The following is a 240,586-nucleotide window of genomic DNA, read 5'->3' as shown; positions in this document are numbered from 1 at the left end:
GCTTCTCAAAAAAGAAGATTTTTTTCCTCCTCTTTTAAACACTATAACTTTTGTGCCCTGTTGAATCAAGGCTATCATATAAATCACATTTATATATATGTCCCGGCCTACATGTGACACATGAAGCTTCAATTTACCTACCTAGCCAGCTACGTACCGATGTGATGAAATTAGGTCGGTCGCATGCATGTGATGCACATGCAATATTTATCAGTGACAGGTGTGCGTTTTAATTCTTCCTTTTGGTAAAAAGGGACACATATAAATTGTCCCTTTCTCGTTTCCAACATGGTACAAAATTATTATCGTAACAATTGATGGTCGAATCGATCTGACGATGAATTATATACCTTTTTCATGTATTTATCATGTACACAGTACGGTAAAAGTCCAAAAAAAAAAATATTCATATATATATATATCATGTTAATTGTTAAAGAGAAGTCACAAGTCATAAAAGAAAAAAGTTAACACATATATATATGTACGTAAATCATGACCGTGTTGTTAATCTAATTTTTTTGATAACCAAATTAAGGTGTTCTGAGCTAGTTTTCACATACCAAATTAATTTTTTTAGTTGGTCAAAAACAAATAATCTACGTTGCCTTGCTGCCTTGCTGTCTGACTTCAAGATTAATCGAACTGAAGATTCGAACTCAGGTGCCTGAGTTTACAATTACATCTCCGAATTACCAACTCCTCCAACATATGAAAAGTCTTACAGTTGGCCAACTCCTCCAACTACTTTGATGAGCCTTTTTGATTAAAAGTCTTACAGTTGGCCAAGCAAAAAAAGCTAATTAAATGAACTTTTTTTTTCTGATTTGATTAAATGAAGTTAAAAAGTTAACTAGTGAGGTGTATTGTATATGAATTTTAAAAGACTTTTGTGGAGTTTAAAAGTTATATAATATTCAATTATGACTTTAAAAAAGTCCATAAAAATCTATCTATATTCAACTAAAAATTTTAAGGAGTCTATAAAAGTTATGTTGTATTCAATTAAGACTTTTAAAAAGTCTATAAAAGTGTATGTATATTTAAAAAGTCATTGATTTTTACGAAATTCATTTAATGATGGATTTTAATAGACTTTGAAAGACTTTTATGTATATATATTTCTAAATTATTATAAATTCGACTTCTCCTCTACGAATTTTTAAATATTTCTATAGATTCTATAGAATTCTATAAAACTCTATGAAAACCTGTAAATTCTGCAAAAATTTATTACTTAACAAATTTTACAAAAATCTTTATAAATCTATATACATTACACCCTATGACACGGACGACTTTTTAGCCATTGGTACGTAGCTAGGCTGGGTATTGGACTATGAAGTCTATGGACAACTGGAGTTACTGTTACTGGACAGAGATTATATTTATGCTTGCTGAGTGGGAGCTAGGAAGAATTGCAAGTGGAGTGTTTTGTGGGTTGGTGTGTGTGTGTTTTTGTGTGGTTATAATTACCTCATTTGTTAGTTTGAGTATTTTATTTATTTATTTTTCTATTTTCTCTTGACTTTCATGGAAGCAGCTAGTATAATAAAAATTATTCTGCATCTAACAGTGTGTATCACTTATCTATACTACTATAAAGGGTAGTTAGAGAATTTCAAAAAATTCACAAAAATTTAAGTTAAACGTTAAAAATTGTTCATTTTCCGATACTGTGTAAATCTCACACCACTATGAAATATTCTATTATATATTTTGCTAAACGTTACTCTTTCTATAAATCTATAATATATGGTCGATAATATTATTAAGATACCTAATTCTCTATATGTCACTATATATATATAGTGACATATATATATATAGTTAATGTCATTGTTTCTATAAGAGTGAACAGAGGTGTGATTGAAAGCCTCAATTAAACTGAGGTTAATCCTTTGTATTTATTAGAAGCAAAGTACATGTGCAGAAGTAAAACTCTATATATTCAAAATACAAAACAGGGAGTGCTTTAGATAGGATAGAGTTGTTGTGTAGCTGAGATAGAGTTTATCCCATGTGCAGTATATGACTAAGAGGATGGGCTTGGGCGCAGGTGGTTTAGACGGGTTAGGACAGGTCTCTATTACACCCCCGCAAGCTGAGAGTCCGTGGTCGGACTGGAAGCTTGTTTACCAGAAGTGAGAAGCGTGGAGAAGACAGCCCCTTTGTAAAAATATCAGCACGCTGATCGTGGGTAGAAACAAAACCAACTGACAGCTCACGACGAACCACTTTTTCACGAACATAGTGGAAATCCACTTCGATATGCCTGGTTTTAGAGTGGAACACAGGATTGGAGGCCAATGAAATAGTCGAAATATTATCACACCAAACCTTTGGACATGTGAGGTGCAACCGGAGGTCACGGAAGAGAGCACGAAACCAGGATAGAGTAGCAGCAGTAGCAGCGAGCTGACGATACTCGGCTTCTGTGCTAGAGCGAGAAACACCAGATTGTTTCTTGGAGCTCCATGAAACCAAGTTGGAACCAAGATAGACACAATACCCGCCAGTGGACCGCCGATCGTCAGGGTCACCCGCATAATCAGCATCAGAAAATGCCACTAAGTGAAGAGAGCTGGGAGAGTAGAAAAGTCCATGACCATAAGTGCCTTTAAGATAGCGAAGAATCCTCTTAACTGCAGTCCAATGATCAGAAGTGGGAGAGTGCATGAACTGACAGACTTGATTCACCGAGAAAGCAATGTCTGGCCTGGTAAGAGTAAGATACTGAAGGGCCCCAACCACACTACGATACGTAGTAGGATCAACCAATGGATCACCATCGTGGAGACTCAGCCGACGACCAGCAATGGCCGGTGAGGGAAGCGGCTTGGCGTCAAGCATATTGGTGCGACGGAGGAGCTCAAGTACATACTTGGGTTGGGAGAGATGAAGGCCAGAGGATGAGCGAACAGCTTCAATGCCAAGAAAGAAGTGAAGTGAGCCAAGGTCTTTGATCAAGAAAGCACGGCCCAACTCAGCAATGAGTGTTTGCATATGAGCGGAGTCATTACCTGTCAACAGAATATCATCCACATACACTAATAAGTAGATAATCACAGACCCATGAGTATAAACAAAGAGAGAGTAATCGGCAGTAGATGGTTGGAAGCCTAGGTGTTCCAAATGTTGAGAAAGACAGGTGAACCAAGCCCGCGGGGCTTGCTTAAGACCATACAAAGATCTCCGGAGCTTGCAAACATGGTGAGGATGGGTCGAGTCAACAAAGCCACGGGGTTGGGCCATGAACACATCTTCAGTGAGATAGCCATGCAGGAACGCGTTTTGAACATCCAATTGCCGAATAGGCCAATGATGTTGGACAGCAAGGGCAAGGACAAGGCGAATGGTGCTATGATTAACCACTGGGCTGAAGGTTTCGCCATAGTCAAGACCAGATTGCTGGCGGAAGCCATTGGCAACTAGGCGAGCTTTGAAACGCTCGATGGACCCATCTGCCTTTTTTTTAATTTTAAAAACCCACTTGTTGGGCAGAACATTCATAGAGTGGTGACGAGGAACTAGCACCCAGGTACCAGCCCGTTGAAGAGCATGGAGTTCCTCATCCATGGCCTGACGCCACCTTTCATCCTTGTTTGCCTGTGTAAAGGAAGTAGGCTCCACCAAAATATTAGACAGACTAGCAGATAAGCAAAATTTAGAGTTAGGTTTCACAATACCATCCTTACTCCTTGTCACCATAGAGTGAGTGTTAACTGGTTCTGAAGAGACAACAGGCCGCGGCTCACAAGGAGAGGCCCGAGGTGGAACAGGCGAAGGCATTGTAGATGGTGAAGAGGAGCTAGGAGATGGCACATGGGGATCATGCAGTGGGGACACAGGAAGAGATATAGATGAGGTCAATAATGGAGAAGAGAGTTGTAAACAAGAAGGTGAAGTCGTACCTGAGTGGCGAGCCACTGGTGGAGGTGGTACCCAAAGGGGAAGTTGAAGTGCCGGATCCGGTGACGAAGAGCACACCCCCGTAGACGAAGTGGGAACAACCTCTTGAAAAGGGAATGTGAGTTCATCAAAGATGACATGCCGAGAGAGAAAAATTCGTTTAGAAGCTAAATCCAAACATCTATAACCCTTCTGATTAAGTGAGTACCCTAAGAAAACACATTTGATAGAGCGAGGCTGAAGTTTATTTGTATTATAACACCGTAAATATGGGAAGCACGAGCAGCCAAAAACTTTTAAAAAATCATAGTGAGGAGGTTTGTGAAAGAGGCGTTGGTATGGAGAAAGATTAGCAAGCTTAGGCGTGGGGAGTCTATTGATTAAATAGACTGCAGTATGGAAAGCTTCCGCCCAGTAGATAACGGGTATGGAAGCATGAGTTAGTAGAGAGAGCCCAGTTTCGACTATATGTCTATGTTTTCTTTCAGAGATACCATTTTGTTCGGGGTGGTGAGGACAGGTAAACTGATGAGTAATGCCATGGTGTGTAAAAAATTGCTTAAAGTGATGATTAATGTATTCCCCACCCCCATCAGATTGAAAAATTTTAATTTTAGAAGAAAGTAAATTTTCCATTTGAGTTTTAAAATTGACAAAGATGGTGAAGACCTCAGACTTTTGCTTCATGGGATAGATCCAGGTATACCTAGAGAAATGATCTATGAACAGAACATAGTAACGAAATCCAGAGACAGAAAAATTAGGAGAACTCCATACATCAGATGTGACAATTTCTAAGGGAGCATGCGCAATAGTAGTAGAAGAATCAAATGGCAATTTTTTATTTTTGCTAATGCAACAAGAGGAACATACATAATTTTTATTGGTGTTGCCGATAAGAGGCAATTTATGATGAAATAAAACAGTGCTCATAGTAGAGAAGGAGGGATGTCCAAGCCGTGCATGCCATACAGACGCACAAACCCGAACACCAAGACAAGCTGTAGGGTTATAAGATTGTGCAGAACCATTTGATGCAGGAGAGAACGGAAGAGGATAGAGGCCATTCTCACTCGGTCCTTGGAAAAGAGTCCTCCCCGTCGCCAAATCCTGTATACAAAAGAAATGAGGGAAAAATGTGAAATAACAATTATTATCTTTGGTAAATTTATGGACTGAAAGAAGATTGGCCGAGGCTTGAGGGCAATGAAGAAGATTTTGTAATTTAAAAGAGGACAATGGGGAAGAAACGATATTATCCCCAATATGTTTGATAGCCAAACCTGTTCCACCAAGAACACCTCCAAGAGAGTCAGTGCCACGATATTCTCTAGGATTGGTGAGATTACTCAAATCCGGAGTGACATGGGAATTAGCTCCTGTATCTGTGATCCAACTCGAGGATGAAGTAGGATTGTTTGCCGTAGCAGCCATTGCAGTAAGACGAGCGGTAGGAACACGCCCCTCATAAGAAAGATTCATCCTGTGAAAACAATCAAGGGCCACGTGACCAGTGCGCCCACAAATCTGGCATTGAGGACGACCAGAAAATCCTCCAGAAAAAGAGGAAGATGAAGGATTGAAGGGAGCTGGACCAAGAACGCCATTGCTAGTGGTAGAAGTAGGGGCACTACGCTGGCCATGATGCCGGTTATGAGAAGACCCATTCGGTGGAAAGGAAAAACCAGGGCCACGGCTTCCACCCTCACGACCACGTCCAATACTCCGACCACGCGGAGCACCACGGCTGCCCCCAGGTCCGCGATAGGCTGCCATTGCAGTTGCACCAAGGTCTGGTCCAGGAAGTTGAACCTGCTGGAGGCGCCGCTCTGCACTGAGAAGAAGGGCCTGAAGGGCCTCATAGGAGATAGGAGTTTCACGTGCCTGGGCAGAGGCAATGGTGTTCTCATAGAGATTCCCTACATTTTGCATGATAATAGCAATGAGATCAGTATCCGGAACTGGTGACCCGGCGAGTGCAAGATGATCAGCCAAGTTGTTGATTCGATCAAGAAAGTCAGTGATGGTAGAGTCACCACGGTGTGTCTGCATCAGCTCGGTGCGCAGCTGAATGGTGCGATAGTGCGCCTGAGACGCAAATCGTTGCTCCAACGAAAGCCAGGTGGTACGGGCAGAGGTATTGCGAGCAACAGTAGCAAGAATGGATGGAGTAAGAGATCCATTGATAACAGACAACACATATTGGTCATTTTGAAGCCAAGAGTCAAAAGATGGATTCACTGTATCGGTGAGAAGGCCAGCAGAATTTCGAAGGAAGGCTGCGGGTGCAGGATTAGAGCCATCCACGTAGCTCATGAGTCGACGACTGCGAAGGAGGGGAATCATCTGCGCAAGCCAGAGAGGATAATTTGTTCGATCCAGTTTGATGGTGATCATGCTAGCCACTCCAACATTAGTCATGTTGAGAGTAGAAGAGAGGGAGTCATTTGTGTTGTGGGAATGAGAAATAGGAACGGGAGGAGTGATGGGTGCATCAGAGGAAGGCATGGGAACAGCCATGAAGAGAGAAAAAAAAATAAATAAATTTTGTCGTTAGACAGAGGATTGCTCTGATACCATATAAGAGTGAACAGAGGTGTGATTGAAAGCCTCAATTAAACTGAGGTTAATCCTTTGTATTTATTAGAAGCAAAGTACATGTGCAGAAGTAAAACTCTATATATTCAAAATACAAAACAGGGAGTGCTTTAGATAGGATAGAGTTGTTGTGTAGCTGAGATAGAGTTTATCCCATGTGCAGTATATGACTAAGAGGATGGGCTTGGGCGCAGGTGGTTTAGACGGGTTAGGACAGGTCTCTATTAGTTTCCTGGTCAAAAAAAATGTCATTATTTGAATGTGGAGAAATCTGTCATGTATGTCGACACTGATCCCACTAAGTAGTGCCAAATTTCTGCCCAGATAGTGAGATACACGTTGCGTATGGAAAGTATCACCCCATCGCAATCGATCCAGCTGATAATTTGTAAAATATGTAATAATAAAAAAAAAAAACATGTATATATATATACCTCCTAGCTAGAAGGCCAGCCATACCGGCCGACCTGCAGTTATTTTGGTATACATAGCATGTATGTGAATACGTGATTGTGATTCGTGAAAATTAATCTCCTGCCTACTTAATTTTTTTTTTTTTTTTTGAATCTCTTTTTGAGATGATCATTAATTCTTATCACATGCAATGCATGCAATGCATGCAACACGTACTACTGTTTCAATGGAGGCGCGCATGCAGCTAGTACAGACAAATAGACATGCAATATATGTGTGATTGGTTTAATTTCGGCGCAAAAGTGCAGAAAAAGGTTCACAAGCTGAAAAGCATATATATATATATATATATGCCGGCCGTAGACATTAAGTTCTTGCAATTCATGTGTAAATATTGAAGCCAGAAGCCAGACAGATCGAGCTGTGCATGCATGCATGCAAGATATATTTACTGTAGACGTATATTAATACAAAGAAATATTGATATAGCTCGAGCTGTACGTGCATGTACTGTGCATCTATGCATGCATGCAAGATATGCACGTACATTAATACAAGGAAATATTGACATTGCTACACGGATGATCACTTTAATTTTGGGGTATATGCATTTTTTTTGTGTGATTGTAATTTTGGCTCGTTAGATTGTATAATAGAATTCAAATACTTGTCTCGATCATGAGACCACCGAAAAGGCAAAGGCATACAGCAGATCTTTGCATGTTTCACAACGACAATATTTTGCGGCCCAAAAAGGAGCAAACTTTATGTCAATTATATAGCAAATTAAGCATCACCGACCTCGTGGAGAAACTATTTGTTGGGACCTATTTAAAATATTAAACTCTAAACAATATCTTTAAAATTTGTATTGCATGCCGACCACGTACTCCCTAGTGCGACTAAGAATTTTAGTAAGAACCAGGGTGGAGAAGGCAAATTTGGTCCCGCATATGAGCACGCTCTATTTGCAGCATGCCCGTGAGAGTAATATTTGACCAAACATGTGCCACGTGTTTCAATATATATCATTGATAAGTAACACTACACGGTAATGTTGAGGTAATGTTGGAATAATTTCTTGAACGGTAATCTATATATTTTCAAATATTCAACATATTATATTCTTAAATTAACTCAAAAGTCAAAACCTGAAAACCGCGCGTATTCCTACATGATTTTACTTAATTAACCGTTTTGATTTATAGTTTAACATTTTTTAAGTTGTTTGGCGCCATAAATAACTAATATATATAACTGATTATTATGGATGAAACTAAAAGCCTTAAAACTTAAAAGGCCCTGTTGTTTGGCTAAAATTAAGATCAGAAATGAGTGTTCTTTTTCTATTCTATCAATATATGGTGCTTTTTCTTTCGGTGAAGAATATATGGTGCTTTTTCTTTCGGTGATCAGGAATATATATATATATGTTGTAAGTGATGTTTGACGACTAACATGCATGTAAAGGAAACAAATTAATTTAAAGTCATCACAAAGTCAAATCCATTAGCTGGGCAAACGTGATATACAAACATTCGGTGGTATTTCTTCTCCCCTGCCAGTCTGCCACTATCTTTTTAACATTCCAAAAGGTGTTTTCATTCAAAAAATATTTAACATCTTGAAATAGATTCATTATGTATAGAGGCTCCTTCATATGTGGGATCTCACACTTAAGTTTATTTGTGAGATTCCTCATGAGACCCACTTCACATTGTATTTTGATAATTGAAATCATCTATTTTTTTTTTTTTGTTGTCTTCATTAAAGGATCGTATTTATAAAAAATTAGGTTAATTAGAAACAACATTGATATTTGCATGATTAACGAGAAAATGATGTATATATATAATATCAAAATATGAATATAGTCTACAGATCCATGCGGACCATACATTAACCGAATAGGTTCATATTCTCTTTTCTTTTGGACTATATATAGGAAACTTGAATACAAACGCAAAGGTTGGTGACATATAAAACTTGAATAAAATTCTAAAGTCTTTGGAATTTTAAGAAAGTTCACCGGCAATTCCAAAAAGATGACATATAAAACCATTCTGTAATTAAATCTAATATATATATAGAGCAAAGACAAGTAATAGTATAAATTGACTACTAATATGTGTGTGTATTGAAGATTGCTGGGTAAATAATCCTCAATATATATCTATTTTTAATGTGAAAGGGATGAAAATATGTGAGATACTTCGAAAATTATACTTATATTTATGTTCATATAATTTATAGTGAAACAACATACGTTCTTTTATTATGTCTAATTTATTTAATTTTTTTTTAATATAAATTCTAAATATTCAGCCTCGATCCTTATAATGATATCTTCATTAACCATACAATGATATCGAACACAATTCAAAATATAAGTAGCGGGTCTTGTTTTGTGTATTCCTACTAAGCTCTAGGAGCATGTAATTCATCAATGCAATTGTTATTATATGGGTCCTTGAGTATTTGAGGCAATCCCATGGCTCTTGGTTGGGCAATTGTTATTAATGTTGTTGCTCGATCATATCTTAGCTCGTTTTGGGTGACGTGATTTTTTTTAGTTAGAGAAGGGTCATTTTTAGTTAATGGATTGTATTGCTAAGCTAGGATGACCTAGTAACTTATTTGCTTGATTAATTGAATATCAAAGTTTTCTTCTTATAAAAAGAGTAATTAATGACTTTTGTACCTCCTTTTGCTTGAAGTCAAATACACGTAACATAAATTAATTAAACAACGAATGTAAAGATATTATTAAAGATGGAGAAAGTTAATTGTTTACTTAAACACAAGACTTTGTATAGGTGTCTCAATTAGTGCTGAAGTTATTTTGGATAAATTTGGAAATCTAACCCATTTTACTTTTCAGTGAGGACTTTTAACTCTTTTAAAAAAAATTTAGAATTTTTGACCCTCGAATAGTACTCAAACTCTCCTAAAAAATGCTTGAACCCCTCGAGTAGTGCTTAAGGGGTGTTCATGTACTTCTCGAGGGACGTTCAAGTATTTCTTGAAAGGTGTTCGAGTACTTCTCGAGGGGAGCTCGAGCATTACTATAAGGTCAAATTTATAAAAATGTTAAAAGTCTTTAATTGACTTAAATTTGGGTTAGTTTTCTAAATTTCTCATTATTTTAGTAGTTGTATCAAAATTTGTTGAGTGATATCCTGCATTAAGATTGTGAAGTCTTGCAAAACAATATATAATGTCATGAAGTTCTCCATATATCTTATGTCAATTAGGTTTAAGTTGAATGTTCCAATTTCATCATGATATTAGAGAATACAATCCACATATTAGACCCAACAGTCCTATATGTGCCCACATCACTTAATATATATTGTCAATGTATTTACCTCAAGTCACGAGGTTTGTAACAAATGATAAGTATCCTTGAGCATATTTTAACTTGATTTATTAACGTGAGTATTTAACAATATTCTAAAAACAAAACATGCAAATATATATAAAACAGTTGGACTTGTGCCAACACTTTCTTTTTCTTTAGGAAAATTTGAAAAACTAACATAAACTTAAGTCAATTAAAATTTTTTAACCCTTTTTAAAAAATTTTAGAATTTTGACCATCAAGTAGTACTCGAACAATAGTGCTTCAGGGGTGTTCGAGCACTTCTCAAGAAAAGCTTAAGCACTACTCGAGGGTCAAATTTTAATTTTTTTAAAATAGTTAAAAGTCTTTAATAAAAACTAGGGAAACTTCCATTTAGGTCATTGAATTTAACAATTTACTGACTAAAGTCTTATAACTTTTAAAATTCCAATTAAAGTCCAATAATATTGTAACCATTCTATATTATATAATATTGGTTCATTAGTTTCAATTTTTTCACACATACCACGCTCTTGGCGGTTATTTTCGAGTATTCGGTAGTGCATTTTTACTTCTTCTCAAGCCCTTTTATACCCTAGGAAGATATGAGGTGAACTCGTACCCTATACCCTCAAAAAATAAAAAACTAATAACATATTTTTTGACAAGGCAATGGTCAAAGGGCTTTATTTAGAAAAAATAAGGGTTTTATTTAAAAAAAACAAAGTCATAAAGTTTTTTTTTAAATAAAAAATGTTAGAATGACTAAACTCTAATTTCCCTAAAAACTAAAATGCTATAGTTTTTCCAATTCCTTTTTTCTTAATGCAAAATTTTTAAGTGGAAGATTGGGTTTGTTTATGACTAACTTCGTACATATTTTCAGTGAAGCCCAACAACTTATATTATAAACAAACAAAGAGACAAATTTGGGCTAAAATTCTTAACCCAACTCAGCCCACCCTGGTTCCCAAATGACTCGGCCCAAATCGATTCAGTTCCCACCTATCGGACTAAACTAGCCCATCCCAGGTTACAACCATCATAACATAACCCTTAAATCAACGGACAAGATCAATCTATTTCCCTAAGAAGATCCTGACCGTTGTCTGAAGCCCACACAAATCCTACAAAACCCTAAACTTTCACTGTCAACCTTCTTCCTTAGTAGCCCGCCGAGAAACCCTAAGCCTCGTCCTCCTAGACACAGAGACATCAACTCGGTGAGTAGCTCTCAGATCCCAATCTCGCTTCATTTTCATTCACATTTCGATTTCATATGAATTCAATCTGTTCATTTAGAGCCTCAAACGAGTTATTTACTTGTTTTCTTTTGTAAGTTTGAGCTTGTTTATGCTTCAGTGTGTTTTGAATTGATTGGTTATTTGTTTTTTGGTTTGGGTCTCGAGAAACAGGGCAATAGAATACCCTTTTGCAAGCTTCGCTTGCTTAGCTCTGTTTGGTTACTGGGAAAGTGATCACTTGGGATTGAGAAAGTTTCGTTTTGAATTGGGTGTTGATTTTTAATCTGAAAATTAGAAATTGTTAGCTGCTTTCTTTCATAATCTTTTCGTAGTATGTATATCTTGAGGGAATCGTTGATATTTATGTTGAATCTCTTTTTTTGTTAGGGGTAAAAAGTAGGAAGATGTGAATTGGATAGTGTTTTGAAGCATGTTATGCATGTTAATCTACGACAAAATTAAGTTTCAATTGTGAAGAGGTTTGGAATCAGCTATTTTAGTTTCATTTTCTTTGCCTTTTTTATATATTTATGGTGTGTTTTATTGTCACCGTGATTACCTACTGTCCTGTTTTGCAAACTTTACTTGATTTAAGACCCACAGAGCTTTGCTGAGCTTATTTTCTTATCCTTTGCTTTATTCAATTGTAGTAGTAGTATACGCGGAATACATTAGGTTATGTATAGTGGCTTTTGTGTCACAAACAGTTTCCTCCAGACAATTTTTTCGAGTTCTGATGTTTAATTGGGTTAGTGAATGTACTTGTCTTTAAACTGTTCTTTTTTTCTAGAGATGGGTGAAGAAGTCAAGGTAGTGATTCCCGAGTCAGTATTGAAGAAGAGGAAGAGGGAAGAAGAATGGGCTTTGGCAAAGAAGCAGGATTTTGAAGCTGCCAAGAAGAAGAATGCTGAGAATAGGAAGCTCATTTACAACAGGGCTAAGCAGTACGCAAAAGAGTACGAGGAGAAGGTATGTGTTGTCATTCTGGTTCATTTTATGATCCTGTTATGTTTGCTCATTTTGGTCTGATATTTATTGTTACAATTTATTTGTTTCCCTTTTATAGGATAAGGAGTTGATCCAGTTGAAGAGAGAAGCGAAGTTGAAAGGAGGATTTTATGTTGACCCAGAGGCTAAGCTATTGTTCATTATTCGTATCCGTGGGTATGTCCTTGTTTTTAATTGAAATTGGAACAGAATATCAAAGATTAGTGTCCTTGCTCTTATACTTTTAATCTTATGAATTTTCAGTATCAATGCAATTGACCCTAAGACGAAAAAGATCTTGCAGCTGTTGCGTTTGAGACAGGTAGCATGCCAAACCTTGACCTTCGTTTTGTGATCTTGTTTTTTGAATTTTTGTGGTTATGTATTATTTCTCCTTTGTTCAAGTGTGAACTTCTCTTTCCGTATCTTTAACATTGTAGAGGCTTGAGTCACAGTGAGCTTCTACTTTTCGTATTAGCATGTATATGTGTGTTTGCCTTGATGTGTTTTTATTCAAGTTATGAGAGGAAGTGTGTTTATCACTGTGCATCTAAGACTGTATACAAAGCATCTTGCTTAGATAAAGCAAACCGTATTTTATTATTTTTTAATTTCTGTTTTCTTTTTTCGTTATGAAACAGATCTTCAACGGTGTCTTCCTTAAAGTAAACAAGGCTACCATCAATATGCTTCACAGGGTTGAACCATATGTTACTTATGGGTGCGTACTTATTTTTTTTCTTTTCAACTGTAAATGTCTAGAAACGTATGATTAAATGGAGTTGCTTTATTTCAGATACCCCAACTTGAAGAGTGTGAAAGAATTGATATACAAGAGAGGTTACGGGAAGCTAAACAAGCAGAGAATTGCCTTGACCGACAACTCTATTGTTGAACAGGTTTGTGGCTTATTGATAGTGCTCTAAGGTTAGCATAATTGCTGCATCTTGCTAACATTTTGTGATGTTTTTGCAGGCTCTGGGCAAGCATGGCATTATCTGTGTGGAAGATGTTATCCATGAGATTTTGACAGTTGGACCTCATTTTAAGGAGGCAAATAACTTCCTATGGCCCTTTAAGCTGAAGGCACCACTGGGTGGGCTTGAGAAGAAGAGGAACCACTATGTTGAGGGCGGAGATGCTGGAAACCGTGAGAACTTCATCAATGAGCTTATTAGGAGAATGAATTAGGTTTTGGCATCCAAGTTGTTCAAGGTTTTATTTGTTACTAGACGTTTGTCCTCTATGAAGTTGAACACAGTTTTCTGCTTAAGGTTCAAGACTTGTTTTGGTGTTGAAAGTTTTATTCACTTTTTGAGACTTATAATGCTAGAAAGTTTTGTTGCCTTTCATAAATATTGTCTTGGCTACCATGGTGCTGATATTTATTTTGCTGTTTATTAAGATGCACAATTTGTTGAGTTTGCCTAATGCAACTACGGCTACGCCCTTGCACCTGAACTGCCTCCGGTGGCCTATACCTAGGTGTAGAATTCATTGCAGGTCTTCAAATCAAACTATTAGCAATCTAACAAAGTCGAATATGGTTACGCTAAATGCTAGTTTTCTTTCAAAGTGGTTTTTTTACAACTTATGGACTCAAGACTGAACTATGGGGCCTGAATAAAATGAATGATAGCCTTTCGAAGAAATCTTGTATGTGTTTCTACACTGGGTCCTGTCGATTGAAACAAGGATTTTTTAAGTGATATTGGAGATTCACAAGTTAAGGTTATCTCTATATTATTTATGAGTACGAAATTGTATTGCTTCTTCAAAATCTTGGTTGCGCCCCTTATGGAAGTAACCAAACTCTCAATAACTCGGTCAATGAAATTTATATGAAATTTATAGACTCGACGTTCACCCATATTATGATTCAATGGTTACACTACTTCTACTTGTGTTATGGTTGTATATAATAGAAGAATAAGATTATTTAGACAATTTTTTTTTGAGTTGGGGGAGGGAGGATCGAACTTGGATGCATTGTGGGTAATTTTACGGTTCTTTCAACTGGACTGCTCAATTTTAAACTGATTATTTTGTAAACTATCGATCTAATAAAAATGGGATCTATCTGTATGAGTTTCACACAAGTAAGTTTTGGCTAGTGGAAGGGTTCAAATAGCACTGGTCGCGGAGAAAATTATGCATCAATCAATGCATACGACAGTTTGTGGCAAGTGAGGGGTTGAATGTGAGAGAATGGTGAGAATGGTACAACCACTTTGGTTGGGGGCCTCTTGTCCAATGCAAAGCTTGTTAGTTGTGCCTTGTGCCTACCCTTGCCAAATGGATGCTGAAATAGCGGTTCTCCATGCATTTCATGGGAAGTTTCTCTATTTCTTTTGGTCAATGGGAAGTCTCTTTTTGGGTCAATGGGAAGTGTCTCATTCATGAAGAAATGTAAGAAAAAGAAGGGATGTGGGTCTTCTTCAACCATCAGATACATCAATGATCAAGAACCTTATAATGGGAGTGGATGTGGAGGTGGGTTTCAACTCATATTAGCATGCATCCATCAGATACATCCTAATGGCACCTTCTCCGGGGAACTTTGTGAACCTTGTTATAAGACTGAGTTGGTGGCTCTTGAAGGAATTGATGGGAGAAACTCTGATCCTTCTGCAACACAGAATCCTAAATCTCATATCATCAGCAATTATAGTTGAAAAACTTATATCTCCAGGTCTGCAATTGGTGGCTATATATGACCATTAGATATAAATGAGGACCAAACCAGCCAGCTTGTAGACCAGAACAGCAGTAAAACTCTTGTTATCAGCAGCAAGCAGCCAGTCAATTTGAGACATCCTCCCAGTCACATACATGGTGACTGGTTATATTGTAAGCCAGTCTGCCATACCAGTCTTTGTGAAGCTGCAAGAGAGAACCACAAAGTGGCCGGTATCTGTATGAATAGCAGCATAGCAAAAGAGACCTTAACAGATTGCCAGTGCAACCCCAAGCAGCCATTCTCTGCTTAGTAGTGAGACATCAATTAATACTTCATAGCTAAGCAAGTAATGAAAGAATGGACCATTTAGAGCCCTTGAAGGAATGGAACCTCTGAACACTGAGCTTAGATTACAACCAAACCATCTGACCTGGATGGAGATCACAACAATTATATATCCTCCATCCCCATGGCCAAGAAGAGTATTATTGGGTAATAGGCAGAGACCCCAGAAGTCAGATACTCCTTTACACCAAGCAACCTAAGAGAACTTTCTCTGTCATGATTCATGAGTAAGACCAAGAAGTTGAAGAAATATGATACTTCACTTTAATGGCCACTTGTGCACAAATGCTAGGCTTTTGAACTAAAAGTTACAGCTGATCTTGAGGCTAATTAAGTAGCAAGTATGAAGAATCTGTATTTTTATTTCCTACAAATTTCTTGGATATGCCTTAAGGGAAAAGAAAGTGACATCACCTACCAACAAAAAGACGACTAAGCTCTTTTAGCTCCCTCTTTACGCTTGTTGTCATATTGGACAGTTGGTCAAAAGTCGACTCAAAATATTGCTTGCTTGACAATCTCAAAAGTTGACTTGACTTGTTGATTTGGAATTAGGCAAATTTTGTATTCGTGTCTTATTTCTATTGTGACTTGGAAAGTGGGACTTGGTGCATAATCAAAGTACGCGATCAATAGTTTTGAAAAGAAATGTATGTGATACATACGTTTTTGTTGCTTAATTGGTTTCAATGAACTTCTCAAACCCGTGGGAGCAGGAAGGTACCTCCCATGTCCCTGTTTATTCTCAAACTAGCTAATTGCTACTTTTTTGTCAAAAGACGAGAAAAAGCTTGGAGTAAGTACTGTAGTGGATCATGATTCATGTGGGTGGGGTATAGGTTAATTATAGTACAGTTTAGTTTCATGAAAAAGTTTCTTATCTGTAAATCTTTATTCTTATGTCCCATATGCACAATCAACAGTTACACGTTTGTGTTACATATATACTCCATGACACTTTTTGGAAAAGAATTGGGTATTACACTTCGTATCTATTTTTCTTATCACGAGCCACATCAGCGTGATACCCCTAAAGAAGTAGTCACTAGTGAGAGTCGTTATAATCAACTTATATAGCTTAGGTTGAACCAACACATAATGTGGGACTCAATAATACACTTGCACAATTCACACAAACTTTGGGGTTCATAAGAGTAAATGAAACTTTGCAGTGTCAATATCCAACTCTTTATCATTCTCTCTCTCTCTCTCTCTCTCTCTCTCTCTCTCTCTCGCTCTCTCTCTCTCTCTCTCTCTCTCTCTCTCTCTCTCTCTCTCTCTCCAACCCACACAATTTGTCTCCAAACTCTATACCCTCCACTTATAGTTCTCAATCTTATATAACCTCGTTTCTAGTTTAATCCAAATGTATCTCAGTAATAAACTCTCTGAATCATTATTTGGAAATCTTTTAATGAAATATATATGAATGTGAATTCATTGCTTTGAATTGACATTAATGTTTTCTTTTTTGCGTTCGAGCTTTGTTCAAGTAACAAAAGCTGGATAAAGCAATAATATCGGTTGGAGACAACCGGGTATTTATATATCTTTAGCCAAACATTATGGTTTTGCTTAGCCTTGGGTAGTCAAACATTATGGCCTTCTTCGGTCCTAATTACAGAACAAAGCTAGAACGGAAAGTATTTAGAGAAAAAAAGTAATGAGGTTTAGAGAGAAAAAATGACATTGAAAGATGAACTGGGTCAATGAAATTAAGGTACTTTTGGTATTATGTGGAGGGGGTGTCTGCTGAGTAATTTGAAAAACTTTTAAAATAGAAGCTAGGTGCATGCATCAACTGAGTGACGAGGCTAACTGAGCAAAAAAAATAAAAAATAAAATTATAATGTATTCACCCCTTTCGTTTTGTTGGTATATTACAACTTACGAGAGTTTTATAGCATTACAATAGGCAATGATACATCACTATTTATGAAGGCTCCTCCGTCCATAGGATAGAGCCACATAGCTAGGATAAACATATAACTCATATTTATGAACTAACATAAGGGAAAGTAAACAAAAACACACTCATTCCCGAACAAGAGTTCGACTCTCGCTCTTTCTTCTCTCCCAAGTAAAAAGGAATACAATGACAAGATGATCGAGAATGCATTAGTTTATATTTTGTAGAGCAAATTAAGAGGCAGGGATTAGGCGCCTGGAGCAAATGGCACAGTAGAACTTCTTCTTGGTTTTGTGGGAAATGCATATAAAACAAAAGAGTAAGTGGGTGTCATAGTCCCAACCAAAGACAGGGCCTCCACAATAAGGGCAAGCTGCTGCAGCCCCTTCTCTCCCTATAACCTTTTCTCGCAGATTGAACACTGCTAATGCACCATTGCTAGTATTCATTCTCTCCCTTTATGTTTATCTCTCTCTCTAAAATTCACAATATTCCCTCCCTTTTGTTTTTAAATTACTTCTCCTCACCTGTTTATATATAGTGCAGTTGTCGACTGGTGTGAAAATGAAGCAAGTTTCCCATGGCATTCTGTCAAGGAAGTTTCTCTCTTTTTCTCCAGTCTTGATCGATGAGTTGTTTTTTGCTGATTACACCAACCTATGAAGATTATAACGTCATCTATATATTCCGTGTATCTTGCATGGAAAGGATGAAGAAAATGCCCATATGCCCATATATGTTTAATTCTTGTGATGGGAAGGTGGGAACTGGTCCACCTGTATAAGACTAAGACTAAAATATTGACCAAAGAAACATGACTGGGTCACGCGTTATGTACTTATTAAATAAAGCGGCACGGACAAGATTGTAAAATGCCAACCACATCTCCAACAAATAATTAAGGATCAGATTCACTTGCAAGATTGTATTTGATTCTGAATTTCATTCTCATTCCTGTCTGAAAAATAATTTTGATTCTGATTTATGTCTAAAAAGTGTCCTGATTCCTATCTGAACGGTGTCAAGAGTAATTCTCATATTTGTTGTTTTCATAGTGGTACTAAAAGTAATATCAGAGAGTAATATCTAAGAGTAATATTGTTGTATCAAATTAAATTAGGCATAATCTTGATTAATTGATCATTAATTTTTAATTTTTTTTTTCAAAATTTTCAAGATTTTTTTGAATTTTTTTCGGTAGTTTAGTTGATTTAAACAAATAATTAAAGAAATGATGAATTCTGATTGGCCAAAAAACAAAAAGGATGAATTCTGATTGGCCAAACACATGGGCCCGCGTTAACAACAATTATCTAACACCATTTGTCTCTCCTCTCTCTCTTCATGTGGGCCGGCCCGCAATGGATAGAATTCAGAATCAGTGATGTTCATATATGGATATCACTAATTGGTATTAGGCCAAAATAAGAATCACTCTTTCTAACTCATTGTGATTTCTATTTTTGAGTTTAAAATTTTAGAGTTAAAATCTAATATAAAGCCGTCAAAGAAGAAAAATAAAATGACTTAATTAAAAATCTTAAATCACTACCGGTCTTAGTCTAAGAAAGACTTATAAAATAAACTAAACTCTAAATCTCTTTAAATTTAACAAAACTCGATAACAAAGAAATGACGATATATAAATGTGTGAAAATGATAGATAAATGTGTAAAAAAAATAAGATGTGAATACTCAATTTATAAAAAAAGGGATGAAGTAGCTGTTGAAATTTTTTAGTTAATTTTTTTATTTTAACGGATCAACAGATCCCAACTAACCCAAATTCTGCCCAACAAGGCAACAATACATTAGAATTGACCTCTTGTACAGAGTGAGAAAAAAAAAAGCACTTTTCTTTTATATATCTTTTGACTTTTTGGTCAGTTCCAAAACTGGAAAGTTCCTCTGTTTTCATCTGTTTTTTTTTTGTCAATTTTTAATTACTTGTTTCCTCTATGGAAGTTTTGAGAAACAACTCAACAAGATATCGTAAATTCGTAATGGTGGCATTATATTCGATTACTTCTTGCAACACGTTTGATGTGATTTAGTTGATTTCTATATATTATTTCTAGGAGAAATGAATTTAGAAAACTTTTTTTATTCTAAAAGTTACAAAATTTATGAATGTGAAGCAAATTTCTTTGAACATAACAAAAGCAACTTTATGGAGTACCAAGGAATTTAACATTTAGAAAACCAACTTAACTGAGCAACATCAAGAAGTAATGCTCTTTTAACGCAGATTGAAGTGAAAGTGGAAAATTCTCTTAAACAAATGATTGACGTAATCACACGCAAGCAAATTTTGACAGATAAACTGTTACTATAGATAGTGGTATCCTAAAACTTTACTATTGACAGTTCATGTTATATACCTTTGTATATCCCACCTAAAGAAGCAAGAAGCCGCTCATGTCATTAATGAATGGTTCCACAAGTAGATTTTTTTGAAAAGAATGCACAAATATTACCACATGCATAAACAAATCTATAAATCATGTGGATAGGTCTATTGGATTGTGTGCCTCAATGTCGACATGCCTTATGCCGGGAACAAGCTCTTGGATCTCCTTTTCCAACCTATCAACTTCACTTCCTAAGGCTGTTACCACTTCTTCACCTGCAATGACAGAAATAGTTCCTCGTACGTTGCAAGTTCAACTCAATCACCAAAATGATAAAAAAGCAAACAAAAGTAAAAATATGCCGCTATTCGGACCTAACTTTTTTATTAATAGCCCCGACACACTTTTTATACCCACCTCTAATTTAAAAAGTTTAAAAATTTATTAGTACACACAACATTTTTTTCAAAAATACCCTTATTAAAACCCAACAAAGAAACTCAACCTATTCCTACTCTTTATACCCAACGCACCCAACACCAACACCAACACCAACACCAACACCAACACCAACACCACCATCACCAACACCAACACCAACACCACCACCACCACCACACCACCCAACACCTAATGCCAATACCTCACCACCCACCACCCACCATTCATTGCCCTCTACATCAAATAATTTATTTTTGGACTGCAATAGTTTGAATCCTAGTTGTTTAATGTCGTACTTGAACACAAAGGGGAGGGTTTTGAATTTTTTTTTTCGAATTTTGTTCGGCGACGCACAACCGAACGAGTGGAAGGATGTTTGACGGCGCACAACCGAACGTGTGAAAGGATGTTCGGAGGCACACAACCGAATGGGTAGAAGGATGTTCGGTTGGTAACCACCAAACACCTTTTCTTTAATTTCCTAGAGGTGCCAAACGAACAACACTATGTTCGGTGCATTATTGCCGAACAACTTATACAATGTTTGGCTCTAGTGTGTCGAACATGTTGCGTTTTCAGTTTTTGAAAATAAGCATTTAATCTATTAAAACTCAAGGGAATGATGAGAATACTTCATTTAAAGACTCCCAAACCGCATTTTAACCATCCATTCGTCACTTTTAAACTTGTTTGCAGCAATATGAAGAGTGTTATAGTGTGTTTAGGGTTTTGATAGAGATTTGTGTGGATAATTGATGTTGGGTATTGAAAAATGTTGGGTATAGGTTCAAGTTAATTTTATTTTTTTTAAGTAAATGTTTAAGTCCTTAAAGGTCAATTTTCATTAAGATAGAATTGGAAATTATGTTTTTATTAAAGTGTTGGGGCTATTGATAAAAAAGTTGAGTCCGAATAGCGGCACCCAAAGTAAAATCATAAGGCATACCATAATTTGACATGATTTTCAGCAATGCAGTATCATCCTTCTCCTTTGCAGCTTCACGAAACTGTGCGCCATCAATTGTAATATATAAGTTATGTATGCTGATTCCATGCACAGAAAAAGCATGCACAGAGAGAGAGAGAGAGAGAGAGAGAGAGAGAGAGAGAGACCTGTTTTGCCCATTCTTCTCGCCCCGTCCTATAGAGATAATTTTGAACTACCACCACTCCATTGAAATCTGTTGCGCAAATAGCCACCATTATATCACAGATTCACACTGATATCCCAATAATGCCCGATGCAAAAAGGAAAAGAACAGACCTCTAAAGAACAAGATAATTGAGTTTAAATAGTAAATTAAAGTAGTTTGCATGCTAATTGTAGATTAAATTACAAAAAGACAAACTGTCATCGTAATAATATGTAAAATGCTGCCACGTCTGCATGCTAATACTGCCAACAAGTTACTAATGATATTAATGACGATTGACTTCTTATATATCATATCTGCCAAAACTATGAATACTGGATACACTACTGGATTCGTCAAAACATTGATTCAACTGAAAACCTAACCCAAAAAGAATTAAAAAATAAAATAAAAAAAGAGAGTAGGAGATGAAAAGAGTGTAACCTATTTCAGCCTTAAATCTGAAGAATCCAGGACCAATCACCTCACTTTTGCAATCATACAGAGAATCCACAACCTATAACAAAATCAGCAATATTGTACAAGCTAAAAAACATGAAAATGTATCAACTAACCAAGAAATATCATTTAGCATGGTTATACCGGATCATTTTTCAAGAATTGAAGAACCTTCTCCATATCATGGTCATCCATTGCCCTACCAATCAAAGCATGCCGATTCCTTTGGATCAGAAAGATAGCCACCTGCACGATAGACTCAATTCAGTTGTTTGATCATAGGTTTATTATCTGACTGAGTCACAACCTTTTTTATTTTTATTTTTTTTGTAGATTTTGAGTGCTCAGCATTTGGTAATCACACGTGACTTCAAGATTGGCATTTTATTGCAGATATTCACGTCATTCCTTAGGACAGCAATATAGTACTCAATTGCAGTTTCTGCATAACTTTTGATGGTTAGAAGTATTACATACCATTCCAAGTAGGTTGCCAACTATAATTGAACCTATGGGGTCATAAATTGCATTTCCTGTGGTATTCACTGCAACCAATGATGCTGCAGCGATTGCAAGACCAGTTACAGCAGCGCCATCCTGCATATTTGAGATAGTTCATTAAGAAATATAGAAGAGTGCAATTTGAGCAATAAAAATAGAATAACTTGTCAGAAAAAACTACTGTCCAACCAACCACAAATAAGATTATGTCTCATTAAGCAAATCAAATTTTGAGTGAATGAAATTGAGATGAACAAAAATCATATTTTCAATTAATTCTAAGTTTATTTGTAGGCTAGTGAAGCGTTACTTTCAATGAATTGACAGGTTGGGTCTGGGATAACTTCTTGCTTCAACATCAAAGCATGGGATGTAATTGAAATACTTTGGATTAACTGTGATCACATGGGAGGTCTACAAGGTTCAAGTAGATGAGCTCCTTTTTAATGTTTAGCAATTAAGTATACTCTAACATACTCATTGGTGCCATTGAAATTTCCTTTCTTCCCTTTTTTGCAACTCATTATTTCTTTCTTTTCCAACAATTCAGTTCTGACTCATTCAAAGACAACCATAGAAACAAACTAGTTCCAACAACCAAAGGGAAATTAAGGAACAGAAACTCAGTAAATTACCTCAGTCATGACTGCAACAGATGTGGGATCATGACCACGCCATATATAGTCTCTCAATTTCATGCCCTCAGCAGCTGCACCTGTCTTGACAGCTTGTATGGCAACAAGAAGAGAAGCGCCTAAAGAATGGATGCAAAGGTTTAAAGGGGGGACATGAAGAATAAAAGAAGAACATAATCATATGATTGGGATTTCCAAATCCTAAAAACATAATGCATTGACTTGTACCTTCAATAATAAATGAACCACCAATCACTAGAGCAGCATATTGAATATTTGGAGGGGGCTGAGGAAGACACACAAATGCAATAAAACACAATTTTACATACACAACAGATAAGAATAAGAAATTGAAGATAAAAAATTAAAAAGGAAAAAGCATAAAGAAGTTTGGATAACAAAATAGCCAAGTAAAAATTCAATAGTTCAATCACCTGTGAAGTCCACAAGTTTTGAAATCCATGAACAATGGTTGCACCAGAACCAAGACAAAAGATACCAACAGCAGATATCAAAGACCAGACAAATCTTTCCTTGGAGTACCCATAACTGCCAAAATCAAAGATATCATTTCAGCACTCTCATAAACACAAGGATTTTAAGTTTTTCTCTTCACCCTACTCATGACTCATGAACGTGTTACATGCATTTGCTCACACATGATTTTTGGGACAGAAGAGGCATGACTAAGTGGCCACTCTTTTATTACACACTTTTACCTTTGCATTCAACTCAAGCGAGCATTCCAGAATCACAAAGCTTAAAACAAGTCTTAAGTAATGATTAAATTTTACTGTAGGTCATAGATTTCTTCCTGCTCAAAATCTTAATTTTGTTTGGAATTGGAAAAACAAAAAGAAACGAATGAAAACTGAAAAAGGTTTTAGTTACGATGGGAAAAGGTGGTCATGGTATAGAAAGACTCACGGGTGGAGAGCATCTGGTGCACGCCTTGAGCTACTCAAACCATAAGCAAGAAGCGCCTACAATGTCAACATAAATTAGTTTCTCTGCATTCCATGATCAATGAAATGAATTAACCGTAACATGAGAAATCAAAAGAACGTCCATTTAGCATAAAAAGATAAAAATACCTGATTTGCAAAATCTGCAACTGAGTGTATAACTTCAGCAAACATAACATGGCTAGAGGTTGATAACCAGACACCAAATTTGAGAGAAAACACAAGGAAGTTGCACCACAATGCAGTTGTGACTGCCCTTTGACTAGTATACACATTTATGCAAAAAACAATGAAACAAAAGCAAAAGATTAAATGGGAAACACAGAGGGGTTTAGCACCCCATTCCCAGCAATTAAAAAATGAACAACAAAAATACAAAAGTTGAAAAAATCAAACATTTCTGTGCTGTGTACCTGTGCTGGTCATTGAATTCAATCTTAACCTGTTTAGCTCTGGTAAAGAAATCTGCAATCAATGCATACCCAGTAACCCATATACACAAAGCTCTCAAATTGATTAATTGACCACTTTCCTTTTAAAAATTCACAAATTCCCAAATTGAAAAAGGAACATACTGCGATGGAACAAGTGCTGCTGCAGCTGATGATTGTTCTGCTGCTGCTGACGAACACCATTCGTGGAAAGCAAGTCGAGCAAAACGAACCGTTTTGAAGAAGCAGCTGAGGAAAACAGGCCGCGCTGCAACAGAGTGTGAGTAGAGGAGCAAAACGGAGCGTTTTGGGAGATGCTGTGATCGTTGTTGTTTTGTGCGAGTTTGGGGTCTGCATAGTGGAAGAGCAGAAACTGGGAGGAACAGCGAGAGGAGGAGAAGCGGTGAGAATGGCGGAGGCGAGAGAGGAGAGTGCAAGTGGAAGTTCTCATTTCATCGAAGCAATGCTAAGGCTTTGCTTTTTTTTCTCAGCATCTGCATATGCTCTTCTTCTTCTATATATTCATGTGTATTTTCACAAAGCTACTGCATTTAATTGATTTTGGGGTTTAGGGTTTGGTTAGGGCTAATGGGGTTAGAAGAAGACCGTATTACACACAGAGAATGAAGAAGGGCAGCTTCAGATTCTTGCCTTCTCTTGCCATTCTTCTGGTTGAAAGATGCTTTTGTTTGTAGAGAGGCTTCATAGAAACATATCTCTGCCTTCAGTCCCTTCAGTCCCTTGCCATATACACAAGTCAAAGTGGAGAAATGGAGAAAGAAATGGGCTTTCAGGCCCATAAACTGAGCCCACTGTAAACATTGAGAGGTTAAATAGTCCTCCACTAATTTGGGTTGTGTAGGATAATGTTTGGATTGGTTATGCAATGCAATGAATGTTAAAATAACAAAAAAATTGAAACTAGAAATGCATATACATGGATGATGTGTATGCAATGTGGTAGGAGTTAAAATAATAAGAGATAAAGGAGAGGCATGTGAGATGAACTGGATTGATTGTACAATGTGATGAGTGTTTAGAGTAGAAACAGAGAATGTGGAAAGAGAGTGATTCATTGAAAAAAAAACTGAGAGGAACCAGTTGAAGTATTTTGTAATTATCATATTGTACTTAAATCTTTCTTTTTGGTCTGATATTGTACTTGATCTTTCAATCCATTATTAAACTTACTTTACATAATAAGAATATATTTGACATTATTCTAAAGGCTTGTGTAAGCTCAAGTATCATGCCATTTTACAAAGAGATATAAACCTAGCTCAAGTAATTTTGTCCATCAGAAAATTGAGCTTACAAACACGTGTAAAATGTAAATAGGCCTCACTTAAATCTCAGCGTACAATCACAGGTTTAAATAGGAAAAAAAAACATCAAAGTCAAAACATTCCTCCATGAACAAACTGCAATGCATCAGTATGAAAGGTGATGGACTGACAAATAACCTATATATCATATGTTACAAATCCATCGGTGTGAAACAATACAATACAACCTCTACCAGCAGGTGAAATTTGTTGAGTCGCAATTTCCTCATACAAAAGCTGACATCAAATTTCAAGGACTAAATGTATATTACCCTTTGGCCCTTCATCTACTTGGACCCAAGAATTAGACTAAGGATTCAACTGAAATAATAAACAGCAAAGAAATCCTTTTACTCGCGACCTTCCTTCCTGCTACGCAATCTAATCTTTGGTCTATCATCCTCATTTGCTCCATCATGCCTGGGCACAATTTTTATCGGGTGAGCTTCAGTGTTGAAAACCCATTCATCTAGTGAGATGACCGAAGAGGGTGAAAAAAGAAGATAGAGATATTTGAGAGTCTCCGCAAGAAAGAAGCTCTGCATCATATTGTCTTTGACACCAGTGTTAACCTGATAAAAACAACCAACAAGCAGAAGTAAATGAAGAGGCCACATGTAACCAGTAAAAACATAAAATTATTCCACCTGCTCAAAGCTTCAATCTACTAACAGGAATTAGCTTGGTTGTTTGAATATTCATGAGATGGAAGCAATGAAGGAAATGATAAAAAATTGTAGTCCAGAGAGAATAGTTTTTGGTAAAAAAAAAAAAATCTGTTTTGAGCTAAAAGGTAACGGAGAAGAAATGCATAGAAAACTTGAATGGAGGTTCAATTTTAGTTATGGGTTTGAGAAGTGCATACATCTTTCAGTCCAACATATCCCGACTCTGTGCGGGAGTTCTTTTCAAATGCTTGAAATATATTCCAGCCCCACTCTTGGTATGTCTTGTTGCCGGTCAAACGCCATAGATAAAAGAGTGATTCAACTGTCTCTGGTCTCAATATATTCCATGATGTGCCAACACTCATGTCCTGAAAATTTCAAACATCGACACCCGCTAAGAAAAAATAAACATATTTCATCGTCTATAACAAAAATAGGATAACTAACCTGCCCATCATGAAAGAAATAGTTCTCTCCAGCTAATTTTGTTGGTGTTGACTGGAAAAAGTTATAGCATGTCCAAGCAAGCTGCAAAATAGGCTTACAGAATCCAGTCAAAGGCTCCAAAAGTAGCACTCTTTGAAGTGTGAACTAATGGAATGAATGATATCAGCAGACAAAAGGAATATTCTACCAGGTCAGAAACAGAAGTACTATTATATGCCCCACAGATCAGAAAAACAACCGCATTATCAGAAACAGAAACTGCAAGGTGCTTAAAATGTATTATCACTACAATACAAATCTGTATTCAAAAAAGCTTGGTAATGTGTGTAAGCAATAAGTGGCAAAACAAAGTTATGTATAGATCTTAATTCTTGGACATTTTCTGTTGCTTGTTTATCAAATAAGTAGAGGAAAATTTAGACAACCATTGGACCTCAAAAGCTTAAATTGTCAGGGAATGGGCTAACAATATATATCAAGTTTACACATCTGATCCCAGTTGCTTCTAGAAAACTGAAACATTGGAAAAGTTGTGTGCCTATCCCTCTCTCTCTCTCTCTCTCTCTCTCTCTCTCACACACACATAATATCTCAATTAATAGAGCTTGTCAAAATAACATGAGATGAGTTCAAAACAGGCCCTAATCAATCTCGAAAGATGAAAATTAATTCTTTCAAGGAAATAATACCTCTTCTGCGAGTGATAAGAATTTCTTAGACTCATCAGGACCATAACCAGATGATCCTAAAGCCAGCATTCCTGGAGCAAAGCACGCTAATTCATCCATCTGCATTTATTTATACAAAGGAAAAGCCCTTCAAAATAAAACACAGAAAATTATCAATGTGGCATTACTGATACTGTAAACATTAATTTACCTTGTTTGTAAGAGAATTCCCATTCTTCTCACATATATATGCAAAAGATGATGGTGTTGTTCTCCGAATCAAGGTCAACAGACCTTTCATTGATTTCTCCCACATATCTCTGCTTCCAACATTTGACAAAAGAATTTTGACATAAAGACAAATTTCAAGAAGACCGTGAACATATATCAACTTCAAAATAGAGTTGCAGAAAAAATAAAAAGAACTATAGGATTTTTTGGCTTTAGAGAACTATAGGTTTCTCCTAGTTCCCAAGCAAAAGTGAGGCGCCCCTTTCTGCTTTCATATGTTAAGTTCCATGACAAATTTGGTCTTTCAAGCAGATATGCTTATCATAGATTTTAAAAAGAAATTAATAATGGCAAATAGAAATTTAGTTTTGGCAAAGTGAAAATAATTGTATTAAGAAAAAAAATTTGATAAGCTTCTCACGGATCTTACCTATAATGCTTTACAGCTGAAGTTTTATTCCCCTGTATCCAAACTTTGAGTAAATATTCGTAGAAGCTGCAATCGATTGTTTTAGGTCAATTAAACAATTTTTTTAAGCCAATCACACTGGTATAAATTATAAAACCTGAAACTCAGAAAATTACATATCATATCAAAATTTTAAATGCTTACCTATCACCCATGGCGCCAAAGGTTATGGTGGAGTATCCTGATGTCCCCCTTGCAGGGTCAATATAAATGGGAAGCAAACCATCATCGGGGAAAGTTTTGTTAAGCTGCACTATAACGTTCTCAGCCTGGAAAATCAGCAAACAAGCCATTCAATTCAGAGCTTTATCAAATGTAAAGCCACTGATCTATGCCTTTCTTACATAACATGGATAGATATACAAGTCAGGCGCTGAATACAAAAGAAGTTTAACCATTGCTACATGTGCATACATAATTTGAGCAACAATTCATAATATGTCAGACATCATGAGTTAGATCAAATAATGTCTTCCTATCAATGCATCATTTGACAAGGGAAAAAAAACACTAGCACACATGATAGTATATGAACCTTCTGCTGATACTTCAGGTCTCCTGTCCTCTGAGAAAGAGCAATAAACTCCACCTGCTCTGTGCCAGAATCTGCCAAGATACTTTCACCCTAGAAGCATAAGGAACTCAAATATCAGAAATATTATCAAATCAAATTCCACAACACTACTTGTAAGTTTTCAAAATATTTCAGAGAAATCACGAAAGAGATCTATGCATGGCACACTAATGCAGTATCCAAACAAGAGAAGGTTCAAAATTGTACTTTCAGATCAAGACAAGACAAACCTAAGCCACTAAAAGGCCTTAAAGTATCACAAGAGTGATCAGGTTTATGTAATGCTTAGTGCAGTTCATCTTGATGAGGGGGTTTTGACTTGAATGTAATATGTTTTCTGTATGATGATTGTAGGTCTGATTTGATAAACCTTTTGTCCATCTTTCTTGTGATTTTCACTTTTTTTTTTTAAACAGTTTGTGTTTCTTAACCCAAAAAACAGTAACAATGTCTCAAGCTAACCAATGACCTGTAGATCCAGTGGCAATCAAAGGCTTCAGAAGTGACCTCAGTCACAGAGGTCTAGATAAAGACACCATGCATCTATTGCGTTACAAAAACTAAAACAGTTTTTCTTGTAATGCCTCACAGCCATAATTAAGAATTAAAACAGGAGACCCATCTTAATTGTTTGGAGATACCAATGAGTATATACATAGAAACTTCACTACTTACTCCAGTCCATGAAGGATTATGTGGCTTTCCATGTGCCAAGTTGATAATGTTGTAAGGGATCCCAGAAGGTGTATCCCATGCAGGCAGCAACCTGTCTGCAATATCTCTAGCCTTATCAAGGAAAACTTTATCTTCTGAGAGATCATACGCACTGAGAAGTCCACCTACAACTCTGAATTTTCAGAAAAGAATACACATATGTCAGAAAAGCTGCTTTTAGAAACCAAAAAAAGAAAAATAAAGTGAAGGCCCAAAACAGTTTGCTATAAAAGGGAAAAAAAAATCAAAATCAACCATATATTAAACCTTATAATGCAACCTTATGGTTGTCTCAAAAACACTAGCATCGTAATCCTTGTTAAAGTCCAATGAGTTTGCAACCCACCTGCCAAGTTGAGAACATTAATTATAAACAGGAAATCAAACATTTATTACAAACAAAAGTATAACAAACAAATTTAACACACAGAGGTGTCACATGTAAAGTAGCAGAATGAGGTTGTGAATTGCGAGAAAAAAAAACACATGTAAAAGAAAGAAATGAAATAAATAAATAAATAACAAGAGAAAGAGGGAAATTTCTAGTAAAACAACTTTAAGTCTTTGGTGGCTATACAAGAAATATGGAGAACCAAATACCTATCCACTGAATGTGCTAGCAAAGAACATAAAAGATGAAAACTTCAACTCACTCTCTAGCTCTTTGGAACTGCTCATGAAGACCCATTATATACAACGTATCAAGAGAATCTACTAGTGTTGCTCCAAGACCACCAAAGCTATTGACACCATTCTTTGATTGTGGCTGGTACATGGGGAAAAAAATTGATGTTAGAAATTCGTATGAACTAAACAGAATAACATCATCAATAAAATGGAAAGTCAAAAAACGCTTTAACTTGGCATTTTGAGATCAGGTATCCAGTGTGTGGTCATTACAAATAGAACTGTCACTGAAACCAGACAACCTAATGCTCCTTAGATTGCTTAGCAATCATAGGAACAGAAATGATAGTGTATTAATATATTATATTAGACACATAAACACCTATGCTGATAAACCTTGTCTTGCAATTTGTGCTCTTTGCCACTACTCGGCAAACCTTTGGCAAACTATTTTCTACGCCCAAACAGTTCTTAACAACACCTAAATGAGTCTTAAACTTTGGAAGTGAGTGTAATAGTATACTTTTACTGCTGCCTCAGAGTTACATAATGAGTACCATACAACATACAGGACCAGATATCGATTGTATCATAGGGCAAGCTCCCTATAGAGATGATAACAAATGGTTTGGCATAAGCTTTATGGTTAAGAGATTTAGAGACAAATGTTTTAGCCTACCTTCAAAAAAACAATAAAGCATAGCTTAAGCCTTAAAGGGAGGATCTTAAGCCTTAGAGAGAGGATGTACAACTTCAGCCACTTAATAATTTTGGTTATCATAGTATAATTTCCGAAACCTATAATGTGACTACTTTTTCAACTAGTTATACAATGGCTGAAAGTTAGACCAAAAGTTGAAAACTTCGACAAAGTCAGAACTTCAGCAAACGATTCTAACGGCCAACTAAAGATACACCAAAAACAAAACCTTGTGACTGAAATTCAGCACATAGCACAAAAGGCATATGTGGGTGAACAAATCCCATAACACAGTGTACACTGCTTTATGTCTTTAAAGTCAAATTTAAATAGTTTAGATAAAACATTTAAATATGAAAAAGATAATGATAAACGTGAAAGGTGCATTGTACCTGAAGTTCATCTTGGCCCCATGCATACTTCTCATATGAACTCCATGCGTGCACCATAGCTTCTTTCACTTTTTCTCTTCTTTGAATCTCAATTGGATCGTCAGGAACAACCACTTTCTCACCATCTCTGCCCTTGACTATATTCTTTTTAGTTGCATCACCATGCACATTCTGGAACTCTTCCAGCTGAGTGGACAATATAGTATTAGTTGGCACGTATCTACCCCTTAAAAAAGGATATAAAAGTTTATTGCAAGGTATTACAAGATACATTTGTTCATCAACAAGCATAAATATTCGATCAAATCAGATTGCAAACAACCATAGTGAAAACATTTTGTTTAATTTCAGAGAAAAGTTGCAACCAGATAGGGAACTCAAAGCTCTTTAATAAATTTAAACATTTATATAGTGGCATTAGATGCTTTTAAAAAAAAAAAAGGGGGGGGGGAGGAGGGGTAGGGATTTAAAACTATGGGTGCAATAGTACTACTATGGCAACTAAAGACCACACAAGAAGTAGCTCAAGCTTGAACATAAACCAAGGCATAAGCCTTTTAAATGCTTACCAAATTTTTCAAATGGCTCACTTCTTCATGTAACTTAGAAACTTCTTCCTGCAAATCATAAATAAGATCACTAAATGCAGGCAATAAAAATGCACAACTCTTACACCTTGGATATGCAATGAGGTTCCATTTTTAATGCAAAAATTTGGATAAAAACAGTCAAATAAAATATTTTTTCAAAACTTTACTACAGCCCTGTTTGACACGTCATATCGAGAAGCATTTCCAGTGTGTGTTCTCAAGTATACTGTTGTACTTTTGATTTCATACACACATAATTAAGAGCTGGAAGAGAAAATTATTATTGATTGCCACTCACTTTCTCTCCATTCTTCCTTCCCTACTACTCCTCCATACAACTAACTCAAATAATAACTTGCTTCCAGATCTACCTATCTCTAAAAATCATATAAGCGATGTCAAATGAGAGAACCCTGCTGACTCAACAGCATTCATGCTAATTTCAACATTAGTGCATATTCACATGGCTCATCCCTCTACAAATAATTCAGCAATGATCTTTTTTTCTCCGGTAAAAGGTATGCTTATATACTATAAATATGCCACAGTGTTTTATGCTCCCAAATGGCTAGTTGCTAAGGTTGTTTGTATGCAATGCATGGGTAGCCCTTTGTATGCTCTCAAACGGCTAACTTGGATCACTACTGCTAACCAAAAACTCATCTCGGGGAATCTAGTTACTCCAAAATGCGGTTCCAATTCACAGTAAAAGCCAGGATTATACTTTAAATCTGAGCATCTTCCACCATCCATAACATTGTGATTGTTTCCATTAGACTAAACTTTATGCTCCTCCTCTCATAATTACAACAATCGGACTGCCATTTTCCAAATGCCTAATTTCACAGTTCCAAAATGGCAGTCTAATTTCAGAGTTCCAAAAACAGAAATGCATTTTCTAAATGCAGTTACTGAAATTCAATTCCCCTATAATGAGATCAACCATTTTTCATCGACAGAAAAAGATACTGTAAAATGTAAACCGCTAATTCATAGTTAAATTTTCATCCTCATTTTCTCAACGACCAAACAGAGCTTGCAATGCTCAAACCAAAATCAAAATCAAACAAATGAGAGAGAGAAACCTACCTCGTGCTCACTGGCGAGAGTTTGACGATCCCAAACAAACAGAGTGACGCAAACAAAGGCAATGAAAAGCAAAGCCAAACGCTTCGGCCTCTTCAGGTAATACGATGGGTTACAGTACCTGAATCTGCTCGATGTTGATCTGGTCCGAGCCATCGTTACCTCACAGAGACACTAACCTCGCGATTCAGAGCCACAACATATGGAAACGCACAACGAAACGAAACAAACAAACAAAACGTTTTTTGTTCGATCTGAAAACAAAGAAACGGTGACGAAAATGTTGTGCAGAATCGAAACGCGGAAAATGAAATGGGGAAGAGTGTAAGTAGGAGAAACGTTTCGAGCTGCGCTGATTAAGGGGATGAGGTTTGATGTTATTTGTGTTTTGTGTTTTTGGATGCGATCTCCCGTCAAATGAGGTGTGCGTTTCGGTACCGGGGACGAAACGGGAGATCGAGGGAGGAGAGGTTGGTGAGGGAGGACTTGGATACTTTGAAGAGGGAGGTGTCGATCTGTTGTGGCATATAGGACTTGGGATATTGTGCAAGTCAATAACACAAAATGACAAAAATATGGTGGAATGGTGGGAGTAAACACTACGAAAAGAATTTTCTTCGGTCAAGTCAAGTGATCAAAACTAAAAAGTGCCAATCAAAACTAAAATAAATAACCTTGTTGAAAATGTTAAAAGTTAAAATTTGAAATATTCTAAACAATAATTGTATAGTCTAAACTCTAAAGTAATCAACTATGTTGGAAATGAGATTTGAAAATGAAAAAATCAATTTCGAAGAATTTGGCTTACAGGAGAACCAAGAATTGAGAGTTTTTTTTTTTTTTCCCAATTTCCACTTGATTCTTAAGAGTATTTTTAAACAATATTTTTTAAAATTATATACGTATTTTAATTTATGTGAATTAGTAATACCATATCAGCATGATACGTAGTATTACAGTTACACATAATCTTAAGATCTACCGAAACTAAAATATTATACATTACATAATTTTTTTTAATAATACACAAATTAAGGAATATATTGTAACTACATATATCCCTATTTCCAGCCAAGTCCATATTGCATGATCTCATCTCCCATACTCCAAATTCTCTTCACTTTTGTAAGGTCCGTTACATTGCAAAAGCCAATGATGTTTTTAATATAGACTAGAAGGCTTATCAAATGCGATATGAAATGTTTGCTATCTGATGAAGAATATAAATCTAACCAAGGGAGAAATTTTCAATCATCAAACTAATATACTGCTTATATTTTTTCTAAAAAAAACTATTTATATTCTTATTTTAAAATTTACTATTACTGTATCTTGTTTAAATAATAAGAGTATATTTTTTATTTTATGTGTACATTGACAAAGAAAATTCTCTATTACAATAGTGTCCATATAATTCAACTTTTATCTCATTGTTTAACTTAATAACATTTGTAGCATATAGCTATAAAGAAATTTTGTAATACAAACCTTTAATATGACTTGACTGTATGATGATTTTGATTAATCAACGTGCTATACTTTTTAACAATCTGGTTCATATGAGATACTTAATATGAAGAATAAGTGAATAAAATCACATATGGTTGAATTTAATACTATTGCAAAATCAACAATTCATTAAAATAGATCCAACTTTTGAATGTGTTCTACATTACTTATCAATTATCATTTATATTATAAGCTGAATGGTACTTTTTAATAGTAGAAATTAGAATACATGCAAGTATGAAGTATGTTTCAATCACTAAATTCAATTTCACAAATGAAAAATGGCAAGAAGGAAAATATTAATTTATCTTCTATATATATTTTTTATATTTGATACCTTTCTAGTATAATTCACCCTATAAAAACTCCATTTTCTCCTTAGCCTCACATCTCGAAACCACTTTTAAAAAGAAGGGGGCCTCCAGCCCTCACCATCGTAGATCATCATCAAAGGCTCGCCCCTCGATCCAACGGCCACAGATCTTCGTCCCTCCTCCCTCACCTAAATTTCCAACTCTCTCGTCTTCTTTTTTCTGCATTACATAGTTTAGAATCAGAAAACGGAACCGGAATTGCATATTTCAGTCTCGGATACCGCTATTCCAGTTCCGAATTATCCTGTTCCCGAATGGTAATTCCGGTAATCCATGATTTTCAATTTGTTTCCCATTTCATATCGAAATTCCGTTTGCTTGCTGAGAAACGCGAGGAAAATTATCGAAAACAAAGTTCAATTACTAACCTCAACTAAGCAAATCACTCACACACACATACAAGTATATAGCACAAACCGTGAAGATTTTCTTATATTTTATTTGAATTTTCCTGCATTTTCTTGGCAACCAAACGGAGCACTAAGTCATTTGATTCTTGAATTGATAGCTCTAGCATTGATGTGAAGGTGAAAGCAGTAAATATATGCAAGTTTGTACAAAAAAAGAGTGATCTTGGAACAGTGTGGTACAATTGAGGAGTAAACAATGGACGGCAATTGTGGGAGCGATGCTCCAATGCATATGAGCAATGCGGTGCAAATGCAATACATGCAAGAGCAAGAGCATCATCACGGGCTGCGCCCTATGAGCAATGGGAGTGGGATGGCTGAGGATCATGATGATGGAAGTGCTGGTGCTGGTGCTGGACCTGGTGGAGCTGAACTGGTCGAAGGTGATGTCCCGTCTGACCCCGGGAATCGTTCTAGTGCAATAATGGATCATGGCGGTGATAATGCGGACCAGCTCACATTGTCTTTTCAGGGTCAGGTTTTTGTGTTCGACACTGTGTCGCCGGAGAAGGTGATTTGATTGATTCTCATGAAGTTTTATGATTCAAGTTATTTTTTTCTCCATGTTATATGATACATTTGATTTATGTAATTGTGGTTTGCTGCTGGAGTTAGTTTTATTGGTTTATTTTACTAAGGTCATGTGCTTGTGGAGTCTATGTTTAAAGCATTGATTGATGATGATTATGCTCAAAATGAATTACTTCAAGGTATTTGTTTTGTTGTACATTTTCTGATCTCTTTCGATTGTATAAGAGAATGTGCATGTTAATATGAGCTATTACGTAACCAATGTAAATGGTTGATTTTTTCATCAATATTGATGTGTGAGAAGCACATTTGTCAAGTCACTCAAGTTACATTGAAAAATTGTACCCATATATCCAAAAGTGCATGCTGATTTTTTGGCATGGATTTTAAGAGTTATATTGACCTTATATAAATTTGGAATGCAATACAAATATGAACATGTATGGGTGCCAAAATGGTAAAATGGGAGAACTAATGGCGGCAATGACCACATACATAATAAATGGAGTGTTATCAGTGTTCTAGATTAAACTGTGGAGCATGCAGATTTGTAAATAACTGTTCTTTGAATGGACGGTTATGTGAAGCATGGGATCCAAACTTAGATTGAGTTATGTCTATACACAAGTTCAATGAGCTGTTATTATGGCATGTAGAAGTTGTGTAAGATTGCTATGTTTGTCGCTTTCTGGTACATGTTTTAGGATTTGCATCTAGGAAATGGAATCTTTCAAATATTCTTTAGTAATTAGAAATCTATTAATATTATCTATTTATAAAATAAAAAGTTGTGGGCCTTGTTGCTACTTTGTCTTCTTAGTAGCTTACTAAAGAGAAAGCCTTCTGATTTGTTTAAAATACCTTCCTCAGGTTCAAGCTGTGTTGTTATTATTGGGGGGCCGTGAAGTACCTCCAACCGTCCCTGCAGTCCCAATAACCACCCAGCATAATAATCGGGTATTTGTACATGGTCTGAAGTGATTTCTTAAGTCATTTGTATTCTAGTATCTTGCTAACAGAGAATTCTACCAGGGCGTTACGGGTACTCCACAACAGTTGAGTGTCCCTCAAAGACTGGCTTCACTTATTAGATTCCGTGAAAAGCGAAAAGAACGAAATTTTGACAAGAAGATTCGTTATACTGTTCGAAAAGAGGTAGCACTTAGGTATGACATCTGCATTTATTTTAATATTTATTAAATTATGATGGAAACTAGTTCAACTTTTGCAGAGATGCTGTTCTTTATTGAACTATATGACTTGAGTCTACAATCATTAATGGAAAACATTACATGGTTCCAGTTATGTATGGTTTCAAATAGCTAAGCTAAGTAATAGCTATAGCATTCTAGTATGCGGCCTTACTACTAATAGAGATGCTAGGGTTGTTGATTATGTACACTAATTCATGGGCGGAATTTCGGGTTAACATACCTAAAGTTTCATTTAGATTTCCAAGTTTTTAAGCAAATTTCCATAATTTTTGTCTGCTTTTACCAATATTTCCGTAAATCTGAACTACCGAGTTTTCCACCGAGATCGACTTTTTCAACCTTGTGCTAGATATGCTTTTTCCCTTCTGCTGTGCTGTTTCCTTGTTTTCACTTTGATATTTTCCCCCTCATTTCAGATGGCCGGCATTAATGAATGAATTATGATACTTTATTAGCATATGGATATGGCAACTTTGAGTGCTGTTCATGATTACTATTGTTGTCACTGTTGTAGGATGCAACGAAACAAAGGTCAGTTTACGTCTTCTAAGTCCAATAATGATGATTCTGCATCAGCTGTCACAAGTTGGGGCTCAAACGAGAGCTGGGGTCAGGATGGTAATGGATCCCAACATCAAGAGGCTGTGTAAGTTAACATTTTTTATTTTAATATCTTAATGTCTACATTTTGTGGAACATTACCTAAGAACCTAGAATTTTTCTAACAGTTATATTAAGTAGGCCTTTATGGATGTAGAAACAAATTGGAATAGGCAAGCTTGGAAACCTTGATAAACTTCTTTTTTCTTTTGTTTTGTACTAGTTGTTGTTAATTTTTTTGTCTTTCTTTTCGTAAAAGTAAGTAGATATAAAACTATCATGTGGTTAGTGAAGTTGTTTGGTGGTTATTAATGAAGCACCGTATTTAGCAACTTTTTCAATTGAATTGGATTGTGAGAATGATCAATCATTGGAAAGAATATGCACATTGAATGGAGTAAGGGTGGTTAAATATGGCAGGATATAGTTGTGGAATAAAAGTATATTTCAGCTGTCTTGGAGAAATTATAGAGAAACAAACATATTAGTCTAAATAAAGCATTTCAAGCCTGAAATTTTATTCTTCCTATGAAAAAAAGGCTCAAATTTTATTCTACTTCTAAATTTGGAAAGGACATAACTGTTAACAAATTGGGTTTGTGGTGCACCTGCTGAATTGCACTGCTCATTAAATGGTATTTTTTCTCTGCTGGCCAAGGATTTTTTGGGTGTTGGGATCAAAAAGATGGCTTTTACTATTTAGCAGTGTGTAGTTTTAGCTTCTATTTGGGCAGTTCAGTTGGAAAGAAATAAACGAATCTTTGAGAAAATAACAATTGTGAGGTGCACTTCTATATGGTAGAATTATCTTTTTCTGATTCTCTTTGTCACAATTTACTACTCTGCGAGCACTTTCAAGTGGGATCATAGTTTTATTACTTTCCATGACCACACAGAGCAAGTGGAATATTGGATGTTGCGCTGTACATTTATAGCATGGGGATCTTTTTTGCAAAAAATGCATTTAGATCTTTCTCTTTGGACTCATTTTTCTGTAATCTTACCATTGCTATTGTATGGTGGATTATTGCCAGCTGTCGACACTGTGGCATTAATGAGAAGTGTACGCCAATGATGCGACGTGGACCTGAAGGGCCAAGAACCCTTTGCAATGCTTGTGGACTTATGTGGGCAAACAAGGTGAATACCAGTGGCTTGCTTTTCATCATATTTTGTTTTTGGTTTTATATAATGATTGTGCTCACTACTGTTTTTCATTTTCTACAGTTCTACAGTAGTAAATGGAAATCCATATTGAAATACCACTGTGATGATATTTTGTATAGATGAAATTAATGTGGTGGGGTTTGCATCAGAAATATTGTATGGAGAGAATGACTTGGATTAGGAAGGATTTGATGGGTTTGTTAGGGAAACACAATTAAGAGATATTAGATCACAAAACGCTCAGTTCAATTGGTCTAATTTTAGGGATATATTGGTATGCTCTAGATGGCATAGATTTCTTCTCACCAAATTGGGAGGGGTACCTAATTGTTTGACAAGAGGCCTTGGTTTGGGCTATGTCTGATTGCTGTCTAACTAACACAAGTAACCTGCACTATGGAATGCTGCTTCCTACTTAGTCCTTTCAGTATTGCCTGATGTAGTTTCTCAATGAATTAAATAAACAATTTCAGTTGCAAAAAACATGGAATCTATGTATTTATATCTATGTTATTCTGTCAACATAATAGGGAGGCCTTTGTCACGTTGTTTAGAATTTTTTTAATTTGTTACAAGAAAGTGTCCAGTCATGGAACTGAATGTTTTCACCTTTCAGTAATTTAATTGAAACTTATATTTGCTGTATTCTATTGTTCTTGTCTATAAACTCATGAACCATAGGGAACTCTGAGGGACCTCTCCAAGGCAGCACCCCAAGCTGGACAAAACTCTTCCATAATCAAGAATGAGGTGATCAACATGATTTATTAACTTACATATTATTTATATTTTGAGATATATGCCTATATGGTATTCTATTCTACCATTTCTTTACTTTTTTCCTCTCTTCCCCCTTTGCTTGTTTTTCAGAATGGAAATTTGGAGGCCAACCAAATGGATCATGGAATTGTGGGAAACGGCAGTGATTCTTCATGAAAGCCAGCCTTTTTGCTTGGGTCATCATGTAGAGGAACTTTGGTGTTCAAAGTAATCTAGACATGTTTATTTTATCTTTCTTTAGATGAGTCGGGTTTCGGTCAATAAGATTTTCCTGCACTTAAATTTGACTATATATTTTGGCATCGGTTCTATCTTGTTGCTCTTTTAGCATATGCTTAATTTAGGACAGCTAGACCAACCCATCCGTTACTTGAACAAAGTAATTATGTGTCCGTAAAACTGACCTTGAGCTTTTTATCTCATAGTGAAACAGCTGTTGACGTTTACTTCTTGTGTTTCTTCTTCATAGCTCCAATACTCCAATGAATAGAGAATACAATCAGTTCATCTGATCTTTTGAGCTTTACTACTTGTTTTTTATTCCAACAATCAGTTTCACTGTTGTATACATGCCTGTGTGCATTCACTCATGAACACATACACAAGTAGGCAACAGATGAAAATCAAAATCACAGATTGTTTGTATGGGTTGCCGCATGGTCGGAAGCCCCTTATTGCCTATCATATGGCAATGTGTCTTTGTTGGTATACCTGAACCATAATGTGGGTTCTCTGTAGTAGTAAGAGATGCAGTCCTAACTTAATAGAGAAGTGTATGATGATTGTTGGTTAATAGACCAAAGTGTTTTATGCAGATGGAACTGCATGAAGTTGAACACACGAAAGAATTTTCTTGTGCTTTTGCAGTTGGCTCTTCTTACAAAAACAAAAACGAAACGAAAAAATAGTGTTTAGTACCATCTTCTGTTTCTTCTCATGAAGGAATTAATTAGTGTAGCATGATGTACAGATGAAAAGAAAGGCAAAGATACAAAATAGAGTGTAAATATAAAGTTTACATAGAGTTCATATTTTAAGGTAACATGCTATTCTATTGTCAGTTTTATTAAAATGAAGGTTTAACTTCAATCATTCCATAAAATTTTTAAAACAAATGACTTGGGATATTGGACATTACCAGATTTCATATTTATTTAGAATCTAGATCTTTAAATATGTGGTTAGTATGATAGTAGAACCACTTTGATACATGAGAGGAGTGTTCTTGGGAGCTAAACGTAGCCAGACCTGATGTTGCATGAATGGAAATTGGAAATTGGTTACAAATATTATCTTTTCAATACCCAGAAATCCCCCAAGTGGACCCAACTTCGAAACTGGAGTACCATGCCAAACCCTACAATATTTGGAGGGCCAAAAACTCTAGCAAATAGCTAAAGAGGTACCTTTAAGGAATCGAACTCCAAACCACATAGGATCAAACAATGGCCTGACCACTCGATTATCCTTTTGGTAAAATTGGTTACAAATATTAATGTGATCAATGCATGAAATGTCTAATAGATATAGGCAGCGGAAAATTTCTCTTGCTACAAAATAGATTGATCCTTAACTCATTAATTAGATTACTAGTACTCATTTAAGCAAAATATGGCTGCTGGCCTGCTGCTGGAAAATACTATAAAACAGTCATCTAAGTAATGTTGTCCAGACAAGTTGTCATCTCTAGAATGACTCTTAAGACCAAGATTGCCCCTCACCTCAATTATGAAGTATTGAGGTTTCTCCAAAACTGTTGGGTTTACGTCAAGTACATGTTTCATACCACATCATGGGTCTAGCCACCCACACAAGTTTTTGTTGCGAGGAGGGTGGCGACATGAGAGATGCGTTTAAACCTGTCTATAGCAACTACCACTGTTTGTCTCAACAGTAGAACACCACGAACGATGGTAAGATTAATCTTAACTAAATATTAAATGTACAATAGAATTGCATATAAAATTTACGCTTCGCTCTTATGGATTCATTTACATTTCTGTAAGGGACAAAAATCATATCCACACTCCCATTCTTCTTCTGTGTTCTACATTTTTAACAGATTGTCAAAGTTGTGTCTGCCCACAAAGGATGAAAGCTTGAATAAGGCTCTGAGCAGCACGCGTTTTATCTGGGGTTCCAGACACTACAACTAGGGTTTCCAAAGATCCAGGTTTTGAATCATGAACAACCAAATTTGCACCTGAGATCTGTGATGAAACATCCATGAAAAAAGCACACATTAAAATTAAATCCAGCACTACATTTACCAATTTTGGATGCCATAATATCAAACTAATAAACATGACATATAAACCCACCTGCCGGATCTGATTCAGATTACTGTTGTTCTCTCCATAAACGTGACTTATCAGTGTTTGAGGAATCACGATCTCAACGGTTGTGCCAGTTAAGTAGGGTGGTTGACTTCCACTGCTCAAATGTCACAAATGTACAATGATCCATTATCACAACCATGTTGCCGAATAATAACTGAATTCATGAGATAAATAATATGGCCATGGCCAGTATTGTCACAATGCCGTCAGCATGTGGTACCAGCTTAAAACAAAATTCACCTATAATTAATCATAATCACTTGAAGTTCAATAGCATAGAACAAATGATATTTCCATAGGCTAAGATATATTACCTTCGTAGAGGTCCATTTCTTGGAGCCAAGCCCAAACCAGCATCAGCAGTTCCCCTAGGGTTTCCACAGCTTACTCCCTAGAAGAATCCCACCCAAGAAACCAAAAAAAGAAAGGTTTAACCAAAAAATTAAAAGTTGATGGTGATAGGTTAAAATTCCCTCCATGATATATTATAAATATCAAAGTATCAAGGTTTTGAAAGTATAAGGCACCAACCTGGGGAGTCCACGCTCTTGGAGAAGATCTCTCAAATGTCGGACCATGTCCAGGTCGCTCACTACCATAAGAATAGGGAACTCGGTCCATGTGAGATGGACCATTGTGATCCATACCATGTGAAAATGCAGGCTGGTGGTCAGGAGGTTGGGAAGGAATAGCAGAATGATCAATTCCATGATGGAATCCAACGGGTGAAGGATAGGTACCAGGGGAGGCTGGGTTATGCCTTGGTCTAAAGGAGGGGGGAGGCATCTCGTGAAATGGCGACATGTAGGGAGGGGGGCCACTAAAATTTGGATAAGGTGGTTTCATTGGGAATATGGTTTCCCGAATCCTACTTGTTATATGAAAGAGCGCATCCTGTACAGACTGCAAGCTTCCAATAACCTAAGGTAGATTGAAAAATTGACATGACAACATCAGGCATGTGCAGTACAAAAATGTCTGCAGCTAATATAAGCATAACTCACCTGTACAACTTCATCATTGTGGTAACCCCACTTCTGAACTTGTTCCTTTGGAAAAATCCGTATACTAGCCCCAGTAGCTCTCCTCATTTCAGTAATAATGAAACCTCCTTTACCCAATAAACAACCAATCTGCTGTGGATGTACAAGAAGCCTAGCCACTACTGCAGCACCAGGTTCAAATCCAATCTCTGAAATTCGATGATGCACACGAATAACAGCTTCCTGTGCTGGGGAATATTTTTGCTCTGGAGTCTGAAATGAACATCCAACATTAAACTTGAAAATCTTTTTGTTTGTTTTATTTTAATTTTATGGCATCAGGAACTAACATAAGAAGTACAAAGACATATAAAGAATATTAATGCTTCCACTAAGTACTAATAATATGGTAAGGCAGACCAAGTTGACTTCTTGTACCTCTTGTGCAGATATGACAACAACCCGCTCATCGAAATCAGGTGTAGCATCAGCAATCTTGATAGATGCCCCAGTTTCATTTTGCAAAGTTCGTATAATGGAGCCACCCTTCCCTATCAGACTACCAACCTTATCAACTTGGCATAACAACTTGAATACAACCTCCTCTTCCATAACCATCCTGTGACCGCTTCCAACATTTTCAGGCCCAGGATTAGAAGAATAATTCCTCGAGTGATAATCTGCAGTATTAAAGCCAGACACAAAACCCCGATGAGGAATAGGGTCAGCTTGTGCAGGCATCCCAGTTCCATGGGTCAATCCCCCTGAAGTTTTGGAAGCACCAGAGTTGGCTGCATCTACCTTAGGGTTATCCTGAAGACAACCTGAAACAGACAGAAGTGCTTTCTTCACAGCTGAAAAGTCTCCTGTTATCTGCATATCAAACCCACATAAAAATAGCCATAAGAAATAAAACTAGCACAACAGAAGCAAAATATGTTATCTGCACCTCACAATAAGTGCACTATCCTCCCTTTTTGTGTTATAGCAAGCATTGTCCTGTTATTGTCTCTACCATTTATATATTGTGGAATCCTTATCTCTTGGGCAGGTTCTGAGTTACAGTCCTACCATCTTTCACTTGCACCAAAAGGAGAAAAGAGAAGGTAATTAAAATCCTTGCCTGCGTAGTTTCACAAACATTCACAATGTGGTCTATTCATTTGCCTGTATTGCAAATGTTTGCAAATGTTCTAGTAAAGCAATGAAGTGCACTCACTGACATTTATGAAACAGACTTTACCCATCAAAACAAAGCAGCCAGAGCATGTAAAAAGGGAACAAGTTACACAAACAACAAAGAATTACAAAATGGCAGCAAAGCAAGCAAAAAAAGGCATGGCACCACCTGAATCAACTCATCTCCGGCGGCGGCGCACGGCGGAATCTGGTCCCTGGGCAACACTCTGACGTGGGCCCCACTCTCCTGCCTTATTCTCTCCACAATCTTGCCCCCTCTCCCAAGCACACACCCCACCTGACTGCTCGCCGCCAGCAACCTACAACACACCGAACCACCGGCTTCACCATTCTCGTCCACCACCACCCTCTTGAAAACCCTAACCAGGGCTTGCTGAGCTGGCGACCCTTCGGCGCTGCTGCTGCTGCTGTTGGTGTTGTTGGGTGATTGGGCATTTGGGTCAGCGAGGATCAGGAGAACGCATTCGTCGCCGCCGTGGGTCGGGTTATCGAAGCGGACCTTGGCTCCGGGTACGGAGCCCAATTTTCCGGTTTTGGAAGACGGGCAAAGCAGGCGGAAGACGGTGGTCTCTGATGGTGGGGGTTGGGGCTTGAAGGAAGCACCATCCATTGTCGACTGTCGAGCTAGCTACTCGCCTACTCTAGTGTACAGAGAAAGCAAGGACGGTTCAAATGGGTCGGGAAACTGGCCCACCTACAAGCCCAAAAGCTTTAATACTCAAGTGAGGTTGGGCCTGACCCGAAACACCAAACCCTTTGGGTCCTATATGTAGGTTGGTACATATCAATTGTATTAATACGTAGGTTGGTCCATTTCAAATATACATCATACTTGTTTATTAGTTTTTTCATTTTGTAGACGTATTTTTATTTGAATTTATGCAAGTAAATATTTTTTGAGATTTCTACAATTTAAATCCATTAAATTCCTTATTTTGTGGGATTTAAATCTCATTAATTTTAAGATAAGATTATGGGCATTTTTGAAATAGAAAATGAAAATGCAACAGCTGTACAATATTTTTTGAACTTTAATCAATTCTTATAGACTAATAAGATATTAATCTAAGAGGGGTCTATAAAATGGACCATCCTCTAAATCACCTTAAGCTCAAATGGTAAGAAAATGGGAGATAATAGTTAGAATTAAGATAGGTCAATGGTTAGATTGTCTAAAGATGAAATTTGCTAATCTCATTTAGCTCTATAAATTAAAGATAGTGGTTCAACAAAGTTCCATATGCATTTTACCTATAAAAAATTATAAAATCATATGCATTAAGAGGGATGAACATGTGTTAGATTAAGATAGAGAGAAAAAAAATGTCACATGTATTCATATAAGAATCAACCTAATAAATAATTTATATTTAGTTGCTAAATTTTTTTTATAAGAAAACGTTGTTCTGCATATGTTGCTAGACTGTATGGCAAATATTTTCAAACTGTCTAGATTTTGCATATTTATCTATATTTACTTCTATTTTTCCTAAATGTGATTATTAAATGTAGTACAAAATATTTTATTTTATTCCTCCTTGAAAAAACCATGTATTGGGCTTGGGTTGTTTGGGATGTATGAGGTGTGGGAATGTAGGGAGGTGGGATCCAGGGTTTGTTTACAAGTCAATTCTTTTGTTATAGAATCTGGTTAATGAACTCTAAAACATCATTATTGGCATGACAGTTTCATTTCACCATTTTAAAATCTTTCATTCTCAAATCTCAACTTTAATTTATTTTTTACAGAAAAATCTTGTGCCACTTCACGCGTGTCCAAAAGTATATATCACTTGTAAGTTGTAATTTTCGGATTATTGGCCTCTTGGCCTTTTTAAGGCCAATGGTGTACCAAATTAACTATATGACAAAACATTATATGAGATCTAATTTGGAAAGATTAAATCAAGATTCAAAATTTCTCGAGGGATCTCACTTTGTTATCTTTGTATTTTTCAAGTGGTGAAAGATGAAAAACTTTGAAAAATAGAAGGAATCAAAGTAAGAAGGATTGGGAGAGAGAAGGTATAGGAGTGAGATGAGTCATTCTCATTAAGTTGTTTACTAATCATCTAGAATAAGAATTAAAACAAAGTTGATTCTTATTCATGTATTTACTAAGGATCATGAATCGGAATAAAAATTAGTTTAATTAATAAAAATTTTGAGAAGTTTAATTTTCTTAATGCGTATGTTGGGGTTATTAAAAAAGTTTTAGGGTAATTTTGGTACGAAGCTATGACTCCATATGGAATGAGAATCAATACCAAGTCCCCCCCTCCCCCAATTGAATGGGAATGTGAGATCGATTAATGAAAAAAAGAAGAGTGTGATTCTTGATTTTGGTGTGTGTCCCTTACTTTTTAATTCTCTAGTGTAAGTAAACACAAAATTAGAGAGGAATGAAAAGAACTCATATTCATTCCACTCTCATTCCTTGTAAGTAAACATGAACTAATAGTTTTAAGTGCTTACAAGTGATATGTGGCACAAAGAGAACAAAGAAGGTAAAATGAGGAGTTGAGTGGAGAAGGTGGATAACATTCCACGTTAGTCAATTTAAAGTAGTATTAAAATGATAATACAAATAATCCCCCACTTTGATAGAAAGTTGTACACCACAAAAAATTATTATGTGTGGTGCTGGTGAGAGTAATTAATATAATATGATATATCAATATGATGTTATAAATTTATTTAAATTATAACATATGTATAATCATTAAGGAGAAGAGTTTGAGATTTAAATATTAATGATTATACACTTACTATAATTTGAGTAAACACGCAACACCGTCGAAATGTACCACGTAATTTTTTCAATCATATTAAAAGAATTCGGATCCTTTTTGAGTCATTCCAAATCCACGAGGATTATACTTTCGAGCCCAAAGTATGTGCTAGATTTAGAATGATTGCTAGAATTAAAGAATAAAAGATTTTTGTGGCTCCCATATTGCTCGTACCTTCCATCAAATTCACATCCAATCTACACCCAATCTTAAATTTTGGAAAAAAATCAATGATTTAACTATTCATACTGATACAATGGCTGTGGTAGCATTGGATTTGTGTACACAAACTTTTGGATGATCTATGGTTGAGTGAGTTGAAGAAAAAGAGAAGGAAAGCTTGAATTCAAGGACACGTCCCACCTAAATAATTCCAATCCAATCCAATCACACCACTCCCGTGCACAACCACCGCTCCCACTGCGTGGTTTTGTATGAGCCGCCTGCTTATAACTCGCACGTGGCACTCTTGCGCTGGGCCGCTGCCTCGATTTCTTTTCATTTTTTTTGTTGCGTGGCTCAAATTCAAGCTCTGAAGTAACTGTCCGTCCAGATTACGCCACGTCACTGTTAGTGTGGGGCCCACTTCCCTGAGGACCATTTCTTTACGCAATGGCGCAGCCGCTCCCCGCCTCTTGTTTCGTTGTTTTCCTTTTTTTTTTGAAAAAGGGGTTTTCTTTTTCTTCTTCTAGAAATTAATTTTGCATGAGAGAAAGCTGAGGGGCATATTTGGGAATTCAAGAAGTTCCAAAATTCTGCAAGGTTGGGATTACAATGACGATGACGTAGTCAAATTGTGCCACGTGTTGTTTCTCTGAGAGTCGCTCCCAACTCCTGGTAGAGAATTGATTGTCGTTGTGCGGGGACTCACTTTGCTACAGTTGGTAGGAGGCAGATATTTTCCAAGGCAAACCCATATGTATTATTTAATATTTGCTCCTCCAACTGTTTCTTTTTCTCTCATTTTCCCCCATATGAATCCGCTATTTCAACTCCAGCCCATTTTGTTCATCAATTTTCTAGCTTCACCCTTGGCATTAGATAATAACCCATGTTTGTTTAGGTGAATTGGATTTACGGTCTCTTGTTACTAATTTTGAAATTTAATTGACAGTGGACAACTCTACTTGTGCAAATTTAATTAACTTGATTTAAACTATCTAGATGCATCTTATAATTAACAATGTGTTTAATATTTAATGTAGCATGTAGTTTAAGAAAATGTTTAATCTTTCAAATCACATTGCTTCACAACGTCTATATATTGTCCCAATTGTTTAGGGCTCAAGAGATTTCACCCCATGCAACTCAATTAATGCAAAGTTTGTGCATGTGGAGGTTGTGTTGGCTATAAAAAAATGTGGTATCTCTTCCATCTTCATGCTTGAGTTTGCAAAGAATCTAAGTGTCATGTGCCACATTGTAGGTTTGTGAATTTACTTCTCTCTATAAGCTTAATTTCAACTCTCGTAAAATAAAAAAGTAGGTTATGGTTCGTGTTTACTTTTGATGGACGTTAGCTATTAAGTGATAGAGTTTTATTCAACTTTAAATATAGATAATTACAGTTATTAGTAAAATTTAGTTTGATTCACTTCAAAAGTAAAAAATTAATATGAATAATTCATCCTTTTACCAATAAAAACTTAAGGAATAATTCATGTTCATTTTGTGATAGTTACAAGTTGGTTTGATAATATCACAAAATGTCATGAGCAACCATAAAGATGAGAAATTCTCTTATGAACATGAGTAGAAATTCTCTTATGGTCAAAATCAAACACAAAAAACAAAAACTTTAAAGTTGGGATTTAAATGGAATAATAAAAAAGTACAAGGACTAAAGGCTGCAAAAAACAAGAAGTAGGTATTTGTTGTGTGTTATGGTTTCGAGGGAAACGAGGTTTTATCACTTTATGTGGACAGAGAGACGGAGGTGTGTCATTTACTCACTCATTAAGTCATTAGAGATCAAGCAAAGCAATGGCAAATTTACACACACAAAAATAAAAAACATAAGGCTGCTGCCTCTCATAAATACCACCATGCATTTTCTTTTCTCTCTCTCCTCACCCTCTCTCTCATTTCTCCTCCATAATTTTCTCTCTCTCTCTCTCTCTCTCAAAAATAAATCACAAGGCTGCTGGCTGTGCTTTGCTTGCTTATTATCAACCATAAAACCTCTTCACACCACCCACACTTTCTCTCTCTCTCTCTCTCTCTCTCTCTCCCCAGCACCATTTCATTCCCACCGCCTTTCTCACCATTAAATTCCACAATACGCCACCGTTTTAGTTCTCTCTATATATATTCCTGACCTCATCCTTTCATTTTCTCACCACCGGAATATTCCCCAAAATGGAATATAGGGTTTGCGAGCTCTGCTCCCAACAAGCCTCCGTCTACTGCGCCTCCGACTCCGCCTTCCTCTGCTCCCACTGCGACGCCCGGGTCCACCAGGCCAACTTCCTTGTCGCTCGCCACCTCCGCCAACCGCTCTGCTCCAAATGCAATGGCCTCGCAGGTGACCCGTTCGCCGGCGCCGGACTCCTCAATCTCCGATCGCTTTGCTCGTCCTGTTTGCCGGAGGCTGAGTTCTCCGGCGAGGACGCATCCTTGTCTTCTTCGTCGGCTTGCTCGGCATGCGTCTCCAGCACCGAGTCCTTCGCCGGAACGGCGACGACGAAGGTCGGTTTCGAGAATCATCACCAGAAATCGGAGGGCTCCGACGTCACGGAGGTCTCCAGCAAGGTTTTGGAAATTCCGGCGAGATTTTTCGGCAGGTTTAAGAAGAGAGCGCGAGCTCCGACGACGAGCGTGGACGCCAAAGCGGAGGGCACTTTTGTAAATTGGGGCAATAAGCTGGGCCTAAACGTTAATTCGACGACGGCGGTTGTGTCGTCGGCTTCGCAGGCGTTGGGCTTCTGCTTGGGCCGGTTGGCGGGTGTGCCCCTGAGAGTGTCGCTGGCGGGGTCGTTTTGGTTCGGGTTGAGATTTTGTAGGGACAGGTCGGTGTCCACATGTCAGAATCTGAGACGGGTTGAGGAGATCTCGGGAGTGCCGGCTAAGCTGATCCTGGCCGTTGAAGCCAAGCTCGGGCGTGAGTTGAGGATCAGGAGAGCACGGCGTGAGCAGCTAGAGGAGGGCTGGGCGGAGTGTTAGTGTTGAGTCCGCTGAGTCTCGCACGTGCGGAGTGTGCAATGTAGAACTGTGAAAGTGTGAAGTGTGTGCATGGTGATTGTTTGATAGATAGTAGTCAATAGATTAGCTTTTTTTTATTTTTATTTTTTTTCTACCAATCATGGTCCATGGATGGTGCTTTTGTTGTTGTTCTAAGGAACATTGAAAGAGTTTAAAACTACGACACTTGAAAATCGATCATTCTTGGCCATTTATCGTTTGATGGGTTGCTAGTGGTTTAATTAATCTTGAGCTTTTGTGTATTAAATTTAGATTCTAAAGTTAAATACTGATAGATATATTAACATACAATTTGGGATTCGAATATGATAGTTTCGTAATAGGAAGCTAGCCCAATATGCTAAATCTCATGTTGGTGTTTATTTTTTATTTGATGTAATGCCATCATGGTTATGCTGTGTACTTTGATATTGCATGAATAAAATCACAGTTCATCTAAAAAAAACCAAAAAATATATGATAGTTTCGCTAATATTATAATTCTGCATATGGCAAGAGTTCGATTCTCACGTACTATTTTCTTCCGAATAAAAAAGGAGCTAGAAATGCTCTACCATCAAATGCTAATTTGGTCTTCCAAAATTCTACTTTCAATATTTCGATCTTGCTACAAAATTAATATGTGGTGTAATATGTGTGTGGTGGGTGCATTAATTTTGTTGACATTTCTTGAAATACATTGAACACTTGTCAAATTTGTCACTCATCAAAACATTGATGACCAAGTTCATAAGGTTACATAATTTACATCAAAGATCGATCTATATTTCTGCTTGCATAAGTTCACCTTCACATACAATTCAAGTTAAAAGAATCTAACTTTATAACAATTTAGTTCAACCTTCCTGAGACTTTCCCCAACCCTGATTTTGATTTATATCAGAAATTTGAGTTGCTATGATTGTCTTATTCTCTTCAAAGTAAAGGCCACAAATGACTGGTCCAAAATTGACCCAGTTTACATGCCTGACCAAGCAAACTTTCAAGTCCTTGTCTGATACAAAATCATTTTAGCTAGCCAGTGTGGTGGTAAATTTGCCAGGTATCATAATATCATTAATAAAGCAGTACCAAAAGACCCAAGAGACAGGAGGATACTAAATAGACAAGTTGGGATGACATAATGGAGTTAATAAAAGAGATTGATACTTTGAGTATAAAAAAGTAGAAAAAGTCATAATAACTATGGCAGATATAAAAATGATAAATGTGAGGACTAAAATGTGATTATTGAGAGTTGAGGCATTCAAAAGGGGTTGGTGGTGGGGGAAATAACACAATAAGTGGGGTTGTGGTTGCAGTTTGAAGTTGTTGCAAAAGAATCCAATGAATAAAGAGAGTGTGGTGGGAAATTTGTTGCATGATCTGATTCTGAAGCAATACTCATAATTGGTTGGATGTACTAAAAGATTTTAGGTGACTGCAGGTTCTGTGGGCTTAGTTTTAAGCACCAGTTATTTTCTTATTGAGTGGTGATGATTCATGATTTTCATTGCATTGCTATTCTATTTCCACATTTGTACAACCTCATCTACAGTTATCTGTCTAAACTAATTGGGTACATGTAAGTGTAAAGATAATGACCCTGAATCACATCTTTGGTTGGTTGGATATTTATTTCTGCACCCAGGGCCAATATTGACATGTTCAAATAGAGGTGATGAAGTAATAAGAAGATGGAATATTGAGGACAGAAATATCAGTGTATGAAAATATGAAAATTTGGTAAAATTATGATTTCGAGAGATATTAAATGAAAATTTAAAATGAAATGTATGAAAAGAAAATATGGGAAAAATATTGTATGTAATATCAATCCTCAGTAAAAGATTAATATTGGAAATTTTGGAGAATGGTTACACCATATAGAAAGCTATTCCAAAATTAGTGGAGATGGTTTCATCTTTGAGATTAATTACAATTAAAATTCAGCTGGAGGCCCCAAATGTACTTTATTGACAGCACTCATTAACATTTCAATTAGCAGATACATACAGTTTTAGTTTTTGCTCATGTGCATGTGCCAATAGGAATCAGATTCAGGATGTCCATGCTTTAACTAAAGGGGCATTCAGATTTTACTAAACCAGGCCTCAGGGCCTGGAATTTTAGTAGGGTCTGTTGCCATATTCTTTGAGGTCTGGGTGAAATCTCAAACTGTCACTACCTCAACCCTCCATACAGTGGACAACAAGAATATGAAGCTCAGACTCACAATACATTACTTCTTCTCATTTAAAAAAAAAAATGAATAACAGAAATCATATGTAATGTGAATTTTAGTACATACTACTTACCTGATTTTGATTAATCAAAGCTGGTCATCAGCTTGCAACCTTAACAGCTTCTCCAAATTCTGGCTCAATAAGCAATTAAAAATGCGGTAAATCCCGCACCAGAATATGCCATTAAAATGCATTGGGAGATTAGAGCAGATCTAATCTTCCTGTTTAAGTAACCATATATGCTCAAGCCAGGCTAGCAGAAAACCAAGCATTCTTGACAAATGTGGTTTGAACTTTGAGCTGTTATTTTGACAAAAAAAATTCATCATCATGTGGTTCTTGAAAAGTTCCCACTATATGCATGTTCCTGGCAGTGACTGGCTCTAAGTCTCCCTTCAAAAGCAAGCTTAGTCAATAATTCTCTAAGACTAATGCCAAAAGAACCTGGCTTGACATTGTTAATGTTGCTCCCAGTTGGGCACAACTCTTCCTTAGCTGTTGGATTCTCTAGGCTCTTACTTTTCCCTTGTCCAGGGCACCATTCTCCGGGCACCAACCCTTTGGAAGTCCGGCTTAAAACATTCTCGTCGATCTTGTTTAGTACTGGATCGTCATCTTGAAATGGTCTTGCAAAAGCTGCTCCACTTGTTGCCATTTTGTCATAGTGTGACATGCTTAGGACTTGAGGCTCCCCAAGTGTAGTTGAGTCCCAAACAATGTAACTTAGATCATAGTTCACTACAGAGTTTTGGAACTCAGGTGAGTTGCAGATGACTGTGTGGAAGTAAGACTGAAGAGGGTAAATCACATTGCTGAGGTACATCAGTAACTTTCTAGGAAAATTGTCCCATCCTTTGACACAGTACTCCATGAAATCTCTGGTTAGAATCACCCAAGGTGAACCTATTTGACAAAATTATGATCAGACTATGTTAGGACTTGGGACAAAGTTACTCTAATTATTAACTTTTTTCCATTTCTATTTCATTAATGGTTTTCCAAAAACATTCATGATATTGTTTCATACTGCACACTCCCCAAATTGTTCTCTAGCAGTAAGTAGTTATAAATTCTTGATGAGAAACATCCATTGAAATTCAGAAAGAACTACTGACCTCCATATATTTTGAAAGCATCTGGGATGGCTCTGGTCTCTACAGCATACATAAGTGGAGTACTATTTTGAAAATGTAAACTAGGATCTTGAACAATTCGATCAATAATTTTCTGCCTGCACTCAATCAAGTTCCGTTTAAGAATTCAGGAAAAGGTGAATATTGACTGGGAAACTTAAAGGTGCCTAAATGTATTTCAAGATTCATACATGCAGGCTAGTCAACTATCATCTCAAGCAGTTAAGTTCATGGCCAGGATAATTTAAGTCCAGTCCTATAACTAGGCCTGCATCCATGGTACATTGTAATTTGTAATACAGAACCCTTGATGGACTACTTAGGCACCTTAAAGTTCCTTACAGAATAAAAGAAAATAGAAAAATTCTTTGGAGAAAGGAGAAAGAAGACACAAAGTATTGGAAACATCAAAAGGCAATGCTTACTCTTTCCAGCCAGTCTTGTTAGTAAAATGAATAAAATTGAGATTCCTTGGCAATAAAGTGAAAGCATGGAGCAGATCTGAACAAAAATAAAATGCATTCCTAGTTAGCAAGCAGATGATTCCAACCAAGGTGGTTTTCTAAACCAGAGTCATAAAGTTCCCAAGTATATAATACATGCTTCCTATAATTTTTTGTAACGGGAAGAAGTTTTTGGTCCTGAAATCCAAAAGTCCAAATATAAAGGCTCAAATCGATAAAGTCCTGCCGCAACCTTTTGGTGTTGGATACACAATCCTTATTCAAGAGGACAATCTTATTGAATCTGCTATATGATAGAAGCAGAGATGAAATGGTGTCTATCAAATTATAGGATTTTGCATGATATTCTATGGAAAAGGTTTAAGGGTTCAGAAGTAGCATCTGACTCTTTTAAGCCTTGTAAGAAGTGAGCTTGGAGCAAAGCCAGAACAGAACATGAAAGGGTTTAGCATCAGTACCAATAATTAGAGCAGGACAAATTTTATTCAGAAACATGGTGGACTATAAGCTAAATTGAACTAATTTTTGCCATAAAGTAATAGTGGCAATGATTTCAATTTCAACATAGACTTTGACATTTTCTGATAAATTTTCTAAGGACAAATTAACATAATTTTGATGTGATAGCACTTTACCATCCTGGGGCATGAGTGGATAGTCAGAAGCACTTAATGGGATGAACCAGTCCCAATCTGCACTAAGCTTTAGAAACAATGCTGCAGCATGAAGTGTGGCAGCAAGAGCAGAAGACCCCATCGGGTTGATGGCAATGCCTTTTCCAACAACATTAACATTCCCAAAGGCTTTAAACACCCTTTGGGATTGAACAGAAAGAGCTAGCTCCCCCCTTTCGTAATCCGATGAACCGGCATCAAGTTGCAACAGATACTGGTTTCTTGGATGGTATATTGCCTTCAGCAACCTCAGTATTCTTTCACTTTCTCCATTAGTACCACATATCCAATAAGCAAGGACAGGGGGGTAGCCACTCCCTTTTAGTGGGACTCTCTCTGAAAGTTGGTACTTGTTGCCCTCTCTAAGAAACACATTCTGAAAATTAGCCAGCAACACTAAGCTAACTGCAAATGCTAGAATCCATAGACCATAACCTGAGCACCATGCAAAAGTGTTTGATATTCTCATTGATGTGAAGCTTACTAGCTTAGTGTTAATTGGATTGAAAGTTCCTGATACAAACTATTATACCCACCTATACAAAGCCTCAAAACCATTCAAATCCAAGAGCTAACCCTGACAGGACCATTAATTGTATCCATGTATGAAACTGTTTCAGTGCCTCAAGAAACCAAACATTGTTGGCAACAATACCAAAGATGGCAGAAGCTTTAATACCCTTAAAAACAGCAAAAATGTGTCCATGAACATGATACAAGACCTTAAATTTGGTGGAGTTTATGTTTACGTGAATAAGGTACGATATATGTGTGTTGGGCCAAAAATTAAAAAAGGGTAAGACATATCTATGAGAACAGGTGAGCTTGGTGTTCAAGAAAACAAGGAGAGGTGGATATTGTCAAAGTTAGAATACGTCCAACACAAGGAAACGATTGTCCATGATGCTGCCGCCCTTGGAAAGTGACTTGGAGAGAGAGAGAGAGAGAGAGTTGTTGCATTGGTGGGGTTTCATGGTTGGTTGAGAACTTTGAAGAAATGATAAGTTTCATAGTTTGATCACTAGTTTCTTCTTTTCTATTTTATTCCTTATTTTTCGTATGTGACACTGACATAGTGACAGTAGGATGGAGTCATGGAGATGTAATTTTCTAACACATGTATGAAGTAGTTTTATACAAGTTAGATATATAATTCTTTGGCAGTTGGCACTTGTGAAGTTTTGGAAAACCAAATGAGTATATATTCTTATACCAATTTTCAGTTTTTTGGGAAAATATAAGACATAAAAAGTATCTTCAAGCAACAGAGCCAGATTTGGACTGAACTTTTTATGTCTGCTCTGAGCAAGGTTGGTGCATGCCACACTCACTACATTATTTTTCGTCAAATATTGTTAATGTGACAACCTTTCATTTGTTTATTTTTTTAATTATTTTGATTTTATTTAGGGAAAATTTTAGCTAAATGACTACAACTATACCTCATGCCTTTATACAGGACATGAATTTCACTTTGTGTCAATTGAAGACTGAAACTTTTATTTTGTGTCAATTAATGACTTTTTTTTTTTAGATTTTATTTCAATTTTGGTCAAACGTTAGACCTATCAAACTTCTACCAAATTCAGCAAATTTATATTGGGTTTAAACCTATACATCTCATCTTTACAACTATATAAAAATCACTCAAATCGGGCATCTACAATTCTAGATAATCGGCCCCAAAGTAGGGTACCCGAAACTGTCCAATCGGACCTCTAGGAAAATATCTGAAAAATTGGACAGTTTCGGGTACCATAATTTGGGGCCGATTATATGGAGTTGTAGAGGTCTGATTTGAGTGATTTTTATATGGTTGTAAAGAGGAGATGCATATCTTTAAACCAAGTATAATTTTTCTGAATTGGTGGAGGTTTAATGAGTCCAACATAGGGCCAAAGTTGAAATAAAGACTAAACAAATAATGTCCTTAATTGACAAAAAATGAAAATTTAAGTCTTTAGTTAACACAAAGTGAAATTCATGTCCTAAATAGAGACATGATATATGATGTATAGTTAGAATCCTTAAACTAAAATTTTTCCTTTTATTTATTTCTAATAAAATACTGATACTTTTTTTGATTAACAAATTTGGAGCATGTGTTAGCTCACCATGGTTAGATTGTGTTCAACAATATGTATGAAATTATGAATGGAGGGAGGGCCACCTTGGCTTCTTTCTGCATTGCATCATGATGCAAGTGTATGTAAGAAATTCAATGAATGAGTAGCGTTTTGATAAAAAAGAAAAAAACCAAATGAATTGGGTGGGCTTCGTTTACGGTCCAAATCCAAGTATCTTTGGTTTGAGTTTACATCCAACTATTAGCCCACTTAGTCTTATGAAGCCCATTTGTGGTGGGCAGGAGTGAAGGACCCGGTTGCAGTTTCTCAGACTTTGCAATGTGAAACAAGCAAATGGCTTCATGAAAGAATTGTTTGGGCCTCGGAGGACATTTATGTATGGCCCAATTTTAGATATTAAGCTGTAATTACACATGGAACAACCAAGCTGCGAGTTCATAGGTAAAGTAAGGTCTGCACTTGGTGATTTTCTTGATTATTATGGCCAAAAGTTCCTCCTCATTAGTGGACCAAAAGGTCTAATATTTATTAGTTTATATATCTTAAGCTGTAATTAAATTACACATGAAGTAAACAACCAACAACAGCATAAGCAAAAATACAGTAATGTTTGGAAAGAAAGAAAGAAATGAAAAGAAAACAAACAACTGATACAATTCATATATAGTAGCAGTATCAGATTAAGATAGATGTTTATGATATGAATCATATGATTAATCATGGTTTTACACAAGTATAGCAGACACATGCCCCATTCCCACACCTCCTTCTGTCTACCACGTTTGCGCATCTCTTTGCAGGTGCAGCTTCATTTTGGCCTTTACAGACCATTATGACTGATCCATCATCCATTTTAACCTCTTTCTTCTACAAACAAATTAAATGATAATAATTATAAAAGTACTAATAAAAGAGAACCAATTAATTAATGCACATGTGTACATATATATGCATGAAACTATTCTTTCGCTAGGATATGAATCTAGATCATTGATTCTATTAATTTTTATCTGAATATGTGGTCAAAATTCTGAGTCTGACAACATAAATATTTCATAAATTGTCAAACTAACTGACAAGAGAATATTACCCGACACATATACATAAAACATATATATGATAAACTACTTACAATGACAACATAATCAGCATAATGCTCAGTTTGCTGACTTGCATTCACAAGGAGTAAGAAGAGAAACAGTGCTTGAGAAAGGAGGTAATTAGACTGCATATTTTGAAGAGTACTACTTTTTAGTTTTTACCCTTGTTTTCCTAACTTATGCTATAAATAAAAGGACTATCAGAGAGGTATATATAGCACAATTAATTTGTTTTATATCAAATTTAAACTGGCTTAATGATCATGGCCAATCGTTAAGAACCCTTTTCATATACATCAAAGGGTTACATTACAAGAATACCACATACAATAAGCTATAAAAATACCTTCTTTGAAAATCAAAATAACTCCAAATTTACGGTCACTATATGACCAAATGATTTTATAAAAGAATATATTCTCATAAAAAATTAAATGGAAAGTAAGTTTCTTGTTTAATAATTTTTTGCCTTCTCAAATAAATTTTAAAGATAATTAAATTTAGGTCCTTTAGAAAAACAGTTTTTAAATAAAGACCGGGGGTGTTTTAAAATTTATAAGAAAATCATTTTAATTCATAATAATTTATAAGAAAACCATTTTAATTCATAATAATTTATAAGAAAATTCTTTTAATTCATAATAAAGTCATTTTAATTTATAAAAAAATCTTTTAAATCATAATAAAGTCATTCCCCGATTTAAAGGGTATTTCTCCTTCTAGAGTGTAGAATGAACTTTGTAGAGGCATTATGTTAGATTTCCGTCCAAAATATCGGAGTTAAAACCTAACATAAAACTGTTAAAGAAGAAAAATAAAAGAATTTAATTAAAAACTCTAAATCACTATCAGTTAGTCTAAAAAAGACGCATAAAATGAATTGCACTTTAAGTTTTCATAAATTTTATTATTATATCAGAAGGAATTTGAGTCATTTGACTCTTAATTATAGTTCTTATATAATTTTTTTGAAAAATTTTCTTATAAACACGAAAAATGTCAACTATTGAATTGCAAAACGTCTGTTAAAATCTTACAATTCGTCACATTTATACTTTTGTATACCCAATTTTCTCATGTTAATATTTGATCTCTAATTTTTACGATTTTAATTAAAGATATATTTTTTTTTTTGGTGTCATGAGAAGTTTTTAAATTCTCATTCAATTTTTAGTTTTTATTTTTAAATTCAATGAATTCGAGCACATTAAGAAAGCAGATTCCCTCTCCAACTTTTACCTGAATCACTACACCACTACCAAAAACACAAAGCAGAGAATTTGGGGGCGCAAAATCTAATACAATCCACCTCCATCTCTAAACCCCAAAGCAGCCCCCCACGCACTCAGCTTTTGCCTCCAAGTTCATAGTACCCAACAACCCAACATTAAAGTCTTCAAGTTCGCTCTCTTTCTCTCTGCCCTTCGTGTACTCCATGGAAGCCCTTGCAAGCTCTGTGTTCCTCCCGGAGACGTACCCAGTTACCAGTAACCCAACTCCAATCAGAACACCAAACAAGCGAAGTGGGTCTCTCAAAATCAGTCAAAGTTCTCATTTTTTGGGGCTTCGTGCTCAAGCTCTCTCAGGGGAGGCCTCTGGTTCCGGTGAAAGTGAAGAGCTGAGGCCTTTGAATAATGGGTTTGGCTTTCTTTCTGAAGAGACTCTCTCTTTGTCACAGGTATGTGCTTCTGCAACTCTCTGCATGTGTTATTAACTTGCGAAGTTCTCAGCTTCTTTGCGTGTCTTTGTTTTTGTTTTCTTTTTAAGTTCTATTTGGTTGCTAAGTAATTGTGGAAACTGAAAATAAGTGGAGATTTGGATGTTAGTTGCTGAGATTGGTTTGTTCGTTTTTGATGTATAAGTTCACTCAAAATCCGTTGTGCAGTGTTAGCATGTATTTTTTTATATAGTTATTTGCAAGTACTTTGATTTCTGTCCCTTTCTAAGTGTATGTGCTTCTTTTTTGCCTTTTGTTTACTTGGTATATGAAGTACTATGAAATAATCAATATGTGGATACATCAAATGGCTACTAGAGTTTTGATGGCTGTGTTTGTTTTGAAGGGTAATTTAAATCATAGTGAGAAGGATGTGAATGAGGCATTAAAAGTAGACATGTCTCTTACGTCCCCGTCTGCAAGTGGAGCAGGAGGAGGAACAAGAGCTGGGCTCTTTAGAACTCCAATTTCCGGCGGGGTGCAGAGTGCAACTTCTGCTCATGGTTTACCTCGTCCCGCCTTGGCTGTACGCAATCTTATGGAGCAGGTAAAGACATTTTTTTTTTCATTCTTTTGATTTTTGATTTTTTAAGATGCAGTCATTTCTTTTCATCTGAAGAGGATTTATTATAGATAGTGGCTTATTTACTTTGTAAGCTGCTAATACATCTTTCTTCCTAATTTAAGGCCAGATTTGCTCATTTGTGCACCGTAATGTCTCGCATGCACCATCGACGAGAAGGATATCCATTTGGTTCGCTGGTTGATTTTGCACCTGATTCAGCAGGGCGTAAGTTATTTAATCTCTACCTTTAACTAAGAAATTTATAATCCCTCCTTCATCAATGAAAAAAGGATGTGCTTGTAAAGTTAAAGCTTAGGTGGTCAGAGAGAATTATAGATCACTCCTTTGACTATAAGCTTGTTCTGTATAAAATTTAAGCAATATAGTGTGTATCGATAGAAAATTTGACAGGCATGAGTCTGTTTTGTCATTTTGGTCCAAAATTTTTATGTTGGACCATTTTGTTTTCTTTTAGTCTGTATTTTTGACCTCTGACTAATCATTCTATTATTTATTGGTGATATGCAGATCCTATATTTTCTTTTTCACCATTGGCCATCCACACACGAAATTTGTTAGCTGATCCAAGATGCACACTTGTTGTGCAGGTTAGTAATTTGATCTTTTCTCTCTATCAATGCATGTAGGCTACCTGTTCTCCATTTGGATTTTGTTAAGAGTTACCTTTTATAGATCCCTGGATGGAGCAGCTTGTCAAATGCAAGGGTAACTATTTTTGGTGATGTCTACCCACTTCCAGAACATCAACAGGTGATTTTCTAACTCATGCCCTGGAAAGGACATATTGGGGTTGCCTGGCCTCTTGGAAGTTCTTTTTTTTCCTTCTTTAGCCATGGTGATATGTGGAACATGAAGCTTTCCCGGTAGCTTGTTGTCTCTATATTGGGTTCTCATTTTATGTTGGCATTTCAAGATATCTTAGTGAATAGTATTTGGATCTCTTTTTTCCATATGAGAAAATATGAAATGATTGATTTGGTAGATAGTAATTAAGGATTAGTTATATGTTTCTTCAAGCTCATATTTGGGCAAATTCTTTGTTCGTTGGATGGCAGCTGGCCCTAGGGATCTGTTCATGATAACTTAGGGTTGTGTAGTTTTGTATCTAAGCACCATGTTAGGGTTGTAAGAATAATTCTTAACTTGCAGTTTTATCTGCTGCATATTTAGCTAATATATGTGTATGGTAGACAATAGGGAATGTATTGCTAGAGAATAGAGAAGGTTGTTTCTAGCAGTAGATTCATTGTATCTGGTTGTGTTCATAGGAATGGGCTCATAAGCAATACATAGCGAAGCATCAACAGGGACCTTCTCAACAATGGGGAAACTTCTACTACTTCAGGATGCAGAACATAAGGTTGGTTGTTAGTTTTGGCTTGAGACATTGGTGCTGTTTATGCTTATTTTGTGATTAGAAAAGTTCTCTTGTCATTTCAGGTTCTTTTCTTTGCATTGTGTCTGTAACTGCACTTTGACTGCTAAGCTCTTTTGGGCTATTAAGTTGGATTTACGTTATACATTTTAATATTCATTAACTTGCAAAAAACCAATTTGGCACTGGGAAACTTAAACCTTTTATGGACTCCTAAAAGTATACTTCTTGTGTAAGGGCCTCTTTAAAGCTTTTGGTCCACTTCCAACAGGGGCTAGGTCATATATCTTAATAGGTGGTTAAGGTCTTGACTGTGAACCAATAGGTAGAATCTATGGTGTTGACTGCTTTTCTTCTCTTGATTGTTCTTACAGAATTCAACTTTTTGGGCACAATAATAATACATATTGGAGAGGGAATTTATTCATAAAGATGAATTAGGTGATGTAATGTGAAAAATACCATATAGTGGAGTCGCAGCCATTCTATGGGGAAAAAGTGGCTTTTGCATTTGTATAATGTTTACATATAAACAATCATATTTTTATGCCTTTCCTTTTAGCAGTTACTGCAGATTTTTAATTGTCACCATTGTTGTGGAACTATGAATGAACATTTCCTAATCGCTATGTGGTGCACTTTGGATGTTGGATAAACACTTATCTACTATATCTGGGGGTATTATATTATTCCCTTTCCTTTTATTCTACATTCAGTTTAAAGGCTTTACCGAGTGTATAGTTGTTTTTCATTTTTGAAGTCTTGACCATCTAAGTAGAACTCCTTTGGAACTTTGCCAAGAATTTTCTATGTTTTCTGAAACAATCATGAGTAGTAAAATGCACTTCTTGGTGTGCTGAAACTTACATGGTTTATTTCTTACTGACAGTGACATATATTTCATTGGTGGCTTTGGCACTGTTGCTTGGGTTGATGTCAAAGAATATGAAGCCCTTCAGCCTGATAAGATTGCAGTTGATGGAGGGGAGCAGAACCTGAAGGTGAATGCTTTGAAATCTTGCTTAGAGAGAAAAATATAAAGAGATATAGAGAAAAATAATTTTGAACTGTTTGCATTACTTTTAATCGCACATATGCTTGCTCTATGTAGGGTGTTCTTCCTCTTTCCCCGTTCTTTTTTATTTTTATTAATATTAATGTTAATTTCGAAATGGAAGACTTTCAAATTGGCTTGCATGTGCTGCAAGGGAATTTTCTTTCATGCTTCATATTTGCTCTTGATAGATCTCAGTCAACTTTTAGCATGCTGGTCTTTCTGCATTATCTTTATGCCATTTTGTAGTATTTTTGAGCTTGTACGAGGTCTTTAACTCGATATTTGTTTTCAGCTTGTAGATTTTGAATATCACTTTAATATTTAAAGTTTGGGGCCTTTTTCTCCCTTGCCAATTGGGGATTAATCAGTCTTTGTTCTCTATTCATCTAGGAACTTAATGCAATGTTTTCAAAGCCCCTGAAAGACCTCTTGTCCCTTGAATCTGAGGTGGATGATGCTGCTCTCATATCTATAGACAGTAAAGGAACTGATATTCGGGTCCGACAGGGTGCACAGGTAGTTTTTTAAAGAAGTATCAACCTTCTATATCTTTGATATTAGCCTCTTTCTTGTACTTCTTCGTTATCATTCTAAAACAAACATCTTTTGTTTTGACTTATTTGCAGTTCAACATACAGAGGATATCATTTGAAGAAGGCCATTCTGTTGAGACATTAGAGGAAGCCAAGGCTGCTCTTAGTAAACTTATAAACAAAGGCCGAGTATGTAATTTGTAGAAACAAAAATAGGATTGCTTATAATGCATTTGTTTTTCTTCTTAGCAAACGGATCAGTGAGGATGGTGACTAAAACGAGTCGCTGTCCCTTCAAATTTGAGAAAAATAATCATGTTAACACCTATAGGAATTGCAATAGAATTGATGTGCACCATTATTTGGCTTGGAATCCACAGAATGTGTTGCTTGTGCTTGTGCTTTTGCCTTGATCTTGGATGTGTGGTGACCCTGTGCCACTGCCACCTTCATTTTGATTCAGATGCTTTATGATAATTTGCACTTCTACCGGTAGGAGTTACTGAGAAATGTAAAAGAGCAGCTGATTTTCTATTAGACAGATTTTTCTGGTAATAATACAATTTGTTCTTCGACCACATGGGAGGGTAGACGGTAGACTTTTCTCGCATGAGGGTCAATAATAGATAATGCTCCATGGATTACAAACTTTGGAGCTTTCCAAGTGTCTTTTCAATGCATTTAGGAAGACAAAACTAGATCCAAGGGTTCAAACTATGTTACCTATTATGTCAATGGATTACAAACTTTGGAGCTTTCCAAGTGTCTTTCAATGCATTTAGGAAGACAAAACTAGATCCAAGGGTTCAAACTATGCTACCTATTATATCAATGGATTGGATTGCTCCATTTCATTTGGTGGCACCAAAATTCCATGCCTTGCGGCTTGTGCTCAACAGATTCACACTTGGTCAAATTACTAACAATTAGTCCTCAAGGCTCTATTATCCCATTTGTAGTTATAAATTTGCAACCCCACATCAAATTTCTGTGTCGATGAAGACAAATTTTGTTTACTTTCAAGAGGAATTTTCCATGTTGGATTATTGGATAACTCCGAAGAATAAAGCATTTCACATTTTATATAACAACACGGGTGCAAGCTAGATGCCAGAGTGTAAAAAGGTTGCTACACGTACGAGATAAAACTCGCACCATTATGACATTATCTAATGGTAATATGGATATAACTAAGCTTGATGCATCATGCATGTGACAATCACCTGGAAGGCCCTATGTTATGATGCTTGGCTCATGGATGAATTTATTTGCTTATCTCTAATAGAGGTGAGAGATTCACATGTATAGAAGAGCCTCAACTCTATTAAAATGTGGTAAAAAAAATAGTACTAATATGCGGATTGAGATTTTCTGTCCTTAATCCTTTTGTCATTTTCTGTCCCCTCTTAGATTTTGAGAGCCTCTTCTTAATTTTTGTTTTACTTAAAAAAATAATTTATTTTAAAAAAAATTGAGAAAGGGGACGAGAGGGACACGAGGGATTGGGAATAGAAGATCTCAACCCTTAATATGCGGTCAATTGACTTTTATCATTTTAATATTTTGTGTTTTTCTTTTTTGAAAAGAACCTAAGTTAAATGGCTATGGCTTGTTTCATGTTGGTGTCTTTCACTCAATCCTTTCATACTCATGTCTGACACAACTTGCTTCGTGCCTGTTGTGTTTGATGAATCAGATATTTTGACCTATCATGACACAAATATTCATGTCATACTAACAAGACACAAGTATTTGTTTCATGCTTAATCGTGCTATACTTGAGATGATACGATGATGTATTGTATTGTGTTATGCTCGTTTTATATTGTTGGACTTGTGTCCCGCTGGTATCGAACCGACCCAATTTATTTTGGTCCTTCTATTTGAGTTCTCTTGGCTCACCGTCAGTAGAGGGAAAAGACAGAGAGGAGTGAAGAAAGAGACTTGGATTGGGGTATGTTTGTCTCAGAACTTCAGAAGTCATAATTTTAGTTTTTGGCTAAACTTAAAGTAACTCACAGAAAGAACTGTAAAGAATGAAGTTCAATGAACCATGTTGGACTTGGAGTGAAAGACTCAGTCATAATTTTATAAACAAGACAAAAACAGCAGGCACCACAATCCATCTCTTTCCAAAATGAAAATTTACCATCTTCTTCTAAACCAACGATTGAAAAGGAAAAGTAGAAGAAATTGGTCAAAAAAAAGAAAAGGAAAAGTAGAAGAAAAAATGAAAATCAGAAACCCTTTTACCTTTCCTTCCCCATGAACAATCTGAACAAATCAAACAAACCCATTTTTGGAGCTCTCTACTCTCTGCCAGATAGCTCACTTTCCCAAGAATCATAGCCATAAGTCCCAACAACTACAACAACTTCAACAAGACAAGCACAGCTTTGTTTCCATGGCAGAAACCAGCACTAGCAACGATTGCAATAACTTCAATGGCTCACCAATAACCAACATAGCCCAAGACCACCTCTTTACAATCTTGCTACTCCTTCCTATAGATTCATTTCTTTGCTTTGCCATGACGTGCAAGAGATTTCGAGCTTTAACAGCCTCTGACAATCTGTGGGAGTCTATATGCAGGAGGGACTGGGGACCCAAGTCAGTTGAGGCCCTCAAGGCCTCAAATTTTCATCATCAGCTGCCATGGATGAGGCTGTACAAGCAAGTCTATCGGTTGGACTCTGTTTATTGCCATAAATTGTCTGACCCAGATGGTGAATTGGTGTTCCCATGTCCCAGGGCCTCTCATTCCCTCAATTTTGTGTCTGACTGCTTGATCTTGTTTGGTGGTGGCGCTGAGGGAGGTCAGTCAGTTAGAGTTTCTGAGAGTAGTCCATCTCTTCTTTTCTTTGGTTTGTGCTCCTGATTTATTTGTTTATGTTCATGCATGAATATCTCTTATGGTTTTGATGATTGGTTGTTAATTTTTCTCTTTAAAGGGGTTTCTGAGATGTCTTTCTGGTGTTGGTTTAAAAAATTATACTGCTTGAGACATGCCTTGTGTATATTTCATTGGATTTGGCTGGGTTTTTATTTCATTTTAATAGTCTTTTTGCTGTATTGTTTTTATTGGAAGTTCAGCTCTTTTTGCGTCTTGGGTGCTTTGTATTGGGTTCAGTAGATGAAGCATTATGCTAATGGAGTTCTAACATCCATAAACCTCAGGAGTGGAACTGAACTTCCTTTGCCACACTGAATTTTGAGAAAATTTAAAATAAGCATTTCTTAGATATCAGCTTCATACTTCAAAAAGTATAATGCACAAAAATATGAGATATGAGATGACAAGAATACATCCCTGCAGCTGGCTGCTCAAAGAGGAAGAGGAAAGGAAAAACAAATTGGGAATTGCAAGAACCATATATGCTCAAAATGACCTTTATAATCCATTGGCTTGATGAAAGCCATTCCACATGTGTTGTTATAAATAATATAGCATCAGTCATAAAGTATACGTTTATAGCTAGTTTATGTGCCTAAATAGGGCATGGAATCTTGCTGGTTGTTCATGTCCCCTCCTACTTGTTGCACATCATTTCTACTGGCTCTCTTATGTTTTGGAGGCTTGGCGATCATTTTAAATCAGTAGGAATCTTGCCGTTTTACTTGACAAAATTTATAATTTGTTGTTATTTCTACATCAGCAAAATTATAGGGGAACTTTATGATCATAAAAGGACCACCATGACTAGTTCTTAAAATTTTGTATCTTATAACTGATTTCACATTGATTTCTAGCTACGAAATACTGTAAGATATAGTTTTTTTGGAAGTGTGACCATCCTGAACCTGACCAGATATCAAAGGCAATGTTCTAAAGAATATTTGGCAACCTGCTCAAGTGCTCAACTTCTAAACCCCGTCCCCCTCCCCATTTCTCTTCCCATACAAGGTCTTATCTTGAGAAACCAAATTTTTTTAGAAGAAAAATTGTCAGACCTTGGTTTGATCCGAGTGAATGATGTAACTTGGAAATGCAGGCACATCTTTTCCATTAATCAGAGAGGTCAGGTAGCACTAGAGTCAATGCCCTGTTTCTCAACATAGTTACAAAAACTGCACTTACATTATTTCTGCTTGGGCAACAATCCGGATATCTGTGGGTGGATAAAACAGATTTATCTACTTGCATTTATCAGAAATTGGAGCCATATCAGTACAAGCCATTATAAATGAATTGTCTTCTCAGTTGTTCCTAGTTGGAACATGCCTGTTATTCTTTTTTATGTACATTGTTTTAATATCCAACTATTCCGTTTTTGTTGTTGTCTGTTATCTTGTAGGGCGCCATCTAGATGATACATGGGTGGCATACATTGGTAATGATTTTCGGAGAATTTTGAAGTGGCAGAAGATTAATTCAGGCGTTCCAAGTGGCAGATTTGGACATTCATGTGTTGTGATTGATGACTTTCTAGTTCTATTTGGAGGAATAAATGACAATGGAAACCGTCAAAACGATACATGGGTGGGGCAAGTAGCATGCCATGAGACCCTTGGTATCACATTGTCATGGAGGCTGCTTGTTGTCGGGCCTAATGCACCTCCCCAACGAGGGGCTCATGCTGCATGTTGCATTGATGGAAGAAAGATGGTTATCCATGGAGGAATTGGGATGCAGGGTGTCAGATTGGGTGACACATGGGTGTTGGAACTCTCAGAAAATTTTCGATTTGGAACTTGGTACAAAATTGTGACTCATCCATCTCCCCCAGCTCGTTCAGGACACACTTTGACTTGCATTGGGGGAACCCGAACAGTTCTATTTGGAGGAAGAGGATTGGGATATGATGTGCTTCATGATGTCTGGCTCTTGGATGTATATGATGGTCCTCCAAAATGGGTACAAATACTCTATGAATTACAAAATATTCCCGGAGGAGTTTCACTCCCGCGAGTTGGCCACTCAGCTACACTCATCTTAGGAGGTCATTTGCTGATATGTGGGGGCGAGGATTCATATCGACACCGGAAGAATGACTTCTGGGTTCTAGACATTAGTACAGTTCCATCCATTACAGTGCAGCCAACTACACTGAACTCTATGCAGTTATGGGCAAAAATGTGGAAAAGGTTGAAGGCAAATGGTTACAAACCCAACTGTCGGTCATTCCATCGTGCTTGTACAGATCATTCTGGGCGTTACTTGTTTATGTTTGGTGGAATGGTGGATGGCTTACTTCAGCCTTCTGACCCAGCTGGGCTGAGGTTTGATGGAGAGCTCCTCCTTGTGGAGCTTCTGCTCCAGCTGTGATGAGGAATGAAAATAATTAGAGCCAAGGTAAAGTGTTTTCATGGATGCCATTCCATTACACCATGTCTTGTACATAGTAGCCCATTAGTTGCTGTTTATATCTCTTCTGAATTGAGATAATCTTTGTTCCAAGAAAAAAGAAAAGAAAAAAACAAATGACATTATCTGACTAAGGCTTTCCATGCACTGTTCTTATCCATGAGTTTTGGAGAGCTTCTCAATTCTAACTCCATTTGTATTTTGAGCCAATTCTACACTCTTCTAGTCTTTAAGGAACCTACATCATATCTCTTATTGAGAAAATGGCAATTCCCCCACTCTATGGAGTTATTTTAAGTGCCTATCTTACAATACATTACAATGAACTTTATAAGAGAATCATGAGAGGCCGAGAGGTAAATGAGTATAATTACCTTGCAGGTATAGTTTTGATAGAATCTTCAATGTCAACGTTAATTTATTTAATTAATCAAACTGAATTTAAAGAACTTGAATTGAATTTTGTCCTCGGTGTGGTAGCGCTTTTCCCAGAGCATAATTCAATCCACATTCAAAAGTTTATTCCCAAAACATCCTTAACAAAAAGTAATTATTTTAGTTCTTTAAAATTAAAAAAGCTGAAAGAAATAAAACTCAATGAAATAAAGGCCAGCTGTATATTACCCTAGTGAAAAAGCAAGAAGGGTAAGATTGTCATTAAAATAAACAAAAAATAGAAAGTAAGGGGAAACTGCGTATGGTAAAATTATAAGGCAACAGGTCATAAAAAATTAAAATTTTCATCATTCACGTGAAGAAGTTCAAGTTGATATACAATACAAGGTTATGCAACCACTCTACATGTAACTAGAAATAACAATGAGAATTGCAGTACACAAGATTGCCTATTAAGTAGGTGATTTTCCATCCCCTATACTGCTGTATGGAATATATTTCTAAGCCAGAAAACTAATGTAAAGCACAATTGGATTTGTTGGAAAAACATATTCGGATTTGTTCCGAGATGATGAATGGTTAGATTGGCAGAAAAGCAATGCTACCAAAGAATCAATTACGAGCTCAGTTTTAACTTTGTTCTCCACAACTCTCCAATGACCTTCTTTGGTGCTGGATCATTTGGTCCTTTGTCTCGTTGTCCTGATGTGAAATACAACCATCCATTCCAAAAACCAACTAGAGTGGTTTTAACTCGAAATGGCAGCTTCCCTATAACTGACCAGTTCTGTAATTATTAAAAATCAAAGAAATTAAGCGCAGAAACCAACATTAGAGCACAGCAGACAACAAACTTGTCACCACCAACAATTAAGACATGTACATATTTTAAGAAAGTGTCAATACCAGCGTATCGAAGTTAAACTGGAATATTTCTCCAACCAAAACCATCTTCTTAGTTACAGGGTGCTTCTCTGTTGTGCCTCCGACAATAACAACTGAGTTGTTAACAAGAGCCCAAGCAAATTCAATATGGGAATCTGGCTTAGGCATAGGAGGTAACACTTTCCACTTCATTTCATCATCCAGCATGTAAACATCACTGTATACAACCTGAAGCAATCAAAAATAACAAAATGAACTTATTCTATAAGAGGACAATACCAGATTTCTACTTAGGTTTATTGGCTATCTTTCAAAACTCATTCTATGTTTGAATAAGTAATTGACTAGTTCCTCTCATGACAGTGTAAGCTTCTGGCTTGGTGAGTACGATATGTGTTTGTGTGTGTATTAAAAGCCTAAAAAATATTCATCATAGATTCTTCTTCATTCCAACAAAAGGATGACGTGCTACATCAAGAAAATAAAACTTGTCCAAAAACAGGAACCAAAAGAAACTGACATAACTTTCTGGTTCTAGTTAATACAAACCCAATCCAAGAAAAGTGTAAGAAATACATGAACTTACCTCATTCCTACGAGAGCACTTGAAAATAGGTGATCCCGGTTTGGCCATAAAATCACCCTCTTGACCACCCATAACATAAAGCCGGTCATCAACAACTATACAAGCCCTACAAGAAAATACCAATTACAGAATAGAGCATTGGTTTAGTTGATGGGATTTATCATGCAAAATTCTTACTTTCAGTTGGCAAATAAAAGATCATGGTATAGTTCATGCCCCCTTGGCCTAGGAGACAAAGCAGTGGGGGAGGATTGGGAGGAAAGGACCACCTAAGGCAGCACAAATATTATAGAAGGTAACTATTTCCAAGTTTTCATGATCTATTTCTGTTATTTGCCGCCCATGGGGGGAATCAAATTTTGATCCCTTGGGAAAATCCCAATAACGGCAAGCCCTTTCTCTTCTCCCTCTCTCTAATAACCCTAGAATTTCAAACAGAGCTTTGAAACTCAAAGCAAAAGTGCTACATGGTGATCAAAGACCTTTTTGAAAACAAAATCCTAGAAAAGCTCCATAAATTTTTTTTCAGGTGGACCTGCAGTCCACTTTGATATTGTACTCTTCACTTTTATTAATACAATTATTCTGTTTCCTATAAAAAATACCAACAGATTGCCTAGAAATTTCAATAATGGTTATTGATACACAATTTCAAAATATAACTTTGATGCGACCACATTCAAGACAAATAACATCATGAAATGCTTAGATACATAAATGCAGATGGAATAAGACAGTGCACAGACCTATGAGGTCCTCCCCGGGGAATTGGTATTTCGGTCCTCCATTCCTTTTCCAATGGTTTTCCATCTTTTACTGCAAGACTCCAATGATCTAATGCTGGTGTATGTCGATTCTCCTTGCTACCACCCATCACATGGAGTCTACCTCTCCAAAGTTGAGTTGCTGGTGCATACCTGAAAATTATAAAGTTAAAACCATTCAATCTAAGAGTGAGCTGCAGTAGAAGAGTCACATATGAGTCACTTTGGACTATAACTTACTAATGGAAATCTTACACTCGCACATTGATTTTCTAGTTCACACCATCAATACAAAACGTTCCAGGTCAGTTAAGTAGAAACCAGTGAACAACTCAATTAAAGCCTTGATCCCGCAATGTGGGTCGGCTACATTAATCCTCTTCTTCCATTCCACTCTATTAGAACAACGCTAACTTCATTAAAATATTAAAAAAAATTATTATTATTATGGAAGTAACCTCTGTTTTATGAGAAAATAGTGGAATTGATATGTAAGGCATATGACAAACATATGCTCAGCAAGATGTAAAGAAATTAAAATCTGATTAGTATGTCAATCCTAGCAAAAACTAACTTTCACAAATCAAATTCTAGCAAGAAATTACACGTTATTTTGTACTCCTACTATTTACATGAGAGCATTCAGAATTATTTGATCTCATTCTACAAAAAGAATAAAACTCTCCAAACAAGACAAAAAAGATGAAGATTAACTCGGAGCTATCTGATTCTAGTTTCTAACTAAAATTCAGCAGAAAAATAGTTTGACAGGAGTAAAACAGAGTTTAACAACAGTAATGTACAATTCATTTTATGCAATCTCATTAAGGCACAAACAAACCTAGGAACTGGTAAAGGGGGCATGTCCCGCCACTGCTTTGTCTCAGTATCAAGCACGAATGTATACGCTGTGGGCCCTCTGCACTGTGGCCCATACTGTCCTGTGACAACATATATGTACCTTCCGTCTGTTACCATTCCTAGATGAGAATGTGCCATTTCTTTTGGCATATCAAATCTTCCTCCCCATGTATTATCACTGAAATTGTAGATATCAACATGTGAATGTACCTAAAGTAAACAATAAAACAGAAAACGTTACAGCCCATGTACATAATAAGGAAGGGTGAAGCTTTTCCATTTTTGGTGAACAAGTGAAAGTATTGCTAATCGAATATGTTTATCATAGTTCCATATAGGAGGCAGGACCTGATCTACTCTAACAGCAGTTGGTGATGGTAATCCCCCAGTATTTGAGTTGAGGCACGATTCATTGGTGTCACCAGTTTGTGAATTTTTTTTTCTTATGGTAAGAAACATTAAAATTTTATTCAAAATGAAAAATGAAGTATTAAAATAGACGGATAAGGTGTCAATCTGTACTAAAAAAACAAGGCAGAAAATTACAAAATAAGTATTGCAACTAGTTCATAAATGCCACTCAATCAAGATGCATTAAACTAAAACAAATATCCCTAAAATGGTTTGACGTTGATGCCCATATAGACACAAAAAATCTGCTCCTGTCCCATAAGAAATTTACTTCCTCCCTTTAATGTTCAAAAATTCTGTTATTTCCTCCCGAACTATCCAAAGAACCTCCATAAAGTAACCATCTTTGTATTATCTCCTACTCCTAAAAAAATACTCAACAAACAAAGAATAGTGGTTTCTAGGCCAAACCTATTCCAAATGTTTATTGAAAGATCAATGCATAAAAATGTGGTCAACTCTCACCATCACCTTTGAACCTTTGAACCTTTGCAGTGATAGGCATAGGATCATTTATTTTGAAGCATATCACAAAGTGTCATGGACCACGAATGATACAAAACTCTGCACTCTGGTGCAAAAACCTTCTAGGTCATCAGGATTTTCCAACACAGTATGAAGAAATGGTTTGCAAGAAAAAAAAAAATCCAAAATTATGGATACTCACACACATCTGTCCATCCACCTGGGTTCATCAAAACACTCTAAATGAAAAAAAATATCTGAAAACTGACATTTCTATTCATTCAAATTCTGCCTAAATGTCAAATTCTAAGAGATAACTGTAGAAGATGATAAGGAAGCAATGGAAGAAGATCTCAAGAAAACGTTAGAGTGATCTATATGGTAGTCAGTGCTACTAAGTTAAGTAAAAGCAATATGTTAAATTATGAAATGTTGGATAACAAAAAATAAGTAACCGATCATTCTAATCACTAAAAGGACATAGCATGAGGAATATATTATAAAAAGAGAAAATTATAGTGCGGAGCAATACAAGGTTCTCACATAATCAATGGTACCGTATCCAGCAAACACGAATAGAAGATTCTTAATCTGTATAGCAGCACCATCCAAACGAGGCACAGGTGCAGCAGCCATCTTTTCCCATTTTAATTCTGGTGCAGGCAAATCAGCAAAAGTCGCTGATAAAACTCTCCCAGGAGGAGTATCGTTCTTATGATTGGCACCTCCCTATAGATAACATGAATAATGGTAAATATTCAGAGCTGAAACAAGGATCAATTAGAAGCTATTTGCCATCAATTTTACGTAACAGGGAAAAATTCTAGAACATAAGTAAAAGGGACAGTGTATTGGTTTCATGAAAGTAGAATTCAATACTGGTTAACTAATTGATGGAATTAACACAGGACCATTTGATTTTCTCACAGGTCCAAAATCTACTCATAACCCCAATAATGGAAAATCTAAGACCTAAATTCATGATATCTTCACGTTACTTATCCAATTCCTACATTTTCAAGAGAAACTAATAAAGCATTCCCAAAATTAAAATAAATAACAGCAGTTCATGCAAATTCATAGTTTCCAATATGCCAAATATACTAATCCAAAATCTTATATCCTTTTATTCACCAACATCTTCTGGGCACCCGAAACAAAATCAAATAGGAAATCCACAGAAACTAATCACAGTTTACAACTAGCAACAATTAGCATCAACAAATCAACCAAAACAACACGCTCACATCAAGAATGAAAAGTACCATTTCCTTTTCCCAACACTTTTCACAGACGAAAATTTACATAAGAAACCAAAAGTCAGCAGCAACAATGAGCTACGATAAAGCGGTCACACAAACTAGATGAGTTTCCCACACTTCCTCACAATACTGAGATGAAATTCACATAAAAAAGCCTAAATCAGAAAGAAAGAGCTTAAGAAACAACCATATAACAAGTTTCATTTTTCCCACATTTTCGCACAAACCAAACAACACCCAGATGAAAATTCGCATCAGAAAGCGAGAATTCAACAACAATGCAAACAAAATAGCCAAGCAAACCTTGTTGGGTATTTCATGGTCAGTCGTTTTGGGGGTGAGGATCAGACTGGAGTGTGAAGTATCAACTGGAGGAGCCCAATTGGAGGCAATGGAGATGTAAGAAGAAGCAGAACGTGAAGAGGAAGCCCAGAGGAAATCAGCAATCAGAGCAAAACTCAAAAGCCCAATGCATATGAACACCAACCGAGCCGATGTGTGCTTCCCAGAGGGTCTAACCATTTCATGTATATTCTATGAATGAATAAATCGTAAATGTAAAATCAGAGAGAGATGTGAATGCTGCAGAGTTGGGTTTACTAGTGAGAAAGAGAGACAGAGAGGGAGAGAGAGGAGCGACAGATCGACAGAGGCAGACCGGGGCACTGACTAGTGACTATTACAGGGACTGTGATTCTTCTGCAATTATTAGTTTACCCCGGGGTCAAAGCAGAATTTCCATTTTGCTTGGGTTTTACACTAAAACAACCCAAAATAATCATTATGGAAGAATGATTTTTTTTTTTTTAAGACACAAAATTATTCTTCATAAAAAATATATATCTCTACCAATAAATGTTATTCATTTTGTATCTTGATATATTATCGTTTGTTGCTTATACCTGACATAAACAATAATGTTAGGAATTTTTTATTTTTTATTTTTTTTTAAGATTATAGTAGAGGGGGAGGCTTTGAACTCCAGTGTGAAGGAGGGAGCTTTTGACCTCAGCCAACCTCAATTCACAATAATATTAAGAAATTTTTTAATTTATATATCAAATGATGTATCATTACACATGTAATTATTTTACTTTTTATAAAATAGATGAGCCTTGAAGTGAGCCATGTATTAATCATGAGCAAACTTTGAGATAAAGTTGTAGTAATGTGTAAAGTTTTAATTTAAGAAGTTAGTACTCTTTTTGTATCATATTTGTATATTTAGAAATTATATTTTATACCTTGGTGTATTGCCATTGGTACCTTAATAAGAATCGAAAAGTGAGAGAGAGCTCAGAATATAGTAACATACTTTCTGAGCTCATAATATAGTCAGTATGGGTTTTTACATAAATCGAAAAATGTGGGGATGAGATAGAAATCATAGAATCGAGCTGAGAATATAATGATCTTTCCCCAAAGTTAATGCAAAAGTAGGGGCCGCTTATCCCCTAAGCAAGAGCATTTCAAATTAACATCAAGTAATCCAGGCCATGCCACATCCAATGATAAAACTGAGACTACTTTCATGACTGTAAACCTGAAACAAAATACACCACCAAGACAGATTGATACATTCTACAGTATGTTGAGATGGACAAACCAATGCAAGTATTTGGAAAAGATCATATACAAATAACTCAATTTTTTTTTTCTTTCTATTTAACATTAACTCAATCTGAGGTTAAACATGTAAATTCCCGGCTTCGTTGAGCCACCCCATTACAAAAGCTTTCTCAAACCCTAGCAGAAAAATACAAATGGAAAGGAATCCTGGAAAACTATACACCAAGTTAAAGGAATGAACACCACCACCCCCATCTTAATCTGATACAAACTCAACTTTCTCACTCCTAACACCACCAAGATCAATAATAATAGAGGGAAAAAATATACTCCCAAAAGATCAATACCTAAAAACGTTTGCAATTCACTTTACTGCTAAACTGGTATGACATCAATCTTTGATGCATCATCACATCTCAAAACAATACCCTCAAGGCTAGCCGGAAAGATACATTTGCCCCACTGGCATCCTGTTGTGATTGGCTCGGGTGGAGGAACAATCATCAGCACGTTCTCATTTCTCTGGACAACTCCCATTACACTAACCGTGCTTCCTTCTTTAATGTACCTGCAAAGTGCAAATATAATATTGCAGTTCAGAAGATCTACAAACACATCACAAAATCATTGACTTTACATATATATATATATATATCATCATCATGTAGACTTGATCAATCATTGTCAATTAATCACATACGGTTGAATGCCTGTACTTCAATATATAACTACAATCTGATAATTATAAGAGAGAGCTATTACCCTTCTTTCAACCGCATTACGCGATCATCACTTGAAAGGTTCCTCTCTCCCAACCACCTAATAAACTCTGGAGACAAGTCTTCATTTTCAGGATTCACATCAATGACAATCGAATCATCAACATAGGGAGTCACCCTTGCTCCATAGCCAGTCTTAACCAATGCTCTTAACCCAGATTGGAAATCAGAGATGTAGAAGTCTACCACACGCCTCTGTCAAATGGCATAAATAGAAAATTCTGGTCAGGTGTGAAATCTAAAGACCAGACAAATCTGGCAGCCACACAAGTCCCTTGGCATCACCATGTAATGGCTCCTTGCAACAACTGGACATTCAAAGCAAAAAGGCAAGTAAACCAGAAACAAATACACCAACAAAATTCAAACAGTAGGACTTAGTGGATCGGAAAATCAGAATTGTGTATTGTACATCAACTTTAAAAACACATTAAAACCTCTCAAAATTTTACCTGCATGCACAAGACATAAAACTGGTCAACTACATAGTCTTAATTTCTTTTAGAAGTTAAAGAGGAAAAAAATCAGTTATGACTTATGAGCACACCCCCCCCCCCCCCCAAAAAAAAAAAGTAGAAAGAGAGACTATACGACATTCTATCAAATAATAAGCTGACTTTCAGTTACTCACTTCCAGGGATCTGAGCCCCCAAGTAAAACGACGATGTGTAGTGTTGGCAGCTTTTGAATCCCATCCTCGATACTCATATAAACTTGTAGATGTATACACACATCTAGGAACCTTTTGAAAGGACGACTCAAGGGGCACATTGCCACAAGTGACCACCTTAAAAAATAGAACCAGATATAACTTGTGAAAAATATTGATCAAGCATATGCAGAACAATAACCCAGATCAACAATAGTTATAAGCCAAACAATAGTTACCCCTGAGACCTTCACAAATTGCCCATTCTCCGCAGTCCTCAGCTCAGAATCAGAATAACTAGCAATATAACCTATAATAGCTTTTCTTCCCCAATATGTATTCCATGTGAATAGTGTAGCAACTGCACCGAAAAGGACCACAACCACAATGAGGAGAATTGCATTGTGGACTGCACCAAGAATAAAACCACCAGCTATGAACCCCATCACGAAAAGAAGAATCAAAGACCATAATACTAGCTTTGGGAAGCTCTTCCTAAAGGAAAACTCATCATCTTGGCTAAGGGTAGTAATGGCCTGATTGTGAACAACGGAGGACCCCTGTACTTTCATTGATCCCATTGACTCCAAAGGACCAGATACCTTTCGAGGGACCCCAGAAGCATTTAGTGGGCCAGAAGAAATGGGTCCAGATGTAATGAGACCTGTTGCAGGGAGAACAGGAGGAAGAGGCCCAGAGTTTTGGCGGCCAGTTGGTGTCACCCCACCAGATTGAGGACCAGATGACTTCTTTATGGGCTCCCCATGCTTATTCAGTGGTCCAGAATTTGACTTCTTTACAGAAGCTGAACCAGGCATGCCTCCAGATGATACGGGACCTGATGTGGTATAGCCAGCACGAACTGCAGCATTAGGGATTGGTCCTGAATGTGAAGCAGCACCTCCAAAAGATCCAGTCCTTGAAGGAGCACCAGTTATGGGTCCAGATTTTCTAGACTTGCCATCCATAGGGATATCAAACATCTTCCCTAGTTCTCCGGACTTCTTGATATCTCCACCAGTATAGGGCATGGCAACCGAGCTCATAGTTGGAGTCCTTTCCTTTGGTTGCTCTGGCCTGCCTGATACATAGAGGCCATTGCTGAGTTGATGAGATGGGAACCTGGAACCCATCTAGCTCCTTTGAAAGATCCCACAAGATATTACACAATAAACTCAACTAGTAGACTAGCAGTTTACTGATGCGATCCTCCTAGGAAGGAAATAAAAAACAGCACTAAAATAGTTAGAATCACACTTGTTGCTTATCTAAAAACCAAACCTAGTAACCAACAGCCACACCCACACCCCACCATAGTAACACATAAATGGATAAGAGATTGCAGTAGAACAGTAGTTTATTAAGAAAATAAACACCGCAGTCATTAACCAATAAAGACAAGGGCACAAAAGAACTAAATCACAATGTCATCTTATAATTCCAGTATAGGTAAAATATTTTTAAACAGTATATACTTTGTATACTATGGCAAATTTATCACAATGCCGGCCTAATTTATACACCCGTGGAAGAGTCAACATCCACGCTATGTTCTTTCTTCCATATATACCCACACGACATAATATCATTCTGAAACACCGTCCAGACTCAAAAGAACCATATCATGGACGAAATGAATTAATTACAAGATCTGTAAAATACCATTTCAAACAAAATAATCAAGAAATAGAAGGTCAGCAATGACCAGATATATAGGATTTGGAAGTCAGTTCAGGATCACACTCGAATGGTTTTTACTTATCTTTAAAAAAACAATTAAAATCATCTCAACAACCAAGCTAGCTGAAAAGAAATCTTATATTCACAAAAAATTCAAGCTTACTATTTTCAAAAATCTACAACTCAGAATCCAGATTCCATGACCCAAATCAAGGAAAGATAGCATTCCTAGATAACTAACTTAGAAAGAAAAAAATCAAATCATGAAATCAAATAGGATCTGAAGCAAGGCAAAACAAGAGACAGGATTCCAAGCACAGTTGAGAAGAGACTTTGAATACTTGGTCTTCAATTTTGAAAATTTGTAAATTCAAAATGTTGACTTTTTTTCCTACATTTCCTCAACTAAACAAGAAAAAGGCAAACACCCAGTATAACTCAAAAAATAAAGTTAGTATCAAAATCTTCCATTTTTAGAAAGATTTAAAATAACTAAAATTTTTACCTCGAATCAGTAAAACAAAGCATACCCACATCAAAATTTGCACATAAATTAAAGATATGAAAAAGATCTAGAACACAAGTGGAGATTTCTGAGTCTTGCACAGTTCAGTGGGGGGTTTTAACTATAATAAGTCCAAATGAAACAACAACAAGAAAAGCTCAAAGTTTTACTAATTTCTCTTCCCACACGTTCTCAACAACCAAACAAACCCAAAGTAACAAAGACAAGCCAGATTTCAAGGAAAGTAGGAGCCAGCATAACCTTCCATATATGCCAATATTTCATCGAAATGACACCATCTTAAAGCACCAACCATCCAAATGACCACTCTCAAAGCCCAAATCAAGGAAATATAGCATACCCAGATCACCATTTTGAGCAAACAGTGAGAAAATGCAAAAGATCTAAGAAAACTAGCAGAGATTGACACTGAAACTCTCACAGTCAAAGAGTAGCTGACTGAGAGGAAAAACATGGGCCCCTGGCGAAATGGCAATTAGGAAAATTTCTTCACTTACCTGAAGGAGAAGAAGAAGAAGAAGAAGCAGTGGAAGCTGAAATCTGGAGATTTGGAGACATCATGGTTTGATTGATAAAGACAAAGAGCACTAAAAAGAAAAATCTCAGACTCTCTCCTAAAATCTCTTTTTGGGTTGTGTTTGTTTTTCTCACTTGAGACTTGAGAGAGGCGCAACAACTGGTGGGTTGTCTGGTCCGGCACAAAACCTCCCAAGTGAAGAAAATATGATTACTTCGTACTACGGTATAGAGAAAAATATGTATACACTAATTATTATATAGCTCAGTGTCTAATGTAAACTGTACATCTCTCTATTTGAAATTACATAATTTTCCTCATTATTTCTCAGGATGTCAAATATACCCCTAACTCTTGTGGGGCTACTTTTCTTTTTCTCTCTCTATTGTTCTTATTTCTTTATTTAATTTTTTCCTTTTTGGTGTGTTGGAGACTTGGAGTGTTCGACCCTTTGGTTGTTTGTAATGCTGCAGTACTACTGTACTAGTCAGTAGTCACAAGGTAGGATCTTTTTTTTCTTTTCCCATCTTATTGTCTTTGTCTTATTTTGGGTCATGGCCCTCATGGGTGAGAAGCTAACACAAAATTCAATTAATTAATTAGTTAGTTAATACTTTATAGGCAACATAAACCCATCAAGAAAACATTTATGAGCATCAATAAAAATTAGATTTTATAATGAACAAGAAGAATTGGCAAACAAGTTAAAGATAAAGCAATATTTTTCTCCGTTATATTGAGAGAGATTTTAAGATTCGTATCTTCCTCTTTCATATAAAAAAAATGTAAAATTAGTATAATCATTAAAAGATGCATGAATCATTGCTTCATTGCTTCATTGGATTTTAGTTTGGTACAATGAATTGCAACTTGGCCTAATCTATCAATAGATTGGTTGGCTCAACCCTTTTAATAGGCTGTTAATGATGAATTTGTATTTTGTAGTGATCATGTGACATACAATCACATATTTATATCTAAGAATCTCTATTTTAGAAGTAGAAAAGTGAATTCATTAATATTTGAGGGTCAAAAGTAACTGGATGTCATAAAATCATAAATTTTAAACTAATCAAAAAGTGAATTTTTTTTGGCCATTATCAAAAGGTGAGTTTTAAACGGGGGAAAAAATAGGTGAATTCTACAATGAAATGAACAAAAGGAAAATCTTAATGCAAAAATACTTTTTTCTTCACTATTTGAAAACTTAAACTCTTTTTTCGTATAAAAAGAACTATTATATTCTTTTTACAGGGGTTGAGATTAGTTAAGAACTTAAGATGAACGTATAATTGCATTTTTGTATGCAAAAAATGGTTGATTTTCTAATTTATGAAAATCGGGTCATTTTTCTATACTGATTTTCATTTGGGGCCGTTCAAATTCACCATAAAACCCAGAAAAGGTGAACATTTTCTATACTTATTTTCTTACTTTCATATAGTGAAAAATTCTTAACCATCCAAGTAACCTTTACTTTCTTATGATGAATCAGGAAGAGTGCTGCTATTTGCACACCCTTTTTTTTCTTTTTGCACACACTTTACTTCTACACACCCATAAAATATTTTAAATTTCACAATTTCTCAAAACACACCCCTAAAATTCCAAATTACCCACACTCAAAAAAAAAAAAAATACACACACCCGCAGCAACTCAGCCCGACTCCACCCTTGCACACCTACAGCCAACCCACCCCCGCACCCCACAGCCAACCCAGGCCGTCGCCAAAGTTCCTCTCTCTCTCTCTCTCTATCTTCCCCTCTCTTTCTCTTTCTCTTTCTCTTTCTCCTTCTCCTTCTCCTTCTCCTTCTCCTTCGATATTGGCATCAGGTGGGGCAGGGCAAGGCTAGGTGCGGAGGGGAGGGGCGAAGCTGGGCGCGGAGGGGAGGGGCGAGGCTGGGCGCAGAGGGGATGGGCGTAGGGGTGTGTTTCGGCCGGATTGGATCGGAAATAGGGTGTTTCAATTCCAATCCAAAAAATTTTGGAATGAAATTTATGTTCCAATTTCCATTCCAAAAAATCGGAATTTCAACATCTCATTCCGATTCGAAATTTTTGGATTTCTCGGAATTTTCGGAATTTTTCGGAATATAACATTTTCGGAACTTTCGGATAAAATTTGAAATTTTCGAATAAAAAATCGGAATTTTCACATTTTCATAATATTTTTTAGAACATGTTTGGATTTTTTCTTAGAATAATGATGAAATTAACAAACAAACAAAAATTAAAAGACAATAGATTATGATGCATTTCAATATTTATATTAAAATGTAATTAAAATATATGTCCAATTTAAAAAGAAAATTCAAAATATTAATTTAAATAACATTTAGAACCATACCATCTCATACCATTACCATAAAAAAAATCTAGAAAAGAAGGAAAAAAAAAAAGAAAGAAAGATGCAATTTAGCAAGTTTTTCATTGCTAGATTATGTATGTTAAGAAATAAATTATGTATGATATATATTGTGTATGTTTAATAGTATATATTATATATTATAACATACATATTATATAAGAGAAATAAATGTCACTATGAATGTATAATAGGCTTAATAGCACATATCTTAGAAGTGGGGGATTAATCTTTGGAGCTCATCCAACATTGTTAGAATAAATGTCATTAGTAGATACATGTTACTCACATATATATATATATATATCATGTTTGAAATTTTGAAAATAATAAGCTTAAATATTTAGTAATTAGTAATTACAATTGGTGGGATATTCCAGTTGGAATAACTGTAGAATTGCTCCATATCTTCAATTCCCCTCCCTAATAAAAAACAAAATAGTAATTACATGTACGGAAAATGTGAGTGCATGTTTGTGTTACCAACTTACCATTTATGTTATTATGATTCACATATATTTATAATGTACATATGTTTATATTAATAGTATTAGTCATCTTTTCTAAAATATATGTTATATGTATCATACTAAATAAATGATAAAATATATAATATGGAATAAATTGGCATAATTTTGGAAATATTGCATTGGAATGCCTTCGGAACATTTCGGAATTTTTTGGATCGGAATTCGGATCGGAATCGGAATTTAAATAAACATTCCAATTCCAATCCAATTTTTTTCGAAATTTTCGGATTTCGGCATTTTCGGATTCGGCAATTTCGGATTCGGAATAAAATTGGAAATTTTCGGATAGGAATCGGTCGGATTCGGATTTTCCAATCCAAATCACACCCCTAGATGGGCGTCACCGATCTGATCTGGAACAGAGAAGACCGCCGGCGACCTTGCCGGCGGCGGGGTGGCTGAGGGTGGCGTCGGGGTGAGGACAGAGAAGGATAGAAGAGAGAGAGAGAAAGGGAGATAGGAGAGAGAGAAGAAAGAATGGCAGGCGCCGGCGCCGGCGATGGTTGGGGTGGGTGTGCACTTGGAGGTGGTGAACTGGTGATGGCTGGTTTGGGGTGTGCAATGAGGGTATAATGATAATTTGAATTAGGGGTTAGAATTGTAATTCAATAAATGAAGAAAAAGGGTGTGTAAAAAGAAAAAAAAAAGATGTGCAAATAGCAACACTCATCAGGAATTCGGGACCAAAGGAAAAAAGAGAAAAAAAGAAATAAAAATCATCATCAACTTCAGAAACATGCATCTTTCAATTGGGTTGTTTTATCACTTAATGCCACCACATGACAAGAATAGCCTCACAAATATTTTTCCAATCCAACAAGAAATTTCCCTTCTAAAAGACTAAAACCTTCTCAGCAAAAGCTTTTCGCTTAGGAATTGAAAAGGATCCATGCACTAGATAGGATTACTGTCTCATATCCTCCTACCTTTTTTAAAAAGTATTTTTAAAAAAATAATCATCTTGTATGTGCTTCCCTGCATTTGACATTGCAAACGAAACAAATGTGAAAAAAGAAAAAGAAAAAATCAGTATCACTCAATTCATCTACTTCAACTGTTGTATGCTATAACTCAAATTTATGAAAAAAGAAATCATTATGATGCTGATTATGAGAGAACAAAGCAATTTAGACAGAGAGGCAAGGAAACTTGGGAGTATAAAGTTCCCAAGCCCAGAAATTAACTCATGAATTATATAACACTTTCCTTTATAACATACAGGTCTTCTCAAACTTGTAAAATTTCCCACTACATCAAGCCACACCATTACAGAAACTTTCAAGCCCTAGGAAAAACAATGCAAAAGAAATTTCTACAAGCTATACACAAGGATTAAAGAAAAGGAGAAAAAATCACGTCATCTTAAACCATCAAGCTCATCACTGTTTATCACTACAACACCACCACTACCCACCATCAATTTTGGCATTGGGAACAAAATATTTCTCAAAAGTGCAATACCTGAAAACGTCTCCGGAGCTCAAACAACTAAACAGGTATGACATCATTTTTTGATGAGTCTTCACATCTCAAAACAACACCCTCAAGGCTAGCTGGAAAGATACAACTGGACCATTGGCATCCAGTTGTCAATGGCTCCGGTGGAGGGACGATCATAAGCACATTGTCATTTCTCTGGACAATTCCCATCACACTAACTGTGCTACCTTCCTTGATGTACCTACAAAAGAACATCATTTGCAGTTATATAAGATGACTTGGAGTAAAAGAAATCAGCATTACAAGTTACAACAGATCATGCATTTTCTATAAGTCCCTGACAAGAAAAGGGAAATGCCTACTTATCAATTTTCATTAAGAATATTTAAAATAAAAAAACAAAATGAATTCAACATGTGATAATTTTCTACCCTTCTTTCAACCGCATTGTCCGGTCATCACTTGAAAGATTCCTCTCTCCCAACCACCTGACAAACTCTGGGGACATGTCCTTGTTCTCTGGGTTAACATCAATAATGATGGACTCATCAACATAAGGAGTAACTCTTGCTCCATAGCCAGTCTTAACCAATGCTCTCAACCCAGACTGAAAATCAGAGATGTAGAAGTCCACTACATGCCTCTGTCAAGAAACATAGATAAAGGAGTACAGTTCAGCATTTGAAATATTAAACCTCAAAAGGTAGAACACCACTTGATACTATCACATCAGTCCTCCACTTGTAAACCAAGGCATTTTATGTGAGATGGAAATCTTCTTTTGAAAAGACAGAGGATTAACAGGAGAAGCTTTGTAGTCAGAGAAAAGATAACCAAAATGTCTAGTATATACATCACCAGGGCAATTCACCTACAGGCATATATCCCTTTTTTATTTTGTAAAAGGTCCCTAAACCCTAAACCATCTGTTTGCAATTTGGCTACTCAAAAATAGAAAAATGTATAATGTCACTGGAAAAAGTCAAAGAATTACAAATTAGAGTTCAGTAGTTTATGAGCCTACACCATACAAAGAAAAAAAGAGTAGATTATGAGCAAGTGAGGAAACATATTATGAGCCTAATAAAATTGTAAGGCCATTAAGCATGGATATATCATTCTTTAGAGAATAAAATAAGATATGGCAAGGATAAACTAAATGATATCCGTGTGTGTTGTGTCTGAAAATGCTTTATTTAAACTCTCAACATGTGTCCAATTATGACTTTGAAAAATGTGCATAATTATGAGATGGTTGGGAGTATCAAGTACTGAATACATCTCCAGAATTATAGGAATATATTATTAACAAAATTATTTTCAGTGTCTAAATACATTTATTTATAACCAGATACATGTTGCAGAGAATTCAAAAGCTATCATATCCATATTGGATAATGGATATGATTCTCCAATAGAATTATCCATGCTACGTGTAATTCCAAAGGAAAGTCTTCACTTCTCAGTTACTCACCTCTGATGATCTAAGTCCCCATGTAAATCGACGATGTGTAGGGTTTGCTGGTTTTGAATCCCATCCTCGGTACTCATATAAACTTGTAGATGTATACACACATCTAGGAACTCTCCGAAAGGATGACTCAAGGGGTACATTACCACAAGTAACCACCTTCAAGAATGAAAAATATAACATCAAAACTTATGCGCTACTTACGCAGAAGAAAAAAGGTAAATGACAACCAGATGATGAACCACTGAGCAAGAAATACTAGCCAGGCCCTGAAGCCAGGTTATGTTCTTACTATAGTAGCAACATATCTATTTCACTGATTTAGAGGATATAAGAAGTTTTTCTCTTTTTAAGGTAATTCTGGTAAAATATTTTCTAATTCACATATGCTTATATTCTTATAACATTCTAATAATAAGGAAAATTAACACCAATTTTAAAACATGTGTTCATGCATAGAAATACAGATGCAGCAGCCACTACCTTGTAAGAGAAGAATCCCAAGGCTAAGCATCATACATAGAAAACTTTTTGGCCCAATGAAGTGTCTTCTTTGTAGTTTTAATTACTTTGTTTAATTTTAGTATCTTTTGGAGTTTTAAGTGTCAACAGATTTTTATTTCAACTTAGGGAAATAACAAGGTTTCAGCAGCAATGTTCGCACTGCACCTCACATGCTACTCTAGAAGTTTATTATAAATGGAATTCTGGGTTTTTTGCTTTATAGATTTTGAATAAAAAGTTATAATTAGTTGAAATTTAAGATTTATGGCTTAATACTGTATTACAAGGAGCTCTAGGAACTCTGAATAGTTGTTTGAACAACGAGTTACATTTACATACCATCAGTACTAATATTGGCATGTTTGGAATAGTGAAAGTGATAATGGATTAGACCTTCTACTGCAGGCATTATTTTTTTCGTTTCAAGAATGAATTTTGATTGAGGTACAACATATTTTTGTCAGACTAAGTACTTTTATAAAAGAATTTCCATATGACATCAATTCTGAACCCTAAATCTTCCACCGTAGGGAAAGAAACTGCATTTTTTTGACATATGCGTAAATACATACATTAAAATGCCAAAGTAAAAAGATTTAAAAATAAATATCAATTCACAGATTATCTTCAGATTAACATGCAGAAAGACTTTTTAAATATAAACATTTAAATGTCAAAATAGAAAGGTTTCTCAAATGTCAAGGCTTATGTCCCCGGCTTCACTGTACCACACAAAAATGTTAAATAATAGTCCCAATCAAATTAAATCCTCATCCTTCTTCCTCTTCTCACACCATTTTAGTTCTCTGTAAAGGATTCATCTTTTTACTCAAATTATTAATAAATACTGATAAGTAATGCTTTGTGCAAAGAGCAATTCACTAATGTGAATCAAAGGTAAGAAAGAAGTCTTTTAAATATTGAGTTCCATGTAAAGTAGAACAGAAACAAACACACACAAAGTATAAATGAACTAAGGGATGTTATTTGAGATCTAAGGCAGGGAAGAAAAATACCGACTAAAAGTAGAATTTCTATAAACATAAATCCCAATCAGCAGATAAACCAACAAGAGGAGATAGAAAAATAAAATATTATATCAGCGTTGGTTATGTTACATACCCCAGAGACCTTCACATATTGCCCATTTTTAGCAGTTCTAAGCTCAGCATCAGGATAACGAGAAATGAAATTTATGATAGATTTTCTTCCCCAACAAGTATTCCAAGTGAATAAAGCAGCAACTGCACCAAAAAGAATTGCCACAACAGCAAGGAGTACGGCATTGTGGACTGCTCCAAGAATAAAACCACCAGCTATGAACCCCATCACAAATATCAGTATCACAGACCACAAAATTGTCTTTGGAAAGTTCCTTCTGAAAGAATAATCATCTTGGACAAGAGTAGTCACTGCTTGATTGTGAACAACAGAAGAACCTTGTAATTTCATTGACCCCATAGTCTCTAAAGGCCCAGATACCTTTCTAGGGGCGCCAGAGGGATTTAGTGGACCTGAAGAAATGGGCCCAGATGTGATGAGACCTGTTGTGGGAAGAACTGGTGGAATATGACCAGAATTTTGGCGTGTCACTCCACCAGATTGAGGGCCAGAAGACTTCTTCAGAGGTTCCCCATGCTTATTGAGTGGTCCCGAATTAGTCTTCTTTATTGAAGCTGAACCAGTCATGGCTCCAGAAGATACAGGACCTGATGTGGTATAGCCACCCCGAGCAGCAGCATTAGGCATGATAGGACCTGAATGTGAAGCAGCACCTCCAAATGATCCAGTCCTTGAAGGAGCACTGGTCAATTGTCCAGATTTCCTAGACTTGGACCCATCCATGGGGATATCAAACATTTTCCCCAGCTCTCCTGACTTCTTGATATCACCACCAGTATAGGGCATGGCTGTTGATCCCATAGTAGGTGTTCTTTCTTTTGGCTGCTCAGGCCTGCCTGATACATAGAGACCATTGCTGAGCTGATGAGATGGGAATCTGGAACCCATCGAGCTTCTTTTAGGGACGCAGATAAAGGCACGGAATAGATATGTGATACTCAAAGTCCTACTGAGAGAGAGAAAGAGAGGCAATCAAGTATTGTTCATATAATTATAAACTCACATGAATACTTGAGGCTATCAAGAAATAGTTGTTAAAGTTATGAATGATATGACCCAATCAACCAGAGAAGCATATAGCAAAGGTAATGTAATTCATATTATCTCAAATTCTCAAACTGACACACATCGGTAAATTGTGAAGTCACGGAGATTCACAGAAAATGAGACATTGAATGAGTAAATTTAATCAAATTATAGTACCCAACATAAAGAAAAAAGCATATCTAAGCAGCATACTCAGACAAACACTAGGGAATATGAGATATAATGATGTAAGTTAGACATTTCATGGTCTCAGTCTCTCAGAGATTATTTGAGAGAGAACTTTTGTTCTGTGGTGGCACAAATACATCTAATACTCAGATGTTAAACTATGCTCTGATATCCTGTTCTTGAATTTTTTAACAAACTCAAAAACTAGACAAAATTACCTAAACTACAGAAGAATTACAAGTACAAAATAAAAATCACCTATACTACTTAGTAATTAGTAAGAATCCAGTTAAGAAATCTATCATTCCAAGAACAAATTTTCAATAGTGGGAGATCTGAAGAAAAAAGAAGGAATTGTAGGACATATGGCTCCTTTTGGATCTCAGAGCAATTGATGGGCATGAAAATGAAAACTCTCAAAAAAAATCTAAATATGGCTCTGTTCCCGTAAGCTTCTTCTTTTTCCTCTCTTTCCATAAGACCTGACAAAACCCAACACTCAAAAGCAACTCTTTCCTTGCAACATTTTCTCATCAACCAACCAGAATATAAAGAAGAACTAAATCGATGACCTACATTCAACAAAACAAGAAAAACAACACAATCCTCCACGTGTGGCAAGGTACAACAAAGTCATTCCCAGATGAAAATAAAACAAACAATTTTCACAGCCCAAATCAGAGAAACAAAGCATACCCAGATCACCATTTAGAACTATAACCAAGGCAATGTGGAAGATCTACACAAATGAGCAAGAGTTTCATATAGGTCCAAATCAGATTAGTGGCCAGAGGGGTAAAATGGGAATAAAGAATGTGCAAGAGTAATACCTGAAGAGGAAGAAGAAGAAGAAGAACAACAAGAGAAGGATTTAGCTACTGAAATGGATCAAAGACAGTGGTTGAAGTGGTAATAATAGTAGTAATGATTCTGCTGGTGAGAGTGAGATCCCATCTCCATAGCAGTCACAATCTCTTTCTCTCTCTGAAAAACACTCTGTTTCTTTCTCTCACTAAAAAAAGTCTCTCTCTTTCTCACTCTTCAAAGAGCCGCAACAACTGGTAGGTTGTCTCATCCGGCAAAAACCACCAAAGAGAGTAAATGACTTTGGATAAACAAACATATTATTTCAATATTACCTGAAAAGTCACCTTCCACCTTCCCCCCTCCCCTCTCTCTCTCTCTCTCTCTCTCTCTCTCTCTCACACACACACTTTATTTCTCTCCTTTTTTTTTTTTTTCAATGTCATTCACTTTCTCCGATTATTATTCATGATCAAACGATTTTCGATTTAATTAATTTTCTGCAGCGATAATCTTCAAATAATAATCTAAAAAATAAACGATTTCAATCATAAAAATACACTGTTGAATAAAAATAATAAAAACAAAAGTCCGTGAAAAATGTTGATATAACATTCCCTTTTTTGTTTTTCATTTTTCAAATAGTTAGATGTTAGAGCCAAGAGTCAACTAATATCTTTGGTATCATGAAGATAAGGGGTTAGGGTTATTAATCAATCTTAGGGGCACTTTGTTTTACATAAGAACCTACCACTCTTGAGAAATACAGTTGTTTTTATGTATTAAAATTCATAATCATTATAGAGTAAATATTGTAGGCTCCAATCTTACTCAGAGTAAAGTTCTAGAGTTAACCCAAGTAGTAATAAAGTGTGGGACATTGAATAAAGGATTATAATGAGTTACAATGTATTACAATGTAAAATTAATTTTACATAGAATTTTTATAAAAATATATTGAGATTTTGAAAAGAAAATCATATGATATAAGATATGGTTTCTTTTGAAAGAAGTATTATCCTATGATAGCTTTACAACATTCTACTTACAATGTAAAGTAAATTTCACAACTTGTATAGTAAATAAAAGTAAATAACCTCCCACAATTTTGGTGATTGCTTAGACAGTTAGTCTAGTACACCTTACAAAAGATGAAATTTGCTGATCCCATTTGACTATATAATAAAGGTAGTGGTTTCATAAAGTTGCATATGCATTAAGGGGGACAAGATATGTATTGGGTTAGGAAAGAGAGGAAAAAAAATAATGTTAAGTGTATTTGAACAATCTCACATTCAAATAAAAAGCAACTTCATAATTAATAATTTATATTAAGTTGTCAGATTGTTAGATAAAAAGAGGTTTGCACGTATATCATTTTGTTTTGTTTTTAGCTAGTTAGCTTTGGTTTTAAGGGTCTTTGGCTCTTTCTCCTACCAAAAAAAAAATTGAAAAGAGGTTTCCGCGAATGTTGTTGCTAGATTATATGATAAATGTTATCAAACGGTCTAGATTATGTATATTTATCTATATTATTTGTATTTTTTAAAAATGTAAAACTTATCTACATAAATGGGTTTCACTTATATAAAAAAGATGTGATAGGTAATTTGATTATTAAATATAGTACAAAATGTTTTATTTTATTCTTCCTTAAAAAATCATCTATTCGGCTTGTGTCCTTTGGGATGCATGGGATGTGTCTTTATGTGGGGTATGGGATTATAGGGAGGTGGGAAGTTGGGAACTAGGGTTGGTTTACAAGTCAATTCTTTTGTTTTAGAATTTGGTTATGAATTCTAAAACATCATTATTGGCATGACAGTTTCATTTCACCATATTAAAACCTTTCATTCTCAATTTTTATTTTTGACAGAAAAATATTGTGCAACTTCACACGTCTCCAAAAGTATATATAACTTGTAATTTTCGGATTAATGGCCTCTTGACTTTTTCTAGGCCAATGCTGTCACAAATTAATATGACAAAAACTTATGAGATCTAATTTGAAAGGATAAAATATTCAAAATTTATTGACTGATGTCACTTTGTTATATATTTTTTTTTTTTTTTGCAAGTGGTCTTAGATTTTGGTGATTTTTTTGTTTGGGGCCAATGGTCTCTTGAATCAATGGTATGGCTAAATGTTAAAAGGTTTAAAATTTAATAGATGTTAATTGCACTGGTCCAATTAATTGATTGCATGGGGTGTGATATCTCTATCAGTTGAGAATAAATTATAACATTCTCATACTACTTTCAAAAAGTTGATCCACCATGCATAATAAATACTTATCCAAATTATTAGAATGTTCCCTAACTCTAGCATCTAGCAAAACAGATCACTAGATAAGGGATTTGAAGATGGTGAGGGTTAATCTATATGCATACACTATTATGCTAAACTGTTTCAAAAGAAAGAAAGGAAAACAAAAAACCCAAATCCTACCATATGGTTGATAACCAACTTTTGAAAATTATGTGATTTAGTCCAATTGATATGTTTTCTTTTGGCTCATGCATCCATAGATATTGGAGAGCATGAGCCAGTTGTTATGTTTCCATGTTTTTGTATACATAATTCTAGGAGAAGATTATAATTTATAACCATAGTAGCTAGTTTGTGATGCTTTCAATAAGTGTAATCACAAGTGTTTATAGCTCCAGGTGTAAAATAATTATTTAACCTATTGACGATAAGAGTTTGATTCTTACCTTCACTCTTTGTATTGTATTAATCCCATTTACCCCATCATCTTGGTATATAATACAGAAATTATGGGTGCTGCACTAATTTTTCCTTTATTTCATTTTCTTTTTTACTCATAAAGTTGGGATCTTTTTTTTTGGTCAAAATAAAGTTAATATCTTGATCACACCATGATACACCAAAATGCCAGAGGAAGCACCTGGACAGCAACACATAAAATTGTTTGCAGCCTTCTGCCTCACCCAGTTTAGCATTTACATACGGCATTCAGAATCCACACGCAGTGCATACAGCTGTGTATGCTACTATGCTAGACAATGAGAGAAGAAAAGGGTCACAAAGATTCAACAAGAATCCCCCTAATTACAGTTTGCCAGAGAAGTTTCAACATCTCAAATGCTAGTTGATGATGGTCCACTACAAAATTAAATCATAATAATCATATGGACCACATATCTGAATCTGTGAATACAGGGCTATCACTATCACTATCACTATCACTATCCAGTGACAGCCTAACAGCCAAAATTGGTATAATCCTCTCTGCAAAAAAAATTGCCAAACAATCCATTTGATATTACCATTAACCTGAGTTTACATGCTGCCCTTCCATTAATGTCAAATCAAGAAAGTTAGATGAGTAAAAGGTAAGGTATCGGTCCAGACACATTAAGTATTCAATTTATGCAAGCATACAGCAAAGTAAACGTCAGTGCTTAAAAATGGGATAACAGAAAGAATTTAAACACATTACTCTTAGAATTGCATGATATAAGTTCTTTGCAGAGCTGGATTACATGATTGAACAAGGAAAAATCAATTTTCTTAGGGGGAGAGAGAGAGAGAGAGATCTAACAAATACAAAGCTCTAATAGAAAACACAGAGAATTTTATATTCTTCTCATAAAAGATTAGTTAGCCTGCTTCTGCTGTTCCTTCGGCCTGATTAACCAATTTGTTGTTCTGCATTTTTGTTATGGTTTGGCCTGCCTTTGCAGCTGTTTTCTTGTGCTTAATTTGGCCCACTTTCATCTGATTTCTTTATGTGTCTCTTGAAGTTCTAAACAACAGAGGACCATATACATTCCCATTTGAGAAAGGGCAAGTGACTCGGAAGGAATTGGAAACAAAATTTTCTTATATTTTTTTAGCAATCTCCAATTAACTTAGTAACTTCCAATAGAATAATTTTATCAGTAAGCAAATTACTAATACTTCAATGGCCTTGTACACATGCGCATTCCACTAGAAAAAAACTACCATTCTCAACGAAGCTGGCCAAAGTCTAAATGGTTAAATGCAGCCGATTACACCATACTGCACTCAAAGCTCCACTAGGCACTACCTAATTTACTTATTTAGGTTTGTTCATTCATTCAAGAAAGGCCAGGATTGCCGAAAAGAGCAATGGAATCAGTACTCAAATAACTCAACCTGCACATAGGTCCAAGCTTTGAGCCACATTCTCAATTAGAAAGTTGTTGTCCAATCCATATCATGCTTCTGCATTCAACATGAGCTAGACAAACTGACTAAACCCCATTCACAAAGATTAATATATTGATCTCTCCAATACGTCACTATTTTGTTTCTGAATAAGAATTTCAAAAAGCACCAAGGATGGACGTGCAACCCATGAGGCCATGATACCCCAACATGAACAAGACCATTTAAATATTGTATTAGACCATATATGCATGGGTGAAGAAAATGCACCAAAATGAGGACTTAATGGAAAAAGGGTCTAACCAAGGGAGTAATATATCTTTAGCCAATGCAAAATTTTCTGCATGAAGATAGCTAATACTGAAAACTTGAACACACAAACTTTCTTAGAGAAGCCTTCAAAGTAAACCTTTTGACACGGTATAGAGAAATGTAAATCCACTCTTCGAAATAAATCTCCACTTTTTAAAAAGAAAAATGAAAACATTCTGGGGATCTGGATAACTTATATAAGAAGATACACATTCTCATTATTCAAAAGCACCTCATACTAAGCAAGAAAGCAAAGCATAACCAAAATTATTAGCCACAGAATGCTCAATCCTAAACAGTATCTTTGTCAATGGAAATTTAAATCTCTATATGGTTGTTTAAAGAAATATGGTCAGTCCAGATTCCCTGATAAAGGCTTCTTAAAGCAGTTCCAAAAGCATTGGTTATAATATCAGTCTTTTCCATTTAAGATTGTCCAAAACCAATGTGAAATAACACTAAAAATCTCCAAAACAGCAAGGTAATAATATATCTTCTGTAAAATAAAGTCTTACTAAGAAAATCTTTTAGAGAAAGATACATACACAAACCATCTCACCCAGAACACTCAATGCATCACGCGTGATACAAAAATAACTTATCTATTTATTATGGTAAAACTAATGACTCAGTTTAATTTGCAAACCTCCTGCCAGCAGCATTTTTGGACTTGTTCACAAATTATTAACAATAAGTACCTAACTGATAAGCCAACTGAACCACTTAAATTAGTTTACTTTTGTTAACCATGCAAAAGGAGATTAGTTGTTGTCACAGATGTCATTTCTTAATCAAAATTCATCAGTATTCTAGAATCTGAACAACACAGTGCCAAATTTTGTCATTTCTTTCCTATCCCTCATTTTGTAAATCCACAAATTATACAATTATTGACCTCATGTCGTAACTCGTAACTTACAAGAATACATTTAAAAATTTGTCAAATCAATAATGCTTAGCACCCACAATAAATATCAAACTGCCACAACACAGATCACATAAGGGAGACAACATAAAATTTTCATTCATAAAAACTGTCAAAATCTATATATTCATAGTGAATTCAAAGCTATCACAGTGTTAGAATCCAGCACATTATGAATAACCCACAAAAATCTAAACTTTGAGCTAAACAACCAAATAATTCCTCACCCAATTGATAAAAAACCACCCATTCACCAACCAAACACACCAATTTCTAGCTCAATCAATACATTCCTCTACTGTTATTGAGAATCGACCCGAGCGTACCCAACACAGCGAAAGCCAAGAGTGGGCTGACATCCAAGGTATCGAAAATCGGCGGAATTATGTTGCGGAAGAGGTTCAAATAAGGATCGCAGAGGTCCCGAATGGCCGAAAGCGGCTGGCGGTCCCAAGGAATGTTGGGGAACCAGCTGAGCAAAACCCTAACCATCAAAACCCCACTGTATATATCGAGCCACTTGGAGAGCCCGGCGGCGACCACCGTCAGCGGCGTGTTCAAGTACCCGCTCGGGCGGTCACCCAGCGCCGCGAAGAAGAGGGGTCCAGCGGAGGATCCAATGGCGGGTCCGAATTGGGACCCGAATTTGAGAAGCGAAATTGAGAGGCTGCGGACGACGGCTAGGGTTAGGGCGAAGAGGGTGGTGAGGGTGCGAGTTGGGCCGTGGTTGAGGAGCGGTGGTGGGGCCCCCTGAGATGACGGGTTTAGGGTTAGGGTTGGTTTGGGGGATGAGGAGGAGAGGGGTTTGGGGGTTTGGGTGAGAGAGACACAGAGGGGTCTGAGTCTGAGGGGCAGTTTGGGAATAATGGTGTTGAATTTGGGAGTGGGAGTGGTGGAGAAGAAGGGTTTGAGCTTGTTGGGTTTGATGGGGCTTGAGGTTGTTGGGAAGAGGATAGCTTGGGAAGCCATGACTGATGTCATGTTTGCTTTGGCGAATGAAACGAAGCTCCCAACTTTCTGCGGAAGAAGACCCTGTTTTTTGTTTCTAGACTCAGAGAGATAAGTGAAATAATGGGATAAACGATTTTTCTATTTTCTTTTTATTTTTTGTTATTTCTTTTTTGTTGTTCCTTTAATTAACAACCCTACCAATGTGGGAATTTGGAGAAAAATCTTGTTTTTTTTTGTTTTTTGTTTAAGAAAATTGTAACCATGCTCCTTGAACTATAAGTCTATAAGTCATATTTCACTTTGCTCACCGAATCAATTTTGGCTTTTACTTTCTTTAAACTTTTAAAAAATGGGGAATATTATCCATATTTTTTAATCTACTTTTTTTACCAACGTTTTTTTTTATTATTCTCATTTCACATTATAGTAATTGTCATTTTTAAATTATTCTTTGAAGATCATTTATACAAAAAAACAACTAAATCAAAAATCATTTGATCATATAATCATTATCAAATAAACAAACAGTGAATCAAACTGTTATCAAAATCGTATGTTTATTTGATCGTAGTTATATAATCAAAAGATTTCCGATTTGATTGATTATTTGCAGAAATGATCTTTAAAGAATAATCGATTTCAATTATGAAAATATACTGCGAAATGAGAATAATAAAAAAGAAGATAAATTAGAGAAAGCAGATAGCTTTTCTCTTTAAAAATTTCTAATGTGTCTTCCATTGTCACTTTGGTCAAGGGTTATGTTGATTTTCAGTATATTTCGCACATGTGACTTATTTCTTAAGGATTTTTTTTTTTTATCTTTCTATTTTGTGCGATATTTTTAAGAGTTTTTTTTATGGTCATGTGACTCATGTGTGCTCATTTTTATTAGAAAAATTAACGAATTTAAATAATAGAGACATATTAGAACTTTTTGAAAGATTAAAGCGTGTGAAAGTCAAATTATTTATTCAAATTACACGATAGAAAAATAGTGGTATTACTAAACTTTTTTCTTTTTTTACTATTATTTGTTGGCTTCGTTAGTCCAAAATAATTTGAAGTTTCTTTATTGCTCAAGATATTTTTTAAGAAAAACCATTCATTTTCTCTAAATAAGGTTTTTTCAAATTCTCTCAGATAGAAAAGACTTGTTAGAGTTAGAAGGACACTTGCTTTTAAAAATAAAAAAAGAAGAAGTGGAAGACCCTTTTTCTTTTTGATGTAGAAGTTAGAAAAAGAAAATGAAAAGAGACATGAGTCACATAATCACATTACAATACGTTGATCAACAACAATGAATCTTCAAGTTTTGATAAGTCTTGGACGTGTACACCAAAGCAGTGCAGCCACGTATTCAGCACTCATTTGCTGCCATGTGGCACAACTGGATACGTGTCAGCAATCTGTGACACATCATAGGGCTACTTAGATCAATTAATGCGGCTAGAAACTCAGTATACCAATTAATGAATTAAATATACATTTGCAATGGAATTGAAACCTAGAAAAATTTCTTCTGTTATTTTGATTCTGTGCATCAGCATGATGTTGGTGACCACTTTTGGCTTTAGAGTAGGAGATGATCATGGAGATCAAGGAGAGCCGTACAGGATGAAAGAACAAGACAGAGAAATAGTAGCAGCAGTCAAACCAACTTTACGGGAGATGCTCAAAAATTGGTTTTCTTTGTACACAAGTTCACCCTTAAGAGTTACAAGCTACTTGGAGAAGGTCAAAGCCCTTGCACACCATGTTCATGCTTGCCTTGTTCCTCCCAATTTGGAGTATGATCCTCAACCTATCAATTTATCATTATTATTTTTTTAATTTAGTATTTTATTTGAAGAAAAATAATTGGAAGAATTATTAATTAATTTATTTGTGTGGTGAAATTCAGTTTTAGGGAGGGTACTAGTAATATTGAAGCAGTTCATGATCAACTTAGCAGTGGTGGTGGTGGAGCTGGAGAGAAGGTGAAAATGGCTGTGAGCAAAAGTTTAGAGGAGAGCAAGGCCACTGTGGAGTTCTCAGCTGAGTCAGCAGCCAAACTGGTTGGGGACACAGTGCAGAAGACAAAGGAGAAGGTGAAGAAGAGCTTGTCTGATAGGGAAGCAGAGCCTCATAAACCTGAGCTCTGAATACATACATTTTGGGTCTTTTTGTAACAGAGATTAATTTCTTTGTGCCATATATGCCATATCTATAGCTGTTTGTAAGTTTAAAATAGTGTTGTAGTATGTAGAGTGCAGCTTGAGAGATTTCAATGTGATCAGAATTCAGACAGATTGTTAAGATTCAGCTTTGTGTTTGTGCATTTATGCATATAGTTACACATCTGTGTGTGTGTGTATATATATATATATATGCATATATTAAGATATATTGTGTTTGTTCCTTCCATATGGGTGAGATTCATACAGAATGCACCAGAAAATCAATTAAAGTATATGTTACTTCTTAAGAATAGTGAATGCATAATTAGTAACTGTGATCTTCAAAGTGCTGCCTTGAGTTGATACCAAGATCTGTCAAAGTGAAAAGTAAAACTTGTTCACTATGAGCCATAAAGTACACAAAAATTTCTTTATGGCAATTTTGTGCCACCAGATTATGATCTTATACATTTTGTGTTTTGCTTTGACTCTCCCCAAGTTCAAGGTTGATCTGGTTTATGCAGTGCTAGTTGTTTGGAGTCAAAAACAGCTCCAAGCTAGTGAATGAAAATGCAACAGTATCTTAGTTTCAAGAATGCTTTGAATTCCTCATCAACTGATGAAACCATATTTGAAGAAATTGAATTGGGAAAATGTCAGAAAGATTGTTGGAGTGATCATGAGAGGGAGTCTCACTCATTAGGTCTGTAACAATGAGGCTAATTTTGGTCAGGTCTGTCAGACCCCCATATTGATGGCAAGGTCAGGTTATATATGTGAGGAAGCATAAGAGCTTTTAGGTTTTGACAATACCAGCTTATGCTTCATGGACTTTGAGGAAGATGTTGAAGTTGAAACTACTTACACCAAGGTATGTTGAAGCCTGCATATTTTATAGGGGGAATGTTAGCTACCTTCTCCTCATCTAATGTTAGCTAACTTCTCCTTATCTAAATTTACCCCCCTACTATCATCAATTAGGCATATGTTAAACCACAATCTAACTAGTGGGAGTTTGATTTCAATTTCTTGTAAGTTTTAAGTTGTGTGTTTTTAAATGATTTTTCTTCCCCGGCCAAAAAAAAAAAAGATTTTTTATATAATTATTATTATTTTTTTTTCATTTGTCAAGTGGTGCAAATGACTCATGCATGCCTGTCAATCAAAACTGTATAGATTGACGAAAAACCGACACTAAAACTAGTTTTGAGAGTAGTGGCTAAAAAATAAAAAGAAAAAAATAAACTATTAATGTTAAAAGGTAGTTTGGCCGAAAATTAGATTGATGCTACAATGTTGCAATAGTCACGGTGCTTTCAATATATTTATATTAACAATTCGTCATTTTTGTTTTATTTGTTTGTAAACTAGATTAGGTCTTAAATTCTTCAACTATTTTAAAGTTTCTTTACCCATATATTTATATTGGTGGAAGTGGAGCTCACATTATTGCTCAGGGTGGTTATTTCCGACCCATGGACCACCTTGTTTATGGACTCGACATGTTCCAATTGGCCCGATAATCTCTACCTTCGGTATCTCAATAGATTCACAAGTCAATTTATCGAAAATGATGAAGATGGTGCATTAGAGCTGGGGTGTCAAAGATCCGAAAGATTTCTTCGAAATTTGATTAAGATTGGTCCCAATCAAATGAATTTGTTGTTGTGTTGATAGGAGAATGAAGGGGTAGTTAAAAACTTGGAGGAATGAGGCATGTTAGGTGAGGGATGATCGACAATTGAGATGTCGAACATTTTGTTGAGCTCCTAGAGGCCCGTTTGGTATTCTACTCAAATATCTTTTTTTTTAATGTGAGTTTTCAAAATTTGAAAATTTATTTGGTATGAAATTTAAAAATAATTTTTAAATTTTAAAAATGATGGCAGCTAAAAAAGATGGAAGTGTTGAAAAAAAAAAAGATATTTTATCATTTTTTAAAAAAGGCTTGTTTTTGAATTTTTTTCTAAAAACTATTTTTAAAAATTGTTTACTAAACATGTTTTCTTAGTTATAAGATATTTTTTTTGTTTTTGAAAAAAAAAATTTTTTTGAATAAAATACCAAATAGGCCCTAGATTTCTTTAATGTTACCCCGCCCCCTTTAGTCCAAACTAAACTGGAGTTAAAACTCTGGTAGGGAGGTCATATCTCTGTCTCGAGAAAATGCTTTCTTTTGAGCCGCAGGGTCGAGGGGGTCTCACAACCCTCGAAAAAGGCCTCTCTTATTGGTGTATAAACGGAAATTAAAATCAATCCAATGCAGAAAGGGTGTGGTTCTTGAATTGTGAGTTTTTTGATCAATCAATTTTGCATGAATATTAATATTATTCAACAATGATTTGGAAAGGTTGTGCAAGATAAATATAAATAGTTCAATTTACAATGGTAATAAAAAATTGTTCAATTTACATACTATACCCACCATTTTAATGAACTTTCAAATCTTTATTACATGAGATTTACAAGAAATGTTTTTATACAAAGTAGTTCAATTTTTATCAAATTTTTATACTAATATTGATTTTTCGAATGTATAAAATATGTATATAAATATATAATCAATGAAATGTAATTGAATAACAATTACATGATTGTACCAAAAAGTATAACAATTACATGATCCGTGGAATGATGATGTTGTGCTGTTCAAACAATAACTTGAAAGATTATTTATGAATTAATTCTTAGTTCGAATATAAAATTATTATTCAAGTATTGAGCTCACCTCATTTCATACAAAGATTAGTATTGAGCTCACCTCATTAGTATCTTTGGCTGTTCTAACTTGACCAACTCATCATCCCAGTCTCCCCTAATTGAACCGACTCTTCTTGAAACCTCCAATTAACAAAAAAAAAAAAAGTAAAAGAATTCAACAATAAAAATAAAATAAAATACTTCTGAAAAAAAAAAAAGAGAAATCCAAATTTCACTTTTCGGTTCCTTATTTAACCCTGAGACCTCCACTACCGCCACTCTCTCCCTCTCTCTTAAACCTAAATTTTCTCTCAGATTTTCCTCTTATCCAAACACCCCCTCAAAATCTCCCCTTTCTCTCTCTACACCTTCCAATGGCAAGGTCCTTCTCTCGATCCCTCACCCTAACCCGCCACCACCTCTCACCCAAATCGTCACCGTCTTCTTCTTCTCGGCTCATAACCCTCCGAGCCCAATCCAACCTTCCCCTTCACAATGAACCAGCTGACCCAGCGGCCGACTCGTCTGCTTCGGTAGATCCCCTTTTGCGCAAGCTCGAGGACGCTATCCACCGGATCATCGTGCGCCGATCCGCGCCCGATTGGCTCCCATTTCTGCCCGGTTCCTCCTACTGGGTCCCACCGCCAAGGTCGAGATCGCATGGCCTGGCTCAGCTGGTTGAGAAATTGGCCAACCCTTTGACTGAGGATGAGTCCATGTCTATGACAACCGTTAGGGGCTGGCCTTCTTCTGCTTATTTTATTCAAGGTTTGCTTGAGTTTTTGGATTTTATTTAATGGTTTTGCTCAATTTGTTTTTTTTCTCATGAGGAAGGGTTTTTGAATTGGGCATTTTCCTGGGTTGTGGTTGAAATTGATGTAGTATCTGATTCATATCTACGATTTGATCATCTGGGTTTGGTTCTGATTTGTGTAATTTCTCACTCATGTTTAGGAAATGAATCTTATTGGGCTTTGATATTGTTTTATTCTCTAATAAAAAGGAATTAATCTGGGACTTGAAATCTGTGTTGCAATTGAAGAATTTATTGCTGTTTTATTTCAATGTGATTAAAGCTGTTCATTATAATGTTGCTGATGCTTTTTCTTCATTTTTCTTTGTAGGTGCATCTCCACAGCAGATGGAGATCGTGGATAAAAAGTCTAATAATATGTCTAAGTCTGAGGATGAGGAAAAATGAACTATATATTTTTCAAAACTGGCATCTGAGGTGAGCTTTATTTCAGATTAATTGGCTGGTTTTCTAATTGTTATAAAGAATTTCTCTTTTTCTGAATTAGTACAATGCCATTAAGTTAGGTTTTTATGTTTCAAAATACACTAAATAAGGGTGGAATGTAATGTTTTTATCAACTAGTAATCAAATTCATTTAAGGGTTTCTGAAAATGGATTAAGAAAGGCTGTTAAATGGAAATTTAAATTTACAGAAGTTAAGCTGCAGTATTTACGCTATGAAAAATGCTTTGATCTTCTTTCTCCCCCAAAATAGGAAATACACTTTCTGAATACAGAATTAGATTTGACTAATACTTCAATGTGAACCATAATGACTTATGGTCTGCATTGGTCTGTATTGGTAGCATCTTCAGTCTGCCTCAGATAAAGTGTTTACTGTTTAGGTTATCGTGAGAGGTTTGTGTTAAGTTCTTAATTTGGATGTTAAATTGTTAATACATCATATAAATAATTTGAATTCATAGATTTATATAGGATTTGGGGTGAATTCCCAATATGATCTTTTAGTATAGCGGTGATATTTGCTTAAAAAAGAGTTGATGCTATTGGGCATGATATTAGGACAAAAGGAGTCATGTCATGGTCGAAATGATGCCGATTTATATGCTATAATGGTGTTTTAGCTTTCCTGACAAACAGTTAATTTCTAGAGAGAATTGTTCCTTAAAGTCTACTATTTGTTAAGCAAAGCTATTGCTTTGAAGCTAATTATGCCTTGGTTGCTGGGATCTGCAGGCTCATCTAGTCTTGTAAATTTTATGTAGGACGCAAGAAGATGTATTGATGAAAGGCATTTCGTCAAGGTTTGGAGCTGTACAGATGCAACCCTGGTTAGCAAGATAGTCTGACTTCTATCCAAGACTTCACTACCCAAATGTAGTCGACTGTAAATTATTCCTTATGTATGTAAAGTAATAACTATAGCTGTCTGTTTTCAGTTGAATTGTATCTTATTTGTACCCTCCCCTGCATGGTTAATTTGCTCTGTCTGGGTTTACCATCTACAATTCTGGTTTTATCTGGATGTCTATGTAAATATATCGACAATTACATCAATCTTATTGTTCATTAATATCATATCCTATAATTTTTTCTTTGCAACCGGCCTTCAATTCTATGTCGTTGATAGTGCACGAGAAGTTGCTAGAGGGGGATAAGGATTTAAAAACATAACCAGGCTGGTGCTTGGACTATTTTTTCTTTTAATTGTTTAATGTTTGATCTGGCTACTTCAATTCAAAAGGGGTGGCTAAATTATGTTTGTGCTGGCTTAGATTGACTGGCAGTGGTTGGTAAGCTATCTCCAAATTGGTGTTTTAAGTCAATGATGCATTTTTTATGTGTCTAATATATATGTATATTTTGAGGCACGCCAATGTGATGCACGAGTTTATATACCAAAGTTCAGAATCAGCATCAAGTCAAACAGAGCCTGTGAGGCCACTATTCTTATGGCTATTTTGTCTTTACCAGCACTCTCTTCCTCCTTTTGCTAGCGACGGTATCTTGTAACCACAATTTAATGCTAAAGTAGTTTTATATGAACTTTGAATCGTATCAATCCAAGTTATTTAAGATCTTCACAAGCAACTGTTGAACCAATAATAAAGGCTTGTGGTGGGTAAAACTAAGCTATTTGTGTGACTAAACCCATCTATGGATGAAGAAGAAATAGGTCACTAGCTTTCTATTTATTCTGGTGGTTCTCAAAAGGATTGGAGTCATAGTGAATGGAGAATTTATTGAAATAAATGATGAAGAATCGTTATAAGTTTTGAAGGTCATATGGATTCAGAGAGAGGCCGACTGATGTGTATTCTTTATCTGTTTGGAATGATGTGTGGTGGATCAGTATTGGCAACTTTTAAGTGTTTTGTTTATGAGCTGAAAAGCATTAATTACTAGTAGGAAATATCGATATGAGAACCTCCGAATCTAGCAGTTGCAAATTTGCAATGTTGCTTTAGTAATGCTCACTATAATAACTTAATATGAACTGCACTACATGCAACTTAATCAAAGTTAATTCTATTTGTAACCCACTCACCTGAACAAAAGCCTTGCTGCCCTTTGGCAATATCTTAATTCAACTTGGTCCAGTCTCATTGCTCTCTATAAATGATCACTCTCTCTCACCAACAATCAACAAAACCATCAGCGTCTAACCCTTCTCTAGCTCTCTTGCAATTTTTAAAATACAAATGACCAACCCTACCTCGTACGAATTACTTCGGAAACCCTGAAACTTAACTTTTTTCAAATGATCGTGTGAAAATCCAGAAAGATTATCTCTCGTTGATTATCAACGAACTTTGATACCCATACCTACAATATATAGCATGTATCAAAGAGTTCTCGTCTAGTTATGTATTAGTGGATGTACATGCGACAAATCATCTAAACCAAAAGTAGTTTTTCTTTTCTTGAATGAGAAAGTAGAGTTTCTTTATTACTAATCGTTATCACAAGTTCTTCCAAAAGAGGTGTAGCCTTGAGAATATTCATAACACTCCCAAGGTCAAAGTACCACGAAAGGATATCCAAGTAGTCCAGTTGCTTGAGGTTTCCAAATGTTGCATGGCATGCTTTGGGGTATTCCATCCTGCACATTAAAATGAACATCTAAAGATGGAGTAAAAATTATGCAAATGTGAACTGCCATGCATTAGAAATAAATTTTCACTCACCACCCCATGATACATATGCAGATGAAGAGTTTCAAGCCCAGTAGATTCTCCATCAAAAAAGAATGCCGGCCACTTTGAAAGAGTCTACCTTCTTACCACGGTAGAGCTGCAAAAATTTATTCACACGTCTTACAAAGTCTTGCCTTTCAAATCGATTAATTGACAGAAGATCCTTGCCTTGTTCATAAGCATCGATCAACGAGTCTGGCATATATATCTGCTTCAAAAAATGTTTGGAATGCATGTCAAATGCAAGATTGGGCCTTGTTAAGTTAGATTTCAAATATCCAATAGGTTTATATTGGAAAACCATCTTTTATAAGGATGACAATCTAATAATAAACCGATTAAAATAAGCCCAAGTTGATGGGTTAAAGAACACACCAAGAGTTAACGGAGCTTACAACAAAGACACAATGAACTTCGTTCACCTAGCAACGAAAGAGAAATGTCCACTTATATCTACTAGTTCTGTAGTTCATGTCCTTGTTCTAACCATATAATTGTCAATATGATGTAAAAGCAAAAAGAATCCTGTTATTAATAAGATACTCGTTATATATATTTTAAAGAGTGCAATGTTATAGACTTGCATGTGAATGCCCATAATATTTTTTTTCATTTTCAAGTTGAATCAAGTTTGTTTCCTTTTTCTATTTCTCCAAAAAAGTTTCTTTTTTTTCTATTTAACTATGTATACTTTTATCCATGCACAAATAACTTTGTAAATAATAAAATTATTTGTACTATTTATTGGCCGTCTACATATCTCATAAAGGTGAGGCTCACATAAGAGTCATATGACCTATCTCCCCTCTATAAGCACTTTAGTAAACAAATATGGTACATATAATATTCCTTGTTTGTAAAACTAAGTAGAATTTTGAAAGCCATCATCAACCCAGGTTTTGATAACAGGCTTCTTCACAAGCAAGTGTTGTCTTAAAGGCATGTATGACATTATATATGCAGAGTAATTGGGACTTGCAAATCATCATGGACAAGTGACAGTGTCCCATATCGAAGTAAGCTGAGGGGTTTTAGGCCATTTTGGAAAGAATAATAAAAGCTTGTGGTGTGTTATGAGAGGTAGAAATCAATAAAGACTGGAAAGCAACCACAGCTTGGATGTAAAACAAAACCCATGGATGAACATAAGAAGATCTAGGTTACTAGGGATAAATGTCATTTTACTCTCCAGACTATTGCATTTGTATTAATTTTCTTTCCAGACTTTTAATTTAGAAAATTAAGGTACTTAACTTTTTTAATTTTGTCATTGAGGTAATTTCGTCAATTTACTCGGTAAATTGATATAAGTGAGGGGCACATAACTACCATTTTTCTCTCAATAAAAACTCTGTAATGAGGATTTGACTTTTTGTAAATGAAGATTTGGATAGAAAGCGAGCAAATTCACAAAATTATCTTAATTGACAACATAAAAAAAGTCAAGTACCTTAATTTTTCAAATTGAAAGTCCGAAGAGCAAATTGATACAAGTGTAATAGTCTGGGGAGCAAAATGACATTTATCCCTACTATTTATACTAGTGACTTTCAACAAATATTTGAGTCAAAATAAATGGAGAATTTAGTGTTATATTTTGATGTCAGAGTCCTTATAAGTTTTTAAGGTCCTGTGGTTTCAGAGAGTGACCTCTCAGTCTCAGATCAGAAACTAATGTGTTGTGTTGAGGATCAGTATGACAACTTGGTCCACAGACAGTAACCTTTGTTAAGTGTTTTTGTTTATTACCCACCTAGCAGTATCTTCAACTTGATTCAATCTCATTGCTCTTCTATAAATCCTTACTCTTCGACATGGCCAGGCCCATTGTACTGGGTCACACTGCTTGCCTCCACCAAGCAACCCTTCTGGCAGAGGTTGTGAGAAGGAGAACAGTTGCAGGGGTGGCCGCAAATTAAAATAAGCCTCCAAATCATTCTCAAGAGTTAAAAGGAACTTACAACAAAGACACAATGAACTTCAAGCTATTACCAAAGTTCACCTAGCAACTAAAGAGGAATGACCACTCACATATGTACTAGTTCGACCACTCACATATGTACTAGTTCATGTTCTTGTTCTAACCATATAATTATCAACATGTTGTAATAGTACAAATAATCCTTTTATTAATAAGGAATTGGTTATTCTAAAGAGTGCAACTCTATACGCTTGTCAATGCCAACAAAATTCTTTTCTTTTTCAAGTTTAATCAAGTTTCTCATCTATGCACAAATAACTTTGTAAATAATAAAATTATTTGTACTTTATTTATTGGCTACATAGCTATATATATATATATATATAGAGGTAGCTTCTGTTGAGGTATACCTCAACTTATTTATGTTGAGGTATGTCCTGTTGGGGCCCACACGAGTTGTTTTGTGTCGATCTGAACCATTCATTTTTTACATATTCATTGATAGATCATCCTTACAAAAACTTAGCCAAATCGACCTATATAACTTTGATTAAATAAATGGACGAATTAAATATTTTCGATGAAACTGCCCATTTGTTTTATCAAAGTTAGATAGGCAAATGATTTCCGATTTGGCTAATTTTTTGTAAGGATGATCTATTAATGGAGATGTAAAAAATGAACAGTTCGGATTGACATAAAACGACTCGTGTGGGCCCCAACAAGGTCATACCTCAACATAAATAAGTTGAGATATATCTCAATAGAAGGAGCATATATATATATATATATATATATATATAAAGAGTGTTCTAAAGCTAACTAGTTAAAAAGTTAATACGAAACTAACCATGCTTTTGGGTCCACCACATAACTAATCTCATAATCCGAACCGTCCATTGTTTAGGTCATATTTCAAAGATTATCATTGTAAAAAATCAACTACATTAGAAATCATTTAGTCATCTAATTGTGATCAAATAAATAAACAATCATTGTTTTCGATAAAAGTATATAAATAATTGTTATCATAATCAAATGGCTAAATGACTTTCGATTTTGAAGATTTTTTATAAAGATGATCTTTGAAGTAGGGCCTAAAAAATGGATAATTCGGATTTTGATATTATATTGTGCAATGGACCCAACATGATCGTTAGCTTTGTATTTACTTACTAGTTAGTTTTAGAGCATTCTTGTATATATATATATATATATTTTTTTTTAGTGAAGGAGTGGGGGGATCGAACTTGAGTGCATTGCGGGTAAATAAAAGACCCTTCTAACTGAGTTACCCAACAACTGCTGGCTAAGCAGTAATATGTTACGAATTTACTTGTTGTAAAACTATTACTACCCCGTCTGACCTCTCTCTCTCTCTCTCTCTCTACACACGTTAATTAAACAAAAAATTTGTTTTATTATTATTTTAAATTTGTGTAGAACCACTATATTAGTAGACCATAACTTAGGAGCCATCTGTGCAAGTGTGCAACATTTCATATTCCAAAAATCCAGCTGATAATTTAATCCAGCGCTAAATGAATCACACCTGCTAATTTACTATTTTAGGAAGCTTCCTAGGACCAAAGCCAAGTATTGACCCACTAATCACAACATAGACAACGTGAAGCCAGTAATATTTACATATTTCATCCAACTTTGTGCCTTTCTTAGGATAGCCAGAAGAAAATGGAGTGTGGCAACACTCAAACCTCTTTCACTAAGTAAAGAGTTAGAAAATGCAAAAGGAAAAGAAAGAATTTTATATAGAACACTGGGAATTGAATTACAACATCATCCAACAGGAAGAACAGATCTTGAGACAACTGCCTTCTTGAAATCTCTCCCGAAAAACAAAAAGAAATACACAAGTAATGCAGAAACCGTATAAACAATGGTTTTCTGCTCTGCTGAATCAGTATACTTCAATTGTAAATAAAAATACAGGTACAGGAATTTTTGAAGGAAACCCACACTCTTGTTATTGCTGTACAGTTTGACAAGAAGGATAATGCCCGTGGATCAGTTACATGTACCTGGCGAGGAGAAAAGACCGATTTTCCAGGGTTCATTACTGAGTTAGAACTCCAAATGCTGCATCTAAAATGGCACAATCATAGCAAAGCAGGACCCTGAAGAAAATATGTGGCAAACTGTAGCGCCTGGCTTCACTGATGCCTGTGCAGATCAAGTGTAGTGCAGCCACAAGTTACAAGAGTCCAGAAGGTGGCATTCGGCTAATATATGAGAGCCAACAAGAAGATGCAGTTTTCCACTCGGAAGTATTACAAGCCACAGCAAAGAAAACCCTGAAGAAAGTACAAGTAAAGATTGAGAGACTAACAACACATAAATTTATCGAGCATACAAGCAAGAAATGTATCCATTAAGGCCAAAGTAAGAAATTGATTAGTGCATAGATAATGAAACCTGGAGAAACTAATTTTTCTTTCTTTTGTATCCTTTTTAAACACACTGATAAATTCAAACGAGCATCCTCATGCACAAAAATTTATAAATGCAAAAGATAACCCAGCCATAAAGAAAAAAAATATAAAAGCAAACAGAATATAGAAAGGAATATATCCCTGATCTAAGTGACAGGTTTCAGCAAGAAAAGGAAAGCAGGAGAAAGCAAAATTTTAAAAGTAAAAAGATAATATGAAAAAGCAGTATGCAGAATCTAAAATTGCTTACAAGACAATCCAGCAGAATGAGGACTTCCACTAATAAAGACCTAACATTCTTAGCTCTGTCACATGGCTGGGATCTAGTTCAGGGGCATTCTTAGTATCTTCTCGGTCTTCTACAACATATTCCTGGCATCATAAAATTTCTCGATCCATCAGTTGAAGGAATATAATAAGAGTTAAATGCTTCAACATAACTATTCAGTATGAAACTAGGAATAGTTTAAACTACTGTAGCAAGCTCAAAGTATGAGGTACCGGACCTTTGTTAATTCTTGTTTGGCAAGAACATGGTAATGTCGTTCATTGATTTTCTGTCCACATATTATGGCTATGAAGAAGCCATAAAGCAAACCCACCAAAACAATAGCTAAAACTGCAAACAAAATAATACATGGAATTAAATTGCAAGTAGTGTAATCATTTAAAATGTCCTTCCAATTAAATACACTTGATAACATGTTATATCAGATGCATTGGCCTCAAAATTAGAGTGGTTTGATGAAGTGCACAGCTAGGTATTTTATGAAATGCGGCCCCTTCAAAAAAGTGGAATTATTTTCAGAACTTAAACTAGAGAAACTAGGTGGTAGGACTTGGGTTAGACAAAGACCAATCCGAATCCAACACAATTTTTGGGGATTATTTATCCCGAATTAATAATATATGACATGAATAAGAAAAGTAAATAATTAAAAATTAAAAGAGGAAGTACAAGAATAGTTTCAGATATTCAGCGCTGGTGGGCATCTGGGTGTGTGTGTGTGAGCATGCCCTACACACAGGACATACATATATTATAGAGAGTTCAGAGAGCAACTTGGAGCTAGCATACCGGCCATAGTATAAAATCCATATGGGTGTTCTTCATAACCAAACATTTCTCTTAGTTCCTCTCCATAAAATTTGTATACCATCACTCCCAAGAATGCCACAATCTGATGAAAGAAAATATTCAAAAATTTCATGAAGGTCAATACTAACAAGGAATTCTTATCTTATGCTTCCATAGTAGCTAGTCACTCAATAGAACTTGATAAACAATATAACTTACTAAGAACCCAACAATAGTGTTTATAATTATCAATAATATGAAAATCTGAATACTGTTCGGATCAATTCAGATTCCAAAGGTACTGTATAACAACTTTGAAATACAGCGGCACCACATAAATGTGTGCTACAACTGAGTCTTTCTAATCACATTGGACAATAATTTTCTGTTTCTAATCAATACTGCTCTATCTCATGCATAGTTGAATGAAATTTAGGGAAAATTACCTAATTGATAAAATGATATGAATTACATTAAATTTTTTGTTAACATACCAGCTGAACAATAATGAAAATGAATGCATGGTCTCTAGCAACAAGGAACTGAAATTTCAATCTCAACCACCAGCGATCGGGAGGGACATTTGCTCGTAATATGAACACTGCCCTGCATTCTGTACAATGAGCAAAAGCAAAGCCCTCCTGCCGAAATAAAAGGAATGGATAATCAACACTGAGACTCCACAAAAGAAAAATAGTCTTTAGTGAAATAGAAATAATTGCATTATTACACTACTTTAAGAACAAAATTAGATAAGCACCAAAATAATTCCAACACAATCATATACAATTCCATTCTTCTAAAGAGAAAAATTCCGAAAAGTTCATCTGCGAGTCAGGAAAGGGTCAGCATCAGCAATAAGGAAAAATTATTCACCTTTGTTGACCTCCAATTATCCAGACATGATCTATGGACATACTTCTGGGTACCTCTACAATGGCATGGAGCAATTATGTCTTCTCCTGAAAAATAAATAAACAGACACCCTAAGATATTAGAATTCCAAGCCACCAAAATAGAGATAGATTGAAAAGGTACTGAACTATGGTTATTTGTCACCCATAAGTTACTTGTGTATCCATATCACTTAAACCATTCTCAAAAATTAATGGTGACAGTAAACCAAAGATACACAAAGAGATACCAAGAGCTATAAGAAATTAAGAAGTCAGGACCTCCATTGTCGAGGCAAATACGGCATTGTGCTTGCTCTACATTCACCAACTTAGAATTTTCATCGACATCTATATTTTGTGACTCTTCATCAGTAACAGCAAATTCACCTAGCACAGCTGTAATTTCACATGACGAAGATTCTATGGCTTTTTGCGAAATGTCAGACTGGCACAAAATGGGTTCACACTCTGAAATATCTTCCTGACGACTATCATCTGATATTAATTGCATTGCGAAGAATGTCGAGTCATGAATAAAAAGAAAAAGTCATTGCCAGAGCTATAGCTCCTACTGACCATTTCAGTCGGAACTAAAAAACCTATAAAACAGAAGAAAAGTTACACCAGTTAGGAACCAAAACCTGCATTACATGTCAAGGTATTGTTACTTCTTAGATATGGAAAATTAAATCCCATTTCAACTGAATAGCAATAAATTAACATTCCAAACTACTCAAAGAACTTTCCATAAACACATCCAAGCCCAACTCCAATCTGATCCCCCCCTCCCCCTCCCAAAAAAAAATATATATAAAACAAACAAACAAACCTAACATCACTTTAATATAATTATTATCCCTTCCATTGATTCCCAGCCTATTCTTCATACCCTTTTCCTATTCATTCCATTCTTTCAACAATTTCTTCTTTTTAAAAAAGAAAACGGACCCATAAATTTCTTAAATAGATAAACTCTTTCTCAATTTGCCAATGATAATTATATAAAATTTGCATAAATTTCCAAATTTATTCATCTGCATAGCATCAACTTCAGCTCCAGCTTTCAAGTCCCCTAATTACATGTTTACCTTATATAGTTTGGAGTCCATACAAATAATGCTTCATTTCCTTCCCCAAAAGATAAATCAAGCACAAGCAATCAATAAATTCAACGCATAATCTAAATCCAAAAAATGTGATATAAATACAAAAATCTCATCGAAAAGGTATGTAATTCAATCAAAAAACTAATAATTTCGAGCTAGAATTGAATTTTTGTGAGATCAATTGAGGGAGGCTGACCTGATATTCAGCAATAGTCGAAGATCGTCATGGGAGTGAAACAATGCAGGCACGGATTGGATGAGTACGTTAGGTTTTGTGAATCGAATTTTGGGGGTTCTTAAGAATTGAAGTGGAAATGGTGAACTTTGAACGGACCGAAGGTGATTGACAAAATTTGGGATTTCAATTTTCAAGTTTTGGTTTTTTTTTTTTTTTTTCCTCAATTTAATTTTTTAATTTCATTCGTATTAAATGGTGACAGATGTTATTAAGCACGCCGTCGCCCTGAAATGTAATAAAAAATGAGTCGGCACCAAATTTAAGATAATTAAATTTGTCAATAATTAATTTAAATATATATAAATCATTGGACGGCACTGTATATATGAATAGAGATTAAATTTGATGAATTTGATATTAGAAGATAGAAATATAAAATATTAAAAGAATGTGCATTCCTCTATGGTCCTTAAACAAAGTAATTTTTTGTCTATGACCCCATTTAAATTTGGAATTTACTATTTCCCCATCATATCCTAAGGGCTAAGATCACTCCAACTAGAGTTCATAATGTACTAAAATCATAAGTTTATAAACTCGGTATGTACCTATACAATACAAATACTTAATGAAAAATACAGATATGAATTACTTATGTTGAATCAATTTGATATTAAAATCACATCTGTTGCAATTCCAGAATACAAACCAGCCCATCTAGTAAATTATTTCTTGTTGGTTCACATGTCTGCATGAAATGTACAATCTATGGGGACTGAACAAGTTGTCAGAGGTGCCTGAATTCTCATATTTTTGCTGCATATATATAATTCAATAATGACAAAGCAAGTGGTCAAGAATCTCTTTGATTTTTTTAATGAGAAAAATTAATTGGGAATAATTTGGGGACATTGTGAATGTGAAAACTGCAAAGAATATTGTTACAAATTTATATCACTCATTCTCTTTTTTCTGCAGGTTACATTCCAAGTAGTAGAATACAAAAGGGTGAAAAATGAAAATCATGTCAGGCCTGGTTAGTTATGAGTTAGAATTCATGTTAGAACTGACTGCAGCTTTGAATCTTTGGCAAAACCTTGGAGGAAAAATCAGTCAGTGCCCCACCAGAAATTTGATCACAAACACCATAATTTGAATGGTCCTGTTTTTTTTTTTTTGGTGCAAACATCTGTTTTGTGTGTGAAAGAAGGTCTAGGGATACTTGGCACAGCAGTTGCAGCATCTTTCTATAAACCACTCTAACCTGTTCACAAAAGAGAGATAACAACCGTCAAACTAAAGAAGAAAACATTAGCTTATACAATTAACCTTTAAACAACAAATTTTTTTAAAAAAAAAATAGATAAATAAGGAGGTTGACTTTTCTTTGTGGGGGTTTGATGGGTCAAAGTTTGAATGGGTAGGAAGCAATTTGTTTTTAAAATTTGGACATCATACCTGTTGATCATAGATTTAGTTGACTTAGTATTACATGCCTAGCTACCAGTCAATTCATGTGTAGGTTTAGTTTCCTTCTGTGTGTCTCAAACTCATGAACTGTTTGTTCTGGTTGTTTTTTGAAGGTTTCCTCCTGTGTGTGTTCTGGATTTTCTCAACTTTGACTGGTTGGTCCAGGCTTTGGATCACAGAAAAGTGACCTTGTTTCTCAAATAAAATGGACCATAAAGTAAACCTACCAGTCAAAAGGCCCCTGCATCTAGTTTCCTGAATTTGAGCATTGCTCAACGAAATTCAAATCATTCCCATATATATGTTCAAAAATCAATATTTAAAAAGTAATATTGTTTCTCATGAATCTCTAATCTATAACATAAAATGTATCAGCCTCCAAGTATGAAATGGAGTAATACAAGTAACCAGTTTTGGAACAAATCCCATCTGCATCCCTTAATTCTCATGCATTTCAAGGATTTGGGTTCTTTCTGAAATTTATGGCTTCTAAAAAAATCCACAAGTTCTCTAATTAAAGCTACTGAAAGGCCATACATCAACATGAATTGTAATGCAGAACTAGAAAACTGAAATGGTTGAGAATTATGATTGGCCCTTGTTTCAATAAACCATTTAGCTGTGAGAACAGGACTACACATGTTGCAAGCAAAATTAATTACTGTTGAATTCATCAAATTCTTGGTCAGTTGACTTATTACCTTAACCCCCCCTAAATCCTAATATTATCTAAATTTGTAATGAGATAGATAGATAGATAGAAGGGCTTGCTTACAAGTCTACAAGGCATGATGAGTTCCTGGACTCTGAATCGCCTTCCGGCGGTCTGCTGTCCAAGGAGAATGCTGATGGCACTGCAGGAGTACTACTACTAGGCAACTTCTCATGGTGCAGCAGAAGAGGGATGTTCTCAGCTGATGTGTGGCTGGAAGGAGGCGAGAAAGGCGGCGAGGGGGACGGAGATGGCGAGAACAAGTACTTTTGGTTGCCAGGTCCTACACTGATGGGAAGTGGTGAGGGAGGTGTTGGAGGTGATGATGTTGGAGAAGCATAGACTACTAATTTTCTCTTACCATCCTCCATTGAAATAGTAACAATATTCACAATACAATGTGTTGGTGTTCTCTGTATTTTGGCCTTGGAAAGTATGTGATTAATGTTTGTATTAGGACATGCCCTCTTGGCAATGTTTTACTTTCCCGGGAGTTTTTGTTTGAATCTTAGGTATAAACCTAACGGTCATGGGCATGCATGCTCTTAAGCTAGCTGCTCATTCATTATCTTGTTGCAAACATATTACAGGCCAATCTGGTAAGCTTGTGTAATTTTCTTCTTGGTCTTTTAGTTGTACTTGTTACTTTGGGCATTGACCAAACTTTTTTTCATTATATTATTTTATGGGAATCTTTCTTGTCCAAATAAATGATATTAGAACAACTTTATGTAATGGACACGTGTTATATATAAATACATTTATAATTTTTGCAGTTTGACGGGTTTACTTTTCCATATTATGATATAAATTTATGAATTATTACATGATAATTAGTATATTATACAAAGTTGGTCCATAGAAGAACTCTAAAAGTTTTGGACCTTTGGTGTATGATCCAAATTATAACCTTCTTTTTGCTTTACCAAGCGGTGAAATGCAATCCATTTCGGTTTGAGTAAAACAGCAATGGTGGTAGTGCAATGGATGAACCTCGTGTTGCAAATAATATTTGACGTAAGAGGCCAGCTCTTTGGTGAAATCATTACAGGCATTGGTTCCTGGTTCTGTTTCTTTGGCGGATGAGAGAGTCAGAGAGACATGAATCCTCAATGCAAAGACAGCTCACACTCAACAGGATTTCAAGAAATCATACTTGATCAAGAATTGTTTTGAAGACTACTCAAAAACTGGTATAGGTAATGTACTTTTCCTTCCTGCTAGATCATATATAGTTCATTAGGAAAAATAAACATTTGTTGAATTCTGATGTGGAAGCATTTGTTGATCATAGACTGCATCAGATGGAAAGATGAGGAAAAGAAAGAGACAACAATTCCACATTACCCATAAACAGAATTCATACAAAAGAAAAAGAAAGGAGCTTGGAAGAGGAAGGAGGGAGAGAATCGGAATCATTGCTGGACTCTGAAGCTAGCTACAGGCCCAGGGCTGTCCTGCTTGTTTGGGCCTTCGGGTCCTCTCTTTCTATTGTTTTTGGGGGGTTTTTTTTTTTGGTCTAAATTCTCAAATAATTTAGACCCTAATTTACACCACAAATACTGAAATATAAAAATAAAAATAAAACTAACAAAGGGAATTATGTACCACTATATTAAAGAAGGTGTCCCAACTCAAATTTTAAAGGATTTTAAAATTCATGAAATTGGTTAGAATTCCCATGAAATTTGTTATGTGTTAAAAATGTATATAAATTTATCTAAATCCATTAAAATCTTTTACTTAATGAAATCATGACTTTTGTAAGACACCTGAATTTCATTAGAATCCATTAAAATCTGAGTTGGAGACACTTTGATTTCTTTGGAATTCATTAAAATATGAGTTGGGGACACCTAGATTTCATTAGATTTTTAAAAAAGAGACTTAAAATACAGTTCATTTTATGAGTCTTTCTTAGACTAAGACTAGTAGTGATTTAGGGTTTTTAATTAAATTTTTTTATTTTTCTTCTTTTACGGCTTTATGTTAGGTTTTAACTCCTGAATTTTGGAGTTCGCTCAAATCTCGAAATTAAAACCTAACATGCAGTCTCTACAAAACTCACTCTACACTCTAGGAGGGGAAATACCCTTCAAACGAGAGATGACTTTGTTATGAATTAAAATAATTTTCTTATAAATTAAAATAACTTTATTATGAATTTAAAAAATTTCTTATAAATTAAAAGACTTTATTATGAATTAAAATAATTTTATTATGAATTTAAAAATACCCTTGGTCTCTATTTAAAAACAATTTTTCTAAAAAATTTAAGCCTAATTATTTTTTTTTTAAAATATAAGTTAGAGACATCACCCTAAACTAAAGGGTAGAGGTGTCAAACGGGTCGGGCCGGCCCGAGCACGACACAACACGGCATAATTAAAATAGGCACGGTACATCACGATTAAATGGGCCGGGGCGGACCTAAGTTTTTAGCCCATCGGGCACGGCACGTCACGAGCACGACACGGGCCAAGCACGGCACGGGCACGAAATAGGCCTGAATTAGGCACGACTATTTTTAACATTGTTTTTTCTATTTTTAGAGAACTTTTCAAAAAAAAGAATTCAATTTTCATGAAAAATAATGTTAATATTTAATTATAAATAAGAAAAAATATCATAAAATTCGTTTTATCACTCTAAAAAATAAAAATAAAAAAAGGTTAGAAGGTTGGCCCGTTTAAGGCACGGTACGAGCACGAATGACCCGCAGGCCATGGGCAGTGCCGAGCTTAAATCTTAACTATATAGGTCAGTCCGAGTACGGCACGAAAGCGCGATCAGCTCAACCCGTTTGATACCTCTACTTGAAGGGGTATTTGGCCGTAATTATCTCCCAACCACTAGGGGCACATCCGGAAATAAACATAAAACTTAAAGACTTACGCTACCAGCCCAGCACTCACATTTTCCACAAAAGGAAGTCAGTCTTCGCTGCACTTACCGAAAAAAAACAAGTCTCTGAGTCTGTCAACGATTAGAAAAAAACCAGAGAGTTCAGACTCGAAGAGAGTTCAGTCTAAAGAGTCTCAGTCTCATTGAGAGAGAGAGAGAGAATGGGGGATACGAAGACCGTACATTCACCATTGGTGACATACGCTTCCATGCTATCACTGCTCACACTTTGCCCTCCCTTTGTAATTCTACTGTAAGCTCTATACATCTTTTCTGTTTCGGGTGTTTTTTCAAAAGATTTGAATTTTATGTTTTTATATGTGAAAATAAGCTTTCCTGACAATTAATGATTATGGCCCTTATGGGGAATAATGGGTTTTCATTATTTCTTTGGTTTCGTGTAGAAATAGGATTGTTGAATCCAAATCTCATCTAGCTTTTTAGTTTTCTTGTTTGCTTCCATAGAAACTTTTAATTGATGGGGAAACTGGACTTGGAGCTGGAACTAACGCAGGGATAAGTTCAGTTTTGTTCATCTCTTCCAAGATTTGAAATTTATTTCTTCTATGCTAAAAATTTGATGATTTTTAGTGTTGAAAGAAAGAGATGCTATACTTGCTGATTTTAAATCTTAAGAAGTGTAATATTTTTACATTTTTGTACTATATAAAGTATTGAACTTATATTTGAATGTGAATCCATTGATAACTTATTGATTTTTATTTCTTCTTTTTGTTTGTTTGTTTGTTGTTTTACAATGCTCTGTTTGGTTGATTAGAAAATGCAGGCACGGAATCAGGCATTGAAACTTTAAGTGTTGGATTTTGAATGGTTGGGACCCAGTAAATAAGTTAACATATGGCGTAGTACAGCTAAGCTTAAAAAATTATTTTGCTCAATGTAGCAAAACGAATTTAATATGGGCAAAAGTTATGAAATTTGGTATCATAAGTTTCACTCAGATTTAGATCAGAGGAATCATAATCTGATACTTAATGCAGATGGTATACAATGGTACATGCCGATGGCTCTATTTTCCAAACTTGGGATTACTTGAAGCAGCATGGGCTGCAGGGGTTCATTGAAATATGGCCAAGACCTACTGCCACTGCCTGGAAAATTATCGCCTGCTATGGTGCTTTTGAGGCTGCACTTCAGCTGCTTTTACCTGGAAAAAGGGTTGAAGGCCCAATATCTCCATCAGGGAATCGACCTGTCTACAAGGTGCTGGATACTTGATTTGTTTATGTCAAAACTACTTTGCCAAAGTGATTATAAAAGATGGGTTTCTAAGTCTTTATGCAATACAAGCTCAGGTTATATGATTTGAATGTTATACAACCTTTGGCCTCCTACAAGGCACTAGGTTTTCAAAATTGTATAAATTAAAGCTCTTTTTGTCATTTTTTCTGCATCTGGACTTGTAGAATTTAAGTTTATTAAATTGATAATTATTTTCTTTATGAAAATTAAAATTGATAATTATTAACTGTTAGTTTTCTAATTCTCAATAATGGAACGAAACCTCTGCTACTTGTTCAATAGTATAGTTATATATGTCTTTTCTCCTTTTCCTTTTGTAATATAACTTGTGCATGTTGCAGGCAAATGGTATGGCAGCATACTTTGTAACATTGACTACCTACCTTGGCCTTTGGTGGTACATACTTTCCCCATGAATTCACAGCGTTTCCTTTTATAAGCTGCTCTGCAGCCTTGAATTCGCATTCTTAGAAGGGGTGTGATGGTCTTCTTTTAGTTGCTGCTGTGAGCAGAATTTTTAATCTTTTTCCTTTTATATTGATTTGGCGGGAGATACCGAGTTATTGACACGGTGGCCATTCTTGTTGTCTATATTAGTCTCAAGTTGCAATATTTCTGTTCGGATTGAGTTTTTTATTTTATTTTTTATGCTATGTTCCTTGTAGCATGATTTTCTAAGAAGCAACAATTTATTTTTTCTAAAAATTTATATTTTGTTGTCCTAACACCTAAGCACCAAACTGTTTTCTAGTGCATTTGATGCTTTCTTCTGGTTATATTTCAGGTTTGGGATATTCAACCCTACAATTGTTTATGATCATCTGGGAGAAATATATTCAGCCCTCATTTTTGGAAGCTTCATTTTTTGTATTTTCTTGTACATAAAAGTGAGGGTTCCTAATTATGCCAAAATATAGTTTATGTATGTGCAACTTAGGATTTTTTTTTGACACGAATGCTTCATCTATACAAGGGTCACTTGGCACCATCTTCCTCTGATTCTGGCTCTTCTGGGAATGCAATAATTGATTTCTACTGGGTAAGTGCCATTTCCAAGTCTCTTTTTCTTTTCTCATCTAATTGCTTAATTTTGTTATGCTATATACTTCTATTTCATATCTGCCTATAAATAGAATTATAAATGTATGAGATTATTTTTTTAAATATATATTATTTTTGCATATGGCCTTTTGTGAAATATCTATTATTCCCTTTCCATTTTTGTAGGGTATGGAACTGTATCCTCGAATCGGTAAAAACTTTGATATCAAAGTTTTCACAAACTGCAGATTTGGGATGATGTCTTGGGCAGTTCTTGCTGTGACCTATTGCATAAAGCAGGTATATCTTCTGTGATATTTCTTTTTGTCCATGTTGTTTAGGTCAGATTTCACTTTGGTCCCTATTTTCTAATTTCAATAAATTTACCATTAAATTGAATTAAACACTAGCCAGGGAGAGCACTTAGATGTCACCCAACTGCTTACTTGTATGCTCTAAATCCCAGGCAATTGTACAATTGTTTGCTAACCATACAAGTAACAGCTGATGCACCATGTCTATGATTTCAGCCACCTAAAGTTCATTAAGGTGCCTAATTATCCCTTTGATTTTGTCGACAATCTTCTCAATTCCATACATGGGCCTTCTAAGTGTCTTGGCCTGGTGGAAATTTGTAGCCACCATGGAGTAGACATAGGTCCAATCCCACATGAAAGCAAAATTAGTTCCCTATTCTCTTAGTATATGTTAAGATAATGTTTACGGACTTTTACAATTTTTTATAATATTGATATTTGTTTCTTGTTTTACCAGTATGAAATGAATGGGAGAGTAGCTGATTCAATGCTTGTAAATACTATATTGATGCTGGTGTATGTCACAAAGTTTTTTTGGTGGGAGGCTGGATACTGGAATACAATGGATATTGCACATGATCGAGGTTCACATATGCTCTACTTTTGACTTTTTCTCGCATTGTTTGGTTGGCACTTTGGATGTTGGCATGTCCAAGATTAACCATCAGATGTGATGGCAATTTTTACCTTAATGTTTGAAGGCTTACTTTTTTAACAAAATAAATATAGTGGTCTTTCGTGGCTGATGTCAGTTTCACGAGCTTGGTATTTACCAATTTTATTTTAGTGCCCTATGGATAAATATTATATTGCATCTTTAGCAACTCCAAGGAGTGCATGTTGACTACCTTTATATTCATTCTTACCCCTGTAGATATAAGAAAATGAATAGACATTCAATCTTTCTGGAGAACAGATTAAATGATGCTGAAGTTTTGTGTAAAATATTGTCTAGGGTCAATATCTGTCATCTTTGGAATTGTACATCCTTATTAGCATGGTCTCCTAATTAGGCTAATCATCATTGGACCTGTACATTTCTACTGGCATGATCTTCTACTTAGGCTAAGTGTTAGACACAAATGAGTAGAATTCAAGGGAATCCTGAACATGTAAACATTTCTAGAATACATATAAGAAGCTGCTCCATACTCGTTCCCACTATGTAATTTTGTTGTATTTAATATCCTTATTTTGACGAAGCAATATTTGCCCTGCTTATACAAGTTCCATCCATGTGTGCTTGCTGGTGCATCCATTCTTTCATGCTAACAAATGAATATCTCATTGGATACATTTAAAGACAATTAACCCGACAGTAATGGATCTCATTCAATCATAGATTCCTCATTCTTCACTTTGTTCTATTCATGCTTCATCTAACTATGTTCCATTGTATTTTTGTCTCTGGCAGCGGGATTTTATATTTGTTGGGGTTGCTTAGTCTGGGTTCCTTCTATTTATACTTCTCCTGGCATGTACCTGGTCAACCATCCTGTAAATCTCGGGACTCAGGTATAATAGAATCCTCATACATTATATTTGAGCAATGTTTCTGAAGGTGTGTTCTAAGTTTATCAACTTCTGATTTCTCTATTTTAAAAGGATGGCTTTCCTTTATATCTAGTTCATGCACATTTTCTATACATTTTGGGTTCCCCATGCATGATGGGTAGTTATTATGTATGCTCCTGGGTCTAAAAGTTGACTAGTCTCAATGAGCATGGGGGAAAAAGGATTAACCATAAGGCTTTGGTTACTGGTTAGGTTGTTTGGATGAATACTATGAAATGTTCTTGAGGTTTGACTTCAAAAAAATGCTTTGCATTTGGTTCCATTGCATTTTGCAAGAAAATTGGGATAAGATCTTTGTCTTCATATAGGATAAGGTATTTTTAGGACCAGAGAGGACTGCCTTCTGCTTGGAGTACCCAGTGGGACTCCAATGGATTAAAAAGTAACAAAGGAAAAAAAATAAAGCTCTGTAAAAAAAAAAAAGGAATAGGATAATAAAAACTTTAGGCTGTCAAAGTCAGGTTGCAGTTTTTGCAATTTGACAAAATTTTATTTTAGCCAAAAACTAAAAACAGGCTTACGTAGCAACAAAAAATCCATGTAAAGCCTGGATGTTTTCCACAGTGGATGAAATTTCTCAGTTGATTCATTTATTCTTCTCTTCTTCCTTATTTCTTCATGGTACCATTTGTCACATTTCTAACAATCTCCAACCTCATGTTCCAGTTGGCACTTTTCATTCTAGTGGCGGGCATTCTTTGCATATACATCAACTATGATTGTGACAGGCAAAGGCAAGAATTTCGCAGAACAAATGGCAAATGCTTGGTTTGGGGGAAAGCTCCATCAAAGGTGTTTGGTCTCATCAAACTTATCATGTGATTCTTGTTATATGTACAGTTTGAGATATGTTAGCTGACAAAAGAGACATGATTTTTCCATATCAGATAGTCGCTTCATACACTACCACATCTGGGGAAACAAAGTCAAGCCTTCTTTTAACCTCAGGATGGTGAGTATTTTAATTCTATTGTAAATGTAAAATTGTGCATATCCATATAACTGAGTAATTGTGTCACTGCTTTTTAAACCACATGGGGAGTTGAGCCATGCTTTTGTTGGTCTGTGCACATGGCATATTCTAATTCATGCGCATGCTAGAATTTAGAAGATAAGCTGGCGCTTTTTGCTAAATTTATTGCTGATGTTTTTTGCTGTTTCTGCAGGTGGGGTTTATCTCGTCATTTCCATTATGTGCCAGAAATATTAGCTGCCTTTTTCTGGACTGTTCCAGCTCTTTTCAATCATGTAACCATTTATGTTTAGTGTTTTTTTTTTTTCTTCTTGGGGGGTGGGGGGATATTTAGATGTTGTGGAGAACATCTTGCTGAAACTTTTTCTTCTTGTTGTTCTCCTGCAGTTTCTTCCTTACTTCTATGTGGTGTTTCTTACAATCCTTCTTTTTGACCGAGCCAAAAGGGATGATGACCGATGCAAATCCAAGTAAGCAGATACAGATTCCACTTGTTACATATAATATATTTCTCTCAAGGCCAACATGCAATGATTGGGTCAAATCCAAATGGACCCAGCAGCATTCTTCTCGCTTCTTGTTTATCCTGTAAAGGTTTTAAGTTGAAGCAGTTGAGTCCTGAACTTCTGGACCATCGACCCTTATTACTGATGCCAGTTGATTGAATCAAATCAAACTTGGTCCCATGACACTTGGAACACATTTTTTGACTTTTTTCTGAATCTACCTTTAGCTGGAAAATTTACAAAGACCTATCATTCATAGAAAAATAAAGTGAAAAAGCCATAGAAAAATGAAATGGTTTTAAGCATCTTATGTAATGTTGAATGAAATATTGACAAGGTCCTGCTGCTTGCAGGTACGGGAAATATTGGAAATTATATTGTCAGAAGGTCCCCAACAGGATCGTTCCTGGAATTTACTGAAGAATCCTGTATGCATCAAATGGTGCCTCACTTTGAACTTGCTCTTGTTATTCATAGCTAATTTGGTAATTGAGAATGCTATGTATATCATTCCCCTTTAACTTATTGGCTCTTGCTAAGCCTTTCTTGAGGATGTAAGTTTTAATATGTTGTGATATTAGTCTTGTTGACTGGGCAAAGAAACATCAGTTTTGATGTGCATTTGTAGGTTTTTTAGTTGATTTCTCCAATTTTCCCATTATCCACCAAAGATTTTTGGGCTTTTCCCATGAGCTTCCATTAAGTTCTAGGGGTAATTACAACTATATATAGGCTTTTGCATAGAAGAGAAAGAACACTAGGGCCTCTTTTGATGTATATGACTGGATTGAATAAGATAAATGACTAAATTCATGTGTATTAAAGAAAAAAGATGGACGAATATAAAAGAAAACTTGTTTCTTCCGATTCCCCCCAAAATGGTGCATTTAGTGGGAATAAGTTTCCTCCCATAGTTCATCCATTTTTTTTTTCCATCTTTTTCTTTTAAGTTAAAAGACACTTTTCATCTTCTTTTTTAACACACGTGAATCTAATCAATTTTATCTTATGTATCAAACAAGGTCTAGAAGTTTAATATATCCGATTTAAATTGTATATACGGAAGGTTACCCGAAACCCCTACTAAAGGCAACACTAGGTAGAGGAGTAAGTTTTGTATGCGCCGGTTATATTTGATCTTGCTTTCATGAGGCTTCTGGCCAAGTTTTTGAATCTCTTGTGTTGGTATTACCATTTTTGTCTCGTGCCCCTACTTTCCAACAATTATACTACCTTCAGTAGAAGTTTCTAACTTATACCTAGTATCTAAACTTTGGACCTAAATTGAATCTGAAACCCATTTACCCTCACCACTTAGACTAACTTTAAATGATTTGTAGAACATTTTACTTTCACGTCTATAGTAAGAGTTCGAATTTTTCCTTCCTCCCCACAATTAAAGAAAATGATTATATGTTTATATTAAACTTATTATCATCTGATTCATCCCCAGTCCGAGCATCCCACCCACCCACCTTTTACAAGAAAAAAGATTAATGACAACTTTAACCTTAGATGAAATTACTTAAATCTCACCGAAAAAAAAATTACTTAAAGAACATGTTGATTTTTTTTTTCATGTTTTTTTAAGAACATGAAAGACGCCAAAGCCATTGAAGGCAGCCATAAGCTCTAGAAAGAGGCACTAGCCATGGAATCTACTCAACTTATTATGTGTATAATTATTAAGGTTTTTTATTAAATAACGAATGTTTATAAAATTCAAACTCAATACCTATTCCGATAAAGAGAGAGTGGGTGTTATCCACTAGACTAAATGGTGCAAATGATTAAGGTTTATATTTTAAGTTTTAATAATTGTACATGTACCGAGACCGAGACCCTTAACATTTTTCATTATAATTTGAGTGGATTCGTAACACTATATTGGTAGCACCTACATGTCATTATTTCCCCGTTGCACACGCAATGACGCCTCCAGATGGTGGGCTTGGTTGGACTATGGTCCAACCCAGTGAAAAAAACTTCTTAGCCCACAAGCAAATAGCCCAGGCCCGCGGAAAAGGCCAGGGGTCCATCTCTCCTCTTGTGTCTTCTTCATCTCCTTCGTTCGCCTCCTGCTTTTTCTTCTAACCCACTCATGCCCTCTTCTTCTTCTACTTCGTTGGGCAGTTCCCAGCTCTCTCCCACCTCCATTTTGTTGTTGTTGTTGTTGTTCTTCTTCTTCTTCTTCTTCTTCTGTTTTGGCAGATGAATTTGGACGCTCACTCAGTCCCTCAGTCACTCACTCACTCACTCCCTCCCACAGTCCTATTTCTGCAGTTGCCACCCCCCAATCTTGGAAGCTTGTTTTTCTGATTTGCTCCCAATCCCCAAAAGCCCAGAAGGTATTTCTTCTTTAGCTGAAGCATCGTTTTCTACAAGCTGCAGTAATCCAGATATCTTTGGGGCTCTCAGTGCTAGGCAGATGAAAGTAAGTACGTTTACATTCTAAATTCATCAGTGCTACAACCTTATCAGCCCTAGCCCACAATAAATTACTCATGATATTAATGTTGGTTGGTGTGCTAATTTATATTTGTTTAAAACTTAAGAGAATATTGTTCTTTTTTAATTTCATAGCATTGAGGATTTATTTCTATGTTGTAATTGCTATATTTCTTTAGTTTAATTTATTGTGCTTGATTTTCATTTATTTATATAGTACCCACATAACTTTCATTACATTGTTGTTAATAGCTTCTCATTGTCATTTATTTGTGAATATATGGGACCAAAAAGTAATTCCACCCTCTCCCTCTCTCTCCTAATTTTCTTATGTAGTGTTTGGTTTGCTGGAAGAATTGAATTTTCATGGAAGTGGTATGGAGATTTAGGTATTGTTTTCTACATGAAAGGCCAAACCAAATTATTAGAGCGCTGCGCATGTTGCCAATCCGCTACTTTTCATCACCAGTGGTATGTTCACCTGACAACACCCAAAAAAAATTCCGGGAAAATCTCGACCCAGAAAGAAGTAAGCTCACTCTCACTCATCAGATTGTGCATTCCACTTTATTGAATTGCCCTTCTGATTTGATTGCATTGAGATTCTTCCTGTGGTGTGCTCAACAACCCAATTTTTTTCACAATACGGTTGCATTTGATCACATGGTTGGTGTGATCAGGGCCATGATGGAGCGCTACAAAACGGTTAAATCCGTTGTTAAGGAGTTAGAGAGTGTTGGGTGTGTCATAAAATCTCAAACATTTTTGCTCTTGTTGAGGATTTATTGGCGCGGCAGAATGCATGTGATGGTCTTTGAGGCTATTGAGCAAATGGGTGTTTATGATTTTACACCCAACACTTTTGCTTGCAATGTAATCATTGATGTATCTTTCAAAATTGGGGATGTTGATTCAGCTATTAAGTTCTTGAAAGAAACCCAAATGCCAAATTTTTTGACTTTTAATATTGCACTGTGCAATTTATGCAATTTGAATGAATCTTTTCATATTAGAGATGTGTTGAGAATGATGTTAGGGTGGGGATATCACCCAAAAGTTGAGACATTTGAGATGATTTTGAACTGTTTCTGCAAAATGGGTAATATAGTGAAGGCACATCAAGTGTTGGGTCTAATGATTACTTTGGGGATATCTGTGTCTGTAAAGGTTTGGAGTATGTTGATTGATGGGTTTTGTCGAATGCAGAGACTTGATGTTGCACATAAATTATTTGAGAAGATGGTTAAGACTGGTTCTTCTCCTAGTGTTGTAACGTACACAATATTAATTAGAGGATTTTTGAGATCTCACATGGTTAGCGATGCGTTCAAAATTTTAAATATGATGGAATCTAAAGGATATGCCTGGGACTTGGTTCTTTGTAATGTATTAATAGATTCCCTCTCTAAGGTTGGGAGGTATGATGATGCATTTGAAGTTTTTTTTGGCATGCAATCACGAAAATTGGCTCCTGATTCATATACCTTCTGTTCACTGTTATCTGCCATATGTTTGTCTAGGAGGTTTTCTCTGTTACCCAATTTAGTTCGTGGACTTGACATAGAGGCTGACTTATTGGTATGTAACTCATTTCTCAATTGTTTCATTAAGTCTGGGAATCCATCTCTTGCTGAGAAGTTTTATAATGATATGCTGGATGGAGGTTTTACACCAGATGAGTATACTTTTGTTGGATTATTAAGTGGACTATGTAAAGCAAGAAGAGTTGATCAAGCAGTTGATGTGTACCATGGGATTGTCATGAAATACCCTGGTCAGGATGCTCACATTCATACTGTTGTTATAGACGGGCTTATAAAGGTTGGTAAATTTCATAGGGCCATTAGAGTATTTAGGAAAGCAGTTGCAGAGAGATACACACTTGATGTTGTAGCATATACAGTTACCATTCATGGACTTTTTATGGGTGGTAGAACTAGAGAGGCTTTTTCACTTTATTGCCAGATGAAGGAGGTTGGTTTAGCTCCTAATGCATATACATACAATGTAATGGTCTCAGGTTTTTGTAAAGAAAGAGATCGTAACATGATTAAACTGATGCTTCAAGAGATGAGTGAAGCAAAAATAGAACTGAGCTGCAATACATTCTTGAGATTATCAAAATTCCTTTGCAGACCATATCATTCTAATTCAGTTACTGATTTATTGATTGAGATGAGAGATTTGGATTTGATATCTGCCAAGGTAATGCATGAATTACTTCCCGATGAAGTTGTCGAAAGCGTGAAAGGAGATGATGGTCGCAACGCATTTTTGGATGTTTATTCAGAAACTGATCTATCTGTAGAGACATCTGGCTCTGAAGACCTATTTGATGTGGCTACTTCAATGGGTTGAGATCCATATGATTAAAATATGCCTCTCAAATGGCTTTTCTTGGAAATTCATGATCTTAATTGATATTTAGTCAAGCATTTTAAAGGTAATTTTTCCAAGTTCAATTTCTTTTCTGTCTAATTGGTTGTCTTTGAATTGCCTTTTGGCCTTTGGGATTAATTTTTAAACGTAATCATTCCATTTGGATTTGTTTGGATTTTCAGGTCGTTTGTAGTGTGATAATATGACAGGCAAAGGCAAGAATTTTGCAAAAGAAATGAAAAATGCTTGGTTTGGGGAAAAGCTCCATCAGAGGTGGTTGGTCTCATGAAACTTATTATGCTATCCTTGTTATATTTACAGTTTGATACAGCTTGATATATATTGGCTGACAAACGAAATGTGATTTGTCCATATTTCTCACAGATAGTCGCTTCATACACTACCACATCTGGGGAAACAAAGACAGGCCTTCTTTACCTCGGGATGGTGAGCATTTTAATTCTCTTGTGAATATGAAATTGTGCGTATGCATATAACTGAGTAATTGTCTCACTGCTTTTTGTCGTGCATGGGAAGTGAATTGAGCCATTCTTTTGTTGGTCTGCTTTATTGATTTTGTGCACTTCAGAACTAGTTGTATGAGGCCAAGAGTGCGCCATGGAAGTTGGCATCTTTGTATATAATTTACCAGGCTAATCATGGGAAGGCTAAACTGAAAAGGTGATCTCTTCTCTGCACATCACATATTATAATGTCTTGTATATGCTAGAATTTAAAAGGCTGGCACTTTAGCTAAAGCCATTGCTGAGCCTGCAGGTGGGGTTCATCTCGAGAAGCTCTAGGGAAGAGTACAACTATGTTTAGACTAAAGCAATTGGCATAGAAGGGAACGAATGCGAGATGTTCAACCTCCTTCAATTTAGATGGTGCACAGAGGAAAGGATAGCCAAAACCTAAGTACCAAAATCTACACGATGAAGAGAAGGCCTACCGGTGTTCCAATTAATCCCGGATGATATGGAATTTGCCACTCACCATGCTTCCTGTCAAGTCTCGAAATCTGTGATGCAGTTCGAGTATCTGTGTAAACTTGGTTGTGGCATAACATTATATGCTTATTCCCACACAGGGTGGAACATAGAAGGAACTAAGAGGGCCATGGCCTCTGCAATTTTTTTTTTTTTTTTCAGAAAAAAAATCAATATAAGTTGTAGAATACCAATGTGTTGAGCACGGGTGTCACTTGGAAATACATTTTTTATTTTCTTCTATTATATTCTTCATTTCTTCTTATAAATATTACAGTTAAATATTTAGATACTTCATCTTTATGATTATGGGTAATACGAGTTTATATTTTTTATGTACTTAATTGATTAATATTGCTTTTGTTGATATTGTTAATTGTGAGTTTATTTGAATCCAATTATTTTGTATCTAATTCTTGACCCAACTTCTTTTAGATAATTTATTACATTTACAGTTGCAAAAAAACCATTGGTGATTTGTTCTTGTAATTTCTTTTGTTTTAAGAACCAAACATCTTCAAATCCCAAACTTTTAGTTAAAACCAGTATTAACCTAATTACCTAAATACTAATGTAATACAATCAGTTCATGCTCAATTAAAGATTAGTTACAAAAAATAATCAAGTATGCAATTAAATCAGTATTAAAGAACTAGGTACTATACAAGAAGTCAAAGACAATTGGTTATGATGGTTAGTGCAACAATGTGTAAAACTTAATATACAAACAAAAAAATTTACATGCAAATGAACAAAACTTGCCTTCAACCCCTATTGGAGGAGCTCCTCCAATTCACTCTTACAAAAGCATGTCATTTTAATATTTTTATTTTAAATAAATAAAAAATAAATTCATACATTGAATTAAAAAATCAGAATAACATGTTGTGAGAGGGGGTTTGATACAAATATTCAATTCCAATTTTATCATTAAGAAATCAAACAAAATAACATCTGGCTAGCTATGGCAATTTTTGTTTTCACCAAAAAAAAAATTTATTTTATTTTATTTTATTTTTATTTTTATCAGTAATCCGAGGACAAAATTGGAAAGTTATGATTTTTAAGGGTGTTGGGTGCAAAACTCGAGAAATCAGTCTTCCGGGTCGAACCCAAAATGAATCCGAATCATTCCGTAGGGCGTTTCGATGATTGAATCGTAAAACTTGAAAGGTGTATTTTTTGGTTAAATTTCGAAGCGAGACAGCATCTGTTTTGCTTTGAGGTACGATCCTAGGGTTCCCTACTTTATGCTTTCTAAATATTCAGCTGAGAATTTGTGGCAATTTTTCTTAATTTACTGCGGTTTTTCTGCTAATAATTTGCTAGTTGAGGAGATGATGATGATTTATTTTTGGGTTGTTCTTATGTATTTCTTGGATTTGGATTAACAAATTGGGTTTGTTTATTTATTTAGTTTCATTTTTTTTTCATTTGATCGGCCTTGTGGGTAAAATTGGTTATTGCTGCCAACCCAATTACCTGGAAATAGGGTTCTTTGAGTTCAATTGAGCATTTGAACTTGATTGTATAATGTGAGTTGGTTAATGAGGGCTCAGCTGCAAAGTGTTTTGGAGGTTTTGAGATGGGACATCATTAGCTAGCTGTATAGTCTTCTATTGCTTCACCAATTTACCCTTTTTGTTATAGGTAGAGTTTGGTTCCCGGGACGGTGTATAGTTGTCCTGTGCTTATTTGCATTTCGGACGCTCATTCTTTTTCCGCTTATGATTGCTCTCTGCCATGTATTGTACGCATGCTCTTTGTCCAATGATTTTTTCAAGTCTGTGATTCGTCATATAACTTTTTGTTTTTTAATCTTTTTGACAGGAAACATGTCAGGATACGAGAATGTCGTTGGTGGGAAGCTGAAGCTTAAGGGAAAGGCTCTAGATGTGAAGGCTGCTGGGATCAAGAAGAAAAAGAAAAATAAAAAACATCAAGATCAGCTATCTATTGTCACAGAAAATGAGCTCTCAGCTGGTAAGTTATCCTTTTGATATCAAAGTTGAAATTAGTTTTTCTTTTTTTTAGTTTAAATAAGCTGTCTTTTCTCCTCTATTTATTGTCATACAAATTGAGAAAGGTTTGGCCAGGCACGTATTCGTAAAAACACAAACATAAGTTCAGAAAGGTTTCCAGTCATCCGATTTAGTTTACTATATGTTTTGTAAACTCTCTGTGTGTGAGTGTGTGAGAGAGAGAGAGAGAGAGAGAGAGAGAGAGAGAGAGAGAGAGAGAGGGAGAGGGAGATTATGCCTTAGTCTAATGATACCTAAGAAGTGTAGAGCAGTAGAGCCACCTTTTCTATTTTTTTTTAATTGTGAATTGTGAAATATGCTTAGTGCGCATAAGAATTATGGTTAGGTTGGAACCGTTGGATCAACTAATATTCTGGCATTGGTTGGCAACTCAGAATTGTTCAATCTAGCACTCTACTTCTCATTGTTGCAGGATGTGGACTTATTAGAATAAACAAGATGTATAAGATTTGCTATAATTCTTGTTATCCTGCAAGTGATGTTGTTGGCCTTTCTCTCTTCCTTGTACACATACTCTTTGCATTGATGTTTTCTGTCAATTGATGTTGACAAAAAGGAAAGGGGGACTGGGAACGCTGACCATACTGATCTATCTATGGCTCTGTGATCACCAGTACCCTCCATCACTACTGCAATACTTACTGCAAAAAATTTTGGTTCCTTTTCATCATGCCATTTTAATGTCCGATAATATTCCTTTTGTCAGTTTTATCATTCAATATGGTATTGGTGTAGGTGGAAGTACAGAAGGATCAACCAATCCTGATGAGGAAGATATAAATGATGCCAACAAATCAGGCGAGGATGGGAAGGGTGCTCATTATGATGATCATCTCACACCCGCAGAGAGACGATATATAGAGCAGAGAGAGAGAATTGATACGCACAGGTTGGCCAAGACAGCTAATAAATCCCATCGTGACAGGATTCAAGATTTCAACCAGTATCTGGCAAACATGAGCGAGCATTATGACATTCCTAAAGTTGGCCCAGGTTGATTCAGTGAAGTCTATGAATATGAAAGCCAAAGGATCAACTGTCTCATTTGTCATTTTAAAGTCAGTGCAATATGTATGGTATTTTTCATTTGAACATCAACTTAGGTTTTATATTGTATTTGGTAGTTTTTGCTTGACTATGAGTAGATTGCTAATGACATTTTATTTTCACCTTGATTTTGTGGAACTCAATTACTCTCTTTTTAGCCCTTCAGATTGCATGTGCTTCTAAAACCTTCATATAGCCATCTCAATGTTAGTGCTTGGCTGAAAGTAATAAACTGCTTTCCTGGTAGTCTCTTCCTGTCAGTGGGGAGGGCTCAAGAATCAAGATCTACTAGCAGTTACCATGGATGAAAACAAACAGTTGGTTGATTTTCTTTTTTGGTTTAGATGCACAAATGAAGTGGAAATCGATCACTGGCCAAGTTGAGCCTTCAATGCAGAGAAATCAAAATGTTGGAGACCTAAGGATTTGAATCAGGGCATGGTAGTGAGGGTCCACAGCTTTAATTTTGGACGTTGGGGCATCAGTGAGTGAAGTCAAATCTCCATCACTTAATTGACCCTTAAAAGCAGCTGGCTAGGGATTGAGACCATAGAAAAAGCAGTGCCATAATACTTAGATAAATTCATCAATGGAGATGAAAGAATTTAGAAAGCTTTTTTTTTTGCGCCAATAATTGGGAAAGCTTGATCATGCAGCCATGTCTAGTTTAGTCACCTAAATATGACTTAGATGATCTTAAATACTTGTCAAGGCCAATTTCGGTCTCAAATGTTTACTTTGCTTGGTATGTCAAGCAGACCAACGCTTGTCCCACCAAGGAGGGTATGCAACTTTATTTTCCGTTTACTTTTCTCTTTGTTGGCCACAAGGGTATGTCTCCCCACTCTCCTTCAGTGTATTCATTTTACAATCAAAATTAGAGATGTGGAGAGAGAAATGAGAGCAGCCGCCAAAAAAATCAAATCATACATACCTTATTGATTAGATACATAAATAAGAAATGGGATCTAGTTTCTTATTCTGGGAAACAACCGGAAGGGAATGACAGAAAATACAATAATTAAGATTATAACTACACATCCCAGCTAGAAAAACTGCCACACGAGCAATGCTAAAGTGACATCGCAATAAAAACTAACACTGCCGTTCTTCATGCACAACAAAAAACAGTAACAAAAACTGTCATCGCCACGCCACTCGAATAATCTAAAATCATAGTTTTGAGATGTTTGATCATCGAGTTTCATCCTCAAGGGCACGGAAACCATTTGTCAGGTCCTCATGTAGCTTCTTGAATTTTCCCACAAGAACATCTTCCCCTTCTGCCGGATCCTCAAATTTTTGAGACCTGTATGTCACCGGTGAGGGAGTCAAGACCTGCTTCCCATAAAAATATTGAAATGTGCAGCATTATAATGTTACTTACACTAGGCGGTAAAAGAGATCTCCCAAACGATGCTTGATTAGGGTGTACGTTATCTTTAGACCATCCATACCAGCTGCTCTCTCTACTGACTGCATATTGAGCCACATCACATCAATAACGGACCCACAACCATTGCTCATTCAATTATCCATTTTAAGTTGAATTCAGAAGTCTTTATGTACAGTAGAAATAGACTTGATATTTACAATCCGTTAAAATCAACCTAGACACAAATTCCTCAAACATACTGAAGATACTGATAATGCAGAAATCAAAGAAAGGAAAGAAAAAGAAAAACAGTTCACCTGATTGGCCAAATTAAAGAAATGGATGATGTTCCGCATCATCCAAACAGACTTGTAGAAAGGGCAAAATTTATCATACCTGTCCAGTGCAAAACACGTAAACAATGAATAAAGCTTACCAGGCCCAACCAAAAGAAAAAGGATATGAAACATTAAATTAGATACATAGTTCAAAAGGAAGGACTAGAGAGCTTGAACTCACGGAGTAAATGCATTCTGTGCGAGATAATCCTCCCTCAAGAGCTTTGCAGTGTCTAAGGTGATCTTATCTCCTTCAGCTAAAGCATCCTTTCCTACAAGCTGCAGAAAACCAGATATCCATGGGCTTCAGTGGCAGGTAGATGAAAGAACATTGAATAATTTTTCCTAAAGATCACTCAAAAATAAAAGAATTGTGGGGAGAATAGGACAATCTATATATCTGATAAACCTTGGATTCGGGCCAGATATCATTCTGATATGACAAAGCCCTATCACTGGCTCTTGAAAGTTTACAGTAACTTGTATTTCAGTTTTAGAGGAGAGCACTCTAGTATATCAAATGGTTTCTGTTCTTATGATTAAAGGACCACCTAATTCATAGTACAAGCAAATAAAAACATACTTGGACAATTTCATTCAAATCATCTTCTCGTTGCAACACCTCACGTGCCTTTGTCCTGATGTTGATAAAATCAGGGTCAAATTGATCATAGAAAGACTCTAATGCCTACAAAGAACACATAGAGAAACAAGTGAGACGATCTACAAAAAGGAATGAAGAATTAATACAGATCAATCAGTGAGACCAACAGGGGGGGGGAATTCATAAAAGATAAGGGATAACAGTTTATGAACACACCGTTGAGTACTTTGAGTAGGAAATAAGCCAGTTCACAGAGGGGAAATGCTTCCTCTGGGCAAGTTTTTTGTCAAGACCCCAGAAAACCTGCAAAGGAGAATAACAGACTAAGTTAAAGAGAATCAAAGTTGTTTTTCCAGACTAGAGGAATAGACCCTACTGGTGGAACTAATCAAAAGTTTATTCTTGCTGATATCAGTCATGAATGTGATGCATTTATGAATTACGAAGGGAGACACTTTCCAGGTGTCAGGCAACACCTCCTATTGGTTATACTTTCATGAATAAATATGATATTACAAAATATACCTGGACAATGCTGAGGGTTGCAGATGTCACCGGATCTGAGAAATCTCCTCCTGGGGGAGAAACAGCACCAACAATTGTCACACTACCATTACGCTCTGGCCCACCAAGACACTTTACTTTACCCGCACGTTCATAAAATGATGCTAAACGCGCTGCCAAATAAGCAGGATACCCACTATCTGCAGGCATTTCTGCCTGTATATAAGAGAAAGACAAATGCCATTAAAGAGGGATGGAAATTATATTTCATCTATTTTAGAGAGACAGAAACAGAGACCACAAATCAATAACAATAGCATAGGTTATAAAAAGGAGAGAAAATTACCAGCCGCCCAGAAATCTCACGCAATGCCTCTGCCCATCGAGATGTTGAATCTGCCATCATGCTGACATTGTAGCCCATATCTCTGAAATATTCGGCAATAGTGATTCCTGAAAATTTCACACATAAGTTGAAAAATATGAAAACAATGCCTAAAATAATAAATTGACTCAGACTCACTGCACAAGATCAGGAACAACATTGCTCAGAAAATTTCTTTAGAAGAGTTCAATTCCTATTAGAGACATAGTTAATGTCTATGCTTTCCGAGCATATATATAGCATAATAGACCATCAAAAGTGGTGAAGTGCAGTGAATTCAAGCGTTTTCATACAAACTGAGCATTATCCTCTCACATAAAGTTTTTATTACATTAGTTTAACCTTACTTAGATGGAGCTTAAAAATTTACCAGTATAGATTGAAGCTTCACGAGCAGCCACAGGCATGTTAGAAGTGTTGGCCACAAGTGTTGTACGCTTCATGACAGATTCTTCACGGCCATCAGGCAAAGTCATCGTCAATTGAGGAAAATCCATGAGAACCTGAATCATTTGATTACTTTGAATTGATCAAAACCAAGACAATATATATAGGTAACTAATGAACTGATTATAGTAAGTTTAAAAATGCATACCTCTGCCATTTCATTTCCTCGTTCTCCACAACCAACATAAACTACAGTGTCTGAGTTAGAGTACTGCACATAAACAAAGCATCTCATACGAAGTAAGTAAGGCAACAACTTCCCAGGGTATAAAATTATAAATAACTATAGGAAGGCTCTAATAAATTAAGGATATGTTTACCTTTGAAAGAGCTTGACTAATAACTGTTTTTCCACAACCAAATGCACCAGGAATGGCACAAGTCCCACCAAGAACAGAGGGGAAAAGGGCATCAAGAACACGCTGATCCAAAAAAAAAAATGGTCAGAAACAACTAATCCCAAGAGATTGAAGAGTTGAGCAAACAAACAACACTTAGTCTACCTGCCCAGTAAGTAGAGGGGTATCAGCAGCAAGCTTTGATGCTACAGGCCTTGGTGTACGTACAGGCCAAGACTGCAAATATGCATACCAAAATATAGTTTACGATAATGAACAATAGTAGTAACTATGAACATTCTGAAAGCACAAGCCAAAGAGCAAACTCTAAGAACCTGAAGCATAGTAAATTTCTTTTTGACACCTTGAAACTCAAGCTCTAATACAGTATCCTGCAAATGCATATAGGAAGATTCAATGCACAAACTTCATAATAATCCATTCAGGATTGAAAATAGTGCTCCCACTCTATAAAGATAAAAATCGTAGTTAACAGTGATAGTCGTAGAAAGGACTATCGAAATAGCAATTCAAAATTCTTAGTCAAACCTTCAATGAATATTGACCAGGTGGTGCGACATAAGTAATTTTTCCCATAGCATCGGGAGGAAGTGCAACACGGTGCTCCATCAGACTGTTTTCAAAGACAGTCTGCAATGCAAAAATACCCATGCCCAGACTTTAGACACAATTCGAAAGAAAATGAACATACTCAGGTGTACAATATTCTTCAGAAAGTCCTTCAAAAACCAATAGTTCAATGCTACAGAACTTACAGCGTACAAGTCACCACCAGTGAGAAGATCGCCTTCACCTGCGATCAGTGGTTGAAATGAAATTTCAAAATCAAACAAACCATATTAACAATAATTTATTTATCGCCTCTAAATAGATTACATAAATTTGCATTAAATTACCTATTTTTTTAGGCTGAAACTCCCAAAGTACATCTTTGTCAAGAGCTGGGACAGACACACCACGTGGAATATAGACATCACCAGATCTTTTTGCAATAGTTTTCAAAGGCCTCTGTCATGACCAGAAACAAGGAATAAAATAGGGAGCAGGTATGCATGAAAATTTGCTCCGTCAAATAACTTCTTTTTCAAAAAATTTAAGGCTATCGTTTGAATAAAAGATAATTACAAGAATAAATATAAAAAATTAGCTCCCAAAACCAGAAAAAACTGCAAAGTAATATTCAAACAAACCTGGATTCCATCAAAAATATTTCCCAATATTCCAGGTCCCAACTCTACTGATAAAGGCTGAAACATCAACACAACAATTGTTAGATGATGCAATTAAATAAACATAAAAACAAATAGGGTAAAACAAGATGGCAGACCCACCTTGCGCGTACGTAGAACAGGATCGTTCACCATCAACCCAGCTGTTTCCTCATAGACTGAAATAAGCAGAGGAAATAATATATTATTATACCAAAGCCTTAAAATGTTAGCTGACTATTTTTTTTATTGAAATGAGGGAAGCCAAACACGAACAGATATGAACATGAACAATAATAAAGCATAAAGATGAAGAAGCAAGTAACCTTGGATTGTGGCAGAATCCCCTTCTAACCGAATAATTTCACCAATTAAATTATCATGTCCAACACGAACCAGCTCGTACATGGCAGCCCCAGCCATGCCATCTGCAACTACGACTGGTCCTGAGACCTGTAAAATATATTTGCCAAATCCAGTAACCACTAGCAATTCATGCAATAACAAATTTCTCATCACTTAGCTAATAATAATATAATAGTGATCAAAGAAAACATAACTAACATACCCAGATAACCAAGCCATAAACACATTAGTAACAAAATCTTCTCATCCCATATTTAACCCAAAAAAGTTAAACAAATCAGATCAACAAAGCAAAAAAGAATAATGAAAAAGAGTATAACTACGTAACTCGTGATTAAAAATTTAAAAGCAGAGGAAAATCACTCAACTTTTGCTGCTCCAACGATCAAAAACACTAAATAAATCATGTAAAATGTTTCCATACAATTTCATATTCGATTTTACTACACCAATTAATCAATCACTCAGTTTGTTGCGCAATGCAAATCGTAACCGCTGAATTCATGAAGCAATAATTAATATTGATCGCAATGAACATAGGAAATGTCACTACTTGGATCAATTAAACAAAACTAAACCGTTTTAATCAACCACAAAATCGCAATAATCACGGAACTGGCAGCAACAGAGCACTGATCCAATCACTTCAAAAATTCATCAACAACACAAACAAAAACATCAAATTGATATCGAATTCAACGAAAGTGGAAGCAAGTGAATCCGATCCATTCAAATCGAGAGTAAGGGAGTTGTTGTTGTACGTACCTTGCGGACGTAGCCATACTCGCTCTCCTTCTCGGAGTCCTCGAAGGTGGTCATCCGGGAACCGTGAACCGCCGGCATTTTGGGCGCGGATCGGAGCGAAACTTCGAGATCTGAGGTGCAGAGCTCGACCAAAAACCCTAGGGCTCCGACCGAATTACAGAGAGAGATTGACAGAGAAATTTACAGAGCGAGAGCGAGAGAGATAAAGAGAGAAGCTTGAGAGAGAGAAGACACGGACTAGTTATGGAACTTATGGGATGCTAATATTCGTGTGTGAGTAAGAGTGTGATCCGCTGCGGATGACTCTATTTTCTCTAGGTACACGTGGTCCATTCAAGTCACATGGCCCCACGATTTGTTGATCTTAGTGATGACGTGGTGGGATCGGGTTGGGGAGTATGTGTTGGAGAGGAGAATGCTGCTGCGCGGGTCTAGTATATGAGTAAAAAGGAGCCAATTGAATTTTGCCGCGTGTTTCTGCTGAAGGTTGTTTCCGCGAAAGAGGCTTTTTTGTTTTGTTTTTGTTTTTGTTTTTGTTTTGGCTTTTTTATCACTGGATTCTCCATATTTGCCTGACCAGTCATAACTTTCCAGTTGCAAACTTGCAACTTGCAAGTATATTTCTACTTTTGTTTTTTCTTGTGCAAAATAAAATTAACAATATTTAGAAGTTAAGATGGTAAAATAGCAGAATTTAAACTTTTATTTTGGGTAATTATATTTAATTTACCATCAGATTTCATTTTGAACATCTATTTCTTCTGCTAAAAAAGTAAGAAGTTACCTGAGAATTTTGAAATTTCAGCATATGTTTTTTCCTATTTATGTTACATGGTCCATGTCCCTGTATGGCTGTATCAAACATAATATTTCAAAATATCTCAATTATTTTATAATAATAATAATAATAATAAGATTGCTGATGAAAGGTGTTTGAGATGGAGGAAGACAAAATAGTAAAGAAGGCAGAGTTGTGTGTGTGGTGGTAGCACATGCTAGGTGTTGCCTTACTTGTCCTTATCGCCTTTATTATCATTTAATCTATGTTCTGTTCTCTTACATATAGAGCTAAAGTCAAGAATTATTATATAAAGCATTTTTCCAAGTGAGGGAGGAATGGAGGATAATATTCTTAATTGTCATCGGTTAACATTGTATATTGATTAATTCATATTTTGGACTTTGTATATTGATTAATTCATTTTTCTACTATTGCGGTATAAAATGTTGTGATGAGAAATTGAGAAGATAGAACAATATATATATACTCATTATATAAAAGTTTTACTCAATGGATAATAACCGGATGTTATGCGGAAGATTTTGGATCATTTTTTCACTATTATGGTATAAATTGTTTATCATTAAATGTGTTTATACAACATACGGCTTAATGTGTTTATAAGTGGAACCGTCGGCTGCTGCAATTAGATGTTCTCCATGTCATCACAGTTAAAAGTGGAACCGTCGTTTCTCCAGTCTCAACTACCAGTATAAGTTGAGTTGAGCAGCAGTACAAAGTTTTTAACTTTTTACTCAAAGAGGATGAAGTAGAAAGAGTGAGTGAGGGTTACTGGGTAGATGGGTACCTCACAACAAGGTTCAGTCTTAGCGGAGAGAGAACCTGAGACAGACAGACAGTCAGAGGCCAACAACTTTCACCAGGTATCCTGTTGCCCATGATAGCTTCTTTGATCCCACTTGAAATAAAAAGCTTTGCATGTCTCAGAAAAACAAAGCCTCATAATTGGAACTGTAATGGGTATTAGAGAGCCCAATTGCTTATGAATTAGTGAATTACAATGGGCTTTAATTCTGACCTCAAGTCCCATATCTCATTTATTGGCAGTTCACCTATAGCTAATAGCATATTCAATTGGAGCCACTGTATTTGGCTATTTGCAATGCTCTTTCTATTATTATTGTTTATTCACTTTTGAATTTTCACATTTTATTAGGAAAGATTCTTGAATTTTTGCTGCTAAGAGATTAATTTATGTATTTGGCTCTTAAACTATTGTTCTCACTTTTGCTTCATTAGCTTATAATTCATGCTCAAGGGTTAAAATTTAGCAACTTATGAAAAATTCTCTGCAAGGGTGCTGAGTGATTGAACTATTGTATTGAAATGGACAAATAAAAATTTAGATTTTCTTTTGAGGATAACAGTTTAGACCCTTTTATTGCTTATGGAAACATTTCTAGCTTTCATAAGCATTTTCCTTCATTGAAGCAAGTGCCATTAAGGTTTATATAGGAACTCAAGCTCTCCTCTATCCTATAATTTGGGTGAGCCGTCCTCGCTCTTATAGGACTGATTAACTGAATGAATTCAAACTTTACTTTGCAGGTCATAAACTAAATTTGGATTAATTTCCTATGGACCTGTCTCTTGCTTCTCCATTGTTCCCCTCAAATGCAACAAGAGGTGTCAATAAGTTTAAGCCTTATAGCTCAATGCATACTGCCACCCACAAGGTGTCCACTAAGAAATTGTTCTCATGTTTGGCAGCTGTTGCTACCCAAACAGCCCAGGTTTCTCCTATTTCTTATTTATATATTTTCTTTTCATTTCCTACATAAAATTTGACATTGTTTAGGTTCCAGACAGTGGAGCTTGAGGTAGAGAGCAAAAAATATGAGCTGTTGAGAGCAATCCAAGACACACAGAGGGGCCTTGTTACAACTGATGATCAACGCTCTTCTATTGAGGAGGCTCTGGTGTGTGATCTCTTTATTTTCCTTATGTGAATTATGTTACTCTTTGTCTCTTTTCTGTTGAATAATCTTGTCTATGAAATTGCTTTAACGTACATTTGGTGCATTAGTTTGATGGAAAAAGAAGGCGCAAGTTCATAGCTGTGAGATTGTTTTATAATAGCTTGTGTGAAAGATTGGCAGGTGAGCGTGGAGGGGTATAACTTGGGTGCACCTATAGACTTGGTAAAATTAGATGGGACGTGGCGCTTGAATTATACTTCTGCTCCTGATGTTCTCATTCTTCTAGAGGCTGCTGCAAGGCTACCCTTTTTTCAGGTATAAACAATGAATGCCAAATTTTGGACCTCTTATCCTCTAATTATAAAATAAGCTTCCAAGGACATTGTTTAGTTTACCAAAAGAAAAAAAGGCAAATTGCTTCACCTTAAAGTTTAAACCACTGAACCTTTGATCCTCTGCTTGCATATCTTGGTGCTTCAATTGACTTCCTCTTTCTGCTGAATGCTTTTTTCGTTCATAATGAATGGTAATTGCTGAAGGCCTTTTTCTGCTTGAAGAGGATTGTTGGCTGAATTAACCTCTCTGCGTTGCCATTTCTTTGTTAATTGTGAAATATTGGCTAAAAGCCTTTCTACTCGAACAAGTTTGCAATTTTAATAGGTCACACTTCATTTCCACAAATTTAATATCTTTTTTCTTTTTCTCAACACTCATTTCATCTGTGCTTGTGAAATGCCAACTCATAGGTTTTTATACGTTTCTCTCTTAATAGTTATTGATTTATTTTTCCATCTTTCTGTCTCACTTATTTCTGAATGAATGTGGGGATAGGTTGGGCAAATTTTCCAAAAATTTGAATGCAGAGACCAGTCCAACGGGGGTGTAATCCGTAACGTTGTCAGATGGAGTGTTCCACCCTTGTTAGAGGTGAACTTTTACTCTGCATGTTGGATAACAAAAGTGCATGGTGATTAGGATTTTAAGTTAAATAGTTAGAATATTTGGTTTCTTAGTGTTTTACAGGTGTGATATAGTTTCTTAATAGTTGTACATTTTGATTTAATCCAAATTGTTTCTGATCAGTACATTTTAAGTTACTCATGAGTTGCTTGTCATTAAAAACATGAGTACTTTTATGAGCTAAAGAAACTCTAGATTAGATCAAAATATTTGGTTTTGCATTAAAACTGAACGGCTAGTATAGAAGATAATCCGAGTCCTTAGTCTTTATATACGTGCATGTTAAGTATACATGCATAGATATGTGTGCATGTATTTGGTTGTAGGTTGTAGGTTGTAGAAATACTTCTTCTTTCTCTGTGAAAAGCAAATACTAAATTTGTATATAGATAATATGGGTTCTATGTACCTTGCAGGAAAAAGAAGGTGCGACTCTGCTAGTTTCTGCAAAATTTTCTATTGTTTCCGTGCGTAACATCTACCTTCAGTTTGAAGAGGTTAGTTTTTCTCCCTTCTTAACTTCCATAGAAGTTAAGGCCTGGGAATGTGACTGTTCCTTAATATTTGGTTGCACTGCCCAAGAAACACTCTTAAAAGATGAGTGGCTTAGAAACCACAGTATCATCTGTTGGAGGCCTATAATTCAAGGCTCCTAGCCATATCAGTGGACCTGAAAATGAATTAGAACGCTTTAGTTGAGCTGGCGCCTTATCCTACTGCTTTCATGAAAAAATGTATTCTCATTTTCAATTGTTACATGCAAACTTCTTGATGTATTCTTCTTGAAATTTATCTGAAGCCTGAAGTTGTATTTGGCAGATTAGTGTTCAAAATATTAAAATTAGTGAAGAGCTGCAAGCTGTAATAGCTCCAGCAATACTGCCAAGATCGTTTTTAAGCTTACAGGTAAACATACCTTATCACTCACTGAGTCGCTTACTCTCTTTTTACATTTATAAAATGAGAGTAGTATGAATTCTTGTGCGCAGATCTTGCAGTTCCTCCGTACTTTCAAAACTCAAATTCCTGTTAGAGACCCAGGAAGGTATATAATTCTTTATCACATTTATCAAAATATATATTTAATAAGCTTCCTAGATATACAGGTGTGTGATAAAACTTGCTTAAAACTGCAGTAGGCAATCAGTAGGAGGACTATACTACCTTTCTTACTTGGATGGTAATATGCTTTTGGGGCGTGCGGTTGGTGGTGGAGGAGTTTTTGTTTTCACTAGAGCTCAACCTCTGGAGTAATGGGAAGAAGGTTACCATTTACTGCTACCTGCAGATACTTTCATGTGGAAAAAAGTTTGTGAAGGCATGGGATCATGCAGTGGTGGCATTTGGCCTATGTATGATCTTCAGGTAGATGATCAACAAGTATGACTTATATGATATATTATCCATCTTCTCCATGAGCAGTGGTGTTTAACAGCTACACTTCTTCTTAACCTTGCTGTCTCTCCCTTGTGGAAACCTGAAGAATGCAGAGGCCACTTGTGTCGTTCTCGTGTTTTTCTTAACCCGCCATGACTGATGACAAAGTTAGAGTTCCAACTCATATTGGAACAATAGATGTTAATCATGTTATACTGTACACAGAGGTTGAACCAATACCCAGAAAAAGATTTTCAAATATTCCATGTTCTTTTTACTTCTTTACAAACAGAATATGTACCATCTATACTAGAATCAAAGCTTGATTCTGGTATCAGCAATTAATCAAAGCTTCTTTACTATTACCCAAAGTTTAATGGTTGCAAATTTCCCACTACATTTTCCTTCAAAATACTCGAGTAAGTTTAAGGTACATTCTCTTTACCAAACCCACATTTCTATTATTGTTGCCATATAGTATTTTTGTTAATAGAGTTTTACATCTGATTCCATTCTTAATATTAACTAAACAGTTGAATAGTTGTAGCAATTAGCAAAAAACAAAAGGAATGCAAAATTCTAAAGTTAAAAAAAATCGTGGTCGGCAGGATTCGAACCTGCGCGGGCAAAGCCCACATGATTTCTAGTCATGCCCGATAACCACTCCGGCACGACCACCTCATGTAATGTTGATCGCTATTTTCTTATATGTATATGTAGAGAGTGGTAAATCGACTGCCAAGTGGGCTTTATGGCATCTGTTGGGCCCAACAGGCCCACAGGCCGGCCTGATATCCTAACGTCCCATGCGCGCCAACCGTAACCAGCAGAAACCCTAATTGCCTTTCGTGTCCCTCCACGACGTCGTTTAGCTCACAGCTTTCTCTTCTCCTTATAAAAGGCATCTACAAACCGTAACCCAACCCTGACCTTCTCATTTTTGGCCGTCAGAGAGCAGAGCAAATCCTAGGAGAGAGAGCGAAGATGAAGTACAATCCAAGAGTCTCGAGCTCCCGCCGCAAGAGCCGCAAGGCCCACTTCACGGCGCCGTCGAGTGTGCGCCGTGTGTTGATGAGCGCGCCGCTGTCGTCGGACCTCCGGTCGAAGTACAACGTGCGGTCGCTGCCGGTGCGCAAGGACGACGAGGTGCAGGTGGTGCGCGGGACCTACAAGGGCCGCGAGGGCAAGGTGGTCCAGGTGTACCGCCGCAAGTGGGTCATCCACATCGAGCGGATCACCCGCGAGAAGGTCAACGGGTCGACGGTCAACGTCGGCATCAACCCCTCCAAGGTGGTCATCACCAAGCCCAGGCTCGACAAGGACCGCAAGTCGCTTATCGACCGCAAGGCCAAGGGTCGCGCCGCTGCTGACAAGGACAAGGGGACCAAGTTCACAGCCGAAGATATCATGCAGAACATTGACTGAGTTTTTTTGAATGGTTGGTTGTAATTTTAGTTCGTTTTGGTAGTAAAATTAGCGACGTTCCCAAATGAGTTTTTGTTTTTAATATTTTAATTTTGAAGTATGAATGGATGGTTCTGATGCTTAATGTGTTTGATTTTATGGGATTATATATGAATTTGGATCTTCAATCTGAGACGTTGATTTAGTGCTCTGCTTTTCATGCTATACAATTCCTACTGAGTTCAATGTCAAACAGCTCAATCTGCAAATTTTTTATATGACCTCCTAACTGGATTAGGATTAGGGTTTTTGGCACACTGATTCATTTTCTTTCTGATTGAAATTTTTAGCTTTATAAATTTGGTTTTCAATTTTATGGGAACAACAGTAGTGTTATGCACTGAGTTGGTACCAATACCCATAAATGATTTGCAAACATTTCATTTTCTTTTCCCTTCTTACCAAACAGAATTTGTACAATGTATTATCTGTACTAGTATAGTAGTTTCAAAACTTCATTCTGGCATTAGAGATTATCTTCATTTGTTTTACAATGCTGTTAGATGTTACAGTTACCCAAAGTTTCCATTGTTGCAACCATTATGGGTTACATTATGCAACAATAGCTACAGAAATTCAATTTAATATTGAAAAGAGTGTGCAGGGAAAAACCCTAAAAAAAATTCATCATTACATTTTCTACACAGTACTCTGTATCAAAAATTTGAGTGCACTGACTATTGGGTGCTCAAAATGGAGAAATTTTACAACTCTTGATATAATATAACCTATACAGTAACATACTTACATGACCTGTTTTCTAAGAGATTTTCCGAGAGAATGATTTGTAGTGACTTATATAGCGACAATGGCTAGAAATCTGAAATTAGCAACAATCAAAACTTCAACCAAGCAGACTATTCCAACGTTGTTTGAGTGACTCATATGCCTTGGAACAAGAAATGGCCTGCAAACAAATCCTTTCATCTATAGGGGTTTCTGTAGCAAGGCCCAGCCTTAACAATGTAGTAATTGCCTTGTCAACTGGCATTTCAACCTGCATGAGCCATCAGGAGCTTAAATCAAGGCACCGAAAGCACATGCATAGTCAAATTGCTAGTTAATAGACTTGGGATGTTTACCTTCACTTTAAACACATCATACATAACTCTTTTGCATTCGTCCCCAACACTCTGGCGACATGTGAGCTGCAGTCAATCAGTCATAGCAAATCTAGGTCAGAAAAGCATATGCGGGTAACAAGCTGCAAGCAGAGTCCCCAGTATAATGACATGCTTAAAAGGTTCAAATTAGGCAGTGAGATCAAACCTTCCCCTTCTTTGCTTTGAGAAGGATTGCATAGGCCAAAATAGCTTCCTTGTACTGCGCATATGATATTGTCAAGAAACAACGAATAGTAGTTACATTTTGGCACACTAATTATAAGAAGACTACAAGAAAGGGAGTGAAAACGCCCTATCTTCTTAAAAAGGGTTATTACAGAATACAACCAATCTGACAGGACCTAACCTAAGGCGTCCACTTACTAGGGCAGCTGACAATGAAGGCAACTAATTCAAAAACTATTTCTTCTGGTCTAATTTAGGACGTTATCCTTTTTTTTTTTTTTTTGAAGCTAGTAGGAAGTTAACCCTTATTTGTGTTAAACCTGTTGAATTCCCACTAAATGAAATGCTTACAATCTCTAAGCTGCTACTATTTTCTTTTTCCTTTTTGGAGTTCCCTTCTCTATACATGGCTAGTGAACCCAAGTAATAGAAGCAGTTCCTTACTTGCTGCTGTTCAGAAGCATCCACAAGAAACTGAACTGAGCCAAAACCACTTGCTAAGGTTTTCTCATACAGCGTCCTGTTGACCAAAAGCTGAAATGAAAGGCTCCTTTGTGAGATCACTTAAATACCTCAAATTGAATATAGCATATATATATATATATATATATATAAAATTGTAAACTATGCGAAGAAAGATGAAGTTGACTCACTTGATACCTATCCCATGTCTGTTTGTATCCCAGAACCACACGGGACACATATATTATGAGAGCGCTGATAGCAACCACATCAAGAATTATTGCTGACCTGCCATATGATTTAAAGAAGAAAATTTAATAGCAATATTCCAGAGAAATGAAACTTGAAAGAAAAAATTAAGTCTTTTTTTTTTTTTTTTTTTCTGTTGTAAGAAAATTAAGCTTTCAAAAGCATTAAAAGAGAAGAAATTAAAGGTGAAAAGTGGAAAGAGAAGAAACTGTATGCAAACCATACAAAAATACTACTTTAAAAAAAGATAGGCATACGGCCATACGGGGAAGATGAGACATTCTCAATTTTGTAGTTTATGAAGTATGCCGAAAGCCCCAATATTGAGGCGATGTCCAAGCGTACCTGCAAGTCATAAGGTCGTGAGGCTAAAAATTTGAAAGGACTTTATTCAATAATTAGCAATACCCCTTTCTTTTTTCCCCTCAAATTATCAATCAAAATATCCAGAGGGAAACAAAGCCATACACAACCAACTTAATGATGCTAATTATCATTCATATGCTAAGATGTGCAAATAATTCATAGTAGAAAGGAAAAAACATCAACCATTTTGCAGAAGCAATCAATTGACCAAGCTAAAGAATTCTTAGCATTTAACAAGGATCTACATACCGTGTCTATGATACGGAAAGATAGTTTTTTGTGGGGAAAGATAACCTACATATTAAACTGGAAACAATGAGAATATTCATAGGAAAACACTAGAAGAAATACAGAATAACTTTGAAAATCATAGGCTAGAAGCAATGACAATTACATTGGATGAGCATAAAAGTTGAGACAGAAGTATTTACTGGTAGATCTGGAATAGGAATTCTCTCATATATCTTTAACTGCAATGATGGAACCTCAGCATTATCTTCAGTATTCCTGTCATCTCCTTCGTTGGTATAAAGCAAGATCAATTCTTGAAATGCAGCCTCCTAATATGGAAACACACGAAGTACTATTGCCATTATCTTATAACTAGTATATATTTCTACAATAGAAGAAAAATACTAATCATCCTAGAAGGTTTTTTTTATTTTTTTGGCCATTAATCATCCTAGAAGGTTAACTTAAGAAAATCAAACTATAAATGAGGAATACCTGGAGGATTGACTTTGACAGAAGAATGGAAACAGAAGTTTTTAACATTTTCCAAATATCATTTCCACAGTATTTCCTTGTAGCAGGTCTCCATATGTCACTAAGTGATATCCTTGATAAGAAAATGGGCCTGGGTGAAAAATACTGCCATTATTGACCATTTTGAAGGATAAGGTTCCAATCTAGAATACCCATGACTAGAATAGCAAGTCAATTACACCTTCATACTCCCTGTTAGTTTGTGCGGTTCAATCAATTAAACCTTTTAACTTCCATGTTAATCCTCCAAGTCCATTCTCTATTACAATCACTTCTCTAAGCTTAAAAAAGATAAGCACAATTTTGAGATGTTTTAAGGGAACGAAACAAAAAAGTTCTTTGGAGCATAATTGGTGTTATACTCATTTTTTATGTCTTTGGGTTGCAAGATGATCCTCAGACCCAGTACAACATAGTCTTTGTTTCAGACGGCTGAATCCGACTTAAGGGATTGATCCATTGATATTCTTAAATTCATTTTGGTCAAGAAGATTAATATAACCTGAAAGATAATATTGTGCAGTGGAAACAAAACTCTACTTTGAAAGAATTTGTGTTATGAAAAGGCAGAAGACTGCTTGTAGAGAACAATACTTAGTAGTTAGTACTGCTTTCAGTTGTTAAGTTCAATATTCAGCAAACTGGAAAATGAAATTTCCAGGGATAAAATATGATGAAATGTAAAGAAAACAAATGTATTGGGAAAACCTTGTGTAAGGGTCAGAAGCATTAGTATCACCACCAAGCTCAAATGGTGTTTCTGGTGTAGGGGAAATAAGTCCAATCCATGAAAGCAACTTCCTAAAGAGCCTTCCACGGGGTCCAACTGGTGATAAAATCCCTTCATAACGAGATACTGCTCTCTGTGCTGCCATCCATATTGGAAGGTCGTTATCTGATAGTTGCTCTATTCCCAGCACATCATCAGAAGTCTGTTCGTTATCACGTAATGATTGCTGAAAAACAGACAGTTCCTTAAGCCAAAGTTTCATTCTGTTGGTCCAATCTTGTACTTCTGGTGTTTGGCTAGCAACTTTGAATGCCTGTCCTAAAGCAAGATAGACAAAACATGTCAAACTATATATAGAAAGATATTGAGAAAGGAACTAAAACCTCAAAGAAAATAAGTAAATAAACTCTTAGCATCAGACAAGAACCAAGAGGTCCTTTCAAGATTTGAAATCTTCAATGATATAATACTAATGACCACGTGGCAGTAATTTCATTAACTATCCATTTAGTTTCAGATTACAGCTATGTCAAGAACCTTCATAGAGAAAAGAAAGAAATCAGAGCTTCTGAAAATTATTGAACCTGTACAATTCTAAATCATGCCACTTGTGCAGTTAATGGTCAAACCATCTCAAATATCTTCTCTAATCTTGTTAACAACTAGTTTTACTTTTAACTTATGAGGACGGTTGGCATTCCTGATTTCATACTTTCCTGGCTCATCACTTATCCAGCTATTCTCATCATATAAGGCATAAATTTCTTAACAGCACAGTATTTTGTCTCATAAAGCATGTATGGACTCATTTCAACCATATAAGCAACCATAGTAGTAATACTAATGCAGCATGTCTAACTTAGACATTCTAAGTGAGTTCATATGTCTGCAAGTTCAAGGTGCATGGACATTCATCAGTGCATGACAAAGCATTATTTTCCAAGAGGTAACTGATGAAGCAGTAACTTAGTATCTACTAAAAATTTTACTTGTAACATCACAGAGAGAGAGAGAGGAAAACAAAAAACAAAAAAATTGATGCTGCCCTGAATGAAGGCAACTATTGTTCTGAAAATGACAATGACCTCAGTTAACCAGCTCCCAATTTTCCCCAATGGTTTTGATACGATGAAGAAGATTCCTCTTAGAAGTTTGGACTGTATGTAGTCCAGTTTCTCAACAAGTAGTAGGCCTTTCTGCCTCTCTGTTGCATATCCCCGCCTGTCAGATGTAATTGAAATGTGGAGTCAATATTTTGCATTGCTCACTATTTGGAAAATGGCAAGTTTAACACACACATGCGGTGGCTAGATAAATCTTCAGCAGTCACGTACAGCATGTAAGTCTAAAGTTCAATTACGTAATTTTCTTTACATTTTTATAAGTATTATTTATTCTCCTTATATGATCCGGAAAGCTACATAGTATTTCTATCTAGGCGATGACCTAGCACAAAAGTTATAGTTGGCATGTATCATAGAAGAATGTATTCAATTACCAGAATGAAAAAGCCTAGTTGATTTCCAAATTGGAAGGCATCTCTCAAAACCGTATCAGCTTGACATTTCAGTCATTACATTAATGAGGAAGTTGGTGTGAATAATTTTTTAAAGCTTTAGGACTAAGGGAAGAACAGATCATTCTATGTTCTATACACAATGCATATATTTCTGCCTGTATATACACACACTACATATCCATTTAGGAGTGACAATCGTTAGTGAATCAATGAGGATACAAAACAACGCAGCATGATTCTGAACTGCATGAAATAAAAACAAATAAGAATGTATAGTGCCTCAAAATGGGTTCCCATAATACTACTCTTAACCAGAAACATAGAGGCCTCATTTGATGCATAGGATTGGATTGGATAGGTTAAATGGCTAGATTCATTTGTATTCAAGGAAGAAGATGGATTAATCATAAGGGCAAACTTATCCCTTCCAATCCCCACAAAAATGGTGGGATCAGTGGGTAAAGTTTCCCCTTATAGCTAATTCATCTTCTTCCCATCTTCTTCCTTCAAGTAAGAAGACGCCCTCCATTTTCTTCCTTGAACACACAAGAAACTAGCCATTTAACCTATCCAATACAATCCTGTACATCAAACAAGGCCAAAATATGTATGAAATAGTTGATATCAAAGCTTTGTGATTCAGGTTGGAAATATTTTAAAACTTAACATAAAGATTAAATCAGAGCATTGAACTTAAAAAAATAGAATCACCTGTAAATTATCGCATTGGACTCAGACGCCTTCTTCCAGTCAATATTAACTGGCAAAGTAAGGAGATAGTCTGTGTTCAATGCAGATGTCAGCATTAAATCCCTTACAGATAGTTCTTCAAACTGAGCATCATAAAGAAGTTGCATGAAAGCACGATCAAAACGAGTGGCAACAGCTACTCTACAACAAAATAAGAAATTGCATAGGATGTCAAAAGTTTCCATATCATGAGTCTGAACAACAGTGACGATCAAATAAATATAGAACATACAATGTGTAAGCCTCCAAAAACTTAAAAGGGAATCATTCAATCTTGTCAAACTTTCACCTCAAATTGACATTGAAAAGCAAAAATGGAAACTGTAATAGTACCATATTTTGTTCTATCCATTTAATAACAATGATTTTAATACATTAAATGAGATTTTTATGCGGATATATTTTCAAAACAGATATACGATTTTTGTGTAATAATTACATCATAAATTTATGCTTCCGATCTTAGAGTGAGTATATCCAAATGATTCAAATCAAGCACCATAGGCACTAAGGATAATTCCTAACATTAAATGAAGCCTCCATACTTGGCCTTTATGAGTTTCACAACAGTTTGCGAATTGGGCAGTACAACAAGTGAATGAACAGAGAGTATATGAGAGTGCCAAAACAATGTGCAATACCTCTTCTCGTTCTTAGTTGAAGAACCCAAGAGTTTTGTCAATCCCAAAACATAATCGAACGGCAATGGATTCTCAGCTTCAATTTCTTCCTCTCCAAACCCATCAATGGCAGTCCCAATTCCATTGATGCCATTCCTAGCAGAATCCGAGCCTTGCCCATTAGCCAACACTTGTTCATCAACCTCGTCAATTGCTTGCTTGTGTTTCAAGGAGTTAGAAGCGAAATAATCAGCTCGCATTTCTTCCAAAACGCGTTTGTGTTCGGCGTGAAGAATCGAGTCCAAGCACCTGCAAAGCAAACGAACAGAGTTTTTGAAATTGAACGTTTTGTTTTGTTTCTTCAAGCAGTCAATGATCTCTCAGTGGGGCTTACGATGAGACACGAAGAAAGCTTTGCAAATCGTCGTCGTCGTCGCCACTGAACATATTCAAAACGATGCCGTTTAGCAGCTCGGCCTTGGAAACCGGGATGTACTTCTGCCTGGGCACTGGAATTTTAGAAATTCCGTGCTCTTCTTCTTCATCTTGGTTCTCCGGAACGACGTCGTTTTGCTTCTTGATCCTGTTGGCGTCGGTCAAATTTATAGCGTCGGTTTGGGGTCGCTTAGGCTCCGTCGTCGACGTTTCTCGAAAGCCAGTGAGAGCGCAGTGAGTGACTGTCAGCGACTGAGCTGCTGCTGCTGCTGTTGGTGGTGAAGATAGTGGTACTATACGGCGGCGTTTTGAGGTAAGCGACAGAGCACTGAGGCTGCTGAGAGTGTGCCATGAAGCTGACATATCAGAATCCAAAAGCAGAGAGCGAACGAGCAGCAGAGTGCCAAGTGCCAACCTCGTTTGTTGGATAAGAAATTATAAACTTTTATTTTTCTAATACCAATATCTGGTTGTTTTCTTAACAAGATATAAAATATAAATTATAAATATAGTAGAAAACTAAATAAATTATAAAATATATAATATTAATGTAAATTAGAAATATTTTGGAATGATCATACGATTCATACCGTAATAATACTTTTGGAAAATTTTGAGATGTTACATATCTGAATTTCGAGAAGCATCTTACATTCCAATTGGTTTTTTTTTTTTTCTAAATTTTTCAATTTGTTCAATTTCAAATTTGATTAAGATGTGTCAAAATTGAATAATTTTTTCATCATAATCAGTTAGAATTGAATTATTCAATCCAATTTATTTTGCTACAGTATTATAATATGTGGGGATATTATTAGTATTATATTCTACAAATATAAACTCATCAGGCCTATTATGGTTTTACTTATACTAGGATTAGTGTAACAACTTTGGTGCTACCTATGCATATGCATGCCCAATAAGCAATTATTTTTACCTTTGAATCCAAATCAGATAATTAACGAAGTTGGTGCATGCAGTATAAGTTGTGTAGGACGTACCAAAACGATTATCTGATTTTAGAATGAGCCACGTAGGCAGGGAAACTCTAATAAGAAGAGGCCACGTGATCAAACATGAGAAGCTATTTTTTGAGATTAAAAAAAAAAAAATGGCTGGCATTAATTATTATAGTGTATATGATGCGTGAACCAATTGCTCAAGATTTTTGTTTGCTTATAGCTGGAATAAACATAATTAATGCAACCCTTTGCAACTCTCCCAAAGAGAGATATATATCTGCTTTCTGTATGGCAGTAATAGCAATAGAGAATCTCTGAAGCTACCCAAAGGATAAATCTCTTATGTTACGATCTAGAACCTGGTTTAGCTCAAGATCAACACAGAGTTCTTCTTCATCCCCTACGTACAGTTCCTTGAGCTACACTTGGAATGTGGTGAACATATTGGGGCTAGCTTTCTAATTATCTGTTAAAGGAAAAGAAAAATATATAAGACAAGTACGCATTTAGCAAGAAGAATAATAATTACACAAAGCATAATAATTGTCAGAGACAATCCATGTTGAACACAAGAAAAAACAAATGCATGCATAGAATATTTAGTTCAAAATAGAAATCGATCACAAGAATAATCATGCAAAAAAAAAACCCACTAAACACATGCAATTCAGTAAGAAGCTAGGTACCTTCAACTTATCTTCCAACACACGAATGAAATAATTATGCAGCTCAGAATCCTCAGATCCTTGAAAGTAAGTCAAGATTTCCTGCCATTCTGGAGGATTCTACAAAAGAATTAACCATCAAAATAAGGTAATTAAAAAGAATGTATCAAACAAAACGTGAGAAAAATGATATACTACTTATCAATATCAAACAATGATGTAGATATCAGATATGTAAAGAGTACGTATTACATTGAAACGACCCAAATTTGGTTTCAGTTTGCAAGCCAAAATCTTGAGGGAAGTTGACTTCCCAATCCCATTAGCTCCAACCAAACCAAGAACTTGTCCTGGCCTTGGGACTGGTAACCTGTAATGGTTTGTTGTGCAATGTCGATCAAAACACAAAAACCTGAAACTGATCACTTAATGCCCAACAAATTAAGTGGTAATTAAGGAACTAAATACCTATATATGTAATTTGAAAGTGTTTGGCGCATAACAATGTGTTGTATCTTTGTCCAATTCCTCTGTCACTATTGCTGGACGAGCCAACTGATCTTCCATCTAAAAGGGGAACAAAATGTTTATTTATGATTCTACAATACAATACATTACATACTAAGAGAACATACGGTCTTACCGCAGGAGAAGTTTTGAGGATTTTTCTCCTCTACGACACAGTTTTTCTTCTCTCTACGTGTGCAGCGGATCGCTCGCTTTCGTCAGGTTGAGCTCTAGCCCAATATATATGTATTATGAAATAATTAGTGTGCATTCTACTTAACACGTAGGTAAGGTGACATTTTTAGGGTTAAATACACTAAAAATTGAAAAGAAGAAATTACAGATTTGGTCTATTTATTTTATACATAGTTCAATTTTTGTCTACGATTTTTTTAATTTTTGTTTTAGTTCACTAATTGTTTCACTTGTTCAATAAAGATCCAGTTCAAAATTTCAGTTTTGGCGGCCCGTATTAGGAGGTGGACAGATATCGAAAATTTGGCGGGATGAGGTGCAAAACTGAAGCCGTGTTATTAAACATACCGCATCATGGTTGGCCACGCCAGCATTTAATCCACAACCTTAACAATGCATCTAACAAAAGCCAATTTTTTCAATTTATGGATGCGCTTGAAAGATTTATTATTTGTGGACCTAGTTGAAATATCTCAATAGTTGGTGGCTAATTTGAGAAAATTATTGTATGTAACTGTAACACCACGTATCATGAGGATGTAGTATTATTAATCTACTTAGATTATCAATCCACGTAACAGGTGTATTTTAAGGGTATTTTAGGGCTTAGGGCTTTAAAAATTAATGATTGTATACGTGTTACAATGTAAGTGAATTGATAACACCAGGTCATTATGTCACGTAATGTTACATTCACACACAATAATTTCTCGCTAATTTGGTACTTGAGGCAAAAAAATTTTTTTTTTAAAACTAATGAATTTGACTATGAGATTAAATTTTTTAAGTGCTGCTATATGCACATCTTTTTTCCTCTCACTACATGCCTATTTTTCTTTTCAATTTATTTAATTTATCATTATACACCATTTAATTTATTAAAATACCCTTATTACATAAAAAAATTTTAAAAACAAATCAAAACCCAACCACCCAAGTCCCAACCCCACCTCACCCTGACCACACAATTTGTCCCGCGACGGCGCCGACATTGACGAGTTGGCCGCTGGCCTACCTTTCTCTTTCCCCCCTCTCTCTTTTCTCTCTTCATTTCTCTTGCTTCTCTCCTCTACCCCTCTATTTTTTATATGTTACAAAGACCGGCGACCTTGCCGGCCCCCAGATCAGTGTCCAATGTTCAGAAATAAAAGGGAGAGAAGAAAGGAGAGATAGAGAGATAGAAAGAGAGAGAGAGAAGAACAGGCGGGATGAATTGCCGGTGGTTGGGTAACTGAGTGTGAGGACAAAAAAAGACAGAAGAGAGAGCTAAAGGGAGAGATGAGAGAGAGGGAATGAGAGAGAAAAAGGGAGGTGGGCGGGATGGACCACCGGTGACAAAGGCGGTGGAGGGTTGGGACTTGGGGTTGCTGGGTTTGTATAGTTGTCTTTTATGGTTATTTCAGATTGAGTTAAAATTGTCAAAGAATGTGTTTAGGGTTTTAATAATTTCAGCTTATTTCATTAATCATATAAAAGAGGTATTTATACCTGTACAAGTGAGGGTCTAAATAGCAAATACATTTATTCCTATAATTACAAGAAAACCCATATAAACTAGGAATTTAACACTCCCCCTCAAGTTGGTGCATAAACATCACATATACCCAACTTGATAAGTGAACAATCAAATATCCTACTCGACACAGCCTTGGTAAGAACATCTGCCAGCTGGTCTTCAGATTTCACAAAAGGGAAATCAACAATCTTAGCCTCTAATTTCTCCTTAATGAAATGACGATCAATTTCCACATGCTTCGTACGATCGTGTTGAACCGGATTATGAGCAATCTCAATCGCAGATTTATATCACAAAATAACTTCATAGCGACCTTGGGTTTATACCCCAAATCTATCAACAACCTCCTTAGCCATAGGAGCTCACAAATACCATTTGCCATACCTCGATACTCCGCTTCTGCACTGGATCTAGACACCACTTGTTGTTTCTTACTTCGCCAAGTAACTAAATTACCACCAACAAAGGTGAAATACCCAGCTGTAGACCTTCTATCATCTGCTGATCCTGCCCAATCAGCATCTGTAAATCCAATAACATCCAAATGGTCATGTTTACTAAATAACAACCCTTTACCTGGTGCGGATTTCAGATACCTCAAGATACGCTCAACTCCATCCATATGTAATTTTCGTGGGTCATGCATGAACTGACTCACCACATTAACAGCATAGGCAATGTCCGGTCGAGTGTGAGCTAGATAAATTAATCTCCCCACAAGTCTCTGATATCTTCCTCTGTCAGTCGGAGCAGAATTGTAGCTTTCAAAACTTATGGTTCTGCTCAATAGGAGTTGCAGCAGGCTTACAAGCAAGCATACCTGTTTCTGTTAAGAGATCAAGAACATACTTTCTCTGGGACAAAAAAATACCATGTGAAGATCTCGCTACTTCAATCCCAAGAAAATACTTCAGGTTACCTAATTCTTTCATCTCAAACTCAGAAGCCAGGTAAGTTTGTAGCGAGGCCATCTCCTCCTGATCATCTCCTGTCAAAACCATATCATCCACATATATAATGAGTACAGTACGCTTGTTACCTCTTCGTTTAATGAATAGTGTATGGTCTGAATTACTTTGTTTATAGCCTGCAGCCTTCATAGACTTGGAGAACCGTCCAAACCAGGCTCTAGGTGATTGCTTCAGGCCATACAATGCCTTTCTTAGTCTGCACACCATACCAGACTGTTCTAGTTCAGGAATTCCAGGAGGAGGATCCATATAGACCTCTTCTTCAAGATCGCCATGCAAGAATGCATTCTTGACATCAAACTGAAGAAGAGGCCACTCCAGATTAACAGCTAGAGACAGCAACACCCTCACAGTATTCAACTTTGCTACTGGAGCAAATGTCTCCTGATAGTCAACTCCATAAGACTGAGTGTACCCCTTGGCAACCAAACGAGCTTTATACCTCTCTATGGAACCATCAGCTCTATGTTTAACCGCATAGACCCATCTGCATCCCACAGGTTTCTTCCCTTTAGGTAACTGAACCAACTCCCAAGTCCTATTTTTCATCAATGCCTCCATTTCTTCTGTCATTGCCTTAGTCCATCTTGAATCTGCTAAAGCATCCTGCAAATTTCTTGGGACAGATACAGAAGATAATTGATGCACAAATGACTTATATGACTCGGATAGCCTATGCGAAGACATATGACTATTTATAGAGTATTTGGCTTTGGCGTTAGGATCTGGTTCATAAGATGTAGGTGGAATACCTCGGGCTGACCTATGTGGAAGCTTATACCTAGAGGTGTCAGGCTCAGACTCAGATTGGATACTCAAATCATCAGAAAAAGAAGGGGAAATAGGATGTACCTCATGAGACATCTCTGGAGAAGATTGTATCAGTGGTGAAGTATGAGGACTGAGAGTTGTACTATCATCAAACAAACCTCCAACCACTGAGGAGTCAGAACGATCACTGCTGTCACACTGCACCACCGAGTCTGTAGGTAAGCAGGATTGATCTACCAGAGGAGGTATGTCACCCACCGTACCCACTGAGCGCTCGATACTACCTTGCTCGTCCTTTTCTTCCTGTAACCTGAAAACATTGAAAAACTCCATATCTATGGCATTCGACTCTTCACCAACGTTCTCCCCCTGAAGGGAAGATGCAGAACACTCATAAAAAAATTGTTCCTCATGAAATGTAACATCCATAGATACATAGAACCGTCGAGACGGAGGATGATAGCACTTGTATCCTTTAGTAGCACGACCATAGCCAACAAATACACATTTCAAAGCTCGGGGCTCCAATTTGGTACGTTGATGCCCATGTAAATGGACATACACAACGCAGCCAAACACTCGAGGTTCCAAATGCAAAATAGACGGAAGCTCACAAGAAGCAGCAAGGACATCCAATGGGCGCCGAAAATCGAGAACACTAGATGGAGTGCGGTTAATTAAGTACACGGCTGAGCTAAGGGCATCACCCCATAAGAAAGTCGGTACCCGACCGCCAATCAACAATGATCGAGCAACCTCTAATAAGTGTCTATTCTTCCGTTCAGCCACCCCATTCTGTTGGGGAGAATAAGAACAAGATGTCTGATGGATAATGCCATGTAAACCAAAGTAATCTGTCAATCCTTTGTTAACATATTCGCCGCCATTATCAGAACGGAGAATACGAATCGAATGATTGAACTGAGTTCTCACCATCTTATGAAACAATTGGAATACTCCACATACATCACTTTTATTATGAAGAAAATAAATCCAGGTCATACGCGTGCAATCATCGATGAATGTGACAAACCATCGAACACCATTACAAGTAGAAAGAGGGGCAGGTCCCCAAACATCAGAGTGAACCAAACCAAAAGGAATTCCACATTTATTATCATTAGAAGAAAACACTATTCGGTGACTCTTAGCCAACACACAAGTTTCACATTGGAAATCCTGGAAATTACAACCACGAAACAATGAGGGAAATAACCGCCTTAGATAACTAAATGAAGGATGACCCAACCGCTGATGCCAGAGCCAGATCTTCTTCTTATTTGCAACTAACTGAGTACCACTAACATGATGAGCCTGACTGACACCATCCAGACCCAAAGTATCACCATCCAGATAGTACAAGTCCCCATCTCTCCTACCACTGCCAATCCTCTCCTTGGTATGAATATCCTGAAAAATACAGTGAGTAGGAAAGAAAACAACAACACAACCACGAGAAGCAGTTAGTTGACTAACAGACAATAAATTGCAGTTTAAGGACGGAACAAACAAGGTATTAAACAAGGTAAGAGACGAAACAGACACAATGTCAATGCCAAGGACTGGAGAAGACACACCATTGGCATTAGTGATGAATGGTTTGGGACTACTAGATGACAAGGATTGGAATGCATATCTATCACAAGTCATATGATCGGTGGCACCTGTGTCAATTATCCATGTATTTGTACAAGAATTAGCAGGAGTACGCAAAGCACAATAAGATATACCTGACTTAGCAGCAAAAACAGAAGTATTGACCAAATTTCCCTTAGGAGCCGGTTGGGTAGCCTTAAAAGAAGAGTCCCCTGGAGATGCCTTCATGCCTTTCGGATGCCATTCCGGATACCCATGAAGTTGAAAACACTTCTCCACCACATGATTGGTACCATTACAATGAGTACATTTCCGAGTGTCATTCTTTCTAGAACCGAACCGGTTACCACTCGAGGGTCTGGCCACCATGGCCATACTAGTATTAGTAGGACCACCAAGCATGACATCCTGGCGATTAGCTTCAGCACACACTGTAGCATAAGCAGTACGAAGATCAGGCAGAGGAGAGGTAGCAAGAATCCTTCCTCTAACACTATCCAAATGCGAATCAAGTCCAGCCAGAAAAACATATAGCCGATTAGCACTAACAATATCATTATACAACCCAATATCTCGCGAACATTCCATAGGACAAGGTTGAATTGCATCCACCTCCTGCCAAAGTTTCTGCAATATACCATAATATTCAATAATAGTTCGACCATTTTGACGAGTGGAAATAACCTGACAATGGAGTGAATAAGCCTTGGAACCATCCTGACTCACAGAATACTGCCTCTTGAGAGCGTCCCATATCTCCTTGGCTGTCGCCATACGAATAAACAATGAACGCACATCTTTGGTCATTGCATCCAAGAGCCAAGACTTAACCATGCAATTTTCATCTTCCCAGGCCTCAAATTCAGGTGAATCACGATTCGTAGGCATAGGATGTGAACCTGAAACTAAACCCCAGCGCTTCCGGCCTCGGATCTTATTCTGTGCATTTAAAGCCCACTCACCATAATTTGTGCCATCAAGCTTTTCTGGTGTGATTACTGAGTCATTAAAAGTAACCGGAGGAAGTGTAGGAGGTGTACTCAATTCAGCCTTCTTGCCATCAGTCTTGGAAGAGTCGGCCATGATACCAAAAAAAAAAAAAACTTAGACCAAGAAACGGATTTGTAGCAGCGGAACAAGTCAGAGAGCAGGTGTCACGCAGCAGCACAAAGCACACAAGGTGTCACGCAGCAAAGTGATGTGAAGGACCAGTGCTTTAGTGCTGCAAGTAGGAAGATTGACACGCAGCAACAAGGTGTCAAGCAACAAGGTGTCACGCAGCAGCCAGAGAAAACGCACACAGCAGCAGCACAAAGGATCGGCGTCAGAAAAAAAATGTGGAAGAATGGCACTGCAAGTAGGAAGATTGACGGCGGCGCAGCAAAAGAAGACGGCGGCGCAGCAAGGGAAGAACCGTCGTCGTCCCTGGATGCAGGAAAGGACAACGGCGTTCCTGGATGGCGTCGTCGTCGTCTGGGCAGTGCGTCGTCGTCATCTGGGCAGCGGAGATTCGTCGTCTGGGCAGCGGCGTTGCACACAGGAAGTTGACGGTGCACAGGCGAACAAGTGGCGTTGCGTCACTGGCAGACTCGGCGTCGTCTCTGGAACGTCGTCTCTGGAAGAGCTTAGTGCACAGGCGTCGTCACAGGGTCGGCGCACAGGCAGGGCACGAGCAGAGATGGGGTTCCGGTGAAGAGAGATGAACGATGGAGGCAGCACAGTGACTGGTCTTCTCTGTTTGAACAGATCCACAACACACCAGTACCCTCACAAGCAGCGGAATAAGTCACACAAGAGCCAAAAAATTAATCCCATGCACACAGCAACAAGGATTGACACAGAGATTCTCACGTAAGGAACAATAAAAAAACAGATCAAGATCAACCCTAACACACCACCAAAAACCTAAGTCTGATGAATAGGAGTTTGGGTGGTTCTGATACCATGTCAAAGAATGTGTTTAGGGTTTTAATAATTTCAGCTTATTTCATTAATCATATAAAAGAGGTATTTATACCTGTATAAGTGAGGGTCTAAATAGCAAATACATCTATTCCTATAATTACAAGAAAACCCATATAAACTAGAAATTTAACAAAAATTGTAATTCATTAAATGGAAGAGAATGGTGTGCACATAGTAGCAATGCAGCACTCAATTTTTTTATAATAACTTACTCATAAATCAAGTTTTTGAAAGATTTTTAACTAAATATTTAATAAAATAAAAAATTGAGTATAAATCCAATCTATCCGTGCACGCGCACGGGGAAGGAAATTTATGTCGTACCGAGTGCTCAGTAAGCTATTCAGGGCTCGACAAACTGAGAGCTCGGTAGCTTGCAAATACAGTTCCCCGCAGATGCGTTTTGCTTGCAGATACATAATTTTGCTTGCTGAACGCTCGGTAAAGCGGTTTGAGTTTCTATTTAAAGTTTTAACCGGGTAGAATTTGATTTAACTGTTTTTTCTCATTTTGAATTAAATGACCCATTTTTTAGTCTGTCAATTTTTGGGTCTGCGATTTTATATCCGCAGATTCCGCACACTGTAATTTCACAAACAGCCCAGTCTATCTTTTCTTCTCTGCCTCAACATCATCCACTCTACTCCATGACTACTCTCAGCACTCTCTTCCATTTCCACACTCCACCTTCAAACCCTAAACACACCTCTCCCCACCTCCACCTCTCCTGCTCCTTTAAACCCAAAATCCCCAAACTACCCTTCACCGCAACACCACCACCACCACCGGCAAGAGACAGAGTCATCGACTTCGGAAAACACAAGGGCAAAATGCTGGGGACCCTCCCTTCGAGCTACCTCAAATGGGTCTCCAAGAACCTCCGAGCCCGCGACTTCGAGGACTGGGCGAAGCTCGCGGACCAGGTCCTCGACGACGCCGTTTACAGGGACCGGATCGAGTGGGAGCTGGCCGAGGTCGTTTTGAATGGGAACCGGAGTAGTAGTAATTTGAGTGGTGGTGGAGTTTCGGAGCTGCTGGAGATTAGCGAGAGGTTTGGTTGGGACAATGAAGACAAATTGGGTTGGAGTAGAGTGAATTTTGAGCTTCTGGGTACTTCGAGAGGGGGTCGAATTCCGAGGCTGGGTGAGAATGGAGGAGGAGAGAGAGAGTTGCAGGGAGTGATGAGAGAGAAGGAGAGGAAGAAGGTTGGGGTTTTGGGGGAGGGAGGAGAGAGGAGGAGGGAGAGAAGGGCGAGGCTGAGGATGAAGAGAGAGGGTGGTGGTGAGAAGGAGGAGAAGTTGGGGATTGGAGAAAATGTGAGGGGTAGTTTTGGAAATGGGGTTGGATTGGGATTGAGGAACAAAGAGAATTATCATGATGAAGATGGGTTGCAGGTGGAGAATAATTCGAACCCATTTCCTGGACGTGAAGCTCTGTTGAAGAAGGCATACAACAGGAGATTTTTGTAATTTTCTTTTTGTTCTTTTTTTTTTTTTGACAAAATTTCATTTTGCCCTTTTGGTGTGTCAAAAGGATGGTGCATGTGTATTAGTGTGTATAGATGGTCAGTACGAGTGTGTATCATCATCCATTAGTGGTATTTTTATGCCACTTTGTATAAAGAGTTTTCAAATTCGAATCCTTCTCATAATAATGAAAAGAAAATTCAATATAAATTCAATATAACTAATTATTGATTTAGTGATATTTCTCGACTATGTGACTTGATTTCACCTCTATTAGAGAGATATTATAACACCACTTGATGGATTTCATCTCTAAATGGAGATATGGTAAGAAGTAATCTTAAGGAACAAGATTTTTTTATTGAATTTATAAATGTTAAATTTAATAACTTATTGATTCATTGTATTAAATCTAATCATTGAGTAATGTTTGTGACTTTGTACCATTGTGGGCCTTAGGTCCTCGTTTAGAATGCAGGACAGGACTGCATAGGATAGGATTGTGTCCTATGGACAAAGATAGGACATGTCAAAACATGCTAGTCCCATGGTAGACCACTTTTGAGTCGAAAACATAAATTCTTAGTTATTTACGACTATAGTCCCAAGTATGAGTCTAGTCTCAAATTCTTAATATATCCAATCTCATCCTCCAAAGAAGGCTTAGAAGTATTATATCCCATGTTGAGGAATTGTGAAAGATGAAGGCTTTCAAGGCCCTCAACCTCTTTAGTAGAGATTCTATATTTTTCCTTAGAGCATCTTTAACAAACTTTTTAAAATTTGACTCTTCAAACTCTACTTTGTTGACTTATGTGACAATTTAAAGTCAAATTTTTTACTTTAAAATTGTTAACTCCAACAAACTCTTCAAATTTCATTAATTTATTTATTTATTGTTTATCATTTTTCTCATTTCTCATATGACTGTTAAATTTTAATCAGTTTATGAGGTGGCCACACCAATTAGCAGGTTTGGTTTGAGTTGTGAGACTCCATGTATTTGGATGGAAAAAGGGCCTCCCTGGCTTCATTCTTACCTCCATATTGATGTACTTTATTTGGAGTTTATTAATGAATAATATGGCATATATTGCCTTGATAAAAAAACAATCAGTATTTTAATGATAGATATTGATTTGCATAGTTTCGTTCACTCATCCGTTCAAACTAATCTTAGGTCCCTATTTAGACAAGCTAATTTGTCAAGGCTAATGAAGAAGATTTTTCTAATGTGGTCTAACTAATAGAGCAGTTAAAGACTTTTGCGGAGTATATTGGAGATGCTCTTAGAGGTCTTATAAATCATGTCCATTTCCTTGTATAATATATTGACATATTGTAATCACTTTATTCATAGCAAAAAACACCCCAAACACAGTAACCCGACTAAACCGGTTAAATGAACCATGTTAAATTCACATCTCTCTCATGTTCTTGTGATTCTTTAGCTTTTGACAATTTGTATCAATTTTTAGAATTAATAAGTATACTAACTACTCCCAAATCAAAAAACAAAAGTATAATAACTACTCATTTATACTTCAAATATGTAGTTTAGAAAAACTTTACTGGTAAACACATTAGTTATCCTAATACAATTGGACTGTCATTTGACTCATTTCAACTAAAAAAAATGATAGATGCATCTAACGATTCTAACTCATGGTCGGTGGAACTTATATATATCAACTAGTTTATAATTTAATAATATTTCTCTCTACGATTATTAAAAAAGTCTCAAATTCGATTCTTCTTTCTATAAAAAAAAAAAAAAAAAAACAAAAGACATTATTTTTTTTCTTTAATTAGAAATTTTACAAGCAGCCACGACGAGGAGACGAACCAAAGGCCTCATATTTTTAAGGCTTATTATGATTTTTGCCCCTTGAACTATGATTCCATTCCTAATGCGCCCCCTTACTTATTAATTTTATCAACTTACCACCTAACAGTTACAACGCTATTCTAATGTACCCCTTCGTCCAATTTCCGTCTTAACTTCCGTCTATTTTGCTGATGTGGCAGGGTATATTGGTCATTTTGACCTCCCTGGACCATTCAGCACCCCATTGTTTCCACCTAGACAGCCCCCAATTGTCACATACCCACATGTGGAACCCACCCGATGCCAGCTCAGCTGGCCCTCTTTATCTCCTCAAATCCCTTTTTTTTTTTTTTTTTTGGATCTGGCTTATCCATCGCCAGTTGTTGGGGTTGGGTGTGGGCTGTGTGGTCATTCACCGTGATTTTCTTTTTGGCTCTGAGAACTCATCATTTCAGATGAAAAACTTGGTTTGTTGGATTACAGACACTCTCACAAGATTTTAGACGCACCTGAGGAACAGCGAAGGTGACTGCCTACACCAAGCTCGGCTTTCTCCGGCCACTTCCCGACCGACCCAGCCAACCGGCATGACCTCCAGGCACCGGCCACCTCCTCCTTGGCTTCTTCCCGAGGGCCCAGCTCCTCCCTGCACAGAAAACCCAAACAGCCGTGAGCTTCCATGGCTGATTTGAGGAGATAAAGAGGGCCAGCTGAGCTGGCATCGGGTGGGTCCCACATGTGGGTATGTGGCAATTAAGGGCTGTCTAGGTGGAAAAAATGGGGTGCTGAATGGTCCAGGGAGGTCAAAATGACCAATATACCCTATATACCCTGCCACATCAGCAAAATAGACGGAAGTTAAGACGGAAATTGGACGAAGGGGTACATTAAAATAACGTTGTAACTGTTAGGTGGTAAGTTAATAAAATTAATAAGTAAGGGGGCACATTAGGAATAGAATTATAGTTTAGGGGGCAAAAATCATAATAAGCCTATTTTTAACCTATAAAAAGATAAGGAGAAAGAGAAAAACCAAACTATGAATCCTTCAAAAATATGTCACTCACCTGACATAGCCACCTAAGCAGAACAAAGCCCACTCTTTTCTTCTATTGCAACATTCAGCTGAAAATTCGGCCAAAAGAGAGTTAAAAAACATTGAGCTGAGAAGCTCACTCTTCCTCTCCTTTCAGGTAATTTTCGTTATCACTCAAATTTAATTTGTACAATCTTTGTTTTACCCAATGATCTTCTTTGAATGGGTGTTCATCTCTTCAGTTCATATTTGCACCATCAAAATGTCCACTGAGCTTTTACTCAATTTTAGAGGGTGTCCAAGTTTCATTGGTTTTGTTGATTCTGAATTGTTTCACTCTGCATATTATGTTAGCCAAAGAATAATATTTCATATGTGTTTATTGGATTAAGTGGCTATCCTGATTTTTACATAGTGTTCTCTCTCGTTTTTCTTTCTTTGTTGGGCATGCCTTTGAGATTTGAACTTTGAACTGAAAACTTGATTAAATTTTGATAATTCAACAATACCCTTATGGGTAGGCAAGTTTCGTGCGCCATGTAGTGTGCTGAATTGTTTCAGCTTTGTAATTTATGGAATTGAAACATTAACATGTGTTTTGGTGGGTTATTTATATGAATTTTCCATCTTTTATCTCCTTTTTCTATCTTCTTTTTGAATATTATATGGTCTTTCACTGAAGCTAGCAGAATTTGGATTGATTTTGATGAAACAAATATGGTTTCTTTGTATTTTTGTTATTTCTGGAGGAGTTGCTGGGTCAACGGTTATATGTCTCGAAAACAAGAACCCAAGGTTTTCTCCTTATTTTTATTATCTCCTTGGATTATCTTATAACTATAAGCTAGAATAAGATAATCTAGCAATTATTTTTGTACACTACAATTTTGAAGTTAGTTCACGCCCCAGTTCCTCTGCATTACGGTCTAGTATTTTACTCAAAAAAATTCTTAATAATGCATGTTCCTCTGTGATTTTTGGTTTATTCAATGTAAAGAGGCAAAGTAATTCTTTTTTTCTTTTTAAGGGAGGTAGCTAGGATATAAATTGTTGAGTTTGATTGGGATTTTCTTAGAATGATTGGCAGTTTGATTATGACTTGTTAATTGCTTAAATGGCCTTGTTTTGAATGAAGGGTTGTCTATTTTATTGTTGATTTACTTTTTGAAGTAACTTATTATGTTTGTGGTTCTTGCATTGCAGAACTCTAATGACAAAGAGTTATGAATATGGCACTTTAATGTCAGTTGACAGTTCAATTGGAAAGCTTCCTGATCATCTCCTAATAGAAATTTTTATCCGAGTTCCTGTGTTAGAGTGGGCACAAATATCCTGTGTACAAAAACAGTGGGCCAATCTGTTTCGTGGAGAATGTTTGTGGCAAGCTGCACTTGTTAAGATATTTCCTTTGGCTAGACAAGCTAAAAGGTGGCCTGGACCTATCCCTCGAGGCTTGAGCAAGAGGTAGAATAACATGTCTCCTTGCCAGTTTGGTCATCTTTTTTTTTTTGTTGCTCTTTATTCTTTCTTAACTTTTCAAATAAATTTCCTCTCTTTTAGTAGTTCCTTTCTTCCGAGTATTTGCATTTTTTTTGTTTTTGAGAAAGGGCACTCAAATCGCTGATGGTCTATAGTCATTGCCTTAATGCATTTTTCTATTGTAACTTATGGCTTAAAAATTAAATCAAAGGACAAGTTTTGGCTTAGCTTGATTTGTTGGCATCTTAATTAAAGAAATTATGACTTGTGTCTGGGTGTCTTGGATTTCTTCTGGAGTATCTCCCTTCCAATCCTAAACTGATAGTTGTCACTTTTTCCTTAAGATCCACATATTAATTTTGTTTCCAAATCAGTTCCGAAAATTCTTTACAAATACATGGATATCTGTACTAGTAACTGCTGATTTTATGCATGAACTTTAGTTCAAAATGAGTAATATTCTTGGTAACAGTTCAAAATGAGTAATATTCTATCTCACACAATTCACATGTTTTTTCAGTGAAAGTCTACGTATTGTAGCGCATTTACTGTGGAAAAACTCGGTTGATGTAGGTTTGAATTAGGCCCCATTTCTCATCACATTTACAAAGATGTGCTGGCTTATATCATGTATCAATTTATATATATGCAAATTGTTGCAACATACAAATCATTGTCCTTGCTAACTGTCATTTATATTTGGTTTTAGTATCATAGGTATTTTTATCCACAAATTATGTTTTGCTAAGGATATTGGCAATTTTCTCAGGAGATTTGCAGCTTTATATGTTGGTAAACACATCTTTGCTCTGGATGGTGAGATTGATGAGATTGTAGGCCATACTTATTTGTTTCTAAAAGAGCAGCTTGAGCTTTCAACTATGCCACCCTCTTCCAGTATACTGCATGGAACCATAATAGGTGTGTTTCTAATTTTACTTGCATCTTTCTTGATTTCAAACCTTACAAATTTTCAATTGAAAATATGATATATGAAAACATTATTCATGAGTTGAGTACTGATCCCCAATCTTGAATTTGATGGATAAATTAAAGTGTATCTAGGCTAATTAACTTTGCTTCTAACTTATGGACATGTTTAAAACTTTTGTTTAGCATAGCATGTAAGGCATATACATCCTGATGTTTATACCTCAGAAATTGTGAGCCATCAACCTTCATGTCATCTTGAACCCGTTATTGTCCATCTTCATGTGACACACACAAATTTTGGATGCCAAATCTGATAGTGAATTGCTGAATTGTATTACTCATACTTGGTTTATTTAATACCAGGTGAGATTCTTTTCACCTCCTGACATGGGATTACTGTGTTTTAGCAGATCAATTTATTGCTTGTGGTAAATCGAGAGACATGGCTCATGAGCTTGCTTCCCAGATCTGGCTGGCTGTTCTTGACAATTTAGAGGAAAATGAGCACACTTTTCAATTACTTAAACGTCTTGCACAAGAGGGGGATGTAAGCTATCTTTTTTTGTTAGTTATCATGTATATTTACTATAACTACTTCAGATACTGATCAGCATGCATACATTATTAGTTCATTTTTTCTCTCTGACATTTATTATCTGAATTGGTTTAGAGAGAGAATTTGGTGCGCATAGAACCATACAAACACGAATAAGTTTATATTGTTCTTGCAATGGGTTTATCTTTCAACGCGCTATATGTTATCTGCTGCTATTTCATGTCTGCAGGTTTTTCTTCCATACCCATACTCGAGATCAATCAAAGTCCAATGGAGGGTGTTTGAAAAGCTCTTCACAGATTTTCGTGACTGCTTCAATCATGTAGATTACTATGATGTGTTGACTTGTGCAAAGCACAGGTTTCAGCCAATACCATCCACTTGGTTGGGGTACTAATCCATCTCAGATGCACATTCAGGATACATGAGGTTTTGTATGTGGAGATAACTCTTGCCACCACTGTCCGTCTCATCTTGAAGAGAACCACCCTGAGAAACATCTGAAAGTCCTATGCCATGCTTGATAGGAGTAAAAAGAAACTGTATTATATTTGTGCCATTAATAGTTACATGATTTAAGTATATATATATGTATAGGGTTTAGGGTATGAAGAGTAGAAATGAAGAGGGATACATGTATAGGGTTTAGGGTAAGAAACTGTATTACATAAGAAAATGAAGAGCGGAATTCACAAGTTTTGCAAATTTGCGGACCAAACTGAAGCCTCTTCGCTTTGGTGAAGGGGGTTCGATTGTTAAATCAAAGCCTTCCATTTGGTTTGAAGGGGTTACGGTTTCAAGCCATTCTTCAATTTCAAACCTAAACCCTCTAAAATTAAACCAAAGGGAGTTTGTTTTGACAATTGAACCCCCTTCATGCTAAACCGAAAGGACACTCTTGAACTGAGTGCGTATCAGTGTATGTATGTCCAAGTTTGAAATTTGTTGTTGTCCAAGTACAACCAAGATTATCTTTTTCTTTTTGGAAACTAGCATGAATCAAATTCTTTTGGGGTCAAACAACCTTATTGTTGGTTAGTTTGGACGCTGACACATTATGCTTTTTTTGGACATGGACCTTATGCTTTCTGCAACTTTTCTATTTCACACTTTGGTGTTTGGGTGGGGAGGAGGGTGTTTAATTGTTGTCAGTATCACGACTCACCAACCAAACTGTAGTCTTGTGATCATGCAGCTACAAGGCAACAAAAAATATGGAATTCTTTGTTACAGAAAATAAGATAAAAGTGCCATTTCCTAGGCCTTGGTTCAGAGTCTTGTTAGTTGTTGCCACCTCTCTCGTGAATTAATGACTACGTGCTCTCTCGTAATCCCTTCAATATTTCATTTAAAAACTTTGCGATAATTGGCTTTGTAGTAGCATCATTCAATGATAGACAAAACTTTGTCTTTATTATCTCGTGTGGGATGTAAACTTGTTTGACAATATTTTTAGAAAATTTAAAAGCGATTTGGTAAAAAAAGTTAAAAATGTTTTTGAGTTATAAAAACACTTAGAAGCGCTTTTTGAAAAAGCACATACTTTTTTAAGAAGTACTTTTAAGTATCTTTACAATAAACACTTTGATTTTTAATGAAAAACATATGTTTCTAATGGAAACAATGTCAGTGAATTTTCATTTACTGGGCCTATGTTTCACTCACTTTTAATTCTTTGTTCTTATATAGATTTTGTGCCTCTATGTTTCAAATCCGTTGTAGTCTAGTTGGTCAGGATACTCGGCTCTCACCCGAGAGACCCGGGTTCAAGTCCCGGCAACGGAATTTTTTTCTCTTTTACTTGTCTTCACCATCGAAATGGACTTATGTGGCCCAATTGAGGCCCACAATAGCTATCAGGAATAATGGAGATAGTGCCTTCTGTACCTACTCTCGGAAGCATAAAAGGGGGGAAAAAGCTACTAAAATGTAGTATCTCACACATCAATGATAAAAACTAAAAGGCTAATTACAAAGTATCCTCGTTTGCTGCCATGTTTAATTTCCCTCGTATAGTTTTACTTTTTTTAATAAATAATATTATATATCACATTCTTATACCACATTTTTATACTATCTCATATATCATTACTTTATTAGACAGAATTTTTTTTTTTTTTTTTGAGTTTTTATTTTGATTTTTTAATATTCAATGTATGAATGTCATGTAAGTTGCCACATAAAGTGATATGAAATTGTGGTATATCTAGCACTACTGTTTTTTAATATATTACATATAATTTTTAATTTAAATTAATATTACTTATTGCCAAACTTCTTTTAGGTTGATTGTTTGATTAATTCTTAAGCGGTGATACGGCATGCATAAGGTCTTTTTTTTTTTCTTATGTAGAAACTTAGTTGGCACCATGTGGACAATAACAACATATAACAATCTATAAAAAAAAATAGAAAGAGGGTTTGAGCAGGGGTGATTTGCAAAAGAATGGGAGAGCAGAGAGAGAAAGAGAGAGAAAAGAAAAAGGGTTTGAGCGGTGTGGATAAAGAGAAGAAAAATGGGAGAGAGGGAGAGAGAGAGAGAGTAAAAAAAAAAAAAAAGTTTGATGGGGGTGGATATGCAGAAGAAGAGGAGGAGGAGAAAGATTCAATCCTATGTGTTGAGTCCATATCAGCTGAGAGGCGAATTACAAAAAGCTACACCTATTAACGATTGACTAACCGGTCAAACTTAACAGAAATGTTGCATTGGTCATAATAACTTAAATTGAAAAGAAAATACATTGAAAAAATTAAAACCTTATAGGAATTGAAAATGAAAGCAAATTTGGGAGGGAGGCAAACATGTATTCAATCAATATAAAATATAAAAAAATCATATTAATTAAACGGAAAAATTTACAGTTATATTTTGATGAAAGTACACTTTTAAAAACTATGGTTTTACCCTTTCACTAAAAGTCAACCGTGTGGTTACAATAATGGTGACCTTTTCTTACCCCAAAAGATGGAATGGGTGTTTAAAAATTCATAATACAAGGACAATATCGCATATATATATATATTTCATTTATTTACAACAAATAAACTATTGAGAGGTATAATTTGATTAAAAACTTGAAATTTTTAACATAGTTAAAAAATGGGTTAATTTCATTTATATACCTCAACTATACATCACTTATCAACTGAGTATCTCTGGTTCAAAAACTTTCATTCGAGTACCTCAACTTCAATATTTCGTCAACTTAGTATCTCCGTTAGTTTGACCGTTATCTGCATACATGGCGTTGACTTGGCACACGCGGACCCCACCATTAAACGTTGATTTGTCTTTTAAAAAAGACACATATACAAAAATTAATAAAAAATTCAATAAAACCCTTAAAATTATATAAAATTGAAAAAAAAAAAAAAAAAGCTAACCCCCACCTCCCCCGCCCTTCCCCCCCAAACCTAGACCACCCCCTCCACCTCCCTCACCCCTCCCCCAAACCCAACCCCCCTGGCCCGTCGCACCCCTTCCCACCTAACCCCAACCTCTCTTCCACCCTTTCCCAAACTCTCCTAAAGAGAAACCAAAAACTCATTGCCAAGATTGAAAAAATTAATTATTTAAGGAAAACCCATCAATCAAAACCATCAAACATCCAAAACCCAACTCCAAAATCGATTTTTCTTCCCCAAATTTTTTTTTTACCTAAAATCAAAGTTGATTTGAAAAACAAGAACTAACCATCATTCAAGAGGAAGCCCGGAAACCCAGCAACACCTCCACTTCCCCTGCACAGCCACCCAACTGCTGCCTCTCTCACCGACCGCCACCCTCCCCCATGCGTCCTTCCGAACCCCTAGCCCCAACCCCAGGTCCTCACTTTCTCTCTTTGCCTTACTCTATCTCTCTCTTCCTCACTCTCTCTCCTCGTCCCTCTCCTTTCTTTCTGCCACTAGCAGTTCGTGCCTCTCCTCGTCCCTCTCCTTTCTCTCTACCTTACCCCAGCCCCGACCCCACATCACCACCGAAAACCAACCCAACCCATACGCAGCCCCTTCCCGCCCTGCCCAGCGCATACCCGGGCCACATCTCTCTCTCTCTCTTTCTCTCCTCCCTACACCACCAACCGAAACACAACTACTTCTTTGTTTTTGCATTTTCTAGGCATCCAAACAAGCATTCCATTTTAAAATTTCCAAGGTTCATCGTCTCACGCATACACAAACGATAACCACAGAAAAGGTATAAAAACTACAAAAACCCAATTCCCTCATTTTCTCTCATCCCGCTCAGTCTTTCTCAAATCTAAACGCATCATCGTTGCCATCGATGGAAAACGAAGAAGCAGCTCTCTCATCAAACCCTAACCAAGCACAACCATATCCCCCTAAGCCTTTTCCCTCCTTTCAAATTTCCACTCACAGACTCACAGACAATCCGCGACTAGGGCTGTAAATCGGCTCGATACAGCTTGAGTTCGTATCGAGTTCAGCTCGAGCTTGGTTCATTTAAGCTCGGCTCGAAAACAAACAAGCCAAGCCGAAGCTCGCTCGTTTAAGAAACAAGCCAAGCTTGAGCTTTAGTATGTTTGGCTCGGAAAGCTCGTGAGCCGCTCGTATTTTCTAGTTTATATGTTTGATATCTCATTTTTCATAGCTTATATGAAAACTTGCTATTTTTATTTCCTACTTTGTTTTTGTAATGTTTGGTTATAAGACTTCTACTATCTTACGTCTATTTTTTAATGAGAATTTTTGCAAAAGTTATAAGTTATCAATATTTAGATGGAATTATTTGGTACAGTTGTATTTCATGGAAACTATATTCATCTATATAGTGTTTTAAAGAAGTCTTTGGTGCCTATCTAATTTAATTAACAATATATATTAACTTTAAGTTAAAAATTAACATATTATAATACTTTCAAGAAGAAAATGTTCAATAGAAATTAATATTTTTTAAAAATAGTAGTTAATAAAATATCTTCGATAAAATTATGTTAAAAAGCTCGATACAGCTCGAGTTCGTATCGGGTTCGATTTTTTTTTAGCTCGTTCGAGCTCGGCTCGTATAAGAAACAAGTCAAGCCAAGCTCAAGCTCGAAAAATTTAAAACAAGCCAAGCTTGAGCATGGTGGTATTCGGCTTGACTCGGCTCGTTTACACCCCTATCCGCGACAACCCCATGCCGAAAGAATAAGAGAATGAACCTCACACTCACATAATCCTAACGTTGCTCTCTGCACAGCTTCACCACTAAGCCGCATAAACTGACCGAAAAGCCCCTAACAACGATGCAACACCTCTTCTGCATGGTCGGTGAGTCCCTGGTGTTTCGAACCCCAGGCAGGGACGACGAAGGAGGGGGGTTCGGTGGTGTTGCTGGATGTTTAGGCTTCCTTTTTTTTTCTTTTTCAATTCAATTATTTAAGTTTTATATATTATATTATTTTAAGGTTTATTAGTTTTTTATTAATTTTGGTTTAGGTGGCTATTTTTAAATGCCAAGTCAATATTTAATGGTGGGGTCCGCGTGTGCCACGTCAGCGCTACGTATGCAGATAACAGTCAGACTAATGGAGGTACTAAGTTGACGAAATATTGAAGTTGAGGTATCCAAATGAAAGTTCTTGAACCAGAAGTGCTCAGTTGATAAGTAATGTATAATTGAGATATATAAATAAAATTAACCCTTAAAGAATCTACTGAAGAGTGTAAAGAAGCTAGATTATAGTGGACCTTTAGGGGAGCATAGTTAAACTCAATTGTCTTGGGCCCCTCTAGTTTAGCTTGAAAAAGATCCCAACTTAGTTTAAGCTCTCTATTATTTGCAAGTAAAAAAGCTGTTTGTTTAATCTCAATTGAAATGTTCGAAATCAAGGGCTCAAACTCTTTGCAAAAAAAAAAAAAAAATCATATTAATTGCAGAATTTAATCTTTTAAAAAAGAATGTATTTGATACTTATGTTTTGATATTGTAAGTTTAAATTAATTTTTTTTATGTGAAGTTTAATTTAATTTAATTTTTTTTAGTACAAAGAGAGGCAAATTCTAGTGCATTTCCAACTACAAATTAAATTTAAATTTAAGATCCTAAATTTATAGTTTTAATATTTATTCACAGTACAAACATAATTATTTTGGTAATAAATACAACATCAAATAGGAAATAGGAAGGGTAAAAAGACTTGATGTCCATTTTAGGAATTTAAAGTGGGCAATTATGTAATTTGGACCAGCATGCACAAATCAAACCCACTTTTGCGCGGCTTTTTTCTAATTTCTTTGCGTTTATGACAATATTCTCTGTACGAGGACTGACAGAACTGTCTAACCCTCTCACTCACACAACGCCCACTGTGCTGCGTTGCTCTTGAGTTTCGTGCTCTTTCCACATACGAGAAAAAACCAAGACCCAAGTACCCAACACATTGACACACTCAGACACACCCCCCCATTAAACTAAGATCAAGACTGAATCACTAAACTTTATTAAAATCAAAGAAAAAAATCTTCATTTATAGCCAGCCTTTACCAAATTTAATTAAAACAATTAAAAAGCAAAACAAACAAAGTTTATTGGGATAATGGGGAATCCAACAATTTATTATTGCTCACATTTAAAGCATTTACAGTGATTTACGTTGTTCCCAAACAGTTTTCAGTCTTCTCTCTCTCAGCATACTACTTCTGGACCTCTGGTTGAAGGGTTATTGGCTGGAAACCAAATTTCTTTTTCTTTATATTTTTAAATTTTGAGGTTTTGGGGGTTCATCATGCACTTGGATCTTCTGGGATTTCATGGGTCTTTGGGTGATTGGTAGCATTTGGGGCTTAAAGGTGTCACATTTTCCAGTATTGGGTTGTTAGGAGTTGGAAGATTGGCGTTACTTTGTGCTACTTTTTTGGGGGTGTTTTAGAATGACATGTACCTTTTGATCTTTTGGGACTTGTGGGGTGTTATGGGTGTAGTTACTTTATAGAGTAGTGTATCCCAAAAATGTGGTTTTTAGCAGTGCAATGGTGAAGAAATGAGCAAATCTAGTTAAGCTTTTTTGGGTTCTGATCACAGTGTATGCTGCTTCTGGGCTCCCAAGAGGTAGTGGATTTTGCATTTACTTCCAAGCACTGAAATGCTGGAGAAATCTGCTGATCTTTAAGAAGTTTTGTGGTTCTGATCTCTCTGGGCTTTTAGCTGAGTCTACCAAAGGTGATTTCTTGATCTACTGTGAGTTCTCTGAAGCCTGTAGCTTGAGTACCTTGAGAGAAATGTACTTTGATGAGCTCTATAATGTTCTTAGCTAAGATATTTTACTAACAAAGTTTGTCCTTTTAAATGTTCTGAGCTCAGTATTGATTCTGGGTTGTCATCAGTTCAGTGTAAAGATCACTCATTTTCTTGCAAGGGAGGCTTGGGTTTTTAGTTCTTCTGCTTAGATCTAGGGTTTCTTGCTTATCAGATTGGATTTGAGAAACATTGATGGTTAAGTGATTTTTCTGTTAAAACTTCATGGTTTTATTGTTCAGAAGTCAGAATATATCTGCTGGTAGATCTCACTGCCTATAGTCCATAGCGACCTTGGAACAAAACGGAGACACTATTCCTGGAGTAGTGTCATTTGGGGATTTTAAATTTGTTGGTTAAAAAAGAGTAGTTTTATAAGCTTGGGGGTATAAGAAAAGACTATTTGTTAAGAAAGTACTTGATTATGGATTTCTTCAAAGTTAAAAAGTTTAGAAAAGCCCACAAACCAGACCTGGGAAATGGTTTAGAGGACAATCCTGTGCCACTTCAAGAGGAACCCAAGAAGGAAAATGTTGGTGATGATTTAGGCAAGTCAGTTAATGCTGATCCTATAGCTGAAGCTGAGGATGATGATGATGATTTCATAACAGAGGAGGTCAAGAGGAGGTTAAAAGAATTGAGAAGAAATAGTTTTATGGTATTGATTCCGGAAGAAGAGTCATCCCCCGAAGAAGAGGAAGAAGAAGCGGAGGGTGAGACAAGCTCTAGTGAGTGGAGGGATGTAGAAGCAGAAGGTCGGCAGTGGTGGTGTGGCTTTGGTGCTGTATATGACAAGTACTGTGAGAGGATGCTGTTCTTTGAACGGATGAGTGCGCAGCATCTTAATGAAACTGGTAAGCTTCTAATTTATTACTTTTTCAAATTAAAACATAATTTTAGGACTTCACTTCTTTTTGACTGGTTGTTTGGGCTTGAAAAGTGTATCTTTATATAGATCTGTACCTTCATGATATACATATAAAATTTTCCCCTCCCTATGTAAAATGGAAAAAGAGAAAAAAAAAAAAAAAAAAAAAAAAAAAAACAGATTGGATGTGCCCAACAAGCTATTTGGGAGGATAAAGTAAGTAAAGATATGAGGAGGTGTAGGCAGTGTTGAAATAGAAGTACATCTGATTTGAGCTTAGTTCTCTTTTGAAATAGCTGGCAAAGAATTGATTTATTCAGCCAAATGTAGATAACTCAAAAATGCTAGAAACTTGATTGAGTTGAGCTCTAGGCACATGAAGCATGATTAAGTTTTCAGTTCCTAATTGTGTTAATATAAGTTTCTCTACTGAATCTAATAAATCAGGTTTGCTGTTTAACTAAAGCATCACTTTTGAGCAAAATGTAAACTAAATTACATATATTAGATCGCTTGAGATTTAATTATAAACGCTGAAATTATTTATTACTAGACTTCAATGCTAGGTTGGACTGTTGATCTGTCCTCTCTTGTATACTTTAGGTGAATGTGTAATGAGATTCCATATGTTGTGTTTTGAGCTCCAGGGTTCCTGTGTAATGATAGATTCTTTAAATCTTCATCACAATTAAAGTTTGTCTTACAGGCTTACAAACCCCTACAACTCCATCACCAAAATCTGCATCTAAGAAGCTTACCTCCCCTTTTCGCTGTCTTTCTTTGAAAAAGATTGAAGAACCCGATGGTGAGACTGAGCATCTTCAGCAGCCAGAGAATGACCCTTATCAGGATATTGAGACAGCATATGTAGCTCAAATTTGCTTGTCTTGGGAGGCACTGCACTGTCAATACACTCAACTGAACCAGCTAATCTCATGCCAACCTGAAAATCCCACCTGTTATAACTACAGTGCCCAACAGTTTCAACAGTTCCAAGTTTTATTACAAAGGTTTATTGAAAATGAACCTTTTGAGGAGGGCCTCAGGGCTGACATTTATGCTCGCACACAGAGACTTATGCCTAAACTACTCCGGGTCCCTAACATACAAGGTAAAGCTCTTGTAACGAATCCAAATGAAATCTTGGGTCAAGAATTTTATATGCCACCCATTTTGCATGTCCTAGCAAATGCATATATATTTGATTATCAATTTTGCTAAAAGTAAGGTGCCTGTTGTTAAGTTCACTGACTTTGTGCTTGTGAATTTGATGTTAAGAACTTTGCTTCATAAATTTGTTCAGGTCCAATTCAAAAAGGGACTGAGGAAGAAGAATCAGATTTGAAGGTTCATGCCCCTGATCTCATCAAGATTATTGAAACCTCAATCCTCACTTTCCAAATTTTCCTGAAGATGGATAAGAAAAAAACAAACTCTGTTCTTAACTTGTTTGGGAATCAAAACCAGGCTGCCACCCCACTTCAACAGATTCAATCTTCTCTAGAGAAGGTGAAGTTTTATGGTGTATCTTGTCTTTTATCTTTCCACATTGGCATTTTTATACGAGTTATAACAAAGTCTTCTTAAAAAAAAGATTAGCCTGGGAATTTCCTAATTTGCTCATTGGGGGAACCCAATTATGAAACAGTTTATTGGTCCCTATTACTAATAACATTGTTGTAAGTTTCAAATTCTTTTTACTGTGCACTTGTTGGAGATTCAGTCTTATTCTTGTTTGTGTGAGTTTCCTCTCAAACTTGTTGTAAGTTTATGCACAACACCTACATGCATATACATTAATGTGTAACAAAAGTACTAAATTACCTCTAGTGTGTTTCAGATTCAGATACTGTAGGTACTTTGTAGATTGTACGGCACCCCTGGATGATTTTGGCAAAATTTTGTTGAAGTTTTTCTTTTTATGTCTTTTTTTTTGCCTGAAAATGGGGTTTTGGGTATTATGATATCAAGTTGGAGTTTAGGGTATTATGGTTTCTTTGTGAATGCAGTATCAACTATTTGAAGGTGCATTTTCCATCAGGGTGGTTTTGAAGTGAAATATATCACTGATGATCACATTCCTTGTATTAGTATTATGTTGGTTTCTTTTTCTCGAAATTTTTAGTAATATACTGTCCTAAAACTTCCCTATTTGTGTTGCAGAAATCGATGAAATTAAAGGAACTGCAAAAAAAGAGGAAAGGTTGGAAGAAGAAATCCTGGCCACAATCACAAGAAGACGTTCAGCTTTTGTTTAGCCTCATTGATGCCAAAGTCTTGTCAAGGGTTCTGCGGATGGTGAGAATAAGCAAAGAGCAACTGTTTTGGTGTGAGGAAAAGATGAAAAAACTGGATTTAGTAGATGGCAAGTTGAGGAGAGACCCCTCTCCCACCCTTTTCCCTTGTTAATATCTGCTAGGAATGAACTAAGCATGTGAACTTTTGATGGTTAGCTGCAGACTGAGCTCTCTCTCCAGTTTTTTTTTTTTTTTTTTTGTGCTGCAAGGAATTTTATCCTCTGGGAACTAAAAATGCCAACCTCATACTGTCTTTGTATGAATGTTAAGGAAACTTTCCTTTTTGCCATTAAGACTGTAGAAGAGCCTCAGTTTCCCATATCAGAAACAGAAGTTGTTCAAACAAAGTCATTTGCAGTATGCCATTATTATTTTGTGTTAAAAATCTGCTGTTAGATAAATTTTGTGTACTTCTCCCTTTGTTTGGTTCCACGTGCATTTGCACTAACAGAACATAGACTGCATGGTGATCAACAAGAGCTTATTCGAACTTAAATTGAGGACAAATAAAAGATGAATTTACTTTAATGAATTATTAATATCAACATCTGTGTTAAATTTAATTATTAAATGCATTCTTTATTTGTTGTTCAATTTAAGTATGTTAGGTGACATTTCTGATAGCCAAATTTTCTAAATTCGTATAAACAAAAGCATAAGCCAACAAAAACATAAGCCAAGTTTGTTATGGATTTTAATATTATTATATGGTGGCAAAAGGAGCCATCTTTAGGAAATAAAGCCCAGTCCCACATTAGAAAACCTAATGTCATGGTATTTGGGCACACGCTTCCCTAATTAATGACATCCTAAACTTCATAGACTACTTTGCAGAAGCCAGAAGCCACCACCACCACCTCACATTCACATCCCCCTAGATTTGGGCCTTGGCTCTATTACTCCTTTTGTAGGCCATTCCTAACCCGTGTGGGCCCCTCAAGGTCCTACCCATGCAAAACTTTAGTTGAAAGACTATGGGTCTTTGAAGTGGACATTTTTTTTTTCATTCTTTCTTCTTTTTTAATTTTATTTAATTTTCATGGATGTAAAATTGAATTTAGAAAATTGAAAAAAAAAAAGAGAGGATTCAAATGAGAAAATTGGGGTTTAAAATAAAACCACTTTAAGTTAATCTAAGCCATGTGATTTACCAAAAAAAAAATAAAAATTAAAAGGTATAGTGTAAATGTGTAATTCCCTACAAAGAAAATAACTTGCATGTCTCTGTGACAGGGATATGCTAGTGTCACCGCAAAAAGAGAGAAAGGGAAAAAGGAGAGAGAGAGAGAGAGAAGAATACTAGCTGTGATATTTCCAAAACTTGTAACTTTGTAAGTCCCTTTTTCTTACAAAATAAAGTAATTGAGTAAAATCTAAAAACACAGCGATAATGGCTGGTTAAGCTAGTAATTTTTCCAAATCGCGTTATCCATCTTGAGGATAATATGGTCATTATGACAATATAATATGCCTCGATGATTTTTTAGCCATGATTATAATATTATTATGATTATTTTTAAAGGATTATAATATTATTATGATAGTAAACGGAGAGTAAGATACTACGTTACCCGACGGCGACGTTTGCTCTCCTTAAGTAGCCAAGTGGATCGTTCTCCAGCAAAGTAGAATGCAAACCACGACAACATGCAGTGTTTGGAGTTTATTAAAGTAAAAACGTTTTAAGGATAAAATTATGTGTACTAAATAAGAAAAATTATACATTGCAAATGCAGAAAGTCATGTAAACTTTTTCCTTTTTTTGAGAATGCATGCAAATGTTTGATTGACATTTAAGTGGTGATGGGTCACTTTTCAACTATTAGGATATATATTCTCCTTCATTAAATATGTTTGTGTGACATAAAATATTTATACTCTAAATGTTTGCATAAAATAATATTAGAAATACTAAAATTTTCTTAATTTTAGCTACCAACTTATGTGAAATATGATAAATAGATGAGGTCCAAATGAGTTTCATATATGAATGAGTAAAATACTATTATATAAATTAAAATCTAAAAATTAAAATAATAGTCTTTAGTACTATTCAATGTGCTCCAAATTAATGAGATGCATACCTTAATTAACTATCTATTTCTACTATTAAAAGAAAAGAAAAAAGAAACCTCATGCGTTGATAGTTTCATATAATCAAAATTTTTAATTAATTGTTTCCCTCTTATTGGAGGAGTAAACATTTTCAAACTGGAAAAAGAGATTTGAACTTGGTGGAAAATACCACTCGATTAATAGGAATTGATTGCTTATTTGCTTCAATTGTTATGGAAAGTTAAGTTTGAAGAAACTCAAGAGAAATAATGTGGAACTTACCCATATTCCAGTAAGTAATTACTAATAAATTTCTTGACAGATTCAAATGCATCCAAACACTTCCTTACGTCTCTGAAGACCAACCTAATGTCAACAATGACCAGAGAGCCACGTGTGCGCAACCTTTCTCTGGGCAAACCTTGGGTTACCACGTGTCCCCAGCTGTTAGACAAAATTACCCCTATAAACAGCTTCCAAGTTATCAAACTCAACCGAGCAAGAAGCCCATGGCATTTATGTCATTTCACACACATTCACTACCAGAATAAAAGCTCCATTGTCAAAGAACAAATATTTTAATATTAAAAACTCCAAACCCTTGGCAATGAGACTGTTTTGCAAGCAACATTCTTGTATTTTTCAGACAAAGAAATTCTCTTTCTCTCTCAACTCTCAAGTCTCAGACATTTTCTTTGCAAGACTCTCTCTCTTAAACTCCTCTTCTTAGTAATTCTCCAACTTTATCAGAGTTTACAAAGGACTCGGGGTTTGTGCTTTTTTGTTCTTTCAAGTTTCAGACTTTCAAGAATTGCTGTCATTACCTGGTGAGAATTTCAATCCTTCTTTTAGCTCAGATTTCTAGTATTAGTTCTCAAAATTCTCATAGCCTGCTTCTTATCATGGTATTTGTATTCTTCTTGTAGTTCAAACATGTGAAGGTTGTATTTTGTTTTAGCTTCAGCTTTTGGGAATTTTTGATTGTTTTTTTTTCTCTTTGGGATTGTTTTGTCTTTGGAATTATTCTTCAAGTCTTATGTATAGAGAGACTGCATGAGTATAGGATTAATGGGGTTTGTTTAGTTTTTTTGAATTTTGAGACCTTTACAAGTTTTGTGTCAGGTGTATGTGATTATGTGGTTACTTTATGGAACAGTGTAACTTCATCGTGGCATATTGAATGTTGAATTTTTTCTCTTTGATTTGAGAAAGAAATGTGTTTGGGAGCAGTACTATATCATGATGGTAGCAACCTTAAAGGTTGGGAAGCCGAAACGTGAGTGGTGTACTTTGTTAGAGTGTAAAGCATTGGCCTATGCATGGTAGACAGTGTAAGCTGTATGAACAACTACTTTGGTCATACATGAGCAAATGTAATTTGGTATGAATTATGAGATAAAAGGCAGTTGGGAGATCAAATACAATTTATGGATTATAGTATTATACGCAGTACAGAGCATTTATGTACTGGCAATGATGTCATTAATTCAGATGCGTATGTTCTATATGCCAGGATACTTGTTAAAGTTACATCTCTGCCTCTGTTATCTCATATGTCTTGTTTATATGTACCTAATTTTACCAGAATTTATATTTTATGTAGAACTAAGTTTGTTATGTTTATGATCATCATTGCTTAGCTAATAATTCTATTTTATGGGGTTAAGGGAGTTTTCGCAACATCAAGGATATTATTAGTTCAGGTGCTGTCTGTGTGCTACTGCTTGGATAAAATTATGGCTGGCAATTGTGGATTGTTGAATGGACCATTAAATTAACATGGCTTGGCTGTGCTGCAGAAAAATATGTGAAGGTAACTTTTGATAAATAATTATTCAGGTAGGATGGCAACTGAGAGTCTAGTGAGAATGGTGGAAAGCAGCAGAGGTAAAAAGTGGCCCTCTTCTAAGGATGCTGCAAAATTTGGATCTCCATTGAAAGGTATGACAGCAGATGAGTTGGGCTTCCTTTCAAAGGGGCACAGTTTTCAGAGAGATCAATCAGAAGTTATACCTAATCGAAGTGGTAGTGCTCCACCAAGTATGGAGGGTTCCTTTTCTGCTATGGGGAACCTGTTAAGTCAGCAGAACTCCAGTATGGAAACATGCTTGACTAAATTAAGCAACACAGTTGAAAATATCGAGTCTGAGGAACAACTGCGTTCTCACCCAGATTATTTGGCATACTACTTTTCTAATATGAACTTGAATGTAAGGCTTCCTCCGCCACTTATCTCACGGGAGAATCATCACCTGGTCCGCCATAATGGTGGTTTCGGCTCCAATTGGAGATTGACTTCTTTAGATGATAGTGCCAATGGATCCTTTCACCTTTCTCAAGGTTCTCTTGCCACTCATAAGGAGGAGCCTGGTGATGCTAGTTCATCCAGACAATTATCAGATAATTTGACAGAACATAGTGATGCAGTAATGCTTGTAGGGGACATGGCTTCTTTGGCAAGCCATAAGAAGAGTTTGGTGGATCTTATACAGGTATAGGAATTCAAGTTAGTGGTTTAGCATGTAATAGGTATTATGCTTAATCAACAATAATCTGGCTTGGCTATGCTTAACAATGTCCAGAACTTTTTCGTTTACTAGTTTTTGCTTCATGCATTCAGCTTATAACGTACTATTATAAGTTGTAGAAGCATTACCATATTTTCCTCTAAGAAGGAATAAGTATAATGCCCTCCCCCCTCTTGTCAAAGATAATTTTTGTATCAAGTCAATTATCAGTTTGTAGTGTGTAGTACAGCTGAAATCAGGATTGATAAACGAAAGACACTATGTAGTCTATTAGTAGCTCATCTAGCCAATAAGTGGTTTTCAAGATTTTCAATAAATGTAGGGGTTTTATGTTTTTAGTTTTTCTTATTTATCATTCAATTTCTTGATGGATTTTTAGGAAGACTTCCCCCGAACTCCGTCTCCTGTATATAATCAATCTCGCTCATCAAGTCATGCAACAACAGATGAACCAGTTGACAGTGACGTACATTCTGTTCCACCAAATGCTTCTCTTAACATGTCAGAATTTCCAGAATCAAATTCAGGCTCTATTGACGATTGTCCAGAGACTAGTGCACTGGATGCACATGCTGCTCGGTTCATACCAAATGATGTTCCTTTGGCTATCACCTCCCCAAGTGCACAACATCCTGATGAGGCAGGGAATCTACAAAAAGATGAATCAAGTATTGAGGATGCCGGGTTGGGGAAGAGTAATGCATCAATTAGTGGTGCCCATGGGTTCGATCTTTCCAGAATGGAGTCTACAATGAGAGCATCTAATGTTGATATCAACAGTAACAAACAACAAGAGAAACAATCTTATGGGAGACACATGCTACAACAGTATTCTTCTGCACAACAAGTTCCATATCAACTTCAGGGGGTTCAGGCCCAAGTAACTTCTCAAGGAATGAATCATTTGCAAAGTGGAATAGAAAAATTTCCCCATGGCTATCCAAAGTTCTCTTCTGTTGAAATGCAGCCATCGTTGCACTCACCTGGGTTCACACCCCCCTTGTATGCTACAGCAGCAGCTTATATGACTTCAGGAAATCCATTCTACCCCAATTTTCAGCAGTCTGGTATGTTTCCTGCACAATATGGCGTGGGTGGATATGCTTTGGGTTCTACATTTCTTCCCCCATATATGGCTGGGTACCCTTCTCATGGTTCATTTCCCCTGCCTTTTGATGCTACTTCGGGTACAAGCTTTAATGGTCGAACTGCTGGTGTTTCAACAGGGGAGAGAAATCCCCATGAAGGTGATGCGCAACACCTAAGCAAGTTTTATGGGCAGCATGGGCTAATGCTCCAGCCTTCTTTTGCTGATCCGCTAAATATGCAATACTATCCACGTCCTTTGGAGGATGCATATGGTGCTTCATTTCAGTACGGTCAATTGGCATCGAGGGGTGTTGTTGGAGGCCAGCTTACACAGCAAGAGTTATATGTTTCTGCTTATACTGGTGATCAGAAATTCCAGTCTCCAACTAATGGGCCTCTGGGATTTCCAAGTCCAAGAAAAGTGGGAATCAATGGCAGTGGTTATTATGGGAATCCTTCTAGCATGAGTGTCATGACACAGTTTCCAGCCTCACCTGTTGGCAGTCCAATACTGCCATCATCTCCAGTTGGCAGACCAAATCACCTTGGTTGGCGAAATGAATTTAGGTTTCCACAAGGTTCCATTAGGAATGGAGGAGTATATTCTGGGTGGCAAGGACAGAGAAGCTTCAACAACTTTGATGATCCTAAAAGGCAATCCTTTCTTGAAGAACTGAAATCCAGTAATGCCCGTAAATTTGAACTCTCTGATATAGCAGGGCGCACTGTTGAATTCAGGTATTGAACTATATTAAGTTTTTTTTTGCTTACATTACATGTAATAATATGATTATGGTTATACCAAATTAAAAATATTATGTTCATCTTTATCTTCAGTGTTGATCAACATGGGAGTCGGTTTATTCAGCAGAAGCTGGAATACTGTAGTGCTGAAGACAAGGAATCTGTTTTCAAAGAGGTTCTTCCACACGCTTCAAAATTAATGACTGATGTATTTGGCAATTATGTTATTCAAAAGGTATGAAAACTGTGTACTTAATTGCTTGTTTGTTGCATCACATATCATCTTTCTGGACTTGTGAACTCTGTCAAAGGCCTATAAAGGAGGTACAATTCTTGTTTTTGTGCTACAGTTTTTTGAATATGGGAGTCCTGAGCAGAAAAAGGAGCTTGCGGATCAACTTGCTGGAAAGATGCTGCCTTTAAGTTTGCAGATGTATGGTTGTCGTGTAATCCAGAAGGTATGTGAATAGACAACCATATCAGAAAAAAAAAAAAAAAAAAGTCATATTGAGCCTTTAAATTCCGCAGATGTACTATGTCTTTGAGTAAGTTCCATGAAGTTATTTCCTCTATGCTGGATGTTTGTTTTCAGGCTCTTGAAGTTATTCAGCTTGACCAGAAAACACAACTTGTTCATGAGCTTGATGGACATGTTATGAAATGTGTACGTGATCAAAATGGTAATCATGTAATACAGAAGTGCATAGAATGTGTTCCTACAGAGAAAATTGGATTTATTATATCTGCTTTTCGAGGCCAAGTTGCCACACTTTCTACTCATCCCTATGGTTGCCGTGTCATACAGGTTATCACACAGTTTTCCTTTGTGAAGTCTACCAATACGATTATCTGTATCATGTGTTGAATCATTTCACTTTTGCTTGTGCCAGAGAGTTTTGGAGCATTGTTCAGATGAGCTTCAATGTCAATGTATAGTGGATGAAATCTTGGAATCTGCTTATGTTCTTGCTCAAGACCAGTATGGCAATTATGTCACCCAGGTTGGTTTTTTTTACTTTGTGCTTCTGTTGCTTCCTTTTATCTAGGCAATATAACTATGGTTTCTGTTTTGTGAATTTTGGAAAATAGAAGTGTCCTCGAAAAATGGTATCTTGATGTTTTATCTAGGCCATATAACAGTAGTTGTTGTTTGTGAATTTTAGTCACAATACCTAACTCCAACTTTTGGAACTAGTTGATTCCTCAGTTCTTTTGTCTTGGGGTTCCCTTTTCTTCCTTCATGTGTAATTTCATTGCTTGTGGTTCAATTATTTGTAATTGAATGTAATGTAAAGATGGATCACACTGTTTGCAGCATGTTCTGGAAAGGGGCAAGCCCAGTGAAAGAATTATAATCATCAGCAAGTTGACTGGGAAGATTGTACAATTGAGTCAGCATAAATATGCATCAAATGTTGTTGAAAAGTGTCTGGAGCATGGTGATATTGCTGAGCGGGAGCTCTTGATTGAGGAAATCATTGGACAGTTGGAGGAAAATGATAGTCTATTGGTAAGTCAAGCCAAAGCATATATCACTGGACAATTGAAAGTTGAAACCAAATGAATTCCTGAATTTTTAATGATTTAAATTCCAAATTCTTTCCCCATGTTTGGAACATTAAAATTTATAGAGTTCATTTCCAAATCCTTAGAAAGTAAGCATTTCTAATGGAGAGGATTTGCAAGTTAACTCAACTAGAAGGTGGTAGTGTATTAAAACTACCAAACTAACCTGGCACCATTACCAATTCTTAAGAATGGCAAGGTAAATTAGGAAACATTGAATTATGCAGATGTTAGTTTCAAACGTCCGACTCATTCACATGTTGAACTGGAATTCATTTCCATATGAACTGAACTGTTTTTTCATTTGGTTCCAAACATTTTATTAAGACATTCTATTATTTTAATAACATGAGTATTGAAGATTCCACATAATTTTCTTGGTTTCATGCTTGATTTTGAGATTTAACTGAGTTTCCACATTAGTTTCAAAGGTTGTTTTCTGCTTACTGAGTTCTGTTGTTTGACTTTTATATTCTAGCCAATGATGAAGGACCAGTTTGCAAATTATGTGATTCAGAAAGTTCTTGAAACAAGCAATGATAAACAGCAGGAAACACTGCTCAATCTTATAAGAGTTCATCTTGATGCTCTGAAAAAATATACCTATGGAAAACACATAGTTGTTCGATTTGAACAGCTATCTGGTGAAGGTGAGTTAATTTTCTAGTCTCAGTTTATGCCCATATTTATGAGCATCAGTTATTTGTCTTCCCAGTTTAATAGAATCTAAAAGACAAAGACTAGTTTTCGGTTATGTGGCTTCTTAATCTATTATCATTTAAACCTTTTCCCAGACTCTGTCTCTATAATCTGGGCTTAATGATTTCATTTGTTTCTTAGTTTATATTGATTATCACAGTTGGATATTAATTCTAATTGTACTCTCTGACATGCAGCAGATAGCCAAACCTCAGAAGCTGAAGGGGCCTAGAATGGGATAGACACCATTCAACCCATTAGCCCCACCGCAAGGTTGCGGAGTTGGAGTTTTTAACAAAGCTAGCTGAAAATTTAACCCATCTTTTCATGATTCACACTTTTTATGGAACTTTCCAATAATAACAAAAAAGAGGTGCATAGAGTCTTTGGTTTGGTGCTTAGGTTGGTGTATAGCCATTAGTTGTTGCTATTTTTGAAAAATTCTATAAAAAGTGCTATTCTTGAAAAGAAGGGATAAGTGTTTACTAGTTTTGTTACAAACTCGCTGAGTTATGGTGATTAGCAGAAGCATTACATCAGAAACTATCCGCCAAGTACGAAAACTAGAGATGAACATCACAGTCTTTGCTAGAAGAAGGGCCAGATGGTAGCAGCTACTGCTTGTTGGTAGATGGTGCTAGATGTTTGACAGTGTTAAGTGTATACATGTATTGTGTATCATTAAATTTTATACGTATATTCACAATCGTGTAAAGCAATGTAAGAATTCATGTTAAGGCTGGCATAGGTACTAGGTAGGGCCTTTCTCATAGTATGTGAATTTGGGAAGACAGTAAATGGGTTGATATGTAATCTGATGTAAAAGTTATATATTGGTGTGCTGCTTATGGAATATATTGTAGTTGTGGAAATAAGACAGACCTTGTCAATGTTAAAAAAATTAAAAAGAAAAATGACCCTACAAATAAGAACTTGAAACAAAATAAATAAAAAATGACCCTACAAATAACAAATTGAAAATAAGTAAAATAATACATTACATTACACAGACAGTCAAGGTTTGTTACCAGATTCATAAAACTTAGTTGGGGATAAAAAGAGAGTGTTTAAGGAATGATAAATATGAAAGTAGGGCTGCTTTTTTATAAATTTGTTGAAAATGTCAAGTAAGTAGTGAAAAGTATAATAATTTGTTCCAATTAAAGCGTTATAAAGATGTAAAACAAAAAACAATAATCGTTCTGAAATAAAAATGAGTCAAATAATCGAAAAACCTAAATAATTTTCCCTTATAGAGAATATTGACCTAGGTTTGTTCTTTTAAATCACCCCTTCTCCTTTAAAAGGAAAAAACTCACCCCATTCTTAAGTCTCTAGTCTCTGGAGCTGAAAAAAAGTTCATGAATTCAAATAAAAAAATGAAGTAATAAAAGAAAGAAAGATCATTTTAATGTACCGGTCCTATATGTATAGTTATATACGTGAACAAAAGTAGGTTAATATCTCAGTTTCAAGATAAATGTAATACTAATACATAGTATTGTATCATACTAATGGAGACAACGTAGCGGGAATAAAGTAGCTCATCATTTAGCGCATTTTGATCATTTTGTTGATGAAACTTTGTCACGAGTTAGGATCAAATTGATGATGATGTAGTTTTTCGTAAGTCTTAATGAGAAGTCTATTAAAAAAACATAGAAAAAATAACATAATTAATTGGTCACACAATGGTCAAACTGAAAAATAAGAATAGTGTGAATTGTATTTTTTGTTTTTTCTCAAAAAATATTCACAAGGTTTATATATGTTTTTACTTACATTACTAACACATAATTCGCTGTAGCCCACACAAGATTTGGCTTATCAACTAATAATAATGTTATTTGTTTCATATTTTTTTTTTCCCATTTATATCTCATTTAATGTATCATTATTTTACTGAAAATATTTTTTTTTTAATTTTATTTTTTAATTTTTTGTATTCAAATTATGAATGCGATGTGTAGCATTACGAATAATGCTATACTTACCACATTCTTATACCATCTGACGTGTTATTACTTTATTGGACAAAGTTTTTCTTTTCCTTTTTGGGTTTTTATTTTTATTTTTTAGTATCCAATGTATGAATGCCATGTAAGTTGCCACATAAGATGGTATGAAATTATGGTATAAAAATGTGGTATATGTAGCACTAGTGGTAGCATTACTGATCAACTAAACTTTCGGGTTCGAATCCCGGCAGCGTAAAATACGCTTCTTTTTTTTTTTTTTTTTTGCCCTTTTTATTTTTCTTTTCATTTGTTTATTTATTGGTAGTATACTAGTAATGTCAACACGCAGTGCCAACAAAGACGACGACGAAAATTTCAATGTCTGCATGAGAAAATGAAAGAGATGGACTACAGGTCGGAAGTCGGAAAGGCGGTGATAGTGTTGATATGCGGGAGCTTAGTGTATTACCACTGCGCGCATCGCAACTCCAGCCTCCTCTCTCTCGTCTCCGATGTCCTCATCGTCCTCCTCTGCTCCCTCGCCATTCTCGGCCTTCTCTTCCGCCAAATGAACATCTCGTAAGTCTCAATTCCCCATTTTGCCCTCTCCCCTTTGTCTGCTCACTAAACCCATCAAAGTGTTTGCCTTTTCTCTTTATTTTTGGTTTGGATCTTCTCAATTGAAAGATCCCCTATATGGATAATACACATTCCAGTTGACCGACTAATTCTAATTGTTTTGTTCCGAAGCAAAGATATCCACGGGGCGGTTCGTCCTAATTTCTGAGGTGGTGTTGTTGGGTTATTGGCTGAATTCGGGTTTGGGTTTTATCCCGTAATGTTTGAAAGTGAATGACTGTGCGGGAAAGTAATTGCTTCTCTCTTTAATTTTGGTTTCTTTTTTGGGTTTTGAGAAATTGGGATTTTTGAGGTGTTGTTATTTGGTAATTGGCTGAATTAGGGTTTGGGTTTTATCCCATAACGTTTTGAGTGAATGCAAATTTGATGTGCTCAGTTCATTTCGATTTTAAATGCTGTAAGTGTTGAGAAATTTGGGTTTTTGTTTAATTTTGATGGGCTCTAACCTCTCGGGTTCTGGTGGGGTATGGTATTGAATGGATGCCTTGGAGTTTAGATAGGACATTTGGCATTGCAGAAAAATCGGAGTTACTACCATGATAGATGAGATGAGAATGAGAATTTGTGATTTCTTGAAATGCTTGAGTGTTTCAAATGCCATTTGTGTCAAAGGTATCATTTGAGAAGGGGTTTCTTCGCGAATCTACAAATTTGATACTATAGTGATTGTGATCTCTATGTTTAAGCATCCATTTTATTGTTGACTAGGGTACCCGTGGATCCACTTGAGTGGCAGATTTCGCAGGACACTGCTAATAACGTTGTTGCATGGTTAGCCAATACCATTGGAGCAGCTGAGTCTGTGTTGAGGGTTGCAGCCACAGGGCATGACAAGAGGTTGTTTTTCAAGGTAATACTTGACGAGTTCTATGGATTTTTGTTTTGATATTGAGCTTATGTACAGTCTTTTAGAACTCAGCAGTTGTGGATGACAAATTTGGACGTCTAACTGCTGCTGGATTTAAGTATCAAGGGGACTAACAAAATAATTAGAACTCAGAACATATTTTGAACTTGAATATTGTCGAATTTGAATGTATCTTAATATATAGCTGCTTACGTATGTTTTATGCATGCGCATGTGCTTTCATGCTTGCATGCGCTTCTCACCTGGAAGACATGGATGTTATGTTTATGACAAATCTGACACCATTTGGAGACTAGCAAAATAAATCACACTTCTTTTGTCAATAAAAAAATAAAATGTTTGGAGAGGGGGAGGAGAGAAAATCTAATAATTTAGTTTGGATATTTTAGTTTCTTTTGTGCTTTTAGGTGGGGATTGATACTTTAGAAATTCATCCAATAACCTGTGAGATTCACTATCTATGTTGTGGATACTGACTATTCTGCATAAGGATTGAGCTTTGTTGGTTTGTATGCTATTAAAACATATGTTGGCATGATTAGATGTCATTTCTGTAATCTAAAATAGTCATTTTTTAATGTGGACTCTGCAGTTGTCAGTGATGGTGGTCAATAACAAATCAACCTAGATATCAATTCTATATGTGGAACTTTTGACTTGAGTAAGGCATATTGTGGTGTCAGGTCCCTTTGGCTGACAGGCCATTATGTGTTGATAAAGCAGTCTGCTTGAAGAACAAATTTTGCCTTTGCTAGTCTCTATCAAATTGATTCTATGTTTTTGTTGGAGTAGTTGCAGATGTGGCTTATCATCATTCAGATAGTGTGCTGCAATGTAGAATGAAGTTATGCAAATTTATTCTCTTAATGTAGTTCTTGCAGACAGCTACCCAAATAACTTATAATGTAAATCTTTCCCCAGGTCGTGTTTTGTCTTTACATGCTATCAGCTTTGGGACGGTTGGTTTCAGGTCTTACAGTTGCCTACGCTGGTATGTTTTCTGCTTAAATCTGTTTCTTCTTCATAGCTTGAGATAATTTTATTAGTTTGGTCTTTTAAGCTAAGAGCAGGGTGACCCTTTAAATTATGGTTTGTCAGATTCAGTAGCCACTGCCTGTTTTTTCGCTAGTTGTTTATTTTTATTGATAAAAGGCTATACTCTTTCAAGACTGGCTTGTTACTTAAAGCTTTCCTGATGTTTGATTATTAATTTTAACTGTTTCTGTATCTGTATTTTAAAGCATCACATATATGTAACTTACTTAGAATCTCTTTGCACCTGAAACAGGATTATGCTTGTTTTGTCTTGGTATGATTGCGGAGAACACTGAGTCAATCAGTGCATGCTTGTCTCCATTTCTGGGGAGAAGAAATGGTCTCACTGAGGAGGAGGATACTGCAGAGAATGACACTATTACTATGTAGCTATGTTTTCTGTAATCACCATGTCAAAAAGATATGAAAAAAGAAAAAAGAGGGCGGTTTGATTGTTTGAATTTATTCCAATCATTTGCACTGATTATATATATATATATATATACCTATTGTACCAGATGCAATGATTAGTGAGATAATACACATCAGTAAAACAGCAACAAAAAACTGAAAAGGAACCAAGAGAAAGAGATCAAAGTGGCACTATTAGCTCTCTATTAAAAAGGAAATAAATACAGTTGCCAAGAAAAGTATATACATGCTTAGAATTATGAAAAGGCTCCCAAACTTACAAATATAAAATGCAACTCAGTTTTTTTTCTTAACACTAAGCTAAGCTGCACCCATTATTGGCAGCACTGTGTTTGGAATCACAGGTCTTGTATCCCTCTGGTACATGATTTTCAAAGGAAGGATATGATGCTTTGAAAAACCATGGTGTTCTTCAATCTCCTCTGTCATTTCGGAGCTCAAGTTGCCAAGGGGTATAAAGCTACTGTAGCTATGATCACAGGATGGCAATGAGACTTCCTTCAATCTTTCAGCATGTCCATCCCACTCTGGTTTACACACAAAAGGGTGGCTCAAGAGCATAGCAGCTGTGGACCTCTTTGAAGGGTTCCTCACAAAACACTTCCCCAAGAAATCTTGAGCCTCTTTGGATAATCCACTAGGAATAATGGGAACTTCAGAAGCAATGCGATGCTTTAAGTCCGCAAAGTTCTTGCCAGTGTTCACTTTCCATGGCAGCTTCCCAGTTAGCATCTTGAAAACAACACAACCTAAGGCCCATATATCAGATGGCTGCTCCTGAATTCTATCAACCACAGTTTCAGGGGACAAATACATTGCAGTGCCTCTAATTCCACAAGGCTTTTCACCCTTCTTTTTCGAAACACTCTTTGCTAATCCCAAATCCGCAATTTTGGGCACAAACTCAGTAGTACCAGAACAAGTTCTAGCAGCATCAGTGTTAGCCACAAGCAATATGTTTTCAGGTTTCAAATCACAGTGCACATAACCCTTTTCATGAATGTACTTGAGCCCTCGTAAAATCGAGTCTGTATACTTCCTTACTTGAGATTCACGCAACCCTAAACCCCCGGATTTCCTTATAAAATCACCCATGCTTCCTCCAGAAGCATATTCCAAGAAGACATTATATATCTTAGTATCACCATACGCCGTCACATCGTCTCCGTTGCAGTCAATAAGAAAAGGGCAATCCCGAAAACAGTCAAGAAGTGCTCTCTCCCTCACCAGCTCGGCCGAGGCAGACGCCATTGTCGATTTCACTGCCATAACCTCCAGCGATCGCTTGAACCACAAACTGGGTTTCGTTACAGAAGCCAGATAAACCGACCCGAACCCACCTTTCCCGAGCATCCGCCCTCGAACCCACTTAAAGCGAGAGGCATACAAACTCTGCTCTGGCCCAAGTGGCAGATCTGGTACGCGTTCTCTCTTGTCTCCTCTTTTCCTCTTCAAAGTGTTCATTGTATAAAACTGCTTCTGCCGATTCTCTGTCTTAAGAAAGACAAAGAAACGGAGGAAGAGAGGAACTAATAAACAGAGTGGAGGATGAATGAAGACGAAGTGGTCCTTTGAAGGAGTTCTAGCAGAGGCGGCGAAGAAGAAGAAGGGAGTTGGAGATTGAAACTAAGAGGTTACTACTGTCTGCTACGCGGAGTTGTGTATAAGGGTTTTGTGGAAATCTCTAGTTTGGTTTTCCCGGTCGAGCTGGGATTATATAGACAGTTGGAAATCTCGGACTAACGGTCACATTTTAGTTCGTTTCGCGGCTTTTTTATGGCGGTCTAATCAGAGGCAGTCTAATTATTGCTAATATGAGTTTATTATTATTTTTTTTTTGTAAAATCGATCATTGTTTTTTTTTTTTTTTTTTAAGATTGGATTTATTTGAATTCAATTATTTTGTATCTTATTCTTAGCCCAACTTTTTGTGTGTAATTTTTCCCCCACATTTATACTTGCAAAAAAGTACAACAATTGATAATTTATTCATGTAGTTTCCTTTGTTTTAAGGATGTTTGTCTCAAAATCTTTGCCACCACGTGTTAACTAGGCTGCGGATCAAGAAAATCATATCCTTCAAATTTGTGTTGGGCATGCCAGTACGCGGCCAAAGGCCGAGCATACAAATGATGATATTGCGCGAAACTGACTTCCGATCAGGCCACTATGGACAAAGGAAGAAACATTTCTCGGTCGCAAAGGTTTTGATGCATTGGCTGCTGTTTACACCCAAATTTGGCACGTATTTGTGAAAAAATAGCAGGAAATTAGGATAATTATTATTGATTATTCTATGGATTTTATTAATATTTTGGTGGATTTTCTTAGATATTAATTGTGCAGTTTATTTGAGCGTGAAAGAAAATCAAGAGAGATATGGTGCAATAAGGAAAGGATTCTGAAGACTTGATGGCTAAGAAAGTCAATTTCTACTTACACAAGGACTACTTGGCACTAGGTTATCACTCTTATAAATACATCTCTTCAAGAAGGAAAAGCTTTCTCTACACAATCTCAATACAACAATCAAAAATCAACAATCAAGCAACCAAATTCCTCAAGTTCTTTAAGCAACCAGTTTTTCTTAGTTCTTAGAATTTCTTTTGGTCAATTTCCATTGTTTTGTAGCTCTGCTAAGAACACTTTCTTAGTATTAATTTCACATTAATTCTAGTATTTTCTTCAGTTTTCAGTCAATTGTTGTTGTTCTTGATTTTTCTTAGATTGTTCATGCTACTAAAGTCCTTTAATTTTCACAGGCAAGAAACAAACCTAGACAAGTTCTTGTTCCTTTACTTATCGCACAATCGTTTGTCAGAAATTAGATTTATTTCGGCGCAATTTCTTATTTTTATTAATCTTTTCTATTACGGCTTCCCGGCCGAGAATAGTGGCATGCCCGCAAGCACCCAAAGGACGAAAAGCTCTACAGTCACAATTCTTCAAAAGTTGTAACCGGCGAAAATCTTGAAAGGTTATGACTCTTGATCTTCATAAGATTTCTCAGTTACTTGTAACAGTGATTCTCTTCCAACCTTATCTTTTGGCGCTACTGGGCTTGGCCCGTGGGTCTTTTTGTTTGCCATTGGGCCTTTCCTTGTGTGCGTACGACCCAATCCTTTCGTCAGCCCACTTTGTCTTAATTACTTCTTCCATTTATTTGGCTGGTTTCATAAACGGCCCAATTCCCTTCCAAGCCTAGCCCATTAAAGGAAAATACAAATTTAGGCCCAAACAAAGAATCATACCTCTACAAAGCTCAACTTCTTTAAAAAAAAAAATCCCTTTATTAAATTAAATAAGAAAATTATGTTTGAGAACTAGGTATTATACAAAGAATCAAAGACAATATTGATGATGATTAGTGCAAGTGTGCAACAAATGTGTAAAACATAGTTCCAACTATAATTTTTTAACATGCTCATTATAAAAAATAAAATAAAAACTCAATTTGTAAATATCTATATGAATTCACAAAATTCTTATGAATATATTTTGAGTGTAGTATCATTCAAAGAATGTGTCATGCCATTCATACTAATTATATGAGGATTTAATATATGTATATGTACACAACTTAACAATTTCATACTATTTTTTTAGATAATAGAAAAGGTTAACATTAAAAAAAAAAAATTTAAACACTATTTAAATTATTTGGTGAGATATTGGTGAGAATTAAACATTTATGTTTCGACAACGCAAACATAGAATGTTATTATTGACTGCAATAGAGATGATCTGAAGGTTGGTGATGGTGAACGTAAGATATACAATGTGTTCTTGGAGTATGCTTCTAGAGAAACAATTGGGGATTTGATAAAGACCGTAATAATGTAATAAATGATCACTAGCTAGGTTGAGATTTGATATAGATATCTTCCGTACTCTCAAGTCATATTGATTTCTAATTTGGAGTCTAATAGGGTTTGGACTCCAACTAGGATTAGGAGTCTAGTTGCTTGTTCTTGTGTATTTGATTTCTTGTAGGCTAAGGATTGGGTTGTATATATTTGTATAGTGTATGATCATTGAGATTATTGAGAAATAAACTTCTATATTCTATTTCCAATTTCTGCTTAGTTCTACAAAAAATTAATATTGTATGACTGTATGTACCATATTTGTCTATTAAATTCATATATCTTACAAAGATAATATGAGTTTTATCTTTTATGCCAGTCAATCTCATCTTTATGCATATGAGAGATGTAGTTAATAATTAAAAAGAATACTTACTTTTATACAACTTGAAAAAAGAAAAGAATAATGTTGGCATTAACAAACATGTCTATAGTGTTGCACTTTTTATAAAGAACATTTTACTACTATAAAGCCAAAAGAATAGTTTGGCATTAGGATAGTCTAAAATACTCTTTATTCAACAAAATAGTTACATAAAATGACACTCCACCACCTTAAAATGTAGAGAGAATAGTGAGAAGTTATAAAACAATACAAACAAAATATATAATAAAAATTAAGGCCAATTAAGATGCGCGGAGTGTGTGCCAAAAGGCTAATAATGATGAATCCGTTATTAATATTTTGTTATTACATCATGTCGACAAATGACAATTATTTATAGTAATTATATATAGTAAGACGAAGTAACCAAAAAGGGGGATATATGTGATATCCAGACCCTTGAAGATCAATAAACATCCCTTGAAGACTTAAAGTTGAGAAGAATCAATTGAATTTAACCATTTCTGCACCTCTGCTCCTTCTCACAACCTCTTTGGTAAGGGTTGCTTGGTGGAGGCTGGCAGCGAGTCCCAGTACAACGCATCGGCTGGTCATGATCAATGGCCCCATAACCAATAGTCTTGGCATGGGCTGTTTCAATGAAGAGCGAGCACATAAGGAGACCAACAATGCACAAAGTGAATGCCTTGGATATGGCCATTTCTTCAAAACAAATGGGTAATCACAACTATGGATGATATATGATTGGAGGAATTCAGAAATTAAGTTGCTATTTAATGTGTTAGTTTTTGCTAATTTAGACGTGTGATTGAACTTGAGTTGTTAATACCGTTGTTGATTATTGGTTTTAACTCAACGACTCGTGGCTTAATTAAGCTCAATATAACAGTTTGGCTTGAATGGCCAAACTAGATATTCACTTCAACTTTAATTAGAATTGATATTATTAGCCATGCCTCTTTCTCTGGCTTTGCGACATTAGAAACAGCAAGAGCCACTGAATTTCAATACCCAATAACTGAAGGATTGAGATTCGTTATGATAATCACCTTTCTTCTTTTTTTAATATATTTTGTTTTTTCTGAAGTTATATTCATATTTCACAAGTTAATTACAAGACAAAGCCTTAAATCATTATGAACCATATGATGTTATAAGGAACACATTGGTAGCTTTAATAATAAAAAATATCAATATGCGAATTAAAATATCATACTTATATTAAACTCAAATAAAACCAAAGAACACAAGGATTTTGATCCTAAATCCTAGAGAGAAATCATAACATTTTCTCAAGAACATGTATAAATTAAAAAAAAAAACATAGTAACAACATATGGTAATCGAAATAAACTAAGAGGTTTAATGTTCTTGATCTCTGAGATTTTTCTGGGGGTCAAGTTATGTTCTTGGTGACTCAAAGTCTCTATTTATAGTGGACAAACCCTAACAAGTGTCTTGGATCCCCAAAGTCACGATTCTTCAAGAAGTTGTAATCGGCAAAAATCTTGAAAGATTATGACTCTTGATCTTCCTAAGATTTCTCAGCTACTTGTAGGAGTGATTCTCTTCCAACCTTATCTTTTGGCGCTATTGGGCTTGGCCCGTGGGTTTTTTCGTTTGCCATTGGGCCTTTCCTTGTATGCGTACGACCCAATCCTTTCTTCAGCCCACTTTGTCTTAATTACTTCTTCCATTTATTTGGCTAGTTTCATAAACGGCCCAATTCCCTTCCAAGCCTAGGTCATTCAAGGAAAATACAAATTTAGGCCCAAACAAAGGATCATACCTCTTCAAAGCTCAATTTCTTGAAAAAAAATCCCTTTATTAAATTAAATAAGAAAATTATGTTTAAGAACTAGGTATTATACAAAGAATCAAAGACAATTGATGATGATAATGATGATGATTAGTGCAAGTGTGCAACAAATGTGTAAAACATAGTTCAAACTATAATTTTTTAACATGGTCATTATAAAAAAAAAAAAAAAAAAACTCAATTTGTAAATATCTATATGAATTCACAAAATTCTTATGAATATATTTTGAGTGTAGTGTCATTCAAAGAATGTGTCATACCATTCATACTAATTATATGAGGATTTAATATATATATATATATATATGTACACAACTTAACAACTTCATACTATTTTTTTAAATAATAGAAAGAGGTTAACATAAAAAATAAAAAAAAAACTTTTAAACACTATTGAAATTATTTGGTGAGATATTGGTGAGAATTAAACATTTATGTTTCGGCAACGCAAATATAGAATGTTATTATTGACTGCAATGGAGATGATCTGAAGGTTGGTGATGGTGAACGTAAGATATACAATGTGTTCTTGGAGTATGCTTCTAGAGGAGGAACAACGGGGGATTTGATAAAGAATGTAAGAATGTAATAAAAGATCACTAGCTAGGTTGGGATTTGATATAGATATCTTCCGTACTCTCAAGTCATGTTGATTTCTAATTAGGAGTCTAGTAGGGTTCGGACTCCAACTAGAATTAGGAGTCTAGTTGCTTGTTCTTGTGTATTTGATTTCTTGTAGGCTAAGAATTGAGTTGTATATATTTGTATAGTGTATGATCATTGAGATTATTGAGAAATAAACTTCTATATTCTATTTCCAATTTATGCTTAGTTCTACAAAAAAGTAATATTGTATGACTGTATGTACCATATTTGTCTATTAAATTCATATATCTTACAAAGATAATATGAGTTTTATCTTTTATGCCGGTCGATCTCATCTTTATGAGAGATGTAGTTAATAATTAAAAAGAATACTTACTTTTATACAACTTTAAAAAAGAAAAGAATAATGTTGGCATTAACAAACAAGTCTATAGCATTGCACTTTTTATAAAGAACATCTTTACTATTATAAAGTCAGAAGAATGGTTTGGTATTAGGATCGTCTAAAATACTCTTTATTCAACAAAATAGTTACATAAAATGACACTTCACCACCTTAAAACGTAGAGAGAATAGTGAGAAGTTATAAAATAATAAAAACAAAATATATAGTAAAAATTAAGGCCAATTAACACGTGTGAGAGTGCGTGTCAAAAGACTAATAATGATGAATCCATTATTAATAATAGAATTATTTTTGTTATTACATCATGTGGACAAATGACAATTATTTATAGTAATTATATATAGTAAGACGAAGTAACCAAAAAGGGGGATATATGTGATATCCAGACCCTTGAAGATCAATAAACATCCCTTGAAGACTTGAAGTTGAGAAGAATCAATTGAATTTAACCATTTCTGCACCTCTGCTCCTTCTCACAACCTCTTTGGTAAGGGTTGCTTGGTGGAGGCTGGCAGCGAGTCCCAGTACAACGCATCGGCTGGTCATGATCAATGGCCCCATAACCAATAGTCTTGGCATGGGCTGTTTCAATGTAGAGCGAGCACATAAGGAGACCAACAATGCACAAAGTGAATGCCTTGGATATGGCCATTTCTTCAAAACAAATGGGTAATCACAACTATGGATGATATATGATTGGAGGAATTCAGAAATTAAGTTGCTATTTAATGTGTTAGTTTTTGCTAATTTTAGACGTGTGATTGAACTTGAGTTGTTAATACCGTTGTTGATTATTGGTTTTAACTCAACGACTCGTGGCTTAATTAAGCTCAACATAACAGTTTGGCTTGAATGGCCAAACTAGATATTCACTTCAACTTTAATTAGAATTGATATTATTAGCCATGCCTCTTTCTCTGGCTTTGCGACATTAGAAACAGCAAGAGCCACTGAATTTCAATACCCAATAACTGAAGGATTGAGATTCGTTATGATAATCACCTTTCTTCTTTTTGTAATAATTTTTTTTTTTTCTGAAGTTATATTCATATTTCACAAGTTAATTACAAGACAAAGCCTTAAATCATTATGAACCATACGATGTTATAATGAACACATGGCAGCTTTCATAATAAAAAGTTTAAGCTACGTTAGGTTAGGAGAATATCTGAGTCCCTTTATAGATACCTAATGTATCAAATGCATTGATTAGTGAGATACACATCAGTAAAATAAAACCACCAAACCTTAGAAGGAAAATTCTATTCATACATCCTACCAAATACTCACTAAACCCTACATACATATTTTTTTCCGTTAAACTTTGTTATTACATCATGTTGACAAATGAAAATTATATGGTTTGATAAAAAACAAGCACTAGTAGATATAAGAACGGACATCCCTTTTTAGTTGCAAGAAGTCAGTACAGATAAAAATTAAAAAGAGTATGAAATTGAACTTAACAAGGCTGTTAATGATACAAAACGATCTTTCATCAGTACATGGTGTTCTTAGTGCGGCAATATAACTGAAGCTCAACTGAGAGCTGATCAAAACTAAATATGGGCACATAGGCTTCAAAATCAAAAGGGAAACCAGCCCCCAATAATTTTTTTTTTTTCTTTGAAGGAAAAGTAAAAACTTTCGAACTCATGAGAGGCAAGATTCAATCAAAGGCCTGTGTAAAATCACCTAGACTTCAACAAGTTAGTCGACACTTGACACCTCCCACCTCGTAATTTACACTACTTAACACTGCAATGTAAGGTTTACACTATGATCCTATCTGAAATCTTGGTTGATCTTGTTATTACTTATAAGGGATGTCTCTGAACAAGCAATATGTCCTTCCAAGCTTCATAAAACATCCAGGTGATGCCAGAGGACGGCATGACCTTTAAACAGCTTGCACCCCACCCTCGGTAGAGTCCCAACAAACCCTCCTCTCGGATGACTTCTGAAAGTGCTGCAGCCATGTTAGGTGGGCACTTACCCTGCAAAGCTCCAACCATCAGCCGTTTCCTTGCTACCTCCAATGGAAAGCTGATTGTGCTAGCCATAAAACCTGGACAGGTTTGAGAAAGAGAGCTACTATTAGATGAGCAAATGATCAGGTCATGATATAATAGTCATGTCCATCTAATATTTCAGGCTCTGCAGACCAAAAAGAGAAAAAAAATACATATTGCTCCCCACAAAAGTTGTAGAGTTGACAAGTAATATTGTTATCTGATGGAACAGAGAACTCTTCTATACTTCTACATTACACTCAAATACAGAATTGGTTGAATCAGATATTTATTTAAACAAGATTTTCTCCAAGAAGCATGTCTTACAAATCTGATAAACAAAAGGTTACATGTTCCTAGATAAAATTACAAAATAAGAAATAAAAGAAAATGCTTCAATAACCTTCATGACTCAGGAACATGTATTTTTTTAACAAACAGACTCTGATACAAGAGTTAGGATCCATAACACATCCAAAAACTGATCAATCCCCAAATAAATCTTAGAGAAAAAAAAGAAGAGAGGTATAGGGTACGTGATCTTTTCAATTTACTTTATGCAACTGAGGCCAAGTTTCTCACCTGCAAGAGCTCCAACCAGGAGCATCTCAGGACGGTTTAGAGACTCTTTCTTCTTCGTTCGGCAGTAGGATTTCTTCATTTTCTCATACATGAAATAATAACACGTACTGTAGGGAAGCATCCCAATCAGTGTAGGTGAAAGACCAGCATAGCATGAGCCAATCCCACCATCCTTATAAATCTTGCTGATTGCAATGCCTAAACTAGGATATGCCTCAGGAGACACAGTCAACCGATCCTGATGTAAGAAATTAGAATAAGAAACAATAACTATCCAAACAAAAGTAACAGACAACTATACAAGAGGAATGAATTTACACTTCAAGAAAAATCCGATAAGATATAAAAAAACACAGAATATATTTCCATGAAAACAAACAAAAAGCACAAATATAAATGAAACAGGGAAGATAAGACAAATGAGATAATCATCAGACATGGCGTTAAGTAGAGCAGCAGAAAAGCAGAAAGCTACTTGTATATGATTGAGAGGAGATGAAAATTTTCAGTGTCCATAAAAAAAACAAAAGGAAGTTTCTGACTGGACTAAATTCTATCCTCATAAAGGGTAACCATGATATATTTACCTTCAGAACTTCAAGGGGATGACACACGAGTGTGCTAGCAACTCCAGCAGCAGCACCAGCCACAGCAACTGGAGAAATCCAGGAGATAGAGAAGTTCAAGCTTACAGGACCAATTTGCACCTTTGGTCCTTCAACCTGCTTCCACTTCTCTTGTGCCGATGTCATTGCTCGTTTAACATACTCAAATGTTCCAAACTCAATAGCCTGGGTGGGGATTATTCGGATCATATTGACTGCATTTCCAGCCCACAGTCCTTGCCAACCCTGCTGCTCAATGACCTCTATGAAACTGCCAGAAATGTTTCTAGAACCAATACCAACTACCATTCTAGTCCTGCAAATATCACATCCTACATATTAGGAATAACGTATCATTACCTAGTTGTCATAAAGTACAAATTAATTACACATTTTCAAAATTGTCTGAATGTGACAGTTCAAATTGAAATCTTCAGAAAGCCAAGTATAAGGAAACATTTGGAAGATTCTTGAACTTCCTATTTCAAGCAAGACTTGGCTTGGCTGGATTGATATCATTAACTGATTTCATGAGCTTAATAAGTTCGTTGGTTAGACAATTCATTGTAAATTTGAACTTCCAAAATAAAGCTCAAAACCTGGCCTTACCATCAATTATGTTACTATGTGGGAATTGCTTTGAACTATCCATATGACAGAAGTATAGAACAAATTGTTCTTGAGATTAGATGATATGAAATTTCATTCATTATCTTAGAGACATTCAATATGGCATTTACTTTGCAATCAGAAGACTCCAATGACTTTCCATATGAGTTGCCCATGTTGTCTTTCAGTGGAATCTCTAAAATGTATATGACTGGTGAAAGATGTTTGACTGAGTTCAAGTATTCTAAATTTTTTTCCAAACAATGTAACAAATAAATGAAAGAAAATAATCAAATTTGGAGGATTATCCAATGTCCAAAAGAACCGGTTTACGGTTGACACAGGGTACCTCTGCAATCCTCACACAAACTTGATTAAAGCTCTACAATATTGTAATTCATACACAGAGATTAAGCATATAGCATTGCATAACTGCACAATAAAAACTAATCAATTAGTAGACTTAAAACAAGTCCATCGCAATCTCATAACCTTGTGGCATGTTGATACATTCGGAAAGATTTGAGTATCCAACGCAATTAGGCTACACTGATCAAGAAAATGTTGGTGTGAAGCCATTGCTGGGAATCAATTACCAATCAAAGCCATTGTTGACACTGTTGATTACAATGAGTTCTAAATGGAATAAATCCAATATTGTTGTCTCCAGGCCTTTAACAGTTTAAAGGAGCTTAAGTTGCATTCACCATTATGTTATGCACTTCTTCACTTACTGATTTAATCCAGCATGTAAACCTAATATGCTTATGTAAAGATAGTGTATCAAATGCAATGACTGGTGAAATATTTTAAAAGAATTGGTATAACAGCAACACCAACCTGATGGTCTCAAGAGGAGCAAGAACAGCTTTGGTCATTGCCCCTGCTAAAGCCCCACTAAGGAACTCTCCAACTTCTCTTGTCCTCAAGAAACCCTAAAGCACATCAAGGCACACTTTTTGTGATACCAATGACAGAAATAACATGTTATTTTTCTTTTGGACACTACAAATATGCCCAAAGTACCAAGAGATAACAATGCATCCAAATACTATGATTGGAATAAAAAAATATCAAATTCTATAACATGCCAGTTTGCCACAATGCCCAAGGAACAGGGGAAAAGAAACAAGTAACAACATTCAAAGCTTAAACTTTCACGTTAATTTTTTCACAAAGAAAATGACTTCAAACTAGAAACGATATGTAGCATCTACCAAATGACCAAATTACTAAGTTACAGGCAACTGCCTAGGAGAATTTATGCAAAGCATTGGCTTTATCAATATCACCATCACCATGGCTACATTTTTCCATTTGGTGTGCTTGATGGAGTTTCCTTCTTTAACGAATCATATACTCACTTTGTACTTATACTTTCCTAACCAACCAAAGGAAGGGGTGTGGCCGTGTGGGGGATTAGAAAAGCAGCATACAAAAGGGGCATATTTTTTTGAGACCCGATTAAAATTTACTGAAGTGAAGAGATGATCAGGACATCACCTAAGTAAATGATCATGAACCAGACACAGACACAGGACATGAGTTCCTGAATTTGTCATCTATTTTTTTGGCAACCAAATACAAAATCATTTCTTCTACATATTCTCAGTAGGAAAAGACAATGGAAAGACCCCTTCGTGGCATTTTCCTTAAATTGGAAGGTGAGGAACTGATCCCAAAAGTTTTATCTTGTTAACATTTGAGCTTTGTAAAACATGGGTTTTCCAGTAAAGTTTGAAACTTGACCTGTTTCCTCCCTGTATTGATTCTTTTTTGTTCCTCCACTCCCTCAGCAACCAAACAATACACATCAAATTAACTATCAAGAAAAAATACTTACTTTTATGGCATGCCCCATTCAGGCACCAAGAGATAAATAGATCAAAAGTGGCACTATAAGCTCTCTATTAAAAACGAAATGGGGATATTTTCCTGAACGGGTTTTTGTTCCAGAACAAAAAATATTCAGATAACTCCATTTTCATTGCTTTAAAGACACTTTCTCAGCAACCAAACAGAGGAACAATAAAAAAACATAACTTCTCCTTTAGCAACTACTAATTACAATAAAAAGGGTTGGGGGACTTACTCTGATGGGTTGGGTGAGGTCAGGGAGTTGGAACCGGAGCTCGAATGTTGGGTGGGCCTCCTTGTCAAGCTCAAGCTCTTTGGGAAGCATGGCCATACTGTTGTACACGTCCCCAAATACCCCACTGTACTTCTTCTCCTTCTTCAGAGACTGTGATTCAAATGCCATGCTTTTGCTTATCAGAATCATAAACACCCCCAAAGAATAAATATTTAATCAAACCCAGTTATTTGTACTGAAAATATACTTCCAATAGAATATGCAAAACTTTTTATGCTTGGATTCTTATTGAATAAAGCTTGGTATCTTTTATACACAATAAAAACACAGATAGAGAGAGAGAGAGAGAGAGAGAGAGATGGGTTTGGAATTGACATGCCTGAGAGAGGGAGAGGGAGTGGGGTTTTGGGGACATTGATTTGAGAGAGATTTTTTTTTTTTGGGTTTTGGTTTTTTCTTCCTTTGAGACTTTGAGTCTTGGCCCTTGGATGTTTGTTTTTGTGAAACGTTTTTGTTGTGTTGGTTCTCACTTCTCACTTCTTAGGGTTGGCTTTGGTCTTCTTTTGAGCTTGGCCACCTCCCACTTGCAATGCAACTCCGCCCTCGGTTCCTGAGACCCGCCAGAGTGAGAGAACCCAAAAAGGAAAAAAAAAAAAAAAAAAGTAGGATAAAGGTGTGCCCTAGGTTATATCCCAAATTACCTTGATTATATTTTTTTTAATTACGTTTTAATATAAGACTTAAGTACTAAATCTTATACATAAATGCTTAATTCTAAAACTATGACATCTTTTTGGTTCAATTTGAAATTTTTTTCGAATACTTTTTTCTCTTTTATAACAGTTTTTGAATCACAAACGAGTTTATATTGAAAAGTGACTCATTAATGTGTTACATGGAATAAGGGAGTAGCATAAACAAATAGTATACTTTCGTTTCTTAAAATACTACATGGATGAAAAATATTTGAGTGCTATATACATGTCTCATAAATTTATATCAAAACCAACTCTAAACATTTACAACAAATAAACATTGTTACATACTGTATCACATTATTTAGGATCCCTAAAACTTTATCCAAAATATTTAAAGTAAAATATAAAGTTAATGATTATAAAACCCAAATTTGGGCTCTTAATACCTTTAAGACCCATGTGCTTTTTTTAATTTTGAAGGAGGTCCAATAACACCTAACCCGGTCCACATTCTAACAGTCCTCTTATTCTCCGTCTATTTCTGTTAACCTCACTCTCTCTCTAACCTCACTCTATCATCTTCGCCATGGAGCACAGCCCGGCGGCTTCTCTGTTGGATCGGATCGACGAGCTTCGAGATCCAGCCACCATTGGATATGGGTATAGGTGCGAGATCGTTCTTGACGAACCAGGAAATCGCTTCCAGATCTATAAATAAGAAAAGAAAAATAACAAAATTGGGATCGAAAATGGTGGAATTATGAGGAAGCGTACGAAGATCCTTGGTTGTAGATATCAATGGAGACAGAGACGTGCTCAGCGCCGAACTTGAGCCTGTTGAGGAAGGCCTTCTTGTGGGCGACGATGAAGGGCGAGTCTGAGCTTGATAGCGCCAACGAGAATAGAAACAGAGATACCACCGCGAAGATCAGAGGCCTGATCAATGGATTCGTCATTTTCATTTGGGAAGGTGTGGTGACAAAGTTTAGCAATTGTCTTGATTTGGATTCTTGGGTTTAGATAATCAACAATAGTTTTCATTTGGAATTAGTTTTTTCTTGGTTTTCTTAGTTTTCATTTGTATTTTTCTAAGTTCGGATTGCTGCCTGCCTGTAGAGAATGCTGAGAAATGGGTCAAATATTGGTGTGCGCGCATCCATCCAGACTGCCTCCTTTCATATATTTCATTGCAGTGAAGAATTGGAGCTGGGAATTAATTGCTAACATAAATCGATCATGCCCTATGCATCTTTGGTTGCATCTGAGTTAAGAGAGCTATCTTCCAAAGTATTCATGGCAAATACATTGATGGGTACAGTGAGAATTCTCATGAACTTATTTTCGTTGTTTATTCTTGCAGGGTCATATTTAATGTTTGGGTTGCTTAGAGTACTATTGGAATGTTGTTGTTTTGAAATTGGTGGTAATTGTGATGAGTAGTAGGCAATATGGGGTTGGTTTTCGAATTGATTTGCATGAAATTCATCATATGGGAGCAAGTAATTAGAGATTTTGAAATTGTCAGTGTTTTTGGGGTATGAATTGGGTTAGATAAGGAGAAATTATATTTTCCTCTTGTTGACTTAGATAAACCCATAATTTCTGTTTTAGTTTGTTCTTTGGTTGTTTATGCTTTTACAAAGATTGTACTAGGTTTAAATTATATTTTCTAATTTATTATTACTATCAAACAATAACAATACTTGATTGTCACTGCCGGGCAGTAACAATAGATGATTGTCACTGCCGGGCAGTAACAATAGATGATTGTTACTGCCGAACAGTAACAATAAGTGATTTTTGGATTTGGTTTTGATGTGTTTCTTGCATTTTTGAACTAATTTGTATGTGATTGTCGCTTCCTGCCTGATAGTGACAATTGTTAAATAGTATTTTTTTGACAGTGGCTATTGTTAAAAAAAAAAAAAAAAAACAGAAGATACACGCAGCTTCAACAAAAAAGAAAAAAAGAAGAAGACACATGACAGCTTCATAAAAAAAAAAAGGAAGTACATGCCTGCTTCAGCAAAAAGAAAAAAAGAAAAAGACAAACTTTTTTGTTTTTTATGTGTTTATGTTAGAAAAATACATAAGATTTGTATATGTATGTTGTTTCTGGGTTTTTTTTAGCACATTGAGAATAGTCATTGTTCGATAGTGGTAATAAATAATAATTGACACTGTGACAGTAGCAATTAGGTGATTGTTACTGTGTGATAGTAGCAAATTAGCAATCACCTGATTTGTTACTGTGTGACAGTAGCAATCAGGTGATTGTTACTCTCTGAATTTTGTGATTTTCTTTAGTTTGAATTTTGGTGATTGTTATTGTATGACAATAACAAGATATATTAGTTATCTTCAACATGTAATTGTTACTGTAAGACAGTATCATTAGATGATTGTTATTACCAAGTAATAACAATTTCTGATTGTTACTGTCAGACAGTAGCAATAAGTGATTGTTACTATCAAACAATGATAATATTTGATTGCCACTGCCCGGCTAGATAATTGTTACTATTCAATAGTAACAATTATATTTACTATTAAAACGTAAAAGATTATGGAAGCCTCATCTTGATTTTTTGTATTTTATATTGGTTATTATTTAACATGTTTATGACATAAAATACATAAATTATTATTTATTTTTTTTGGGTAGTTTATGTATCAATTGGTACTGAAATGAAAAAAAATAAATAAAGGGAAAAAATGGTTTTTTTAAAAAAACACTGTAGCGCGCTACAGTAACGGCGTCACTGTAGCGCTGTTACTATAGCACCGATTTTTTTAAAAAAGTGGGCCGCTACAGTATTTTACTGTAGCGTGTGGGCCGGATAAATAGTACATTTTAAAATTTGGACTTAAAAAAAAAACCCTAAAATATATACATAACTATCAATTTCATTTTCTATATAAAAAGGTGGAATTTGAATTTAGGAAATTGTCTAACAATATAAGGAGATATACCAATTAATTAATAGCTAGTTGGTCTAATCCTCATTAAATTGTATACTGCGTATAAATAGAAGAAAATATCTAAAGATTAGTTGTCAAGGGATTTGCCAAAACACAACAAAAGTCCAAGCATTGGGTCACATTCTGTCATTCAGATGGGCAAGAGTGCAAGACCATGCTATAGAGTATAGAGCACACCTTTTTCTTATTTTCTTATTTCTTTCTTTATGGGACCATCTAAAAGACACCTGTAGACAAAATATGAGTGTTGAATATATGGGAGCCATCAAAGCTTTGAACTTGTTGCTATCATCCAAAAAGTTCACTTCCCACTTGTATAATGTGACTCTCTCTCTCTCTCTCTCTCTCTCTCTCTCTTAAAATTCATGTTGTTTGTATTATGTAGTAATTACGTGAGAAATTAATCAATCATGCAACTCACATAACCCAAAAGCAAAAAAGAACATGGGATTGTTAAAGATGCTAGTGTGGCATCATCAATCAAATCCTCTCTAAGAATTTGTAATGACTTACAAAGGTACACATATTCATGTTACCTCTTAACCTTATATTCATAATCACCACCAACATTGAAGTGAAGACTACTAAAATTATAACCTTTTATATTAATATTCACCACCAACTTAACCCAAAGTGCATATTAAGTGGATGAGACTTCATAACTATGAGTACTTGGTAAAATTTTTATACATTTACTTAGACACACATTCATGTAAGATCCATAGTTATGCATGATTCAAACTATTCATGCCTTGCATGCGCCACTATCTCCACAACATTTTTATTTTTTTTTAATAATAAAGAGGTCAAAGAAATAGAGTAATATTATATTGGATAAGAGATCAATTCGAATGTGTGTATACATTTATTATCTCTATTTTTTTTGTTTACAATAATGCTAGTTGTCCCACATTTTTTTTCCACATTTGTATCCTACCTGATGTGTCATTACTTTACTGAAAGAGTGTTTCCTTTTTCTTTTTTAAGTTTTATTTTTTAATTTTTAGTGTCCAATATATGAATGTCATGTAAGATTATATGAAATTGTGGTATAAAAATGTGGTAAGTGTAGCATTACTGTTTTTTTTATTAAGTGACATATTATATGATAAGTGAGATAGATAAGTAGTTCAGGTAATCCTTTCCGAAAATTCCAACAGCCGATTATCTTTACAATGATAATAGTAGACACTATTTTAGTAGTTAGAGAGAGAGATATTCAATCCAGGGTAAGGCAACGGGAGGATAGAGAGTGAACCTAAGGTGAGGTGTACGACTGGTATTTCAAGATGTATATACACGTGATAGATAAATTTTTTTTCTAAGAAATATAAAAAGTTAAAGTTAAAATACATAGGCTTTTTTACCCAAATAGCACCTGAACTACATGGGGTGTGCGCAAATACCACCCAAACTTTTTTTCTTGCCAATTTACCACCTGAAATTATTAATATGTGCTAATTTACCACCTAACATCCATTTTTCTGTTAAATCATCAAAAAATTTCCCAAACTTCCCATTTTGCCCTTGAATACAATAAAGAAATATTATTATTTTAAAAACTTTTTTTAAAATATAATTAGAAAAAAAATTTAAAACTAAAAAAATAGAAAATGGAAATACCCTTTTTTTTTAGGGGGTTTAATTAGATTTTTTTTTAATATTTAAAATGCTTTTTTTATATAAATGACGAAAATACCCTTGAAATAAACAGAAAATTTAACTAAAATGACGGTAGGTGGTAAATTGGCCAATATGTGAAAGTTCAGGTGGTAAATTGGCAAAAAAAAAATTTGGGTGGTATTTGAGCACACCCTTTATAGTTCAGGTGGTATTTGAGTAAAAAAGCCAAATACATAATCTAAGTAGAAAAGTGGCTCCATATAAAAAAAAAAAAAAAAAAAAAAACCATTAGGCCCACTAATAAGACAAGGCGATTAAAAGTTGGTATTTTTAGGCCCAAAGATTTTGCTTCTTCCTAAATCCTAAGCATCAAGAGGCACAGGTGGCATTCCGTTTCTTCAACCAAGTGACCAATAATACAAATATAAATACAATGCCTTTTTCTTGTTCCTCTTCTTTCCCTCTACAATAAACTGTCTCTGAGACTCTCTCCCTCTCTCTCTGATCTTTGTCTCTGCGCAAAAACCCTAAAAAATTGCAATAAAAATAAAAACAACGGAAGCTTGTAGAGGGAAATAGGTTCAATGGCGAAGAAGCTGGCCACGAGAAGAGAGCTGTTGGACCGCTGGAGAGGCATTGAGGAAGAAGCAGACGAAGACGATGATTGCATTGACCCCTCTAAACGACACCGTCTCCACCAGAACAAAGAGCAATGGTATTCTCTCTCTCTATCTCTCTATCACAGTCTCACTTCATTTTTATTTGACTTCCAGAAGCTTAATTTTTGTTTTTTAAAGCGAACAAAGTACTTGGAAATGCTAAACAACTAAAATGAACATGATCATTCATTTTACTTGGGTTAGATCACAAAAGTAAATAGCAGAACTGAATTTAATGGCAGCAATGCCGAATTTGATTGGTAGCTTAAGAAATGGAAGGGTGTGAAAGATGGAAAATGTGATGAATTGTAAGTGGAGAGAAGAAAAGGAAGAAAAGAGAGAATTCTTGTTTATTATGTTACACTAGGCCTGCATGCATTGGCATTGTAACATTGTTGTTTTGTTATATGTATGATATATTTATGTATGATGATTAGTTGACTGTGGTCTCTATGTATTTGTTTATTTTTAACTTTTAGCATCCAATGTTTGCATTGTGTGTCAGGTTTGCGGATGCATTTAATTTATTGATTTGTTTGCCGAAAGAAAATCATATTTGGTGTGGATCCTGGGATTTAATGGGGCCTCTTCTGGAGACGTTTTACAACTACTTCAAAGATGAGAATTGTGATTCCCCACTTCGACAACTATGGAGGAGAATCTCTGAGGAAATGCGGCATTGCATCCAGTGCATTTCCCAACACTATCAAGCCCAAGAGATGTATAGCATGGAGTATGAATCCGGTTCTATTGGCCCTCTTCTGGACGTTTTGAGAAGTCTTGATGAGGAAAGGGTGACACAGCACTTGAGAGAGATAAATACTAAATTAGCTCGAAAAGAATATGATCCTGCCCATGATAATTCTGAAGTAGTTAGTGTCATGTATGAGGTATATAGATGTTCTCTTTTAATATTCTTTTATGTACTTATTTTTTCTTAATAAAATTATCATTGTATTCATTAAAAAATGTTATTCATACCCTTTTTTTTACATTTTCAATATATTGTATAATGCTTACCAAAAGGTGTTAATGAAATAATTGGATGCCAACAGTGTAATTGTATGTCACAAGAGTCATGTCTGGGAGGAATGTCCCTGAATTCTGTATCTGGTTCGATGACACAAATGTACAATAATGGGATTATATCATTGAAATCCTTTGATCTCATCACAGGCTAGTCTAAATAGGCTTTTGGAAAATGGACACTTGTTGTTAATCCGTCCCACCTCCCCCTCTCTTTAGTTTGCTACTTTGAGTAGAAACCCTTTGAGGAATGACCTCCGCTTCCTGTTTCTTCTTCATTCTTTTTTCTTCTGTTGATGATTCAATGAATTTTGAGCAATGCTAAAATTTTCTTCCTTTGATTTAGTATAAATTTTATTTTTAATTTTTCCTGTTTGTGCTTTTATTATTTATTTTTAATACTCCTTCTGGGAAACCTGTGTGATTGAAAAACATTACATAGACATGTGAAAGCCTATTTTTGTTAGGAGAGGATTAAGAAGGACAGGAAGACTCTTATCAGTTTATACTGTTTTTTTGAAGTTTACATGTGTACTTAATTGAATTAGTATTTCCTATATTTTCATTAAAAATTTCCATGTTATTAAGCAAATTTCCATCATTTTTGTTAAATTTTACTAATATTTCCATTGATATCAACATATCTGTCGATATTTCCATGAATTGGGACAATCAGTATTTCTATTGACATCGACATTTTCATTCTTATATGTCTGCATCTAACCATATATTATATTTCCTTTTATATTTTCTGATTAGAATCGACTTTGACTCATTCGTTCAATTGGTTTACAGGTTCTAATGTTCCCTGCTCTGTTGGATGATGAGTCCTTATTCACTGAATTTGAAAAATTTATTGAAGCTGTTGATAATATGCATGAACTGGCTTTGGCTGGACAACAACAGTTTCCGGTATTTTGTTGGTAGATTTGTTTCAATGTGTGCTTAATTGGCCTCAGTATTTCTTTTCGCCTTAAATAGTGAAGCTGTTTTCTGTCAGGGTGTTTATGCATTATTTTTCTTCAAAAGAAGAGTGCGCTCTGTTGGTCATCGTTTGGCTGGTTCTATGGGAAAATTGAGGTACTGTTTCTGGATATTATGTTGGGGTCTGTTGGCTTGATCTTGAGTTTAATACTTGTGATCAGATAATTATGCTAATAATCTGGCATTGTTTTTGGGTTTTTATTAGACCTCCCCCAATCCCTTCCCAATCACACATTTTGGCTTGACACTGTTATTGTTATTGGCTACTAAAAATCTACTTTAAAAAGATTATTAGGGCTTTGCGTGTGAACTGTTGCCTTTTTGCTCTAGGGAAAAATTTACCAATGCCCTGTGAACTTTAGGCTGTGTTATACTTTGCACCCCAGAAAAGTTACAATGCAGGGAGAGTGTCAAAGATACCCTAAAATGGGTCATGTTTGCACCATGTGACCAAAATTAACAGAAAATCTGATGGTAGGCCCTAAATTGTAACTTTTTCCAAAATTTAAGGGGTGTACAAACCATTTTTTTTTCTAGGGGGAAAAGTGCAACACAGCCTATAGTTCAGGGGGTACAATGCTATATTTTTCCCTTTGCTTTATCAATATGTGCGTTTTGGAATGCTTTCTGTTTCATCTCTTATTGTAATTCTGTTTGTGCATTTTATTTTCATTTTTTATTCTCTTTGTGCATAGGAGAGCGACAGACTTGGAACCCTTGCAGCCTTTACTTAAAAAATTCATTGGCTTCTTGGAGACAGAAGTGTTACCATCAACTTTGAAAACTTCAAGGCCCAGAGTGCAGCTGGAACGTATGTCCATATGGCTTGGAATCAAATCACTGTAGGAACTTCTTGTTAAAATTATTCATTATGAACAAGTATTTTTCTGATTCAGTTTTGTTGCTAATGCTGCATTTGTGTGTTTTATGAAGGCTTGGGTTTTTAGAACCTCCAGCTTTTGAAGAAGGGATATTAGAACGCTATCCTATTTTTCTTGATATTGTACTCAACCATATTAGTGGTGATTCATCAGAATTCTCGCATGCAGTTACTTGCTTGAGAATACTCTTTGAAATGCTTGGTATGCACCTCTTCTTATTTTCCCATTATATGTTGATATTCTGTTACAGACTGCTCAGATGTTTTCTTTATCATTGTGGCTTGGCTTAAGGTTGTAAGCTTTGGTTGAGATCTACATTGTCTCCAAGCGTGATGCGCAATACTCTATTGGGTCAATGTTTTCATACTCGAAATGAGAAAAGCCATAAGGACATTTTTGATCTTTTTCAGCCTTTTCTGCAGGCATGTCTGCGGTACATTCTGCAATTTTCATTTATAGTATTTTCTTACATCTTTTCTATATTGTACATACTAGTAGTGGCCTTTCTGACTTTACTGATACATAGAAGTCCAATTTATGCAGTCTCTTGAAGCTTTGCAAGATGGGGAACATGAAAAGCAACGTAGGCATTTTCTCTATTTTCTCCTCTTTCAGGTGCCTGTGAGCAGTAACTTCAGTGCCTTAACGAGACAAAAAGCTTGTCAGGTTCTTATTTTTTTCCTCTAGATTGTCATATGGTATCTTGTGTGTAGCTATATTACGTATCATGTCATTATTACAATAAGACATTTCCATTTTCTGGTATCCCTGCTTTATTTATTGCAAATTTGTATTTTCAGATAGCCCTTCTCATTGTACGTCGAGGTTACACGATGAACCCGCCTTGCCCTCCTTTTGAATGTGCACATATGTGGTATGTGATTTATGTATGCTTGATTTGATATATGTGTGGAGGCCCTTTTTTTTAGCATGAACTAGGTGATCTGGTGACAAAACAAGTGACAGAAAGTTGATTATGCTCCTACTTTTCTGTTTGTAATATGTATTTCTCATCTTTAGTTTTTTCCGAAATATTATTGCAAATTATAGGAGGGAATAGGGGAGACTTCAACATTAAAATAATTTTTCCTGGGGTTGAGCGTTGCTAGCAAATATAGTTTCTATCGCCATGTTAACTATAAAATATTGATACAGGCAAATCTCTACTAATGCTCTTCTTAAACTGATTTTATATGTTTTATAGCATGAATATTCTTTCTAAGGGCTTATGAAGTGAATTTATAATAGCATTTAGCAATGTATGCATATAGGTTGGTTCAATCACTTTGCTGTTGCGTGCTTAATCTGTTTGTATTTGACAGGGGCCCTTCTCTTGTGTCATCCCTGAAGGATTCTTCGCTTCACAGTTCACTAAGACAACCTGCCTTTGATCTCATACAAACTATCATGGTGTCTGATGCTGCTGCATTAATAAGCTCTGTGCTGAATACCCACCCTCCCCCGGGTTCTGAAAGAAGCATGTCTTATGAGTTGAATGATGGAGATGATGATGGGCTTCCATTTGCTGTGGATGCTGAAGAGAAGGATAATAGTTCTTGGAGTGAATTTAGTATACAGAGTAAAATTACATGTAGGGAATTTAGAGAGTGGATGTGCATTCCGATGTTATGGATTGATGTCCTGGTTGACATCAATCCGCCAGTCCTTCCTATATCATTTTCCAAGGCCGTTTTCTGGACTCGATCCCGTTTTTCTATGGTAGAACCTGAGACTGGTGCAGAAATGGCTTGTCCAGTCAGAACTTGGATTTCGTCTTCTACTACAGAAATATCTGCAACCTTTGGGTGGAAGGTTCCTACTGGTTCTGACGATGGTGGAGATGGGAAGGAGTCAAAGAACTCAATAAAAGTCTCAACAATGCCTCTTCCTTTAATACGAGCATTCAGCAGGTTTTGGTCATTTCATTGATTCTTCTTAACTTTATTAATTTATTTATATTTCTTTGTTGATTTCTGTGCTATAACTTCTATTTTCTGTAGAGCCTTCTAATAATAACATGGGTGGTGTGCTACAGGTTGACAGCACATTTTGTGGTTCAAGTGGGGCAGGGGGAACTTCGTAAGCAGTGGACTTGGGAACCAAGGATGAGTGAAAGCTTGATCCTTTCACTTCTAGATCCTAATGATGTAATTATTTCATTCGAAATAATATTTATACCTCAATTCCAAGAAAAAAACAAACTGAATATATATACATTAGATGTCATTTCATTTTAACTCATAAAATTATCATTTAATAATTGCTTAAGTTTGCAATTTACATATTGGGTCTTTTTATGTTTTGCTAATAACATTAATTTATATGTGATGCAGGATGTGAGGCAATTTGGAAAGTGTATGTTGGAACAGGTTTCCAATACACGGGGTCTTGCTTGTGGTTTGAAGTTCCTATGTTCTTATGGACCTTCGTTGTCTGCTATCTTTTTGGGCTTGAGACATGCTGTGAAACTGGTAATTCTTATTTTTTGAAAAGAAAACTGGTAATACTTATGTATCTGTCTGTTTAGCATATAACTAAGGTCATGTGTTAAATTTTAAATTAACTAGTCATAGGTTTTACGGAATAATTATCCTTATTGTGATGTTCTTTGCCTATGTTCTTATGATACAATCTTGTTTCATTTTTCCAGGTCCAACTGGATACTGTTTTATTAAAGTTTCATACTCTACATCATTTTTTCTTTGTTCTTCGCAAATTACTTAATGAAGGGGATTCATCTGCTGTGGATTTTATGGAAAATTTATCTGACCACTCAAATATGATGAAATTATCTTCCCAAGGTGGATTTCTTAGGCAGCCAGTCTTTGATTCATTGGCTGTTAATGTTGATGGGAATTCGTCTAATGTTGACTCAAATTTACTGGAAAGATTCTGTTACTTGCTATCAGAAACTGTATGGCCTTCTATCTGCAGGTGCTTATTAGAAGGAAAAGAATTTATTGATTACAGTATTTGTCAGGTAGTGTTTCTAATTGTAAACGATAAGTCTATTTTTCTTATTCATATAGTGAACACAACTTTTTTGTTTTGTATGTATGGGTACTAGTAGCATTTTTCCCCTTTGGGTGGGTGGTGGGGTAACTTATTAGATGAAGTAAAGTAATTGTACACTCTCCCTCAATCTATATCTCTCTGTCTCTGTGTGCGTGCGTGCGTGCTTGTACACACTCACTTTAGTTGTTTGATTTATCCTGAGTATTGATTCTAAGTGCAGTTTTAGTTTTAAGTGCTATAGGGTTGAACAATCCGTAAGGAAATAAAAGAAGAAAATTGGACCTCAGCTTCTGTGATGCATTATGGCTATGTTTTATTAAGCAGGAATTCTTAATCCTTTTTATTATATTTTGTTTCAGATGACTTGTGTGATGGAAATCCTGCAAGTATACAGGGTGGATGTAATATAGTATATGGATAAAAGGTTGTCGTACCCACGAGGATTATTAATTTAATTCAAAAACTTAAATTCCTTATTTAGATCTAATAAAAATAAACACAACTTAAAAATTAAAAAATGACTTTGAGAAGGGTATTGTGATGATTTATGATGAGAACAAATGAAAACGCAACAATTAAAAACAAGGATCAAGAACAATAAGTAAACTAATGAAAATAAAATATTATGGTTTAACAATCAATTGGAAGAACTAGGGATTCAGAATCAACCACAAGCAATCCAGTTTAGGTTTTAATACATTCAACAAATTCTTTTGATTCTTTAGATGATAATTCTCGTATCTAAGTTCCTCTCAGATACTTAGACCATAGTTTTCCTTAAGTGCATGATTCTTTCCTTCTCAGGCAAAGGTCGTATACCCTAACATGCAATTTATCCTTCTCAGGCACAAATTTAACAAATAGGATTCATTACGGTCTAGAAAACAAGAGAACCAAGCAAATCATTATTCTCTCTCGAGCAACAATGTAATTTACCACACTCAACCACAAGAAGCTAATTCAAATTATATTGCCTCTCAGCCTCAAATTCAACTTCAAATTTACTAGATGCAAAGCCCTAAGGTGCGCAGTCAAAGAACTTAACAAATAGCAACAATTAAAACAGTGATTAAGCATTCATCTAAAAGAAACTAAAAATCCATTAAATAAATATTAAAAACCATAAACATTCATGCTAGGGCATCATCCTATCCCTAGAAAAAGAGTTTAGTTGCTCATGTTTAAAGAAAACATAATTAAAAATCTAGAAAACATTAAAAACTTATGAACTATGACGATGGATGAGAGAAAACAATGATGGCAGCCACTTCTTGTCTCTCCTTCTTCCCAAAAAGAACCCCTAAGATGATGATCTCCTTCCTTTAAATAAGAAACAAATCCTTTTCTTCTTTGGTAAAGACTTTCCTTGTTGGACTTGGATTATTCTTATGATGAGTTGTCATTGATGGTTTGGCACCCAAAATCCCAACAAAAATAGGATTAGACCTTAAATAATAAACCTGGATTCCTCTAGATACTTCCCAAATACACATAACATCAATTGGGTTCCAAGAAAGAAATCTAAAAAGAATTACTTTGCATTTTCGCACAAAATTTTCTGCCTGAACTGCCTTCAGTCAAATAGCCATAACTTCTCCTAGAAAAATGCAAATCACGAACCGTAAAATTCCTCGGAAAGCTAACATCCGTATCTTTCCAACGGTATAGGGCACAACATCTGGTTTGCTCCGAGGAGGTGCAGTTTATTCCGCGAAGTTGACTGATCTGCCCAGTAATTTCTACTCTGAAAATATTCCATTTTGCTTTGTTTTCTCCTCTTTACTCTTCAAACCTATAAAAATATAAAACTAAATTAAAACGAACTAAAAACACCCTAAAACATAACAATAATCCAAGAACAAGAGTATGAAAATATATGAAATAATGGTCAGATCAAATACCCCCAAACTTGAACTTTGCTTGTCCTCAAGCAACAAAACAAAATAAAAACAGAAATTAAAAACACAAACACCCCAAGAATAAACCATAAAAAGTCCTAAACCTTCCAATAATTACCTCAGAGAACTAAAGTGCAGCATTAGAGTATCAAAGGTTCAAAAAGCATTAAAACAGGTCCATAAGAACTCTTAATCACGTGAACTTCATATCAATCATGCTCAAATGTAGTGTGAAATAGTCATGAGTTAATGCAGAACTTCAATATCCAAGTAAACATGTAAGAACTAGTTTTAACTCCAAAATCTCACCAAGACATACACTCACAATGAAGCACACAGATTTTCTGGCTAGTCATAACTTTTCACTCATGTTTATGTGAGAAGAATAATGTATATGGCAACAAATAGCTCACATAAATTAATTATAAAAGAAAGCTCTTTTTCTGAAAATAAAATGATCTCAATAAAAGATAGGAAATTGCTTCCATATGCTCCCTTCTTTACCTCATCTCCACAGATCAAATTCACATAATCTCTAAGATCAAAAGGTCTTTACTCATGGTTGTAATGGGGCTTGGGGGTAAGGGCAAAAGAAAGAAAGGATAAGGATATCACAAAGATTCTATGAAAATTAGTAGAGCAAATGATGATCACAAAGGAATTAGCAGAGAACACATGATCAGGGTAAGTTGGAAAATACTTCAAAACTGGAGGCTGCATAAGAATCCAAATTTTCCAAACCCAAAATCAACTCTAATGCCAACAATTCTTAGGTCCAGATAAGCATTTATGCTGAGGTGAAAACAAAAGAAGAATAATGGTATCTGAATATTGATCAATGCCATGTACTAAAGATTTCAAGACCTGATGGGGTCAAGGCTGTATCTGCAATTCAATTTTTTTTTTTTTTTTTTTTTTTTTTTTCATTTTCATTGCTTTTTTTTTTTTTTTTTTTTCTTCTTGTAGACACTCTAACCTTATTCTTCTCAACAAAACATACTAGTCTCAACCCATCATGTCGTCAATAATCAAACTTGCTCATTTTTTTCTTTAACAAAAGATAAGCAGCCAAATAGCTATAAAATTATCAATATGATTAATGCAACTGTCACAAAGATCAGATATTCAGAGTAATATAAGAGTTGTGCACTCAAATATGTCCAAGTCACAATTTCCATGACTTACTAACACCTTCCAGCCCCCGAGCTGCTACCTGCTGACTGAGAACCAATCTGAACCATTAATAATTATGCATTCCCTTACAGCAATTTTTCTCTACTAATCTCATAAAATAGGGTAAGGATATGTGTTTAAGTTCAGGGCTGAGGATGATGTGGTTTCATGAAGAAACGGCTTATTTAGGCACAAAGGGCTATCTAAAGGATAATATGTTAAGGACACAAGCTTGTTTGGTCATAGTGGTTAATCCTACATGCCTTAATCACTTCCTAAAAATCATGCAAATTAATTCAAAGTCTCAAGAGGTATTGAAGGAAGTTCTAGAGTTACAATTCAAGAATGAGATCATAAAAATACAAGAAAAAGAAAGATGATGAAACAATAAATATCACTCTCAAAGATAAGCAACTAGGCTCAATACTCACAGGGGTTATACCAGTCCAACTTAGTTCTCACATAGTTTTTCAGATATCAAAAGTTCCACACCAACCTAGGCTACGTACAATGAGAATTTAAGCATGATGAAAAACTACAAATTAAGATCTAGACCCAAATCAATGCTCAATGTTCCCTCTAGCTCTTGCAGATCAAGTTCCTATTCCCATCATTGGATTTGGAAGGCAACTAAACACACAAAAACAAATTTTTTTTTTTTTTTTTTTTTTCAAATAGAAATTAAAAGACACCCCCCCAAACTTGAATAGAACATTGTCCCCAATGTTAAAAGATTGAAAACAACATGCACGGAATCAGATAAATAAGGGATGAACAAATAGACACAATAAAGAAGAGAAAATGTATATGTGCAGATCAAGGAGATTAAGTTTAGAGCTCCCTGAGTATTAGAAGTCATGGTTGGCAGCAGTGCGCGAATACGAAGGTCAAGCTCTCATCTCATCCATCCCAAAACTTGGGTTGCCTCCCAAGAAGCGCTGAATTTAAAGTCGTCAGCCCGACTCAGCAACACTCACATAATTGAAGGGACACTAAGGTACACGACCTCAATGGCTTGGGTGTGTTCCTCTAGTGTGTTGACAGGCTCCAAATATGGTTTCAAACGATGGCCGTTCACTTTAAATACGGAGCCATCAGTCATGTTTTTGATTTCGACCGCTCCGTGAGGAAATGCTTGAACGACTAGAAAAGGCCCAGACCATCTTGAACGAAGTTTGCCCGGAAATAGTCGAAGTCGCGAGTTAAATAATAAGACTTTCTGATTTGGCTCAAAACGCTTCAGAATTAATGCTTTGTCATGAGCAATCTTGGTTTTCTCTTTATAAATCTTTGCATTCTCATAAGCTTCATTCCTCAATTCATCTAACTCATTCAATTGAAACTTCCTTGCTGTCCCAGCCTTGTTAATGTCGAAATTTAGTTTCTTGAGAGCCCAATATGCACGATGTTCCAACTCCACTGGAAGATGACAGGCTTTCCCAAAGACTAGCCTATAAGGAGACATGCCTAGGGGAGTCTTGAAAGCTGTCCTATAAGCCCAACATGCATCACTCACCTTCAAAGCCCAATCTTTGCAGTTTTGATTCACTGTTTTCTCTAGAATTTGCTTGATTTCCCTGTTTGACACTTCAACTTGTCCACTAGTCTGCGGATGGTAGGGAGTAGCGACCTTATGAGTGATGTTATACTTCTTCATGATAGCCTCGAAAGGCTTATTAATAAAGTGGGAACCTCCGTCACTAATGATAGCACGAGGTGTACCAAAACGGGTAAAGATGTGCTCTTTCAAGAAATTTAACACAACCTTGTGATCATTGGTCCTCGTCGCCAACGCCTCCACCCATTTAGAAACATAATCCACAGCAACAATAATGTAGAGATAACCATGAGATACTGGAAACGGCCCCATAAAGTCAATACCCCAAACATCGAACAATTCAACCTCTAAAATATTCTGTAAAGGCATCTGTGATCTGGAGGATAAATTGCCCGTTCGTTGGCACCTATCACATGTTATAACAAAAGTATATGCATCCTTGAATAGAGTAGGCCAATAAAATCCACTTTGCAATACCTTTAGAGCTGTCTTCTTTGCACCAAAATGACCTCCGCAAGCATATGAATGACAAAACGTCAAGATGCTTTGCACTTCACTTTGAGGAACACAGCGTCGGATGATTTGATCAGGGCAATGCTTGAAAAGATAAGGGTCATCCCAGAAGTAGTGTCGAACTTGAGAGAGGAAGCGCTTCCTTTGTTGCCTATCCCAATCAGCCGGTATAAATTTTTGAGCCAAGTAGTTAACTATGTCTGCATACCACGGAAGTTGTTCTATGGAGAAAAGCTGCTCATCGGGGAAATGATCATTGATAGGAATCTCGACCCCTTTTTCATGTATTAACCGGGACAGATGGTCTGCAACGACATTCTCAGCTCCCTTTTTATCTTTTATTTCAAGATCAAACTCTTGTAAAAGAAGGATCCACCTTATGAGACGTGGCTTAGCATCTTTTTTCGTCAATAAATATCTCAGGGCAGCATGATCAGAATAAATAATCACCTTGCAGCCAAGTAAATAGCTTCTAAACTTTTCCAATGCAAAAATCACCGCAAGCAATTCTTTCTCCGTTGTTGAATAATTTAATTGAGCATCATTAAGAGTCCTACTTGCGTAATATATAACATGAGGAAGCTTATTAACTCGCTGCCCCAGAACAGCCCCTATAGCATAATCTGAAGCATCGCACATAATTTCAAAGGGCATAGTCCAATCCGGAGCTCTTATGATAGGAGCTTGTGACAACTCAGCCTTAAGGGTGTTAAACGCCTTTAAGCACTCTTCATTGAATTTAAACACTGCGTCTTTGGCCAATAAATCACATAAAGGCTTGCTGATTTTTGAAAAATCCTTAATGAACCGTCGATAGAAGCCGGCATGCCCAAGAAACGATCGAATTTCTTTGACTGAAGCTGGAGGAGGAAGCTTAGAAATCAGCTCCACCTTGGCTTTATCGACTTCAATCCCTTGTGAAGAAATGATATGACCCAGAACAATCCCCTTTTTCACCATGAAGTGACACTTCTCCCAATTTAAAACCAAGTTGGTTTCTTGACACCGTTGAAGTACTAATGAAAGATGATGGAGACATTCATCAAAAGAGGACCCAAATACAGAGAAATCATCCATGAATACCTCAATAAATCTTTCAACCATGTCGGAGAAGATACTCATCATACATCTTTGGAAAGTTGCTGGAGCGTTGCATAAACCGAAAGGCATTCGTCTATATGCGAAAGTGCCAAATGGGCAGGTGAATGTCGTCTTTTCTTGATCTTCTGGAGCGATAGGAATCTGGTTATACCCTGAATAACCATCAAGGAAACAGTAGTGACTGTGGCCTGCAAGTCTCTCGAGCATCTGATCAATAAATGGCAAGGGAAAGTGATCTTTCCGAGTGGCACTATTCAGCTTCCTATAATCGATACAAACTCTCCACCCCGTCACTAGTCTTTGTGGGATGAGTTCATTATTTTCATTCTTAACCACTGTTATTCCAGATTTCTTCGGTACAACTTGCACAGGACTTACCCATTTGCTATCTGAAATAGGATAAATAACGCCCACATCTAGTAATTTGAGAACTTCAGCCCGTACCACTTCTTTCATATTGGGATTTAGACGCCTCTGAGCTTCCCTAGAAGGCTTAGAATCTTCCTCAAGATAAATTCGGTGCATACACATTGACGGACTAATCCCCTTAATGTCAGCAATAGTCCATCCCAAGGCTATCTTATGCTCCCTTAACACACGAACCAACTTTTCTTCTTCTGTTCGACTAAGGTCAGCAGCTATAATCACAGGAAGAGTCTCTAAATCACCCAAATATACATATTTTAAAGTCTCTGGAAGGGGTTTCAGTTCAAGTGTTGGAGGTTGGATGATGGAAGGAACGAGTTTGGCATGTGAAGATGGCAATACTTCAAACTTAGGATGGCTTGTAGGAGGGTAAGAGTTCACAGCTTGGAGTTCTTGGGCTGCTGCTAGTACTGAGACTTTGTCAAAGTTCATGCCATGTTGAGTTAGGCAAACTTCTAGAGGATCGGTGGAGCTTGATTCAATAAATGTATTCTCAATTATGCGATCCACAGCTTCCACATGAAAACAATCATAAAGATCCATGGGTTTCTTCAAAGCCTCAAAGACTTGAAATTTTACAGTAGTACCTTGCACAGTCATGGTTAGTAACCCTTCTTTAACATCAATTTTCGTACCTGCAGTGGCCATGAAGGGTCTACCAAGAATGAGAGGTAGCTCGCGGTCCGGAATTTCAACTTCTTCCATGTCCAAAACAATAAAATCAGCAGGGAGAATAAATTCATCAACTTTGACAAGTACGTCCTCAATGATGCCTCTTGGATATTTTACAGAACGATCCGCGAATTGTAGAGATATTGAAATAGGTTTCAGCTCACCCAAACCAAGGTGTTCATAAACGGAATAAGGCATTAAGTTCACACTTGCTCCCAGATCCAGTAATGCTCTGTCAAAATTCCTTGCTCCAATCGTACATGGTACTGTAAAGCTGCCAGGATCTTTGAGTTTCGGTGGCAATTTCCTTTGAAGCACAGCACTAACTTCCTCTGACAACATCACCTTTTCATGTTCATCAAATTTCCTTTTGTTGGTGCATAAATCTTTCAAAAACTTTGCATAAGAAGGAATTTGTTTGATAGCCTCTAGCAAAGGAATATTAATTTGCACCTTCTTGAATTGCTCTAGAATATCTCCCATGTTCTTCTCTTTTCTTGCTTGCTTTGCACGTTGAGGAAAAGGCAAAGAAGTTATTGGAGGGCTGGGCAAGGTATCTTGCTGCAATGGAGCAGTTTTAAAACCCTGTTGGTCTGCATTGGAACTAAAGGACACTTGCTGGTCTGATTTGGCAGCTTTAGCAAGGCTAGTTGTGTGCTTGTCATGCTCAGATTCGACCTTTCTTTCTTCCATCTCTCCATGATTTCCAACCTTGTTATCTATTATTTTTCCACTCCTCAAAGTTGTAATAGCTTGAACTTGCTCATTATTCCTTGGATTAGCTTCGGTTTGGCTAGGAAATTGTCCTTGTCCTCTCGCCAAACTACTCACAGCAGTAGCTATTTGACTTAATTGAACCTCGAGCTTTGACTGACTCTTCTCCAAAATTGATTGGCTTTGTTTCAGTGATGCTACCTCTTGTTTATAGCTTGACGTCTCCTTTACGAGCTGAGTTAACATCTCCTTGATAGAAGGGTCCTCTTGTTGCACTGGAGGAGCTTGATAGGATTGCTGATACGGCCTTGAAAAATTAGATGGTCCCAAGGTATTCTGTGAGTTACTCCAAGAAAAGTTAGGATGTTGTTTCCACCCCGGATTATAAGTGTTTGAATAAGGATCATTCCGCGGCCTTCCATTGAATGCATTAACCTCTTGCACATCTTCTAATGTAGGATTCGACGGACAATTTGCGGTGTCATGAGCTATGCTAGCACACAAAGTACATGGTTGTGCTGTGACCTTGGTCACTAATGGTGCGAGAAGCTTTGTTAGAGCTGCAACCTGTGCTTCCAAACCTGTCCTAGAATTAACTTCATACATGCCTCCTTTCTTTGTTACTGGTGGAGCCGTAACTTGAGAATCTGTCGTAGGAAGGTCCCAATGCTCAGAGTTCTCACAAATAGTCTCAAAAATATCGATCGCCTCATCTGCAGTTTTATCCATTAAGCTTCCACCCACTGTTGAATCGACCATACTCCTGCTCTGAGGTTTAAGCCCTCTATAAAAATACTGGACTTTCTGCCAAGTATCTATCCCATGATGAGGACATTGAAGATAAAAATCCTTGTAACGTTCCCAGCTTTCATGAAATTGTTCGCCATCCAGTTGACGGAAACTCATAATGTTATTCAACACAGCATTAGTTTTTCGAGCAGGAAAATATTTACTCAGAAATTTCTTGGATAACTCTGTCCAAGAGTTGATAGATGCCGCAGGAAGAGAGTCTAACCAATTCAATGCCTTATCTCTCAACGAGAATGGAAATAAACGGAGTCGAACTTGTTCCTCAGTTATCCCAGCATAGCTGAATGTGGAGCAAATATTGAAAAATGTCTTGAGATGGTTGTAAGGATTTTCTTCTTCTTTTCCATGGAAGATGGGCAAGGATTGAATGGTTTGTGGACGAATTTCGAAACGTTGCACGATCGGAGTTAAGACAATACATGAAGGAGCACTGTATTCTGCAGGGGCGGTGTAATCTCGAAGCTTCTTGGGTGGTTCTGGGAGTATTAGTTGATCCCCCATAGTTGGTCTTAAAATAGTCTGCTGCGCTTTCTGCCTTCGCTGATTACAGAGAGTGTGCTCAAGTTCGTGATCGATTGGAATAAGCGCTAGATTGAGCGATCGTCTCCCGTGCATACACTTTGTGCAAACTTGTACTTATTGACCCCCAAATTAAATGGGCAAACAGAGAATACCAACAAATACCCGAAAATACCCAATAAAATCCAAATACACTTTGTGCTATTTACCCCTGTTTCAAATAGATTGGCAGCAAATCCAAACTAATTAGAATCTCAAATTAAATATCAACTCACCAGAAGTCTGGAGCGGTTAATCGACGGGGCTCCGCTGTGGGCTGCTGTCAAAACAAAGATGTGATACCCATTTGCTTTGCTCGACGGGAAGAGAGGGATTCTAGTGGCTGGAAGTCTTGGGTAGCGTCGACTCGGACTCAAATCGGTAGTGCCAACTTAGCTGATGGGTCGAACTCAGATCCCCCAAAAACGTGATGAATCTTTGCTGTGATGCCAATGGGCTTTGCTGAGAAAATAGGAAAGGAACTTGCTGATAATGCCGAAGTCGAAGATGGTGGTTTCGGCGTCGAGCTTGATGTTGATGGAGCTTTGCTGATAAGAGAAGAGAGGAGAGAGATCGGATATCCTTTTGAGTTGAAAAAAATTTCCGCTTGCTGCAAGTGAACCAGCCTTTTTGATTTGAGAAGAGATATATGTATTGCTGGTAGGAATGGATGCTAGAAAGAGAAGAAGCCCATCTCTTAGAGTAGATAATGGGTCCTACACCAATTAGCTTTCCTTGTCTTCTCCTTTTTCAATTTCAACCCCACTTGCCAAAATCAATCACGTGCACACTTTTTTTTTTGGAAGGAAGAGATATTTCTTCTTCTTGCTGTATCTAGGAAATGGGCACAAACAAAAAAAATTCAGCTCCTTATCTAGAAAGGAAAGAAAAGTCAAAATAAATTTTTTTTTTTTTTTTTTAAACACTAAAAAAAAATTTTATTCCTAAACTAACTAAGAAACAAAAATAATTAGATGAAAATTAGAAATCCAAATTCTAAACTAAATTAAATAATCCCCGGCAACGGCGCCAAAAACTTGATGGAAATCCTGCAAGTATACAGGGTGGATGTAATATAGTATATGGATAAAAGGTTGTCGTACCCACGAGGATTATTAATTTAATTCAAAAACTTAAATTCCTTATTTAGATCTAATAAAAATAAACACAACTTAAAAATTAAAAAATGACTTTGAGAAGGGTATTGTGATGATTTATGATGAGAACAAATGAAAACGCAACAATTAAAAACAAGGATCAAGAACAATAAGTAAACTAATGAAAATAAAATATTATGGTTTAACAATCAATTGGAAGAACTAGGGATTCAGAATCAACCACAAGCAATCCAGTTTAGGTTTTAATACATTCAACAAATTCTTTTGATTCTTTAGATGATAATTCTCGTATCTAAGTTCCTCTCAGATACTTAGACCATAGTTTTCCTTAAGTGCATGATTCTTTCCTTCTCAGGCAAAGGTCGTATACCCTAACATGCAATTTATCCTTCTCAGGCACAAATTTAACAAATAGGATTCATTACGGTCTAGAAAACAAGAGAACCAAGCAAATCATTATTCTCTCTCGAGCAACAATGTAATTTACCACACTCAACCACAAGAAGCTAATTCAAATTATATTGCCTCTCAGCCTCAAATTCAACTTCAAATTTACTAGATGCAAAGCCCTAAGGTGCGCAGTCAAAGAACTTAACAAATAGCAACAATTAAAACAGTGATTAAGCATTCATCTAAAAGAAACTAAAAATCCATTAAATAAATATTAAAAACCATAAACATTCATGCTAGGGCATCATCCTATCCCTAGAAAAAGAGTTTAGTTGCTCATGTTTAAAGAAAACATAATTAAAAATCTAGAAAACATTAAAAACTTATGAACTATGACGATGGATGAGAGAAAACAATGATGGCAGCCACTTCTTGTCTCTCCTTCTTCCCCAAAAAGAACCCCTAAGATGATGATCTCCTTCCTTTAAATAAGAAACAAATCCTTTTCTTCTTTGGTAAAGACTTTCCTTGTTGGACTTGGATTATTCTTATGATGAGTTGTCATTGATGGTTTGGCACCCAAAATCCCAACAAAAATAGGATTAGACCTTAAATAATAAACCTGGATTCCTCTAGATACTTCCCAAATACACATAACATCAATTGGGTTCCAAGAAAGAAATCTAAAAAGAATTACTTTGCATTTTCGCACAAAATTTTCTGCCTGAACTGCCTTCAGTCAAATAGCCATAACTTCTCCTAGAAAAATGCAAATCACGAACCGTAAAATTCCTCGGAAAGCTAACATCCGTATCTTTCCAACGGTATAGGGCACAACATCTGGTTTGCTCCGAGGAGGTGCAGTTTATTCCGCGAAGTTGACTGATCTGCCCAGTAATTTCTACTCTGAAAATATTCCATTTTGCTTTGTTTTCTCCTCTTTACTCTTCAAACCTATAAAAATATAAAACTAAATTAAAACGAACTAAAAACACCCTAAAACATAACAATAATCCAAGAACAAGAGTATGAAAATATATGAAATAATGGTCAGATCACTTGTGTCCGCATACTCGAGATCATCCCTATTGTGTTTGAAAGACTATACTCCTTATGTTATAAACAGCCTGGGATTTCTGGGAAAGTGGAAAATACATATGACTTCTTGTGGCTTCATGATCTTATGGATTGGGGAAAGTCATCACTTAAAGTTGTAGTTATATACTGGAAACGAACAATTACCTCTTTGCTGAAATTGCTGAAAGGGTTGTGTAACAGTACTATTGCATCGACAATCAGCATCATTGAAAATCTCATTTCACGAGGTGAGTTTTTCATATTGAAACACACCGAGGCAAAACAAAAATATCACCATCTTGCAATGACTCCTTTTTTTTTTTTTTGTGTCCTTTTGTTGAAGCAATGACCGTTTTTCATTATTAAAAGTAACACGTTTTTATGTGTTATGCCTTCTAAATCTAGATTGTGTTTCCATGGATGAGTTGATGGAACAAGTGTCACGCCTTTCTGTTTCCTTATCAAAGGAAGGTTCTTCTAGTATGGGAAAGACCAACCTCCATTCAAATGCTTTGCTCCCTGAAGACTTATCTTTTGAGAAGAAGTATTCAGCTCCTGATGTGCAACCCTTGTCCATCGAGGATCCAGATGTTCAAATCCTGCGCTCACCAATTGTGGATAACAGAAAGCATAGGGATAATATGATTGTCCTTTCTGATGATGAAACTGAAGTAGTTTCACCCAGTGAGGTAGTTTTATCAGATACTAAGATGAGTCAGAGCTTGATGGGTGGCAAGATAGTGGCTTCTACTGTTGATCAAAGCACTTCATATACTGAATCTGTGAAGAAGGTTTCTGGTGCTGACACTTCCAAGAATTTGTTGAAGGCTTTCCAGAAAAGAGATGCTACGGCTGGTTCTGGCCTTGCTTCTCAGAAACAGGATTTTGATAGATCAAGAGGAAAACCGGCACCTGTTTCTTTTCCAAAATCAAAAGATCTAGACGATAGTAGGAAAGAAATATTCCCTGAATGCAATGAAAATGATCCTTTTAAATTCCAGGATAGAGTTAATTTGAATAACTCATCTGATGATGCTGTCAGTTCCAAAAAGTTGAATCAAGCTTGCAACAATATGGTCTTGAAAGCAGGTGACACTCTGTTGAAAGAGATAGTATGTGATGCTGAAGACAAGCAATTGGAGTCTGCTCTCAATTCGGTTAGACGTCAGCAGTCATTTGTGGCAAAGGCAAGCATTTCTGCTACTAAGCGACAACTTATTCAGCTTAAATCACCTGTTGCAAACAGGCCTGGCCATTTACATAGGCTGGAGGCTCGAGTGAAAAGGTTCAAGCCGCCAAGGCTTGATGAATGGTATAGACCTATCTTAGAATTAGATTACTTTGCACTGGTAGGGGTAGCATCTGCAAGTGAAAATGAGGTACATAAAGTTGCAAATTTAAAGGAGGTTCCTGTGCATTTCCAATCACCTGAACAGTATGTTGGAATTTTTTGTCCATTGGTTCTGGAGGAGTTTAAAGCACAGTTACATAGTTCGTTTCTAGAAATGTCTTCATGGGAAGAGATGTATTTTGGCAGTTTATCAGTGCTCTCAGTTGAAAGAATTGATGAATTTCATCTTGTTCGCTTTGCTCATGATGTCAATGATTCTACAGCATCAAGCAGCTTCTCAGAAAATGACCTTGTATTACTAACGAAAGAGCTCCCACAAAAATCTTCTCATGATGTTCATATGCTTGGAAAGGTATTCCTTCATATCTTGTCATGCAACTAATAAATAATATTTTATTTGTTGTGATGTATGTGGCTTTATTCCAAATTGATGTACTTAACTTTGCTTGTAAGTTGTCCAATTCTATATGAGATGTGATTTATAAGTTTCAATGGCAATCTGGATCCTGCTTAATCTGCTGATGAATTTGGATTTACTTAATCTTTAATTCTCCACTGACATTTATAAATTGATGCTTTTTACTAAATGAAGATTGAAATCTTCGTAAAAATAGTAAGAATGAAAAAGAATATTGAATTACTTTTAAATTTTAATATCACTTATGAGTGCGCAAAAGTGTTATAAAAAAGTGTTCTCCTATTGTTTTGACTGCAGATGCTTCTAAAGGTGCTAGCAAATTAAGTAGAGCTACATTTACGTCTATGCCATGGAATTTTGTGTTACATTTTCCGTGTAGAAGTTGACCCCCTTGAATGACTTCTGGCTCCATATTTATGCACTCATAATATATATAAATTGTTTTTTTATAAGAGTATTCATAAGATATATAAAATCATCACGTTGTTTCCCAAATTTCTTAGATGTTCTATTATGCTAAAATAATCTATATGTTTCTCAGGTGGAGAGGCGTGAGAGAGACAATAAAAGAAGGCTAAGTATACTACTCATCAGGTTCTATCTTCTGAATGGTTCTAAACGTTTACATCAAGCCAGAAGGAACCTCCTTGAACGTAGTAAATGGCATGCAAGCCGTGTTATGAATATTACACCTCAACTTCGAGAATTTCAGGCATTATCGTCAATAAAGGATATTCCCTTACTTCCAATTATTTTGAAGCCTATCAATGATACTTGTGATTCTAGTGAAAGCAAGGAAGTAGATCTGAGTAAACTGTCCCAACCTTTGCAGCGAATACTGAAGTCATCCTTTAATGAAAGTCAACTTCAGGCTATTAGTGTTGCTACTGGAACACCTAAGCTGAAGAAAGATTTTGAATTATCTCTTATTCAGGGTCCTCCAGGTTTGTGATTTATCTGGTCTAACTTTCAGCAGATCTAAAATATTATGTGATTATCATTTATTAATTGGGTTTAATTGCATCTATCATATATCTAGGTACTGGTAAGACAAGAACGATTGTGGCCATTGTCAGTGCTTTGCTTGCTTCCCCTGTACAGAAGACAGATTCTGGAAAAAAGTTTCTTAATGGCAATTCGAAACAAATTTCAGTTCCCAAGATCAACCAGGCTGCTGCCATTGCACGGGTGTGGCAGGATGCAGCGTTGGCTAGACAATTGAACGAGGATGTACAAAGAAATACCATATCTGTAGAAAGTTCCTTGAGAGGAAGGGTACTCATCTGTGCTCAATCTAATGCTGCTGTTGATGAATTAGTGTCAAGGATTTATAGCCAAGGGCTGTATGGCAGTGATGGAAAGATGTGTAAGCCATATCTTGTAAGGGTTGGAAATGTGAAAACAGTTCATCCAAATTCGCTTCCATTTTTTATTGATACACTTGTCGATCAGCGTTTGGCGGATGAGAGGATGAAATTGATTGATGCAAAGAATGATTCAAGTGTGGATTCTTCAGTTGCACTGCGCTCTAATCTAGAAAAGTTAGTCGATCATATAAGATTCTATGAAGCCAAGCGTGCTAACTTAAGTGATCAAAATTCTGACCTTAAAAAGCCTTCGGAAGATGATACTTGTAAGGGGGATGATGGGAAGGAAATGACAGATGCAGAAATAGCATTTAAGTTGAGGAAACTTTATGAGCAAAAGAAGCAAATTTATAAGGATCTTAGTACTGTTCAGCAGCTGGAGAAGAAAACTAATGAAGAAATCAAAGCACTTAGATATAAACTGCGAAAGTCTATACTAAGAGAAGCTGAAATAGTGGTAACTACATTAAGTGGCTGTGGGGGAGACCTTTATGGAGTGTGTTCTGAATCCATGTCAAGTCATAAGTTTGGCAGTCCATCTGAACATACTCTTTTTGATGCTGTTGTTATTGATGAAGCTGCTCAAGTAAAGTTTCTCTGTTAAGTTTTTTAATCTTATTAATACGGGTTATGGACTCTTTCTTTCCTGCCTTTTAAGCTTTGCTTCTTATGACAGGCTCTGGAACCTGCTACTCTGATTCCTCTTCAGCTTTTAAAGTCAAGTGGAACCAAATGTATCATGGTAAGGAGTGCTTACCTGGATTACATATGAATTATCTTTTGTTGTGTTAGGTAGTGCTGAAGTTTGAAATGAATATTGAAGGTTGGCGATCCAAAGCAGCTTCCTGCAACAGTTCTCTCAAATGTTGCTAGTAAATTTCTATATGAGTGCAGCATGTTTGAACGTTTACAAAGGGCTGGGCACCCAGTTATTATGCTGACCAAACAGGTAGAGTAAAATTGCAACCACCCCCCCCCCCCCCCCCCCCTTTTTCTCCCATTCTAATGTATGTATTATGATTGGCTTCTTGTCCATCCTACTTTTATTTTATTCCACTTTTATTAATAAAGATTGTGTTTCTTATCCAAATTCACATTATAATATAATCTTACATGATAAATAAATGTGTTAGGTGCCATATATAGGATTGTTTGGTTATTGGACTTTGGCTATATTGTATACTTGTTGTTGCTTGGTGGGTTTTAATATCGAGGGTATTAGGGAGTTTGTCTGATAATTGCATCAGATTTCAGAAAGCAACTGGCATCCCATATTAACATGGAATTTGCTTTGCACTTGTTGGTTTTAACTTGATTGTTGTAACCTTGTCAGAATGCTTTACGTCTATCGACATTCTTTTATTTCAAAGGGAGATAGTGATTTTAGTGAACCCTGAGGAATGGAGAACCTTTCTTATTCTTTCCAAATGAATTCTTACAATTCTTTTATTGCTTAGTTCTGGATATATGATCATGTGCATGAAAAACATGGAACATCAATATTTGTAATCAGTACTATCACTTTCAGTGGTTTTGATGTATGTACTTTTGACAACTGATTCTAGTCTTTCGTGAGGTATAGAAATTTCATTTGATTTCAAATTTCATCCCCTTTTGTCATCTTTGCAAATATGTGTAGCCTGATTAAACAATTAAATTCACATCTATCTTACGATTCTTACCCCAGAGAACAACCATTGCCTCTATCTAACAATTATTTTTTTAGTGCTGCTTAATTCGCTAGTTATAAATATGTTACTTATTTTTGAACCTTTTGCTTTTTACAAGGTGAGGTGGGGTATGTCTGTGTACTCTTTCTTGTTTAGAATTGGAAGATATTTTCTTACACATTTTTAATGTTGGCAGTATAGGATGCATCCAGAAATATGTCTGTTTCCTTCTTTGCACTTTTATGAGAAGAAGTTGCTGAATGGGGATCATATGTCTAGCAAATCAGCACCATTTCATGAGACTGGAGGTCTTGGACCTTATGTTTTTTATGATGTTATTGATGGCCGGGAGCTTCGTGGTAAGAATTCTAGTGCCATGTCCCTTTATAATGAGCATGAAGCTGATGCTGCAGTTGAATTACTTAGGTTTTTCAAAAAGAGGTAAAAAGTCTCCTTTTTCTTCAAAATTAAGTCATTGATTTCGTGGATTGCTTTAAATATTATACACTGGATATGTTGCCTAGGTACCCAGACTCCTTTTTCTTCAATATTAGTTTTTGATTTTTTGTTGATTGTTTTTATATTATATTGTGGATATGTTTCTTAGGTACCCTTCTGAATTTCTTGGTGGAAGAATTGGCATCATAACTCCATATAAGTGTCAACTCTCGCTATTGCGTTCTCGTTTTTCTAGTGCATTTGGATCTTCTATCATAAATGATATGGAACTTAATACTGTTGATGGTTTCCAAGGTCGGGAGGTTGATATACTGATACTTTCCACTGTTAGAGCAGCAGAGCCAAGCTCTGCTGAACCTGGAAGCAATTCCAGCAGTATTGGATTTGTTGCTGATGTAAGACGGATGAATGTTGCATTGACGAGGGCTAAACTCTCACTTTGGATTTTTGGTAATGCAAGGACTCTGCAAACAAACCAAAACTGGGCTGCTCTTGTAAAAGATGCGAAAAAGAGAAATTTGGTTATAACAGCTAAAATGCCATACAAGGACATGTTTAAAACAGCTTTTCAGAAAAATTCTGTTGCAGGAAATTCTGTTAATCATTCAATAGCGTCACAACGTGATCAAAAGATTGAAGACGCTAGTCAGCATGTGAAAAAAAATGATCGGAGAGCAATGGAAGCACTTGAAAGAAAACCTAAACACAAGGGTCATGCTGGTCAGAGTAAAAGAAGACTAGGTGAAAAAGATGTTTCAGCAACTAAAGAAGATATCAGAATTAATAAAGTAAGCGCCAGAGATGAACCTGGCTTACCAGTGGCGGAGGGCCTTTCACCTGTAGTCGTTCCAGATGGCCACAACAAAATATCCAAGGATGTCATGTCAGCAATGTCAGGGAAACATGTTACAGATGGTGAAAGTAAAGATAAAGAGAGCAGAAAAAAGAAAATTAACGTGGAGAATACTCATATTGGCAAGAGAAAAACTAAATTTGAAAATTTAGACAGAAATGCTGATAACTATGAACAAAGAACAGATGATGGTCTAAGACCTATGAAATCGCGAGAGTCGAAAAGAGCTAAGAGATCTTCCGAGGGTGTTAGAAGCCAGGCAAATGAAGTTTCAGCCCCCTCAAATCAAATTAAGGATGCAAATGATGGAGGTAGAGCTTCAAATCAAGTTGGCACTTCTCAAGATTTGATGGAAAAAAGGAAAAAACAGCGCGAAGCTGTTGATGCTATTCTTTGCTCATCTCTGATTCCTTCAAAGAATTCAAAGAAGTCTGAAACATCAATAAAACCTGTTCCTGCCAAAAGACCTATATCCGTTTCCTCAACTGCAATTGGTGGCATAAGACCACCCAAGACAAGAAAAGATTAGCTTGTCTGTTTTGATGCATTGTCTGTTTCTTGCATGGGAAAATTGGTGTGCAGAAAAGTGATCTATGAATACATATATTTTACCGGCGGTTGCATTATGTTTTCTGTTGCAGACTGCAATGGAGAATATACAACTGACTAGTTGCATACAGTTAAGGTACTTGGTTGCACCCCCTTTGCAGTTACAAGATCAGGAGATGGGTTTGGATGTGAATGAGCATCATTTGAATTTTTTAGTAATGCGTTCGTATACCATTGTAAATTAGTATTTTGATCGGTGCAAGCACAACGCTAGACTTAGATCATGTGTATATATCAGTTGATGTAAATACTTGTAATTCTGCTTTTGTTAATTTAAAATCTCCCATCCCATCAATCAACCTTCATTCTTAATGAAGGCAACGAAGGCAAGGTTCAAACTCAGCTAATTTCTTTTATTGTTTGGTTAGACCTCATGTAATTTCGAGTAGATGCATATGATTTTGTATTGTGGGTGCTTAACACTAATGAGTCGCATGAACAAAATCAATGCCTTCTTGTGTGGTAGCACCTCCTTCCATTTTAAAATGAGAAATGATGAGATGATGGTTCAATCCTCATTCAATGTTTGTATTGTATTGCCATTGTTTTTTCAATAAACGAAAAAAATAATAGAAAGAAAAGGAGAGAAAACATGTCAAAGAAAACATTTTACAATCAACCACTGAATCTCAATCTCATTTGCATTTAGTATATTATACATGCATGATTTCTCGCATGCTTTTCTGCAGAATGCCAAGTGTTCATGCTCATATCTCTGTATTATCTACCACTACCAGGCATCTGAGGTGGCACCATTCTTAGCCGTGCTTTAGTTCTCCAATCAATTCCTCCAACCAACTCCTGTGCTGTCTTTGTTTTGCCAACCCGAAGTTATATATTGCCATCCACATCACTCTACCAGCTTTTCAATGACAATATATGATTCTAAATTACATTCTATGCATCATAGGATAGCTCATCGTTTGGATCATGATAATGTAAGCACCACTATCACCATCTGAAAGTTGATCTTAAAGGCTTAAATCTCTATCATTATCATCTTTCCATGCTTTTTTTTTTGAGGGGCAACATCTTTTTTCCATGCTTGTTTTGTTTTTCACATCTCGGTCATGTTACGCACAAAAAGTCCATCAAATACTATTTTTAGCCAACCTGAACATGACACCTAAATATTAGAGCCACAACTTCAATGGTAGTGTTGAGTGGTACTTGCCACTGTCATGTGGTAGGAACAACCATATATATAAGATTTTCTCATATATAATATTTGGTCAAATTTTAAGATGACTAATTGCATTGGGAAATAAATCAGACCCTAATCATTGCCTTGATCACTTGGCATATCTTCCATGCAACAACCATGCAATGATAATTGCATGCAACTAAGATAATGAGAGTTCTTGGATAGCATAAAGACTCTTCAATTTTAGGGAGAGCCAAGTGTTTATAACTTTATAACATAAAAAGTTGAAATTTACCAAAAGAAGCATCACATTTGTAAACCTTAAGCTATGAAGAAAGTGAAAAGTTATTAATCCTTAAGCCAAATATGGAAGCAACTATTGCAAGAAGCTAGGAAAATCCTGATACCGACCAAATACATGCATCTATATATATATATATATATGGTAATATGGGTATATGTACAGTATGGTCAACCAAATTGATCTTATTGTGTTTTCTTGAAACTCTAAAACAGTAATCATACAAAATGATTAATATATATAGTGGTTGTGAACTTGTGATATATTCAGAGAATCACACATTCACACTTGTAGATTGTTCAACTGCTTGTATATATATAATTGATTCATATATCCATGCCAATTTACATAGAAAGTAGTGTCTTAAAGAAAAATTGTTGAAAGTGATTGTCATACATACATGCACTTTTTTTTTTTTGTTTCCTCTCACCATTATTGTCCACATTTGGGTCCAATATTGGGTGTGTACGTGATGGCTTCAGTAATCGATGCATATGCTTCACAGTTTCTTTGGGTATGTGTAATCTTATTGCGGAAGCAATCTCACCCACCACAGGATTAATCATGTGACATGCACATGCTTTCAAGTAATTGGGTAATCAGAGAGTCGTCGTCAACTATTCTTGGACATGTGATGTGATGAATTCCCTTTAACGTTCAGATGTAGAAATCTATTCTATTCTATTTTATGTGGCCTAGCCTCTCTCTCAAGCTAAATTATTGTACATCAAGAAATGGTTTTCACATGGTGAATTGTTAGCACTCTCTTTGTCGAAGCTCCAGCATCTGCTGGCCGGATGTGTATATTATTTGTATATGGGTAATACTTATTCAGACGTTTACCATATTTTCAAACCTTCAATCAAAGTCATGCATTATATATCATGTTAATTTGAATAACATTTGTAATTTCAAGTGTACATAATCTCTCGCTCACAGCACGTCAACACTTATATGAGACTCACCACAAGAGTGAGATACGTACATGAATGTTAATTACGAGATGAATGCTATATAGCTAGGCACCATGCATGCATATATAATAAGTTTTCCAATAATTTTTGTCAGAGTCCATACCAATTATAATGGGGACTTTTAATGTGTACTTTAGCATTTGTAATTTTCCTTTTATCATGAAAAAGGCATGATTGGGTTTGGGTAAGGACCCATAAAGATATGCTAAATTAATGATTGGAAAATACATATAATCTATATTATAGGCCGGTGCTACAATATATGATTGGAAGGGCCCCATATATAGGGATCTGCTAGCATTTTATTTGGGAATTTATAAGTCACGCATATAATAACATGTAAAATTGAGTGAGTCAGAGTCATCAGTCATGCATGCATGATCAGATCAGTTTTGTTATTTAGTTCACATTTGATGATGGAGTGACCGCGTTCAGCTCACTTGGTTTCTTTATTCCATATATGCAACCCTGCAACACTGATCAATCATCATATCCTCTCTCTCTCTCTCTCTCTCTCTCTCTCTCTCTCTCTCTCTCTCTCTCTCTCTCTCTCTCTCTCTCTCTCTCTCTCTCTGCTGCCTCATTTGAAAGCAATGAGAAAAGAGATCGACTCTGCCCACATCGATCTACGATCCTTCTATCTCCTTTCTTCAGTACTAGGAGTGATGCATCTCTTTTGGCCCATATTTGCATATATGTGTACATGCATTACTGCATGCGATCATTCTCACACATTGCACTCCAGAGAAATTAAATATGCATCGACAAAATTATTTGTACTGCATTTTTAACAGGGGTAGAACTCGATCACTATGTAAGTGGATGTCACTTTTATTAGAAATGTAATATCAATTTGGTGCAAAAAAAATTAGAACATCGATATAATATTATTGCGATGTAATTATTGTAGTGATCAACATCAGCTGATATATATCTGTATATGTGCTCTAAAATAAGCGTCTTACATAATACATGTCCGTTTCATTAATTGAAGGATCTCTCAAATAATTTTATTTAAGGGATCTCTTATGAGTCTCATTCCATATAATATTTCAACGATCATAATTGTCTATTTTTTAGGTCTATATTCAAAGAACATCTTTGCAAAAAATTAGACAAATAGAAACTATTAAGCCATCAACCTTTGATAAAAAATAAAAAAAATAGACGAACAAAATATTTTTGATATATACTTTAAATTGTGAGTATTTAATCAACGGTAAAATGATTTCTAATTAATCTAATTTTTTGCAAAAACGATCCTTTAATGGAGACAAAAAAAAAAAAAAAAGACGATTTCGATCATCAAAATTCAATGTAAAGTTGACTTCACTAGAGATCTCTTAAATAAGTTTATTTAAAAAATCCCTAATGGAAGGGCCTGTTCATACATAAACATGCAGTATGATGGAATACAAGAGACTACACATCTAGTAGATAAGTGGGTTCTCTATCTCTATATCTATATCCCATATATGTAGCATTAATTAGTACTCTATTCAAATTAATATTTTTTTTTTCTTTTGAGAGATATTCAACTTGAAAGTTTAAGGACTGCTAAAAGCCTAAAACACAAAGAAGGATGAAGATATGTCCTCTTTTCTAACTAGGTACATACATGAGTGGTAGATATATATCATCACATGTAATAACAAGAAGATCCTCATGTTTGTTGTTTGTTAGAAATGATTAGCTTAGGTGATCAATTCATGATCAAATATTGATCCTATACCCTCCTAATACATGTTGTCAAGTTTTTCCATACATATTAACTTTAATTATTTTAGATCTCAATGTAGTGTTCTTAATTTCTGACCCCAAAGCTTTAAAAAATACATAATCTTTTCAGCAATTCAGAAAATTTTCTTTTTTTTTCCGAATAAACAATCCAACAAGCACTACGTGGATCATTGTTGGTATAACACCTACTATCCTCTTCAAATTAATTACCATCACTAAGTACGGCTGCAATGTTAATTGCTAATTTTGATAGCAAAACCCTGGAAAAACTAACAATAACATTGTCTAAAAAGCTCTTGGAATTTCAGTCTATACAGGAATCTGTATTTATAATTTATGTGACTTGAAACAACGTAATGTACGTTGGTAATAATTGAACGCAGTGCAAGTAGAGAATCCGAACTGAGGGACTATAACTAGATACGTGTGACCTGTTTTCATACACATATATGCACACAAGGATTTTGTATTTATTTATTTACTTGATTAATTTCTTTGTTTAGTTAATGTCCATATTCCATCAAGGGGGCTCATGTGACCATAAGAAACAAATTAAGAAAAGTTAAATTAGGCAAAACCTCTCAGAAAAAACCCATACTTAATAATTAACCCAATTAATTAAAGTTCGGACCCTTCATGCATGTGCTTTGCAATCATCCAATGCTTAAGATAATGAAGGACACCTATCCCAATATTTAGATAATAACCAAAACCTGAGCCCAATTTAAGAACCCTTTACATCTAATTGTACGATTTGTCCATTTCTTTTGACCTTTGACCAAATAATTAGTATGCCCAATTGGCCATTATTACTTCCTATTTTATCATGTTGGTTGCGTTACCAACAGTTCCTTTCCCAATATGTTGCACCTTCCTTAATGATTTGGGATCCATTCTAAATTGGCTATGAAGA

General features: G+C 36.0%; 31 protein-coding genes, 1 long non-coding RNA gene, 2 other non-coding genes and 2 pseudogenes across 64 annotated transcripts; 19 read left to right on the top strand and 17 right to left on the bottom strand.

Moving 5' to 3' along the window:
* The first annotated feature begins 11,364 nt into the window (after positions 1-11,364).
* LOC147287698 (large ribosomal subunit protein uL30y) lies at positions 11,365-13,854 on the top strand. The gene is made up of 7 exons (XM_086239354.1): positions 11,365-11,490; positions 12,302-12,480; positions 12,578-12,675; positions 12,763-12,820; positions 13,140-13,219; positions 13,295-13,397; positions 13,474-13,854. Exons 2-7 carry the CDS (start codon positions 12,304-12,306, stop codon positions 13,687-13,689), a joined length of 732 nt encoding a protein of 243 aa, XP_086095480.1. The 5' UTR covers positions 11,365-11,490; positions 12,302-12,303; the 3' UTR covers positions 13,690-13,854.
* Positions 13,855-19,681: 5,827 nt separating this feature from the next.
* Positions 19,682-25,101, bottom strand: LOC147287697 (Cation efflux family protein). Its single transcript, XM_086240625.1, has 13 exons — positions 24,493-25,101; positions 24,331-24,382; positions 24,047-24,179; positions 23,880-23,935; positions 23,387-23,501; positions 23,181-23,238; positions 22,953-23,071; positions 22,294-22,413; positions 21,961-22,062; positions 21,802-21,874; positions 21,338-21,405; positions 21,171-21,231; positions 19,682-20,058 (listed from the first exon to the last, which is right to left on the bottom strand). The coding sequence occupies exons 1-13, from the start codon at positions 24,797-24,799 to the stop codon at positions 19,934-19,936; spliced, it is 1,389 nt and encodes a 462-aa protein (XP_086096751.1). The 5' UTR covers positions 24,800-25,101; the 3' UTR covers positions 19,682-19,933.
* Positions 25,102-25,761: 660 nt separating this feature from the next.
* MNS1 (alpha-mannosidase 1) lies at positions 25,762-33,381 on the bottom strand. Its single transcript, XM_086241301.1, has 14 exons — positions 32,843-33,381; positions 31,733-31,780; positions 31,164-31,349; positions 30,098-30,210; positions 29,725-29,790; positions 29,406-29,577; positions 28,692-28,781; positions 28,301-28,425; positions 28,118-28,183; positions 27,668-27,776; positions 27,478-27,576; positions 26,789-26,869; positions 26,539-26,709; positions 25,762-26,245 (listed from the first exon to the last, which is right to left on the bottom strand). The coding sequence occupies exons 1-14, from the start codon at positions 32,993-32,995 to the stop codon at positions 26,024-26,026; spliced, it is 1,701 nt and encodes a 566-aa protein (XP_086097427.1). The 5' UTR covers positions 32,996-33,381; the 3' UTR covers positions 25,762-26,023.
* A 1,404-nt stretch (positions 33,382-34,785) lies between these two features.
* Positions 34,786-39,950, top strand: ZML2 (ZIM-LIKE 2). 5 transcript variants are annotated; one of them, XM_086240661.1, is made up of 8 exons: positions 34,786-34,979; positions 35,250-35,643; positions 36,534-36,620; positions 36,696-36,829; positions 37,392-37,523; positions 38,512-38,617; positions 39,326-39,394; positions 39,515-39,950. In XM_086240661.1, exons 2-8 carry the CDS (start codon positions 35,329-35,331, stop codon positions 39,578-39,580), a joined length of 909 nt encoding a protein of 302 aa, XP_086096787.1. In that variant the 5' UTR covers positions 34,786-34,979; positions 35,250-35,328; the 3' UTR covers positions 39,581-39,950. The 5 variants fall into 5 exon arrangements, with proteins under 5 accessions (XP_086096787.1, XP_086096790.1, XP_086096786.1 ...); XM_086240664.1 differs by having other exon boundaries at positions 35,237-35,643; XM_086240660.1 differs by having other exon boundaries at positions 35,231-35,643.
* Positions 39,951-41,333: 1,383 nt separating this feature from the next.
* On the bottom strand, positions 41,334-44,613 carry LOC147287694 (RNA-binding KH domain-containing protein). The gene is made up of 7 exons (XM_086241437.1): positions 44,095-44,613; positions 43,185-43,619; positions 42,768-43,019; positions 42,295-42,684; positions 42,078-42,154; positions 41,746-41,857; positions 41,334-41,634 (listed from the first exon to the last, which is right to left on the bottom strand). The coding sequence occupies exons 1-7, from the start codon at positions 44,554-44,556 to the stop codon at positions 41,491-41,493; spliced, it is 1,872 nt and encodes a 623-aa protein (XP_086097563.1). The 5' UTR covers positions 44,557-44,613; the 3' UTR covers positions 41,334-41,490.
* A 4,096-nt stretch (positions 44,614-48,709) lies between these two features.
* Positions 48,710-50,139, top strand: BBX32 (B-box 32). Its single transcript, XM_086241208.1, has one exon. It carries the CDS (start codon positions 49,097-49,099, stop codon positions 49,898-49,900), a length of 804 nt encoding a protein of 267 aa, XP_086097334.1. The 5' UTR covers positions 48,710-49,096; the 3' UTR covers positions 49,901-50,139.
* Positions 50,140-52,492: 2,353 nt separating this feature from the next.
* Positions 52,493-54,904, bottom strand: LOC147287692 (beta-glucuronosyltransferase GlcAT14C-like). The gene is made up of 4 exons (XM_086240942.1): positions 54,397-54,904; positions 53,723-53,798; positions 53,280-53,395; positions 52,493-53,067 (listed from the first exon to the last, which is right to left on the bottom strand). The coding sequence occupies exons 1-4, from the start codon at positions 54,902-54,904 to the stop codon at positions 52,493-52,495; spliced, it is 1,275 nt and encodes a 424-aa protein (XP_086097068.1).
* A 3,963-nt stretch (positions 54,905-58,867) lies between these two features.
* On the top strand, positions 58,868-63,263 carry LOC147287691 (Pyridoxamine 5'-phosphate oxidase family protein). Its single transcript, XM_086241464.1, has 9 exons — positions 58,868-59,300; positions 59,686-59,886; positions 60,027-60,129; positions 60,433-60,512; positions 60,598-60,675; positions 61,194-61,285; positions 62,190-62,301; positions 62,748-62,873; positions 62,984-63,263. The coding sequence occupies exons 1-9, from the start codon at positions 59,058-59,060 to the stop codon at positions 63,092-63,094; spliced, it is 1,146 nt and encodes a 381-aa protein (XP_086097590.1). The 5' UTR covers positions 58,868-59,057; the 3' UTR covers positions 63,095-63,263.
* Positions 63,264-65,074: 1,811 nt separating this feature from the next.
* LOC147287690 (Kelch repeat-containing F-box family protein) lies at positions 65,075-68,325 on the top strand. The gene is made up of 2 exons (XM_086241086.1): positions 65,075-65,706; positions 67,186-68,325. Exons 1-2 carry the CDS (start codon positions 65,295-65,297, stop codon positions 68,154-68,156), a joined length of 1,383 nt encoding a protein of 460 aa, XP_086097212.1. The 5' UTR covers positions 65,075-65,294; the 3' UTR covers positions 68,157-68,325.
* A 589-nt stretch (positions 68,326-68,914) lies between these two features.
* On the bottom strand, positions 68,915-74,474 carry LOC147287689 (Galactose oxidase/kelch repeat superfamily protein). Its single transcript, XM_086241117.1, has 7 exons — positions 74,129-74,474; positions 73,107-73,292; positions 71,668-71,897; positions 70,809-70,979; positions 70,063-70,168; positions 69,498-69,704; positions 68,915-69,378 (listed from the first exon to the last, which is right to left on the bottom strand). Exons 1-7 carry the CDS (start codon positions 74,345-74,347, stop codon positions 69,208-69,210), a joined length of 1,290 nt encoding a protein of 429 aa, XP_086097243.1. The 5' UTR covers positions 74,348-74,474; the 3' UTR covers positions 68,915-69,207.
* An 895-nt stretch (positions 74,475-75,369) lies between these two features.
* LOC147287688 (protein SHOU4-like) lies at positions 75,370-79,775 on the bottom strand. The gene is made up of 5 exons (XM_086239731.1): positions 79,526-79,775; positions 77,062-78,034; positions 76,805-76,960; positions 76,157-76,368; positions 75,370-75,962 (listed from the first exon to the last, which is right to left on the bottom strand). Exons 2-5 carry the CDS (start codon positions 77,953-77,955, stop codon positions 75,770-75,772), a joined length of 1,455 nt encoding a protein of 484 aa, XP_086095857.1. The 5' UTR covers positions 77,956-78,034; positions 79,526-79,775; the 3' UTR covers positions 75,370-75,769.
* A 3,800-nt stretch (positions 79,776-83,575) lies between these two features.
* Positions 83,576-89,273, bottom strand: LOC147287687 (protein SHOU4-like). 3 transcript variants are annotated; one of them, XM_086241856.1, is made up of 6 exons: positions 89,024-89,273; positions 88,890-88,932; positions 86,979-87,927; positions 85,356-85,511; positions 84,313-84,524; positions 83,576-84,122 (listed from the first exon to the last, which is right to left on the bottom strand). In XM_086241856.1, the coding sequence occupies exons 3-6, from the start codon at positions 87,864-87,866 to the stop codon at positions 83,930-83,932; spliced, it is 1,449 nt and encodes a 482-aa protein (XP_086097982.1). In that variant the 5' UTR covers positions 87,867-87,927; positions 88,890-88,932; positions 89,024-89,273; the 3' UTR covers positions 83,576-83,929. The 3 variants fall into 3 exon arrangements, with proteins under 3 accessions (XP_086097982.1, XP_086097981.1, XP_086097983.1); XM_086241855.1 differs by lacking the exon at positions 88,890-88,932; XM_086241857.1 differs by lacking the exon at positions 88,890-88,932 and having other exon boundaries at positions 86,979-87,924.
* Positions 89,274-94,464: 5,191 nt separating this feature from the next.
* Positions 94,465-95,462, bottom strand: LOC147287686 (ylmG homolog protein 1-2, chloroplastic-like). Its single transcript, XM_086241575.1, has one exon. The coding sequence runs from the start codon at positions 95,369-95,371 to the stop codon at positions 94,673-94,675; it is 699 nt and encodes a 232-aa protein (XP_086097701.1). The 5' UTR covers positions 95,372-95,462; the 3' UTR covers positions 94,465-94,672.
* Positions 95,463-96,835: 1,373 nt separating this feature from the next.
* LOC147287685 (uncharacterized) lies at positions 96,836-97,718 on the top strand. The gene is made up of 2 exons (XM_086242445.1): positions 96,836-97,131; positions 97,245-97,718. The coding sequence occupies exons 1-2, from the start codon at positions 96,836-96,838 to the stop codon at positions 97,483-97,485; spliced, it is 537 nt and encodes a 178-aa protein (XP_086098571.1). The 3' UTR covers positions 97,486-97,718.
* Positions 97,719-100,494: 2,776 nt separating this feature from the next.
* LOC147287684 (uncharacterized) lies at positions 100,495-102,535 on the top strand. 2 transcript variants are annotated; one of them, XM_086241701.1, is made up of 3 exons: positions 100,495-100,968; positions 101,325-101,431; positions 102,223-102,535. In XM_086241701.1, the coding sequence occupies exons 1-2, from the start codon at positions 100,575-100,577 to the stop codon at positions 101,399-101,401; spliced, it is 471 nt and encodes a 156-aa protein (XP_086097827.1). In that variant the 5' UTR covers positions 100,495-100,574; the 3' UTR covers positions 101,402-101,431; positions 102,223-102,535. The 2 variants fall into 2 exon arrangements, with proteins under 2 accessions (XP_086097827.1, XP_086097826.1); XM_086241700.1 differs by having other exon boundaries at positions 102,194-102,535.
* Positions 102,536-107,818: 5,283 nt separating this feature from the next.
* Positions 107,819-112,027, bottom strand: LOC147287683 (RING/FYVE/PHD zinc finger superfamily protein). The gene is made up of 8 exons (XM_086240672.1): positions 111,802-112,027; positions 110,779-111,098; positions 110,480-110,565; positions 110,098-110,244; positions 109,604-109,706; positions 109,032-109,144; positions 108,776-108,897; positions 107,819-108,387 (listed from the first exon to the last, which is right to left on the bottom strand). Exons 2-7 carry the CDS (start codon positions 111,008-111,010, stop codon positions 108,805-108,807), a joined length of 774 nt encoding a protein of 257 aa, XP_086096798.1. The 5' UTR covers positions 111,011-111,098; positions 111,802-112,027; the 3' UTR covers positions 107,819-108,387; positions 108,776-108,804.
* A 606-nt stretch (positions 112,028-112,633) lies between these two features.
* Positions 112,634-114,467, bottom strand: LOC147287682 (uncharacterized). The gene is made up of 2 exons (XM_086242181.1): positions 114,029-114,467; positions 112,634-113,047 (listed from the first exon to the last, which is right to left on the bottom strand). Exons 1-2 carry the CDS (start codon positions 114,334-114,336, stop codon positions 112,996-112,998), a joined length of 360 nt encoding a protein of 119 aa, XP_086098307.1. The 5' UTR covers positions 114,337-114,467; the 3' UTR covers positions 112,634-112,995.
* Positions 114,468-116,895: 2,428 nt separating this feature from the next.
* On the top strand, positions 116,896-123,165 carry DWF5 (Ergosterol biosynthesis ERG4/ERG24 family). Its single transcript, XM_086240063.1, has 13 exons — positions 116,896-117,122; positions 117,871-118,093; positions 118,474-118,529; positions 118,917-119,019; positions 119,106-119,171; positions 119,360-119,473; positions 119,948-120,074; positions 120,905-121,005; positions 121,732-121,857; positions 121,953-122,017; positions 122,232-122,313; positions 122,426-122,508; positions 122,898-123,165. The coding sequence occupies exons 1-13, from the start codon at positions 117,031-117,033 to the stop codon at positions 122,962-122,964; spliced, it is 1,305 nt and encodes a 434-aa protein (XP_086096189.1). The 5' UTR covers positions 116,896-117,030; the 3' UTR covers positions 122,965-123,165.
* Positions 123,166-124,685: 1,520 nt separating this feature from the next.
* LOC147287680 (Pentatricopeptide repeat (PPR) superfamily protein) lies at positions 124,686-128,650 on the top strand. Of its 4 annotated transcripts, XM_086241573.1 has the most exons (6): positions 124,686-124,978; positions 125,329-127,435; positions 127,554-127,644; positions 127,756-127,818; positions 127,961-128,052; positions 128,149-128,650. In XM_086241573.1, exon 2 carries the CDS (start codon positions 125,359-125,361, stop codon positions 127,348-127,350), a length of 1,992 nt encoding a protein of 663 aa, XP_086097699.1. In that variant the 5' UTR covers positions 124,686-124,978; positions 125,329-125,358; the 3' UTR covers positions 127,351-127,435; positions 127,554-127,644; positions 127,756-127,818; positions 127,961-128,052; positions 128,149-128,650. The 4 variants fall into 4 exon arrangements, with proteins under 4 accessions (XP_086097699.1, XP_086097696.1, XP_086097697.1 ...); XM_086241570.1 differs by lacking the exon at positions 124,686-124,978 and having other exon boundaries at positions 125,323-127,435; positions 127,909-128,052; XM_086241571.1 differs by lacking the exon at positions 124,686-124,978 and having other exon boundaries at positions 125,323-127,435; positions 127,554-127,647.
* A 777-nt stretch (positions 128,651-129,427) lies between these two features.
* On the top strand, positions 129,428-131,577 carry LOC147287679 (7-dehydrocholesterol reductase-like protein). The gene is made up of 3 exons (XM_086240065.1): positions 129,428-129,585; positions 130,191-130,343; positions 131,138-131,577. Exons 2-3 carry the CDS (start codon positions 130,196-130,198, stop codon positions 131,398-131,400), a joined length of 411 nt encoding a protein of 136 aa, XP_086096191.1. The 5' UTR covers positions 129,428-129,585; positions 130,191-130,195; the 3' UTR covers positions 131,401-131,577.
* Positions 131,578-132,347: 770 nt separating this feature from the next.
* LOC147287678 (V-type proton ATPase catalytic subunit A) lies at positions 132,348-138,038 on the bottom strand. Its single transcript, XM_086239416.1, has 20 exons — positions 137,801-138,038; positions 136,996-137,122; positions 136,793-136,848; positions 136,652-136,708; positions 136,358-136,469; positions 136,217-136,254; positions 135,990-136,091; positions 135,776-135,832; positions 135,606-135,677; positions 135,423-135,524; positions 135,251-135,313; positions 135,026-135,158; positions 134,617-134,723; positions 134,292-134,486; positions 133,983-134,069; positions 133,746-133,850; positions 133,344-133,441; positions 133,142-133,220; positions 132,837-132,925; positions 132,348-132,758 (listed from the first exon to the last, which is right to left on the bottom strand). Exons 1-20 carry the CDS (start codon positions 137,876-137,878, stop codon positions 132,644-132,646), a joined length of 1,872 nt encoding a protein of 623 aa, XP_086095542.1. The 5' UTR covers positions 137,879-138,038; the 3' UTR covers positions 132,348-132,643.
* A 1,208-nt stretch (positions 138,039-139,246) lies between these two features.
* On the top strand, positions 139,247-143,223 carry LOC147287677 (Plastid-lipid associated protein PAP / fibrillin family protein). 7 transcript variants are annotated; one of them, XM_086240317.1, is made up of 9 exons: positions 139,247-139,465; positions 140,151-140,335; positions 140,401-140,521; positions 140,702-140,836; positions 141,353-141,448; positions 141,898-141,978; positions 142,301-142,387; positions 142,471-142,526; positions 142,618-143,223. In XM_086240317.1, the coding sequence occupies exons 2-9, from the start codon at positions 140,217-140,219 to the stop codon at positions 142,733-142,735; spliced, it is 813 nt and encodes a 270-aa protein (XP_086096443.1). In that variant the 5' UTR covers positions 139,247-139,465; positions 140,151-140,216; the 3' UTR covers positions 142,736-143,223. The 7 variants fall into 7 exon arrangements, with proteins under 7 accessions (XP_086096443.1, XP_086096439.1, XP_086096445.1 ...); XM_086240313.1 differs by having other exon boundaries at positions 139,257-139,465; positions 140,408-140,521; XM_086240318.1 differs by lacking the exon at positions 139,247-139,465 and adding an exon at positions 139,538-140,047.
* A 231-nt stretch (positions 143,224-143,454) lies between these two features.
* On the bottom strand, positions 143,455-143,536 carry TRNAS-AGA (transfer RNA serine (anticodon AGA)). Its single transcript has one exon. It is a non-coding gene; the product is annotated as a tRNA-Ser (tRNA).
* A 216-nt stretch (positions 143,537-143,752) lies between these two features.
* LOC147287675 (large ribosomal subunit protein uL24z pseudogene) lies at positions 143,753-144,457 on the top strand (annotated as a pseudogene).
* A 507-nt stretch (positions 144,458-144,964) lies between these two features.
* On the bottom strand, positions 144,965-151,923 carry LOC147287674 (DUF3754 family protein, putative (DUF3754)). The gene is made up of 14 exons (XM_086242514.1): positions 151,467-151,923; positions 151,094-151,381; positions 150,414-150,593; positions 149,269-149,404; positions 148,162-148,496; positions 147,415-147,544; positions 147,120-147,248; positions 146,938-146,982; positions 146,588-146,667; positions 146,265-146,361; positions 146,056-146,145; positions 145,592-145,645; positions 145,405-145,470; positions 144,965-145,319 (listed from the first exon to the last, which is right to left on the bottom strand). The coding sequence occupies exons 1-14, from the start codon at positions 151,868-151,870 to the stop codon at positions 145,167-145,169; spliced, it is 2,187 nt and encodes a 728-aa protein (XP_086098640.1). The 5' UTR covers positions 151,871-151,923; the 3' UTR covers positions 144,965-145,166.
* Positions 151,924-161,262: 9,339 nt separating this feature from the next.
* On the top strand, positions 161,263-162,290 carry LOC147287673 (golgin family A protein). The gene has a single exon (XM_086242406.1). It carries the CDS (start codon positions 161,303-161,305, stop codon positions 162,122-162,124), a length of 822 nt encoding a protein of 273 aa, XP_086098532.1. The 5' UTR covers positions 161,263-161,302; the 3' UTR covers positions 162,125-162,290.
* A 2,710-nt stretch (positions 162,291-165,000) lies between these two features.
* LOC147287672 (uncharacterized) lies at positions 165,001-168,952 on the top strand. Of its 3 annotated transcripts, none has more exons than XM_086242034.1 (5): positions 165,001-165,142; positions 166,189-166,449; positions 167,234-167,385; positions 167,805-167,944; positions 168,183-168,952. In XM_086242034.1, exons 2-5 carry the CDS (start codon positions 166,196-166,198, stop codon positions 168,348-168,350), a joined length of 714 nt encoding a protein of 237 aa, XP_086098160.1. In that variant the 5' UTR covers positions 165,001-165,142; positions 166,189-166,195; the 3' UTR covers positions 168,351-168,952. The 3 variants fall into 3 exon arrangements, with proteins under 3 accessions (XP_086098160.1, XP_086098158.1, XP_086098159.1); XM_086242032.1 differs by lacking the exon at positions 165,001-165,142 and adding an exon at positions 165,213-165,780; XM_086242033.1 differs by lacking the exon at positions 165,001-165,142 and adding an exon at positions 165,224-165,780 and having other exon boundaries at positions 167,808-167,944.
* Positions 168,953-169,665: 713 nt separating this feature from the next.
* Positions 169,666-169,738, top strand: TRNAE-CUC (transfer RNA glutamic acid (anticodon CUC)). The gene has a single exon. It is a non-coding gene; the product is annotated as a tRNA-Glu (tRNA).
* A 5,876-nt stretch (positions 169,739-175,614) lies between these two features.
* On the top strand, positions 175,615-178,467 carry LOC147287670 (DUF1666 family protein (DUF1666)). 4 transcript variants are annotated; one of them, XM_086242203.1, is made up of 5 exons: positions 175,615-176,044; positions 176,295-176,303; positions 176,765-177,180; positions 177,385-177,567; positions 178,222-178,467. In XM_086242203.1, exons 1-5 carry the CDS (start codon positions 175,615-175,617, stop codon positions 178,465-178,467), a joined length of 1,284 nt encoding a protein of 427 aa, XP_086098329.1. The 4 variants fall into 4 exon arrangements, with proteins under 4 accessions (XP_086098329.1, XP_086098328.1, XP_086098326.1 ...); XM_086242202.1 differs by lacking the exon at positions 176,295-176,303 and having other exon boundaries at positions 176,765-177,169; positions 177,362-177,567; XM_086242200.1 differs by lacking the exon at positions 176,295-176,303 and having other exon boundaries at positions 176,753-177,169; positions 177,362-177,567.
* A 2,564-nt stretch (positions 178,468-181,031) lies between these two features.
* PUM5 (pumilio 5) lies at positions 181,032-187,901 on the top strand. Of its 4 annotated transcripts, none has more exons than XM_086242192.1 (10): positions 181,032-181,237; positions 182,250-182,902; positions 183,318-184,765; positions 184,865-185,006; positions 185,122-185,229; positions 185,364-185,576; positions 185,662-185,772; positions 186,087-186,281; positions 186,816-186,987; positions 187,234-187,901. In XM_086242192.1, the coding sequence occupies exons 2-10, from the start codon at positions 182,255-182,257 to the stop codon at positions 187,266-187,268; spliced, it is 3,072 nt and encodes a 1,023-aa protein (XP_086098318.1). In that variant the 5' UTR covers positions 181,032-181,237; positions 182,250-182,254; the 3' UTR covers positions 187,269-187,901. The 4 variants fall into 4 exon arrangements, with proteins under 4 accessions (XP_086098318.1, XP_086098317.1, XP_086098319.1 ...); XM_086242191.1 differs by having other exon boundaries at positions 182,210-182,902; XM_086242193.1 differs by having other exon boundaries at positions 182,078-182,902; positions 187,237-187,901.
* A 1,414-nt stretch (positions 187,902-189,315) lies between these two features.
* On the top strand, positions 189,316-192,001 carry LOC147287668 (Reticulon family protein). Its single transcript, XM_086242210.1, has 4 exons — positions 189,316-189,573; positions 190,342-190,483; positions 191,423-191,492; positions 191,790-192,001. Exons 1-4 carry the CDS (start codon positions 189,389-189,391, stop codon positions 191,924-191,926), a joined length of 534 nt encoding a protein of 177 aa, XP_086098336.1. The 5' UTR covers positions 189,316-189,388; the 3' UTR covers positions 191,927-192,001.
* Positions 192,002-192,240: 239 nt separating this feature from the next.
* On the bottom strand, positions 192,241-193,690 carry LOC147287667 (mitogen-activated protein kinase kinase kinase 20 pseudogene; annotated as a pseudogene).
* A 6,777-nt stretch (positions 193,691-200,467) lies between these two features.
* On the bottom strand, positions 200,468-205,406 carry LOC147287666 (Mitochondrial substrate carrier family protein). Of its 2 annotated transcripts, XM_086242208.1 has the most exons (6): positions 205,291-205,406; positions 204,912-205,061; positions 203,660-203,754; positions 202,193-202,526; positions 201,606-201,843; positions 200,468-201,079 (listed from the first exon to the last, which is right to left on the bottom strand). In XM_086242208.1, the coding sequence occupies exons 1-6, from the start codon at positions 205,324-205,326 to the stop codon at positions 200,829-200,831; spliced, it is 1,104 nt and encodes a 367-aa protein (XP_086098334.1). In that variant the 5' UTR covers positions 205,327-205,406; the 3' UTR covers positions 200,468-200,828. The 2 variants fall into 2 exon arrangements, with proteins under 2 accessions (XP_086098334.1, XP_086098332.1); XM_086242206.1 differs by lacking the exon at positions 205,291-205,406 and having other exon boundaries at positions 204,912-205,255.
* Positions 205,407-210,699: 5,293 nt separating this feature from the next.
* LOC147287663 (P-loop containing nucleoside triphosphate hydrolases superfamily protein) lies at positions 210,700-235,856 on the top strand. Of its 6 annotated transcripts, none has more exons than XM_086242183.1 (21): positions 210,700-210,929; positions 211,379-211,763; positions 212,695-212,811; positions 212,900-212,979; positions 213,582-213,725; positions 213,817-213,965; positions 214,056-214,186; positions 214,308-214,430; positions 214,565-214,638; positions 215,087-215,674; positions 215,800-215,911; positions 216,098-216,235; positions 216,415-216,744; positions 228,765-229,035; positions 229,193-230,490; positions 231,098-231,500; positions 231,596-232,509; positions 232,600-232,665; positions 232,747-232,872; positions 233,790-234,034; positions 234,201-235,856. In XM_086242183.1, the coding sequence occupies exons 1-21, from the start codon at positions 210,799-210,801 to the stop codon at positions 235,432-235,434; spliced, it is 7,059 nt and encodes a 2,352-aa protein (XP_086098309.1). In that variant the 5' UTR covers positions 210,700-210,798; the 3' UTR covers positions 235,435-235,856. The 6 variants fall into 6 exon arrangements, with proteins under 6 accessions (XP_086098309.1, XP_086098308.1, XP_086098311.1 ...); XM_086242182.1 differs by having other exon boundaries at positions 213,579-213,725; XM_086242185.1 differs by having other exon boundaries at positions 213,579-213,725; positions 233,790-233,952; positions 234,201-234,379.
* Positions 217,862-226,429, bottom strand: LOC147287665 (uncharacterized). The gene is made up of 2 exons (XM_086242188.1): positions 218,315-226,429; positions 217,862-218,164 (listed from the first exon to the last, which is right to left on the bottom strand). Exon 1 carries the CDS (start codon positions 226,257-226,259, stop codon positions 220,824-220,826), a length of 5,436 nt encoding a protein of 1,811 aa, XP_086098314.1. The 5' UTR covers positions 226,260-226,429; the 3' UTR covers positions 217,862-218,164; positions 218,315-220,823.
* On the bottom strand, positions 217,862-226,856 carry LOC147287664 (uncharacterized). The gene is made up of 2 exons (XR_015122010.1): positions 226,439-226,856; positions 217,862-218,571 (listed from the first exon to the last, which is right to left on the bottom strand). It is a non-coding gene; the product is annotated as an uncharacterized LOC147287664 (long non-coding RNA).
* Positions 235,857-240,586: the final 4,730 nt, after the last annotated feature.

The sequence above is a fragment of the Dryas octopetala genome, chromosome 4 (assembly GCF_963921425.1).
Source record: "Dryas octopetala chromosome 4, drDryOcto1.1, whole genome shotgun sequence".
Lineage (NCBI taxonomy): Eukaryota > Viridiplantae > Streptophyta > Magnoliopsida > Rosales > Rosaceae > Dryas > Dryas octopetala.
The sequence above is the reverse complement of the archived record's forward strand: the minus strand, read 5'-3'. Positions and strand labels throughout refer to the sequence as shown.

Coding starts and splice junctions, on each gene's coding strand:
- LOC147287665 (XM_086242188.1), bottom strand. CDS start 226,259: ATGCACGGGAGACGATCGCTCAATCTAGCGCTTATTCCAATCGATCAC.
- BBX32 (XM_086241208.1), top strand. CDS start 49,097: ATGGAATATAGGGTTTGCGAGCTCTGCTCCCAACAAGCCTCCGTCTAC.
- LOC147287689 (XM_086241117.1), bottom strand. CDS start 74,347: ATGGTTAGACCCTCTGGGAAGCACACATCGGCTCGGTTGGTGTTCATA. Junction 69,705..70,062: donor AGTGCTCTCGTAGGAATGAG/GTAAGTTCATGT, acceptor TGATTGCTTCAG/GTTGTATACAGTGATGTTTA. Junction 69,379..69,497: donor AGTTTAACTTCGATACGCTG/GTATTGACACTT, acceptor TAATAATTACAG/AACTGGTCAGTTATAGGGAA.
- LOC147287674 (XM_086242514.1), bottom strand. CDS start 151,870: ATGTCAGCTTCATGGCACACTCTCAGCAGCCTCAGTGCTCTGTCGCTT. Junction 146,983..147,119: donor TTCCTATTCCAGATCTACCA/GTAAATACTTCT, acceptor TTTAATATGTAG/GTTATCTTTCCCCACAAAAA. Junction 146,668..146,937: donor CTTTCCGTATCATAGACACG/GTATGTAGATCC, acceptor TATGACTTGCAG/GTACGCTTGGACATCGCCTC.
- LOC147287680 (XM_086241573.1), top strand. CDS start 125,359: ATGGAAGTGGTATGGAGATTTAGGTATTGTTTTCTACATGAAAGGCCA.
- ZML2 (XM_086240661.1), top strand. CDS start 35,329: ATGGACGGCAATTGTGGGAGCGATGCTCCAATGCATATGAGCAATGCG. Junction 35,644..36,533: donor ACACTGTGTCGCCGGAGAAG/GTGATTTGATTG, acceptor TACCTTCCTCAG/GTTCAAGCTGTGTTGTTATT. Junction 39,395..39,514: donor CTTCCATAATCAAGAATGAG/GTGATCAACATG, acceptor CTTGTTTTTCAG/AATGGAAATTTGGAGGCCAA.
- LOC147287694 (XM_086241437.1), bottom strand. CDS start 44,556: ATGGATGGTGCTTCCTTCAAGCCCCAACCCCCACCATCAGAGACCACC. Junction 42,685..42,767: donor ACAATGATGAAGTTGTACAG/GTGAGTTATGCT, acceptor AATCTACCTTAG/GTTATTGGAAGCTTGCAGTC. Junction 41,635..41,745: donor ATCTGAATCAGATCCGGCAG/GTGGGTTTATAT, acceptor GTTTCATCACAG/ATCTCAGGTGCAAATTTGGT.
- LOC147287670 (XM_086242200.1), top strand. CDS start 175,615: ATGGATTTCTTCAAAGTTAAAAAGTTTAGAAAAGCCCACAAACCAGAC. Junction 176,045..176,752: donor GCAGCATCTTAATGAAACTG/GTAAGCTTCTAA, acceptor TCACAATTAAAG/TTTGTCTTACAGGCTTACAA. Junction 177,568..178,221: donor TTCAATCTTCTCTAGAGAAG/GTGAAGTTTTAT, acceptor TTTGTGTTGCAG/AAATCGATGAAATTAAAGGA.
- LOC147287690 (XM_086241086.1), top strand. CDS start 65,295: ATGGCAGAAACCAGCACTAGCAACGATTGCAATAACTTCAATGGCTCA. Junction 65,707..67,185: donor TGGTGGTGGCGCTGAGGGAG/GTCAGTCAGTTA, acceptor GTTATCTTGTAG/GGCGCCATCTAGATGATACA.
- LOC147287668 (XM_086242210.1), top strand. CDS start 189,389: ATGAAAGAGATGGACTACAGGTCGGAAGTCGGAAAGGCGGTGATAGTG. Junction 189,574..190,341: donor TTCCGCCAAATGAACATCTC/GTAAGTCTCAAT, acceptor ATTGTTGACTAG/GGTACCCGTGGATCCACTTG. Junction 191,493..191,789: donor TCTTACAGTTGCCTACGCTG/GTATGTTTTCTG, acceptor CACCTGAAACAG/GATTATGCTTGTTTTGTCTT.
- LOC147287697 (XM_086240625.1), bottom strand. CDS start 24,799: ATGAGAACTTCCACTTGCACTCTCCTCTCTCGCCTCCGCCATTCTCAC. Junction 23,936..24,046: donor TTGCAGATTTTGCAAATCAG/GTATTTTTATCT, acceptor TTGACATTGTAG/GCGCTTCTTGCTTATGGTTT. Junction 23,502..23,879: donor GCACCAGATGCTCTCCACCC/GTGAGTCTTTCT, acceptor TGATTTTGGCAG/TTATGGGTACTCCAAGGAAA.
- LOC147287684 (XM_086241701.1), top strand. CDS start 100,575: ATGGCAAGGTCCTTCTCTCGATCCCTCACCCTAACCCGCCACCACCTC. Junction 100,969..101,324: donor TTCTGCTTATTTTATTCAAG/GTTTGCTTGAGT, acceptor TTTTCTTTGTAG/GTGCATCTCCACAGCAGATG.
- LOC147287673 (XM_086242406.1), top strand. CDS start 161,303: ATGACTACTCTCAGCACTCTCTTCCATTTCCACACTCCACCTTCAAAC.
- PUM5 (XM_086242192.1), top strand. CDS start 182,255: ATGGCAACTGAGAGTCTAGTGAGAATGGTGGAAAGCAGCAGAGGTAAA. Junction 185,230..185,363: donor GTTGTCGTGTAATCCAGAAG/GTATGTGAATAG, acceptor GTTTGTTTTCAG/GCTCTTGAAGTTATTCAGCT. Junction 185,773..186,086: donor ATGGCAATTATGTCACCCAG/GTTGGTTTTTTT, acceptor CACTGTTTGCAG/CATGTTCTGGAAAGGGGCAA.
- LOC147287683 (XM_086240672.1), bottom strand. CDS start 111,010: ATGCAATTAATATCAGATGATAGTCGTCAGGAAGATATTTCAGAGTGT. Junction 110,245..110,479: donor ATAATTGGAGGTCAACAAAG/GTGAATAATTTT, acceptor TTATTTCGGCAG/GAGGGCTTTGCTTTTGCTCA. Junction 108,898..109,031: donor CCAAACAAGAATTAACAAAG/GTCCGGTACCTC, acceptor TTATGATGCCAG/GAATATGTTGTAGAAGACCG.
- LOC147287677 (XM_086240313.1), top strand. CDS start 140,180: ATGGACCTGTCTCTTGCTTCTCCATTGTTCCCCTCAAATGCAACAAGA. Junction 140,522..140,701: donor CTTCTATTGAGGAGGCTCTG/GTGTGTGATCTC, acceptor AAAGATTGGCAG/GTGAGCGTGGAGGGGTATAA. Junction 140,837..141,352: donor CAAGGCTACCCTTTTTTCAG/GTATAAACAATG, acceptor ATGTGGGGATAG/GTTGGGCAAATTTTCCAAAA.
- LOC147287682 (XM_086242181.1), bottom strand. CDS start 114,336: ATGGAGGATGGTAAGAGAAAATTAGTAGTCTATGCTTCTCCAACATCA. Junction 113,048..114,028: donor TCATCATGCCTTGTAGACTT/GTAAGCAAGCCC, acceptor TTTTGTGAACAG/GTTAGAGTGGTTTATAGAAA.
- LOC147287698 (XM_086239354.1), top strand. CDS start 12,304: ATGGGTGAAGAAGTCAAGGTAGTGATTCCCGAGTCAGTATTGAAGAAG. Junction 12,481..12,577: donor CAAAAGAGTACGAGGAGAAG/GTATGTGTTGTC, acceptor TCCCTTTTATAG/GATAAGGAGTTGATCCAGTT. Junction 12,821..13,139: donor AGCTGTTGCGTTTGAGACAG/GTAGCATGCCAA, acceptor GTTATGAAACAG/ATCTTCAACGGTGTCTTCCT.
- DWF5 (XM_086240063.1), top strand. CDS start 117,031: ATGGGGGATACGAAGACCGTACATTCACCATTGGTGACATACGCTTCC. Junction 119,172..119,359: donor CAATAATTGATTTCTACTGG/GTAAGTGCCATT, acceptor CCATTTTTGTAG/GGTATGGAACTGTATCCTCG. Junction 119,474..119,947: donor TGACCTATTGCATAAAGCAG/GTATATCTTCTG, acceptor TTGTTTTACCAG/TATGAAATGAATGGGAGAGT.
- LOC147287678 (XM_086239416.1), bottom strand. CDS start 137,878: ATGCCGGCGGTTCACGGTTCCCGGATGACCACCTTCGAGGACTCCGAG. Junction 136,470..136,651: donor ATATTTTTGATGGAATCCAG/GTTTGTTTGAAT, acceptor TGGTCATGACAG/AGGCCTTTGAAAACTATTGC. Junction 132,926..133,141: donor TCTTTAATTTGGCCAATCAG/GTGAACTGTTTT, acceptor CTCAATATGCAG/TCAGTAGAGAGAGCAGCTGG.
- LOC147287687 (XM_086241856.1), bottom strand. CDS start 87,866: ATGGGTTCCAGATTCCCATCTCATCAGCTCAGCAATGGTCTCTATGTA. Junction 84,525..85,355: donor GGGGACTTAGATCATCAGAG/GTGAGTAACTGA, acceptor GTTTCTTGACAG/AGGCATGTAGTGGACTTCTA. Junction 84,123..84,312: donor ACAATGCGGTTGAAAGAAGG/GTAGAAAATTAT, acceptor GTTCTTTTGTAG/GTACATCAAGGAAGGTAGCA.
- LOC147287692 (XM_086240942.1), bottom strand. CDS start 54,904: ATGAGAATATCAAACACTTTTGCATGGTGCTCAGGTTATGGTCTATGG. Junction 53,799..54,396: donor TCCACTCATGCCCCAGGATG/GTAAAGTGCTAT, acceptor ATTTTTGTTCAG/ATCTGCTCCATGCTTTCACT. Junction 53,396..53,722: donor AACAAGACTGGCTGGAAAGA/GTAAGCATTGCC, acceptor GATTGAGTGCAG/GCAGAAAATTATTGATCGAA.
- LOC147287672 (XM_086242032.1), top strand. CDS start 165,692: ATGAAACAAATATGGTTTCTTTGTATTTTTGTTATTTCTGGAGGAGTT. Junction 166,450..167,233: donor CCTCGAGGCTTGAGCAAGAG/GTAGAATAACAT, acceptor CAATTTTCTCAG/GAGATTTGCAGCTTTATATG. Junction 167,386..167,804: donor ACTGCATGGAACCATAATAG/GTGTGTTTCTAA, acceptor ACTGTGTTTTAG/CAGATCAATTTATTGCTTGT.
- LOC147287679 (XM_086240065.1), top strand. CDS start 130,196: ATGTCAGGATACGAGAATGTCGTTGGTGGGAAGCTGAAGCTTAAGGGA. Junction 130,344..131,137: donor AGAAAATGAGCTCTCAGCTG/GTAAGTTATCCT, acceptor GTATTGGTGTAG/GTGGAAGTACAGAAGGATCA.
- LOC147287688 (XM_086239731.1), bottom strand. CDS start 77,955: ATGGGTTCCAGGTTCCCATCTCATCAACTCAGCAATGGCCTCTATGTA. Junction 76,961..77,061: donor AATTTGTGAAGGTCTCAGGG/GTAACTATTGTT, acceptor CTATTTTTTAAG/GTGGTCACTTGTGGCAATGT. Junction 76,369..76,804: donor GGGGGCTCAGATCCCTGGAA/GTGAGTAACTGA, acceptor GCCATTTGACAG/AGGCGTGTGGTAGACTTCTA.
- LOC147287691 (XM_086241464.1), top strand. CDS start 59,058: ATGGAAGCCCTTGCAAGCTCTGTGTTCCTCCCGGAGACGTACCCAGTT. Junction 60,130..60,432: donor TGCACCTGATTCAGCAGGGC/GTAAGTTATTTA, acceptor GGTGATATGCAG/ATCCTATATTTTCTTTTTCA. Junction 60,676..61,193: donor CACTTCCAGAACATCAACAG/GTGATTTTCTAA, acceptor TTGTGTTCATAG/GAATGGGCTCATAAGCAATA.
- MNS1 (XM_086241301.1), bottom strand. CDS start 32,995: ATGGCTCGGACCAGATCAACATCGAGCAGATTCAGGTACTGTAACCCA. Junction 31,781..32,842: donor CTCTCGCCAGTGAGCACGAG/GTAGGTTTCTCT, acceptor TATGATTTGCAG/GAAGAAGTTTCTAAGTTACA. Junction 27,577..27,667: donor GGAATTCTCTTACAAACAAG/GTAAATTAATGT, acceptor AAATAAATGCAG/ATGGATGAATTAGCGTGCTT.
- LOC147287685 (XM_086242445.1), top strand. CDS start 96,836: ATGGAATTGAAACCTAGAAAAATTTCTTCTGTTATTTTGATTCTGTGC. Junction 97,132..97,244: donor CTTGTTCCTCCCAATTTGGA/GTATGATCCTCA, acceptor GGTGAAATTCAG/TTTTAGGGAGGGTACTAGTA.
- LOC147287686 (XM_086241575.1), bottom strand. CDS start 95,371: ATGACATCAGTCATGGCTTCCCAAGCTATCCTCTTCCCAACAACCTCA.
- LOC147287663 (XM_086242182.1), top strand. CDS start 210,799: ATGGCGAAGAAGCTGGCCACGAGAAGAGAGCTGTTGGACCGCTGGAGA. Junction 215,912..216,097: donor CACTTCTAGATCCTAATGAT/GTAATTATTTCA, acceptor TATGTGATGCAG/GATGTGAGGCAATTTGGAAA. Junction 234,035..234,200: donor CTTAGGTTTTTCAAAAAGAG/GTAAAAAGTCTC, acceptor TATGTTTCTTAG/GTACCCTTCTGAATTTCTTG.
- LOC147287666 (XM_086242206.1), bottom strand. CDS start 205,100: ATGATTCTGATAAGCAAAAGCATGGCATTTGAATCACAGTCTCTGAAG. Junction 203,755..204,911: donor ACCTCACCCAACCCATCAGA/GTAAGTCCCCCA, acceptor GATGTGCTTTAG/GGTTTCTTGAGGACAAGAGA. Junction 202,527..203,659: donor GCTCCTCTTGAGACCATCAG/GTTGGTGTTGCT, acceptor TGATATTTGCAG/GACTAGAATGGTAGTTGGTA.